Source organism: Salmo salar, chromosome 14 (genome assembly GCF_965601325.2).
Source record: "Salmo salar chromosome 14, fSalSal1, whole genome shotgun sequence".
Lineage (NCBI taxonomy): Eukaryota > Metazoa > Chordata > Actinopteri > Salmoniformes > Salmonidae > Salmo > Salmo salar.
In genome coordinates this window covers 68,281,219-68,531,983 of record NC_138304.1, presented here as the reverse complement: position 1 = coordinate 68,531,983, position 250,765 = coordinate 68,281,219, and the positions used below count along the sequence as shown (strand labels likewise).

The window sequence follows — 250,765 nt, the reverse complement described above, 5'->3', positions numbered from 1 at the left end:
ATATGGAACTGATTTCATGACACTTTGGCCTTTTAAGAGATTCCTCAAGACCTCTTTTAGTTGTGGTATGAGCAGGAATGGGGGCTTTACTGTATATAACTTCCATTGCTACCTTGCTATGTACCTTGCTACAATGTATTCAAACTTAAAGAATTAGAAAGCAAGAACTGTATGACAAGGCCTAAATAGCATGCAAAACAGGCAACAACAAAAAATGAACTTCATATACAGTACAGCATATACAGCACCAGTCAAAAGTTTTCTTTATTGAAAAAATGTTCCACATTGTAGAATAATAGTGAAGACGTCAAAACTATGAAATAACACATATGGAATCTTGTAGTAACCAAAAACGTGTTAAACAAATATATTTTATATTTGAGATTCTTCAAATTAGTCACCCTTAATCTTGATGACAGCTTTGCCCACGCTTGGCATTCTCTCAACCAGCTTCATGAGGTAGTCACCTGGAATACATTTCAATTAACAGGTGTGCCTTGTTAAAAGTTCATTTGTGGAATTTCTTTCCTTCTTAATGCATTTGAGCCAATCAGTTGTGTTTTGACAAGGTATACAGAAGATAGCCATATTTGGTAAAAGACCGGTGGAAATCTGTCCTTTAGTCTGATGAGTCCAAATTAGATTTTTGGTTCCAACTTTGTGAGATGCAGAGAAGGTGAACGGATGATCTCCGCGTGTGTGGTTCCCACCGTGAAGCATGGAGGAGGAGGTGTGATGGTGTAGGGGTGTTTGGCAGGTGACACTGTCTGTGATTTATTTAGAATTGAAGGCACACTTAACCAGCATGGCTACCACAACATTCTGCAGCGATACGCCTTCCCATCTGGTTTGCGCTTAGTGGGACTATCATTTGTTTTTCAACACGACAATGACCCAACACACCTCCAGGCTGTGTAAGGGCTATTTGACCAAGAAGGAGAGTGATGGACTGCTGCATCAGATGACCTGGCCTCCACCCAATTGAGATGGTTTGGGATGAGTTGAATCGCAGAGTGAAGGAAAAGCAGCCAGATGGTTGAGAGATGGTTGAGAGAATGCCAAGAGTGTGGAAAGCTGTCATCAAGGCAAAGGGGGCTACTTTGAAGAATCTCAAATATAAAATATATTTTCATTTGTTTAACACTTTTTGGTTACCACGTGTGTTTATTTCATAGTTTTGATGTCTTCACTATTATTCTACAATGTAGAAAATAGTAAAATAGAGAAAAACCCCTGAATGAGTCAGTGTGCAAACTTTTGACTGGTACTGTATATAAACATTAGAAAGAAAAAGTATTGATTATAACACTGATTTGTGGTCTAATATAGGCCTTTACATTTTGGAAATAGAAGGATGGAGTAATTTAACTTTGTAGCTGTGTTAACTAGTAATGACCATGCAACACAGATGGTGTACCAGTAGTGACAGTGAAAACCTGAAAAAAACGATATGAAGGAAAAAATATATTCACACAGGGCGCCTTTCCTTCAAGCTGTTTGGGATGGTTTTTTTTACCCCTTTTTCTCCCCAGTTTCATGGTATCCAATTGGTAGTTACAGTCTTGTCCCATTGCTGCAGCTCCGTACAGACTCGGGAGAGGCGAAGGTCAAGAGCCTTGCGTCCTCCGAAACATGACCCTGCCAAGCCACGCTGCTTCTTTACACACTGCTCGCTTCACCCGGAAGCCAGCCGCACCAATGTGTCGGAGGAAACACCCTATACCTGGTGACGTGTCAGCGTGCCTGCGCCCGGCCCGCCACAGGAGTTGCGAGAGCACGATGGGACAAGGACGTTACGGCCGGCCAAACCTTCCCCTAACCCGGAAGACGCTGGGCCAATTGTGCGCCGCCTTACTGGTATCTTTTTGGCAAAATGTGAGTATGCCCACTTCTCCAGCCACCACTACACCACTGTGTGTACCCTCCCACCAGATGTAATGCACATTTAGACTCCCACATGTACACACACTTATCTGCACATCAGTGTCAGTGTCACCTGTTGGAGGAATGAAAAAAAGCCATGCATTTATTTCCTGTAACAAATACAGTAGAAATACATGTCAATGAAACTATCTACCTCAACCAAGCATTATAACTAAAAGTCTTTCAAAACTAATTTCATTTTTGGAAAAATGGCCAATGTTTATCAACAGAACAAATTCAAAGGAGACCATCTACAACGCGTTGCTGGCTATCTGTCAATACGAAGACTGAAGGGTTGAGTTTTGTGTACAATTTCACATTAGCTCAGCCTACACATACACAGATGTAGGATCTTAATTTGAACCCGTTTGCTACAGCAGGAAAATAATCCTGCAGCAACAGGAAATGTTAAAAAGGGAAAATCACATCTGAAATGTAAAAGTCGAAATTACAAATTTCATGTCACGTCCTGACCAGTATAAGGGGTTATTTGTTATTGTAGTTTGGTCAGGGAGTGGCAGGGGTGTGTTTGTTTTGTGTTGTCTGGGTTTTGGGGTATTGTTCTATGTTTTGTATTTCTATGGATTGTCTATGTTGTGTATTTCTTTATTGGCCTGGTATGGCTCTCAATCAGGAACAGCTGTATATCGTTGTTGCTGATTGGGAGTCATACTTAGGTAGCCCTTTTTTCACCTGTCTTTTGTGGGAAGTTGGTTTTGCCTTGCTAGCTGTGTTTAGCCTGCAATACTGTGTGTTCATTAGTTTTGTTGTTTTGTTGTTAAGTGTTCAATAAAAGTTCAAATGAGCACTCAACCCGCTGCGCCTTGGTCGAATCCTTACAACGCCCATTACAGAACTTCCCACCACCAACGGACCAAGCAGCGGGGTAACGAGCTGGAGAGGAGCTATCGGGAGTCGTGGACCTGGGAGGAGATCCTAGGCGGAGAGGGACCATGGAGGAAGGCTGGAGAGGACCGGGAGTGTTTTGCTGGAACACGGTTGGCATGGAAGCCTGAGAGGCAGCCCCCAAACATTTTTTGGGGGGGGCACACGGGTAGTTTGGCTGGCCAGGGTTGAGCCCTAAGCCAACTCCCCGTGCTTACCAGAGGCAGCGTGGTACTGGTCAGGCCCCGTGCTATGGGGTGATGCGCACAGCGTCGAGGCCAAGCATCCACAGGCTGGTGTGCTCGGTGCCAGCGTCCCGCATTTGCCGGGGGGAAGCGGGCACCCAGTCAGTACGAGTGGTGCCAGTCCTGCGCTCGAGACCACCAGTGCGCCTCCACGGCCCAGTGTATCCTGTTCCCGCTCCCCGCACTAGCCCTGAGGTGCGTGTCTCTAGTCTGTGCCTCTAAACCCAGCACCACGCACCAGGCCTCCAGTGCGTCAGCCCAGTCTAGTACGTCCTGTTCCGCTCCTCGCACTAGCCTTGGGGTGCATGTCTCCAGTCTGGTACCTCCAGTACCAGCCCCACGCACCAGGCCTTCAGTGCGTCAGCCCAGTCCAGCTCGTCCTGCTCCTCGCACTAACCCTGTGGTGCGTGTCCCTAGTCTGGCACTTCCTAAGCCAGCTCCACGCGTCAGGTCCTCAGTGCGCGGTCTTCAGTGCGCAGTCCCCGTCCAGAGCTTCCGGCAACAGTGCCTCGTCCAGAGTGTCCGGCAACAGTGCTTCGTCCAGAGTGTCCGGCAACAGTGCCTCGTCCAGAATGTCCGGCAACAGTGCCTCGTCCAGTGTTTCCAGCGACAGTGCCCCGTAGAGAGACGGCCCACAGTGTGGAACCGAGAGAGACGGCCCACAGTCCGGGAACCGAGAGAGACGGCCCACAGTCCGGAACAGAGAGAGACGGCCCACAGTCCGGAACCGAGAGAGACGGCCCACAGTCCGGAACCGAGAGAGTCGCCCTCCAGTCCGACGCAGCCAGAGTCGCCCGTTGCGAGGGTCCCCAGTCCGGGGTCGACGGAGAGGGACCTCGCTCTAGAGGCAACACTGAAGTGGGGTGAGCCAGTGGTGGAGCGGGGTCTGCGTCCCGCTCCTGAGCCACCTCCGTAGGGGGGAGTATTGGGGGGGTGTGTTGCAGAAGAACCGTCGGTGACGGTGGCCACCCTCCCTTCCCTCCCCTGTAGTTTTGGGACTTTTTGTTGTTGTGGGTTATTGTTTTGCTAGTTTTGTTTCAGGTGCATCCGGGGTCTGCACCTTTGGGGGGGGGGGGGGGGGGGATACTGTCACGTTCTGACCAGTATAAGGGGTTATTTGTTATTTTGGTCAGGGCGTGGCAGGGGTGTGTTTGTTTTGTGTTGTCAGGGTTTTGTTTAGCCTGCAATACATTTCAGAAGCCCTTTTAACCTCAAATACACTACAAAAATGTTTAAAATGTCCTGCAGTGCAGGAAAGTTCTCCTGCAACATGGTGATCAAATTAAGATCCTACATCTGAATTGCTTTATGTCTCAGTCTTACACATTAACACAAGAAAATACAACCTTGTTCTATTGCTGATGCTCATAATGCTTAACATGAAAGTAGTCACACTTTATATTATTTTATTATATTGTTTGAAGTGTACTTCCATACATGCATTTATTAAAATAGAAATTGGATTACAATCAAGTATATTGTCTACAACATGAACTCATTCCCTCTAATCAGTGCATTTCAACTTAAAAAAACAAACAGACAAAAATAAGTCTAAAAGGGCAGTGGAAGCAAGATCCTAAAACCGTCAGTGTTCAAAACACAACCAATATCTCTTTGCCCAAAGGTTTTTACCCATTGGTGACTGTTTACAACAAATGTTTTTTGTTGTACTTTCTTTATAGATTTTCAGGTATGAGAACAGAAAAACAGTACAACCCCAACCCCTCCCTCCCTCCCTCCCTCCCTCCCTCCAATCCACCCACCCAAATTCAAATTTAAGAAGAATTTGCTTCTCTCATAACGTGTCCATATACAAAGATTAACCTCTAACATGAAACATCAATGACTGGTGTTCCAGAAAATCCATTCTTCCAGATACATATTTGCTTAGTTCATTGGCTCTGGGTTCATTCATAGCCACTCAGTCTATTTGTCCTGAACAATACAAACTCCAGGCCAGAGGAGGTTCACCACTTAGTACCACAGGCTGTAGAGGAGAAGAATCACCACAGAACACAACAGAGACGCTCCGGTTGCTGGGCTGCCACTTGGTTTGGAGGGTGGGACAGTTGCTGCTATTGCAGGAGCAGTGGTTGTAGGAGCAACAGGACCAGCGGTTGTAGGAGCAACAGGACCAGCGGTTGTAGGAGCAACAGGACCAGCAGTTGTAGGAGCAACAGGACCAGCGGTTGTAGGAGCAGAACCAGCGATGGTAGGAGCAGAAACAGCGATTGTAGGAGTAAATGAAGCTATTGTTGAAGAATTCTGAATGCAGAGAATGATAAAAGAGACAATTGAGTCAATGTCAATGTGGACTGCAAATAATTCTTAAAGGGACATTTCACTCATAAATGAAAGTTTGTCAGATGTTTTCAGACCTCAAAAGAAGACTAATGTCCAGAATAAACATTGATTGTGTGGATCCAACTATAGGCCTCAATCCCAAATGAATGGAAAAGATTAGCACTGTCTAATTTCCTGGATTTCCTGGTTTTATTCGGCGCTCATCTTTTCCATTCATTTGGAATGGAGGCATATAGCTGGATCTACACAACCGACGTCATTGGACGTGTCACACCCTGATCTGTTTCACCTGTCTTTGTGATTGTCTCCACCCCCCTCCAGGTATCGCCCATCTTCCCCATTATCCCCAGTGTATTTATACCTGTGTTATCTGTTTGTCTGTTACCAGTTTGTTTTGTTTCGTAAAACCTACTAGCGTTTGTTCCCTGGCTCCTGTCTGTTCTTGCTCCTGTTTTCTAGTCCTTCCCGGTTTTGACCGTTCTGCATGCCCTGACCCTGAGCCTGCCTGCCATTCTATACCTTGCCCCACCTCACTGGATTATTGACCCCTGCCTGCCCTGACCCTGAGACTGCATGCCATTCTGGACTTTTTGCACCCTCTCTGGATTACTGACCTCTGCCTGCCTTTGACCTGTCGTTTGCCTGCCCCTGTATTAGAAATACACTTTTGTTTCTTTGACACTGTCTGTATCTGGGTCATACCTGAAACCTGATAGGATGTAGTTTCATCTTGACATTAGACTACTTTAGTGGTCGGAAAAAGACGAACAAACTTTAATTTTAAAGTGTAACGTACCTTTAAAGCTTGAATCCTTAGTTGCTACATCCATTTTTTGAATTATGAAATTAATTATATATACACCCGTTGATTCTTGAAGATTATAACGTATGACGTTACAGATTGCACAATATACATTTTAAGGTAATTTCCGATGGAGCCGACATAGGCAGCGTTTACCGTGAATGCAGTCTCCACTAATGCGGGAACATTGCCTTTACATTTCAATCACACTGTAGTGCTGAATGTCCATAAGATGGATTGAATAGAGCCCTCAGTTCAACTGTCATACCCCGTCAGAACCCAAAATACAAGCTTGTTTTACTCCAATGTTTGGAAACAATTTAAATGTGAACAAACAGTCTATTGCCTCAAAACATAGGGCTCTATTCAAGCCATAGCGCTGAAGATCTAGCGCATTTGACAATTAAAAGCAATGTTACCGTGGTGGTAGGGACTGCATTAACGGTAAAGGCTGCATACAGTGTGTTTGGAAAGTAATCACATCCCTTGACTTTTTCCATATTTTGTTAAAGTTACAGCCTTATTTTAAAATGATTCTTAAATTATTACTTTTCCTCATCATTCTACACACAATACCGCATAAAGACAAAGCGAAAACAGGTTTTTAGATTTTTTTGCACATTTATAAAAAATGAAAAGCAAATACCTGATTTACATAGCTATTCAGACCCTTTGTTATTATGAGACTCAAAATTGAGCTCAGGTGCATCCTGTTTCCATTGATTATCCTTGAGGTGTTTTTACAACCTGATTGGAGTCCACCTGTGGTAAATTCAATTGATTAGACATGATTTGAAAAGGCACACACCTGTCTATATAAGGTCCCACAGTTGACAGTGCATGTCAGAGCAAAAACCAAGCCATGAGGTCGAAGGAATTATCAGTAGAGCTCAGAGACAGGATTGTGTCGAGGCACAGATCTGGGAAAGGGTACCAAACATTTCTGCAGCATTGAAGGTCCCCAAGAACACAGTGGCCACCAAGACTCTTCCTAGAGCTGGCCTCCCGGCCAAACTGAGCAATCGGGCAAGAAGGGCCTTTGTTCGGACGGTGACCAAGAACCCGGTGGTCACTCTGACAGAGCTCCAGAGTTCCTCTGTGGAGATGGGAGAACCTTCCAGAAGGACAACCATCTCTGCAGCACTCCACCAATCAGATCTTTATGGTAGAGTGGCCAGATGGAAGCCACTCCTCAGTAAAAGGCACATGACAGCCCGCTTGGAGTTTGCCAAAAGGCACCTAAAGACTCTCAGACCATGAGAAACAAGATTCTCTGGTCTGATGAAACCAAGATTGAACTCTTTGGCCTGAATGCCATGCTTCACGTCTGGTAGAAGCCTGGAGGCATGGTGTTGGCAGAATCATGCTGTGGAGATTTTTCAGCGGCAGGGACTGGGAGACTAGTCAGGATCGAGGGAAAGATGAATGGAGCAAAGAACAGAGAGATCCTTGATGAAAACCTGCTCCAAAGGGCTCAGGACCTCAGACTGGGGTGAAGGTTCACCTTCCAATATGACAATGACCCTAAGCACACAGCCAAGACAACGCAGGAGTGGCTTCAGGACAAGTCTCTGAATGTCCTTGAGTGTCCCAACCAGAGCCCGGACTTGAACCCGATCGAACTTCTCTGGAGAGACCTGAAAATAGCTGTGCAGGGAATTTCCCTATCCAACCTGACAGAACATGAGAGGATCTGCAGAGAATGGGAGAAACTCCTAAAATACAGGTGTGCCAAGCTTGTAGCGTCATACCCAAGAAGACCCAAGAAGACTCAAGGCTGTAATCGCTGCCAAAGGTGCTTCAACAAAGTACTGAGTAAAGGGTCTGAATACTCATGTAAATGTGATATTTCAGTTCTTTATTTTTAATTAAATTGAAAACATTTCTAAAAACCTGTTTTTGCTTTGTCATTATGAATTATTGTGTGTAGAGTGATGAGGGGAAAAAATGACTTAATACATTTTAGAATAAATGTGTAATGTAACAAAATGTGGAAAAAGTCAAGGGGTCTGAATACTATCCAAATGCAGTGTATGTCGGCTCAAACTGAAATTACCTTTACACTTTATTACTCAATCTGTAACACTTCAGCGATACAGATTGAATATCGCCCTAAGCTCATGAGGCATTCACGGTAAACGCTGCATACGTCACCTCAATCGGAAATGACCTTTCAATTTTAGCGTGGATCTTCCATGCAGTCATACTACTGCGACACGGATTGAATCCAGCCCATAGGTAAAACGATCATTTTTATATCATTTTATATCAGGATGGTTAATCCATGCATCCATAGCTCTGTGTATGAATTTGAGAGTGGCTCCATTTCTCCAAGCCCATCCCTCAGCGTTTTACCAAAACACAGGCAGGGTGACCGCTTTGTTATTGTTTCAATAATGGAGTCTAGCTTTAAGGCATGTACTAACACTGAGATTGGGGTCAATTCCATTTCAATCCAGTAAGTGAATTGAAATTCTAATTCCAGAATGTAACAATCCTTATTGGAAATAATGTCACTTAATGGAATTGACTTCTTTCCAGATTAGTAGGTTGCCCTCCATTACCGTGACACCAGAAATGGTAACTTTCAAGGTACACAATAGCATACTACACGTTGCTTTCCCCCAAATAAAAAAACCCCCTCACTGTCATCAAAATCAGATGCAACGCATCTGAAGCATTATACAGTAAACCAGATATTGTCTGAGTAAATAGAATGACTGGAGTCAGTTCCATATCTACTTCAAATAATTCACCAAGTGATTTTGAAAAATGCACACGAAAAATGAATGCCACTTTTGAATTCTTGAAGTGGAATCTTAAGTCATCTCCTGAACTAACTGATTTGAAATGGAATTGACCCCGACTCTGTTGTGTAGTGTACCTGTGCGACGGTGGAGGCCAGCAGTGCCAGTGTACAGAGTCCCAGAAGATACATTATATTGGAGAGTAGGTGAGGTGTCCTAAGAGTAAAATACTGCAGGAGGCTTGAAGAGCTGTTGATGGTCTGTCCTGGTCTATGTTTCCAGAGATGGTCCTCAGTGTATCGAGTGCTGTAGAGTCTATGTCCTTTTCGGAGTTGGACTGCTCTTATATATCGCCCCTGCATGTGCCGAGGTGTGAGCACACCATGTTCCTCTGGTTCCAGGAAGGTTGTGTGTGTGTGTGTGTCTGTGTGTGTGTGTCTGTGTGTGTGTGTGTGTGTGTGTGTACATGTACACATGTGTGGTGTGTGTGTACATGTACACATGTATAGTTTCGGCAGGCATATCATGTCAGTGTACAAAACAGCAGAGTCAGGGTTCAACACAACACTTCCATTACCTTTCCATGTTCTGATGAAGCCATGACTGCCGAAACGCATTAGCCTGTCCGGATGAAAATAAGACGGTGAAATGAGGTGACGTCTTTTTGTCCTTTTTTAAATACACTTTTTGGAGTGTTGCCGTTTCCCAATGTTTCGTGAACACGGGATTTCATTTGGAACTACCTTTCCATTACACTTCACTCTATTGTTTCTGCTAATGGAAAATCTTAATTTGGGTAAATGTATAGATACTATACTGATAGCTGCTAGAACAAATACACTCCAGGGGCAATGATGTTGCTTCGCAAATTCCATGGCATCAAGTCTATTTTTATTACAGAGACTACCAAATCACTTTCTCCCAAATGACTTCCCATCTCCTTCCTGGAATTTCACTCTCAAAAATGAAAGCATAATTCTATATTTAGATCATGTATGCCCATAATCTACAATATATTTAGATCATGCATGCCTACAATCCACTGTTTTGTTTGTTATCAATACATTGAGAGTAAGTGAGAGTACAGAGAGGTCCGGTGTAATAAGGGACCTAACGTGTCCCAGGAACACATTCCCCACACCATTACACCACCTCCACCAGCCTGCACCATTGACACCAGGCAGGATGGGGCCATAGCCTCATGCTGCTTCTTGTTATTAGCTGGTAGTAGTGGAACCTGGTGTGGTCATCTGCTGTAGTAGCCCATCCGTGACAAGGACCGTGACAACCTCTCATCAACGAACTGTTTTCGACCACAGGACTGTCGCTGACTGGATGTTTTTGTTGTCGCACCATTTTCGGTAAACCCTAGACACTATCGTGTGTGAAAATCCCTGGAGGGCGGCCGTTTCTGAGATACAGGAACTGGCGTGCCTGGCACCGACAATCATACCACTCTCAAAGTCACTTAGGTCACAAGTTTTGTCATTTCTAACATTCAATCGAACAGCAACTGAATGCCTCGATGCCTGTCTGCCTGCTTTATATAGCAAGTCACGGCCATGTGAGCGAACCATTTTTGTGTACGGGGTGGTATACCTAATAAACGGTCCACTGGGTGTATATTTAAGCAATCACTGATAAGATGATAAACTTTAAGTCACATTGTATGTTATAGATTATGATAATGCTTCCATTGTTAAAAAATAAATACAAATATTTGGGTAATTTTCAACATTTGTAGAATGAGAAAAGCAATAATTTATAATTTATAAAAATAGCTATTTTGTTCAAAGGAACTCACAGCTTGATTGAATATAAAACATGACTATAAACCGATTTTGTGCATTGCAACATACCCTATCCACCAAAGTATGTTCATTCTGCATCTTGAAATACACAGAGCACACTCAAACCTCAAGCAGGTCATTGTAAAACACACACATTGTCAGAGAGAAAGATCTTTCAGTTTTTGAAGGGATACTTCAGAATTTTGATAATGAGACCATTTATCTTCTTCCCCAGAGTCATACGAACTCGTGGAGACCATTTTTATATCTTTGTGTCCAGTATGAAGGAAGTTAGAGGTAGTTTTGCGAGCCAATGCTAACTAACGCTAGTTAGCAATTGCGCTAGTTAGCAACTTCATTCAAACCGCACGCAGAGTCTTAAAACTAGTATCCATGAGATCATCTGACTCTGGGAAAGTAGATAACGGGCCTCGTTGCCAAAATCCCAAAGTTACCCTTTAACACTCTCAGGAAGGTGCGGTCAATGTGACTTTTGCCCTCTATGTGGTGCTCAATGCCATAGTGAATGCATGATCAGGCTGACTGTCGAACCAAACAGTAGAGTCAGGGAGTAACTGAAGACATGGCTGCCCCCTGCTGGTGTGGTGAGAGTGGTTGACCATGTGGCGGTTGTGGTGGCGTTGACCATGTGGCGGTTGTAGCGTTTGTGGCAGCGGTTGTTGGCCTATTGCAGAATTCTGTTGTTGGTTGTTGGTCCTGTTGTAGGATTCTGTTGGTTGGTTGTTGGTCCTATTGTTGAATTCTGTTGGATGATATCGAAGTATTTACATTAGGCTACATGTTACTTCAGAATTAATTCACCCATGTCTATTTGAAACTGAAACTAATTAGGGATAGTTAAAAAATTACTAGGGGGCGGGTTACTAAATCATTTTTCAGGTTTTACTATATAACTTCTTCCATCCTAGCCAAATTTCCTCATCTGTTTGCCTGCCCCTCCCCAATCAAGGTCTTTTGGTACTTCCCTTATGCACTACGCTTTTCCATGAGCTTACTATATATACCACAGGTCAATATAGTCTGCCAGTCTCACTGTCTGTCCTGCCCTCTATCCACCATTCATAGTGACAATAGTAGTAGGTGGATCGTATAGTGGAAGGTGGATCTGTAATAGGCTATAAATCATACCACACGTAAAATCATTCAAAGCGGCATACATTTTCTATATAAATCCACAAGAACAAGGGGAGTAGCTGATAGGCAGCGGAGAGGCAGGTGTGTCATGTCGTTGCTCATGAGAGAACAGTGAAGACGTGAGAGACGCAGCTCAAAAAGCTCCCTTATTGATCTTGATTAGGGAAAATAAAATGATCCAACTTAGACTAGTCTACAACAACTACGGAAGTATTAGGGCCAAGGGAAGAGTTCAAAAACGGTGCCAGGTGGTGGTACTTGGATAAAACATTTTGGTATGATCATACTTTAAAACAGTGGCAATATTCAGAGAATAAAGAGTCAATATTTTGAGAATAAAGTCTCAGTTATATTTCAAGATTAACGTAGGGGATTTGGATAATTGCATGTCTCCCTGGCTCCCTGTTGCTGTGCTCACCACTGTAGAAATGGCTGAGTTAGATGACCTGGTTAAACTATACTTTATAATTGGTTTAAATAACAAGGATATCCTCTCTTTTAGCACATGATAACCATATTGTTATAAGTATTAGGAGCAGGAAGAGGTTGTGCCACATACTCTTTTCAGAAGGAGGAACCATGGTTACATACATAGTTAGAAATGGATGGGTTGTGTGTGTATGCAGGTGTGTGTGAGCGGTAAAAAGTAGGGGCAAAACAAATAAAGGGCCATTAATTGAATTATCTAATACACTCGTTCAAACAGGCGTCACTGCGCACTCACGCTTATCAATCTAATGATTTAATAACTTGCATGCACATGCAAGGTGGCAGGGTAGCCTAGTGGTTAGAGCGTTGGACTAGTAACCGAAAGGTTGCAAGTTCAAATCCCCGAGCTGACAAGGTACAAATCTGTTGTTCTGCCCCTGAACAGGCAGTTAAACCACTGTTCCTAGGCTGCCATTGAAAATAAGAATTTGTTCTTAACTGACTTCCCTAGTAAAATATAAATAAACATACACACACACCAAGTTTCCCCATGGCAATTTCATACTATAGACACACACTCTTCTAATGGCCATGGTGCTTTATGAGCACAAGCAAAAAAACTTGCTTGTATGTACTTTTGAGATATTGTTCAGTTTGGCAGTGTAGTCGAGTTGTCATTACAGAAAATAGTGACATGTCAATACGCATATCAAACAATATCAAATAGGGTGATCATGTCACAACCAGAAACTACATAAAACATAAATTGGCCTTTCAGTTCCGCAACAACCTCATAACAGCATGGAAGTATGTTATTGTTTGAAAGGTTTTATAGAAGTGAGAAGACGTGCAACATCTACCGGTAAGAGGGAAGTAGATAACAGTAGTTTAATAATTGCCCTTTGGCTGCTGCAAAGTGTACTCTGTGACAATGCACAACGACAGGACATTATCATTGCTGTTGTGTATACTTTCACTTCCCCCTCTTTTGTCTCTCTCTTTAGAACTCAATGCACCCTTCTTCCTCATGTGTTTATTATTTATTACACCATGCTGTAATAGATGAACAACTATACACTCAGTGGCTCGTTTATTAGGTACACTCATCTATATAGTACTGGGTCCAGCTGACTGGAGCTGACTGGATGTTTTTGGTTTGTTGTACCGTTCTCGATAAACCCTAGACACTGTCGTGCGTGAAACGCAGAAGAGGCCAGACGTTTCTGAGATACTGGATCCGGCGTGCATGGCACCAACGATCATACCTCGCTCAAAGTCGCTTAGGTCACTCGTTTTGCCCGTTCTAACATTCAATCGAACATACATTGAATGCCTTGATTTCTGTCTGCCTGTTTTATATAGAAAGCCATGGCCACTTGACTCACTGTCTGTAGGAGCAAACCATTTTTGTGAACGGGGTGGTGTACCTAATAAACTATATTTCAGCAATCACTTTCTCCCAAGGCCAGAGGGGGTGTGGTATATGGCCAATATACCACGGACAAGGGCTGTTCTTATGCACAATGCAACGCGGAGTGCTGGGATACAGCCCTTAGCTGTGGTACAGTTGAAGTCGGAAGTTTACATACACCTTAGCCAAATACATTTCAACTCAGTTTTTCACAATTCCTGACATTTAATCCTAGTAAAAATTCCCTGTGTTAGGTCAGTAGGATCACCACTTTATTTTAAGAATGTGAAATGTCAGAATAATAGTTATTTATTTAAGCTTTTATTTCTTTCATCACATGCCCAGTGGGTCAGAAGTTTACAAACACTCAATTAGTATTTGGTAGCATTGACTTTAAATTGTTTAACTTGAGTCAAACGTTTTGGGTAGCCTTCCACAAGCTTCCCACAATAAGTTGGGTGAATTTTGGCCCATTCCTCCTGACAGAGCTGGTGTAATTGAGTCAGGTTTATAGGCCTCCTTGCTCGCACACGCTGTTTCAGATCTGCCCAGAAATGTTCTATAGGGCTTTGTGATGGCCACTCTAATACCTTGGCTTTGTTGTCCTTAAGTCATTTTGCCACAACTTTGGAAGTATGCTTGGGGTCATTGTCCATTTGTAAGACTCATATGTGACCAAGCTTTAACTTCCTGACTGATGTCTTGAGATGTTGCTTCAATATATCCACATCATTTTCCATCCTCATGATGCCATCTATTTTGTGAAGTGCACCTGATCCTCCTGCAGCAAAGCACCCCCACAACATGATGCTGCCACCCACATGCTTCACGGTTGGGATGGTGTTCTTCGGCTTGCAAGCCTCCCCCTTTTTCCTCCAAACATAACGATGGTCATTATGACCAAACAGTTCTATTTTTGTTTCATCAGACCAGAGGACATTTCTCCAAAAAGTACGATCTTTGTCCCCATGTGCAATTGCAAAGTGTAGTCTGACTTTTTTATGGAGGTTTTTGAGCAGTGGCTTCTTCCTTGCTGAGCGGCCTTTCAGGTTATGTCGATATAGGACTCGTTTTACTGTGGATATAGACACTTTTGTACCTGTTTCCTCCAGCATCTTCACAAGGTCCTTTGCTGTTGTTCTGGGATTGATTTGCACTTTTCGCACCAAAGTACGGTCATCTCTAGGAGACACAACACGTTTCCTTCCTGAGCGATATGACTGCTGTGTGGTCCCATGGTGTTAATACTTGCGTACTATTGTTTGTACAGATGAACGTGGTACCTTCAGGCATTTGGAAATTACTCCCAAGGATGAACCAGACTTGTGGAGGTCTACAATTTTCTTTCTGAGGTCTTGGCTGATTTCTTTTCATTTTCCCATAATGTCAAGCAAAGAGGCAATGAGTTTGATGGTACTGAAATGCATCCACAGGTACACCTCCAACTGACTCAAATTATGTCAATTAGCCTATCAGAAGCTTCTAAAGGCATGACATCATTTTCTGGAATTTTCCAAGCTGTTTAAAGGCACAGTCAACGTAATGTATGTAAACTTCTGACCCACTGGAATTGTGATACAGTGAAAAAAATAAGTGAATTAATCTGTCTGCAAACAATTGTTGGAAAAATGACTTGTGTCATGCACAAAGTAGATGCCCTAGCCAACTTGCAAAACTATAGTTTGTTACAATAATTTTTTTTAACGATGAGTTTTAATGACTCTAACCTAAGTGTATGTAAATTTCCGACAACTGTAAGTCTCCAACTTCCATTATTTTTGCAATTAGTTTCCGTCATTGGCAGCAGAGAACTGGAAAGAAAGGCGGCCAAATGAGGTGTTGGCTTTGGGAATGACCAGTGAAATATACCTGCTGGAGCGCGTGCTACGGGTGGGTGTTGCTATGGTGACCAGTGAGCTGTGGTAAGGTGGAGCTTTACCTAGCAAAGACTTGTAGATGACCAGTAGCCAGTGGGTTTGGCAACGAATATGTAGCGAGGACCAGCCAACGAGAGCATACAGGTCGCAGTGGTGGGTAGTATATGGGGCTTAGGTGACAAAACAGATGGCACTGTGATAGACTGCATACAATTTGCTGAGTAGAGTGTTGGAGGCTATTTTGTAAATGACATCGCCAAAGTCAAGGATCGGTAGGATAGTCAGTTTTACGAGGGTATGTTTGGCAGCATGAGTGAAAGAGGCTTTGTTGTGAAATTAGAAGCCGATTCTAGATTTAACTTTGGATTGGAGAAGCTTAATGTGATCTGGAAGAAGAGTTTACAATCTAGCCAGACACCAAGGTATTTATAGTTGTCCACATATTCTAAGTCAGAACCGTCCAGAGTAGTGATGCTAGTCAGGTGGGCAGGTGCGGGCAGCGATCGGTTGAAAGGCATGGATTTTGTTTTACTAGCATTCAAGAGCAGTTGGAGGCCACGGAGTGTTGTATGGCATTGAAGCTCATTTGGAGGTTTGCTAACACAGTGTCCAAAGAAGGGACAGATGTATACAGAATGGTGTTGTCTGCATAGGTGGATCAAAGAATCACCAGCAGCAAGAGCAACATCATTGATATCTACAGAGAAAATACTCGGCCCGAGAATTTAACCCTGTGGCACCCCCCTTAGAGACTGCCAGAGGTCCAGACAACAGGCCCTACAATTTGACAAACTGAACTCTATCTGAGAAGTAGTTAGCAAACCAGGCGAGGCAGTCATTAGAGAAACCAAGGCTGTTGAGTCTGTTGAGACAACAAGGGCGGTTCATCGCTCCAGTGCCTTTCCGTTCACCTTCACACCCCTGGGCCAGACTACACTCAATCATAGGACCTACTAAAGAGATGAGTCTTCAGTAAAGACTTAAAGGTTGAGATCAATTCTTCATCTCTCACATGGATAGGCAGACCATTCCATAAAAATGTAGCTCTATCGGAGATAACCCTGCCTCCAGCTGTTTGCTTAGAAATTCTAGGGACAGTAAGGAGGCCTGCATCTTGTGTCCTGGCAGTGTTGTGCAGACAACTGAGCTTTGGAGAAATATGCATATTTAAAGAGGAGTCCGTAATTTGCTTTCTAATGATCATGATCTTTTCGTCAAAGAAGTTCAAGAATGTATCACTGCTGAAGTGAAAGCAATCTTCTCTTGGAGAATGCTGCTTTTTAGTTAGCTTTGCGACAGTATCAAAAAACATTTTCAATTGTTCTTATTCTCCTCAATTAAGTTGGAAAAATAGAATGATTGAGCAGCAGTGAGGGCTCTTCGATACTACACGGTACTGTCTTTCCAAGCTAGTCGGAAGGCTTCCAGTTTGGTGTAGCGCCGTTTCCGTTCCAATTTTCTGGAAGCTTGCTTCAGGGCTTGGGTATTTTCTGTAGACCAGGGAGCTAGTTTCCTATGACAAATATTCTTGGTTTTTAGGGGTGCGATTGCATCTAGGGTATTACGCAAGGTTAAATGTAGTTCCTCAGTTAGGTGGTTAACCGATTGTTGTACTCCGATGTCTTTGGGTAGGTGGAGGGAGTCTGGAAGGGCATCTAGGAATCTTTGGGTTGTCCGAGAATTTATTGCATGTCTTTTGATGACCCTTGTTTGGGGTCTGAGCAGATTATTTGATGTGATCGCAAACGTAACAAAATGGTGGTCCGATAGTCCAGGATTGTGAGGAAAAACATTAAGATCCACAATATTTATTCCACGGGACAAAACTAGGTACAGAGTACAACTGTGGCAGTGAGTAGGTCTGGAGACATGTTGGACAAAACCCACTGAGTCGATGATGGCTCCGGAAGCCTTTTGGTGTGGGTCTGTGGACTTTTCCAAGTGAATATCAAAGTCACCAATAATTAGAATATTATCTGCCATGACTATAGGAATTCAGGGAACTCAGTTGAATAAGGCCGAGAAGGCCTGTAAACAGTAGCTATAAAAGTAATTGAGTAGGCTGCATAGATTTCATGACTAGAAGCTGAAAAGACGAAAACAGTCTTTTTTTTGTACATTTAAATTTGCTATCATAAATGTTAGCAACACCTCCGCCTTTGCGGGATGCACGGGGGATATGGTTACTAGTGTAACCAGGAGGAGAGACCTCATTTAACACAGTAAATTCATCAGGCTTAAGCCATGTTTCAGTCAGGCCAATCACATCAAGATTATAATCAGTGATTTTTAGTTCATTGACTATAAATGCCTTGGAAGTGAGGGATCTAACATTAAAGTAGCCCTATTTTTAGATGTGAGATATCACAATCTCTTTCAATAATGTCAGGAATGGAGGAGGTCTTTATTCCAGTGAGATTGCTAAGGCGAACACCACCATGTTTAATTTTGCCCAACCTAGATCGAGGCACAGACACGGTCTCAATGGGGATAGCTGAGCTGACTACACTGACTATGTTAGTGGCAGACTCCACTAAGCTGGCAGGGGGGCTAACAGCCTGCTGCCTGGCCTGCACCCTATATCATTGTGGAGCTAGGGGAGTTAGAGCCCTGTCTATGTTCGTAGTTAAGATGAGAGCACCCCCTCCAGCTAGGATGGAGTCCGTCACTCCTCATCAGGTCAGGCTTGGTCCTGTTTGTGGGTGAGTCCCAGAAAGAGGCCCAATTATCTACAAATTCTATCTTTTGGGAGGGGCAGAAAACAGTTTTCAACCAGCGATTGGGTTGTGAGACTGCTGTAGAGCTCATCACTCCCCCTAACTGGGAGGGGGCCAGAGACAATTACTCGATGCCGACACATCTTTATAGCTGATTTACACGCTGAAGCTATGTTGCGCATGGTGACCTCTGACTGTTTCATCCTAACATGGTTGGTGCCAACGTGGATAACAATATCCCTATACTCTCTACACTCGCCAGTTTTAGCCTTAGCCAGCACCATCTTCAGATTAGCCTTAACGTCTGTAGCCCTGCCCCCTGGTAAACAGTGTATGGTCACTGGATGATTATTTTTCATCTAATACTACAGGTAACGGAGTCACCAATGACTAGGGTGTTCAATTTGTCAGAGATAATGGTGGGAGGCTTCGGCGTCTCAGACCCCGTAACGGGTGGAGGAGAGACCAGAGAAGACTCGAACACTGACTCCGACTTGTTGCTTAATGGGGAGAACCGGTTGAAAGTTTCTGTCTGCTGAATGAGCAACACCGGTTGAGCATTCCTACAGCATTTCCTTCCAGAAGCCATGAGAAAATTGTCAGACTGTGGGGACTGTGCAAGGGGATTTATACTACTATCTGTGCTTATTGGTGGCACAGACGCTGTTTCATCCTTTCCTACACCTTTCCTACACCATGTCCAGATAAAGTGTCCGGGGTGAAAAAGGTGAATGAAAAAAGTCGAGCGAGGGAAAAAAATAACAATTGTAAACGGTAATTAAAAAGTAAAAACCGTAAAGTTGGCAGGTAGCAAAGAAATGTTAGCATTGACGGCATAGATATGGCCAGCCCTCAGAGCCTGGTTCCTCTCTAGGTTTCTTCCTAGGTTTGGCCTTTCTAGGGAGTTTTTCCTAGCCAACGTGCTTCTACATCTGCATTTCTTGCTGTTTTAGGCTGGGTTTCTGTACAGCACTTTGTGACATCGGCTGATGTAAAAAGGGCTTTATCAATAAATTTGATTGATTGATTGAATGCGCCTTCCGTACCTGCATTGATACGTCACATTGTATGTTATAGATTTTTATAATTCTTTCATTGTTAATTAATAACTTCATCTTATATTAAATTAAAATGCATTTATTTTCACCTATGAAGGAACATTTGTGGTGGACACTTTTTATTCACAAATCTTAAAGTGCCCTGAAAAGCAGAACAATGGAACTGATATTAAGATTAAAAGCAAGAGTCATTCCAATAAACCTATTTACTGTGATAAAATATCAGGATTTTAATAAATGTATATGTCAATATTTCACTCGGTCAAATAGCAATACAAAAAAAAAAATATTTATATGGGTACATTTCAACATTTGTACAATGATAAATTAAAGAATTTACCATTTGTATAATGACCTATTTTAGTCCGAAGGCAATCACATGAATACTTCACTTGTTTACATAGCAAAGGAACTCATCGCTTGATTGACTATAAAACATTAATATACACCGATTTTGGGCATTGCAACCCTATCAACCAGTGTTTTAGTACTACATTTTGAAATACACAGAGCACATGCAAACCTCCAGCAGGTCATTGTAAAATATACAAATTGTCAGAGAGAAAGATCATTCTCCTACGCTCTTATTGAGTTTTTAAAGACATACTTTAGGATTTGGCAATGGTGCCCTTTATCGTCTTTCCCAGAATCAGATGAACTCGTGGATACCATTTGTATGTCTCTGTGTCCAGTATGAAGGAAGTTAGAGGTAGTTTTGCGAGGCCAATGCTAACTAGTGTTAACACAATGACTGGAAGTTCCGGTCATTACCCTAACGCTAATTAACAATTGCACTAGCGCTAGTTAACAACTAGCATTAGCAGTCATTGAGCTAAAAGGAAGTTAACAGTTGCGCAAGTTAGCAACTTCATTCAAACCGCACGCAGAGACTTAAAACTAGTATCCATGAGATCATCTGACTCTGGGAAAGTAGATAACGGGCCTCGTTGCCAAAATCCCAAAGTTACCCTTTAACACTCTCAGGAAGGTGCGGTCAATGTGACTCTTGCCCTCTATGTGGCGCTCAATGCCATAGTGAATGCATGATCAGGCTGACTGTCGAACCAAACAGTAGAGTCAGGGAGTAACTGAAGACATGGCTGCCCCCTGCTGGTGTGATGAGAGTGGTTGACCATGTGGCGGTTGTGGTGGCGGTTGTGGTGGCGTTTGTGGTGGCGTTTGTGGTGGCGTTTGTTGGTCCTAATGTAGAATTCCGTTGGTCGGTTGTTGGTCCTATTGTAGAATTATGTTGGTCGGCTGTTGGTCCTGTTGTAGGATTCTGTTGGTTGGTTGTTGGTCCTATTGTAGAATTCTGTTGGATGAAATTGAAGTATTTACATTAGGCTACATGTTAATTCAGGATTATTTCACCCATGTCTATTAACTGAAATGAATTAGGGACAGTTTGAAAATTACTGGTGTGGATGGCCATGTGGCGGTTGTGGCACTTGTGGCGGTTGCTGGTCCTATTGTAGAATTATGTTGGTCGGTTGTTGGTCCTATTGTAGAATTCCGTTGGTCGGTTGTTGGTCCTATTGTAGAATACTGTTGGTCGGTTGCTGGTCCTATTGTAGAATTATGTTGGTCGGTTGTTGGTCCTATTGTAGAATCCTGTTGGTCGGTTGCTGGTCCTATTGTAGAATCCTGTTGGTCGGTTGCTGGTCCTATTGTAGAATTCTGTTGGATGAAATTGTTCATTAAGCATTAACTTACCCATGTCTATTTGAAACTGAAATTAATTAGGGACAATTCGAAATTGCTGGGGGGGGATTACAATATCACTTTTCAGGTTTTACTGTATAACTTCTTGCATCCTTGCCAAATGTCCTAATCTGTTTGCATACACTACGCTTTTCCACACACTTACTATACCACAGGTCAATATAGTCTGCCAGTCTCACTGTCTGTCCTGACCTCTATCCACCATTCATAGTGGCAATAGTGGTAGGTGGATCGTTGGTACAGATCTGCAATAGATCTGCAATAGGCTAACTAACAATCATACCACACATAAAATCATTCAAAGGCACACCAATTTTCTATATCAATCCACAAAAACAAGGGGAGTAGCTGATAGGCAGCAGAGAGGCAGATGTGTCATGTCGTTACTCATGAAAGACATGAGACAAACAGCTCAAAAAGCTGCTTTACTTATTGGCTGTTCGTTGCATATAAATTCGTTGCATATATTTTATATAATTAAGCAATAAGGCACGACGCAACGTGGAGAGCAGTAAATATAAATATTTTGTCATACCCATTGTATGCGGTCTGATATACCACAGCTTTCAGCCAATCAGCATTCTGAACTCGCACCACCCAGTTTATAATCATCAATATAGCATAAACATTTAGAAAATCTGATTTCCCCCAGCTGATCATTATTTGCAACCGTCTCTGATTGTAGTGTAATGAAACAGGCAGGGAGAGTGAGCTTGTCTGTGGTGGTTGGTGAACCCTCAACGTTCTGGCCCGTCGCCCTGCGTGGCATCAACTGTGCCACAAAAGCCTGCTGTAGTGGCAAAGTCGACATCCACATTTATAAACAAAGGGTCACTACAGGTATTGTTATTTTTGGTCATAATCATTCTTTTTGAGTTCATTCAATGAGGGGGAGGGTGTGCAGTTTTATTTTTACAGTACAAGGGGAGGGTCATGTGAAAATATTTTTTACGTTGGGGAGGGGGTGCTTTTTTTTTTTAATGAAACCTCGAGTTGGACCACCGCCCCCCCAGTAATTTTTTTTACTGACCCTTAGGCTATCCATTTTAAACATTGCAATTTTCCACCTTTGTGTTATTAAAACTTGTTCAGTTATTATTTCTGAATAAGGAATAAGTACATTACCTGTGCCATGGTGGATGCCAGCAAGGCCAGTGTGCCGAGTCCCAGAACCAGGTACTTCATATTGCAGAGAGGCGAGGTGTCTCATGGGCCAGCTACTAAAGGAAACTGCTGTCCTGGGTTGACTATCCTGGGTTTGCTATCGTTGATCTGATCTGGCTGTGTAGAGACTCCAGCTGAAAGTGAGCCTGGTCTTATATAATGTGTCAAAATCACCCTCCCCACCTTAGACACCGGCTGTCCAGGAAACAGCCCTGACCAGCTTACATTAGATAAGGAGGACAATAAATGCAAAGTTGCCAAAGCCTTGCCCATTAATTCTCAAGGACACTGATTCACTGTCTGAATCTACAATTAACTGTTGTGTATCTGTGTCCTTGTTCCGTGCAATATAATATGTTTTCCAGCAGGAACAATGTCGATGATGTCAGGCATTCAAAATGTTGCACCAATAAACTTGACTTCATATTTGATTTTACCTGCCTTGTAGTTCGATACTTGTAACAATTCTACGTTGTGCTGTGTAAACAGTCAGACGTGCGCTAATGTCTACCTCAGTAACAATGGAGATGAATGCCCATTTTAAAGTGCTTGAGATTGTGCATCGATCCCCTTTTGACCAGGGCCCATAGTAGTGTGCATTATAGACAATGGGGGTTTCATTTGGGAAGCCCCTTAGTAACCAAGAAAAAACAATTACCTGATTAGATTCTAAGATTCACACAGGTGTCGAGTCGACCCCATGTCGGCTAGACACTGCTTATCATGTATAACATGCGTACATAACGGACAAGATACTTAGGTTAACTAAGCAATAAAGCCCGAGGGGGTGTGGTATGTGACCAATATATCACGACTAAGGGCTGTTCGTATGCACGACGCAACGCGGAGTGCCTGCGTACAGCCCTTAGCCGTGGTATATTGGCCATACACCACAAACCCCAGAGGTGCCTTATTGCTATTATAAACTGGTTACCATCTTAATTAGAGCAGTAACAATACGTGTTTTGTCATACTGCAACGGGCGTCGTAAGGATTGGACCAAGGTGCAGCGGGAACGTGTATATTCATCTTCTTTATTAAATCAAAAGAAGGAAAAAACAAACAAATCACGTATACAAAACAACGAACGCCACTAAACAGTCCTGTCAGGTACACAGACACAAAACAGGAAACAACTACCCACAAATCCCATAGAAAAAAACACCCTCTTAAATAAGACCTTCAATTAGAAGCAACTAGGAGCAGCTGCTTCCAATTGAAGGTCAACCCCATTAACTAAACATAGAAATAGAAAGACTAGAACATAGAAATAAACTAACAAGAACATAGCCCAACAAACCCCGAAACACATAAAACAAACACCCCCTGCCATGTCCTGACCAAACTACAATAACAAATAACCCCTTTACTGGTCAGGACGTGACACATACCCGTGGTCTACGGTCTGATATACCACGGCTTTCAGCCAATCAGCATTCAGGGCTCGAACCACCCAGTTTATAACATTCTGTTGAACCCTTGAGGAAAATGTGAGTGCTTTAATCTGGTATGATTGACATGAACCAGATTATAAATGACAGTTATTTAGTAATCCATACCACCCTCCAAGCTACGGAAAGTCGTTAGAATGGCTCCCTCACCACTTCACCTGTTTCCTTATGACTGAGACATGAAACACTTTGTCTGGCTACCTGACTATTTCTGCGGTCAACAATGCTACATCATTGCATGGGTTGCAAGACCACAAAAAGTATTTTTTCAACAAGTCAGTAACTCTATTCTCTCCCAATTTCCGAATTCAATTTAGTTAATTTCCAAGTTAATAGTATCTCCCTCAAACTCCTAAAACAGCTCAAATAGTTTATTTACTATCAGGCTAACAACTATTGTCCGTAAGAGTATTCAAGAGTGGTTTCATTTCACAATTCATAGTGTAACTATGTCGTTTCATGTTCTCTTGAATTTGGCTTGTCCTCCTAATAAGCATTTTGTTTCAGTTTGTGTTGTATTTGTATTGCTAGTTAATCAGTTCCGACGGATGTTAACATGTTTTCCTTTAACTCTCATACTGCTGACTGGGATCATTCTGACTCCAGAGGCACAGTTTTGATCATAGTCCAAAGGTGGTTTATTCAATTCTTAGATTTTTTCATGACTTTGTCAATCAACTTCTTCTTAATAAATAGAAGTTATGGTATAGTGTTTCTTTATCAATATGAACTTATTCAAAATACAAGTCATTTGGGGTTATTTTGACCCCAGTCAAAAATACCTAATTCGGCCTATAGCAATTTGATAGATAGGACCTGTATCAGTGATTTGGACCAGATGAACAGATCAGCTGCAGAGATATAACACCCTATTTACCCGCCTAAGATTGTACTTTTCTATACCATGTATCTTGTAACTGTGTGACTACAACTCCCGATGTCACAGGAAGGCCAGCTTCTAAAACAGCTTCTATCTCAAGGCCATCAGACTGTTAAACAGCCATCACTAACACAGAGAGGCTGCTGCCTACATACAGACGTGAAACCGACCACTACCTTGTATCCTTTTCCCTCTCGCTCTCATCCAACACTTCTCACTCTGCCCCTACTCGGATGGTATTGCGCCGTCCCAACCTTCGCTCTCTCTCTCCCGCTACTCTCTCCTCTTCCATCCTATCATCTCTTCCCTCTGCTCAAACCTTCTCCAACCTATCTCCTGATTCTGCCTCCTCAACCCTCCTCTCCTCCCTTTCTGCATCCTTTGATTTTCTCTGTCCCCTATCCTCCAGGCCGGCTCGGTCCTCCCCTCCTGCTCCGTGGCTCGACGACTCACTGCGAGCTCACAGAACAGGGCTCCGGGCAGCCGAGCGGAAATGGAGGAAAACTCGCCTCCCTGCGGACCTGGCATCCTTTCACTCCCTCCTCTCTACATTCTCCTCTTCTGTCTCTGCTGCTAAAGCCACTTTCTACCACTCTAAACTCCAAGCATCTGCCTCTAACCCTAGGAAGCTCTTTGCTACCTTCTCCTCCCTCCTGAATCCTCCTCCCCCTCCCCCCCCTCCTCCCTCTCTGCGGATGACTTCGTCAACCATTTTGAAAAGAAGGTTGACGATATCCGATCCTCGTTTGCTAAGTCAAACGACACCGCTGGTCCTGCTCACACTGCCCTACCCTGTGCTTTGACCTCGTTCTCCCCTCTCTCTCCAGATGAAATCTCGCGTCTTGTGACGGCCGGCCGCCCAACAACCTGCCCACTTGACCCTATCCCCTCCTCTCTTCTCCAGACCATTTCCGGAGACCTTCTCCCCTACCTCACCTCGCTCATCAACTCATCCTTGACCGCTGGCTACGTCCCTTCCGTCTTCAAGAGAGCGAGAGTTGCACCCCTTCTGAAAAAACCTACACTCGATCCCTCCGATGTCAACAACTACAGACCAGTATCCCTTCTTTCTTTTCTCTCCAAAACTCTTGAACGTGCCGTCCTTGGCCAGCTCTCCTGCTATCTCTCTCAGAATGACCTTCTTGATCCTAATCAGTCAGGTTTCAAGACTGGGCATTCAACTGAGACTGCTCTTCTCTGTGTCACGGAGGCTCTCCGCACTGCTAAAGCTAACTCTCTCTCCTCTGCTCTCATCCTTCTAGACCTATCTGCTGCCTTTGATACTGTGAACCATCAGATCCTCTTCTCCACCCTCTCCGAGTTGGGCATCTCCGGCGCGGCCCACGCTTGGATTGCGTCCTACCTGACAGGTCGCTCCTACCAGGTGGCGTGGTGAGAATCTGTCTCCGCACCACGCCCTCTCACCACTGGTGTCCCCCAGGGCTCTGTTCTAGGCCCTCTCCTATTCTCGCTATACACCAAGTCACTTGGCTCTGTCATATCCTCACATGGTCTCTCCTATCATTGCTATGCAGACGACACACAATTACTCTTCTCCTTTCCCCCTTCTGATAACCAGGCGGCGAATCGCATCTCTGCATGTCTGTCAGACATATCAGTGTGGATGACGGATCACCACCTCAAGCTGAACCTCGGCAAGACGGAGCTGCTCTTCCTCCCGGGGAAGGACTGCCCGTTCCATGATCTCGCCATCACGGTTGACAACTCCCTTGTGTCCTCCTCCCAGAGTGCTAAGAACCTTGGCGTGATCCTGGACAACACCCTGTCGTTCTCCACTAACATCAAGGCAGTGACCCGATCCTGTAGGTTCATGCTCTACAACATTCGCAGAGTACGACCCTGCCTCACACAGGAAGCGGCGCAGGTCCTAATCCAGGCACTTGTCATCTCCCGTCTGGATTACTGCAACTCGCTGTTGGCTGGGCTCCCTGCCTGTGCCATTAAACCCCTACAACTCATCCAGAACGCCGCAGCCCGTCTGGTGTTCAACCTTCCCTAGTTCTCTCACGTCACCCCGCTCCTCCGCTCTCTCCACTGGCTTCCAGTTGAAGCTCACATCCGCTATAAGGCCATGGTGCTTGCCTACGGAGCTGTGAGGGGAACGGCACCTCCATACCTTCAGGCTCTGATCAGGCCCTACACCCAAACAAGGGCACTGCGTTCATCCACCTCTGGCCTGCTGGCCCCCCTACCTCTGAGGAAGCACAGTTCCCGCTCAGCCCAGTCAAAACTGTTCGCTGCTCTGGCACCCCAATGGTGGAACAAGCTCCCTCACGACGCCAGGATAGCGGAGTCAATCACCACCTTCCGGAGACACCTGAAACCCCACCTCTTTAAGGAATACCTGGGATAGGATAAAGTAATCCTTCTAACCCCCCCCCCCCCCCCCCTTAAAAGATTTAGATGCACTATTGTAAAGTGATTGTTCCACTGGATATCATAAGGTGAATGCACCAATTTGTAAGTCGCTCTGGATAAGAGCGTCTGCTAAATGACTTAAATGTAATGTAAATGTAAATCATTGGTCACTTTATTATTAAATGGAACACTAGTCACTTTAATAATGTAACTTTAATAATGTTTACATATCTTGCATTACTCATGTATGTACTGTATTCTATACTATTCTACTGTATCTTAGTCTATGCCACTCTGACATTGCTCATCCATATATTAATATATTCTTAATTCCATTCCTTACTTAGATTTGTGTGTATTGGGTAAATGTTGTGAAATTGTTAGATATTACTTGTTAGATATTGCTGCACTGTTAGAACTAGAAGCACAAGCATTTCGCTACACTCCAAATAACATCTGCTAAACACGTGTATGTGACCAATACATTTTGATTTATGTGCATATACAAATCTGCCAATGGTATACAAAGTCTGCCAATGGTATAAATACTTGATATAACTGCAAAACAGAACTCAGATACGATGGAAATCTACACAGAGAGCTATATAGATGGGTTAGCTGACAACTTCATGAAATTGATGAGTCCAAATCGATGTGGTCGGAAGGTGTGCACTGTTATGATTCTAAGCGGTCAGATAGCTAGCAACAATGACAAGAAGCTGCCTTGTGGGAATCGTCGGCTTGTTTCAGCTCCTTGTATCTTGTTATTGTCACGTCCTGACCAGTAAAGGGGCTGTTTGTTATTGTAGTTTGGTCAGGGCATGGCAGGGGGTGTTTGTTTAGGGTGTTTCGGGGTTGTTTGGGTTATGTTCTATGTTAGTGTATTTCTATGTTATTTCTAGTTGGTCTATTTATATGTGGTGTTTATTGGGTTGACCTTCAATTGGAGGCAGCTGCTTCTCGTTGCCTCTGATTGAAGGTCCTATTTATAGGGGTGTTTGTTCTATGGGGGTTTGTGGGTAGTTATTTCCTGGTTTAGTGTTTGTTGCACCTGACGGGACAGTTTGGAGTCGTTTGTTTTTGTATACGTGTTTATTTTGTTTTTCCTTCTTCAAATAAAAAAGAAGATGAGTACCGTAAATTCCGGACTATAAGCCGCAACTTTTTTCCCAGGCTTTGAACCCCGCGGCTTAAACAATGACGCGGCTAATATATGGATTTTTCCATCTTTCAATTTTTTTTTCTCCAGAAAAACACATTCTGTGACGTACTCAGTTTTTTGGCGGCATGAAGCTTTCATTAGACCAATGAAATTGCCGAACGGGTTAAGGTCAAACAACTTTTTTGTTTACTGTTTAGATTAAATCGAGCGCTCTCAAATTCCCATCATTCTGATTACGGTAGTCATTTTGTCACCCTCATCATGGCAAAGACACAGAGAAATGCATATAATGCAGCTTTCAAGTTGAAGGCGATTGATCTGGCTGTTGGAAAAGGAAATAGAGCTGCTGCACGGGAGCTTGGTCTTAATGAGTCGATAATAAGACGTTGGAAACAGCAGCGTGAGGAATTGACTCAGTGCAAAAAGACAACTAAAGCTTACTGATAATTTTACATTTTTTGTTACAAGCCGTGTTTTGTTAAAGCCTATTTATTTTTGTTACAAGCCGTGTTTCGTTAAAGCCTATTTATTTTTGTTACAAGCCGTGTTTCGTTAAAGCCTGTGTAAAGTTAATTTGTTTCAATGTACCGGTAGGCACCAATCCAGTACGTCCTGTTCCCGCTCCTCGCACTAGCCTTGGGGTGCGTGTCTCCAGTCTGGTACCTCCAGTACCAGCCCCACGCACCAGGCCGCCAGTGCATCAGCCCAGTCCAGTTTGTCCTGCTCCTGCTCCTCGCACTAACCCTGTGGTGCGTGTCCCTAGTCTGGCGCCTCCAAAGCCAGTCCCACGCATCAGTTCTTCAGTGCGCAGTCCCCATCCAGAGCTTCCGATGACAGTTCCCCGTCCAGAGCTTCCGGCGACAGTTCCCCGTCCAGAGCTTCCGGCGACAGTTCCCCGTCCAGAGCTTCCGGTGACAGTTCCCCATCCAGAGCTTCCGGTGACAGTTCCCCGTCCAGAGCTTCCGGTGACAGTTCCCCATCCAGAGCTTCCGGTGACAGTTCCCCGTCCAGAGCTTCCGGTGACAGTTCCCCGTCCAGAGCTTCCGGCGACAGTTCCCCGTCCAGAGCTTCCGGCGACAGTGCCCCGTCCAGAGCTTCCGGCGACAGTACCCCGTCTAGAGATGGCCCGCAGTCCGGAGCCTGCAGAGACGGCCCGCAGTCCGGAGCCAGCACAGAGACGGCCCGCAGTCCGGAGCCAGCACAGAGACGGCCCGCAGTCCGGAGCCAGCACAGAGACGGCCCGCAGTCTGGAGCCAGCACAGAGACGGCCCGCAGTCTGGAGCCAGCACAGAGACGGCCCGCAGTCCGGAGCCAGCACAGAGACGGCCCGCAGTCTGGAGCCAGCACAGAGACGGCCCGCAGTCCGGAGCCAGCACAGAGACGGCCCGCAGTCCGGAGCCAGCAGAGACGGCCCACAGTCCGGAGCCAGCAGAGACGGCCCACAGTCCGGAGCCAGCAGAGACGGCCCACAGTCCGGAGCCAGCAGAGACGGCCCACAGTCCGGAGCCAGCAGAGACGGCCCACAGTCCGGAACCGGCGCAGCGAGAGTCGCCCTCCAGTCCGGAGCTCCCAGAGTCGCCCTCCAGTCCGGAGCTCCCAGAGTCGCCCTCCAGTCCGGAGCTCCCAGAGTCGCCCTCCAGTCCGGAGCTCCCAGAGTCGCCCTCCAGTCCGGAGCTCCCAGAGTCGCCCTCCAGTCCGGAGCTCCCAGAGTCTCCCTCCAGTCCGGAACTCCCAGAGTCGCCTTCCAGTCCGGAGCTCCCAGAGTCGCCCTCCAGTCCGAGGTCTCCAGTGACGCGCATCAGCCCGAGGTCTCCAGCGACGCGCATCAGCCCGAGGTCTCCAGCGACGTGCCTCAGCCCGAGGTCTTCAGCGATGCGCCTTAGTCCAGAGACTTCGGGAGGGGTAAATAATAATAAGCAGTTAGCGGGAGTGGACAGGTTAGGTTGGGGAGTAAGGCCGGAGCCTGAGCCACCTCCATAGTAGGAGGTTGGGGAGGGGGGGTGTAGCACAAGAACCGTCGGTGACTGTGGCCACCCTCCCTTCCCTCCCTTTAGTTAGGGGATTATTTTTGTGTTGGGGTTTATTTTTGTGTTTTTTTTGTTGTTGAAGGTGCATCCGGGGTCTGCACCTCTGGGGGGGGGGGGGGGTACTGTCACGTCCTGACCATTAAAGGGGCTTGTTCGGGGTTGTTTGGGTTATGCTCTATGTTAGTGTATTTCTATGTTATTTCTAGTTGGTCTATTTCAATGTAGTGTTTATTTGGTAGACCTTCAATTGGAAGCAGCTGCTTCTCGTTGCCTCTGATTGAAGGTCCTATTTATAGGAGTGTTTGTTCTATTGGGGTTTGTGGGTAGTTATTTCCTGGTTTACATTTACATTTACGTTATTTAGCAGACGCTCTTATCCAGAGCGACTTACATATGATATCCAGTGGAACAACCACTTTACAATAGTACATCTATATCTTTTTTGGGGGGAGGGTTAGAAGGATTACTTAATTCTATCCCAGGTATTCCTTAAAGAGGTGGGGTTTCAGGTGTCTCCGGAAGGTGGTGATTGACTCCGCTGTCCTGGCGTCGTGAGGGAGCTTGTTCCACCATTGGGGTGCCAGAGCAGCGAACAGTTTGGACTGGGCTGAGCGGGAACTGTGCTTCCGCAGAGGTAGGGAGGCGAGCAGGCCAGAGGTGGATGAACGCAGTGCCCTTGTTTGGGTGTAGGGACTGATCAGAGCCTGAAGGTACGGAGGTGCCGTTCCCCTCACAGCTCCGTAGGCAAGCACCATGGTCTTGGAGCAGATGCGAGCTTCAACTGGAAGCCAGTGGAGTGTGCGCAGGAGCGGGGTGACGTGAGAGAACTTGGGAAGGTTGAACACCAGACGGGCTGCGGCGTTCTGGATGAGTTGTAGGGGTTTAATGGCACAGGCAGGGAGCCCCGCCAACAGCGAGTTGCAGTAATCCAGACGGGAGATTACAAGTGCCTGGATTTTGACCTGCGCCACATGATATTAAGTTATACCTATTATCAGAGGGTGGAGGGGGACCTACATCAGTAATTTTAACCAGACAGATCACCTGCAGAGATGGAGCACCTTATATACTCGCCTATGGTATAATTGGTACCAAATCCAAATTACCTTACATATATGCTTAGTTGCAGTCAAAACAGCTCATACAAGTCTGTCAGTGGTATGAATACTTGGTAAAACTGTAATACAAAAACCAGCTTCCCTCTAATTGGACACATACTGCTGTGTTTGTGTGTATTTTCAGATTTTTGGTTATTCTAAGGGAAATGTTATACAAATACACACATTTCTACAGTATCATCCAATATTCTATATGTGCAACTTGTTAAGTATAAATCCTCAAATCCTCATGCATAAATCCTCAAAGTCACTTCAAACCAAGTGATTTAGCAACCCAAATACCATAGTATTTGGGTTGCTAAATCACTTGGTTTGAAGTGACTTTGAGGATTTATGCATGCTTTTTGAGACATCCTGCCATAGGCCCTACCACTACCAGTGTTTCACTAACAGCGATGCTAATGCTGGCTGTGGGGTAAGTAAATGAAGAAAACTAAGCAATATTTTTGGTCATTGTCTCTCAAGATCAATGGATGAATCACTTTTTGTCATATAACCATATTTCAAATGTTGCTGTACTCTTTAAATGGCAGTCGTTTTTACCACATAGATAGGACAAAATTAAAATATCTATATTGTTTAAGTACTACAATACAATGGTAATACAATACAGTACAATGGTAGTACTTAACAAGTATGTTTTTTATTTAAAGCTAGAATACAATCAAACGTTTCACATGTTCTATGCATATGTAAATTGTAAGAATTTTTGTAGCTTGTGCTCCTGATTATGTTTTCGGGAATATTGCGTATGGTGATATAAATATTCATGGTGGTGGGGACCAGTCATTGGCAGTGGTGAATCGGGGGGTGGGGCTCAGTGCTCGTCATTTCAATCCGTCTTTCTCAGTCCCAAAGCACTTCATAGCTCCTTCATACAATAAATGCAAGGTGTGTGGCATTGGCAAGGTACATGCCCATGCCTAATAAATAATATACACCGCTCACCTACTACAATTTGCACTTTTTATATAGCAACTTCGTAATTATTATTAATTATTATTATTCATTGTTATTATTAATTTTCCATTATTATTATTCATTATTACTAAGCCTGCACCTGTGAAACTGCACACAGTTCTTAGTGAATTAATGTGAAGTAATGTACTCTTTTAGAGTCCATTTTCATAGGTCAAGATCTGTAGAAGGAAACGGGGAACATGGGCCAGTAAAGTGTTCCACAGGGCTGTGTTCTTAGTCCTATACCATTTGGATCATTATGGAGATCAGGGGCCCCAGGAGGAGACTGCAAGAGCCCAGCAGGGCTGATGTACCTCCATGAGGTGTTGGTGACATATGGCTGGTAGCAGTTATGTTGGTTTGGTTTGCTGCGGTGTACTCAGTGGTCTGCAGGGACTCAAGGGTTGTGGGGGTTTGGGTGGTTGTGGTGGCGGTGATGTGAGTGACTTGAGTAGAGTGTGTGGACTGCGGGCCCAGGGTTCTAGCAGCCGTAGTTGTGTGGTTGGAGACAGGTGTGGTTGGAGGTCCAACGGTAACATTACTGCTGATGTTGTTATTGGAGGTTGTCATCATGGAGGAATTGTTTGGAAACATGGTGTTTTTTAAGGTTTGCTTGCTGACTGGGTCTGAGGAGATAGTTGCTGGTACTGTTGTAATGTTTGTAGGGATAACATCTGCGGTGGTAGTTATGTTGGTAGCCTGTCAAAGATCAGAGGAGAAAGATAAATCAGATATTGATAAAGTGCCATCAGAAATTATTCACACCCCCTTGACTTTTTCCACATTTTGTTACATTCTGAATGTAAAAGTTATTCAATTGAGATTTTGTGTCACTAGCCTACACACCAATTTTTTTAAACAAATTAATAAAAAATGAAAAGCTGAAATGTCAAACCCCTTTGTTGTGGAAAGCCTAAATACGTTCAGGAGTAAACATTTGCTTAACAAGTCACATAATAAGTTGCATGGACTCTGTGTAATAATAGTGTTTAACATGATTTTTTAATGACTACCTCATCTCTGTACCCTACACATAATTATTTTGTAAGGTCCCTCAGTTGAGCAGTGAAATTCAAACACAGATTTAACCACAAAGACCAGGGAGATTTGCCAATGCCTCACAAAGAAGGGCACCTATTTGTAGATGCATATTGGTAGATGAATATCCATTTGATCATTGTGAAGTTATTAATTACACTTTGGATGGTGTATCAATACACCCAGTCACTACAAAGATACAGGCGTCCTTCCTAACTCAGTTGCCGAAGGGAAATGAAACCGCTCAGGGATTTCAACATGAGGCCAATGGTGACTTTAAAACAGTTACAGAGTTTAATGGCTGTGATAGGAGAAAACTGAGGATGGATCAACAGCATTGTAGTTACTCCACTATACTAACCTAAATGACAGAGTGAAAAGAAGGAAGCCTGTACAGAATAAAACATATTCCAAAATATGCTTCCTCTTTACAATAAGGCACTGAAGTTAAACTGCTATGAACTTCATGTCCTGAATACAAAGCGTTCTGTTTGGGGCTAATCCAACACTACACATCACTGAGTACCACTCTTCATATTTTCAAGCATGGTGGGGGCTGCATCATGTTATGGGTATGCTTGTCGTCGGCAAGGACTAGGGAAGTTTTTAGGATGAAAAGAAACGGAGTAGAGCTAAGCACAGGCAAAATCTTAAAGGAAAACCTGGTTTAGTCTGCTTTTCAACAGACACTGGTAGACAAATGCATCTTTCAGCAGGACAATAACCTAAAACACAAGGCCAAATATACACTGGAGTAGCTTACCATGATGACATTGAATGTTCCTGAGTGGGCTAGTTACAGTTTTGACTTAAATCTGCTTGAAAATCTATGGAAAGACTTGAAAATGGCTGTCTAGTAATGATCAACAACCAATTTGACAGAGCTTGAAGAATTTTTTAAAGAATAATGTGCAAATATTGTACAATCCAAGGTGTGCAAAGCTTTTGGAGACTCAGTGGTGTGAATACTTATGTAAATTAGATATTTTTATATTTAATTTTAAACATGTTTTCACTTTGTCATTATCGGGTATTGTGTATAGATGGGTGAGAAACAAATCTATTAAATCAATTTTGAATTCAGACTGTAACACAACAAAATGTGGAATAAGTCAAGTGGTATGAATACTTTTTGAAGGCAATGTATATCATGTCATTGTAATTTATGAAACAAGCAACGAGCAATAAGCTAATTGAGGTGCCCTGCTATAACGCCTTTATATATACTATGTCATGATGCATAAATGGTAATGTATCTAAATGTAATGTCAGTCATCATATGATTACAGGCATAACTGACTGTATGTTTATTTTACTCCATGTGTAACTCTGTGTTGTTGTTTTTGTCGCACCGTGTAACGCCCTGGCCATAGAGAGGGGTTTTTGTTCTTTATTTTGGTTAGGCCAGGGTGTTACATTGGGTGGGCGTTCTATGTGCATTTTTCTATGTTTGTTTGTTTCATTGATTTTGGCCGTGTGGCTTCCAATCAGGCACAGCTGTAGAGTGTTGTTGCTGATTGGGAGTCACACATAAGTGCCTGTTTTTCCGTTGGGGTTTTGTGGGTAATTGTTTCTGTTTCTGTTTTGTATTGCACCTGACAGTACTGTTTGGCTGTCGGTTTTCTTGTTTTGTATAGTGTTCTTTCGTCCATTAAATTACGTCAATGATGAACACTAACTCCGCTGCGCCTTGGTCTACTCTCTCTCCCGACAGCCGTTACACACCGCTTTGCTTTATCTTGGCCAGGTCGCATTTGTAAATGAGAACTTGTTCTCAACTGGCCTACCTGGTTAAATAAAGTTTTTATTTTTAAATAACATCATAGCCAATATTAAGTTATAATTTCTAATTTCATATCTATGTTATTAATTACTATGCCAATTCATTTCAAGCAAAGATGCATTACGGGAAAAAAAAAAATGTATGAAATGAAATGTATGCATTCACTACTGTAAGTCGCGCTGGATAAGAGCGTCTGCTAAATGACTAAAATGTAAATGTAAATGTAAAATGTAAAAGTACACTAATCAATTCCCACAGTAAGAATCCATTAGGGTGATGTGTGAGAGGTGGTTGCGGACTGGACAGACTGGACTGTCTTAAGGCCGCTACACACTTCACTCGAACAGAGTGACAGAGCGTCGTATGCGGTTCGTTCCAAAATTTGAGCCACGCAAGTATGTACATCTACATGTGAAAACGACGCACCGTCGCTGCGTTTGTAGCGGCCTTTAGCCGAGGATTGGCTCCAATTGTCTGATGGCTGAGATAAAGTCCTCCCACACTCTGCCTCCGAGTGGTCGACAATAACTCACAGCTATGCCACCAAAGGTCAACAACCCATAACCCTACCTGACTGCACCAGCCACACTTACTTTGCATTTGGCTCCAGTTCACATTGGTTGACAGTTGCAGTCTGTACTCTCAGTGTTACATAAGTGTTCACTCTCTCCTCTGCCTTTCATCTGCTCTATCTAGCAGTCTGTTTTGTTTTTACAGATAAGCCCTATCTCTTCATCTCCTCTCACCTGAGCTTTCCCATACACAATCACAGACACATTTACATGTTTGTCATTTAGCAGACGCTCCTATCCCGAGCGACTTACAGGAGCAATTAGGGTCAAGGGAACATCAACAGATTTTTCATACAGTCAACTCATGGATTTGAACCAGTGACCTTTTGCATACTGGCCCAACGCTCTTAACTGCTAGGCTACCTGCCGCCCGGAGGGAGAGGAGAGATTGGTGACAGGGAATTGTTGCCTTGATTGGTTATAAATAGCACTTCATCCTATTTGAACACTCAAAGCACCTCTACAAGGAGTCAAAAGCGTTCCACGGGATGCTATGCTGGACCATCTTGACTCCAATGCTTGCCATGGTTGTGTCAAGTTGGCTGGATGTCCTTTAGGTGGTGGACCCTTCGTGATACATACAGGAAACTGTTGCGTGTGGAAAATCCCAGCTGCATTGCAGTTCTAGACACAAACCGGTGCGCCTTGCACCTACTACCATACCCTGTTCAAAGGCAGTTAAATCTTTTGTCTTGCCCGTTCACCCTCTGAATGGCACACACACACAATAAAGAAATCCTTCTTTAACCTGTCTCCTCCTCTTCATTTACACTGATTGGAGTGGATTTGACAAGCAACATCAATAAGGAATCATAGCGTTCACCTGGTTTCACTTGGTCAGTCTGTCATTGAAAGAGCAGGTGTTCATAATGTTTTGAACACTCAGATTAACCCTGTAGTGATCAAACACTGTTCATTAGACAAATAACAGAACAAGCACTAGTGCCCAGAGGATCTATGTTCTTTTTCTGTGCTCTCTAGCTCTGGGTTGAACACGTTTACTGCAACCCAGACCATTAAGCAGCCTAAATATTGTATTGTTATGATATCGTATCAACTGATATGCATGATTTTAATATTGTCATGTCTATTTACATACGGACTGCAGTTGTTTCAATTGATAGCTGTTATAATCCTCTAAGACTTTACAAAAGGAAGTGAGAACGCAAATAATATAATTATGTATAGTATGAAAATGCCAAAAACCTCCGGTGTATTTCTTAACACTGTCACTGATGGCATTGACTAAGTATAGTTAGTAAGACCAAGTATATATTAATGCTATCCTATCATGTCATTTGTCTACGTTACCTCTAATAATGCATTTTAGGTTACTAAACACATAGGTCCACTGGACCTCAGTAGGTACAGCACGGTGCTTGCCAGGCCAGGATTGTGGATTTGAATCCTGGGACCAACCATACGTAAAATGTATGCACGCATCACTGTAAGTCGCTTTGGATAAAGACATCTACTAAATGGTATATATTATTATTATTATATATTACATTTGGGTTTGTAATATAATACTGTTCCCTTCACTGTGATTTGAAAACTAAAACAGAACTAATTTGACAAAGCAAAGAAACAGCTTGTGGACAGCTCACGTTTGTTTGCTATGTTTTAAATAAGCAAAGTCAATGTGAATTTAAAAGTATTATGTTTAGCTACTGCAAACACCAATTTACAGAGACACATTCCAGATTGTACTACGTAATAGAATAACCTTGCTTGAATCTGTGTGCCAACCAGTGCCTTAAAAGGGGAACAAAGATACAGTACAGTACACAGCATCACCTACCTCAATGAGAACCATTGGCAGAAAGGCCAGACAGGTAAACAGTACAAACTTCCCCATCTCTCTCCCAGTTGGTCTTCAGCAGTTTCCCCCTGTCTATGTGGCAGAGCCCGGACTTCTCTCTGGCCTTTTATACTACCAGGTCCCTAAAAGTGATATGATCCCATTGTCACGGACCACGTCTTACGTCACGATAATCACGTAGTAAATGGACTGATGCCATTTAGCTCCATTAGGGTTTGGATACAGAGAGAGCAGATACTGAAATGTGCCCGATATGCAAAAAAGGAAGCAAATGAGTTATGTGTCGTGAACATAACATGGCATGGCCCAGGGGGGTCGCTGAGGTTGAGGACACTAAAGAAGATGAATGTGATTCAACTAGATAGGCAGCATCTCTACTTAAGAATGCATTAGTCTTGCAACTATTCCCACATACTGTAACAACTATTGACTATGGGACCTTTTTATCATGACTATAGAGAACGATGCTATGTACATGAATTTAGAGCACTGAACATGTTCCCTACCACAGGGCATCTGTACTGCACCACAGTTTAAGTCAGACTTGGGCCTCTCTCTTGCAGTCATGAAACTTTCTGTGGACTGAAGTGGAGGACGTAATAGTGTACATGTCACGTCCTGACCATAGAAAGCTTTTATTTTCTATGGTAGAGTAGGTCAGGGTGTGACAGGGGGTTTTGTCTAGTTTATTTATGTCTATGTTCTTTCTAGTTTATTTTTTCTCTGTTGGGGGTTTTGTCTAGTTTCTGTATTTCTATGTGGGGTTCTAGTTTCTGTATTTCTATGTTTTTTGGGGGGGATTATCTCCAATTAGAGGCAGCTTTCATGAAAAACCAACAGTGACTGAACCTGGATTTGAGAGAGTCGATCAGATACAGTGCATTCGGAAAGTATTCAGACTCCTTGACATTTTTGGCATTTTGTTACATTACAGCCTTATTCTAAAATTGATAAAAATGTTATTTTTTCTCATCAATCTACACACAATACCCCATAATGACAAAGCAAAGACAGGTTTTTAGAAATGTTTGCTAATAAAAAATATATATAAAAAAAACAGAAATATCACATTTACATAACTATTCAGACTCTTTCCTCAGTACTTTGTTGAAGCACCTAGTGATTAAAGCCTCGAGTCTTCTTGGGTAGGAAACTACAAGCTTTGGATAGTTTCTCCCAAGAGATGTTAGATCGGGTTTAAGTTTGAGCTCTGGCTGGGCCACTCAAAGACATTCAGAGATTTGTCTCGAAGCCACTCCAGCGTTGTCTTGGCTCTGTGCTTAGGGTCATTGTCCTGTTGGAATGTGTATGGGTCCAGAGCGCTCTGGAGCAGGTTTTCATCAAGGATCTCTCAGTACTTTGATCCGTTCATCTTTCCCTCAAACCTGACTGGTTTCCCAGTCCCTCCCGCTGAAAAACATTTCCACAGCATGATGCTGCCACCACCATGCTTAACCAAAGGGATGGTCCCAGGTTTCTTCCTGTTATGATGCATGTCGTTCAGGCCAAAGACTTCAATCTTGATTTCATCAGACCAGAGAATCCTGTTTCATGGTCTGAGAGTCTTTTAGGTACCTTTTGGCAAACTCCAAGCGGGCTGTCATGTGCCTTTTACTGAGGAGTGGCTTCTGTCTGGCCACTCTATCATAAAGGCCTGATTGGTAGAGTGCTGCAGAGATGGTTGTCCTTCTGGAAGGTTCTCCCATCTCCACAGAGGAACTCTGGAGCTCTGTCAGAGTGACCATCGGGTTCTTGATCACCTCTCTGACCAAGGCCCTTCTTCCCCAATTGCTCAGTTTGGCCAGGTGGAAGAGTCTTGGTGGTTCCAAACTTCTTCCATTTAAGAATGATGGAGGCCACTGTGTTCTTGGGGACCTTCAATGCTGCAGAAAATGTTTTGGTACCCTTCCCCAGATCTGTGTCTCGACATGATCCTTTCTCGGAGCTTTACGGACAATTCCTTAGATCTCATGGCTTGGTTTTTGCTCTGACATGCACTGTCAACTGTGGGACCTTACATAGACAGGTGTATGCCTTTCTAAATCATGTCCAATCAATTGAATTTACCACAGGTGGACTTCAATCAAGTTGTAGAAACATCTCAAGGATGATCAATGGAAACAGGATGGACCTGAGCTTAATTTCGAGTGTCATAGCAAAGGGTCTGAAAACTTATGGAGGTTTTATATTTTTTATTTCCAATAAATGTGAAAAACATCTAAACACCTGTTTTCACTTTGTCATTATGGGGATTGTGTGTAGATTGATGAGGTAAAAAATGTATTTAATCGATTTTAGAATAACGCTTGTAACAAATGTGGAAAAAGTCAATACTTTTCGAACGCACTGTAAACCAAACCACATGGGCTGGAATGTGACCACAAAAACCAACATGGATTGTCTGAACCACACTGAGGTCTGGCAGTGCTTAGTTCTCCCACCTGTTTGCTCGAAATTGTGATATGTCTCTGATATTGTTTTCTATTTGAATTAGGATATCAGCTGCTATTGTTCTCAGTTCCTGACTCAATGACCGTGACCCATATCAGCTGGACAAAGCACACACTGGACACACACTGGTTGAATCAACATGGATGGAATTTCATTTAAATGACATTACTTTGGACCGACGTTGAATTGACGTGTGTAACCAGTAGACGAAGCCTTTGTAGGAGAGCCTTATCACCTGTCTTGTCATCCCATACACATTACCTGGTATAGGGCACTTTACTGTCTATTAGAGAGATAAGCCACTGCTCGCATTCCATAATAGTAGTTACCATTGCTGCTGGTGCTACTTCTGACACTACAGTAGATATCCCAACAGTTAGTGAAGATCACGGCGTTCATTGGAAATATACTGTGTTTTACCAAATTGTATCTAGTACTATCTGTATCAACCTCATATTTGATTCTCTGCCCTAAACGCTTCTCTATTTACGGTGTATGAATAGTTGATTTATCATGTCAGAATCCAATGTAAAAACGAAATCTGCTCTTTGCTCTGACGCAGTGAAATACAGCCAAGAACATCAGAGGTAGAGAGGAGGGGAGGGATTGGTACAGTAAGTTTTGTTTCTTCCATAAATGCAATTTCACCTTGTGAAAAAAAAAAAACACACAAAGCATAAAAATGCCAAATGATAATGCAGTAAAGTGCCTTGTTAACTTAATAGGGTCATAAAGATTGGTTGGTTTGTCTTAGATACGGCACATTAGAGTAAATGTACCTTCATCAAGAACAATCCCTAAAGCTTCCTTAAAGGTGTGGTGCTAGAGGTCCTTCTACATGGACATGTTGCAGGAACTCACATGAAATACAAATAAACACCACCTGAGACATTCTCAGAATTGTTACTGATCAAAAATATAAACGCAACATGCAACAATTTCTATGATTTTACTGAGTTACAGTTCATATAAGGAAATCAGTCAATTGAAATAAATGCATTAGGCCCTAAGCTACGGATTTCACATGACTGGGCAGGGGCGCAGCCATGGGTGGGCATATCCCCTCCCAGGCCCACCCATGGCTGCGCCCCAGCCCAGTCATGTGAAATCCGTAGCTTAGGGCCTAATGCATTAATTTCAATTCAATCAGCATTCGTTTTTTTCCCCCACAAAAGGGCTTATTACAGACAGAAATACTCCTTAGTGTCATCAGCTGTCCGTGGTCTGCGGTTGTGAGGCCGGTTGGACGTACTGCCAAATTCTTTAGAACACCATTGGTAGAGAAATTAACGTTCAATTCTCTGGCAACAGCTCTGGTGGACATTCCTGCAGTCAGCATGCCAATTGCACGCTCCCTCAAAACTTGAGACATCTGTGGCATTGTGTTGTGTGACAAAACTGCACATTTTAGAGTGGCCTTTTATTGTCCCCAGCACCAGGTGCACCTGTGTAATGTACATGCTGTTTAATCATCAGCTTCTTGATCTGCCACACCTGTCAGGTGGATGGATTATCTTAGCAAAGGAGAAATGCTCACTAACAGGGATGTGAAGACATTTGTGGCTAAAAGAGAGAAATAAGCTTTTTGTGCTTATGGAAAAATTCAGAGATATTTTATTTCAACTCATGAAACATGGGACCAACACGTTACATGTTGCGTTTATATTTTTGTCCAGTATACATTTACCTTTAAGGAATATAGCAGATGCTCCTATCCAGAGTAACTTACAATTAGAATGTTGTGTATTATTTAAAAGGCATCATATTTTAGAACAATACTACCAACATATTTTACATACATGGACTACCACCTGGTGTCATTTTGACCGCAAGAAGAAAGTACTGAAAAAAGCCACAACAATAGCATAATATCAACTTAATTCTTATCAAAATATCATTAAACATGTAAATAATGTTATCTGATTTTTTTGTTGTACCAAAACAGACTGATATTTTACAATAATTACAGTTAATTTGAACAGTCTGTAACACAAAAAAAAGAGTTGTAAATATTGAAGGGTGTCGTAGGACTTCTGATGGTGTGTTTGACCTCTAACAAAATGCATCATCACTGACTGACCTCTGTTCTCATTCTATCAGTGTTTAACTTTAAATCACCTCCAGGAAATTCCAACAGTGTCCTGAACCTGGAATGAGACCACAAAAACCAACACACTCTCCCCACCATTGCGCACACCTGGTCATCATTTTCCCTGTGATTACTCGCCCTTTATTTAGCCTTCAGTTGACACCAGTCATTGGGTAGTAGTGCTTTCTCTCACATTCTGTACGCTTCTCATGTTTGTTAATCTGTGGCATTTCTTTATTAAACTCACCTTCTGCTCCTGTCTCCTGGTGTATTACGTTACATTCTCCCAACTGATTGCTCAAAACTGTAATATCGACTGTTGATATTATGATAAAGAATTTTTGACCAAGAACTCATTTTTGTAGTTTTTTTTCAAAATCCATGTTCTCAATTATCTGAGTAGAATAGGTTAGCAGTAAGCTTGTATGCTACTGTGATATTGTTTTCTATTAGAGTTTTACTGTTTGCAGTTCCTGAGATAATGATCGTAACCAATATCTTTTTGCAAAAGCTTCACAATGCGATGCATATAAACTGATACGAGGCTGGATAATGACAATTCATATTCACTGAAACCACCTGTTACCAAAGAAGACACTTTATCTATGAGAGGCAAAGAGGAGGTTGACATGAAATGAACTGTGACTTGGCAAACTGAATGTCGCTCCTGACAAATAGCACTCATTACTATTCATTAACTACAACTTAAGGCTTGGATAATTATTAAGCTCTTACGGTGATGTCCTTGTTTTTGTATTGTTTTGTTCTGATAAGAAACCTGTCATAGGTCATAAACTTAATATGGAGAACTTTCCTCCTAGCCAAAATTGATTGAATCTCAGATTGTAAAATTCAATGCAATAAAACGTATTGTTTCGGTTTCCTTATACGTCATCGTCACTGGGGTCACTGAGGAAATAACTTAAAGGGACTGTTCATCCAAATTGAAAAAAGTACATCTTACAGATACCTATAGCAGAGTGTAGTCTAAGTATCTGAAAAGTCAACAACTCAAGACTATGTCTCTTTCCTTAGCCACAGATTAGCATTAGCATTGTTTGACTGGAAGCCAGTGAGAGTGGTAAGACCCCTGTTAACATGCTCCAAATAGCATGTACAGTCGTGGCCAAAAGATTTGAGAATGACTGTCCTGACTTCCGCCGAAGTCGGTCCCTCTCCTAGTTCGGGCGGCGTTCGGCGGTCGACGTCACCGGCCTTCTAGCCATAGCCGATCCACCTTTCATTTTCCATTTGTTTTAATCTTGTCTTGTCTTCCCTCACACCTGGTTTCAATTCCATCAATTACATGTTGTGTATTTAACCCTCTGTTCCCCCCCATGTCCTTGTCCGGAATTGTTGATTGTAGGAGTTTGTGCACGTTATGTCTGGCGTGCCAAGGGTTTCGTCCCATTGTATTTATTTATTGTTTTTGTTCACGGTGATTTTTATTATTAAACTGCACCGTTGTAACACAGACTTTGCTCTCCTGCGCCTGACTTCTCTGCCGCCAGTACGCACGTATTACAATGACACAAATATTAATTTCACCAAAGTTTGCTGCTTCAGTGTCTTTAGATATTTTTGTCAGATGTTACTATGGAATACTGAACTATAATTACAAGCGTTTCATAAGTGTCAAAGGCTTTTATTGACAATTACATGAAGTTGATGCAAAGAGAATATTTGCAGTGTTGACCCTTCTTTTTCAAGACCTCTGCAATCCGCCCTGGCATGCTGTCAATTAACTTCTGGGCCACATCCTGACTGATGGCAGCACATTCTTGCATAATAAATGCTTGGAGTTTGTCAGATTTTGGTGGGTTTTGTTTGTCCACCCGCCTCTTGAGGATTGACCACAAGTTCTCAATGGGATTAAGGTCTGGGGAGTTTCCCGGCCATGAACCCAAAATATCAATGTTTTGTTCCTCGAGCCACTTAGTTATCACTTTTGCCTTATGGCAAGGTGCTCCATCATGCTGGAAAAGGCATTGTTCATCACCAAACTGTTCCTGGATGGTTGGGAGAAGTTGCTCTCGGAGGATGTGTTGGTACCATTCTTTATTCATGGCTGTGTTCTTAGGCAAAATTGTGAGTGAGCCCACTCCCTTGGCTGAGAAGCAACCCCACACATGAATGGTCTCAGGATGCTTTACTGTTGGCATGACACGGGACTGATGGTAGCGCTCACCTTGTCTTCTCCAGACAAGCTTTTTTCCAGATGCTCCAAACAATCGGAAAGGGGATTCATCAGAGAAAATCACTTTACCCCAGTCCTCAGCAGTCCAATCCCTGTACCTTTTGCAGAATATCAGTGTGTCCCTGATGTTTTTCCTGGAGAGAAGTGACTTCTTTGCTGCCCTTCTTGACACCAGGCCATCCTCCAAAAGTCTTCGCCTCACTGTGCGTGCAGATGCACTCACACCTGCCTACTGCCATTCCTGAGCAAGCTCTGTACTGGTGGTGCCCCGATCCCGCAGCTGAATCAACTTTAGGAGACGTCCTGGCGCTTGCTGGACTTTCTTAGGCGCCATGAAGCCTTCTTCACAACAATTGAACCGCTCTCCTTGAAGTTCTTGATGATCCGATAAATGGTTGATTTAGGTGCAATCTTACTGGCAGCAATATCCTTGCCTGTGAAGCCCTTTTTGTGCAAAGCAATGATGACGGCACATGTTTCCTTGCAGGTAACCATGATTGACAGAGGAAGAACAATGATTCCAAGCACCACCATCCTTTTGAAGCTTCTAGTCTGTTATTCGAACTCAATTAGCATGACAGAGTTATCTCCAGCCTTTTCCTCATCAACACTCACACTGTGTAAAGGAGAGAATCACTGACATGATGTCAGCTGGTCCTTTTGTGGCAGGGCTGAAATGTTTTTGGGGGATTCAGTTCATTTGCATGGCAAAGAGGGACTTTGTATTTAATTGCAATTCATCTGATCACTCTTCATAACATTCTGGAGTATATGCAAATTGCCATCATACAAACTGAGGCAGCCGAATTTGTGAAAATTAATATTTGTGTCATTCTCAAAACTTTTGGCCACGACTGTATATTAAGAGAGGGAGAGATTAAACTCGGTTTGGTCAATGGAGAAGTCATACAACACATTTCCCTCCATTTCTCACCTGTTGAGGTGGAACTGACACAGCAGGGTTGAAGAGGGAAATGCCTTATTTCCTGTAACACACTGCACTCCCACCAAGTGTGAAGGCACTGTTGGACAATGCAAAGGCTTTGTAGGAGAGCCTTATCACCTGCCTTGTCGTCCCACACGCATTTCCTGGTACAGGACACTTTTATGTCTATAGCTAGGTTTCCATATAATTGCCAATCAATTTTCATGCAAATACTTTGAAAACCACATAAAGAAAATATCAGCATTTTCCCACCAGTGGTGTTTCCACCAAATTACTTCTAGCTTAAGTTTTCATGTAACCAATAAACATCTAAAGTTCAATATGTTTCCATCGCATTTTCAACTCTACAAATATTTCTGTCACAAGCAAATGTGGCACGTGCGCTCTAGCCAAAAGATCACAGACACAGTGTGTGTAGGCTGTGTGGGTATAGTCTACGTGAGATTATTATGGATAAAAGCGAGAATATTTGTATTTGTCAAACGGCGGTCAAGCATCGATCATCATGTCACCAGAATAAGACCCTCGATATTTATAGGAAAGAAGCATCGAGATCACTGCGCACTTTCACCACCCTGTGAAATTCATCATATCTTATTTCATCTGTAGCCAAATAAATTGCATGGTTTCCCGAGACGTATTGGGATGACCACACACCATATCATCGCATAACTCCAAGTTTACTTCCATATATATCGTGGTTATCATATCAATTTCCACCGGCATTTCTCGCGTTATACATTTTACCAACACAAATAGACCCCACCATGTCGGACGAAGAAATGATCTATCGGCATGTTGTCACACAGTATGGGACAAGCTGTCACAATGTTATCTGTGCTGTTAGTGCCAACAGTTGAAGCATTATGCCTCACTTGATACTATTTAAAGAAAGAATATTCTCAAAAAAAGGTATCTCATTTCACTTATTTTTGGGGATAATTCCACTTTATTGTGGCAAATCCTTATTAATGAGCGATAGCTCAACTCAAGACAAATAGAAAGGGAGACAGACAGGTGGAGTAGGCCTACAGCTGCTGCCTTTTTGAGTAAACGGGTAGAATTGTAGTAGCCTACTGTCTGCATCTATCTTACATATTTGATTCTCTGCCCTACACACTCCTATTTACAGCGGGTGAATGGCTGGTGTATCATATTAATAAAGATATCAGAATCTAGCCTAATTAAAATAATGTACTGTTCTTTGCTCTGAGGCAGGGAAATGCAGCCAAGAAAATCAGAGAGAGGGAGGGAAGGGGTTGGTTAACAAAGTTTTGTTTCCTCCATAAACGCAACTTAAGCTTCACTTCATCATTAACATTCCCTCAAGGTGTGGTAGAGTTCCTTCTACACGGATATGTTGCATGAACTCACATGAAATACAAAGAATATCACTTGAAGCATTCTCAAAACGTTATATATTCAAAAGCATGATATTTTAGAACATTAATATTGCGTTTGTTCTTTCGATGTGATTTACGGGCACACGTTTCCTGTACACCGTGACCTTAAGAGTGGTGAGACAGTTCAAATGCAAATTCTGCTTTTTAAAGTTAGCATGGCTAACTCCCTCCCTCTCTGTTTATCTGTGTAACGTCGGCTTCCAACTCACACTCTCAAACACCTAGATCCCCTGAATGCAGCTCACTCTCCAGATCCCAATCACCTGAATTCTAATCACCTGTTTACACACCTCTATGTCATTATCACACACTATTTAGCTCAGTTCTTTGCACCCTGTCAATGTGAGATATTGTTTGTTTTGTGACACACAAATCACTCAAAGTGCTGGGTTTCCTGTGATTTACGCCTCCTGTGTATGATAGTTTTTGCCTGCCTCACTAACGACGCCTATTCCCTGCCTGTACTTTAGCCTATCGGATTTCCTGTTATCAAACTGTTGCCTGATCTCCTGGATGATGTTCCTAGCCTTTTCCCTGCCTGTACTGTTGTCTTTTTGGACCCCTGTGTATAACCTTCTGCCTGCCCCTGGACCCAGCTACCTGCCTCCTCCTGTGTATGACCTTCTGCCTGCCCCTGGACCCAGCTGCCTGCCTCCTCCTATGTATGACCTTCTGCCTGCCCCTGGACCCAGCTGCCAGCCTCCTGTGGTCCTTTACAAATAAACACCTGCTGCACCCTGCGCTTGAAACCAGCTCTCTGTCGCCCCTCGTGTTCATTACAATATGTCACTTTCAACAACCAAGCCTTTTTTGTGCATTTGGTTTCTCTATTGTACTTGAGGCCATTATAGACAAATCTGAAGTAAAAAATACAATTAAAGTCATATTAGATTGTGAGAATGTATTTATTTATACCTGTGTCACCAATTTAATGCCAAGGTGACGGGTGCGGTGGGAGAGAATTCACTGATAGTTAGACATGTATTTTCAAAATATTTAAAATGCCATAACTTGTGACATAATTAATAGAATAACATTTTTATTTTCTTTATAACAAAGCATTTTATTTTTGGGTAGTACTGCTGAATTTAGAGTATGACACATCATCTGTAGGCCAGATTTGACCCGTGTACCGATCAGATCCATGTACCGATCTGACCCGTGTAACCGATCGGATCCGTGTACCTTTCGTTCAATCAATATCCGCACTTAAACAACGAAGACGGATAATCATTTCTATCAAAGATTATGGATATACTGGAATAAATACGTCTCTCCTTCCTAACAATGGGAATGCCTAGCTCCCGCCTATCCTTTCTTTGGATTGGTGGACATCAGGGGCGAAAATCTGATTTCAACTTTGGAGGGGACAATCACATGACATTTTCTCAAGAGCAATTCCTGAGGGGGACACCAAAAGTAGTGCTGTAACACATAGCCTACATTGTAATATGGTAAATGTATATTGAGGAACCAAAGAAATAAGGTGTTTGCCGTACTCCTAATTACCGGTACCCAAAACTACACAACTAATCACAACAGCAATACCATTGCCTTTAACAAATCTTAGTTCAGTCACCAGTTTAAGTTGAGAGTGGGGGTATCCATGGCATTTTCCAATTATGTTCCTATTTTACAAGTCAAAAAAATTGAGAACCTTTCATAATGTTGCCAAACAAAGACTCAACAAACTTACCTGAGACTCCCTGTCTCTGCCAGTCTGTCCCTGCATATCTGTCCCCAACTCTGCTGTCTGTGTGCCATCTGTTGCCTGCTCTGCCTAATGACATCATTGTGAAACATTTCCATTAGAATTTCATTTCTTTCTTATGAACATTTTATCAACTAGTCTTTGAGATATTAGGCTACTAGGGTTCTTACTATGCGTTTTGGTGTATTGAAAAATACTCTGATGTCCGTCTTTTATTTTTCTGCCATTTTTCTACCTGGCTGGCTGGCTGGCTACACACACACACACACACACAGTGTGTAGGTTATTTACAGTAGGAGATGGGCTTCTATCATCTTCTATCATTCTATTTGGGCTTCGATCTAAAAGGTAGCTAGCAAATGTGAAACGGATTAAAATGACAAGAGTTGACAGGTGTATGAGTTCACCATTTACACAACATATGCTGCAACCTTTTGTAATTTTAATAGTTTGTTTCATATTGGCTGGCTTCCAACAATAGCTGAATTTGCAAAGCTAGCGAGCACCAATTCCGTTTCAGTGGTGTTTGCTATTATCTTTGCTACCCGGGTTAAATAAAGGTGAAATAAAATAAATAAATAAAAGTTCCCTTGCAACAATTTAGCTTTTGCAACGAGACCATTAAATATATTTAAGACAATGGTAGAAGAGAGTGTAGTTCTGTTCAGTTTGGACTTCAGTTTATCGCTAACCTTATCACAGGGACTTTGAAGCACTAACTTACATCATCTGCATGCTGATCTTGGAATAAATTGACGATAACAAAGATTCCATCTTTGACGACGCCACATAAATGGAATAGGTACTAGCTAGCTTAATAGTTAATATTTGCGCGCTAGCTCCGCATATTCAGCTAGTGTGTGTGCGCGATTGACTGGATTAACCTTACGTCAGTTATGTTCATTGAGTGCCTTTCAGACAGTAGACACGACCCCTCTGTTACCTTGCCAACTAAGGAACTGGCAGTGGATCAAACCATTGTGAGGCAAAGGGTGGGGGGGTTGCAATCTTTTGAAACTTAAAAACGCGCTATTAAGTGTCTATAATCAGCACAATTGCTTTCATTGCGTATTATTAATATTATTTAAATTACATAGTTATGTTTCAGTGATATATTGGGGGTGACAAATCATATTTTTCCCAGGATGGGGGGGTCGTGTCCCCCCTGTCCCCCCCGGGATTTCCGCCCCTGGTGGACATATCTCATTATTGTAATCCTTTTTTGAATATTCGATGACGGTTGTTGACGTCAATCGCTTATATTCAATGGAGAGAGATGCTATGCTACTAGCCTCATAGCATGAATATGCATAGCCATCTCTAGACAATTCCAATATAAAGTGTTTTTGTCATAGTTGCCGGGATGTCACATGTCCTACTTATATCAGTACACTCATAACAACTTAAGAATTATGAAACTTCTATTCGATCAAATAAACCTCACGTAGCAAATAAGCCATACATTTTTTGTTGTTGACCAAATTCGACACTCTCTCATCGACCGCCATACAAAAACTCCTTGCTTGGTGTGCGAAACAATGAAAAAACGCCACCTGCTGGATAGAGACAGATTTTCAGCCGAGTTGGGCCTCTCTTCCTATTCCTCGCTGTTTCTACTGCATGAATTCATTTTTTTTATGTTGTGCACAAAATGTAATTAACGAACCGACATGGTATGGGCGTGGAGAGGAGGGGGTGCAACAGGATACATGTGCTAGTGGTTTTTCAATGGACAAACTGTGTGACTAACGTTACCTGACCATCCCTCCAGCTAGCTAGCTTTCGCCAGGTTAGTTATAATAAGGGCCACCAACAAGTAATGTTAGTTAGTTAGCAAGCTTAAGCTGCCTTCCTTCAATGCTTGGTGGCTTTACTGACAGACAAGACAGGGAGCTTGTATTAAAAGCTATCTAGCTATCATGTCAAACAGGTGTGTGTCTGTCTGTGTGTGTGTGTACACCATCATTCAAGACTATCCAGCCCCAAATGACATGGCTTGGCATACCAGGTTTTGACCATCAACCTCTCTCTGCCATCAGGTGAGTATGAATGAATTATCAACAGTTGTCTGTTATGGTGTTGGTAGCTAGCTATAGCTAGTCTCTAGCTATAGCTAGTCTTCCCCCTAATAATGGCAGAGGAGAAAGGAATTAAGATGTATGGTTCAATTGTTCAATCATTCAATTGTTCTCAATGGCAATTAGTGAGTATAGGTGAGTATACGCTATATCTGTATAGAAATAGGTGGGCATACTGTGTATGCCTGCATATGGCCACCTGCATATGGCCACCACTACACCTGCATCACTGGGTGAGATTGAAGCTGTCAGTGTTGACAGTGACAGTACACATATAGGCAGGCACAACACTTCTGTCCTTCCCTGACCTTGCATGGTACGGCTCTATATATACTAGAGTATAATGACATACCAAACATTAGGAACACATTCCTAAAATGCCCTCAGAACAGCCTCAATTCGTTGGGGACGGACTATACAAGTTTTCGAAAGCGTTCCACAGGGATGCTGGCCCATGTTGACTCCAATGCCTCCAACAGTTGTGCCAAGTTGGCTGGATGTCCTTTGGGTGGTGGACCATTCTTTATACACAGAGGAAATTGTTGAGTGGGAAAAACCCAGCAGCGTTGCAGTTCTTGATACAAACCGGTGCACCTGGCACCTACCTATTACCATACCCCAATTAAAGGCACTTAAATCTTTTGTGTTGCCCATTCACCATTTCAATGGCACACATACACAATAGATGTCTCAATCGCCGGAAAGCCTTAAAAATCCTTCTTTAACCTGTCTCCGCCCCTTCATATACACTGATTGAAGTGGATTTAACAAGAGACATCAATAAGGGATCATAGCTTTCACCTGGATTCACCTGGTCAGTCTATGTCATGGGAAGAGCATGTGTTCTTAATGTTTTGTATACTCAGTGTATTTCCCTCTGTTTTTCTAGAGAGGGACAGGGACAGTGTGCGATTAACTAAATTGATTTTGTATTTGACTCTTTGTGTAGAATCCTCATTCTCCATAGAGATGCTAGATGCTGAATTACAGTCCCTTACAATCCCTGAGCACACACAGACACACACTTGGTCATCATTTTCCACACAGAAAGGCTTAAAGTCTTCACCGAGAAACCTATTAGACTTATTTATGTTTCTTTGTGTGTGTTTGCATGGGTCTGTAAGGTGTATGCATGTGTTAGGTAAGGGTATCTGAAGGCACTAACTGTGTGTTTGTTTGTGTGTGTGTTTATGTGTGTGTGTGTGTAGGAGGTGAGGAGGCAGACTGTGTCATACCCTTGCACGCAGTATCAACACTTTTACTGTTGCCTGTTGCCTTCGTTCGCAGACACTTCTGCCCCAAATGCACGAAGAGTCTGGTGGGCCAACGTGTCAAACCTTCGTTAGCCAATACAGAGTGCCGGGAGAATGTCTCAGCGTATAGACATTGGTTTAATATACCAACAAACCCTTCCCTGTACACAAGCACACCAGAAGCACAGAGGCACGCCTCGCATTCGTGTTATTCGCTAAAATTAAATAATGACAAATACTTTACTCAGTAGGTCCCGTGGAATTCTATGGTCACTCCCTATAAGGCCAACTTTGAGTGGTTGATATCTCAGGCTAACATGCGCTGTGCGCAATAGCCTGAGGATGAGGTTTTGTTTGATTTGACTGTGTATTGACCATGTTGTGTGGTTAATGCTGGGGTGCAGACGGCAGACAGAAGACGGTGGGAGTGGAGGTGTTTGGGGTGGAGAGGACGGTGGACATCCCAGCCATTTTTACGTTTTGGCACCGCTACTTCCAACCTGACCGTTAAGAGGACATCACTTCTATTTCTACTACAATCACTCAAAATTATATATAGCCTTTTTTGTTTTTACATCAGCAGTTGTCACAAAGTGCTTTTACACTAAGCCTGCCTACACCAGAGTAACCAGGGACATGAAGGGCACCGCTGCTCCTGCCAACATAGCCCTTATTTTAAGTGTTTCTAAAATTCCCTTTGGGTATTATGAGACCTCTACTGTGGGGCTCTATATGTGTAGTGCCACTGTCAACTTCAATCTCACCCAGGGGTGCAGATATAGTGGTGGGCATATGCATATGCAATAGTGGTGGGCATATGCACCTATATCTCTACAGATATACTCACCTATACTCACTAATTACTATTGAGAGTAATTGAATGATTGAACAGTTGAACAATCCATCTCAATACCTCAATAAAATAGTTATCAGCAAAGTAAGAGCTAGAAGGGAGGGGGGTCGAGGTGAGGAGGGGAGATTATTTAAGATACTCTTTGAAGAGGTAACGTTTCAAGTGCTTTCGGAAGATGGGCAGGGACTCTGCTGTCCTAGCTTCAGGGTGAAGCTGGTTCCACCATTGAGTTGCCAGGACAGACATGAGCTTGGACTTGGCTGAGTGGGAGCTGCCCTCCCGTAGGATGGGGTAGGGCCAAGAGACCAGAGGTGGCAGAATGGAGTGCTAGGGTTGGGTTGTAGGGTATGAGCATAGTCTGAAGGTAGGGAGGGGCAGTTCCTATTGCTGCGAGCTTGTGGAATGCAAGCTTCGACTGGAAGCCAGTGCAGTGTGCGACGGAGCGGGGTGACATGGGAAAACTTGAGATGGTTGAAAACCAGGCATGCTGCAACGTTCTGTATAAGTTGCAGGGGTTTGATGGCACAAGCAGGTAGCCCATCCAACAAGTTGCAGTAGTCCAGATGTGAGATGATAAGTGCCTGGATTAGGACCTGTGCCGCTTCCTGTGAGAGGTAGGGTCGTACTCTATGGATGTTGTAGAGCATGAACCTGCAGAAGCGAGTCACTGCTTTGAGGTTTGTAGATAACGATGGGGTGTAGTTCAGGGTGATTTATCCATCTTTGTTGTTTAAGATTGGATATTGATTGAACGAACAGTACACGGATCGGATCCATTGAGCCTGGAAATTGTGATTTATTATGCGTCAAAACTCAAAAGGACTGACAGTGACTCCGCTGTTTCAGCACGCTCCCCACCAGGTCTGCGACGCACCACAAACACCAGGAATCTTCAACTTCAATTGCTCCATCTACACAATTAACTCTACCCCAGAAATCACTTCTTTCAATGGTGCCCTGCTGTAACGACTGTCTTGAAGAGGGAACCAAGGTGCAGCAGAGGATGTGTTCATCATTAGAGTTTTAATTCAAATAAACAAGAGAACACTACAAAATGAACAAAAAAACGACAGCAAACAGTCCTGTGAGGAAAATACTCAAACAGAAACAATTACCCACAAACCCCAGTGACAAACAACTCCTACATATGTGACTCCCAATCAGGAACAACGATTCCCAGCTGTTCCTGATCAGGAGTCACAAGACACACACCAGACTGCCACGTCCTGACCCCCAAACTACTACACCAGCTCCCTCTGCTGGTCAGGACGTGACAGTACCCCCCCTCAAGTTGCAGACCCCGGAATGCACCTAACCACAACAACAAAAAACCACCAACCAACAAAATCCCCAACAAAACCCTAAAACAGTAACCCTAAAAAATAAGGGAGGGAAGGGAGGGTGGCTGCCGTCAACGACGGCACTGTGCTACACCCTCCCTCCCCAACCCACCTATCCTGGAGGCGGCTCAGGCTCTGGCCGTTCCGGGCAGCCCGGCAGCTCGGGACGGTCTGGGCAGTCCGGCAGCTCGGGGCGGTCTGGCCACTCCGGCAGCTCGGGGCGGTCTGGCCACTCCGGCAGTTCGGGGCGGTCTGGCCACTCCGGCAGTTCGGGGCGGTCTGGCCACTCCGGCAGTTCGGGGCGGTCTGGCCACTCCGGCAGTTCGGGGCGGTCTGGCCACTCCGGCAGTTCGGGGCGGTCTGGCCACTCCGGCAGTTCGGGGCGGTCTGACCTCTCTGGCGACTGTTGACTGGCGGGCAGCTCTGACGACTGTTGACTGGCGGGCAGCTCTGACGACTGTTGACTGGCGGGCAGCTCTGACGACGACTGTTGACTGGCGGGCAGCTCTGACGACGACTGTTGACTGGCGGGCAGCTCTGACGACGACTGTTGACTGGCGGGCAGCTCTGACGACGACTGTTGACTGGCGGGCAGCTCTGACGACGACTGTTGACTGGCGGGCAGCTCTGACGACGACTGTTGACTGGCGGGCAGCTCTGACGACTGTTGACTGGCGGGCAGCTCTGACGACGACTGTTGACTGGCGGGCAGCTCTGACGACGACTGTTGACTGGCGGGCAGCTCTGACGACGACTGTTGACTGGCGGGCAGCTCTGACGACGACTGTTGACTGGCGGGCAGCTCTGATGACGACTGTTGACTGGCGAGGCTGGGTTGACACACTAGACTCCTGGTGCGTGGTGCTGGTACTGGGCGTACCAGATTGCGAACACGCACCTCCATGCTAGTGCGGGGAGCTGGCCTGGGGCTCCATTCTTGCCCCGCAAAACTCCCCTTGTGCCCCCCCCTAAAAAAATTATTGGGGGTGCCTCCTGGTCTCCCTTACCTCGCCAGCCTTCTTCCGCTGCTTGGTCCTTTGTTGGTGGGTAATTCTGTAACGACTGTCTTGAAGAGGGAACCAAGGTGCAGCAGAGGATGTGTTCATCATTAGAGTTTTAATTCAAATAAACAAGAGAACACTACAAAATGAACAAAAAACGACAGCAAACAGTCCTGTGAGGAAAATACTCAAACAGAAACAATTACCCACAAACCCCAGTGACAAACAACTCCTACATATGTGACTCCCAATCAGGAACAACGATTCCCAGCTGTTCCTGATCAGGAGTCACAAGACACACACCAGACTGCCACGTCCTGACCCCCAAACTACTACACCAGCTCCCTCTGCTGGTCAGGACGTGACACCTGCTCCTAAAACCAAAGCAAGAAACAGCTCTTGCCCAAGTTGCGTGACACGGAACGCCTGCTCCCTCTGATCAGAAGAGACACAAACAAATATCACAAGCACTACAGGTTACCTTTACTGATTCAACTGCACCCAACTGCTTTCTCACCCACCCTGAAACCATAAAGAGATCTGCCATTTGGCAAGGGTCCACTTTTTTTCTTGTCCACCATCTTCTCCTTCACCAAATCTTCCAGGGGGCTTGTGCACTCCAACACTCCATAATTAAACAAATGTTCCTCTTTCCTCCTTTTTTTGCTGTCCGCCAATTTACCACCGACATCCATCTTCCACCCTCTTTTCTTTATTATGCTTTCCCTCAAACAAAAAAATATGGACTGTCCCTCCCTATCCTTGCTCCCTATGCTTTTACTCCCCCCTAGTGAAGAAATGTACTACTGCAGTCCCCTAGAAGCAGGAAGTGACATGTTATAAAAGCTAACACGGTTGTCTTGTTTGAAAGAGTCAGTTGCCACGTTCAAAAGAACTGGGAACTCAGTAGGTCTACTCTCATTGGTGTGTGTGCGCCCAGGCTGTGTTCAGTAGAAAACAACATTGTCGAAAGTTCAGATAGAAATTATTTGTCTAGATATTATCTTATGCGTCTCTGCCAAGTAGATCTAGCAATTAATCATCTCATCTCTATTCATTACGTTAGGCCTACTACTATCTTCAACGTGTACATTGTCATCCACTTGAAATCAACCCTGTTGATGCTGTCCTATATTGATGTTCTTTGCTGAAGCTGGGTTGTGTTCATTAGAGCACCCACCATAACAAAACGTGTTGCAACGAAAAAAAAACGAAACAAGCATTTGATATTGCACAAGTTCAGACGATACCTCCTGTTTCACTGTTTTTCTTACGTGTTGTGCCTTCAGAACATTATCCTGTCCTTCATTGACTTCTTCTCTGTCCGTCTCTGTAGTGGCCTTTACATTTAACTTGGCAAGAGCCCAAATCTATGACCAGGCTACAGACACCTAGGTTTATTCCTGTAGCCAACTCACACTGCACCACAACCACACACACTAACCCCACTACCTGTATGTCCCCCTCCATCTAGGAGCAGTAACTATGTGGGTCTCTCGGCTATGCCCCTCTCGGCCCTCATCACTCCGGAACCTGGCCGTCCCTCCCGGATCCATGACCTCCCGTTGGACAGCAGCCAACTGTTTGAGTTCCCTGCTCTTCCTCTACCTGCTGGTGGCGCTGTTCGTTCAGTACATCGACATCTAAAGGACCGTGTGGTGGTACCCTTACAATCATCCCGCAGCCTCCATTTCTCTGGTTAATCGTAACATAGACACATACACCTGCACGCAGTCGCACACACACACACACACACAGCCACCTCCTGCCTCCACCTACCTGATGAATACACACACACTCATTCCTTCAGTCTGTTTATGTTGTCTGATCTCTCTGATGTACTTCCGTCTGATGGACTACCACCAAACTATGATACTGGCAGGGGAGGCTGGTGTGGATTATAGTATCATGGGAACTACACCTATCTATTTATTTTTCTCTTTCTTTAGCTTTCGCTAAGGGCCAGGAGACTGGTTATTACATTTGAAATTTAAAAAGCTATAACGTTATTGACAGTTATTACATTATGGACTAGTCATAAATTGGCCTAACATTGTCCACTCCTGGTTAGAGCTGGGAATTGTCAGGGACTTCACAATACAATATTATCATGATAGTTAGGTGCCGATACAATATGTATTGCGATTCTCGCAATTCTGTATGTATTGCGATTCGATACTGTGATTTTATTGCAATTCGATGTGCCAAACATATTGCTCAGCATATGGAAAAACACTGGAGTTTTGGTGCAGATACAGCTAATTAGCACAAAAATAATATTGCGATATTGTCAAAATAATACGATACGATATGTATCAAAAATAATATTGCGATACATAACTGTATCGATTTTTTCCCCCCTCATCACAACTCCTAATTTAAGTATGTCCAGTCTTCAGTCTTTTACGTCTTGCTTAACTGGAATTATTCTTTTTTCACGTTCCTCTCTCTCCACCCCCTTTCTCGACGATATCTTCGACTCAGATGCGGTAGTCCTCCACTCTCAGATGAGAGATGTATAAATCGTTGTGTGTGTCCCTGTGGTGTTTTTTTTAGCTAAAGACACACACCATCTTCCACATATTATTGTGCCTCCCCAACGGAGCCTGGCCCTCGTGTCTCTCACCCTCCCTCAGGATTACTGGAGACACAGTCTTGGATAAAAACATCCGTGAGTCTGTCAGCGCCAAGAACAATAACTTTGCCAAGAACAAATGGAGGGTGCGTTACTCTTACTGCACTCTCCTACTATCAACTATTATAACTTCATGTAACATTTTGTGAGCTTTATGGTGCAAAATGGCATTTTACAATCAGGCTCCCTTTACAAGTGGTTTATAATTAGTTTATGAATGGTTAATGAATCATTTATAAATGCATAAGTCACTGATGGGAATGTGTTTGGTCCTGCAGCAAGCGTTTAATGTCACAGAGGTGGTCCGTCACAAAGCGTCTGTAGCTGGGGACCAGTTAGGAGGGTCCCAACCAGACCACCCTGTCCCTGTAGAAGACACCTGCTGCTGGCTGAGGAGGAACACACAGGTCAGGAGGATCCCAACCAGACCACCCTGTTCCTGTAGAAGACACCTGCTGCTGGCTGAGGAGGAACACACAGGTCAGGAGGATCCCAACCAGACCACCCTGTTCCTGTAGAAGACACCTGCTGCTGGCTGAGGAGGAACACACAGGTCAGGAGGATCCCAACCAGACCACCCTGTCCCTGTAGAAGACACCTGCTGCTGGCTGAGGAGGAACACACAGGTCAGGAGGATCCCAACCAGACCACCCTGTTCCTGTAGAAGACACCTGCTGCTGGCTGAGGAGGAACATACAGGTCAGGAGGGTCCCTGCCAGACCACCCTGCCCCTGTAGAAGACATCTGCTGCTGCCTGAGGAACACACAGGTCATGAGGGTCCTTGCCAGACCCCCCTGCCCCTGTAGAAGACACCTGCTGCTGCCTGAGGAACACACAGGTCAGGAGGGTCCCTGCCAGACCACCCTGCCCCTGTAGAAGACATCTGCTGCTGGCTGGGGAGGAACACACAGGTCAGGAGGATCCCAGCCAGACCACCCTGTTCCTGTAGAAGACACCTGCTGCTGGCTGAGGAGGAACACACAGGTCAGGAAGGTCCCTGCCAGACCACCCTGCCCCTGTAGAAGACACCTGCTGCTGGCTGAGGAACACACAGGTCAGGAGGGTCCCAGCCAGACCACCCTGCCCCTGTAGAAGACATCTGCTGCTGCCTGAGGAGGAACACACAGGTCAGTGGCTCACAGCATGACCCATTAGAATGGGAGAGTGGAGGATGAGAGTGGAGGATGAGCTGAAAGAAGAGTGGAAAGAAAGAGAGGAGAGCTGAATGAGCGGTGTTTGTACTTACTCAGTGTATTACTGGGTGATATTATTTTGAGAGTGGGACAGAGCTTGGTCAGTGTTTTTACTCGTGCTTTTTAAAAATGTAGTTTTTTTCATCTCAGTATTTCTGTACATGTTGTTTTTTAATCGTCAGTATCCTTCCCCCTTGACACCATATAGAGAATTGATCCACTGATGTTACCTGCATGATCAGAGGACAGGCAGACTAGATTAGATTAGACAGGTCCTTATGTATGTTGACTGGCAACAGGTGTTTTTAGTCTACTGCAGAACTATGTGTATGTAGTACCACCCATTGTGGAATAGTTTCTGTACAGCAGATATTGTAGCTAATAACTCACGAGAGATGGACTTAAATGCAGAGCCGTTCCTCCAAAAATCAAAGAGTTGGTCTCAGTTAACCCACAGTTTTACTCCTTGGTGTTTAATAAACCACATTCTACCCTCAAAGGGCAATATGACCCTGTTGATAAAGACACTTTTGGGGGAGAGTTTCAGCCTGCCTTTGAACTGGTCAAAACTTAATCCATTTAAGTTATTAAGAACATGGAAGATGTAATGAGCTCAGCCCTCTTGCTTAAGGGCAGGGAATAGATGTGTGTGAATACAAAGCCAAATGTGGATATGTTTTTCACCGTTTAGATGCAAACAACTAACTTTCCTGTTTGGATCACCCTTCCACGGATCTTTTCTTCATTCCCATTGGGGTTGTTTTTGTGTGTACAGAGAGGTGTGTACAAAACAGAACTTGAATTAAAGAATGTGAATAATAATCCAATCATCGTCTGACCGTCGCTCTCACCATAAGGTCACTTAAATTATTCCAAATTGTCATAAACTATTGCATATACAAAAGTGGGATTTTTATGTTATTCACTCGACAATAAAAAAATAAATAATAATAATTCTCCATTACTCTGGTTAAATGTCCATCACTTATATGTATATATGAGAAACAGCTTGACCTGGCAACCTTTGGGGTCTAATATGTTGAGACAAGTGGTATTGAAAAATCTGACGTGGAATATCTACCCAAACTTGTGATCTGTGTAAGAGGCAATATAGTGAGAAATGTTCATTTGTAACCCATTCGGCTTAGTCTTTCAGCCCTCTATAAATATTACAAGTCATATGAGCTTAAAAAATTGTTCATTAACAACATTTGGTGTCTAAGATGTTGAGAAAAGTGACACTGAAGAGTCTGCCTAACCCAAACCTGTGAAAAATGTATGTACTACCACACTATCCTAACTTAACCCCAATTCAGTAGTGGTCTACAGCTGCACGTTTCGGTTCTCCGTGACTGGGAAAGGCATAGAATATCCTACATCCATCTCATTAGATCAGAACAGTATGGATGCAATAATTAATAAGAAATAACTTACCTATAAATATACACACACACACTAATCTTGAGGAGAGCTGGATGTAGGGTATCTTCAACCTGAAAAACAAACACATACACACTTAGGTTATACAACACATTTAACACAAGTTGTTTGGCACAAAATATTTACAAAACCGTTGTCTCAAATCTTTGTATATCAGTGGTACAACCTGAGTGAGCACGGGGGCCATTAAGGGAAAAAAAAGACACTGAGTATTCAAGCTGTAATTTCAGTAAGCTTGAGATTTGTAAAGTCATATATAGGCTGGTGGTGACATTTAACTTGCTTTCCTTTTTAACTCCTAGCGGAGCATATGGCCTGGGAAATACTGAGGGTTCGGCCAACAGGGTCATGGAGACACGTGACGCATGCTGCCCCACCTCGACAGCATACAGCCAGGTCCAAAATAATTGACACCCTTGATCAAGATGTTCTCAATGGCATCATGAACTTTACCCAGTACCAAGACATTTTAGCCAAAAACCTGGATGACACTTTTCCGCAAGAAAATATCCCCAAGCGCACATCAAAATCCACAAAGAAATTGTTAATTGACCACAAAAAAAATGTACATTTTGCAATGGCCACCTCAGTCTCCAGACTTGAACCCCACTTTAAACCTGTGGTTTGAAGTGAAGAGGGCAGTCCATAAACGCAGACGAAGAATATCTGTCACGCTCGCTATCTTCCAACTCCCTGTCGTAAATCAACCAAGGCGCAACGTGCCTGTAATTCCACATCCTTTATTGAGGTGAAACCGAACAAAACAATAAACAGGAAAACAGAAAAGAACGTGACGCAACTGAGGCGCACACAAAACACACAGAAATAATATTTACCCACAAACACAGGTGGGGAAAAGGCTGCCTAAGTATGATTACCAATCAGAGACAACGATAGACAGCTGCCTCTGATTAGGAACCATACTCGGGTAAAACAAAGAAATACACAACATAGAATGCCCACCCCACATCACAATGCCCACCCCACATAACCAAAATAGAGGAAATAAAACATCTCTCTAAGGTCAGGGCGTGACAGTACCCCCACCCCGAAGGTGCGGACTCCCGGCCGCAAACCTGAACCTATAGGGGAGGGTCCGGGTGGGCATCTATCCTTGGTGGCGGCTCTGGTGCGTAGCCCCCGCTCCGCCCGCTGATCCCTCCGCTTTTGTGTAATCGGACCATGGATCGTCGCCAGAGGAAGCGGACCGTGAATCATTGCCGGAGGCTCTGAACTGGGAAACCCCGCTGGAGGTTCCAGACTGCAGACCGCCGCTGGAGACTCCAGACTGCAGACCACCGCTGGAGACTCCGGACTGCAGACCGTCGCTGGAGGCTCCGGACTGGGGGACGTCGCTGGAGGCTCCGGACTGGGGGACGTCGCTGGAGGCTCCGGACTGGGGACCGTCGCTGCAGACTCCGTGCCATGGATCATCACTACAGGTTCTGCGCCATGGATAATCCCTGGAGGCTTCTTGCCATGGATCATCACTGGAGGCTCCGGGCCATGGATCATCACTGGAGGCTTCTTGCCATGGATCATCACTGGAGGCTCCGGGCCATGGATCATCACTAGAGGCTTCGTGCCATGGATTATCACTGGAGGCTCCGGGCCTCGGATCATCACTGGAGATACATCGCGCATCACCGCATAACACGGTGCCTGACCAGTCACACGCTCCCCACGGTAAGCACGGGGAGTTGGCTCAGGTCTCAACCCTGATTCAGCCAATCTCCCCATGTGCCCCCCCACATTTTTGGGGGGGGGGGCTGCCTCTCGGGCTTCCGTCGTTGCCGTGACTCCCGATCTCGTCGCTGTTCCTCCCTCGCTGCTTCCACCTGTTCCCATGGGAGGCGATCCCTTCCGGCCTGGATCTCCTCCCACGTCCAGGATCCTTTGCCGTCCAGGATGTCCTCCCATGTCCACCTCATCTTCCCCATAGGCGCACGCTGCTTGGTCTTTTTGTGGTGGGTAATTCTGTCACGTTCGCTATCTTCAAACTCCCTGTCGTAAATCAACCAAGGCGCAACGTGCCTGTAATTCCACATCCTTTATTGAGGTGAAACCGAACAAAACAATAAACAGGAAAACGGAAAAGAACGTGATGCAACTGAGGCGCACACAAAACACACAAAGAAATAATATTTACCCACAAACACAGGTGGGGAAAAGGCTGCCTAAGTATGATTACCAATCAGAGACAACGATAGACAGCTGCCTCTGATTAGGAACCATACTCGGGCAAAACAAAGAAATACACAACATAGAAGGCCCACCCCACATCACACCCTGACCTAACCAAAATAGAGGAAATAAAACATCTCTCTAAGGTCAGGGCGTGACAATATCAAAGGTCTGGAAAGATACAGTATGGAGGAATGGTCTAAGATCCCTCCCAATGTGTTCTCCAATCTCATAAAACATTTTAGGAAAAGGCTCAGTGCAGTCATCCTCGCAAGGTGAGATATTGAAAGGTATTGAAACAAAATCTTTTTCTCTAAGCCAATATATTAATATAAAAATAATATAATTTTCCCATATATTTTTAGCATTCAATATAGCTCAGTATTTGTATTATTTCTTTCATAGTCTTATTTGCTCATTTTTCATCAAGGGTGCCAATAATTTTGGACCTGACTCCAGTAAGGTTAAAACATTTTTGTGCCCGGTATGTTGATAAACCTTATAGAGATTGTTGAGCTTGGATGAGGCAATCATAGCAGATAAGCACAGTCTTTTCTGGTTGCGGATCCGAAACCCCATTATCAGGTCACTCTGCCTCTTGCAAGTCCAGAAAGATTGCAGGCATTATGCACCTGGAGGGATGGTTTCGGGTAAAAAGCTAAATCATAACATTTTGCAGAAGAGGTTGGGGAAGGAGAACAACTCAACAAGCCCAGGGACTAGAAAGAGAGGTAGCTGAAATGAAGACTAAATGTAATGCAAATGTAGTATATTCTCCATTGTAAACTTGGTGGTTCGAGCCCTGAATGTTGATTGTCTGACAGCTGTGGTATATCAGACCGTATACCACGATTATGACAAAACACTTATTTGTATTGCTCTAATTCCGTTGGTAAACAGTTTATAATAGCAATAAGGCACCTCGGGGGATTATGATATATGGCCAATATACCACGGCTAAGGCCTGTGTCCAGGCACTCCGCGTTGTGTTGTACATAAGAACAACACCTAAGCCGTGGAATATTGGCCATATAACACGCCCCCTCGGGCCTTATTGCTTAATTATTACACACTAAACCCTTACCCCAACAATGATCATGGCTTATTTTGGAGAATTTGGAGAAATTTGTGAATGCTATTCCGTTCTACATTACCCAAAAGGGTTACACACTGTAGACTTCACAGACCCTGTTTACCACAAGATATCCTTTTATCGATGTGATCTAAATACACTTATAAACTCACAAATATAGGCAATGTTCTATTTGAACATATTCTTAGTTCGATAAGGTCAAATTATCTGTCATTTATTATTTTTCTTTACAGACTTATATTGTTGCTATATCTGTCAAATAACAAGATGATATTGTACTTGACAGGCTACTGTGGAATTGAAACGGTCTTAATGACGTTTACCCTTCCCCCCATCATTTTGCCCATTTCCTCCAATCAGAAAACAGGAGCTTCCTACAACCCATCATCCCAACCATTTAACAGACAATATTTGCTTATTTTAAATGATTTTATAGTATATAGAATTGAACAAAGCTGAATAAAATAGAAAGGATATTCTCAAAACGATTTGAGGGAGTGCGCACATGTGGCTATTCTGTGTTGAGCGGTTAACAAAGAAACAGGTAACATACTTAATATGCTCCATTTAGCGTTATTAATGTTGTGCTACAAACGTTGGGCAATATGATTAGATTTTTTTATACATTGTAAGGCTGCAAGATGCGACTCTAATGATGATTTGAAAAAATTTGACAAGCACTTGATAATGCCTCAAATTTCACGGTGGCATCCCCTTTGTGTGCACCCTACAAAAATCCATGCCTTTTGCGGAGTGCTGCGTTGTGCCCTTCTAAACGCGAATGTTCCATTAGCGGAAAACACCATTATCAAAAGTGACCGCAGATGGATTATTGTATGTAATGCTTTTATTATAAAGGTGCATTTTTATGGTGAAAATGAACTTCCCCAAACTTGAAACTCACATGCTGCTTATGTATGCCTTGTAAAGCGCATCAATGTGCTTATTTTTAAGATGTTATTTGGCCACTTTAGTTGACCACTTATCAAAACATATAGGCCTATGGGCTAGGATACATGAGGTGTGCGATTATGATTCGAAAAAGTCACACAAAAAAGGCATTGCTTCTTGCCTTATGCTGGGCATCATTCACGACTGATAATCTATAATTCACAAGTGATATTGTCACCCTTCAGACTATTCTTGATTTATTAATCTTGTCTTTACATATACCTAAAAAATATATGAGTGAAATTTGTTTTGATTTAGAATGGACCATTGTCATGCACCTGTCTTGAAACGAGGCCAGCAGGAAGAAAATACATGTCATCTGTGCACTTAAATAGCGAATGGAGGGCCCTCCCGAGTGGAGCAACGGTCTAAGGCACTGCAGTGCTTGAGGCATCACTACAGATCCGGGTTTGAACCCTTGCGGTGTCGCTGCAGGCCTAAACCAGGAGACCCATGAGGCAACTCACAATTGGCCCAGTGTCTTTCGGATTAGGGGAGGGTTTGGCCGGCCGGGATGTCCTTGTCCCATCACTCTCTAGCGACTCCTGTGGTGGGCCGAGCGCATACACGCTGACACGGTCGCCAGTTGTACAGTGTTTTCTCTGACCCATTGGGTGCGGCTGGCTTCCGGGTTAAGCGAGCAGTGTGTCAAGAAGCAGTGCGGCTTGGCGGGGTCGTGTTTCGGAGGATGCATGGCTCTCCCGAGTCCGTAAGGGAGTTGCCGTGATCGGACAAGACTGTAACTACCAATTGAGGAGAAAATGCGGTATTATAATAACAATTAGTGAAGGGAGAACGTTTTTCCATTTTCATGCCAGCCAGGTAGGCTATACTCCTGTTGTAAAGATAAGCAATGTGCTTAATATTAGGAAAGTTGAGAAATAAATATAGTAGGCCTAGCCTATAGAAAGCTGATGGGATCCTCCTCTTTTTAATAGAAGCCTATAGAAATGTCTCTCAACATGAGCTCATGGGCTCTCATGAAGTGTTTTATTAGATTTTTCGATTACATTTGTATTGATGTCAGAGTGACTAGAGGGACAATAGAGTGCTGAGTACCAGGCAGTTAGCAAGTTTGGTAGGCTAATAATGGCAATCAACAGCATCAGAGCTTGGAGAAGCCTAATTACCGTGACTAAATGGTCACGTGGAATTTGACTGCCTTCATGACTCGTGACTGCCAGTGTGGCGGTAATACGGTCACCGCAACAGCCTTAAGCACTAGTCATGACTAATTGATATGTCACTGTGTAATTTTAGCCATGAATTTGCCACAAGCCACAGCATCCCGATAGATTTTCTAGATTACGCTGTATGCGGCGGACAAGGCTCCCTTGCTAGCACAGTATGGCTGGGTCAACAACATTATTAGAATGGCCTTCATCGTCTCCCAATGTATTTACAGCTATCGTACACACAGAAGGAAGGAAGAGACTCAATTGTAAACAATCAGCTTGTGAAATTGCTCAGTGTGAAGGCTACTATCAGGACATGTTGTGCAGTGTGCTTTGAATTTGAAGTGGAGATCTCACTGCTTAGTGTGAGATGCTGCCACCATTTCATATTGGTGAAATTGCACTTAACATACATCTTTCTCTCCACGTCCCTCCTTTTTTTAGTTTAGTTTATTAATGCGACCATTTTAAAAAACGAGCACACATAAAACATGAAAAAGCCATACATGCACATGAATAAAATCATTGAGGATAACACACAATAAAGTCTGGGACTTATTTCCATTGTGGTCCTCTTTGAGACGAGATGGCTAGACAAGATCGAACACAGTATGGCAGAGAAATAATAAAACAAAAACAGAGAAGCAGAACATCTATCTCATCATTCCAGTTACATCATAGGGGTTATTCATATGGGCACAGAAGACATCAAACATATTTTTACTTTATTTTTAAAGCTGCCCAGAGAGGACGTTGTTTTTATAGGCAGAGGCAACTCATTCCATTCTGAGGCTACAGTATACAAGAAAGTACCTTTCCCAGCATTACTCCTGAACCTGTATAAGCACACATCAGCAACACCTGATCTGGTGCTGTGATTGTGTGCATCCCTAACACGAGGAAAGTAATCACTTAAATATCTGGGTGCAGGACCATAAATACTCCTGTAAACCAAACCTAGTCTAATCTGGGACACCCTAGCCTCAACAGCTCCTGCCTATGTGAGTATGTGGACTCACCTTCAATACTACCCTGATCAACTTATTCTGGGCTATCTGGAGCTTCCCCTTCATAAGTTTAGATAAGCCCCAAAACCAGGAAGTACTAGAATAGTCAAAATGGCATTGAATGAGGGCAGTAGCTAGCACTTTCATGGAGTCCTTATCAAGCAGCTTGGACTTTCTAGCCAAAAACTTAGTCCTGGTATTAACCTTCTCTAGCACTTTATTGGCCATACTCACACCTCCCGTAGATACAGGATAGATACAGGCCTATAATTCCCAGGGTCAGACTTTATCCCCTTCTTATACAGAGGTATAACTTTAGCTTGTTTCATGTCCCTGGGAAAGGTACCTTGTTCAAGAGAGAGATTAACGATATACGTAATACAAGGGCCAATTTTCTCAGCAGAATCTATAAGAAACCTTGCGGGAATATTATCCAGGCCTGTGGTTTTGGAGCATTTAAGCTCTGCCAGCATACTGACTATTTTGGCTGGTGCTACCTTTGCAAAAGAAAAAGAGCTTGGCTGAACCCCTAACTCTCCATAATACTTCTTGACTTGATTGCTTCCATACAAACCAGAACTGGTGGGCAGCTTGCTAACTGGCAACGGAAGTAAAAAAAGAGTAGAATTCATTGGCAACCTCTGCTTTTTCATATACCATCTCCCCCTTGATGTTCAGTCCAATACTGTTTAGTTTGTTTTTGGTAGTACTACTACAGCCTAGTTCCTTAAAATGATTTCAAAAGCTTTTTAGGGTCATTTTTGTTTTCAATACTTTTCTCAGCAAAGTAACCCCTCGTAGCTTCATCCATCCTGCTCGGTGCTTCATTTCTGTGATGTTTATATAGGACAAAAATCAGGCTGCTTTTTTCTAGGCCTTATTCTTTGCTTGGATAGATACTAGAATCTCATGATTAAACCAAGGGCTAGATCTCTGCTTTACCCTGACCCGTCTAATGTGAGCCATCACATTAACAACATCAAGGAATCTACATTTAAAGACTTCCCAGGCACTGTCTACCCATACACCATCTAGCACAGGTGACCAGCCAATTTGACCCACTTCCTCCCTAAACTTTTCAATACAGTATTTTTTTAGTTCTCTGATTCTAACGGTTTTGTGACACTTAAATATATCTTTAAAAATCCTCCTTGTTGATAAGGGAATTATATAAAAGGTAAATGAATAAAGAATCCATCCCTGAAACGTAACTGATTAGTAATTCATGTAGCATGTGTAATGAATAATTAAAGTAGTGAACGTAAGTCCCATAAGGTCTAGTAGAAGACCCGGGAGAAAGGGAAATGTGTGTGTGTGTTAGTTAGACTAAGGGAACTGTTGACATGTGTGTGACCCGACCTGGAGAGACTTAGGAGAAAACAGGGAGTAACCTTCAAGGTCCCCCTAATCTCGGGGGAAAGGAACAGGCAGCGCTGGATAGTGATTAACAGTGGTGAGAAGTCTGGGGAGGGATACAATTCACCTACTGTTCGTGTGTATGTATGTGCGTAGGATATCTATTGTTTGTGTGTAGGTATGTGCGTAAGCGGGGAGTGAGCATAAAATGAACATCTTTGTTTAATGGACCTCAGAACGTTCTCTGAATAAACTGTACAGACCTTTTGCAGAAAGCTGAGTCCTTGTCTAATTATTCTTAACCCAATGTCTTACAAACCTTGGGGATTAGTCAAGGCTTATTGATTGCTAATTATTATCATTGGGATTCGAAAATTCCCGTGACACTTGAACAAAATGTAATAAAATTATCACTGATTCCATATACTATTACTCCACTCTGCGATATTTTAGATTTACAAGACACCAATATTAAGTCAATTGTACTTTGCACTGTTTCACATATCCTGGTGGAATCTTTTATCAGTTGGATCAAAGCAAGTGATCTACAAAAGTGCATAAATACATTGTGGGTTGGCCCTCTCCTCTCTATGCACATCCTCTCTCCTTGGCTTCTGAACTAGAGAAAGAGAGATCAATATTATTATTTATTTATTTAACCTTTCTTTAACTAGGCAAGTCAGTTAAAAAATCAATTCTTATTTTACAATGACGGCCTACCCCGGCCAAACCCTCCCCTAATAACCTGGACTACGCTGGGACAATTGTGCGCCGCCCTATGGGACTCCCGATCACGGCCGGTTGTGATACAGCCTGGGATCGAACCAGGGTCTGTAGTGACGCCTCTAGCACTGAGATGCAGTGCCTGAGACCGCTCCGGAACATAATTGATCAGATACATCATGAAACATTTACAAATAAACATTTCAGGTTTAAATGCAGTTATTAATGTTAACACACACTGACGAATCAGTCTTAACCTACAATGACGTTGCAATTGCAGATATTGGCCTCCCCTTAAAGACCAAGGTAACTGATGACCTGCCCTGCGGGTACTAAGTGGTCATCATCCAACCCTGCATATAATAAGTAGGCCTAGTCGAGTTACCTTACCTGCTCTTAAACTTGTAGCTATGTTGTAGAGTAATTAAATAGCATGCTGCGACATCACATTAGACACTATTTGACCATGTGGAGCTGTGGGGTAAGCAGTGGGGTCAAGCCCAACACTTACAAACCCTCCACTGCATGCCCTGTGGCTCTCCAGGAACAGGGTTGGTGACCAATGCCCTACATTGCATGACAGGTCAGGAAAGCCTGATCCCTACTAACCCTAGTATAGTCAGGCCTATTATACCTAATAGTACAGATAGAGTCTGTTGTTATTGTGGGGTTGGCCATTAGACCACATAAATGCAGTGTTGATCTGGGCCTGGTCCATTGGCACTAATCCCTGAAACCCAAATAAACCATAGCCCTTAGAAACGTGTTGTGTAGATCTAGAAGTATTGTATAGGTGTAAGCAATTTGCTGGTGGCTCCATCTTAACCTCTGATAGGCCAGGTGGGATTAAGGAAATGCCCTATGGTGGTTTGTTGTTTTTGTATTTTAAATTGGTTTTGGTAAACAATGTTTGTTAGGTCTCAAAGCAACCTTGTTGAAAACATTTTTTAAAACCTTGGTGAAAAATAAAAAAAAACCTTGTTGAATCTCTGATATTGACTCTGGAAGACACTGCAATATAGTTACAGGCTGGTAGCTAGGTACATGTGCAGGTAAATGTAATATAAAACCACTTCTAACACCATAAATATGCATGTAGCCTGCAACACAGTCAAGAGATATGGCTCATTAGAAATGGGTATAGATAGATAGCTACTTAGCTACTTTGCAACAAAAAATATTTAATACAATTTAAACTGATTGCGATGCACACGGGTTCTATTCACAAAACGATCTGCTGGCGATTGTTTAGCTAACACTAGCTAGCTAGCTACAAATAACTAGATGGGTGAGTATGAAAAAAACGTAAAACAAATTGTTAGGACCAATGAGAGTAGAGCTACTGAGTTCAGACGTCTCACACACACACATATCCATATATGGCATTGCTTAGGCAGCCATATTGGAATTCTGAGTTGGATGATCGTATAAAATCGATTTTTCACAGTTGGAGCTCGTTTTCCGAGTTCCCAGTTGTTTTGAACGCGGCAAGTGTGTTGACTCTAAACACATTTAGAAATAAACCAGACACGTAGCTACAATAAATCACAGGTGATAATATTGAAAAGACACCACTTTACACCTTAAATAGATGTGTTTTTATTTCATTTGCTTCATAGTATTTCATTAATTATTTAGCAAGCCAACGTTAACTAACTTAGCTAGCTATGTAACAGTATGGCTAACAAACAATAACATTCACTCAACTTGGTTTATTTAGCTAATTCAACGCTATCCAAGTCTAGACAGGCTTCCTGATTTTCTTTGGTATGTAACTGTAATTTACACAAGTAAACGCTAAATCAGACTTTAAGAAACATAACTCTGACTCTCGATCGGAACATTAACACTCATCGCTAGCAGTACGTTTTGGATGCATAATGACCTCATCTTTTATATCAGCGCATAGCCGTGGGAAGTAGGAGTGCTGAGGGTCCTGCAGCACCCCCTGAAAATTCTGAAAAAAAATCCATTGTCAGTAACATTGCAAAACATGTCCATATTACGCCAGCTACAAGTTATGGAAATAACTAGTTTACAGGATATTACAGTGAACTTTGACCTAATGTAATTACATTTTAACTCAGTAAATTTGAATGCTAAACATTTTGTCACATCTGCCGCTATTAGATCACTAATCCATTGTCATTAACATTGCAAAGCGTAACGTGTCCATATTATGCCAGCTGAAAGATGGCTACTTGTTACAAGATAACTACTTCAGTCAGAATTTTTTTTTAGAACAATGTGCCCGCTAAAGTACATGTCAATATACACTGCGCAAAAAAATAAAGGGAACACTTAAACAACACAATGTAACTCCAAGTCAATCACACTTCTGTGAAATCAAACTGTCCACTTAGGAAGCAACACTGATTGACAATAAATTTCACATGCTGTTGTGCAAATGGAATAGACAACAGGTGGAAATTATAGGCAATTAGCAAGACACCCCCAATAAAGGAGTGGTTCTGCAGGTGGGGACCACAGACCACTTCTCAGTTCCTATGCTTCCTGGCTGATGTTTTGGTCACTTTTGAATGCTGGCGGTGCTTTCACTCTAGTGGTAGCATGAGACGGAGTCTACAACCCACACAAGTGGCTCAGGTAGTGCAGCTCATCCAGGATGGCACATCAATGCGAGCTGTGGCAAGAAGGTTTGCTGTGTCTGTCAGCGTAGTGTCCAGAGCATGGAGGCGCTACCAGGAGACAGGCCAGTACATCAGGAGACGTGGAGGAGGCCGTAGGAGGGCAACAACCCAGCAGCAGGACCGCTACCTCCGCCTTTGTGCAAGGAGGAGCAGGAGAAGCACTGCCAGAGCCCTGCAAAATGACCTCCAGCAGGCCACAAATGTGCATGTGTCTGCTCAAACAGTCAGAAACAGACTCCATGAGGGTGGTATGAGGGCCCGACGTCCACAGGTGGGGGTTGTGCTTACAGTCCAACACCGTGCAGGACGTTTGGCATTTGACAGAGAACACCAAAATTACCATTGGCGCCCTGTGCTCTTCACAGATGAAAGCAGGTTCACACTGAGCACGTGACAGACGTGACAGAGTCTGGAGACGCCGTGGAGAACGTTCTGCTGCCTGCAACATCCTCCAGCATGACCGGTTTGGTGGTGGGTCAGTCATGGTGTGGGGTAGCATTTCTTTGGGGGGCCGCACAGCCCTCCATGTGCTCGCCAGAGGTAGCCTGACTGCCATTAGGTACCGAGATGAAATCCTCAGACCCCTTGTGAGACCATATGCTGGTGCGGTTGGCCCTGGGTTCCTCCTAATGCAAGACAATGCTAGACCTCATGTGGCTGGAGTGTGTCAGCAGTTCCTGCAATAGGAAGGCATTGATGCTATGGACTGGCCTGCCCGTTCTCCAGACCTGAATCCAATTAAGCACATCTGGGACATCATGTCTCACTCCATCCACCAACGCCATGTTGCACCACAGACTGTCCAGGAGTTGGCGGATGCTTTAGTCTAGGTCTGGGAGGAGATCCCACAGGAGACCATCCGCCACCTCATCAGGAGCATGCCCAGGCGTTGTAGGGAGGTCATACAGGCACGTGGAGGCCACACACTACTGAGCCTCATTTTGACTTGTTTTAAGGACATTACATCAAAGTTGGATCAGCCTGTAGTGTGGTTTTCCACTATAATTTTGAGTGTGACTCCAAATCCAGACCTCCATGGGTTGATAAATTGGATTTCCATTGATTATTTTTGTGTGATTTTGTTGTCAGCACATTCAACTATGTAAAGAAAAAAGTATTTAATAACATTATTTCTTTCATTCAGATCTAGGATGTGTTGTTTAAGTGTTCCCTTTATTTTTTTGAGCAGTATAGTTGTCACCTTCAGTATCCTTTTGTGTTTAAACACAAAGAGTTGCTTAATCAAGGTAACATTAACACCTCTCCTCTTTTGTTGGCACTGTTTCCATTTCTCCCTGTGTGTTTGGAGTAAATACATTTAAATAAATGATATAAAAACTTGGAACAGAGTTATGTCAACATATAATATGTTTATTATTGTTGTGAAATAATAAAAACAAATCTTAAAATTGACAAGATAAATTACTTATTTCACAAAGTGTGTTTTCATCTACGACTATACGCCATACATACTCTATGGGTCTGTGTCATTCTTGTTGAGCCCTTGTATTCTCTCTGAAGAGCTGTATGTGTTTCCTGGTATGTCATTACAGTCATCCAGCCTTGTAAAACACCTTGGAAGACAGATGTGCTTCAGATCCCACTGGCTCTTCTCCGTCACTCCTTGGATCCTGTTGTCAGTTGTTAAAGTTGACCTTCCACGGAGTTGCATTATTTTCCAGAGATCACGTACAGCCCAGAGATGATTGTCTCTTTTATACCATGGCAATAATTTAACACATTGGCCACTATGTGTTCAACATCCACTGACGTAGAGGAGAAGTTTACTAGATAGTTTGGTTACCACAGCAACTACTGAAGCTAACAGACTTGCTAGTTTAGCTAACCAAACAATCAGTCCTAGTTTGCTATTATGAAAATCGAATTCAACAATACCAATTCTGTTTTCAATTCGACTTTTACTTTCAAAAGCAGCTCAAACAATACATGTAAAAATGAACTAGCCGTTGAATTCTATCTCGCAAATATACCGTGCGTTATAGTGAAATAATGCAGGCTCTAGAATGCCCTTCAAGCCAATCAAAAAGGATTATTCAACAATGCCATGCTATAATAAAGCAATGAGGCTCGATGAGGTGTGGGATACGAAGCAACACGGAGTGCCTGGACACAGCCCTTAGTCTCGGTATATTGGCCATATATCACAAACCCTGGGGTGCCTTATTGCTATTATAAACTGGTTACCAATGTAACTAGAGGAATAAATATAAATGTTTTGTCATACCCGTTGTACAGTATACTGTCTGATATACCACGGCTGTCAGCCAATCAGCATTCAGGGCTCGAACCACCCAGTTTATAATATAGAATAACCATATAGAATTACACACCTGTGTGTAAACGGAAGAAGAACGTCACAAACGTGTTGTCACTGAAAAAAGACTGTCGGCTGCAACTGTTAAAACATTTTTAAATGCTAAGTCTATATTGTGCATTTGTGAGATTATTTAGATATGATATGAAAGTAGAAGGATTTATGTTTATAGAACTGTACCGCAATTGAGAATCGATTCATGTTTAGATGGAGTATTTGGCTGTTTTGGCTTCCAGAGCCAATTCGCCTTTAAACAGCACATGTAAGGTCCTTGGACCATAAGGAGTAACGTTAGCCTCCATTAGTCCAATATTGGGGTAGCTAGCATAACAAGGGCGCTGTTGTTATTTATATTTTAGTCATTTAGCAGACGCTCTTGTCCTTATATAGTAGTGAGTGCATACAGATTTATACTTTTTCCCTACCGGTCCCCCGTGGGAATTGAACCCACAGCCCTGGTGTTGCAGGCACCATTCTCTACCAACTGAGCCACACGAGTTAATGCTTCCCCAAATATCTTTAGCTTGGTTTCACAAATCTTTGGTTAGTTTAGTAAGCAGTATTAATTTGATTTTCATATTTGATAAAAGCTTCTTGTGCGAGTCCTCCTGAGTGGCGCAGCAGTCTAATACTGCTAGAGGCGTCACTACAGACCCGGGTTTGATCCCGGGCTGTATCACAACCAGCTGTGATCAGGAGTCCCGTAGGGTGGCGCACAATTGTCCCAGTTAGGGGAGGGTTTGGCCAGGGGGGGCTTTACTTGGTTCATCGCGTCTTAGCAACCCAGCCGGGTTCCTGCTGGCTGACTTCGGTCGTCAGGTGAATTGTGTTTCCTCCGACACATTGGTGAGGCTGGCTTCCGGGTTAAGCGGGTGGGTGTTAAGAAGCGTGGTTTGGCTGGTCATTTTTCGGAGGACACATTACTCGACCTTTGACTCCCGAGCCCATTAGGGAGTTGCAGCGATGAGACAACATCGAAAAAGGGGGTAAAATACACAAAAAAAACTTATTGTGCAACATTGCCTACAAGTGCTTGCTTACCTGTGAACTCCATTGTGCCACACCCCCTCTTGCCCTTTGACCTCCCTTCCCTCCCCTTTTCTTTCCCTACATCCCATATGGCTATACCCTTACTTCAGAAGGAGCTTGGTCTGGCTGTGATTCTCCCCCAGCAGCAGCAGTACCACCTGCCCCTAGGCTCCGGTTCAGGCCCCGTCCAGCTCCCTATGCCCCCTCAGAGAGAGATCTCCCGTGTTACTCTGTCGCATCGGCCAGGAGACCGTCCAGGACATCGTCACACACACTATGGAGATCTTCCAGACCACAAGAGCCACACAGGTAATATAATAGCGTGTTCACCAAAGGATGGACACATTAATTATATACACTATGCTTTGTTATATCATCTGTATTAATCCTTGTCTCATTTAAATGTCTGCTGTTAAGTTGACCACCATAAGTTGACCACCATTCTTTAATGAAGGTTCATTAAAGAATGATGTACTGAGTTGTGCTGTCTGTCAGTCTCATCAAGTGTTTCCCCATAGAGATTCAATATACAGTAATACTGTTTACAGTGTATATAGAATATAGTATTTAGCCTCATTCTGTGGTTGTCCCCCCTGTCTGTCAGCTGCCTAACGGGGTGACCCAGAGCCAGACTGTGTATCAAGACCGCATCGGGAAACTCCAGGAGCACCTGCATCAGCTGGCCCTGCTCTTCCGCAAGCCCCGCCTCCTCTATGAGCGCTGTGTGGAGATGACCTCTGACCTGCAGGAAGAACTCCCAGAGGTAGGGCTCAATAAAATTTCTGTCTATGTACAAAATCCCTCCATTACCCTTTCACTCCATTAACCCTATCCAAGCTGTACTGGGCTGGCTTGGTTAGGCATTCACCATATTTGCTGGAACCATGCTGGAATGGATCATGTCAAAATAAATGATCCTAGCCAGTACAGTACGATTCGGGTCAGCCCTCTAGTGTGAATCAAGCACGTTTGTCTTTCTGTCTATACACAAGCTCTACCTGCTTTTTTGTCTATCTGCGCCTTGTCACCTTTGACAATATTACTTGTCATGCAGTTGTTTTGACGTGTGTCAATGATGTGAGGAACTTAGTGTATAACGTGTCTTCTTTCTAGCTGGTGCCATACAATGAGGGAAAAAAGTATTTGATGCCCTGCTGATTTTGTACGTTTGCCCACTGACAAAGAAATGATCAGTCTATAATTTTAATGGTAGGTTTATTTGAACAGTGAGAGACAGAATAACAACAAAAAAATCCAGAAAAACGCATGTCAAAAATGTTATAAATTGATTTGCATTTTAATGAGGGAAATAAGTATTTGACCCCTCTGCAAAACATGACTTAGTACTTGGTGGCAAAACCCTTGTTGGCAATCACAGATGTTTCTTGTAGTTGGCCACCAGGTTTACACACACATCTCAGGAGGTATTTTGTTCCACTCCTCTTTGCAGATCTTCTCCAAGTCATTAAGGTTTCGAGGCTGACGTTTGGCAACTTGAACCTTCTGCTCCCTCCACAGATTTTCTATGGGATTAAGGTCTGGAGACTGGCTACGCCACTCCAGGACCTTAATGTGCTTCTTCTTGAGCCACTCCTGTGTTGCCTTGGCCGTGTGTTTTGGGTTATTGTCATGCTGGAATACCCATCCACGACCCATTTTCAATGCCCTGGCTGAGGGAAGGAGGTTCTCACCCAAGATTTGACGGTACATGGCCCCATCCATCGTCCCTTTGTTGCGGTGAAGTTGTCCTGTCCCCTTAGCAGAAAAACACCCCCAAAGCATAATGTTTCCACCTCCATGTTTGACGGTGGGGATGGTGTTCTTGGGGTCATAGGCAGCATTCCTCCTCCTCCAAACATGGCGAGTTGAGTTGATGCCAAAGAGCTTAATTTTGGTCTCATCTGACCACAACACTTTCACCCAGTTGTCCTCTGAATCATTCAGATGTTCATTGGTAAACTTCAGACGGGCATGTACATGTGCTTTCTTGAGCAGGGGGACCTTGCGGGCGCTGCAGGATTTCAGTCCTTCACGGCGTAGTGTGTTACCAATTGTTTTCTTGGTGACTATGGTCCCAGCTGCCTTGAGATCATTAACAAGATCCTCCCGTGTAGTTCTGGGCTGATTCCTCACCGTTCTCATGATCATTGCAATTCCACGAGGTGAGCTCTTGCATGGAGCCCCAGGCCGAGGGAGATTGACAGTTCTTCTGTCTTTCTTCCATTTGCGAATAATCGCACCAACTGTTGTCACCTTCTCACCAAGCTGCTTGGCGATGGTCTTGTAGCCCATTCCAGCCTTGTGTAGGTCTACAATCTTGTCCCTGACATCCTTGGAGAGATCTTTGGTCTTGGCAATGGTGGAGAGTTTGGAATCTGATTGATTGCTTCTGTAGACAGGTGTCTTTTATACAGGTAACAAGCTGAGATTAGGAGCACTCCCTTTAAGAGTGTGCTCCTAATCTCAGCTCGTTACCTGTATAAAAGACACCTGGGAGCCAGAAATCTTTCTGATTGAGAGGGGGTCAAATACTTATTTCCCTCATTAAAATGCAAATCAATTTCTAACATTTTTGACATGCGTTTTTCTGGAATTTTTGTTGTTATTCTGTCTCTCACTGTTCAAATAAACCTACCATTAAAATTATAGACTGATCATTTCTTTGTCAGTGGGCAAACGTACAAAATCAGCAGGGGATCAAATACTTTTTTCCCTCACTGTATGTAGGAGAGGAGATGGAGCCCTGCGATCCAGGTAAACCAGGAGAGACTAGAAGTGCTGGAGGTTTGTGACGGGTCCACTCCTCCTCTATGTCACTGATTTCAATATTGTTTGTTGGATGACAACCAATAGTTAGTACATTTCCTTGATTCAAATTGGGTTCTGTGTGTCATGGTCCCACCCACAGAAGGCAAGGCAGAAGAACCAGGAGATTAAGATTCTGGACCAGATGAGAAACGTGCGACGTCAACGCCTTGCTGACACTCAGGAAATAACACCACTGATGACCTCACCCCCTCCCGCCAACCCTCTCTCACTGCACTTCACAATGCCCTCCCACTAGGGGCCATGATTTTTTCCTGACCCAGAAAACTCTAGGCCCTAGTACTTCCAACCATTGTTGTTCTGGTGTGAGATAGGCCGCTGGAAGCTTTGGGTGATCTACCTTTACAGTGTGGTACTTTCACAGACATTGAATGAACAGAGTTTACTTATCTTCTTTTTTTTTTTAACTACATACATTTTCCTCAGCCTTTTTTGGGGGGTGATAATCACTGACTCAGGACCAGCTAAATACATTTGAATTCAGTGTTATGAATTCCACTCAGCGCACAAGAGGCTGATCTAGTGTTGGTGCTTAATGTCTGCCCTTATTCTTTGTGTACCAACACTAGTGAGTGTCACCTGTGACCTGAGTTGAAGACAATGGGATCTCATCGCAAATTAGCCCATGGCAGCTATTTATCTCAGGTGTGCATGTGTGTGTGTGTGTGTGTGTGTGTGTGTGTGTGTGTGTGTGTGTGTGTGTGTGTGTGTGTGTGTGTGTGTGTGTGTGTGTGTGTGTGTGTGTGTGTGTGTGTGTGTGTGTGTGTGTGCTTAGCATCATTAATGCGATTCGCTTTCTGAGTGCTGGGCAACACACCTGTTTACCTTAAGGGTTGAGAACCTTGCATGCCGACTGCTGAGGAGTCTATTTTTGCACACTGTGCAGGATCTCGAAGAAATCACAAGCAATAGGTTAGACTTTTTCTACAAAATAAATACATTGTAAAAACACAGACTTTGTGAGAAATGTTTGCTTTGCCTTTGATACTTTGAAGGGTCTGGTGAATGCAGTTGAAGTAATGCTTTGTGACGTCAAAAGTCTACATGCGAGTTGAATACCACCATTTGCACTTGGGAAATGATTTTATTGGTCTTACAGTTACGTGATGTGAAATGAATCAATTGCTTTACGACTGTCCCAACTCCCAGATGTACTGTAGAAATACGCCAGCTGCAGTGCACTGCACCAGCAACTGTCCGCTTGGCGCCTTCCTTCGATATGAAATACTGTTCCCCTCCATTCAGACTACAATGAGAGTGGTTGACATCTTCAACAAGTGTTCATTCACCCATCCATTACCAACGGAGAACCAATCACAAGGGACATTAGGCCTCCTCCATATTTTCCTCCTCAAATAGCCCATTGGCTCAGACTCCTGGAGGCGGAGTCTAGCTCTTCGCTTTAGGTCCCCTTTCTTCCTCTTTTATCATCAGATCAGTCCACCAGGGTCTGTCTGTCTGTCTACATTTAACCACCAGACCAGGACTCCACACTGTATTCCTCTATCCGTCTGTTGGTCCGTCAGGCATGTTCCAGGTCCTTGTACTTCTTGCGTAGGACAGACACCTGGTCCTTGAAGAGCAGGGGGTCCAGACGGAACTGGGAGTGGACCAGGGGCATGTAGCCGAACCAGCTGGCGAAGCTGTTCACACACTCTTGCCTCTGGGTAAAGTGCTCTGGGTTGGCCCATGGAGCACTCATCTTTGTACCCTAGGAGGAGATAGGAAAAGAGGATATGGAGGAGAGAGAGAGAGAAAGAGGGCGAGTTTGAAACCAAGGTCGTCGTACGCAAAGTGGCACATCACATCAATGTACAGACGGGATGAACAAATGGAATTATGGTTCTGTATACTGTGGGAATGTATACCGTAGATAATTACTGGCGACGTCATAACTCAATCTTATCTATAGGCTGATAAAGATATGTGGCTGATACGTATATTGCTGGTCAGAAAACTAGGGAACTGGTACAATTACGATGGCTAGTTGATCTCACTTCGGACACATAGGGTTGTTCAGAACTATTCTTATCTCCAGTCTGATAGAGTAGGAAGAAATAGCCTTCAGTCTGTGACGTACAGGCTGACATACACTGTCTGTCTGTCTTTCTGGGACAATCTCATCTTCACTAAAACAGACTGGAGTAAGGTATTGTCACGTTTAAAAAGAGTTGTCATTCTTATCAGCAACTGTCAATTATTGGCAGCAGACATTTCCAGGAAATGGTTTTGTTGAGGTTGTTCAACGGGCTGACTTTCAGCCAAGGTCATTTGAACATAAAGGTTTTCTCTTGATTAGTATTGTGTGTTCTCACTGCAATAACATTCAACTTTATTCTGTGCCTGAGAGTGCAGAAAAGGATTCAATTATTATTTTATAACAATGTATATTAGTGATGTAACTCTGTCTAACCCTTGTTAAAAAGTGATTTAATTGTCTTTGTTTTGGACACCAATACAACTGTCATGCTTTGATATCGTTAAAAAACAACTCATAATGAACACTCATTGATCAGATTCACAATCTATGGGTGTGGCCTCACCTGTGGGCTGGGCAGCTCATTGGTCAGATTCACCGTTGATGGGTGTGGCCTCACCTGTGGGCTGGGAAGCTCCTTGTACTGTTTCCTCTGGGCCACTTTGATTGGCGGCAGGTGGGTGACGGCGGAAACCAGGAAGTTCATGAGGATGTCCTCACAGTTGGAGGTGCGGTCCACCAGCGCCCGCAGGGAAGGGGGCAGGTAGTGGGAGAACAGGTAGTGATAGTACCTAATGGAGAGGAAATGGAAGGTTGAGAGATAGCAAAGTGATCATTAAAGAGGGCAAAGAAATAGGTGATGTAGACAATGTATGTATCTACTTGTCAGATCTTGTTGGTTGGGGTATTGATATTGAACTGTACATGAAGCATGGTAATGCAAGGGCATTAAGGGACCCCATCTAGTAGTCACAGCTCATAGACCATCTGTTGAATGTTCTTAGTTTGTTTACTATGTTCTATTATGGATCAGTAGATCTACTGCTCAGCTGTACATGATGTTACAGTCATAGAAACAGAATGCATAGAAAGGGCTTGGAACCTCTAACCCTGGCAATTTGACCGGTTGACTTGAATGGGGAGGCCGATTCTATGGTTATAGCACCTGTGGTAGAAGGCTGCTCCTGTCAGAACGATGGAGTACTCGTTAGTCCACTTGGAGGTGTACCCCCACGCATTCTTCACTGGGTCCCAGAAGTGACTCCTGGGGGGGTAGCCCACGATGCGCTCAGGAAAACTCATCCACACCATGAAGGCAAAGTTCACCTGCAGGAAGAGTGAGTACAGTTAGATGGCTTAAGCGTGTGGATGTGTGTGTTTTCTACCACAGTGTGTTGTTGTATAGGAAGGTCATACCTCACTGGTCAGCAGGACTGTATCTTCATCCAGACTCAGCACTGCCTCTGTCTCTATGGCCACGTTGGGCAGGAAACGACTGCTCGTCTGCAGAGAGAGAGAGAGAGAGAGAGATGGTCATTTCCATTCCTTGTTAAGTTTGAATGTGGTTGGTTTGTGTGTTGGGAGAATGAAGGAATGACAGAGACACTGTCTGCTCCACTGAGGTCTGGTATGGGGAGAGAGAGGACGAGTCAATGACAAGCAGTGACAAAGGAAGGTTACTCCCATAGATTCACGGTCAGAGGGGGTGGCAGAGAGATAAACAGACAGAGAGAGGCAGACAGGAATGACAGTGTGTCATTCTGCCACTCGTGGCCTGGGTTTGGCGACTCGTCATTGTCACTCACCTTCCTCCTACCATCTGTCACAGTGAGGGGGACAGGCATGGGGGGCCATTTACTCCTGTGGGGCGGTGGTTTCTCACTGTTCCACAGGATGATGATCTAGAGGGGGAGGGAATAGAGTGTGACACAGTAAGCATAAAGGCTTGATGATCTGAAAGGGGGAGGGAATAGAGTGTGACACAATAAGCATAAGGGTTATTAGGCTTAATGAAGCAATGTAGAGCAGTCTGTTTGCTACCTATGACCTCTTATTCACCGACACGCTAAAACACCCTCACCTGTGAACAGTATTTGGACTTGGAGACCACCTGAAGCAGCTTCATGATTGGCTGAGACTGGGAGACCAATGGGGAGACGGCATGGATGATGGCGGTGAACTCTTGACCTGGACTGACCCCTGCAGGAAGGAATGAGGAGGGAGGAGAAGGTAAGGGAGAAGAATTTCTACTTTTACAAGGGTGTAATTGCAGACCGCAGTTAGGGGCGTTTTCTGATATTGGCAATTCTTGATGTGAAGTTATAACCATTGATGCTCGCCATTGGTCTGTGGCTGTATCATTGTAGCTAATCCAAACCCTAACCCTTCTGCTACCCGTAACCTCTGTCTCCTAACGTGACAAGCTAAATTCACCTAACCTGCTATGTTACTTATCCTAACCTGCTATGTTACTTATCCTAACCTGCTATGTTACTTATCCTAACCTGCCAAGTTAGTTATCCTAACCTGCTATGTTACTTATCCTAACCTGCTATGTTACTTATCCTAACCTGCTATGTTACTTATCCTAACCTGCTATGTTACTTATCCTAACCTGCCAAGTTAGTTATCCTAACCTGCTATGTTACTTATCCTAACCTGCTATGTATCAGGGAACACCCACATCACGAAACGTCACTTTTACGATCTACCTTGCACAGTACAGCGTTGCATATACTGCATGAAAGCAGTAACATATTACTGAAGGAGACAAATATTAAATTTGCTTGGCGTACTAATTAGAAACTTTATGAAATGTATATTTTTGTTATATCAGAAGAGACCATATAGAGGATATATGGATGAGCCAGTCTAGTGAGGTAGGTATGAACTAGTCAGAACCGGTCCAGTCCAGTTTGGTGTGGTTTCTTACCTAGGCTCAGGTAATAGAAGGGGAAGTGGGCCAGGTGAGTGGAGTACTCTGGCAGGACCAGTAGGCCCCCTGGCAGGGCGTTCCACATGTACTTATTTCTGGAGACGTGAGAGAAAACCCGGTCCTTAATTATCTGAGAGAGAGAGAGCGAGAGATGACAAGGTGAGGCTTGAGGGGAGCTACGTATGTTAATCTGTTAGAATGCCCTGAAGTACCCATATGTTCAAACCATAATTATCTATGATCATATGGGCTGGCCAACTGTGTGTGTGTGTAAAACTGAAGTAATCACCTCAAGAATACAAATGCAGTTATCTGTTGCTTAAGTACATGCACTTCCTCACTTCGACCAGCTGGCGTCAGTATAAGAACAAAACATCCGATCAAATCCCATACAAATGAACGTGAGGTGAATCCATCGAACTCTCAGTTTCTGGGTCGTTCATTAGAGCACACTGCAGCAAAACATTTTGCAACAGAAAACTAAAAACAGGCATTTCTTATTGGACAAGGTCCAGATAGTCCTTTCCTGTTTCAGTACGTTTTCTCCCATTTGGTGCCTAATGACCCTACACTCCTTATCAACTACCTCCAGTGTGGTGAGGACTATCTTGTCCACGGAGGAGAAGTAGGCATCCCATAGCATCTGGGTCCGCTGCCTCAGAGCTAGGACTCGCTCATTTCCCACCGCATGCACTGTAGACGGGACCTGGGAGAGAGAGGAGGAGGAGGAGGAGGAAGGAGGGAGAGAGGGTAGAGGGTAGAGAGAGCGAGGGTGAGAGATAAAGGGAGAGCATAGCAGACAAGGTCAATCGTGTACTCAACAGGCTAAAACCATCAGAATGTTGCAGAACGAAATGTTCGTCGTAGAACGACACTGCTCTCTACACTGCCTGGTAAATGAATAGCAGTTTCTAACAGTATAATGTTCAATTTTTACCTGAAAGGTTGTAAACCCTTTGAACCACCTAAACAGCCCCTAACAGTTTATTTTCGACTCAACCCGCTCTGACAGTCAATAACCCGTACTATTGAGGAAGACAGGTCCGACACTAGTTACATTATTTCATCCCAGCCAGAGGAAAATCCACTAGAAATGGTATTATTTTGTCAGAGGGAGAGCTAGGGTTCAGGACAGGTGCCCAGCAGCTATCCTAGCTCACCTAGCTGGGTCTATAGTGCAGACTGCTTCCATCAGAGGTAGGACTCTTACTTCACACACGGTTTACCTGAAACCAACATTTCAGGCTAGTTACGTGATGACACTACGCTGTACTAGAGGAAAATAAAGGGGGGGGGGGTCGCGCCATTGACACCAAATGAAAATAGCCCACACTCACCCCGTTCACTCTCCTAAACTAAATACCATGAATGTGTCAGCTAGCTAGAGAAGGAGGAAATATATATCCAGTTGACTCACCTAGCCTGTAAGCCTACACCAGGCGATTACTTTGGATAAAAACATCTGCTAAATGGCCATGTGATTTGATTATGATTAAATCAAGTTAGCCTAGCAGGGACGTCTGCATCTTCTACAGTGATGTTTAAAGGCCAGTCAGGTAGCCGGATGACTCCCCTAGAACCTAGTTTATAGCAGGTCTTCTAATGATTGGAACCTGAGGAAGCAAAGGGCCTCCCTCCTCCTTTCCCATCTCCTCCCTCTCACTCTCTCTCTCTCGCTCTTTCTCTCCTCTCATCTCTAGATCTGAAAGAGAGATTCACCTCTCAATGATATCCTGTCTCTCTGATGTGCTTGGCCTCGTTCAACCTCCCGTCACCAGCTTTATTCCCTCAAAACTCAATTTCCACATCCCTAACCCCGGGGCATGCATGCATGCGTGCGTGCGTGCGTGCATGCGTGTGTGTGTGTGTGTATGCTTGTGGGTGGTCAGAGTGTCTGAGGGATGGGAAAGAGTGTGTGTGCGTGTGCGCACATGCGAGCGTATGTGTGTGTCTGTGTGTGTGTATATGGGTGCACATTGCGGCCTAACGTTGTTCTGGGTCAAATCCATTTTGAATTTCAATTTCATAATTTGTCCTTTCCAAAATGTTATTTTTTCTCAGATCATTAGCTAGCTGGATGTCAGGTTATGTCCTGTATCAACTGGGTTCAAACAGTATTGATTCCAGGCCTGCTGTGAACGTGCGGGGCGTGCGTGTGCATGTTACCTGCAGTAGCAATCTCTCATCTCCTTCTATGACAGCCTGGTTCCACTGGATGACATCAGAGAAGGGCAGCTCCCAACCATTACTGAGCAACACTGGAACACACGCCGCCTAGATGGAGAGAGAGATAAAGAGCGAGCGAGTGGAAACAGAAGGAGAAAGACTGAGTCAGTGTGACAAGCGGACAAAGACAGGAAAACGGACAGGGTAATTGGTAATGCTACCGTTGTCCATGTGCTCTGCTTGTGGTAGACATTCAATAAAAAAATATATTGTCTAGATTTCCAGTCTTCGTCTCTGACACATAGCACCGTATACTAGCAGCTGGTACTTCAATAAGGCAGTCTGAGAAGATAATCAAATCAATGATGCAGTGTGTGTGTGTGAGACACTCTCTTGGGGAGGTTGCATGGGTCACAGCTACTATCTTGCCAGTCCCAGGAGCCCTTTGGGGCCCTAGAGAGAAAGAGACAAAACTTCTGCTGCGTCACTCACTCACTCACTCACTCACTCACACCACACCGATTTAACAAACTCCTAGTCTGCTAATTAAGTACACTCCACAGGGAGGATGGAGAGAGGGAGGGAGTAAGAGAGACATGGGGAGAGGAGGGGGGATAACAGTTTGATGTTGCCATATCCCCTTGTTTACTGACAGACAGGTTTTTGATGTTGTTCTACTTTTCTTTTTTCAGCTCTCTCCCTCTCTCTCTGCTGCGGTCCTGGCTGTTGGTTTTATTTCTTTTTCTAATTAAATCACAGGAGAGCAGCCAGAACCAGCTTCAGACTGAGATCAGATGACTTCCCCCTCTGGCGGTCTGAAGCTCCACTAGTTGCCTCACCAGAGACCGGCCCTCAGTCAGGCAGCCATGTAGACAACGCTAAGATACACTAGGCTACGCTCCAGGTAACAGGGTTGAGGCCTCCAGAGCTGACGTGAAGCCTGGGGCTCGCCTGAGCCACTTCCCCAGAGATGAGGTGCTTTGAGGTGGACTGACTAAGAAGTATTCCTCTGACTGCATCCCAGTGCAGCTCAAAAATGTGGGAATGTGTGTGTTGTTGTTTTTTGGTTGTTTGCATTGGGAGATGAAGAGAGGAGCATCAGGGGTAGTGTGTGTGTGTGTGCGTGTGTGTGTGTGTGTGTGTGTGTGTGTGTGTGTGTGTGTGTGTGTGTGTGTGTGTGTGTGTGTGTGTGTGTGTGTGTGTGTGTGTGTGTGTGTGTGTGTGTGTGTGTGTGTGTGTGTGTGTGTGTGTGTGTGTGTGTGTACTCAGGCATTTGTCCGTGTGCCCCCGCAGGAGTGTATGCACCGAGAGTTGGAACGCTGGCAGTAAGTTTCCTACCACACTGGTAATTGCACATTCTTTTGTGGGCTTGGGCTGGCACGAAGAGAAAAGGAGATCTTACAAATCTCAGACTGGCCTGAATGGAAAAGCAAAGGAGACAGAGGAAGAGAGGGAAGAGAAACAGAGGGAGAAGGAGGGAGAGAGCGGGGGAGTGAGTGCGGAGGAGGAGTGAGTTAGCTGTGTGAGAGTGAGCTTCCCTGCCAAGCCCTGCGTTCAGTGGATTTGCCCATTCAGCTCAGATCAGCAGTGTGGCAGGCTGGCAACCCTATGGAAGCTTCCGGACCATTGAGAGACTGAGAGAGAGAGAGAGATGGCCAGGGAACACAAGAGTCTGGGAGGTTTATTGGTAGGTAAAACCATGAGCACAGCTCCTTCACCAAAACATCAACATGGGTGGTAAATCCACACAGTCTGTCCAAGATTATCATATCATTTCTGATCCCTCCTGTCTCAGCCTCCAGTATTTATGCTGCAGTAGTTTATGTGTCGGGGGGCTAGGGTCAGTCTGTTACATCTGGAGTATTTCTCTTGTCTTATCCGGTGTCCTGTGTGAATTTAAATATGCTCTCTCTAATTCTCTCTTTCTCTCTTTCTGTCTTTCTCTCGGAGGACCTGAGCCCTAGGACCATGCCTCAGGACTACCTGGTATGATGACTCCTTGCTGTCCCCAGTCCACCTGGCCGTGCTGCTGCTCCAGCTTCAACTGTTCTGCCTGCGGCTATGGAACCCTGACCTGTTCACCGGACGTGCTTGTTGCACCCTCGACAACTACTATGATTATTATTATTTGACCATGCTGGTCATTTATGAACATTTTAACATCTTGACCATGTTCTGTTATAATATCCACCCTGCACAGCCAGAAGAGGACTGGCCACCCCTCATAGCCTGGTTCCTCTCTAGGTTTCTTCCTAGGTTTTTGGCCTTTCTAGGGAGTTTTTCCTAGGGAGTTTTTCCTAGCCACCGTGCTTCTTTCACATGCTTTGCTTGCTGTTTGGGGTTTTAGGCTGGGTTTCTGTACAGCACTTTGAGATATCAGCTGATGTACGAAGGGCTATATAAATAAATTTGATTTGATTTGATTAACTACATGGTTTATTGAAGCGGACTTTGATGAAAGGTAAACCCTTTCAATGTTCTAGTTTCCAAATATGATATTTATTTTTTTCTTATAGCAAATCAGCCAACACCACTATTAACCTTAAATTGTACACGTTAGTACAGCGCATAAGGATATTCATACGATAGTTGGGCAGAGCGTGGCTATGATACTAATAGTGTAACTGCTAACACAAAACGCGTCAATCCATAATCTTGATAGTTCAGAGGTGTATTCGTACTCGTAGCCTGGTCCCAGGAGTTGGTCATAGGAGTTGACAAGACAGCACAAACAGGTCACATATCTGGGACCAGGCTAGCGTATTGGGTGCAGTATTTGGCATTCTTCTAGGACCATGCTAGTGCATTGTGATCAGCATTTGGCATCCTACCTGTAAAGACTCTAGGAAGCGAAAGGAGCCCAGGCGACGACCCCGGGGAACCAGGCAGAAGGTGGAGTTGTGGAGCAGCTCCTGGTAATCAAACCTGAGAGGAGAGAGAGAGGAATTGAGAGTTGGTGTTGGAGGACAAAAAAATGCAGCCTTTACTTTTACAAAGGCTCAGTTTTTGACCATGGAGGTAGCAGTTCTTGCGTCAAAAGACTATTATGTTCGGGTCAAAGGGGGTCTTATTGACATTAGGCTTCTGTAAAGATGCCTACACAACAGTGTGTCTGGGCACAATTCATGCTGGGCGTTTAGACACAAGCACACACGCCCACACACAATATGGTTGGAATGACTAGACCGGTTATATAACAGAGTTCTGTGTTGCGTTAGAGAGTACAATAGAAAGACATAGCCACATCTTAGCTACACCATTATATTGCCACTGACCGCTGCATGAACTAGATGACTGTGTTGTGAAGAAGAAGAAAAAAACTCTCTATTGGTTAGACCCACACAGGGTCCACATCAACTTCTTTTGTTTCCATTTCAAAAAGTACAGTCAGTCACACGGAAAGACATTCTAGCCAATCCAACTGTAACGGCAACATTGAAAAAAATATATATATTTCACCTTTATTTAACCAAGTAGGCAAGTTGAGAACAAGTTCTCATTTACAATTGCGACCTGGCCAAGATAAAGATAAGATAAACATAACAGTACCCATATTCTGTGTACACATTCCTCTCAGGATTTGACATGAGGCTGTTGATAGACTGTTGGTAGAAAGCCATGCTAGAAAGCCATGCTAGAAAGCCATGCTAGAAAGGATCTGACACAAGTGGCAATATTGTCAACTAAGATGACCTAGTACATAAACTATTTATCTGTAGTTTGGTTTCTGTTAAGGTTAGTGGTTTGGGGTTATAATTGCATTGGTGGTCAAAAAGTGCTATATTTTGTCCTCTCTGGTATAGGCATATGGGGATGATAGCATTAGAATGGAATTCATGGCTTTTAATCAAATCAAATCCAACTGTATTTGACGTGCATTATGACGATTTGACACATTACAATGGGTTGCTTCATTCCAGCAACACATTTGCTCTCAATGTATGTTTACGCTTGTGGTCATTCTGGCATCTGATTGGATATCATTCCTACAGTGGTTTGGGTGTGAAAGGCCATGATTAGCTCAGGCACCAGCATCCCCTCTATTTGACGGTTGAGATGAGTGTGGTTTTGTGTTGTTAAATTAAGAACTGGTATGGGGACAGTTTTGTTGTTATGTATATAATAGAGATGGTTAAGGCTGTGGGTAGAGAGAACTGATCATAAATTAGTTGTTAAGGGTTTAAATGAACTGTTCAGGTTGTGATGGTTTTGGACAGAGCTGACCTGAAATCAGTGCATATCTGAGCAAAAGAAAGTCCTCCAGAGCTACTAAAAGAGCCCTATGTTCCCAACCATGTGTCAATCGAATGTGTGGAGAACATTCTGGTGCAAAATGGGTACCATGCAACACCCATTCCTTCAAAGTTCTGAGCTAGGTAGTTCAGGTGACCTCCCCGCTAGGGCTGGGACGATACCAGTATTGCGATACTCGTTAGTATCGTGGCAAGGAAACAAAACACGAAGGGGTTTTTAACTTCTGTAGGAAAACAGCACTAATGTTGGAAACAAACATCATTATGTTGTCTCCTGACCCCTCCTGTCTCAGCCTCCAGTATTTATGCTGTAGTAGTTTGTGTCGGGGGGCTAGGGTCAGTCTATTATATCTGGAGTATTTCTCCAGTGTCCTGTGTGAATTTAAGTATGCTCTCTCTAATTCTCTCTTTCTTTCTTTCTCTCGGGGGACCTGAGCCCTAGGACCATGCCTCAGGACTACATGGCATGATGACTCCTTGCTGTCCCCAGTACACCTGGCCGTGCTGCTGCTCCAGTTTCAACTGTTCTGCCTGCGGCTATGGAACCCTGACCTGTTCACCGGACGTGCTACCTGTTTTTAACTCTCTAGAGACAGCAGGAGTGGTAGAGATACTCTCAATGATCGGCTATGAAAAGCCAACTGACATTTACTCCTGAGGTGCTGACCTGTTGCACCCTCGACAACTACTGTGATTATTATTATTTGACCATGCCGGTCATTTATGAACATTTGAACATCTTGGTCATGTTCTGTTATAATCTCCACCCGGCACAGCCAGAAGAGGACTGGCCACCCCTCATAGCCTGGTTCCTCTCTAGGTTTCTTCCTAGGTTTTGGCCTTTCTAGGGAGTTTTTCCTAGCCACCGTGCTTCTACACCTGCATTGCTTGCTGTTTGGGGTTTTAGGCTGGGTTTCTGTACAGCACTTTGAGATATCAGCTGATGTAAGAAGGGCTATATAAATACATTTAAATACATTTGATTTGATTTTGTCATCCAGTCACATTGATTTATTCTCCAAGCTACTGTATAAAAGACACAATATTTACATGGAGCAGATTTTAAAAGGACCAAAGAGTTTGGTTTGCTTTGTGTTTTCATGTTTGCCACAGACAAAATATTGCAATACCGGTATCGTCCTGGCCCTACTCCCCACACCCCCAACCACCTAAATGTAAAGCACGCTGAAAACCAGCAAAAACGACCTCATGAATGCAAGCCATTATAAAGCCAGTGGAAACGTTTAACGGCCCATCGTGTTTCTCACTCCTCTAAGTACCGTCAACAGACAGACAGCATAAACAAGTTTCTTATGAAAGAGTTCCTATAGCCTCGTCTCTCCTCTGCTCCTGCTGGCAATGGTCTTGTTTACCTGCCCAAGGGGCGTCAGCGTAAAATATTGCTGCCGTTAATCTAGCCTGTCTCTGTCTTGACTGTACAGACCAATGTTTATTTACCCCTCTGTGAGTGATGAGATACAGGCTCAGGCTTTAAAATGTGAAAATTGCTGATGTTTGCATTGATTGGGATGTTGATGTGGATTTATCGGCGAGCTGTTGAATGAGTGTCACTTTCAGGGTTGTCGTGTATACATGCATACATACAGTACCAGTCAAAAGCTTGGACACAACTACTTATTCAAGGGTTTTTTCTTTATTTTTACTATTTTTGAGATTGTAGAATAATAGTGAAGACATCAAAACTATGAAATAACACATATGGAGACATGTAGTAACTAAAAGTGTTAAACAAATCAAAATATATTTTATATTTGAGATTCTTCAAAGTAGCCACCCTTTGCCTTGATGACAGCTTTGCACACTCTTGGCATTCTCTCAACCAGCGTCATGAGGAAAGCTTTTCCAACAGTCTTGAAGGAGTTCCCAAATATGCTGAGCACTTGTTGGCTGCTTTTCCTTCACTCTGCGGTCCAACATATCCCATACCATCTCAAATAGCCCTTACACAGCCTGGAGGTGTGTTTTGGGTCATTGTCCTGTTGAAAAACAAATGATAGTCCCACTAAGTGCAAACCAGATGGGATGGCGTATCACTGCAGAATGCTGTGGTAGCCATGCTGGTTAAGTGTGCCTTGAATTCTAAATAAATCACTGACAGTATCACAAGCAAAGCACCATTACACCTCCTCCTCCATGCTTCATGGTGGGAACCACACATGGGGAGATAATCCGTTCACCTACTCTGCGTCTCACAAAGACACGGTGGTTGGAACCAAAAATCTCAAATTTGGACTCATCAGACCAAAGGACAGATTTACACCGGTCTAATGTCCATTGCTTGTGTTTCTTGGCCCAAGCAAGTCTCTTCTTCTTATTGTTGTCCTTTAGTAGTGGTTTCTTTGCAACAATTCGACCATGAAGGCCTGATTCACGCAGTCTCCTCTGAACAGTTGATGTCTGTTACTTGAACTCTGTGAAGCATTTATTTGGGCTGCAATTTCTGAGGCTGGCAACTCTAATGAACTTATCCTCTGCAGCAGAGGTAACTCTGGGTCTTCCTTTCCTGTGGCGGTCCTCATGAGAGCCAGTTTCATCATAGTGCTTGATGGTTTTTGCGACTGCACTTGAAGAAACATTCCAAGTTCTTGACATTTTCCAGATTGACTGACCTTCATGTCTTAAAGTAATGATGGACTGTCGTTTCTCTTTGCTTATTTGAGCTGTTCTTGCCATAATATGGACTTGGTATTTTACCAAATAGGGCTATCTTCTGTATAGCACCCCTACCTTGCCACAACACAACTGATTGGCTCAAACGCATTAAGGAAAGAAATTCCACAAGTTAACTTTGAACAAGGCACACCTGTTAAATTGAAATCCATTCCAGGTGACTACCACATGAACCTGGTTGAGAGAATGCCAAGAGTTTGAGAAGGTGTCATCAAGGCAAAGGGTGGCTACTTTGAAGAATCTCAAATATATTCTGATTTGTTTAAACCTTTTTGGGTTACTACAGATTCCATATGTGTTATTTCATGGTTTTGAGGTCTTCACTATTATTCTACAACGTAGAAAATAGTGAGAGAAAAAAACTAACTTGAATGAGTAGGTGTGTCCAAACTTTTGACTGGTAATATACATACAAATGCACACACACTTACAGTAATACACACCTTCACATACTGTAGGCAAACATCCACCAGCTATTCAATAGAGACCCACACACACATACATACATAATGAAGATTGCACCCTCCCAAACAAAATCCACATACACAACCACATACTGTACACAAACACACACACTAGAGAATAAGAGGGGTGAAAGGGGGCATTGTTTTCCGTTTGCCACCACTGTACTGCGTTGTTGTGCTGTTTTCCACCTGTTGACGGAGCTTAGCCAGTTCTGCTGAAACTGCAGTCTGTGTGTGTGTGTGTGTGTGTGTTTCTGTCTCTGTGTGTGCTCGTGTACATACTTATATCTTCTCAAATCGGAGGCTGTGTCCGATAGTTAGTGGATACGAGCCAATGTGTGTTATTTATCATTTGAGTGTGTATAATGTGTCTTTGGATGAACTTGTATAGCTACTTATCCATTAGAGAGAGACAGAGAGAGATCTCTCCCCAGCATGTGGTGGGAGTGGAGTGAGCCTGTTCCTGGCGACCTACTTCCTCTCACTCTGGGTCATGCTTATTTGTTTGTTGCTGTTTTTTAATGAGGGAATTTACTTAAAGCAAGGGAACAAATAAATCATTTAACAGCAGTTTGTTTCCAATAACAAATGAACAGGCTCTCTCTCGCTCACTCTCTCGCTCACTCTCTCTCGGTCTCTGTCATTCTTTTTTCTTTGTCATTCTCTCTCTTTTTTTCCCTCTCCTACTGAATTAGTGAGGAAGTGTGTGTGTGTGTCTGTGGAGCAGGGCCAGAAGTAACAGACTGTTCTCTGTCTGCTAACAGGACATGGAGCATGTCTCCTCTCTGTACGCCATCTTCATGACCCATTGAATGTGAGTGTGTGTGTGCGTGTGTGTGTGTGCGTGTGTGTGTGTGTGTAAAGGGTTATGTTAAGTGTATGTGAGCATTTGTATCATTCTTATTATGGGTGTGGGATGTACAGTACTGTGATTTAGTATATAATAATGTGTGAAATATGCATGAATGAATTTCTCTGTCAGTATGTATGTAGGTGGGTGGGGGAGAGTAGGGAAAATGTCACCACTTTGTACATTCAGCATCAATCTGTCTGGGGAAATACAGCATTTTTTCTAACAAAGATATCTACATATTGACTGAGTGTACAGAACACATTCCTAATATTGAATTGCAACTCAAAACAGGGATGGCCTCAGAACAGCCTCAATTCGGCGGGGCATGGACTCTACAAGGTATCGAAAGCCTTCCACAGGGATGCTGGCCCATGTTGACTCCAATGCTTCCCACAGTTGGGTCAAGTTGGCTGGATGTCCTTTGGGTGGTGGAACATTCTTGATACACACAGGAAACTATTGAGCTCAAAAACCCAGCACCGTTGCAGTTCTTGAAACAAACTACTACCATACCCCGGTCAAAGGCACTTAAATCTTGTCTTGCCCATTCACCCTCTGAATAGCACATATACACAATCCATGTCTCAATGTGGATTTAACAAGTGACATCCATAAAGGATCCTAGCTTTCTGCCTATGTCGTGGAAAGAGTTCATCATTTGTTGTACACTCAGTGTATTTCAGGATGTTGTGTATCCCTGGAAATAATCAGAATTAATGTAAACATTACAGTTTTGAAAACAAAGTGGTCGCTTGGCACAACTTACCCCGGTATTGGGTAAATTGAGCCACAGGACAGGGTAAGTTAAGCAGCCTACAAATTTCTGTACTGAATGAAATGTTACCACTGCCATTTTTAAACCATGTGTATCTTTATTTCCCAAACACAATTCGACACAATCACAATCGCTTTTAACACAGGCTAAAAGTGATACTTCGGGACTTCCCCAGAGTCAGATGAACGTGTTGATACCATTTTAATGTCTCTGCGTCCAGTATGAAGGAAGTTTAGCATGCTAGCGGTTACCATAGACTTTCAGTCACTGTACTAACGCTAATTAGCAATTTCCTTCAAACTGCACGCAGAGACATACAAATGGTATCTACGAATTCATCTGACTCTGGGGAAGTAGATAAAGAGCTTCATTGCCAAAATCCTGAAATATCCCTTTAACACCTAACAAACACGTTGTACTTAAAAAAATAAAAATTTAACATAGACCAGGCCCTGTTGTTACCTCATATCCCAGTGATTATACCTTGCATTACGCCAGGGAAGAAAACACTTCCATTTGCTCAACTTGCCATTGGCTCAACTTAACCTAAGGCAAAACTTTTGACTATATTAGCTCACACAGCTACAAGGATGCACTTTCATGCTAGGTTAAGGACAGTGGTCATCAACCTTTTCTGAGTCGAGATCACTTTGTCAAAATATAAGCCGAGATCTACCGCTCAGATATTTTTTTTTGAACATGACTTAAGAAACATAACATTAACCAATTAAAAACAGTTCTGTAGCAATGAGGTTTGTGCAGTAGGCCTAGACTAGGCCCAATACATTATCACTGTATATTGGCTATATGCTTGAATTGCCCTGCCAATGTTGTTCTTCTCAGACCTTTTTGAAATGATAAGGTATTTAAAAATGTTAAGTATATGATCACACTGGTAATAGATACTTTGTTGTATTACTTGTGAGGTACAGCTGAGTGAGCATAATAATTAGCTTTTTTTGCCTCTCACTTGACTCACCGTCCCTCCTCTCTCCCTCCCTCCGCTGAGAAAAGGAGACACAGTCCTCCAGCTGATGGCGAAACTCAAGTCGCACTGCATTATTTCTGCCTCATGCACCAATTAATGTTGTTACTCCTGTGACCAGAGAAAGTTAATAACAACGCAAGCTTGTCAGAACACTTTGCTGTACTCATTAATTGCAGCTGCAGTGCTGGTTGTAGCGTGAGTGGAAGTAGGGAGACCGCGCATTGGATGGTTTATTTTTTAAAGTCTATGACTTTCAAAGTGCTGCTGAATCAAGTGCACCTACCGCCAACAGCGCGGAACAAATAAAAGAAAATTGGAATGCAAGGCTTAAATCGTTGGATTTTTACAGAAATGTTTGGTGATCGACTAGGAATGCCTTAGAGATCATAATCGACTGGTTAGTGACCACTGGTTTAGGACCTCATATTGAAGCTTATAGGGATCCAAACGGATGTATAGAAGATTCTTAAAATGGTCTGCTTTGGTTAAGATACAAGCATCATGAAACCTCTAACACAACAAATTCATATTTTGGGGGGGACCTAACTTGCTTACCACTTTTTCCATGTTGGTTTCATCCTTCACACACGCCATGAAATGATGACCTCTGCCAAAATATTTGGTCAAATGATTCATCTTCCGTATGGTTTCCTAGAAACAAGGGTGGCTCAACTTACCCTTTTGGCTCAAGTTACCCCACTCTCCCCTATGTATGCATGCATATGCACTGGAATGTATGAAAGGGTAGTTTGTCTGATTGTACGATTATTTTCAGTGAGCCCTCATTGAAATGTGCTCTGATCAGTGTGAGGGTTACACGTAGAGCACCCTACAACCTTTATTAAAGCTCTACATGTGGATAGCTGATGAGTGTCATACAGAGAGTAAGCCTATGTACAGAGTGTGAAAGTGTGCACTGCAGTATGACTCTAATAAAGTGTACTGTGTGTGTGTGTGTGTGTGTGTGTGTGTGTGTGTGTGTGTGTGTGTGTGTGTGTGTGTGTGTGTGTGTGTGTGTGTGTGTATTCTGCACTTTGGGTGCACTATACATGCACTGTTTGCGTGTGTGATCTGCAGACGCCTCACAGACGCTCTTCCGGTCCCCTGTGTCCCGAGGGGGCTGAGGTTGTTAAATATTACACATGAAATATGGAGGAAATACAATTTGGAGGAAAACAGGATCTAATTGAGCAGTTGAGGCGACACACACTGTTCCAGCCTACACACACACACACACACACACCACACACACACACACACACACACACACACACACACACACACACACACACACACACACACACACACACACACACACACACACACACACACACACACACACACACACACACGTCTTTGTCCTCTGTCTGTATCTTTTGCTCTCTCATAAACACACACATACACACACACACACACTCACACACGTAGGGCTGTTTTTTTTTTTTGACACGCAAAGACCTAAACGGCGTTCCATAGAAATCCTGGTTGAGAATGAAATGACTGAACAAATGAACAACAAAACAGCACAACAATTAAGTGAAAGAAATAGGTTTTGATTACGTTTTACTGGTAACGGGGGCATACGTAAATGCCAACAAAATAACTTTTTGGTCAGTGTGGTGTGTGTAACCTTTATTTAACTAGGCAAGTCAGTTAAGAACAAATTCTTATTTACAGTGACGGCCTACCCCGGCCAAACCTGGACGACGCTGGGCCAATTGTACGCCGCCCTATGGGACTCTCAATCACGGCCGGATGTGATACAGCCTGGATTCGAACCAGTGACGCCTCTTGCACTGAGATACAGTGCCTTACACATGGACGCAGCGGTATGTGTGTTAACTATTTAACTGTACTAAAATGCTTAAAAGGCCGCAAAATGTTTTAATATCGGTGATCGGTATCGGGTTTTTACGGCAAGGAAAATATTGGATATCGGTATCGTGCATAAATGTCATATCGGCGCATCACTAGTAACTACCATCAGGTCCTAGTGGCCTGGTACTCAGGGCTCTATTGTCCCTCTAACCACTCTGACAGCAATGCAAATGAAATCTAAACAGTATCATGCGTTTAAGCACAGCTGGGCTAAAGAAAACCGAAGTAGCCCACCGGCATCATTGAAAAACAGACTGTGAGGAAACGTGAGGCCTCCATTCTCTATTTGAGTGCATACAGATGACATGCATTTTTCCCCCTGCCCCTGTTCCTGCCCATTTACTAATGGCCATTCTAAATCGAAACAAATTTGACATATTAGTAAAGAAAAATATTAAATTGAGAATAGTCTGATGGGTGATAATATAGTCACTTGACGAGAGAACAGCTGTCCGGCCTGGAGGCAAGAACCAGAGCGACTTTCTCAAATCATCATTATCCTATAGTCGCACCACGCAGCCCATATATATGTTTTGATTTCTAAAGACATTCAAAAGGTTTGTATCATTCAAGACACTTAAAGTTGCCAAATAACTCTATCTAGCCTATAGGATCTGTTACAAAACATCACTCTTACGCTCAACATAGCCACTTCATATGCACACTCACTCCGGAACGAAGGCCTGGAGATGCTAAAAGACACACCAGACAGACCACACACACACACACACACACACACACAGTACACAGACGGTACACAGACGGTACACAGACACACACAGACACGGCAGCGTCTGCCAGCATGCTGAGGCCCAGGGCTCAGTGTGGTACGGCTATCATCACTGTGTGTGTGTGTGTTGTGTATGAATGACTGTCTGTTAAGTGTGTGCACATGCAGGTGCATGTTTGAACTAGACTCACCTCTAAATTTCAATGTATGCTTCTCCTTTTTACCTCTGGCTCTCTCTTCTCCCTCTCCCTCTCCTTCTCTCTCTCCCTCTCCCTCTCCCTCTCTCTTCTCCCTCTCCCTTTCCCTTTCCTTCTCCCTCTCTCTTCTCCCTCTCCCTTTCCCTTTCCTTCTCCCTCTCCCTCTCCTTCTCCCTCTCCTTCTCCCTCTCCCTCTCCTTCTCCTTCTCCCTCTCCTTCTCCCTCTCATCTTCTACCCCTTCTACCTCTTCCCCTACATATTTATTTCCTTTCTTCCTCCCTCCCCAATCCCTCCATCCAATCCCAGTCCCCATATTAAACATGAATGAGGTAATGAAGCAGAATGAAGGGGAGAGTATCGAGCAGGACCGCTTGATTGACAGCGGCTGCTGGTCAGTTGATCCCACAACCAATTTCTCACGAGCAGTGTGCAAAGGTCAGTTGTCAATGACGTGTGTGTGTGTGTGTGTGTGTGTGTGTGTGTGTGTGTGTGTGTGTGTGTGTGTGTGTGTGTGTGTGTGTGTGTGTGTGTGTGTGTGTGTGTGTGTGTGTGTGTGTGTGTGTCTGTCTGTCTGACAGGCAGTATGGATTAGCTGTTAGGCTAAATAGTCAATAGTGTGCATGCTCTGTTCACCTCAGCGAACACAAAACAGACTGAAGGGCTAACCCTGAGACACACACATGCACAAACACACTTAAGCATGCACACAGACACACACTTCCTCTCCACATCACTGTCATACAGTACATCTACACACGTCATACAGTTAACATAGGATTCATGTTAAAGGTTAAAGCATAACACATACAACAGCCATAACACATAATATGTGTATAATGATACAGTCTAAGAAGTACTACGCATACTCCAACCATGCACTGTCTGTTCAGTCTACATACATCACTACAGCCCACAGTGCTGCCTCTATTCATTTTCCATACTGCAGTAGACTGGCCATTTCTGCTACCAGAGAGAGAGAGAGCAAGAGAGAGCACAGGATGTGGCCAGCTGTTGATGCCTTTGGGATGGCCCCAGCACCACACACAGAGGAAAGAGAGAGACAGAGACAGAGGGAGGGAGAGAAATATGGGATAGAAAGTAAGAAAAATGTGCGGGAGAGACAGAGCAAGGAATAGAAAACTAGACAGAAGAATAAAGAACGGATCGTGTGAGTAGGAGAGATTTTGTAGCAGTTTATATCTGAAGGCTATGGGTGAAGATTAGGGTTACACCCTACACAGAACATACCTAAGAGAATACAGTTGGAGGGAGAGAGACCGAGAGAAAGCGACAGGGAGAGCGAGACCAAGGCAGAAAGAGAGAGAGAGAGGGAGAGCGACAGGGAGAGAGAGAGAGAGAGAGGCAGAGAGAGAGAGGCAGAGAGAGGCAGATACAGGGAGAGAGGTAGAAAGAGACAGGGAGAGAGAGAGAGAGGGGCAGAAAGAGACAGAGAGACAGGAGAGAGAGAGGCAGAAAGAGAGAGAGACAGAAAGACACCGGGAGAGAGAGAGAGATCTAGGCAGAAAGAGGCAGAGCGACAGGGAGAGGGAGAGCAAGACAGAGAGAAAGGGAGAGAGAGAGTGAGGCAGAAAGAGACAGGGAGAGAAAAAGGCAGAAAGAGAAAGAGGCAGAGAGAAAGAGAGGCAGAAAGAGACAGAAAGAGGCAGAAAGAGACAGAGACAGGAGAGAGAGAGGCAGAAAGAGAGGTAGAAAGAGACGGAGAGAGAGAGAGAGAGGCAGAGCGACAGGGAGAGGGAGAGCGAAACAGAGAGAAAGGGAGAGAGAGACAGAGAGGGTGGCTGAAAGAGACAGGGAGAGAGAGAGCGAGGCAGAGAGACACAAAGAGACAGGGAGAGAGAGAGCGAGGCAGAGAGACACAAAGAGACAGGGAGAGCGAGGCGGAGAGAGAGCGAGGCAGAAAGATACAGGGAGAGAGAGAGAGTGAGGCAGAGAGAAACAGGGGAGAGAGAGAGAGAGGAAGAGAGAAACAGGGGAGAGAGAGAGAGAAAGAGACAGGGAGAGAGAAAGAGGCAGAGAGACAGGGAGAGAGAGCGAGGCAGAAAAAGACCGACAGGGAGAGAGGGAGCAAGGCAGAGCGAGACAGAGAGAAAGGGAGAGAGAGAGAGCGAGGCAGAGAGGGAGAGAGGCAGAGAGAAAGAGGCAGAGAGACAGGGAAACAGGAGAGAGAAAGAGGCAAAGAGACAGGGAGACAGGAGAGAAAAAGAGGCATAGAAAGGGACAGAGAGAGAGGCAGAGAGAAAGAGGCAAAAAGAGGCAGAGAGAAAGAGACAGAAAGAACAGAGAAAGAGAGACAGGGAGAGAGAAAGAGGCAGAGAGACAGGGAGACGGAGACATAGGGAGAGAGAGAGAGAGAGAGAGAGCGAGGCAGAGAGAGCCAGAGACATAGGGAGAGAGAGAGAGAAAGAGAGAGTGCGAGGCAGAGAGAACCAGAGACATAGGGAGAGAGAGAGAGTGTGAGGCAGAGAGAGACAGAGAGACAGGGAGAGAGAGAGAGCGAGGCAGAGAGAGACAGAGAGACATGGTGAGAGAGAGCGCGAGGCAGAGAGAGCCAGAGAGAGAGAGTGAGGCAGAGAGAGCCAGAGAGACAGTGAGAGAGAGCGCGAGGCAGAGAGAGCCAGAGAGAGAGAGAGTGAGGCAGAGAGAGCCAGAGAGACAGGGAGTGAGAGAGTGAGAAGAGAGAGCCAGAGAGACAGGGAGGGAGAGAGCAAGGCAGAGAGAGACATAGAGACAGGGAGAGAGAGAGCGAGACAGACAGAGAGAGCCAGAGAGAGAGAGCGAGGCAGAGAGAGACAGAGAGAGAGCGAGGCAGAGAGAGCCACAGCGACAGGGAGAGAGAGAGCGTGAGGCAGAGAGAGCCAGAGAGAGAGAGAGAGCGAGGCAGAGATAGCCAGAGAGACAGGGAGAGAGAGAGCGTGGCAGAGAGAACCAGAGAGACAGGGAGAGAGAGAGCGAGGCAGAGAGAGCCAGAGCGACAGGGAGAGAGAGAGAGCGTGAGGCAGAGAGAGCCAGAGAGAGAGAGAGCGAGGCAGAGAGAGCCAGAGAGACAGGGAGAGAGAGAGCGAGGCAGAGAGACAGGGAGAGAGAGAGCCAGGCAGAGAGAGCCAGAGAGACAGGGGGAGAGAGAGCGAGGCAGAGAGCGCCAGAGAGACAGGGAGGGAGAGAGCGAGGCAGAGAGAGACAGAGAAAGAGAGGCAGAAAGAAACAGGGAGAGAGACAGGGAGAGAGAGTGTAAGGTTTAATAGGCAGTTCAGGTTTCAATGTGAGGAGGAATGAGCTCTCCAAGTATTCTCTTACATGAGAGAGAGAGAGAGAGAGAGAGCGAGAGAGAGAGAGAGAAAGTAGGATGGTCCCAGTCCCCATGCTAGTAATGCCTTACTATAGCAGTAACAACATCCTTAATATGTAACTCATTTTTCCCTCCATCACCCATCTCTCTTTCCCTTCATCTCCCTCTCCACCATAAACGGAAAATGCCAATAGGCTGCTGTGTGTCATCACTCAAACTTTCAGAGTGACAGGTGCATGTCGTGCTCGGTGTGTGTTTGCGTGCATGTCTATACGTGCACGTGGCAGGGCATCCTCTCCTGCTGCGTGTAAGTCTACGGTGTATGCAGATGTTTAATCCCATCTTGTACATGTTTGTTTTTTCTCTATGGATCCCCCCCCATCCCCCCGTACGACAGTTGCAGCAGACGGACAGATAAGCCTGTCCCATGTTCTCCCTCCATCCCTCCCTCCCTTCGTCCCTCTCCCCCATCTATCTCTCTGTCTGTATGGCTTCAGTCCAAATCCTCCCTTGACACACACACCACGTCTATGATTTATATATTACTCAATGCACCACTCAGACGGAGACAAGGCTAACAACAACAGCGAGCCAAAATATCAAAGCTTAGACCGTATCCTCTTGTTTTAATTTGTATTACCTTGATTTCTCTTTTTAGAGAAATGATGTATCATAATTATTTCTTGAAATGATTTTAATGATCAACATCTAAGAAGGAACGGGAGATATGTTAGAGTCGAAGCTAGCTGAATTCCGTGTGTAGTCTCTTGGATATCTGCTATTGATGTTTTTTGAAGCTACGCGATTTCTTGATACTGCCCGTTAGTCCTCTGTGATTATTTTATCTAGGAGCTACGCTAATTGCAATGTTCCTCTGTAGTTTTATTTTTTATTTTTTTGCCGCGTAAAGACGTAGCCAATTTCCTCACGAGGGATAATAAAGTCATATTGAATTGGATAGTATCCACGCATACATTACACAATATAACGCCATCTACCGTCCATATTAGTGACGGATGTTCGAATGAATGTACAATGTGACCCTTGGATGTTTATGAAGTGAATTACGCCTACACATAAAGTAAAGCCATTTGAGACTACGTGTTTAGCACTGCCCGACTAAAACCCTTTATCATTTTAACACAGTGGATTTAGTAACACATATGCATAGGAGCTCCAGCATAGAACACAAGCTATCTTGTATAGGCCGACGTGTGACAACTTTATTGCACGCACATCCTTTGCACCACATTTCACACAAACGTGCATGAATTTGCACACACATTCATAGGGCCCGACATTTCTTCTGTCAACCTCTGACCTAAATATATGGTAGAGAGTGATTCACCACTGTGCAGGCAGACCTATGTCACATGTCCAGTCCAGCGCTCCCGGTGGATCCCACCCAGTCTGTATAGTCTACCCACAAATTGGGATATTATAGAGGTCTTGAACTGTAACTGCTCTCGAGTATAAACCACACAGAGCTTAGGTTCATATCCTCAGTGCTATTTGTTCTGGACATAGTACTTAGGTCCACATGTACAATCATGTACACAAATACACAGTCCACTAGCACACTCTGTCATTACACACAATCCACTCTCCTCTCTTGGTGTGTGTGTGTGGAGGGGGGGGGGTCAGTGTGTGTGTGTGTGTGTGTGTGTACACACGTCCGTACATCAGTGCGTGCCTGCGTGCTTCTTTTAATACCCCTCTCCATTTCTCCTAGTCTCTCCCTCTCTCATTCTCCATCTCACTTTCCCTCTCTCTCCATCCATCACTCCCTCCCCCTCTCTCTCTCTTTGTTAATTACAGTGAGATGTGGATAAAGGACTAAGCTCTATAATCTGGACTGATACGACCGGACCACCAGCTGATCCCTTAGCACTATTACTTACTGTTCAACCCAGCACACACACACACACACACACACACACACACACACACACACAGACCTAGATAAACATATACAGCAACCAGCACACGGACACACACACCTAGACACAACTCCTAAACCCAGCACACACACGGACACACAAAACTACACACACACACACCCCTAGATAAAGATATACACCAACCAGCACACGGACACACACACCTAGACACAACTCCTCAACCCAGCACACACACACACACACACACACACACACACACACACACACACACACACACACACACACACACACACACACACACACACACACACACACACACACACACACACACACACACACACACACACACACACACACACACACACACACACACACACACACACACTCCTACCCATTCACACACACTCAGGGCTGAGAGTATGAGAAACTTCATCATAGGATGTTAAATATAGAAATGAGACCACAGCTGTCCATTAGGCTAAAAGAACAGACAGTGTAGTGCAGCGCAGAAGCACAGTCCCTCTGTGACAAGAGGAAGAGGAGAAAAAAAACGATTAGGGGGGTCTGTACAAAAGGTGGGGAACAGGGAGAGTGAGGTACAGAGCCGACATGGAGGAGGGGAGAGAGGGACAGGAAGAAAGACAGCGAGGACGAGGGAGAAGGAGATTGGGGTCCCTGTACCACAGGTGGCTGGCAGCGCCTTAATTGGGGAGGACGGGCTCATAGTAATGGCTGGAACGGAATGAACGGAATGGGGTTAACACATGGTTTCCATGTGTTTGATAGCATTATTGTGAGCCTTCCTCCCCTCACCAGCCTCCTGTGGTCTGCACAAAAGGTGGAGAGGGGCAAAGAGAGAGATTGTGGAAAGAGAAGCAGGTCTATTAGGATGAATCAGAGCTGAGCGATTTCCACTAGATTGGCCAGGAGTCAAAATCGGGGGGGGGGGGCTGTGCTGCCTGCTTGCTTCCCACCCTTCGCTATTTTCATTTTCCATTAGATTTAAACGCTCTATCTCTCATGTCCATCACAGACTTGGAGACTACAAAAGAAAAAGCAGACTGTCTGTAGTTGGTCTATCTGTTGTAGGGAGAGGGGGATCAGTGGGAGATATGGGGAGGTTGATGGACAGAGAGAATTTTGAAAACTGTCCGTCTTTTGGCTGATGGAAACGGTGTTGAATAATTTATAGTGAATTTACACATCACTGACAGTTTTTTTCCTGCTGCTCGCAAATAAATAAGTGTTGCAGGCTCACACAGCACAACACCGTGGAGTGTGTGTGTGTGTGTGCGTGCCTGTCTGCGCGAGCGTGATTGTGTGAGACAAAACGTGTCTCCGTCTATGGGCGTTTGCATTTTTCTGTTTAGTGTGTGTGTGTGGTGTGTGTGTGTGTGTGTGTGTGTGTGTGTGGGGGCCAACGTCTTGAAAAATAACAACGCCAGACGTTACCCCGAGTCCCTCGTCTTGACAGAAACCAACAGCTGTCTGCAATCCTCCTTACACATTAAAAACCACTCACCCCTAAAACCACACCAAACCAGAGCAACGTCAACAGGCCTGTCGTCATTAGCAGACCACCTATAGACCGCAAACCCAATAGAAGATAATAGTAGATAAACAGACAATAATTGACCAGTCAATGACGGCGCCGGCTTTAAAAGGACTATTCTTTAGGCCTATTTTGGCATTATACAAATGAAGCCACCTTTACAACACAGAAGCAGCTGTATGAATAGTCGTTGATGGAAGTTGGAACGCCCATCCACAGGTGGAGGTATAATAAGAGCTGAGACTGACTGTCACTTAGTGCCGCCGCTTTCAAACTGTACACTAAGGAAGCAAAGCATGAGTACATTACATACCGTAGGTAGTACTACTTTGACATGTATACACTTAAGAAAAAAAAAAAAAAAAAAAAAATATATATATATATATATATATATATTATTTGCAACATTCCTATTAGGTACTTAGTGATAACATGGTAAATACCCATCACTTTATAATAGCAAGAGAAAGACGTTGATACCTCAGTCACTAGAATTGGGTCTACTTTCACTCCAATTCAAGCCAGTAGTACACCATCCCACTGCTGATTTGCCTCTGAAGCTAAGCAGGATCGGTCCTAGTCGGTCCCTGGATGGGAGACCAGATGCTGCTGGAGGAGGCACTCTTTCCTCTGGTCTAAAAATAATAATAATAATAATAATAATAATATCCCAATGCCCCAGTGCAGTGATTAGAGACATTGCCCTGTCCAGGGTGCTATCTTTTGGATGGGACGTTAAACGGGTGTCTTGACTCTCTGTGGTCACTAAAGATCCCATGCCACTTATCGTAAGAGTAGGGTTGTTAACCCCGGTGTCCTGGCTACATTCCCATACCATCATGGTCACATAATCATCCCCAGCTTCCAATTGGTTCATTCGTCCCCCTCCTCTCCCCTGAAACTATTCCCCAGGTCGTTGCTGTAAATGAGAATGTGTTCTCAGTCAACATACCTGGTAAAAAAAAAATCTAAAATAAAAATGGGTCAAGTCCACTCATAAGTCAAGCATTGTAAACTCCTGAAACAAAAAATACACAATGAACTTCGATTCACTTCCTGACTCGACACGGAGTTGACCCGAACTTTAACGACTACACACAGAAAATAGACTGGCTGCGTTTTATGGAAACATCTCAAGATAAAGCTACTATTCATTCTGATTCTCATTTCATCAGTAACATCTGTGGTTGTTTGAACCTAGTGGACTCTCTCTCTCTCTCTCTCTCCCTCCCCCCATTTGATTGCGTCAGCTACTCCACCAACCAGGGCCAGCAGTGCCATTAAACCATCTCAGAGTAGGAGTGCTGATCTACAGTAAGCCTAGGATCAGTTTAGCCTTTAATGTCATAATGAGCAAGAATACATGGCCTGATCCTAGATCAGCGCTCCTGCTGCTTATTTAATAGAGACATTGCGCAATAAACAATAACTCAGTCAGTCTAGATGTGTGCAGACTTGGGAGAAGCAGAGAAAGGAATAGTAGAGAAGGACAGAGGACAAAAACAAAGTATGTGATGGGCACGAAGCAGATGTGTTGTTCTGTAGGGGTCATCAACACGAATCATTCATCTTGGAAAGAGAGAGAGAGAGGGAGAGAGAGAGAGCTCCAAAAAGACAGGCAGTGCAGTAATAAGGAGCTGACCACACTAAGAGAGGAACTGCAGGAGAGAAAGAGAACAGAGGACAGGCTGCAGGAGAAGCTAGGGCACCACCCTGTGACCTGCCCTCACACAGCAGAGGACCCCACCCCAATCAGCCAGGCCTACCCAGCTCTGCCTGCTGCACACCTCCCCCCTGCCCACAGAACAGCCTCCCACTGACAGCAGCACCGGCACAGACCAGCCCCCCCTCTACCCCCTCCAGTCCAGAAGAAACTCTGACATTGTCCTGTTGATGGACTCAAATGGGAAATTTGTTCAGGAGAATAATCTTTTCCCTAGACACAAAAGGAGAAAGGTGTGGTGCCCAACAACGCAGAGTGCCATGGAGCTGCTTGATAAGGCCCAGCTCGGGTCGCCAAGCCACATAATCATACACACCGGAAGCAACGACCTGCGTGCTCAGCAGGAGAGGGTGGCGACTCCACTACGGGGAGTGATTGAGAAGGCCTCCGCAATCTTCCCCAACTCAAGGATCGTGGTGTCAACCCTTCTACAGAGGAAGCACTTCCACCCTGCCACAAACCAAAGAATTAACGCCAGTCTCTCCATGGGACTGTGCCCTGCGAACCAAAGTACACCCACCATCCCACCCTCGATCTGGACTGTCTCTATGACCATGTTCACCTGTACAGGGAGACAGTCCCCATCCTTGCCAAGACTCTCAAGGACATCACTTTAAACTGAAGCCCAAACTCTCCACCCAGGAACAGCGGAGCAATCTCCACCCTGGACCCCCCATCCATGGCCACAGCACCACCAACCTCAACGCCCACTACAGCCAGCGCAACAAAGACCACCCCAGCCCAGCTTCAGACTCGCCCAGACGAGGCCTACCACACCCCTCCCCCCCACCACAGACCCACACCTGGAGGATCCACAGCAGGCAGTGCTATGCATAGGCTTCGAGAGGTGTGACTGTCCCAGCCCCCCACCAACAAAATGAGTGACATTAAACACATTCTAATAAATGCTTCACAGAGTTCAAGTAACAGACACATCTCAACATCAACTGTTCAGAGGAGATTACGTCAATCAGGACTTCATAGTCGAATTGCTGCAAAGAAACCACTACTAAAGGACACCAATAAGAAGAAGAGACTTGCTTGGGCCAAAAAACACGAGCAATGGACATTAGACCGGTGGAAACCTGTCCTTTGGTCTGATGAGTCCAAATTTATGATTTTTGGTTCCAACCGTCGTGTCTTTGTGAGACGCAGAGTAGGTGAACAGATGATCTCCCCATGTGTGGTTCCCACCGTGAAGCATGGAGGAGGAGGTGTGAGGGTGCAATGCTGGTGACACTGTCATGATTTATTTAGAATTCAAGGCACACTTAACCAGCATGGCTACCACAGCATTCTGTAGCGATACGCCATCCCATCTGGTTTGCGCTTAGTGGGACTATCATTTGTTTTTCAACAGGACAATGACCCAAAACACACCTCCAGGCTATGTAAGGGCTATTTGACCAAGAAGGAGAGTGATGGACTGCTGCATCAGATGACCTGGCCTCCACAACCCAATTGAGATGGTTTGGGATGAGTTGGACCTCAGAGTGAAGGAAAAGCAGCCAACAAGTGCTCAGCATATGTGGGAACGATTGGAACGGTTGGAAAAGCATTCCTCATGAAGCAGGTTGAGAGAATGCCAAGAGTGTGCAAAGCTGTCATCAAGGCAAAGGGTGGCTACTTTGAAGAATATAATAAATATTTGTATTTGTTTAACACTTTTTTGGTTACTACATGATTCCATACGTGTTATTTCATAGTTTTGATGTCTTCACTATTATTCTACAAAGTAAAAAATAGTCAAAATAAAGACAAACCCTGGAATGAGTAGATGTGTTCAAACTTTTGACTGGTACAGTATATCCATTGATTCTTGAAGAACATAACTTTTAAATGCCTCATGAGCATAGTCCAACTCACGCTCCATGAGAACCCAAAATATAAGCTTGTTTTTATCCAATGTTTGTAAACGAAGTAAATGTAAATAAACATGATATAGCCTCATAACATGGTTAAAACAATCCATTTTGATATCATGGATGGTCAGTCCTTGCATCCATAGCTCTGTCTATTAATCTGAAAGTGGTTACCTTTCTTCAGGCCCATCCCTCAGCTTTTTACCAAAACAGAGGCTGTGCGGCCATTTTGCTATTGTTTCATCGGTGGATTTGCCCTTTAAACAGCTGCATTATTATCAAGATATCGAAGTGTCACCAACAAAAAGGTCAACAATAGGCCTATAGCAAATGGCATTCATTTTTCACATGTAAATAGACATTTTCAGTAGTGCTCAAAGCATGCCATTCCATGAGCGCAGCATTTATTTTTCAACTCAAGGAGCCCAATCAGTCCTCCATAACGGAGTAGGGCTGGCTAATAAATCCTTAGTTTTGGGGTTATGCTCAGGTAAAACAATTTGGCTAATCTATACTTCCATATTTCCAAGTCCTATTCTTGAAGATCAAGGGGTATAACATTTATTGGAATGACTGGAATTCTGATAGACTTTGGTTTTTAATGTAAAGATATAATTTAATCGTATTATTATATGTAGTAGAAAGCGATGGGTCAGAAGAAGCCTACATAACCAACCCATAAAGTAAAATGTAACATCCATATATGGCCAGCTATGTAAACTTTAACATTGATTAATCCTGCAATAGATGTGTTTCAATTGGTAACATACATTTTTGTCTTCTTCTAATGCCTCTTAAGGGGAATGTAATCTAAAAGTAACAGAATGTAATCAGATTGTAATGGCTGTCGTAATGAGAAGGGGACCAAAGCGCAGCGTGGTAAGTGCTCATGACTTTATTCCACTATGAAACACAAAATAATAAAATGAAAACAAGCCAACAGTTCTGTCAGGTACAGAAAACGAAACAGAAAACAACTACCCACAAACACAGGTGGGAAAAGGCTGCCTAAGTATGATTCCTAATCAGAGACAACGATAGACAGCTGCCTCTGATTAGGAACCATACTCGGCTCAACACAAAGAAATACAATACATAGAATGCCCACCCCATATCACACCCTGACCTAACTAAACAGAGAAAAACGGCTCTCTCAGGTCAGGGCGTGACACAGATTACGTTACTGAGTTTGGGTAATCCAAAAGTTACATTACTAATTAAAAGTTTGGACAGGTAACTAGTAACTAACGGATTACATTTATAAAAAGTAACCTACCCAACCCTGCTACTATTATTATTGATGCCTTATTGCTGTTGGTCCCACCATTTTTTGAGGGGGGGCAAGAACTCGGTCCACAGCAGATGTGCACGTAAGAGAATCTGTCACCTGGGAAATGGGTGGCAGGCCATCCACACAACTGCCTGTGTTCTATGATGCTGACAGAGCCAGCAACCAATGCCAAGATTTAATCAGTTAGGGCCCTGACACACTCCCCTGGGAGGTAGGGGTGGCTCAGTGTGGAAGTGTTTGTTTGTATGTGTGGATCAGTACAGATGTGTGTATGTGGGCTTCCACAGATCTGCGTGTGCCTATATTTGAGCAGGCGTGTGAAGATAGATCAGTGTGTGCGTGCATCTTGAGATCCGGCAGATTATAATGTGGAAGAAAAACTAGACACTGCTGCATTGTGGGTCTTGATTAAATCCTTCAAATATGCAAGTAATCTATATAAGAACATCCTGAATTAGGGTGAAGTCTTTATAGCAGACAGATTATATTTTTCTTTGCCACGTAACCCCTACAATCTCATATTTCCCCAACTGCAACACAACAGGCTCTCCTTTTGTCATTACAAGATACCCTGTGATTGTGGACTGTGTACACAGTATGTGGCTAAGATGGAAAAAAATAAAGAAATTGTTGAGACCTTGGAATTATAGGGGCCAACCGACGTGCTATTGTCCCATTTCTGTAAGCACATTTGCAATGGAAAAACTCATTGCAACATGGAAGCTCAGTACCACAGATGTGTATGTTTCTAAGAAAAGTATTTAACAAAAAAAAAAACAGTGGACTTCTATTTCCATGGATATTCCCTTATAGGCCTATTCTAAAGCTTCCTATTTTGAAGGTTAATGCAGCCTAGTTGGCATGTATGTGGAGTAGCCGGATGATTTGCTTTTGGGCATGGGCTGGTCAGGTCATGCTGATTACCTGTGGACTGTAGGGAATATCATGGATTTCTGCTTTAGGTAACACTCAGGTCTGTGTGAGGTGAACCTGCAGGCTTGCATGCGTCTTCTCGAATGTGTGTCTTAATGGCCCCCTGCTGTGTGTGTGTGTGTGTGTGCATCTGTTGGGATTATGTGGAGTCTGTGTGTCTGTGTTGAGTGTGTGACACCTGTTTAAACAAAGTCTGGACAGATAAATTGCAGAGCCTAGAGATCATGGCAAGGGAAGCAGCGTCATGTAGCGTGTGTGTCTCAGTGTTTATGTTTAATGCCCTTTCTGCTTACCCAAACACTGGAACAGCCAAAACACGTTTATGTTATTGATATTCTTCAGCCCACATAGCTGAAGATGGCGCTGGTATGCTTAGCCTCCGTTTTACGGGCTTCTGACCAATTCTGCTATTTTACGTGTTTATTTTGCGCTGATCTTGACTTTTTTTTTTACATGTTTCCACCATTGTTTCCTATGACGAAAAAAAAACTTCTGGACATCAGAACAGCAATCCCTCACCTCAATCTGGACGAAGGCTTCTACTTCAATGAGTCTTCGGCACAGGACACACTGCCCACCTCGGACCAGGCCCTAATCCTCGACACTCGGAAGAGGAAAGGACGTTGCAATGGAGGTCGCAGTGCGGGCCCATTGATGAGACTACGGCGAATGTGAAATCAATGGAGAACAAGCTGGATGAGCTCTGTTCGAGACTATCTGATCAACGGACATTAAGAACTGTGATATATTATGCATTTCGGAGTCATGGCTGGACACAGATAATATACAGTTAGCTGGGTTTTCCATGCATCGGCAGGACAGAACAACAACGTCCGGTAAGATCCGTGGGGTGTGTCTCTTTGTCAACAAAGACTGGTGTGTAATCAAGATCAGCCCTGAGCTAAAGGCTAGAGTTGTCGCTTTCAAGGAGTGGGACACTAATCCAGAAATGTATAAGAAATCCCTCTCCATCCTCTGATGACAAAGGCAAAGCGTCAATACAGGGCTAAGATCGAATCCTACTACACCAGCTCTGACACTCGTTGGATATGGCAGGGCTTGCAAACTATCACGGATTACAAAGGGAAACCAAGCCAAGAGCTGTCCAGTGACACAAGCCTACCAGACGAGCTAAATGCATTCTATTCTCACTTTGAGACAGGCAACACTGAACCATGAGTGAGAGCACCAGCTGTTCCAGATGACTGTGTGATCAGGCTCTCCGAAGCCGATGTAAGACCTTTAAAACAGGTTAACATTCACAAGGCCGGATTACCAGGATGGGTACTCGGAGCATGTAGTATCTTCACTGACATTTTCAACCTCTCCCTGGCCTCTCCCAGTCTGTAATACCTACATGTTTCAAGCAGACCACCATAGTCCCTGTGCCCAAGAACGCCAAAGTAACCTGTCTAAATGACTATCGCCCCGTAGCATTCACATCGGTAGCCATGAAATGCTTTGAAAGGCTGGTCATGGCTCACATCAACACCATCATCCCAGAAACCATGGGCCCACTCCAATTCGCATACCATCCAAACAGATCCACAGATGACGCAATCTCTATTGCACTCCACACTGCCCTTTCCCACCTGGACAAAAGGAACACCTACGTGAGAATACTGTTCATAGACTACAGCTCAGCGTTCAACACCCTAGTCCCCTCCGAGCACATCATTAAGCTAAAGTCCCTGGGACTGAACACCTCCTGCAACTGGATCCTGGACTTCCTGATGGGCCACCCCCAGGTGGTGAAAGTAGGCAACAGCTCATCTGCTACGCTGAGCCTCAACACAGGGGCCTCTCAGGGGTGCATGCTTAGTCCCCTCCTGTACTCCCTATTCACCCACGACTGCACGACTCCGACACCATCATCAAGTTTGATGACATGACGGTGGTGGGCCTGATCACCAACAACGATGAGGCAGCCTATAGGAAGGAGGTCAGAGACCTGACAGTGTGGTGCCAGGACAACATCTTCCTCAATGTGTGCAAGACAAAAGAGCTTATCGTGGACTACAGGAAACTGATGGGGCTGTAGTGAAGCGGGTCGAGAGCTTCAAGTTCCTCTATGTCCACATCGCTAAGGACCTAACATGGTCCAAACACACCAACGCAGTCATGAAAAGAGTATGACAACACCTCTTCCACCGCAGGAGGCTGAAAAGTTTTGTCATGGGCCCTCACATCCCAAATAAGTTCTACAGCTGCACCATTAGAGCATCTTGACTGGCTGCGTCACCACTTGGTACGGCAACTGCTCGGCATCCGACTGCTGGGGCCGAACTCCCTGCCATCAAGGACCTCTATACCAGGCTGTCAGAGGAAGTACCTAAAGATTCTCAAAGACTCCAGCCACCAACGTCATAGACTGTTCGCTATGCTACCGCACGACAAGCGGTACCGGAGCACCAAGTCTGGGACAAAAAGGCTCCTGAACAGCTTCTACCCCCAAGCCATAAGACTGCTCAATAGTTAACCAAATAGCTACCCGGAAAAACTTCATTGACCCTTTTTGCACTAACTCTTTTTGACTCTATGCACACACACTGCACTCTACCCACACTCTACCCACACACTCACACAGACTTACGCTAACACTCCAACACATACACGAACACACAGGCACAATGTCGCCCCACACACACTATACACACTGGATGTACAAATTACCTCGACTAACCTGTACCCCCGCACAGACGCTGTACTGGTACACCCCCTGTATATAGCCTCGTTATTGTTATTTTATTGTGTTACTTTTTATTATTATTTACTTTTGTTTATTTGGTAAATATTTTCTTAACTCTTTCTTGAACTGCATTGTTGGTTAAGGGCTTGTAAGTAAGCATTTCACGGTAAGTTCTACAATTGTTGTATTCGGCGCATGTGACAAAAAAAGTTTGATTTAACTTATACACTCATCACATACACTGCTGCAACAGTCTATTTTCTAACCTGTTCCCTAGTCACTTTACCTCTACCTATATGTACATACATAAGTATGTGGACACCCCTTCAAATAAGTGGATTCGGCTATTTCAGCCACACCTGTTGCTGACAGGTGTATAAAATTGAGCACACAGCCATGAAATCTCCATAGACAAACACTGGCAGTAGAATGACCTTACTGAAGAGCTCAGTGACTTTCAACGTGGCACCGTCATAGGATGCCACCTTTCCAACAAGTTCATCAAGTTTCTGCCCTGCTATAGCTGCCCCGGTCAACTGTAAGTGATGTTATTGTGAAATGGAAATGTCTAGGAGCAACAATCGTCTGTCCTCGGTTGCAACACTCACTACCGAGTTCCAAACTGCCTCTGGAAGCAACAACTGTTCGTCGGGAGCTTCGTGAAATGGGTTTTCATGGCCGGGCGGCCTCACACAAGCCTAAGATCACCATGCGCAATGCCAAGCATCAGCTGGAGTGGTGTAAAGCTCGCCGCCTTTGGACTCTGGAGCAGTGGAAACGCGTTCTCTGGAGTGATGAATCACACCCCGTAGTTCCAGTGAAGGGAAATCTTAACGCTACAGCATACAATTACATTCTAGACGACTCTGTGCTTCCAAATTTGTGGCAACAGTTTTGGGAAGGCCCTTTCCTGTTTCAGCATGACAATGCCCCTGTGCACAAAGCCAGGTCCATACACAAATGGTTTGTCGAGATCGGTGTGGAAGAACTTGACTGGCCTGCACAGAGCCCTGACCTCAACCCCATTGAACACTTTTGGGATGAATCGGAACGCCGTCTGTGAGCCAGGCCCAACATCAGTGCCCAACCTCATTGATGCTCGTGGCTGAATGGAAGCAAGTAACGTTCCAACAGGTAGTGGAAAGCCTTCCCAGAAGAGTGGAGACTGTTATCGCAGCAAAGTGGGGACCAACTCCATATTAATGCCCATGATTTTGGAATGAGATACTTGACGAGCAGATGTCCACATACTTATGGTCATGTAGTGTATTTAACTCACTGTCCTCATACCCCTGCATATCGACTCGGTACTGGTACCCCGTGTATATAACCAAGCTGTCATTGCTCATTGAGTGTTTATTCCTCATGTTACACATTTTCTTCATTCTATTTGTTGGGTTTTGTATTCTGCATTGTTGGGAAGGGCCTGTAAGTAAGCATTTCACTCTTAGTCTACACCTGTTGTTTATGAAGCATGTGACAATTAACATTTGATTTGACATACACGAACACACATCATCAGCCGCGGATCCACTAACAGAGTAGGCTGATGTACGTCACACAGGGATCAAAGTAGACCGATTTCACATAGCATCTGACGTCCATCATATGACATGCTACTCCGTGTGACCTCTGATTTCAGCGTCACACACACCTATAGGAATGAGTGGAAATGTTTAGCTCTCCCTTGGATCACGTACAGTTGAAGTCGGAAGTTTACATAGACCTTAGCCAAATACATTTAATCACAGTTTTTCACAATTCCTGACATTTAATCCTAGTAAAAATTCCCTGTTATGTCAGTTAGGATCACCATATTATTTTAAGAATGTGAAATGTCAGAATAATAGTAGAGAGAATGATTTATTTCAGCTTTTATTTCTTTCATCACATTCCCAGTGGGTCAGAAGTTTACATACACTCAATTAGTATTTGATAGCATTTCCTTTAAATGGTTTAACTTGGATCAAACGTTTCATGTAGCCTTCCACAAGCTACCCACAATAAGTTGGGTGAATTTTGGGCCCATTCCTCCTGACAGAGCTGGTGTAACTGAGTCAGGTTTGTAGGCCTCCTTGCTCGCACACGATTTTTCAGTTCTGCCCAAAAATGTTGAAGTCAGGGCTTTGTGATGGCCACTCCAAAGTCCTTGACATTGTTGTCCTTAAGCCCTTTTGCCACAACTTTGGAAGTATGCTTGGGGTCATTGTCCATTTGGAAGACCCATTTGCGACCAAGCTTTAACTACTGTGGATATAGATACTTTTGTATCTGTTTCCTCCAGCATCTTCACAAGGTCCTTTGCTGTTGTTCTGGGATTGATTTGCACTTTTTGACCAAGGTACGTTCATCTCTAGGAGACAGAACGCATCTCCTTCCTGAGCTGCGTGGTACCATGGTGTTTATACTTGCGTACTATTGTTTGTACATATGAACGTGGTACCTTCAGGCGTTTGGAAATTGCTCCCAAGGATGAACCAGACTTGTGGAGGTCTACGATTTTTTTCTGAGGTCTTGACTGATTTCTTTTGATTTTCCCATGATGTCAAGCAAAGAGGCACTGAGTTTGAAGGTAGGCCTTGAAATACATCCACAGGTAGACCTCCAATTGACTCAAATGATGTCAATTAACCTATCAGAAGCTTCTAAAGCCATGACATCATTTTCTGGAATTTTCCAAGCTGTTTAAAGGCACAGTCAACTTAGTGTATGTAAACTTCTGACCCAATGGAATTGTGATACAGTGAATTATAAGTGAAATAATATGTCTGTAAACAATTGTTGGAAAAATTACTTGTGTCATGCACAAAGTAGATGTCCTAACCGACTTGCCAAAATATAGTTTGTTAACAAGAAATATGTGGAGTGGTTGAAAAACGAGTTTTAATGACTCCAACCTAAGTGTATGTAAACTTCCGACTTCAACTGTATGTTCAGTGGAATTCCTGTCCAGTGTTTTAGTGTGTGACCTGACTCTGTGACCACCCTCTATTGAGGAGAGAATGGTACTGTGTACTTAATAGACCGTCCCTTTAAGGACCAGCTACTAACTTATGACCATTAACTGCCGTATAACCAGACAGAACCTTAAAAGGGCTAGTTACTGCCCCTATCATTGGACTATCCCGTTAAGGGCCGGTAACTGCCCTATGACCAAATACTGTGGGAATGGGGTTATAATGGTCTGTGAAAGTAATTTTGAATAGACAAGGTGCTGTCTCTGTACACAAACACTCTGAAATTATTTTCCATGGAGGGCCACATTAGAATATATTTTTGCCATTGTGGGCCAGAATCATATTACAGGATTATACATCATGTGTATGACTGTGTTGACAGATATATCTATTGTAAATCACAGCCAGATATTCAACTTACTTCTCCTTTTGGTAGGCATTTTCATTATAAAACATGCAATGAACAACACCGAGGGAAAAGTAAACTGTGCATTCAGCACCACGGACAAAGCTCTTGTAAACAGGTATGCACGAAAACACAAGAAAGAGAGAGAGCTCGACATTACATTTAAACTACTCAATCAGTGTGAGGAGTGAAGTCACTGATTGGGATTGACTAGAACAGTAAAGTCAGGTATAGTTTCTGACGTCGCTATGCGCAGGAATGCTGAGAGGTGAGAGTCAGTAAGAGATGATCTGTGAATTGACTTGTTATATTTCATCACTGAAAATGTCTGTTCACATACATAGGTTGATAGAAACATCTTCTGAGCATGACTCCTAATCTTTAGAAAGATTTGTTAATCGAGAGATGCATAGAACCTCGTCAGTGACATTGTTTTTAATAGTTCTCCAATCACTGCATCAGACTGAAGATCGATAAGCTCAAGTTGCAGGTCAGTGGGAGCGTTATCCACATTGAAGGTGAAAGGAGAGGAAACCAACAGCATGTCATTTTCCAACACTTTGAAATCCTCAAAACGACGAGAAAACTCACCGTTCAAAGCACGCAGCAGCGATGTATACTTCTCCCGCTGGTCATCTGATAGGGAACAGACTAGTAGTGTTGGAAGGAAGGTGGGTGAGATTGTTGGCGTCTACTTGGCGGGTCAGGAGGAGTAATTTTCTCTTCAAGGCTTTGACAAAGCTGAACATCTGATGTGCAAAAAGGCCCTTCCCTTGTAGTTTGGAATTCAGTTCATTCATGAGGGCCATGATGTCGACGGTGAAGGCAAATTCAGTAAACCATTCTTTATCTCGCAGTTGAGGGAAATCTACATATGTGTCTTTCATTTGAAAAAATTCAGCAATCTCCGACTTCAGGTCCCACATCCTTTTAAGCAGCTTACCCAAACTCAGCCATCTCACGTTTTTGTGGTAGGCGAGACCCGACTCTGTCTCTTCCAACAGTGATACAAACTGCCTGTGGTTTAAAGATTTTGCTCTTATGAAGTTTACCACTTTAGTGACTGTACCCACAACATGGCTCATTTTCAGAACACATTTACAGAGCACCTCCTGATGGATAATGCAATGCAGAAAAATTATTTTCTGATCTGGGTTCAGCTCAGCTACCTGATCTTGTATCCTTTTCAAAAGGCCAACACTTTTTCCTGTCAAGTTTGGGCACCCGTCAGTGGTCACACTGGATAACTTTTCAAAAGTCAGTCCCAGCTTTGCCACACACTTATTAACTTCCTCCAATAAATCTTTCCCTGTGGTTGTGCTCTTCATCGACTGCACTGAAGCAAGCTCCTCTGTAATTTCAGTCTGGGGTTATGCCTTGTAACAATATCAACATCTACGCCGTCACTGCTCTCATCCAGGGCCAAGGAGAAATAGGTGAAATCCTTTACCTTGTCTTTCAACTGTTGTTCCATATTCTCAGCAATGTCCTCAACAAGCATGTCACTGTTCATCTTGACAGGGAAACATTTTCAAACAGCTCTTTCTTGTCGGGGCAAAGTATTTCTGCAGAGTCAATTAAACATTCCTTAATGAATTTGCCCTCAGCGAATGGCTTGCTATGTTTAGCAATTTTGTGGGACAGTACATAGCTAGCTCTCGCAATTCCTTTGTTTGCTGGATGCAGTTTTGTGAAAAGTCCTTGCTGCTTTTGCAACTGAGAAAGTAACTCTTTCGATGCACTTGCCCTCTGGTCAGAAGACATGTTCCTACATGCTTCGTCTGGAAGTGTCGGGACAAGTTGTAGTCTTTCAAGACAGCGATGCTCTCTTTGCACACTAAGCACAAAGCTTTCCTTGATACCTCAATAAAGAAATATTTCAATGTCCACTCTTGCTGGAACACCCTACATTCATTGTCTACTTTCCTTTTCTTTGAAAAGCTCATTTTTGCATAATTTCTATCTAGCTACTATTTGTAACTATGACGTGTGTGTCAGCCTGTCGGTCACTGTCTGTCCTCGTGCAGTTATTTATATGTGCCTTCAAAATAAATGTCCCACAAGCGGCAGGAGTTAAATCATTATGCTAAGGCAGGTATTCATTGGGCTTTTAATTTGAATAACAAGTACGTTTTTCAAAACTTTACTAATCGCAAATGATTTATGTGATCTGAGCATGATTTCGCGGGCCGTATTGAAATCAGGTCGCGGGCTGCATTCGGCCCCCGGGCCGGCCTTTGCCCAGGCCTGTTCTAGTCAGTGCCACATCATGCAGCCTGCAGCCTTATTGAGTGACTGTCCTGTTTGTGGCTTTTCCACATTTCCAACACACACAGAGCCCAGTGATGAAAACCTGCTCCAGAGACCTCAGACTGGGGCGAAGGTTCACCTTCCAACAGGACAACGACCCTAAGCACACAGCCAAGACAACGCAGGAGTGGCTTCAGGACAAGTCTCTGAATGACGTTGAGTGGCCCAGCCAGAGCCCAGACTTGAACCAGATTGAACATCTCTGGAGAGACCTGAAAATAGCTGTGCAGCGGCGCTCCCCATCCAACCTGAAAGAGCTTGAGAGGACCAGCAGAGAAGAATGGGAGAAACTCCTCAAATACAGGTGTACCAAGCTTGTAGCGTCATACCCAAGAAGACTCAAGGCTGTAATCGCTGCCAAAGGTGCTTCAACAAAGTACTGAGTAAAGGGTCTGAATACTTACACGACCGTTCAAAAGTTTGGGGTTCACTTAGAAATGTCCTAGTTTTTGATAGAAAATGTTAAAAATTGTCCATTAAAATAACATCATATTGATCAGAAATACAGTGTAGACATTGTTAATGTTGTAAATGACTATTGTAGCAGGAAACTGCAGATTGTTTATGTAATATCTACATAGGCATTTCTTTTTTATTTTATTACAGGCCCATTATCAGTAACCATCACTCCTGTGTTCCAATGGCATGTTGTGTTAGCTAATCCAAGTTTATCATTTTAAAAGGCTAATTGATCATTAGAAAACCCTTTTGCAATTATGTTAGCACAGCTGAAAACTGTTGTTCTGATTAAAGAATCAATGAACTGGCCTTCTTTAGACTAGCTGAGTATCTGGAGCATCAGCATTTGTGGGTTTCTATTACAGGCTCAAAATGACCAGAAACAAAGAACTTTCTTCTGAAACTCGTCAGTCTATTCTTGTTCTGAGAAATTAAAGCTATTCCATGCAAGAAATTGCCAAGAAACTGAAGATCTCGTACAACGTTGTGTACTACTCCCTTCACAGAACAGCGCAAACTGGCTCTAACCAGAATAGAAAGAGGAGTGGGAGGCCCCAGTCCATCTACAATAGTAATTTACAACATTAACAATGTCTACACTGTATTTCTGATCAATTTGATGTTTTAAAGGGAAAAAAATGCTTTTCTTTCAAAAACAAGGACATTTCTAAGTGACCCGAAACTTTTGAACAGTAGTGTATGTAAATGTGATATTTACAGTTTTTATTTGTAATACATTTGCAATTTTGTTTTTTAAATACAGTTTTTGCTTCATCATTATGCGGTATTGTGTGTAGACTGATGAGGAAAAAAATTGATTGAATCCTTTTTAGAATAAGGCTGCAATGTAACAAAATGTGGAAAAAGTCAAGGGGTCTGAATACTTTCCGAATGCACTGTAAACACTACATTCTGAAGTTTATTTGACTGAATTATGCATTTCAAATGTCAGGGTATATCCTTGTGTGTAACAACGTAACATGGGCAATTTAATTTAATGTATACAGAGCTGTTTCATTGTTAAAATAGGTCTAACATATATATTTTTTTTATAAGTGTGAATACTCAAGTGTTCGAATAGACGGATATCCGAACGGACGTTAGTATTCGATTAGCTAGCGAACCATGCCCATACAACACATACAGTACATGCTCTTCACATCACACTGAGTGCATGAATCTGTCTTTCATTCTCTCTCTCTCACACACACACACACACACACACACACCACACACACACACACACACACGGCCTGCTCTGGTAGTTTGTAACAGCTTGATCTATTATTCAACCCATTGCCAACCCGTCGAAAAAACATTCAACACATCTGTGTCTCACAAAACTTGAATATGACAGCATCTGTCCTTCAGTCTATAACCGTCCTTCAGTCTAGAACTGTCACACTTTCATATATATACACACACACACACACACACACACACACACACACACACACACACACACACACACACACACTCTGTATCTTTCACATAGGCCGAGAGGAAAACGTACCTTCCTGCTACACACAAACACGGGTGCACGCACACAAACACACACACAGTGGCTCCTGGTTGCATGATGCTGTAATTAGTAGCAAAGTTAATTAGACACAGAGCTCAGAGGAAGAACTATCCTGCTGGGCTGCACTCATCCACCACATCTCCAGGGGAGAGGATCACACACACACATCACACAAAAGAATACACCGTTCGTATCCACACACGGAAACACAAAAACACACACACACACACACACACACACACACAAACGCCCACACTTACATATATTCAAGAGCACATGTGTTCCTTCTCCCCCACTAATATATTCTCACACACTCACAAACACACACACACACACACACACCAACACTAGCATGTAAGTTCCAGTGTGAGGAACATAAACATCTGGCAGAGAGTATCTCTTTCTGCGTTCAGTTGCATTCTCTCAGGGATGTACACATTATTCCCAGATTCCGTGGGGTTTTTGAGCTGCTCGTTTTAACAGGACGTGCAACCTCATCTCCTCTGTTGTGTTCCTTTGTTTAGTGACCCCTAAATTTAATAGGTCCTATTTCAGATGTGGCACTTCAATCAGACAGACACACATCCTTGAGACAATATCCCAACAACAACACCCCACCCTCCCTGTTTTTTCTCCTCTCGAGTGTTTCTCAACCCGTCCAGCTGTCTTTCTGTAGGACAAGGTGAGCGAGACCGTGACGACCGGCTCTTCAAACGACTTCCATAAGCACACAGCACCATTCTTCAAATTTGTTTGCCAGCCTCCGGTTTACCTTGCTGAAGGCGGCTCTGGTCTGCTCCATGCCTAGAATTCGGAAGCTCTGCCTTGGGACTCAGTGAGGAGGGTAGACAAAACTGACACTTCAATTCTTTCATCTTTCTCACTTTCTCTTTACTTTTACAAGCCCCCTGACAGACTGGAATAGGAAGGGGTGATGAGTCAGGAGAGCGTGCCCAAACAGATATGGCTTAGGTTAGCACACACACACAAATGCATGCTCTCTCACACACACAAATACACATACAGTGGGGAGAACAAGTATTTGATACACTGCCGATTTTGCAGGTTTTCCTACTTACAAAGCATGTAGAGGTCTGTCATTTTTATCATAGGCACACTTCAATTGTGATAGACGGAATCTTAAACAAAAATCCAGAAAATCTCATTGTATGATTTTTAAGTAATTAATTTGCATTTTATTGCATGACATAAGTATTTGATACATCAGAAAAGCAGAACTTAATATTTGGTACAGAAACCTTTGTTTGCAATTACAGAGATCATACGTTTCCTGTAGTTCTTGACCAGGTTTGCATACACTGCAGCAGGGATTTTGGCCCACTCCTCCATACAGACCTTCTCCAGATCCTTCAGGTTTCGGGGCTGTTGCTGGGCAATACGGACTTTCAGCTACCTCCAAAGATTTTCTATTGGGTTCAGGTCTGGAGACTGGCTAGGCCACTCCAGGACCTTGAGATGCTTCTTACGGAGCCACTCCTTAGTTGCACTGGCTGTGTGTTTCGGGTCGTTGTCATGCTGGAAGACCCAGCCATGACCCATCTTCAATGCTCTTACTGAGGGAAGGAGGTTGTTGGCCAAGATCTCGCGATACATGGCCCCATCCATCCTCCCCTCAATACGGTGCAGTCGTCCTGTCCCCTTTGCAGAAAAGCATCCCCAAAGAATGATGTTTCCACCTCCATGCTTCACGGTTGGGATGGTGTTCTTGGGGTTGTACTCATCCTTCTTCTTCCTCCAAACGCGGCGAGTGGAGTTTAGACCAAAAAGCTCTATTTTTGTCTCATCAGTCCACATGACCTTCTCCCATTCCTCCTCTGGATCATCCAGATGGTCATTGGCAAACTTCAGATGGGCCTGGACATGTGCTGGCTTGAGCAGGGGGACCTTGCGTGCGCTGCAGGATTTTAATCTGTGACGGCGTAGTGTGTTACTAATGGTTTTCTTTGAGACTGTGGTCCCAGATCTTTTCAGGTCATTGACCAGATCCTGCCGTGTAGTTATGGGCTGATCCCTCACCTTCCTCATGATCTTTGATGCCCCACGCATTGAGATCTTGCATGGAGCCCCAGACCGAGGGTGATTGACCGTCATCTTGAACTTCTTGCATTTTCTAATAATTGCGCCAACAGTTGCTGCCTTCTCACCAAGCTGCTTGCCTATTGTCCTGTAGCCCATCCCAGCCTTGTGCAGGTCTACAATTTTAGCCCTGATGTCCTTACACAGCTCTCTGGTCTTGGCCATTGTGGAGAGGTTGGAGTCTGTTTGATTGAGTGTGTGGACATGTGTCTTTTATACAGGTAACGAGTTCAAACAGGTGCAGTTAATACAGGTAATGAGTGGAGAACAGGAGGGCTTCTTAAAGAAAAACTAACAGATCTGTGAGAGCCGGAATTCTTACTGGTTGGTAGGTGATCAAATACTTATGTCATGCAATAAAATGCAAATTAATTACTTAAAAATCATACAATGTGATTTTCTGGATTTTTGTTTTAGATTCCGTCTCTCACAGTTGAAGTGTACCTATGATAAAAAATGACAGACCTCCATATGCTTTGTAAGTAGGAAAACCTGCAAAATCGGCAGTGTATCAAATACTTGTTCTCCCCACTGTATGTGTACATACGCATGTGAACATACACATGCAAACACACGGCCGTTAATAGCTAACGCAGTGAAAACAAAAAGCCTTATTAAAACTGCAGGTAGAGTGAGAAAAACACCTTATGTAATACGCTGGCCGGCTGCTACAGAGACAAAGTTGTTTTTCTGATAAGTCTCTCTCATTCTCTCTCACACACACACACTTTCTCATAATCTAAATCAGAGGGTCGGGGTGATAGGAGCAGAGACTCAAATGGATTCCGGTGAGGGATAGTGAGATGCGACGGAGGCTCAGGAGGGGGTTGTTTGACAGTTTTTTTGTTTTACAAGTAACCTAACTTAGCAGGCGTAAAATAAACACCTGGTCTTGACGAGAAGAAGAAAAAAATGTCATGGGAAGTTCTCTTCTGCACTGTTCAACCAATCCAGTAAATGTGGAGGAGATAAGATGGAGTGTCGCCTTCTTGACGTCCATCATTATTTTATTTTTTAATTGAACCTTTATTTAACTAGGCAAGTCAGTTAAGAACAAATTCTTATTTACAATGATGGCCTACCGGCGAACAGTGGGTCAGGAGATGTATGGCTGAGGAGGAGAGAGAATGAAGGATGGGCTTACAGTGAGGGAAAAAGTATTTGATCCCCTGCTGATTTTGTATGTTTGCCCACTGACAAAGAAATGATCAGTCTATAATTTTAATGGTAGGTTTTTTGAACAGTGAGAGACAGAATAACAACAAAAAAATCCAGAAAAACGCATGTCAAAAATGTTAGAAATTGATTTGCATTTTAATGAGGGAAATAAGTATTTGACCTCCTCTCAATCAGAAAGATTTCTGGCTCCCAGGTGTCTTTTATACAGGTAACAAGCTGAGATTAGGAGCACACTCTTAAAGGGAGTGCTCCTAATCTCAGTTTGTTACCTGTATAAAAGACACCTGTCCACAGAAGGAATCAATCAATCAGATTCCAAACTCTCCACCATGGCCAAGACCAAAGAGCTCTCCAAGGATGTCAGGGACAAGATGGTAGACCTACACAAGGCTGGAATGGGCTACAAGACCATCGCCAAGCAGCTTGGTGAGAAGGTGACAACAGTTGGTGCGATTATTCGCAAATGGAAGAAACACAAAAGAACTGTCAATCTCCCTCGGCCTGGGGCTCCATGAAAGATCTCACCTCGTGGAGTTGCAATGATCATGAGAACGGTGAGGAATCAGCCCAGAACTACACGGGAGGATCTTGTCAATGATCTCAAGGCAGCTGGGACCATAGTCACCAAGAAAACAATTGGTAACATACTACGCCGTGAAGGACTGAAATCCTGCAGCGCCCGCAAGGTCCTCCTGCTCAAGAAAGCACATATACATGCCCGTCTGAAGTTTGATTCAGAGGACAACTGGGTGAAAGTGTTGTGGTCAGATGAGACCAAAATGGAGCTCTTTGGCATCAACTCAACTCGCCGTGTTTGGAGGAGGAGGAATGCTGCCTATGACCCCAAGAACACCATCCCCACCGTCAAACATGGAGGTGGAAACATTATGCTTTGGGGGTGTTTTTCTGCTAAGGGGACAGGACAACTTCACCGCATCAAAGGGACGATGGACGGGGCCATGTGCCGTCAAATCTTGGGTGAGAACCTCCTTCCCTCAGCCAGGGCATTGAAAATGGGTTGTGGATGGGTATTTCAGCATGACAATGACCCAAAACACACGGCCAAGGCAACAAAAGAGTGGCTCAAGAAGAAGCACATTAAGGTCCTGGAGTGGCCTAGCCAGTCTCCAGACCTTAATCCCATAGAAAATCTGTGGAGGGAGCTCAAGGTTCGAGTTGCCAAACGTCAGCCTCGAAACCTTAATGACTTGGAGAAGATCTGCAAAGAGGAGTGGGACAAAATCCCTCCTGAGATGTGTGCAAACCTAGTGGTCAACTACAAGAAACGTCTGACCTCTGTGATTGCCAACAAGGGTTTTGCCACCAAGTACTAAGTCATGTTTTGCAGAGGGGTCAAATACTTATTTCCCTCATTAAAATGCAAATCATTTTATAACATTTTTGACATGTGTTTTTCTGGATTTTTTTGTTGTTATTCTGTCTCTCACTGTTCAAATAAACCTACCATTAAAATTATAGACTGATTATTTCTTTGTCAGTGGGCAAACATACAAAATCAGCAGGGGATCAAATACTTTTTTCCCTCACTGTAGCATATAGGGGAGGATGGATAGAAGAGAAAGAGAGAGACTCTGGGGGAAATGGTATTCGACAATTAAAAAACTGTGGACTTGCAGAATGTGCTAGAATTTGTACTATGCTTCTGAGTACATTCCCAATTAAATATTAAATCCAATAATATGAATACAAAAGAGCTAATGATATAAGTGCCCTTGCTGTCAAAGTTCTTTTAGCCCTACTCTTATCCTACTCCTCCTTTGTTCCTCTGATGATGTAGAGGTTAACCCAGGTCCTGCAGGCCCCAGCATCACTCCCATTCCCCAGGTGCTCTCATTTGTTGACTACTGTAACCGTAGAATCATTGGTTTCATGTATGTAACATTAGAAGCCTCCTCCCTAAGTTTTATTCACTGCTTGAGCACACTCCGCCAACCCGTATGTCCTAGCCATGTCTGAATCCTGGCTTTGGAAGGCCACCAAAAATCCTGAAATTTCCATCCCTGATTAACATTTTCCGACAAGATAGAACTGCCAAAGGGGGCAGTTGCACTCTACTACAGAGACAGCCTGCAGAGTTCTGTCATACTATCCAGGTCTGTGCCCAAACAATTCGAGCTTCTACTTTTAAAAATCCACCGTTCCAGAAACAAGTCTCTCACCGTTGTCGCTTGTTATAGACCGCCCCTTGGCCCCCAGTTGTGCCCTGGACACCATATGTGAATTGATCGCCCCCCCCCCCCCCCCCCATCTACAGCTGAAGTCGGAAGTTCACATAACTCGTTTTTCAACCACTCCACAAATTTCTTGTTAACCAACTATAGTTTTGGCAAGTCGGTTAGGACATCTACTTTGTGCATGACACAAGTAATTTTTCCAACAATTGTTTACAGACAGATTATTTCACTCTATCACAATTCCAGTGGGTCAGAAGTGTACATACACTAAGTTGACTGTGCCTTTAAACAGATTGGAAAATTCCAAAAAATTATGTCATGGCTTTAGAAGCTTCTGATAGGCTAATTGACCTCATTTGAGTCAACTGAAGGTGTACCTGTGGATGTATTTCAAGGCCTACCTTCAAACTCACTGCCTCTTTGCTTGACATCATGGGAAAATCAAAAGAAATCGGCCAAGACCTCAGAAAAAAACTGTAGACCTCCACAGGTCTGGTTCATCCTTGGGAGCAATTTCCAAATGCCTGAAGGTACCACGTTCATCTGTACAAACAATTGTACACAAGTATAAACACCATGGGACCACGCAGCTGTCATACCACTCAGGAAGGAGATGCGTTCTGTTGCCTAGAGATGAACGTACTTTGGTGAAAAAAGTGCAAATCAATCCCAGAACAACAACAAAGGACATTGTGAAGATGCTGGAGGAAACAGGTACAAAATAAACTATATCCACAGTAAAACAAGTCCTATATGGACATAACCTGAAAGGCCGCTCAGCAAGGAAGACGCCACTGCTCCAAAACCGCCATAAAAAAGCCAGACTACGGTTTGCAACTGCACATGGGGACAAAGATTATACTTTAGGAGAACTGTCCTCTGGTCTGATGAAACAAAAATAGAACTGTTTGGCCATAATGACCATCGTTCGGTTTGGAGGAAAAAGGGGGAGGCCTGCAAGCTGAAGAACACCATGCCAACCATGAAGCACGGGGGTGCAGCATCATGTTGTGGGGGTGCTTTGCTGCAGGAGGGACTGGTGCACTTCACAAAATAGACATCATCATGAGAAGAAAAATTATGTGGACATATTGAAGCAACATCTCAAGACATCAGTCAGGAAGTTAAAGCTTTTTCGGCAAATGGGTCTTCCAAATGGACAATGACCCCAAGCATACTTCCCAAGTTGTGGCAAAATTTCTTAAGAACAATGAAGTCAAGGTATTGGAGTGGCCATCAAAGTCCTGACCTTCACATCTATAGAAAATCTGTGGGCAGAACTGAAAAAGCATGTGCTAGCAAGGAGGACTACAACCTGACTCAGTTACACCAGCTCTGTTCACCCAACTTATTGTGGGAAGCTTGTGGAAGGCTACCCGAAACGTTTGACCCAAGTTAAACAATTTAAAGGCAATGCTACCAAATACTAATTGTGTGTATGTAAACTTCTGACCCACTGGGAATGGGATGAAAGAAATAAAAGCTGAAATAAATCATTCTCTATTATTCTGACATTTCACATTCTCAAAAATAAAGTGGTGATCCTAACTGACCTAAAACAGGGAATTTTTACTAGGATTAAATGTCAGGAATTGTGAAAACTGAGTTTAAATGTCTTTGGCTAAAGTGTACGTAAACTCCGACTTCAACTGTATCTACTGTTAGGTGACCTAAACTGGGACGTGCTTAACACCCTGGCCGTCCTACAATCTAAGCAAGATGCCCTCAATCTCACACAAATCATCAAGGAACCTACCAGGTACAACCCTAAATCCGTAACCATGGGCACCCTCTTAGATATCATCTTGACCAACCTGCCCTCTAAATACACCTCTGCTGTCTTCAACCAGGATCTCAGCGATCACTACCTCATTGCCTGCGTACGTACTGGGTCCGCGGTCAAACGACCACCCCTCATCACTGTCAAACGCTCCCTAAAACACTTCAGTGAGCAGGCCATTCTAATCGACCTGGCCCGGGTTTCCTGGAAGGATATTGATATTCCCGTCAGTAGAGGATGCCTGATTGCTCTTCAAAAGTGCTTTCCTCTCCATCTTAAATAAGCATGCCCCATTCATAAAATGTTGACCTAAGAACAGATATAGCCCTTGGTTCACCCCAGACTTGACCAGCACAAAAACATCCTTTGGCGTTCTGCATTAGCATCAAATGCAACTTTTAAGTGATGTTCCTCGTTAAGTTCGCTGATGACACTGCCTTGATCAGCCTGTTGCATGATGACGAGGAACATCATGGCCCGGTCCTAGATGACTTTGTAGAGTGGTGTGAGGAATCACACTTGGTCCTCAATACCAACAAGACCAAAGAGATGTGCATAGACTTCAGGAAGTGTACAACACCTACCTCTGCAACATCTATCAGAGGTCAGAATATAGAGATTGTTGAGGAATACAAATACCTGGGTGTCCTCTTGGACAATAAGCTTCAGTGGAGTAAATGTACAGACCTGATCTACAAAAAGAGCCAACAGAGACTGTACTTTCTCAAAAAGCTGGGATCTTTTAATGTAGACTGTACTATACTGACTGTGTTCTACAAATCTTTAATTGAGAGTATTTTAACTTTTTGTATTGTTTGTTGGTTTGGCAATGCCACTGTCAGCCAGAGAAATATGCTGAGAAGGATTATCACCACAGCAAGCAAGGTACTTGGAGTCAAACAGACAGGCCTGGATGATATCTTTAAGGTCAGGGCCCTTCGCAGGGCTCACAAAATCATTTTAGACCCAAGCCACCCCCTGTACCTGGACTTTGAACTACTCCCCTCTGGGTGCAGGTATAGGGCACCCCTCAGCAGGAAAAAGAGAACTAGACAATAATTTGTGCCAGGTGTGATATTCCCCCTAAATAGTTTGGGCTAATGTTCCTACTGACTCAGTAAGGCCAGCAGGCTAGTCTTTAAAAAAAAAAATATTGGTATGTAACTGTTATGAAAGTTGTATTGTCAATTTTGTTTTGTATTCAAATGCCACTTTAAACGTGTACATGACACTGCAACAAAATTTCCCCATGGGGACAATAAAGTCAGTAAGTAAGTAAGTAACTTTTCAGGGAAGTCAGGAACCAATATATTCAGTCAGTAAGGAAAGCTAAGGCTAGCTTTTTCAAACAGAAATTTGTTTGCTGTAGCACTAATTCCAAAAAGTTTTGGGACACTGCGAAGTCCATGGAGAATAAGAGCACCTCCTCCCAGCTGCCCACTGCACTGAGGATAGGAAACACTGTCACCACCGATAAATCTACGATAATTGATCATTTCAATAAGCTTTTTTAGATGGCTGGCCATGCTTCCCACCTGGCTACCCCTACCCCGTCCAACATCTCAGCTCCCCCTGCAGCAACTTGCACCCCCCGCTTCTCCTTCACCCAAATGCAGACAGCTGATGTTCTGAAAGAACTGCAAAATCTGGATCCCTACAAATCAGCTGGGCTAGACAATCTGGACCCTCTCTTCTAAAATGATCTGCCAAAATTGTTGCAACCCCTATTACTAGCCTGTTCAACCTCTCTTTTGTATCGTCTGAGATCCCCAAAGATTGGAAAGCTGCCACGGTCATCCCCCTCTTCAAAGGGGGAGACACTCTAGACACAAACTCTTATAGACCTATATCCATCCTACTCTGCCTTTCTAAAATCTTCGAAAGCCAAGTTAATAAACAGTTCACCGACCATTTCAAATCCCACCGTACCTTCTCCACTATGCAATCTGGTTTCCGAGCTGGTCATGGGTGCACCTCAGCCACACAAGGTCCTAAACGATATCATAACTGCCTTCGATAAAAGACAGTACTGTGCAGCCGTATTCATCGACCTGGCCAAGGCTTTCGACTCTGTCAATCACTGCATTCTTATCGGCAGACTCAAAAGCCTTGGCTTCTCAAATGACTACGTTGCCTGGTTCACCAAGTACTTCTCAGATAGAGTTCAGTGTGTCAAATCGGAGGGCCTGTTGTCCGGACCTCTGGCAGTCTCTCTGGGGGTGCCACAGGGTTCAATTCTCGGGCCGACTATTTTCTCTGTATATATCAATGATGTCGCTCTTGCTGCTGGTGATTCTCTGATCCACCTCTATGCAGACGACACCATTCTGTAAACATCAGGCCCTTCTTTGGACACTGTGCTAACAAACCTCCAAACGTGCTTCAATGCCTTACAACACTCCTTCCGTGGCCTCCAACTGCTTTTAAATGCTTGTAAAACTAAGTGCATGCTCTTCAACCGATTGCTGCCCGCACCCTCCTGCCCGACTAGCATCACTACTCTGGATGGTTCTGACCTAGAATATGTGGACAACTACAAATACCTAGGTGTCTGGCTAGACTGTAAACTCTACTTCCAGACTCACATTAAGCATCTCCAATCCAAAATTAAATCTAGAATCGGCTTCCTATTTCGCAACAAAGTCTCCTTCACTCATGCCACCAAACATACCCTCGGTAAACTGACTATCCTATCGATCCTTGACTTCGGCGATGTCATTTACAAAATAGCCTCCAACACTCTACTCAGCAAACTGGATGTAGTCTATCACAGTGCCATCCGTTTTATCACCAAAGCCCCATATACTACCCACCACTGCGACCTGTATGCTCTCGATGGCTGGGCCTCACTACATATCCGTCGCCAAACCCACTGGGTCCAGGTAATCTATAAGTCTTTGCTAGGTAAAGCCCTGCCTTATCTCAGCTCACTGGTCACCATAGCAACACCCACCTGTAGCACGTGCTCCAGCAGGTATATTGTAATGGTCATCACCAAAGCCAACACTTCCTTTGGACGCCTTTCCTTTCAGTTCTCTGCTGCCAATGACTAGAACAAATTGCAAAATTGACTGAAGCTGGAGTCTTATATCTCCCTCTCTAACTTTAAGCATCAGCTTTCAGAGCAGCTTACTGATCACTGTACACAGCCAATCTGTAAATAGCACACCCGACTACCTCATCCCCATATTATTGCACGCCCTCTTGCTCTTTTGCACCCCAGTATCTCTACATGCACATCTATCACCCCAGTATTAATGCTTAATTGTAATTATTTTCACCTCTAGGGCCTATTTATTGCCTAACTCCCTACATTTGCACACACTGCACATAGATTTTTATATTTTTATTTTGTTATTGACTGTACGTTTGTTTATGTGTAACTCTGTTGTTGTTTTTGTTGCACTGCTTTGCTTTATCTTGGCCAGGTCACAGTTGTAATTGAGAACTTGTTCTCAACTTGTCACGGCTTCCATCGTGGATATGAAAGGACGACCAAGGCGCAGCGGAAGTGTGGACACTCATGTTTCTTTAATTAACCAAAAAACAAGAAAAGTATCCACCAAAAAAACAATAAACCAAAACAATAAACAGTACTTACAATGGTAACAGTGTGGCAGGCTCAAACCAACGCAGTGCACACAAACAATTCCCCACAACCCCCAGTGACAAACAACTCCTACATATATGACTCCCAATCAGGAACAACGATTCCCAGCTGTTCCTGATCAGGAGTCACAAGACACACACAAGACTGCCACGTCCTGACCCCCAAACTACTACACCAGCTCCATCTGCTGGTCAGGACGTGACACAACTGGCCTACATGGTTAAATAAAGATTAAATAAAATAAATAAACAGTAATGAATAACATATCTCATCCAAACATCACACATCATAGCCTCCTTAATCCTTCCTGCATAAAGAGATACAAATATTTACAGGAGGGGGTGCATCCCAAAAAGCTTCCTCCCCACATCTCCTCTCCTTCATCTGCTTCTAAGCGGAAGCAATGTGGAGGAAACTTAGCATGAATCTAGTGTGTCACCTGTGCAGTTTGTTAAAAAAGCAAAGAAGACAAAGAAACAGAGGGAAAGCAACTTTTGACTATTTAGATGTACCCGCTCGACTGTTGAGATGTACGACTTCAACAGCGCTCTGGCTCCAACAGAGGAAAATTCATTACATTCCTCTGTCGCTGTCCATCACTCTTTCCCTACCAGCAGGAGCAGCCCTTTTTTATTTGTTAAAATTACCACACCATGTCATTCTCTTCAACTCCACTCTCAATTTCCTGTCTCGGCTGACGTTTGCAGAAGGCACTGATTGTCGAGAATGAGGGCATGATTTATTTGATGTCTAATGTCTGGTTGGGGATTGGGTGGCTCTCTAAAGCTCTTGGGAACAAGTACAAAAAGGAGAGAAGCTTGAAGTTCCTCCAACTCCTGCCTTCTAGCTGACATATGAGGGATTAGCGGTTAATTAGGTTTGAAAAGTTGACAGGCATGCACGAAACTGGCCCTGACTGAGCAAATGAGAGATGAGTCTGGCAGGGGGAAGAACACCCAAAACCAATATAAATACAATATCTATCTATCCTGTTGCCTAGTCACTTTATTCCTAGTTATATGTACATTTATAAACTGGGTGGTTCGAGCCCTGAATGCTGATTGGCTGACAGCCGTGGTATATCAACCCGTATACCACGGGTATGACAAAAAAAATGTCTTGTTACTGCTCTAATTACATTGGTAACCAGTTTATAATAGCAATAACGCACCTCTGGGGTTTGTGGTATATGGCCAATATACCACAGCTAAGGGCTGTATCCAGGCACTCCACATTGATTCGTGCATAAGAACAGCCCTTAGCCGTTGTATATTGGTCATATACCACACCCCTTATTGCTTAAATCTACCTTAATTATCTACTGTAGTACCCCTGCACATCGACTCGGTACTGGTACCCCATGTATATAGCCAAGTTATTATTACTCATTGTGTAGTTTTTACTTTTCTAATATTTCTCTATTTTCCCTCTCCATGCATTGCAATCGATCACTGCCCGCATCTGCTCGCCCGTCCAGCATCACTACTCTGGACGGCTCTGACCTAGAATACGTGGACAACTACAAATACCTGGGTGTCTGGTTAGACTGTAAACTCTCCTTCCATGGAGCAGAAGCGCCGTCCATGGCTGAGCAGGTCTCTCAACACGCCAGCCTCCTCCACCGCCTAGGCTCGGCCATGGACCAGGTGTTGGCCCGGTTGGAGAACTGGGAGAGAGGTGCTTCCCCAGCTGGACCAGCTCCGGTCCCTCACCCTGCGCCCCTACACACACCCCCTGAAGCGGGCGCCGGTGGTATCCGGATTACTCCTCCCCGGGAGTTCGATGGGACGGCCGCTGGGTGCAAGGGGTTCTTGCTCCAATTGGAACTATACCTGGCGACCGTCCGCCCCCCCCCCCCCCTCCGACGAAGAGAGGGTGAGCGTCCTCGTCTCCTGTCTCACGGGTCGAGCCCTGGAATGGGCCAATGCGGTCTGGGATGGCCCAGGGTGAACTCGGGGCGACTACCCTGAGTTCACCCGCCGCTTCCGGGCTGTTTTCGATCATCCCCCGGAGGGCAGGGCGGCGGGTGAGCGGCTATTCCATTTGAGGCAGGAGACGAGGAGCGCTCAGGATTTCGCCCTAGAATTCCGGACTCTCGCCGCTGGATCGGGGTGGAACGAGCGGGCCTTGATAGACCACTATAGGTGTAGCCTTCGCGAGGACGTCCGCCGGGAGCTGGCCTGTAGGGACAACGCCTCCACCCTAGACCAACTGGTGGATTTATCCATTAGACTGGACAACCTGCTGGCTTCCCGGGGACGTTCCAGTCGGGGCCTGTTCGTTCCGCCTCCCAGTCCCCCCGCTCCACAGCCCATGGAGATAAGGGGGACTGCGTCGAGGAGGACCGGAGGGGGGGGTCTCTCCTGCACCCGATGTGGACGCAGAGGACACACTGTGGACCGGTGCTGGAGTGGTCCCCCCGGGAGTTCGGAGGACAGGCAGAGCACTACTTCGACCCCCCAGTTGAGTCCGCACCAGCCACACCCAGAGCCCCCTGGGTGTGGCTGTACACCTCTGTTTGTTTTCCTGATTTTTCCCCTCACTTCCAGTATAATGCACTAGTCGATTCAGGTGCAGCTGGGAGTTTTATGGACCGTGGGTTAGCGAAGAGGTTAGGGATTCCCCTGGTTCAGCTGGACCACCCCTTCCCCGTGCACGCCCTAGATAGTCGACCGCTAGGGTCAGGCCAAGTAGGGGAGGTCACAGTGCCACTGGTTATGCAGACGTGGGGGGGTCATGAGGAGCGTATCAGCCTGTTCCTCATTGACTCCCCAGCGTTTCCGGTGGTACTGGGAATCCCCTGGCTAGCCACGCACAACCCTCAGATTTCGTGGAGACAGAGGGCTCTTACGGGGTGGTCGAGGGAGTGCTCAGGTAGGTGCATAGGAGTTTCCATCGGTGCGACTATGGTGGAGAGTCCAGACCAAGTCTCCACCGTGCACATTCCCTCAGAGTATGCCGGTTTGATAATCGCCTACAGTAAGACGAAGGCGACTCTATTACCCCCCCATCGACGAGGGGATTGTGCGATAAACCTCCAGGCCGACGCGGTTCTTCCTAGGAGTCACGTGTATCCTCTGTCTCAGGAGGAGACAGTGGCTATGGATACATACGTCACTGAGTCCTTGAGACAGGGATACATTCGGCCATCTAAGTCCCCCGTCTCCTCAAGCTTTTTTTTCGTGAAGAAGAAGGAGGGAGGTCTGCGCCCGTGCATTGACTATAGAGGTCTAAATGCTATCACAGTGGGTTTCAGTTACCCGCTACCTCTCATTGCTACGGCAGTGGAGTCATTTCACGGGGCACGCTTCTTCACGAAATTAGATCTCAGGAGCGCATATAACCTGGTGCGTATCCGAGATGGAGACGAGTGGAAAACCGCATTTAGTACCACATCGGGCCATTATGAGTACCTCGTCATGCCGTATGGGTTAAAGAACGCTCCCGCTGTCTTCCAATCCTTTGTGGACGAGGTCCTTCGGGACATGCTCGGGCAGGGTGTAGTGGTGTACATCGATGACATCCTGATTTGCTCCGCCACACGCGCCGAGCATGTGTCCCTGGTGCGTAAAGTGCTTGGGCGGCTGCTGGAGCATAACCTATACGTCAAGGCTGAGAAATGTGAGTTCTCCAAACGAGCCGTCTCATTTCTAGGATATCGCATTTCCACCTCGGGGGTGGAGGTGGAGTGTGACCGCGTGACGGCTGTGCGTAATTGGCCAACCCCAACCACTGTGAAGGAGGTGCAGCGGTTCTTGGGGTTCGCTAATTATTATCGGAGGTTTATCCGGATAAACCTGGTTTTGGCCAGGTGGCGGCTCCCATTACCTCACTGATGAAGGGGGGGCCGGTGCGGCTACGATGGTCAGCAGAGGCGGACAGAGCCTTCCATCGGCTGAAGGTTCTGTTTACCAACGCACCCGTCCTGGCGCATCCGGACCCCTCCTTGCCATTAATAGTGGAGGTGGACGCATCTGAGGCTGGGGTAGGAGCTGTGCTATCGCAGCACTCGGGCGTTCCTCCGAAGCTCCGCCCAAGCTGAGCCCGGCGGAGCGCAACTATGATGTGGGGGACCGGGAGCTGTTAGCCGTGGTCAGGGCTTTGACGGTGTGGAGACATTGGCTTGAGGGGGCACGTCACCCTTTTCTCATCTGGACCGACCACCGTAACCTGGAGTATATTCGGGCAGCGAGGAGGCTTAATCCCCGTCAGGCAAGGTGGGCCATGTTTTTTACGAGGTTTCACTTTACCCTCTCGTACATTCCAGGTTCCCGGAACCGGAAGGCTGGCGCACTGTCGCGTCTCTATGACACCGAGGAGCGGACCATCGATCCTACTCCCATACTTCCAGCCTCCTGTCTGGTGGCACCGGTGGTATGGGAGGTGGATGCGGACATCGAGCGGGCGGGTCGGTCAGAACCCACTCCACCGCAGTGTCCCGTGGGCCTGAAATACGTTCCGCTTGGTGTTCGCGATCGCCTGATCCGATGGTCCCACACTCTACCCTCCTCGGGTCATCCTGGGGTGGAACGGACAGTGCGGGGCCTGAAGGGAAGGTACTGGTGGCCCACCTTGGCTGCGGATGTTCGGCGTTATGTCTCTTCCTGTTCGGTATGCGCTCAGTGCAAGGCTCCTAGGCACCTGCCTCGAGGGAAATTACAGCCCCTCCCCGTTCCACAGCGGCCTTGGTCTCACCTCTCGGTGGATTTCCTCACGGATCTCCCGCTGTCCCAGGGGAATACGGCGATCCTGGTCGTTGTGGACAGGTTCTCTAAGTCCTGCCGTCTGCTCCCTTTGCCCGGTCTTCCTACGGCCCTGCAGACCGCGGAGGCCCTGTTCACCCATGTCTTCCGGCACTATGGGGTGCCCGAGGACATCGTATCTGATCGGGGTCCCCAGTTCACGTCCAGGGTGTGGAGATCGTTTATGGAGAGGCTGGGGGTCTCGGTCAGCTTGACCTCGGGGTTCCACCCCGAGAGTAATGGGCAGGTAGAGCGCATTAACCAGGATGTGGGCAGGTTCCTGCGGTCGTATTGCCGGGACCGGCCAGGGGAGTGGGCGCAGTTCGTGCCATGGGCCGAGATGGCCCAGAACTCACAGCGCCACTCCTCTACCAACCTGTCACCCTTCCAGGTGGTATTGGGGTATCAGCCGGTCCTGGTGCCATGGCAACAGAGCCAGACGGAGGCTCCTGCGGTGGAGGCATGGGTGAAGCGCTCTCAGGAGACCTGGAATGGTGTCCAGGAGTGCCTAAGGAGGGCTGGTGAACGACACAAGGAGAGCGCTGACCGCCACCGCAGTGACGCCCCTGTGTATAATCCGGGGGACAGAGTCTGGCTCTCGACCCGGAACCTGCCTCTCCGCCTGCCCTGCCGGAAGCTGGGTCCGCGGTTTGTGGGGCCGTTCAAAGTCCTGAGGAGGATAAACGAGGTGTGTTACAGGTTACAACTCCCTTCATATTACCGCATTAACCCCTCGTTTCATGTGCCTCTCCTCAGGCCGGTGGTAGCTGGTCCACTGCAGGACGATGAGGTGCTGGAGGTCCCCCCGCCCCCCCCTGGACATCGTGGGGGCCCCGGCGTACACAGTCCGAGCCATCCTGGACTCCCGACGTTGGGTAGGGGGCCTGCAGTACCTCGTGGACTGGGAGGGGTACGGTCCGGAGGAGAGGTGCTGGGTTCCGGCGGCGGACATTCTAGATCCACCTATGCTACAAGAATTCCACCGTCGCCGTCCGGATCGGCCGGCGCCTCGCCCTCCGGGCCGTCCCCGAGGCCGGCGTCGGCGCACGGCTCAGGGGAGGGGTACTGTCACAGTATCTAACGAAGGTGGCTCCTCGGTCGGGCGGCGCTCGGCGGTCGTCGTCGCCAGCCTATTAGCTGCCACCGATCGTTGTTTCTGTGTCTTTTGGTTTTGTCTGTCTGTCTATCTCGCACCTGTTTTGTGTTTGTCATTAGTGGGGGGTTATTTAGTGTGTATTTTCAGTTGGGGTTCTCGTGCGGGATTGTTTATTGTCCACTCAGGACAGTTGCGATTGTAAACTGTTATTGTCTATTATATTGCCGGGCTTTTTTTTTCAGTGCGCTTATTTTGGGAAGGTGTTTTCCCCTGGCGGACTTCGCCACGCTCCCTGTGCCCTACGGCTATTGCGTGTTGCTATTATTATTAAAACCCAGTTGCTCCGGCCCTCTGTCTCCTGCTCCTGATTCCACATCTCCACTGGTCCTAGACAGCCGTGACACCATCTATCTACCTACCTCATCCCCATACTGTATTTATTTATTTATCTTGCTCCTTTGCACCCCAGTATCTCTACTTGCACATTCATCTTCTGCACATCTACCATTCCAGTGTTTAATTGCTATATTGTAATTACTTCGCCACCATGGCCTATTTATTGCCTTAACTTACCTCATTTGCACTCACTGTATATAGACTTTTTGTTTTCTTTTGTTCTACTGTATTATTCACTGTATACCTTTCAATTCTTGCAGATCTGCAAAGGGACAAGGGCTAGGGAAAGGGGCTAGGTGTTGATTTTGGACTGGGACAATCTGACTTGGTAGGACACAACCTAGCAGTCTAAGGCTAGCCCTCAACAACTAAAACCGATAAAAGTTAGATAGGACTTATAAACCTCATTAATTTTCCACCCAGCCCTATCAGATGGTTTAGGGACCAGAAAATAGAACATAAAGAAGAAAGCCATTTTTCTTTTAACCGACTCTGATTTAGCTACAGTCTGAGAGCTGCTGCTGCTAAGCAAAAAGGTCACCACAGTGACGATTTGCATGTAGGATTTTTCAAATGTCACCCCGTAGCCAGAGCCAGACCATAATAAACACAGTCTCCGACAACAACCACAAAACACCCATAGTCTCACTGGAGCTAAAACACCATACCACAGTCCATTTAATTCAAGCGGTCAGGGTGTCTTTCCTTGATACATTAATCAAAAAGCATGTTCTGCTCTTGAAAGGCATGTAAATTGCTTCCCATAACATCAAATGGCGTGTGAAATTGACATCAAAGGAAATAGAGACTTGAAGTTTCACCTGGATCTGTTGTTTACCAGGGTTGCTTGTGTTAGAGGGCTTGGCAATATGGCACACGTGCTTGTATCTATACACTGCCATATTTCAATCAAAGCGTTGAATTGGAAGTTCAAAGTTGAATTTCAAGGTTGAACCATACTTATTTTTATTTATTTTAGGGGGCAGATAGATTGTAGCTTCCATCAATGTAATTGTCTGCATCACTTCCAATCCCCCATATATTTTTTTGCAAAAATATACTATCGTTCACAAGTTTGGGGGTCACTTAGAAATGTCCTTGTTTTTGAAAGAAAAGCACATTTTTTGTCCATTAAAATAACATCAAATTGATCAGAAATATAGTGTAGACATTGTTAAATTTGTAAAACGGCAGATCTTTAATGGAATATCTACATAGGCATACAGAGGACCATTATCAGCAACCATCACTCCTGTGTTCCAATCGCACGTTGTGTTAGCTAATCCAAGTTTATCATTTTAAATGGCTAATTGATCATTAGAAAACCATTTTGAAATTATGTTAGCACAGCTGAAAACTGTTGTCCTGATTAAAGAAGCAATAAGCTGGCCTTTAGACTAATTGAGTATCTGGAGCATCAGCATTTGTGGATTCGATTACAGGCTCAAAATGCCCAGAAACAAAGAACTTTCTTCTGAAACTCGTCAGTCTATTATTGTTCTGAAAAATTAAGGATATTCCATGCGAGAAATTGCCAAGAAACTGAAGATCTCGTACAACGTTGTGTACTACTCCCTTCACAGAACAGCGCAAACTGGCTCTAACCAGAATAGAAAGAGGAGTGGGAGGCCCCGGTGCACAACTACATTAGAGTGTCTAGTTTGAGAAACAGACACCTCACAAGTCCTCAACTGGCAGCTTCATTAAATAGTAACCGCAAAACACCAGTCTCAACGTCAACAGTGAAGAGGCAACTCCGGGATGCTGGCCTTCTAGGCAGAGTTGCAAAGAAAAAGCCATATTTCAGACTGGCCAATAAAAATAAGATTAAGATGGGCAAAAGAGCACAAACACTGGACAGAGGAACTCTGCCAGAGGAAAGGAAGGCCCAGAGTTACCTCTGCTGCAGAGGATAAGTTCATTAGAGTTACCAGCCTCAGAAATTGCAGTCGAAATAAATGCTTCCCAGAGTTCAAGTAACAGACACATCTCAACATCAACTGTTCAGAGGAAACTGCATGAATCAGGCCTTCATGGTCAAATTACTGGTGGGAAAAAACACTACTAAAGGACACCAATAAGAAGAGACTTGCTTGGGCCAAGAAACACAAGCAATGGATATTAGACCAGTGGAAATCTGTCCTTTGGTCTGATAAGTCCAAATTTGAGATTTTTGGTTCCAACCACCGTGTCTTTGTGAGACGCAGAGTAGGTGAACGGATGATCTCCGCATGTGTGGTTCCTACTGTGAAGCATGGAGGAGGAGGTGTGATGGTGCTTTGCTGGTGACACTGTCTGTGATTTATTTAGAATTCAAGTCACACTTAACCAGCATGGCTACCACAGCATTCTGCAGCGATACGCCATCCCATCTGGTTTGCGCTTAGTGTGACTATCAACAGGACAATGACCCAACACACCTCCAGGCTGTGTAAAGGCTATTTGACCAAGAAGGGGAGTGATGGAGTGCTGCATCAGATGACCTGGCCTCCACAATCACCCGACCTCAACCCAATTGAGATGCTTTGGGATGAGTTGGACCGCAGAGTGAAGGAAAAGCAGCCAAGTGCTCAGCATATGTGGGAACTCCTTCAAGATGGTTGGAAAAGCATTCCAGGTGAAGCTGGTTGAGAGAATGCGAAGAGTGTGCGAAGCTGTCATCAAGGCAAAGGGTGGTTATTTTGAAGAATCTACATAAAATATATTTTGATTTGTTTAACACATTTTTGGTTACTACATTTCATAGTTTTGATGCCTTCACTATTATTCTACAATGTAGAAAATAGTCAAAATAAAGAAAAATACTTGAATGAGTAGGTCTGTCCAAACTTTTGAATGGTACTGTACACACATATAAATACATATACTGTACACACACACACACACACACACACACACACACACACACACACACACACACACACACACACACACACACACACACACACACTTTAAAAAAAAATATATATTTTCCTTTATTACTACCACCACTGCCATAACTGGAGTACACTAATGAACAACAATGCTTAGGCTTCTACTTCCAGCTTATTATTACGATATACATTTTATAGACACAGTCTATTTTACAATAGTTCTATTTTGTTTGGTTTTATTCCTGTCCTTCCTCTACCCTCAACCTCTCCCATCTATGTCTGATGTCCATCCAGTTTGATTTCTATTTACCATATCATATATTTACAATTTCAAACTGTCCTCTTTCACAAAAGTTCTGAACCTATACACATTTTACGGGCACAGTATGTTTTACATTAGTTATCTTGTTGTTATTAGTTGTTACTAGTCCCAACCTTCAGCTCCATTCAACCCCTCCCATCTAATCTCTTAACACCATCCATTTTGGATTTCTATTTGCTGTGCTGTGATGTTTCACAAAAGTTCTGAACCTTTCAATTCTTATTGTTTCTACAGATTGTAAATTGAAAATAAACATTTTAGCTATAAGTATTATTGTATTATTGATCGATTGACTATGATTTTTCAGATCACCCACCAGTGCTATCTGCAGGGTTAGCTCCAGGTAAATGTTGCAATTCTTCAGCCATTCCTGAACCTGCGAACAAAAACAAGCTACATATGGACAGTACCAAAACAGATGATCTAATGACTCTGTCTCTTCACAGCGAAATCTGCAGAGCTGGGGAGGTTATATCCCCCATATAAACAACATTATATTGGTTGTGTAAAAATATATTTTTTTAAATCCGGGTGTCGTTTGGCATATCAGTTCATAAACCATCTGCCATAGGAAGAGATTTGAGACGTACCGATTCCATCTATATGGCACGGCTGTCATTTTTTTAAATCCTTAAATTAAACTGGTATACTTTTTTATTCATCACAATTTTCTTTAACCAAATATCTTTAATGCAGAGCCAACAGACAAGTTCCTTTCTTTTTACCCCTTCCACTTTCCTCTTCCATTTTTGCGGTAATGCTGCAATTAGTTGGTTGTAATTTTGGGTAGAGCAGACATTTCCATATGTTTTTGTTAGCTGCACGTGTGACATAACTCCACCATACAAATTAAAGGTCAAATTTCTGTAACTGAACATTTGGAACAGTGTTTATTTGCATAATTTTCCCAAGAAGGTTTTATACATATACAGGGGTAATATATAAAACTGAGAGTTCAGTTCTTATAAATCCAATCCTGTATTGCTTATTCTAACTCCCTTCTGAAGAAAAGGAGAATCGGCATTAGTGCCGATTCTCAGCAAATCAACCCTTTTCACTAGAACTAACATTTCACAAACCCTCCGACAATTTCTACCACTTGTTCCAAAACTGGGTTGCTAGCTTACTGGTCTGCTCTGCACTCATACATTAGAGCAGGGATCATCAACAAGATTCAGCCGCGGGCCGATTTTTCCTTGATCGGATGGTCGGGGGGCCTGGAACAGGCAGGGTCGGCAGGTAGCCTAGTGGTTAAGAGCGTTGGGCCAGTAATTGAAAGGTCACTGGTTTGAATCCCCGAGCCGACTAGGTGAAAAATCTGTCGATGTGCCTCTGAGCAAGGCACTTAACATAAGAGCTTCTACTGAAATGTAAACATAGTTAAAAAAAAAAGATTTAATTGACCGCACAAAGCCAAAACAGATGTTTGACTAAAACATAATTTCAAACCTTGCTTACGTTTGTATATGATCACGTGTCTCTACTATACTTGGGAACAGATTTCTTAAATTAAGATAACACCAGGAAATCAGCTTCAAGTTTTTACAACCTATTATGTCCCCGTCCCACCCCGCCCCTCAGAATACTTGGGTGGCCAAACCAAACCATACCACCCACGAGCCAAATTCAGCCCGGGGTCGCCAGTTGGGGAAGCATGCATTAGAAGAGTGGGGTTTGGGTTAAACATTTCACTCACCAGGGTTTCCACTCCAGCTAAGAGAGCAGGGAGAGCATCAGAGCAGGAACATTAAGAATAAACTGCAATCAGCAGTAGGCAGAGACAGGGTTTAAATATCAAGCAAGGATAAATGCTGCATTACCGTACACTTTCATTCTCTCTCGCATACAACCATGCACTCTTTCTTACACACACTTGCACATCCTATTCCTCCATCTTATCTCATTCTTTCTGTCTCTCTCTCTCTCACACACACACACACACACACACACACACACACACACACACACACACACACACACACACACACACACACACACACACACACACACACACACACACACACACACACACACACACACCACACACACACACCACCCCCACACACGTGCACGCAAACACATTACCATCACACACACACACACACTCCTAATCCTTCTGCCTCCCTATATGAAGGATTGGTATCTTCACTCCGTCTCTCCTAACAGACAGACATACAGACAAAGAGAGAGGCGTTCCAGATAACAGGCAGGCCACCAGCCAATGAGCAGCGAGCACAGTCATTCCATTCCCACCCAAAGGGAAGGGGTGCTGCAAGGGTTAATGCAGTTCATTTGGAGGCTACCACACGGCCAATAGCCCAACTGTATTTGTACTGAAAGTATGAGTTATTAACGAAGACTGTATTTCTCTGTGATATTTCACAAAGACATTCTCATTCAATCTTCTTGATTCATTGCATACAAATATGGTGCTTCCACTGAAGGTAAATGCTACAGGCTAAAACATCAGGATTGAATAGGTGATTTACTGATAAGAGAACCAGGAAACGATCTATGCTTTATGTTGCACTAACAACATTACCTAAATGCTTACCACGGCAGCAGTGGCAAACTGATAGCCATAACGTTAGGACGACATAGCGAGCAGGTTATCTAATCCATTCTGCAGGGGAGGGATTCATGCAGTATAGATTCCTAGATTCCATTCCAAAGAGGGTTTCTCAATAGATCAGTGGGCTTATTGGATCTATGGATTCTCTCTAGTTCCTTCGTCTCTAGGGCACGGTGGAGCTAGTGAATGAATATAGATTCACTGTGCTGACGGAGGGAGTCTGGCTCTTTCTCTCAGCCTACACCCTATTAGGAGCAGTGATGGAGTGGGATAAGTGTGTGTGTGTGTGTGTTTGGTTTTCCTATCCTTGTGGGGACCAGAAGTCCTCACAAGGATAGTAAAACAAGGAAAAGTGGGGACATTTCGCCGGTCCCCACAAGGAAAAAGGCTATTTTAGGCTTAGAATTAGAGTTAGGTTTCAGGATTAGGGAAAATAGGATTTTTAATAGGAATCAAATTGTTTGGTCCCAACAAGGATAGTAAAACTAATGTGTGCGTGTGCGCATATGTGTCTGCACGTTTATATGCGTGCGCGTGTGTGTGTGTGCATGAGTGTGTGTTCAGCTACATGTTTATTTTCCTGCTAAGGGTGTGTGTGCTCGTGTGTGTGTAGAAGAGACAGGGTAGATCAAGAGAAAGGGAAGAACAGAGAACGAGAATAAGAGAACGAGAATAAGAGAACGAGAATAAGAGAACGAGAATAAGAGAACAAGTAAGAGAGAGAGGGAGAGAGGGTAGAAAATCTGAAAACAAAGAGACAGAGCAGGAAAGGAGGATACCTAGTTAGTCCACCTGAATGTATTCAACTGAAATGTCTTCTGCATTTAACCCAACCCACCTGAATGTATTCAACTGAAATGTCTTCTGCATTTAACCCAACCCACCTGAATGTATTCAACTGAAATGTCTTCTGCATTTAACCCAACCCACCTGAATGTATTCAACTGAAATGTCTTCTGCATTTAACCCAACCCACCTGAATGTATTCAACTGAAATGTCTTCTGCATTTAACCCAACCCACCTGAATGTATTCTACTGAAATGTCTTCTGCATTTAACCCAACCCACCTGAATCAGAGAGGTGCGGGGGGGCTGCCTTAATCGACATCCACGTCTTCGGCGGCCGGGGAACAGTGGGTTAACTGCCTTGCTCAGGGGCAGAACGACAGATGTTTTACCTTGTCAGCTCGGGGAGTCGATCCAGCAACCTTTTTGGTTACTGGCCCAACGCTCTAACCACTAGAGAGTGTGAAAGCAAGAGAACGGAAGAGGGGGGCAGAAAGAGAGAGAGAGACTCATTCCAACAGAAAGAGAGAGGAGCAGGCTCTGGTTACTGCAGCCCTGCCAGCCTGACTAAACTGAACCCCACTGGATAGGCTGGTGGGTCTGAGGGGACAGGGGTGACAACCAGGGGGCAGCTGGAACAAGGATGGGCAATCAGGCCAGGGTGTGGGTAACCTGACCTGGGGTGTGAGAGTGGGATGTGAGGGGTGGGTGTAGGTCCAGAGACATGGGTATTGGGTGAAGGAGCAACAGTAGTAGTAATAGTAGTGGCTGCCAAGCTAGGTATAGACCTCGGAATGGAGCTGTGACTAGACTTGGCTAGAAAGTTGATAGTGGAAACTGCTTGTAATGTAAGGGTGTAGGGTCAGAGGGAAGGGCGTGTGAAGGGTGAAGGAGTAGAAGACACTGACTGAAATAGTCTAGGTGATGTGTAGGGGCAGTGGGAAGGGCATAGCGTGTTGGCTGGGTGTAGTATGTAAAGGCACGTTTTCAAGATATGTAACTTTCAAAATACAGAAATCATCCCCATATGATGATTTCTGTATTTTGAAAGTTACACATCTTGAAAACTTCATTGCTGACAAGCAAAACATTTTGGGACTGTCAACTATGGACTAATGAAACAAATACCAAAATATAGTTTTTGGGTGGAACTTTCCTTTAAGAGCATTGTGCCAGTAACCGAAAGGTCACTGGTTCGAATCCCTGAGCTGACTAGGTGAAAAATCTGTCGATGTGCACTTGAGCAAGGTACTTAACCCGAATTGCTCCAGGGTCACCGTCAATAATGGCTGATCCCTGGCCGTGATCTCATGTCTGGGATATGCCAAAAACGATTTTTCTAATTCACACGTGTATAATACACACCCACCTAATTATTGTTATTATTATGAATTATTAATAGCGTCCCGAGAGCCCATATAACCAAGCATCAGTATAGAATCTAAAGTAGACGGTTCCAGAGCGAGCAGCTGGGAGCTGCAGCCAGTCTCAGTCTCATTCATCATAGGTGTGTAGTAGAGAGACAGGGGACTCACACCAAACCGGCATTAGCTAGCTCCCAGGCTATAATTAAACATGAGATGAATAGTAGAACTCATGACTCTACCCACACACTCAAATATACATACACTGACATCCCAACACACACCTACGCCCACACACACAGCACGCGCACACATGCATACAGACGCCACACACACATTCACACTCACCACATACGCTGCTGCTACGGTCTATTATCTATCCTGTTGCTTAGTCACTTTACCCCTACATACAGTCTCCTCTGTAATTATTGGGACAGTGAAGCATGTGTTCTTCTTTTGGCTATGTACTCCAGCACTTTGGATTTGAATTGATACAATGACTATGAGGTTAAAGTGCCAACTGTCAGCTTAAATTTGACGGTATTTTCATCCATATCAGGTGAACCGTTTAGACATTACAGCACAGTCTCCCCCCCCCAATTTAACGGGACAAAAGTATTGAGACAAATTCACTTATGTGTATTAAAGTAGTCAAAAGTTGAGTATTTTGTGCCATATTCCTAGCACGCAATGATTACATCAAGCTTGTGACTCTACAATCTTGGAGGCATTGTCTGTTTTGGTTGTGTTTCAGATTATGTTGTGTCCATTAGAAATGAATGGTAAATAATGTATTGTGTCATTATGTAGTCACTTTTATTGTAAACAAGAATCGAATATACATTAATGTGGATGCTACCATGATTACGGATAGTCCTGAATGAACCGTCAATAATGAGTGAGAAAGTTAGACGCACAAATATCATACCCCACCCAAAAATGCTAACCTCCCCTGTTATTGTAATGGTGAGAGGTTAACATTGTCTTGGGGGTATGATATTTGTGTGTCTGCATTTTCCTCCCTCATCATTATGTCACGCCTGCTCCAGCTCTCCCTCTCAGAGCTCAAGGGCGCTAGACTGCCTATCATTACGCATACCTGTCGCCATCTTTACGCGCACCTGCACCTCATTGTGCCCACCCGAACTCCATCATTATTTGACTGCCTCCCCTTTATGTCTGTTCCATCCCCGTGTCAGCACTGATGTTGTTATTTTGTTCCTGTTCTGTTTCATGTCCGTTAATTATTACATTTTCTCCCTGTACCTGCTTCCTGTCTCCAGCGTCGATCCTCACACATTATTGACAATTCATTCAGGACAGAAATAATCATTTCAAATCCAAAGTGCTGGAGTACAGAGTCATTTCAAATCCGAAAGTGCTGGAGTACAACAAAACACAATGTCTGGGTTTGTGCCAGACATGACGTTTTCCTTGATGGCCAAAAAGCTCAATTTTAGTCTCATCTGACCGGAGTACCTTCTTTCATACAGTGAGGGGAAAAAAGTATTTGTTCCCCTGCTGATTTTGTACGTTTGCCCACTGACAAAGAAATGATCAGTCTATAATTTTAATGCTAGGTTTATTTCAACAGTGAGAGACAGAATAACAACAAACAAATCCAGAAAAACGCATGTCAAAAATGTTATAAATTGATTTGCATTTTAATGAGGGAAATAAGTATTTGACCCCCTCTCAATCAGAAAGATTTCTGGCTCCCAGGTGTCTTTTATACAGGTAACAAGCTGAGATTAGGAGCACACTCTTAAAGGGAGTGCTCCTAATCTCAGCTTGTTACCTGTATAAAAGACACCTGTCCACAGAAGCAATCAATCAATCAGATTCCAAACTCTCCACCATGGCCAAGACCAAAGAGCTCTCCAAGGATGTCAGGGACAAGATTGTAGACCTACACAAGGCTGGAATGGGGTACAAGACCATCGCCAAGCAGCTTGGTGAGAAGGTGACAACAGTTGGTGCGATTATTCACAAATGGAAGAAATTGGTAACACACTACGCCGTGAAGGACTGAAATCCTGCAGCGCCCACAAGGTCCCCCTGCTCAAGAAAGCACATATACATGCCCGTCTGAAGTTTGCCAATGAACATCTGAATGATTCAGAGGACAACTGGGTGAAAGTGTTGTGGTCAGATGAGACCAAAATGGAGCTCTTTGGCATCAACTCAACTCGCCGTGTTTGGAGGAGGAGGAATGCTGCCTATGACCCCAAGAACACCATCCCCACAGTCAAACATCGAGGTGGAAACATTATGCTTTGGGGGTGTTTTTCTGCTAAGGGGACAGGACAACTTCACCACATCAAAGGGACGATGGACGCGGCCATGTATCATCAAATCTTGGGTGAGAACCTCCTTCCCTCAGCCAGGGCAATGAAAATGGGTCGTGGATGGGTATTCCAGCATGACAATGACCCAAAACACACGGCCAAGGCAACAAAGGAGTGGCTCAAGAAGAAGCACATTAAGGTCCTGGAGTGGCCTAGCCAGTCTCCAGACCGTAATCCCATAGAAAATCTGTGGAGGGAGCTGAAGGTTCGAGTTGCCAAACGTCAGCCTCGAAACCTTAATGACTTGAAGAAGATCTGCAAAGAGGAGTGGGACAAAATCCCTCCTGAGATGTGTGCAAACCTGGTGGCCAACTACAAGAAACATCTGACCTCTGTGATTGCCAACAAGGGTTTTGCCACCAAGTACTAAGTCATGTTTTGCAGAGGGGTCAAATACTTATTTCCCTCATTAAAATGCTAATCAATTTATAACATTTTTGACATTTTATGTTGTTGATATTCTGTCTCTCACTGTTCAAATAAACCTACCATTAAAATTATAGACTCATCATTTCTTTGTCAGTGGGCAAACGTACAAAATCAGCAGGGGATCAAATACTTTTTTCCCCTCACTGTATGTTTGGGGAGTCTCCCACATGCCTTTTGGCAAACACCAAATGTGTTTGCTTATTTTTTTCTTCAAGCAATGGCTTTTTTCTGACCACTCTTCCGTAAAGCACAGCTCTGTGGAGTGTACGGCTTAAAGCGGTCCTATGGACAGATACTCCAATCTCTGCTGTGGAGCTTTGCAGCTCCTTCAGGGTTATCTTTGGTCTCTTTGTTGCCTCTCTGATTAATACCCTCCTTGCCTAGTCCGTGAGGTTTGGTGGGTGGCCCTCTCTTGGCAGGTTTATTATGGTGCCATATTCTTTCCATTTTTTTATAATGGATTTAATCGTGCTCCGTGGGATGTTTAAAGTTTCAGATCTTTTTTTATAACCCAACCCTGATCTGTACTTCTCCACAACTTTGTCCCTGACCTGTGTGGAGAGCTCCTTGGTCTTCATGGTGCCGCTTCCTTGGTAGTGCCCATTGCTTAGTGGTGTTGCAGACTCTGGGGCCTTTCAGAACAGGTGTATATATGTATATGTCACATAATAACCAATTAACCAATTACCTTCAGAAGTCACATAATTAGTTAAATAAAGTCCACCTGTGTGCAATCTAAGTGTCATATGATCTGTCACATGATCTCAGTATGTGTATATATATATATAATTATGTGACTTCTGAAGGTAATTGGTTGCACCAGATCATATTTAGGGGATTCATAGCAAATACATATGCACGCACCAGTTTTCCGTAATTTTCTTTTTTGATTTTTTTTTTTTTTCATTTCATTCACCATTTTGGACTATTTTGTGTATGTCCATTACATGAAATACAAATAAAAATAAATTTAAATTACAGGTTGTAATGCAACAAAATAGGAAAACCGCCAAGGGGGTGAATACTTTTGCAAGGCACTGTACACCACACCATCATATAAGAGTTTTAGTATACTGTAGGAGTATTTTTTTACTGAGTGCAATTGTATCAAATGCTAAGGAGTGTAAGGGTATGTTATGTGGTTAATGTTGATCCTCCGGTGCCTCTGTTGCGCATGTCATGTTGAGAAGACGCTAGCTAAATTAATCAGTTTGGATTATGCTAACTTGGTTGTCAGTCATCGGTCATTATGGTATGAGGTGAAAAGAAGTTGTCACCTTAAAAAAAAAGCTGCCCACTTGTCTGTGGAATAACAGGTGTTGACTGAAGTGGGAACGCAGTGAAAGTGGACTCAACCAACCTCAAAAGGAGAGTGGTAAGGAGGAGTATTCTGAATCATTGTGGAAAATCACATTAGAAAGTCAACCCAGTTTTCGGGGTTAAATCCACCCCTTTCAAATCCCAATTTAACCTTAATACCAGACTGTACATTAGTAAATAGCCTCTCAACCATGACCGTATTTGTCTGACAAAGACTAGGTTTTCTTCCTTTCCCTCATAGATGGTCAAAAAAACTACACATGAACCTACCTTTACATGTACAGTATATTTAATAAATGTATTCCAGACACTTTGTCTTGACACTCCTGAATGACTTGCAAAAGGTCAACTTCACCTAATTGTGTATGAAACATTAAACACAGTGTTTGGAGCATTTGCTTTCACATGCCCCTCTTTTCCCCAATCCCTACCATCCATAAGCTCCGGATACCGAGTTGTGGGTTCACAAGGTCAAGTCGAGGCTATCAAATGGGTAAACAAGTGAATAACAGAGAGAACGAGAGAGGGAGGAGAGTCTTAAAGGTAGAAGGCAAGAGTCCCCCTCTCTCCTCTAGTCTCTCCCATATTGTCAAAGGCTTTCTGCTCCAGTTGGCTCGGACAAAAGCGAGTGAGGACGCCGGAGGCTTTTCCCGCTATGATCGCTGTGGTGCTGGCCAGGCTGGATAAAGGGCCCTATTAGGCCGGTGAATGGGCCCCCATTAAAGACATTCACACTAGTATATCTAGGGGTCCCGGCGTGGGCTGCTGTTAAGACAGCATGGGCCCCGGGGCCAAAAGGCTCCGCATCAGGAACCTGAGAGGCACCTGACAACATGACAGGCTGGACACTCCCACTCAATATACACAGGTCCAAAGGAGAGGGACAGCTAAATGCAAAGAATGAGGGGGCTCTGCTTAAGACATAAACAATTGGCCAAGGAATGTGAGGCACTAGAGCTAGTAAGAGAGAGCCTATGTTCTCAGTCAACTTACCAGAACAATTAAAAGGTAACAAAATATGCAAATGTAGGATCGCAAACGAGTCACAATTTCTTTGCCAAGCATAATTGATTCTGTTTAGCATTTCAAAAGAATGTGTTTACCGGTACAGTGTAGCCAGACAAAAACAGACAACCGTCTGAGATGAAACCAGACAATAACACGCAACCACCTGCCACCACCACTGGGTGCTATGAGGTCAGCTTACAGATAGGGGGCAGTAGAGAGTTAGAGAGGTCACTGGTCCACTTTTCTTTTTAGCTGGATTAAATGAGACCCTGTTTGACTCGGAGATAAGGCAAGACCTTCCCAATCCCTCCCATAACCTTTGGTTGGTGTGTTTTATGCCAGCTTGTGAAAGGCAGGGTGTATGTGTATGTGTGTGTGTATGTGTGTGTGTTGGTGCGTAACTGTCCATGAGCGTGTGTCCATGCAAGCATGCATGGGTAAATGCATGAGTGTGGGAAGAGTGGGAAGTGTGGGCAGGATGTGTGTGTGTGTGCACTTATTTAACAGCATTGCTGTTACGTTTAATGTTAAAAAGGAGGATGGGCGGTAATTTAAAAAAGCATAACTCAAAAAAAGAGGGAGTAGGCCGATAGGAAGAAATACTTGCAGTAAGAGCCGTGCAAGAGGAAGACCGGAAGACGAAGTAAAGAGGGAGAGAGAAGGGAGTACGGGAGAGAGAGACTGGAAGATGGAAAAAGGAAGGAGAGAGAGGGAAAGAACTAGGGGTGGAGGTTGAGAAGAAAATTAGAGAGACAGAGGGAGAGCAACGGGAGTGTGGGAGAGGGAGAGAAGAACTGGAAGAAGAAAAAAGAAGGACAACGGAAGAAAGAGGTTGAGAACTTGAAGGCGTTGTCTCATTTCTATTTTTTTGGGAACAGAGACGCAAACAGAGGAGTTTGTTCTGGACTGGAACACGAGCAGCACAGACCGCATTCTCTCCAGGGGTACAATTTCACAGCCCCTAATTACAGTGGGGTGTAGGATTTCTTATTGGGGCCTGCCAACATCCCAACACACAAACTATTATACATGTCACACACACACTTAGACATGAAGGTATACACTCAAACATTCCCACACAAACACATCCCGCTCGAAAACAAAACACCCATACACACATGCATGCAAGTACACACCGATGGTCAAACTGCGGGAACACTAGCTATAACTACAGTACAACTACAGGTCATGAAGCCATGTAACAGTCAGGACCATGGATAGTTTCAGTTCATTTACAGAAAAATAACAAAAATGTCAGATATATCATTCCTATAACGCAATATGCATGTAATACTGATGTTGTCCTTTACTGTACTGTATATTCATGTATCTATTGTATAATACTGTATATTCCTGTACTACAAAGGTTACTGTATATTCTGCTGTATAGCATCTTTTGCACTGCAGTAGGGAACAGTGGTCTTTTAATCCCTCTATTCTCTCTCCTTGAGTTCTTTCTGGGTCATGAATAATGGCCTATGATGTGATACCGTCTTCCACATGGCAAGGCCGTCACCATGGGAACAACCCTCATAGATGTCATCCTAACTAACTCGCCCTCCAAATACACCTCTGCTGTTTTCAGCGATCAGCGATCACTGCCTCATTGCCTGCATCCGTAATGGGTCTGCGACCAAACGACCACCCCTCATCAGTATCAAACGCTCCCTAAAACACTTCTGCGAGCAGGCCTTTCTAATCGACCTGGCCGGGGTATCCTGGAATGACATTGACCTCATCCCGTCAGTAGATGATGCCTGGCTATTCTTTAAAAGAGCCTTCCTCACCATCTTAAATAAGCATGCCCCACTCCAAAAATTTAGAACTAGGAATAGATATAGTCCTTGGTTCACTCCAGACCTGTCTGCCCTTGACCAGCACAAAAACATCCTGTGGCGTTCTGCATTAGCATCGAATAGCCCCCGTGATATGCAACTTTTCAGGGAAGTTAGGAACAAATATACACAGGCAGTTAGAAAAGCTAAGGCTAGCTTTCTCAAACAGAAAATTGCATCCTGTAGTACTAGCTCAAAAAAGTTCTGGAACACTGTAAAGTCCATGGAGAATAAGAGCACCTCCTCCCAGCTGCCCACTGCTCTGAGGCTAGGAAACACTGTTACAACTGATAAATCTACTATAATTGAGAATTTCAATAAGCATTTCTCTACGGCTGGCCATGCTTTCCACCTTGCTACCCCTAGCCCGGTCAACTGCCCGGCACCCTCCCCAGAAACCCGCCAAAGCCCCCACCATTTCTCCTTCACCCAAATCCAGATAGCTGATGTTCTGAAAGATCTGCAAATTCTGGACCCATACAAATCAGCCGGGCTAGACAATCTGGACCCTCTCTTTCTAAAATGATCTGCTGCAATTGTTGCAACCCCTATTACTAGCCTGTTCAACCTCTCTTTCGTATCGTCTCAGATCCCTAAAGATTGGAAAGCTGCCGCGGTCAGACACCCTAGACCCAAACTGTTACAGATCTATTTCTATCCAACCCTGCCTTTCTAAAGTCTTCGAAAGCCAAGTTAACAAACAGATCACCGACCATTTCGAATCCCACCGTACTCCGCTATGCAATCTGGTTTCCGAGCTGGTCATGGGTGCACCTCAGCCACGTTCAAGGTCTTAAACGACATCATAACCGCCATCGATAAGAGACATTACTGTGCAGCCGTATTCATCGACCTGGCCAAGGCTTTCGACTCTGTGAATCACCACATTCTTATTGGCAGACTCGACAGCCTTGGTTTCTCAAATGATTGCCTCGCCTGGTTTACCAACTACTTCTCTGATAGAGTTCAGTGTGTCAAATCGGAGGGCCTGTTGTCCGGACCTCTGGCAGTCTCTATGGGTGTGCCACAGGGTTCAATTCTCGGGCCGACTCTCTTCTCTGTATACATCAATGATCTTGCTGCTGGTGACTCTCTGATCCACCTCTACACAGACGACACCATTCTGTATACTTCTGGCCCCTCTTTGGATACTGTGTTAACTAACCTCCAGACGAGCTTCAATGCCATACAACTCTCCTTCGTGGCCTCCAACTGCTCTTAAACGCAAGTAAAATTAAATGCATGCTATTCAATCGATCACTGCCCGCACCTGCTCGCCCGTCCAGCATCGCAACTCTGGACGGCTCTGACTTAGAATACGTGGACAACTACAAAATACCTGGGTGTCTGGTTAGACTGTAAACTCTCCTTCCAGACTCACATTAAGCATCTCCAATCCAAAATGTAATCTAGAATTGGCTTCCAATATCGCAACAAAGCATCCTTCACTCATGCTGCCAAACATACCCTCGTAAAACTGACCATCCTACCGATCCTCGACTTCAGTGATGTCATCTATAAAATAGCCTCCAACACTCTACTCAACAAACTGGATGCAGTCTATCACAGTGCCATCCGTTTTGTCACCAAAGCCCCATACACTACCCACCATTGCGACCTGTATGCTCTCGTTGGCCCTTGCTTCATACTCGTCGCCAAACCCACTGGCTACAGGATATCTACAAGTCTCTGCTCTGTAAAGCCCTGCCTTATCTCAGCTCACTGGTCACCATAGCAGCACCCACTCGTAGCACGCGCTCCAGCAGGTATATCTCACTGGTCACCCCCAAAGCCAATTCCTCCTTTGGTCGTCTTTCCTTCCAGTTCTCTGCTGCCAATGACTGGAACGAACTGCAAAAATCTCTGAAGCTGGAGACTTATATCTCCCTCACTATCTTTAAGAACCAGCTGTCAGAGCAGCTCACAGATCACTGCACCTGTACATAGCCCATCTGTAAACAGCCCATCTATCTACCTACCTCATCCCCATACTGTATTTATTTATTTATTTATCTTGCTTCCTTGCACCCCAGTATCTCTACTTGCACATTCATCTTCTGCACATCTACCATTCCAGTGTTTAATTGCTATATTGTAATTACTTTGCCACCATGGCCTATTTATTGCCTTAACTTACCTCATTTGCACTGACTGTATATAGACATTTTGTTTTCTTTTGTTCTACTGTATTATTGACTGTATGTTTTGTTTATTCCATGTGTAACTCTGTGTTGTTGTATGTGTCGAATTGCTACTCTTTATCTTGGCCAGGTCGCAGTTGCAAATGAGAACTTGTTCTCAACTAGCCTACCTGGTTAAATAAAGGTGAAATAAAAATAAATAAATAAAACCATTTAAGCTGAATGTACAGTGAGGGAAAAAAGTATTTGATCCCCTGCTGATTTTGTACGTTTGCCCACTGACAAAGAAATGATCAGTCTATAATTTTAATGGTAGCTTTATTTTAACAGTGAGAGACAGAATAACAACAAAAAATGTCAAAAATGTTATAAATTTATTTGCATTTTAATGAGCGAAATATGTATTTGACCCCTCTGCAAAACATTACTTAGTACTTGGTGGCAAAACCCTTGTTGGCAATCACAGAGGTCAGACGTTTCTTGTAGTTGGCCACCAGGTTTGCACACATCTCAGGAGGGATTTTGTCCAACTCCTCTTTGCAGATCTTCTCCAAGTCATTAAGGTTTCGAGGCTGACGTTTGGTAACTCGAACCTTGAGCTCCCTCCACAGATTTTCTATGGGATTAAGATCTGGAAACTGGCTAGGCCACTCCAGGACCTTAATGTGCTTCTTCTTGAGCCACTCCTTTGTTGCCTTGGCCGTGTGTTTTGGGTCATTGTCATGCTGGAATACCCATCCACAACCCATTTTCAATGCCCTTGCTGAGGGAAGGAGGTTCTCACCCAAGATTTGACGGTACATGGCCCCGTCCATCGTCCCTTTGATGCGGTGAAGTTGTCCTGTCCCCTTAGCAGAAAAACACCCCCAAAGCATAATGTTTCCACCTCCATGTTTGACGGTGGGGATGGTGTTCTTGGGGTCATAGGCAGCATTCCTCCTCCTCCTCCAAACACGGCGAGTTGAGTTGATGCCAAAGAGCTCCATTTTGGTCTCATCTGACCACAACACTTTCACCCAGTTGTCCTCTGAATCATTCAGATGTTCATTGGCAAACTTCAGACGGGCATGTATATGTGCTTTCTTGAGCAGGGGGACCTTGCGGGCGCTGCAGGATTTCAGTCCTTCACGGCATAGTGTGTTACCAATTGTTTTCTTGGTGACTATGGTCCCAGCTGCCTTGAAATCATTGACAAGATCCTTCCGTGTAGTTCTGGGCTGATTCCTCACCATTCTCATGATAATTGCAACTCCACGAGGTGAGATCTTGCATGGAGCCCCAGTCCGTTCTTTTGTGTTTCTTCCATTTGCGAATAATCGCACCAACTGTTGTCACCTTCTCACCAAGCTGCTTGGCGATGGTCTTGTACCCCATTCCAGCCTTGTGTAGGTCTACAATCTTGTCCCTGACATCCTTGGAGAGCTCTTTGGTCTTGGCCATGGTGGAGAGTTTGGAATCTGATTGATTGATTGCTTCTGTGGACAGGTGTCTTTTATACAGGTAACAAAGTGAGATTAGGAGCACTCCCTTAATTAGTGTGTTCCTAATCTCAGCTCTTTACCTGTATAAAAGACACCTGGGAGCCAGAAATCTTTCTGATTGAGCGGAGGTCAAACACTTATTTCCCTCTTTAAATTGCAAATCAATTTATAACATTTTTGACATGTGTTTTTCTGGATTTTTGTTGTTGTTATTCTGTCTCTCTGAACATTTCTTTGTCAGTGGGCAAACGTACAAAATCAGCAGGGTATCATTTTGCTATTACACCCCCCCTCCCTCCCTCCCTCCCTGCTCCACCGCACCCCCTTACCCCTGCCTGCCCCCACCCCTGATACCTCACCCTTAGAGCTTCAACTATGACTAAAGCAACTCTGCAAAGTGTTCTACTAGTGTGTGTGTGAATGTGTATGTGCATCTCTGTATGTGTGTTTGTGTGTGTGTGCATGCACACATCTATGTGTGTGTCTCCTGAAACTCCCTGCTCCATTCCCACTCCTCTCTTTTCACACACTCCCTCATTTACATTCACTGTACAATGCAGGTTTTTCTTTCCTTTCTCATGGAATCCTCCAAAGTAAGAAAGAAGGGAAACTAGGCCAATAGGCTGCGGTAAAGCCTCTCCCTCCTTCTTTCTCTCCCTCTTGGCCTCTCTTTCTTTCTGGGTCCTTTCCCTGCCTGAAGTCCTACCTTCTTTCTCCCCTTCCTACCTTTTCTTCTCCTTCTCTTTCCTGCTGTCTGCCTCTCTCCCTTCCTCCCTCTCTATCTAACCCCCATGTCTCGCCTTTCCTGCAGTCCCATTCATCCCCCTCTCCATCATGCCTCTCGTGATCTTTCCCTCTCTCTGTCTATGTTTCTCTCTCCCCATTACTTAATTTATGCCCCGCCCCCCACCCTGTCTAGTCCTGGGTCCTCCTGGGTTAATCTGTAAGTGGACCAGATGCAAGTGCTCATTAACCTGGTACAACCTGCTAAGAGGCTGCAACCTGCCTGCCTGCTTGACCCCACAGCCAAGGAAGATAGGAGAAACAGGAGGAAAGGCGTGAGAGGGGGAGGGGGGGACAGAAAGAAAAAGACAGGTTGAGAGAAAGAGGGAGAGAGAGAACGAGAGAGAGAAGAAAAAGAGTGAGAAGAGGGAGAGATGGAGAGAGAGAGAAAGAAAGAGAGGGAGAGAGGACAGAGGGCCTTGGAGGGTGGGAGTCGTTACCTAACCTCATTCTCAGAATCCTTCAGCTTCATGGGACGTTTATATGTCACGCTTTCATTTCATTCATTCCGACTCCATTTCCATGCATGGTTCTCATCTTATCCCCGAAAAGCCCCCACACTCCTCGGGATATCAGCGTCAGAGAGAGGACAACGTAATACCCACCCCCCCCACCATCCCCCCGCACCCCTTCTCACCTCACTCCAAGGCCCCCGTGCGTACCTCATTTCCAACTCCGAGGGAGAAAAAAAAGGGGGAAAAAAGCGCTATACACATTCTGATGTTTTTCTTACACACTGCTGCTGTCTCTCGCCCCCCCACCCCCACCTAACCCCCACTCCATGCACCCCTCACCATATCCAAATGTAACCCGCCATCATATAACATAAGCTCCTGACACCCCTCTCCCCAAACCACCCCCCCACCCTGATGTCTGAGCAAACCGTTGGTTATGTGTGGAATAAATGAGCTCATTCATACAGAGTCGAGTGGGACTCCGCTCTGTCCCCTTTCCCTCACCACCGGCCCAATGTAAACAACCCAGAAAGGTAGCTATGGCCCGGACGGATTATAACTGTTATTACTGGGTAAGACCGGGCCCTCCACTCACTCGCTCTATACCTATATCCCCCCTCCCTCTCTCTATCCCTCATTCTAGAGGTATCTGACCAGGACCAGATCATTGGTGTACTTGGGTGGAAGCCACATGAAGAGATAGCCACTAATAGGGTAAGAATAGGGGGAGGCTATTGTTATTCACACCAACGTTCCCTCTTTTCAAGCTGACTTTTTCCATCGTGACACCTCTCCTCTATTCACGGTTGAATACACTTCTCCGATTTCAGAACCTTTTTCAAAATGTTGAGCACATACCGCAACCGTCTATTGGTCTTTGGATGTCGGCTTGTTTCAAGGGGCGTAAACTCGACGCCAAGATCTCACACAGCCAGGACCACACTCTGTACTGTAAATCTAACACAACACACAACCAACAGTCAATATTCTTAACAAGATAACTGGAATAGTAACTGTAAACGACAGAGAAAATAACCAGGAGACCTCAATTTAGATGAGAGGGAGAAAATCAAAAACTCATAAAAGCCCAACATCTAAGGGACCCAATAATACGCCCAGCACGATTAAAAAACAAAGCAATAAAAGAACAAGCCCAAAGTGTATTCCTGATGAAACAGAACACAAGTTATGACACAACCTCACAATAATAGCCCTCTCTAAGGGGAGAATCCTAACTTCCACTTTCTTAGAATTTTCACTTAGTCATGCATTGACGTCAATGAGAGACTAAGGGACTGTAAGTTATTTATAATGAGGGTTACCTGGAGAAAATCTGATCTCTCTGAAACAAAAATGGATGGCCCTCCTTTCAGTAAAATATATTTTTACCCAAACCTCCCTGAACCAAAAAAAAAAACAAGTGACCATGCCCTGTACTCCAAATAATAATTCAAACATAAAGTGGATAGCAGAGAAGATGCCTACTGTTTACTCTCACCCCTAGGACAGACCAGAGCCTTAGATATGCCGTTTTAGAAACGGTTCGTTTTGTAAGCATTACATGGCAAAGTAGCCATAAAGTTGTGGATTTGAAGACCACCACGGATAAGAGGGGGATTTTATAAACGCATTTCATGCAATTCGACGTCATTTTACAAGACTGGAGACGAGCAGAATCTTTTTTTAATACCACAAGAGACCATGAAAATGAATGACCGCGTGCTGCAGCACTGGAGACATTTTGATTTCTATTCAGGCTATTGTAAAAAAAAAAAAAAGTTTGGAACATTGCTGAAGATGTCCATCAACTCAAAAAAAAGAACCAGTTACAACTGAAGTATCTGATCATAAATTAATTCAAGAAAAAGCTATTCATTGTTTAACACAGCAGCCACATATCATCAGGTAGGCCTATATGCACTTGTAAAAATTTTTTTTTAATTCGTAACATATATGAATGGGTGATGGACATCCACAAATTAACACAGACCATACGAAACGTAACATATCATACTAAATGGAGTGTCTGGGATTTATTTACAGGATAATATGAAATGCTCTGAGACCAAGTTGGAACAATACGTGACCACTTTCTGAACCACGATTCGAAGGACGGTCAAATCGCTCAAAATAACCCTCATCGAGATGTTGCCTATATCTAATAGTCCTTCTCATCACTTATTATTACAAATAGAAGATTATAACTTCTCACATTTAGTAAAGTTGCATAGCAGGCCTATAATATGTTACACCAAAAACACCTCACTCAGTCATCTCTTATCTGAAGCTGAATAGTCAAATGTTTTCCTCATGCGGACAAAACCTCAACAGCGTGCACGCCGCAGGCTATGCTTTGATTGAAACAAAATAGGCCTACAAGAAATGCTAATATTTTGTTAACAACCATCTGCTTTAATTCGCTGGCAAAACAGTTATTCAATAAGATCTGAATGCATACTTCCATGAAACTGATTGAGATCAAATGATTGGCATGCAGTTTCAACGGTAAAATGTGAAGAATTATCATTCACGATTGACAGTGATAATTTGAAACGAGGTATGCCTAACTTGGTGTTTGAGGGTATTAAAAATAGAAAATGTTCTTTAGGCAAGATGTGTGGGCATATAGGCAGACTTTGCAATTGGCAGATGCATTTTGTGCAAATATTCTACAATGATATTCAATCTGTCGGCTATAGAAGGTTGTCGCACAGCCTCAATGTCAGAGACAAACCAAAGATATCCCATATGCATCGGAGTCACTGCATTTTACAGCTTGTTTCTAGCATAAAACATTCCGGACTAAAGCGTCGTTATAGATTATTTAATATAAATCAGGTCCATTTCATTGATATTAAAATTAATTATATCAGTAGCAAGCTTTGGACCACAGGAAGAGTAGGACCTAAGGAACACCTATCCACTGCAGTGTGTAATGCAGTGTAGCCTAGATTCATATTTTTAATATATTTAACCTTTATTTAACTAGGCATATACACCATCCCAGCAGCGCAAAAACTCGGGAAGGAAGTAAATCTTTTTCAAAATATAACTTTGCCCTGTGCTTCTCCGAGTGTGCTCTTCGTATAACCTAGGCCCCTCAAACTCAACTTTGGACCTTGAAGCCAGTTCCACTGAGTGTTTTCATTGTTCCCCTCTAATCGGGGACTGATTTAGACCTGGGACTCCAGGTGGGTGCAAATCATTATCAGGTAGAACAGAAAACCAGCGGGCTCTGGACCTGGACTATTTTGTACATTTGGATCTGAATTGGAAGTTACGATTCACCGTTCTGCCCCTTAGGAACCTAACTTACCTCTCATACTCTAGGTTGTCATGGTCACAGCGGGCGTCTTTGTGTTTCTCCCAGTCCTTCCCGTGACGGCATGTGGTGAGGGACACTATGTCCTTCCCGTTATGGATATGATGCAGGGCGTTACGGGTGTCCGAGCCGATGCCCGTTAGATACCGCTTCCCTTTGAACATCAACAGGTACTTCCTGCGCGGTGGCACCGTGTTTCGCACCAACCAGCCCCTCTCGCCCCCCTTCTGGGGGTGGTCCTTGGAGAAGAGGGGGATGGAGACGTCGAACCCAGGCCGGAAGTGTTCCGTGTTGAGGCTGGCTTTAGCCAGGATGGCCTGACCGATGTTGAAGCCCAGGTCCTCGGTGTAGTTGGGCCAGGTGCCCGAGTACAGGTTAAAGATAAGGTGGTTCTGTCCCTCGTTCCAGAGCGGGTAACCCTTGATACGATCGTCCAAGTTGGGCACAAACTGCCCCGAGAGCTGGTCGCGGTCCAGAGTGTCAATCCCCAAAACGAAGAGACATGCCTCGCGAGGGTCTGTGGTGTAGTACCGTGACTCGCCTATAGACGTCAGTATCTTACGATAGCTCTCCGACCCGCGCTCACCCTTCTCCGATGGGTAAACGTACACTCTAAACCCATCCCGCCCTCTACGTCGACATCTCGTAAAGTCGAAGCAGGTCTCCATTCGGCAGCGACTGTCTTTATAGATGCCCGTCCAGGCTTGGTGACGCTGACGGGGGGACTCGGCAGAACCAGGCCCTGTCTGGAGTTCCTCCAGCTGGGCATAGCCCGGCAGGAGGACCCTGTCGGTCCAGTCGGGCCAGGGGCGCACCACATCGCCCCTCTGCTGCCCCAGCAGCTTGAGGAGACGGACCTGGACCCCACCGCCCCAGTAGAAGAGCAGCAGCCAGCAGCAAGCACACAGCCCCAGCAGGACATACTTCTTACGCGCCTGCATGGAGCCCAATGTCTCTCGTTCTCTTCCTCTATCGCTGTCGCTCTCTTTTTCCCCCCTCTCTCTGCCCCTCAGCTCCAAGCCTCACAAAGGTGGGTGAGTTGTTTCGAAGGTCTAACAAGGCGGGTCCAATATAGAACAGTGTGGTAACTTGGACATCATCTCTTCCAAGTCTGATCCAGTCCAGTTTAAGCCCATTGAGGATAAATAAATGGATGTCGAATCCACTCTCTTCTGTTTCGCTCTCTCGTCTCTCTCTCAGAATTGGGTGCTGTTAGCCTGTCTCTTGCTAGACAGTCTCTGTGGCGCGTGTGTGCATTTCCTGCACTGCCCGATGCTGAGGATGATGAAGGGCGATGTCTCCTCTCTCTCAAGCCCTCCTCGCCGCCTCATGGCGCCCGCTGTCTCCCGGGTCTCTCCTGGGGACGTAAACAAACGAGATCACAGCTCAGTACACAACCGGAGGAGCACTCAACAGCACAGATGCAGCACTAGGTACATTAACAAGTCAAGGAACACTGTCTCAAATGATTCAGCAACACACCATTATGTAAAGCACACAACACACCCTTATAACAACATACAGATATACTGTATAAACCAAAACACACACTATCAGCATGAAGCGTGTACAGACTCAGCAATAAATTAGCCCAACGGAGGGTAATTTCATACACATGACAGTGCAGTTGGACTACTTTAGGCTATAAAACCCTCTTAAGTTCAACTGAACTGATCAACTCTTTATGTAGAACTCTCTTGAAGATTAAAGCTAGTCTCCTCAAACATAGAGCTCGCTCAGTTCAGTTCACATAGCTGACAGCTCTGATGAGACACACATAACAAGAGACTCTCAAAGTTTAAATATACCCCCACTATCTCTATATTTGAAAATGGTCAAAGTAGTTTTAATGTTTGGTCTGGTTATGCTATTGACGTCCATTCTTGGAACCGTGTTGTTTTGGTTTTAGTATGCCGAACATGAAGCAGCCAGCTCTGATATTATCATGCACTTCAAGCTCCAGTTGAACAGCATCAGATACAGTTGAGATGCAGTGGAGGGGGAAATGGGGAGCCGTTTAGCCACTGAAATGGAGATTTGTAAAGTACGGGAAAATAGAGCCACTTTATGGCGGTGTAACGTCCGTTAATCTTGGAGTGTGGAGAGACTTTTTTGTTGTTGTTATATTTGAAAACATCATGCAACGGTTTTCAACACGGTATGTTTGCCCAAGCACCCCCCATAACTCCCCAGTGTGTGTGTGTGTGTGTGTGTGTGTGTGTGTGTGTGTGTGTGTGTGTGTGTGTGGGGAAAACCTCACAGAGCAGACCAGTGTTCCTACAGCCAGCCGCCACACAAAGGCAGCTTTCAGGTCTCACCTGCTCTCCCTCACTTTCTCTTTTCATCCCTCTCTCTACCTCCCTCCCTCTCCTACCTCTCCCTCACATTCCTCTACCTTCTCCATCCATGCGGAATTGAAGGCTACCCTCCCTGTTCTTCCTGTTATCACCTGTATGTATGGAGCCTGATATTGATCAACAATGCATTGTCTCATTAGGCCAGTGTATTGTGATACTATACAGAATGTCATTTGAATGTACATTGAAAGACTACTAAAACATTAATTTCCGACTCATTGTGTCTGTGTGTGTTTATGTACAACTCATGTACGTATGGTACATTAGTGTGTATGCAGGTGCTTATGACTATGTGTCTGTATGCAGGCCTCTTGTGACTATTTGTGTGTGTGTGTGTGTGTGTGTGTCCATGTATGTGTGTGCTTGTGTGTAAGTGAGGGCACATCAGGTAGTGTCAGATAGTGAGCTCACTGAGAGCCTTAGAGATTCTGAGTGTTGGTTTTTGGCTGAGCCAAGCTCCTCTCCCACAAAACAGTGGCAAGCAGACAAAGTTGTAAGGACACTAGGGATCCTTCTACATAGTCCTCATCAATAATTTACCGGCACCTTTAGTTAACATATTGATTTTCCTTTCTGAATTTCTTTTTGCTTTATATCCCCTGCCTTTCCTGCTGAAGTAAAACTCAATCTATCTAGGATACTCTCACACAGCTGAGACAAATATCCAATCTGACAGAAAAAGCCAACCTGAGGCAAGGGTTGGAACAGGTACAGGGAAGTGAAAAATAACGGGATTTTTCGAGGAACGGAAACAGGAAGCGGGAGCGAAAGTGATCTATAGTGTTCCCAGAACAGAAACGTTATTCTGAAATCTTGAGAACCGGTTAAAAATTTACTTTTAAATGTAATTTCTTTTAAAAGGCCTCCCGAGTGGCGCAGCAGTCTAAGGCACTACATCACAGGGATTGAGGTGTCACAACAGATCTGGGTTCGATCCTGGGCTGTGTCACAAACAGGCCATGACAGGGAATCCCATAGGGCGGCACACAATTGGCCCAGCGTTGTCCGGGTGGGATTGGCTGGGGGGGCTTTACTTGGCTCATCGTGCTCCAGCGACTCCTTGTGGCAGGCTGGGTGCCTGCAGGCTGACGGTGGTCGTCAGTTGAATGGTGTTTCCTCCGACATATTGGTGCAGCTGGCTTCCGGGTTAAGCGGCCGGGTTTTAAGAAGCACAGTTTGGCGGGTCATGTTTCGGAGGACGCATGACTAGACCTTCGCCTCTCCCAAGCTCGTTGGGGAGTTGCAGCGATGACACGAAATCGCAATTGGATATCACGGAATTTGGGAGAAAAAGGGGGTAAAATACCAACAACAAATTACAAATAATTAAAATTAACGTAATTCTTTGGTTCCAGAAATATAGGGGTTCTGCTCGGAATGGAACTATTGGAAAATCATTTTGGTTCCACCCCTGACCTGAGCACTATAATGTCTCTAATGATTTGTGGTTTAGGGTGATTGGCAACGATTATGGGAGTTATGATAATGATCATTGTCATGATGGTGACATGATGGTAATCACAAGGATAGATTCTCATTTTCTTCTCCAACTAATAACAATATACAGTACAGTAGGGAGAACAAGTATTTGATAACCTGCAAAATCGGCAGTGTTTCCTACTTACAAAGCATGTAGAGGTCTGTAATTTTTATCATAGGTACACTTAAACTGTGAGAGACGGAATCTAAAACAAAAATCGAGAAAATCACATTGTATGATTTTTAAGTAAATAATTTGCATTTTATTTCATGACATAAGTATTTGATCACCTACCAACCAGTAAGAATTCCGGCTCTCACAGACCTGTTAGTTTTTCTTTAAGAAGCCCTCCTGTTCTCCACTCATTACCTGTATTAACTGCACCTGTTTGAACTCATTACCTGTATAAAAGACACCTGTCCACACACTCAAACAGACTCCAACCTCTCCACAATGGCCAAGACCAGAGAGCTGTGTAAGGACATCAGTGATAAAATTGTAGACCTGCACAAGGCTGGGATGGGCTACAGGACAATAGGCAAGCAGCTTGGTGAGAAGGCAACAACTGTTGGCGCAATTATCAGAAAATGGAAGAAGTTCAAGATGACGGTCAATCACCCTCGGTCTGGGGCTCCATGCAAGATCTCACCTCGTGGGGCATCAATGATCATGAGGAAGGTGAGGGATCAGCCCAGAACTACACGGCAGGACCTGGTCAATGACCTGAAGAGAGCTGGGACCACAGTCTCGATCCTGTTTATTGTACTGTGCAAACGAAAACAGCAGTGTAGCAAAACTCGGCATTAACCATAGTAACCAGAAAACCCATTAGCGCTGGGAGCGCTAGCGCTAGCTAATAAATGTAAGCCAATACAAAACTAGAGCACGTTTTGGACTTGGCTTAGCCAGTAACAACGCAAATGCACAAACACAGACAGACAGAGTACCAATCAAAAGTTGAGCACACCTACTCATTCAAGGGTTTTTCTTTATTTATACTATTTTCTACATTGTAGAATAATAGTGAAGACATCAAAACTATGAAATAACACATATGGATGGAATCATGTAGTAATCAAAAAAAGTGTTAAACAAATCACAATATATTTTATATTTGAGATTCTTCAAAGTAGCCACCCTTTGCCTTGATGAAAGCTTTGCACACTGTTGGCATTCTCTCAACCAGCTTCATGAGGCCGTCACCTGGAATGCATTTCAATGAACAGGTGTGCCTTGTTAAAAGTTAATTTGTGGAATTTCTTTCCTTAATGCGTTTGAGCCAATCAGTTGTGTTGTGACAAGGTAGGGGTGGTATACAGAAAATAGCCCTATTTGGTAAAAGACCAAGTCCATATTATGGCAAGAACAGCTCAAATAAGCAAAGAGAAACGACAGTCCATCATTACTTTAAAACATGAAGGTCAGTCAATCCGGAAAATTTCAAGAACTTTGAAAGTTTCTTCCAGTGCAGTCGCAAAAACCATCAAGCGCTATGATGAAACTGTCTCTCATGAGGACTGCCACAGGAATGGAAAACCCAGAGTTAACTCTGCTGCAGAGGATAACTTCATTAGAGTTACCAGCCTCAGAAATTGCAGACAAAATAAATGCTTCACAGAGTTCAAATAACAGACACATCTCAACATCAACTGTTCAGAGGGGACTGCGTGAATCAGGCCTTCATGGTCGAATTGCTGCAAAGAAACCACTACTAAAGGACACCAATAATAAGAAGAGATTGGCTTGGGCCAAGAAACACAAGCAATGGACATTAGACCAGTGGAAATCTGTCCTTTGGTCTGATGAGTCCAAATTTGAGATTTTTGGTTCCAACCGCCATGTATTTGTGAGACAGTAGGTGAACGGATGATTTCCGCATGTGTGGTTCCCACCGTGAAGCATGGAGGAGGTGTGATGGAGTGGGGGTGCTTTGCTGGTGACACTGTCTGTGATTTATTGAGAATTCAAGGCACACTTAACCAGCGTGGCTACCACAGCATTCTGCAGCGATACGCCATCCCATCTGGTTTGCGCTTAGTGGGACTATCATTTGTTTTTCAACAGGACAATGACCCAACACACCTCCAGGCTGTGTAAGGGCTATTTGACCAAGAAAGAGAGTGATGGAGTGCTGCATCAGATGATGGATTTACATTTGACATTTGCATTTACATTTGAGTCATTTAGCAGACGCTCTTATCCAGAGCGACTTACAGTAGTGAATGCATACATTTCCTTTTTTTCATTTCATACATTTTTTTTCGTACTTGGCCCCCCGTGGGAATCGAACCCACAACCCTGGCGTTGCAAACACCATGCTCTACCAACTGAGCTACGGGGAAGGCTTAATAAAACAATTGCCACCGATCTACAAAAAAATACTCTCATGTCAAAGTGGAAGAAATATTGGAACATTTATTTTTTTAAATTATGAAAAATGAAACACTAATATATCTTGATTAAATAACTATTTAACCCCGAGTCAATACATGTTAGACACACCTTTGGCAGTGATTACAGCTTTGAGTGTTTTGGGGTATGTCTCTAAAAGCTTTGCACACCTGAATTGTATAATATTTGCCCATTATTCTTTTAAAAATACTTCAAGCTCTGTCAAATTGGTTGTTGATCATTGCTAGACAGCCATTTGTCTTGTCATAGATTTTAAGCCAAATTAGTCTCCCAATGTATGTTGGAAAGCAGACTAAACCAGGTTTTCCTATACGATTTTGCCTGCGCTTAGTTGTATTCCATTTATTTTTATCCAAATCAACTCCCTGGTCCTTGCCGATGACAAGCATACCCATAACATGATGCAGCCACCACGATGCTTGAAAATATGAAGCGTGGTACTCAGTGATGTGTTGTGCTGGATTTGCCCCAAACATAACTCTTTGTATTCAGGACAAAAGGTTCCTTTCTTTGCCACATTTTTTGCCGTATTACTTAAGTGCCTTGTTGCAAACAGGATGTATGTTTCGGAATATTTTTTATTCTGCACTAGCTTCCTGTTCACTCTGTCAATTAGGTTAGTATTGTGGAGTAACTACAATGTTGTTGATCCATCCTCAGTTTTCTATCACAGCCATTAAACTCTGTAACTGTTTTGAAATCACCATTGGTGATGGTAAAATCTCGAAGCGGTTTTCTTCCTCTCCGGCAACTGAGTTAGGAAGGACGCCTGTATCTTTGTAGTGACTGGGTGTAATGATACACCATCCAAAGCCTAATTAATACATATTCAGCATCTGTTTATTTTTTCTCCTTTTTACACATCTACTAATCGGTGGCCTTCGTTGCTGGACATTGGAAAACTCACTGGTCTTTGTGGTTGAATCTGTGCTTAAAATTCCTTACTTGATTGAGGGACCTTACAGATAATTGTATGTGTGGGGTACAGAGATGGGGTAGTCATTATAAAATAATGTTATTGAACACAGAATCCATACAACTTATTATGTGATTTGTTAAGCACATTTTCACTCCTGAACTTATGTAGGCTTGCCATAATAAAGTGGTTGAATACTTGTCTCAAGACATTTCAGCTTTTCATTTTTAATGAATTTGTAATTTAAAAATTAAAAAACTAAAATTCCACTTTGACATTATGGGGTATTGTGTCCATTTATTTTAAATGCAGGCTGTAGCACAATAAAATGTGGAAAAAGTAAAGGGGAATACTTTCTGAAGGCACTGTATGTGGCTCCACTGTCACACATCAACGATGAATGGATCAGTATGGTGGGGCCTAGCAATAAGACAGACCACAGTATCTGTTGAGGAGCCTTGCGGAGCCTAAGGGAAAGTACAGGGTTCAGACAGAGGTGAACCTTTAGGGTTCTTGTTGGAAGATCTTAGACTGCATCCTTCCCATTCTTCCTTCCTTCCATCTTTTGTATGGTTGATCACTGGTCTGACAGGATTGGGAAGCTTTGACACATTCGGTAGACAAGGGTTTGGAATCTTTTCTAGTTCCACCACCGATACGTTGATGTCAGACACAAGATCAGATCAAGAAGGAATCTGTGAAGTATTCCAGCTTAGCCTTGAGATATGGGGTGAAAGAATGTGTGGAAGCTGTCTAAAAACCCAATACAGAAAAAGCAGCCAAGGAAATTCTTCAGTAATTCTCACTAACTCACTAGAAGACATGAGACTTGAAAAGAGTACAGTATCTCTAGGGAATACAGCCTTGAGATGACAGTGACTTGCCTTTTAAGGTAGGTAATGAATTCAAGTAAGAAGGACTTTTGAGATGCGTGATGTAGATACTGCGATGCATTGTGTTAAGGCCAACACACAAGAAAGAAGATGGGTCATCAGAGCATTACAGAGTTAAATATACAGAAACTCCTCCCTCCACCCCAAAAAGCACAAGAAAGAGGGTTGACACCCACCATCTCAGATTGTTCTGAAATTATTTCTGTAGTTAGAAATGGAAAAGATAGGCATTTCTGCAACATTATTTTGTTTAAATATAATTTGATCTCTGAGAAATTAAGCTAATTGATTGCACCCAAATTGTCCATACATTTATAGGATTCATATAATATTCAATAAATATAGTACCCAACATCCGATTTGCACAAAAACCTCTTCTTAACAATGATTAAAATGCGAGGAATCCAAACGTCACCCACAGACTCCACAAAACCCAAGCTGTACCTTGGAGTACTTTGTCATTTGACAAAATTTTCTCCCCAATTTTGTGATATCCAATTGGTAGTTACGACCTTGTCTCATCGCTGCGTCCTCCGAAACGGCTTCTTAACACACTGTTTGCTTAACACGAAAGTCAGCCTTACCAATGTGTTGGAGGAAACACCGTTCGACTGATGACCGAAGTCAGCTTGCAGGCGCCCAGCCTGCCACAAGGAATCACTAAAGCGTGATGAGCCAAGGAAAGCCCTCCCCGGCCAAACCCTCCCCTAACCCGGACAGCACTGGGCCAATTGTGCACCGGCCGGTTGTGACACAGCCTGGGATGTAGTGGCACCTCAGCACTGCAATGTAGTGCCTTAGACAACTGCGCTACTCGGGAAACTTGGGAGTATTGTTTATTCATACTATGTAATGTGTTCGCAGTGAATTTGGTGATTGTATTTTTTACCCCCTGTTCAGAGAGATTTGCGATTGAAGTCAACGGGAAATTTTCCAAGTCAATTAAATGAAAGTATCAGGTTTTACCCACTAGATGCTGCTGTTCCTGCTACTGCCCTTTAATCCAGTTTACTCGTATCTTTTGTTTATCAAATGTATGACAACATTTTCTTTGCAACTTTGGGTAGAAAACCAATAGCTTTTGTGCATGATGAAAATACATTCTGGTCCTCACAACTCAAGCCAGTCCTCCATGAAAGCAATTCCATTTTTCCTTCTCTTAGACTTAATCTGTGTCCAGGAAACCACCCGTGTGTGTGTGTTTCGTGAACAAGCAAACTATTAGGCTACAGCAGTTCTAATGGTTTCAATGTTATGGTCTCTAAGGGGTTTTCAATGGTAAAAGTCACAAACACACACTGTATAGTATTTTGCAATGGTATTGGGTTGGGTTTAATGGTAAATGTCACTAATCAAACAGATGTTTTCTAATAATTGTATTGACAAACAGACTACCATACAAAGGTTTATAATTGTATTATTTTATTAGGGTTGTCCCAACATTTTAGTCACTAGCCCATTTCTCCATCACATTTTTGGGCTACATATGAGAATTGCACCATAGTGCAGCCCTCTTGGGTTGAAGAATTAGGTTGCTAAGAGAAGGGCAAACTGAATTGCTTTCATGGTTGAATGGATTGAAATGTGAGGATGAGCACAGCATTTCTTTTCATTATGAGCAAAAGCTTTTGGTTTTCTACCCAAAGCTGCAACGAAAATGTTGTCATACATTTGATGAACAAAAGAGACCAGCAAAATTGATAAAGGGGCAGTAGCAAGAATAGCGGCGTCGAGTGGGCAAAACCTGGTCATTTCACTTAATTTATGGGGAAAATGCAAGCGACTTCAATGGCTAATTTCTCTGAACGGGAAAAAACATCACAAATTCACTGAGAATAAATTACATAGTATGAATAAACAATACTCGAAGTCGCAGCTTCATACAACTTGTCAAATGCTTGCTATGCTCAAACCCTACATACACCCCAAGCACTTCGTTCTGCCACCTCTGGTCTCTTGGCCCTCCCCCATCCTACAGGAGGGCAGCTCCCACTCAGCCCAGTCCAAGCTCATGTCTGTCCTGGCAACCCAATGGTGGAACCAGCTTCCCCCTGAAGCTAGGACAGCAGAGTCCCTAGCCATCTTCCAAAAACATCTGAAACTCTACCTCTTCAAAGAGTATCGTAAATAAACCCACAGCACCCTCACTTCTGACCCTGACCCCCCCCCCACTTAATTCCCCCCCCCCCCTTACTAGTTCTGACTTGCTGATGGCTACTTCATTGAGTTAAAATGTACTTATTTTAAGATTAATGCACTAACTGTAAGTCACTCTGGATAAAATGTCAAACACAGAGAACTGATACTGTATATTGGGGGGGTCTGTGGGTGGCGTTTGACCATTCATTCTTTTGACCATTCATTGGGCTCCCAAATGGCGCAGCGGTCTAAGGCACTGCATCTCAGTGCAAGTGGCGTTACTTCAGTCCCTGGTTCAAATCCAGGCTGCATCACATCCGGCTGTGATTGGGAGTCCCATAGGGCGGCGCAGAATTGGCTCTGGGTTTGGCCGGGGTAGGTCATCATTGTAAATAAGAATTTGTTATTAACTGACTTGCCTAGTGAAATAAAAATGTGGATTCTTCTTAATCATTGTTAAGAAGGGTTTTTTGTGCAAATCGGTACTATATTTATTGAATATTATATGAATCCTATACATTTAAATGGCCAATTTGGGTGCAATCAATTAGCTTAATTTCTTAGAGTTCAAATCGTCTTTCAACAAAATAATGTTGCAGGAATGCTAATCTTATCTGTTTCTAACTACAGAAACGATTACAGAACAATCTGAGATGGTGGGTGTCATGGCTTGAAATGACATGGGACCAGGGTTGGGTAGGTTACTTTCTAAATGTAATCCCTTAGTTACCTGTCCAAAATTGTAATCAGTAATGTAGCTATTGGATTACCCAAACTCAGTAACGTCATCTGATTACATTCAGTTACTTTTAGATTACATTCCCCTTAAGAGGCATTAGAAGACGACAAAAATGTATGTTACCAATTGAAACACATCTATGGCAGGATAAATCAATGTTAAAAAGTTTACATAGCTGGCCATATATGGATGTTACATTTTACTTTATGGGTTGGTTATGTAGGCTTCTTCTGACCCATCGCTTTCTACTACATATAATAATACGATTAAATTATATCTTTACATTAAAAACCAAAGTCTATCAGAATTCCAGTCATTCCAATAAATGTTATACCCCTTGATCTTCAAGAATAGGATTTGGAAATATGGAAGTATAGATTAGCCAAATTGTTTTACCTGAGCATAACCCCAAAACTAAGGATTTATTAGCTTTGTTGTTTATGATTTTGTTTAAGTCTATCAAAAGTGTGCAAGTTTGAAAGTGTCCATTAGGCCTATGGATAAAAAATGTATTGGCTTGAATTAGCCAATAGTGCATCGCCCGATTGGGCTCCCGGTTGGGCTCCCGGTGACACAGCCTGGGATGTAGTGGCACCTTTATAAGACTTGGAAATATGGAAGTATAGATTAGCCAAAATTGTTTTATCTGAGCATGACCCCAAAACGAAGGACTTATTAGCCAGCCCTACTCTGTTGTTTATGATTTTGTTGTCATGGAGGACTGATTGGGCTCATTGATTTGAGTTGAAAAATAAATGCTGCTCTCATGGAATGGCATAATTTGAGCACTACTGAAAAGTGCTATTTACATATGAAAAATGAATGCAATATGCTGCATTTGCTATAGGCCTATGGTTAAACGTTTTGTTGGTGACACTTTAATATCTTGATAATAATGCAGCTGTTTAAAGGGCAAATCCACAGGTGAAACAATAACAAAACGGCCGCCCCGCTTCTGTTTTGGTAAGAAGCTGAGGGATGGACCTGGAGAAAGGCAACCACTTTCAGATTAAATAGACAGAGCTATGGATACAAGGACTGACCATCCATGATATCAAAATTATTATTTTAACCATGTTATGAGGCTATACAGTGTGTGTTTACATTTGCAATGTTTACAAACATTGGAGAAAAACAAGGTTATATGTTGGGTTCTCATGGATTGTGACAGTTGAACTAAGCTCATGAGGCATTTATAAGTTATAATTTATAAGTCCAAAAATGGATGTGGCAACTACAGATTGCCCCTTTAAGTCTATCAAAATATTGCCCCTTTGAACATGTGTCCATCAGGACTATGGATGAGAACAATGTATTGGCATGAATTAGCCCCACTTTTATGTTGCAACAGCCCATTTTTCATTGTCCACTGGTTTCAGAAACAATGATTGATAGGCAGCTTAAATTTCTTGAATTCTATCATTATTGGGTTCAAATACACATTTAGATTTGTGAACAGCCATCCACAACCCGTAAAGCGCAAATAGCTACAGAAGAGAGCAGCACTGTGATTCACATCAATGCGCTATGTAGATAACAATAATAAGTGATATTCGTATCGCCGTAGACTGCACCACTACTGTCATCCTTACATCCAAGCCTTTATTCAAGTTTGATCATCTTTGGATGCTGACAGCAGTCATACGCTCAGGTGGAACAAACTTAAACTTGCGCCTTTTTTCAATGCTGATTTGAATGTCATTCTGAATTTAAAAGTAATCCTCAAAGTAATCATCTACTTTTTCAAAAGTATCTGTAATCGGATTACAATATTTTAGCTGGTAACGGATTACAGTTACCGTCTTTTTCTTGTCCATCCTAACGTCTCTGCCCACACAGCATCCTAGTCTGTCTCTGGGTTTGTTGTTAGTTCACATGCTTCAGTCAGTGAGTGTGACAGCTGGACTAGCGGCCTGCTCAAAGCTCATCCCTCCATCCATCCATCCCTTCTCCTCGAGGACTGCCCGCCTTGCCTCAACGTTGCCTGCTGTTCCCACAAGACCAACTAGAGTGTCTCTGCAACTATCGAAGGAAACGCAATTGAATTGAATCATCAGTAGATTGGATCGTGTTTACAGCAACTGTCAACTACAACTCAGATGCAATAATACAGGATGGTAGCAGGGTAGGGAAAGTATATGAAGGCATTGATAGAAACTGAAATGAGCTTGCGTTGAACTCTGAAGGGAGTAGTGATTTCCTCTGTGCATGGCGAGGCAATACTATTATGTCAGAGATGATTTGCGTAGGTATATAAAGCAGACCGTAAACTGACACCAAGATCAGCAGCGTTTGTTGTTAAAATAATAACGAAAGAAAGAGTTGGCAGTCAGTGTCTAAATGAGAATGTGTTCTCAGTCAGCCCGGTAAAATAAGGGTTAAAAATCTCCTTGATAAAGTTACACAGAGACTCAAATCCTGAACTCCTACTTGTTTGCCTTTCTGCCAACGTGTTCAGTTAGTAGGCTGTTTTTGTGTGTGTGCATGTGTGTCTTCCTGCACACACACACACACACATACGTTTGTTTACTGTACTAAAGCTGGATACACATGTTATTCCAGAGAAATGAACTGTTCCTGAAGAAAAACACATTTTGCGGTGAGGTGAAAGGCGACACAAGACTCAAATTAAACACTGGTCTCTGTCATTAAAGGCTGGAGAGCCATAGCTGCAATTCTAAGGGCTTCTTAGTCCTAGCCTTATTCGGCCATGCAATGTGTGTTTGTGGGACGTGTGTGTTTGTGGGGACGTATCTGTTTGTTGGGGAGAACTTGACCAGGAATGACTGAGGCTGTGGTGAGGTTTGTCTGCTGTCATATGAGTCTGCGGTCATCTTAGAAAGTGCTTTCGTGAAAAAGAGAAACCAGGGACAGTCAAATCAAATCAAATCCTGACACGTCCTGGTAATCCGTCTGGCACTGCGGCCTTGTGAATGTTGACCTGTCTAAAGGTCTTACTCACATCGGCTGCAGAGAGCATGACCGCACAGTCTCCCATACAGCTGGTGCTCTCATGCATGTTTCAGTGTTATTTGCCTCAAAACGAGCATAGAAGTAGTTTAGCTCGTCTGGTAGGCTTGTGTCACTGGGCAGCTCTCGGCTGTGCTTCCCTTTTTAGTCTGTAATGGTCTGCAAGCCATCTGACGAGCTTCAAAGCCGGTGTAGTACGACTCGATCTTAGTCCTGTATTGACGCTTTGCCTGTTTGATGGTTCGTCGGAGGGTATAGCAGGATTTCTTATAAAATTCCGGGTTAGAGTCCCGCTCCTTGAAAGCGGCAGCTCTAGCCTTTAGCTCAGTGTGGATGGTGCCTGTAATCCATGGCTTCTGGTTGGGGTATGTATGTACGGTCACTGTGGGGACGACGTCGTCGACGCACTTATTGATGAAGCCAATGACAGATAAGGTGTACTCCTCCATGCCATTGGAGGAATCCCGGAACATAGCATCTGTGTCAACTGACCACTTTTTTATTGATCTAGTCATTGGTGCTTCCTGCTTTAATTTTTGCTTGTAAGCAGGAATCAGGAGGATGGAATTATGTTCAGATAGTCCAAATGGAGGGCAAGGGAGAGCTTTGTACGCGTCGCTGTGTGTGGAGTATAGGTGGTCTAGAGTTATTTTCCCTCTGGTTGCACATTTAACATGCTGATAGAAATTTGGTAAAACTGATTTAAATTTCCCTGCATTAAAGTCCCCAGCTACTAGGAGCGCCACCTCTGGGTGAGCGTTTTCTTGTTTGCTTATGGCGGAATACAGCTCATTCAATGCTATCTTAGTGCCAACCTCTGACTGAGGTGGTATGTAAACAGCTACGAAGAATACAGATGAGAACTCTCTTGGTAGGTAGTGTGGTCTACTGCTTATCATGATATACTCAACCTCAGGCGAGCAATAGCTCGAGACTTCCTTAGATATAGTGCACCAGCTGTTATTTACAAAAACACATAGTCCGACGGTCCTTGTCTTACCCTATGCCGCTGTTCTAACCTGCCGGTACATCGTATAACCAGCCAGCTGTATGTTGATATTGTCGTTGTTCAGCCACGACTCTGTGAAGCATAAGATGTTACTGTTTTTAATGTCCCTTTGGTAGTTTAATCTTCCCCGTAACTCCTCGATTTTATTGTCCAAAGATTGCATGTTTGCTAGCAGAATTGAGGGAAGTGGGGGTTTATTCGATCGCCCCCGAATTCTCAGAAGGAAGCCCGCTTTCCGGCCTCTCTTTCTCTGCCTCCTCTTCACGCAGATCACGGGGGTTGGGGCCTGTTCCCGAGGGAGCCGTATATCCTCCGCCTCGGGCTCGTCAGTCGTGAAAGAAGAAAAAGGATTCTGCCAGTCCGTGGTGAGTAATCGCAGTCCTGATGTCTAGAAGTTATTTTCGGTCATAAGAGACGGTAGCGGCAACATTATGTACAAAATTAGTAAAAAAATAAGTTGCAGATAAACGAACAAAAAAACACAATTGGTTGGGGGCACGTAAAACGTCTGCCTTCTTATGTCCTACCAATGCCCATGGGCCTCTAGTTGACTTGAAATGTCATGTTTTCTTTCTCTTTGCCTTGTAATCAGCCCAAGTTTCTGCCTGTTACAATGGAGGTAGTACACACACACATTTTTTATCCATGACCATGGCCGTAAAAAATGGCTTTCTTTCTATCTACAGTGAGCTAGTAGCGTGGAATTTTTCAATTCAGTAGGAATTACCTAAGGACCGTAATCACCATAACCCTAATCAAGCCCTGGCATTTTTATGAGGACATTTTCTTGATAGTTGTGCTTTTCTACCTAATAAAACCTTGTTGCTCTGCATGGTGCAAGTCTGCAAGAGACTGACACGGTTAATAAGATGTTTACCTCTAGCCTGAACAACCCGTGCCTAGCCTCCCACCGCCTTAACGATAATTAATCAAGCCGGGTTGTAATTATGTCTCAACAATATGCTGCTCTCACTCCGACGCCACAAGGGCTAATTAAGTAAACATACAAGATGGGTTGGAACAATTAGGGCTGCTAGGGCTGCTAGCTCAACATCAACTAGTGCTGCTCCCACAGCAGAGCATGTAGGATATGGAACACAACTTATCGTGCTATCTGCATGGGGCTCGAAGCAGAAGATGCCCTCTGTATCCAGATCTGGGATCAGATTATAGTGAAATATCCTAACCTTGACTACAAGGGATGAAAGTAAAATGTGATCTTGGATCCGTTCTAAAAAGGACAATTTCACGACTACATGATGATCAGTCCAAGGAAAGATAATATTTTTTATGACTATGGGGTGCCAGTGTTTTATGGGGGTGCCCTGATTCGTTATGGCAGTGCCCAGCAATCCTATAACTCAAACATTGCTTCCGCCGTTATGATACCCATTCTAGAAGCAGCCAACTCGTACCCCGTCCTTCCCTATACAAAATGAGGTAATATATTAAGTGTGGCATAATGCAATGAGTCCGCCATCCTTGTCAGAGCAGCAGGGACCGGGACACTTTGAATCACCTATCCACATCACTAGATACCATTGTATGACACTCAAGGGGAGTCATGCAGTCAGACTGCATGATGATTCTTTCAACACCTTTACTAGGGTACGTTCTCCAAATATGGATCAAATAATAACTAGAATCTAGTATCCTGAAAGGGAAGCTAGAATCCTTAGTTGCTACATTCATTTTGAGACTTACAAATGAATGATTTACACTGAGTATAGCAAACATTAGGTACACCTTCCTAATATTAAGTTGTGCACCCCCCCCCCCCCAAACTCAATTCGTCAGGGTATGGACTCTACAAGGTGTCAAAATCATTCCACAGGGTGTTGTACTATTCTTGATACACACGGGAAACTGTTGAGCATGAAAAACACAGCAGCGTTGCAGTTCTTGACACAAACCGGTGCGCCTGACGCCTACTACCACACCCCGTTCAAAGGCACTTAAACATTTTGTCTTGACCACTCACCCTCTGCATGGCACACATACAAAAACCATGTCCTTCTTAAACCTGCCTTCTCACCGTCATATACACTGATTGAAGTGGATTTAACAAGTGACATCAATAAGGGATCATAAGCATTTCACGGTAAGGTCAACACTTGTTGTATTCGGCACATGTGACAAATAAAGTTTGATTTGATTCGCCTGGTCAGGCTGTGTCATGGAAAGAGCAGGTGTTCTTAATGTTATGTATACTCAGTGTATACTCATTGATTCTGGAAGAATATAACTTATGTCTCATCAGCTTAGTTCAACTGTCATAGCCCGTTAAAACCCCAAATAAAAGCTTGTTTTAGTCCAATGTTTTGTAAACAATGTAAATGTAAACAAACACTGTATAGCTTCAAAACATGGTTAAAACTAATTTTGTTATCATGAATGGTCAATCCTTGCATCCATTGCTCTGTCTATGAATTTGAGAGTTGTTACATTTCTCCAGGCCCATCCCTCAGCTAGCTTTAGAAGCTATTACTGTTTAGTAGCAGTGAATGTGAAATCATTCCACAGGTTTTGTGTTTCGGTTTCAAATGATTTCTGGGGCGTCAGTTTGGCCCTGTCCTTGGCTGCACTTCATCAGTCAATACCATAAATGAGTTATTGTCATGGGATGTCACCATTTCATTTCCCACCCTAATACTTCCCAACTGAATTGGTTCTGACACCTCTCTTGACATTGGGGATGCTGAGCTCCATAGCTCAGTCAGTATCCAATTGGAGTGTGCAAGAAAGGCATCTCTCACCATCCACACTTGAAAAAACAGGGCCATCCATCATCACAAGTCAAAATGTGTCAAGGGCATATCCAAGACAAACACACGGTCATGCATAATGTTATGTTAATAGATTTGAAATGTCATTTACGAATGCCATCATCCTATTGCATCAAGAAAATTACACCCATATTAGATCATTTCTGAAGCAGAGAAAAGTCTACCTTTATAATTTTCTACATAATTCTTCATTCTCAAAAAAACAAGCAGACAGTAGAATGGTAGCCTAGGTGAAGGTGTTGTTACCTGTACTTATTGTGGTCCTTTATTGTGGTTATACGGAAATGACAGACTGTGTTATCCACTTTTGAAAGAAAGTGTTTAGTCCTTGTCGACAATAGTCACCGAGTTGTCAGCAATTTGTCAACAAAATCTGTCATTGCTTGCCTCTGTTCTCTTGACGCTCCTCTAGCTACAGCGGTACGTCTTGTTTGCGTACAAGTTGAGCGTCCTTTTTAGCGGTCCGAGGGTTTAATGCCTGGGTTGAGGCACTTCGCACTGGCGGTCCTCTCGATTTACGAGCTCTACAACATGATTGAGTACACACGACTGACACGCGCAAATCACTCAGGGCGCGTCCATAAAAATAATCTCACCGCGGCGATTCCCCCCGCCCCTGTCTGTGCTCACAAGGCTACAGTTTTCTCCCTCTCCACAAGTGGCGTAATTTTGATGTTCGCACTACCTGGAGCCACATTAAACCACACGCTTTCTGTGCACCAAGGAAATGAACACAGTATTTCAGATCATTCACTCTCACTCAATATTCAACTTGCCACTATATGCTAGCCTATAGGAATAGACTGCAGCCTATCCCTTTGTCACGACAAGTGTATGTCACTCCCGTATTTGCACTCCCTTCATCTGAGCATGAGTGTGTTGAGGCCGTTGAAGCAATTCCGCAGAAGGTATGGAAACAATGCATAGGGGAAATAAACAATTGAGTGGTGGCGACAAATAGACCAAGCATTCAAATGCGCTGCCATAGGCTACTCGTAGAATATGTGAACAGTGACAGTAGGAACCTAGCCGAGCATGCAGACTCCGTAGGTTATGCTATGCTCGTTCCCTTAATATTAAATATGAACATTGAAGAGGCACAATGCCCTTGGACACTGTGCACGATGTCACATGCAGGATCACTTCTCCGTCTATAAACACTTGTCTATATTATGTGATTGAAGATAATCCTGTAGATTACTTCCGGAGTGCAATATGCAGTCATTGATATAGGCTGTTGAACAGCTATACAGAAATAAGAGCGCCCAGAAATAGTCTCCGGGCTACATCGCCAGTGCAATCCGCCTGCTTTCTCCGGACCGCGAACTCACCCTCACCGGGGGGAAACAAAGCACAATTCCCCGCTCAGGCGATTTCCTTTTCACTCCTCGACCAAGCATTTGCAAATCACCTCCACATGAATGCACAGGTTATTATTCGATACCGGTATTGTGGTATCTGCGACAAGTTGTCCATTTTAAACATCCACAACATTCCAAAGACGACCCGCCCCCGGCGTTTGTGATTGGTTCTCGCCGTGCCAAGGTACCTCGGTCTCGCAAACTGTATTTAAAGAAAACAGGCACATCTGGATCTGGCCAGCGGTTCCGCGCAACTGGAGGATTTCGGAACCACTGAATTACGCACACAGAACGGCTTCGACTTTGAAGTGAACCTTACATATGTCGGCAATTGATTTGGTTTCAAGATAAACATTGTGTAACTCTAAACTAGTCTTGCATGCTGACTTTTTCTGTAATATAATTTAATCTATACTGAACAAAAATATTAACGCAACATGTAAAGTGTTGGTCTCATGTTTCATGTGCTGAAATAAAAGATCCCAGACATTTTCCAAGTTTAATTCTCTCAAATGTTGTGCACAAATGTGTTTACATCCATGTTAGTGAGCATTTCTCCTTTTCCAAGATAATCCATCCACCTGACAGGTGTGGCAAATCAGGAAGCTGATTAGACAGCATGATCCTTACACAGGTGCACCTTGTGCTGGGGAAAATAAAAGGCCACTCTAAAATGTGCAGTTTTGTCACACAACCCAATGCCATAGATGTCTCAAGTTTTGAGGGAGGGTGCAATTGGCATGCTGACTGCAGGAATGTCCACCCGAGCTGTTGCCAGAGAACTGAATGTTCATTTCTCTACCATAAGCCACCTCCAAAGTCGGTTTAGAGAATTTGGCAGTACATCCAACGGCCAGCCCAGGACCTCCACATCCGGCTTCTTAACCTTCAGGATTGTCAGAGACCAGCCACAAGGACAGCTGATGAAACAGAGGAGTATTTCTGTCTGTAATAAAGCCCTTTTGTTAATTCTGATTGACTGGGCCTGGCTCCCCAGTGGGTGAACCTGGTACCAGGTGGGTGGGCCTATGCCCTCCCAGGCCCACCCTTGGCTGTGCCACTGCCCAGCCATTTGAAATCCATAGATTAGGGCCTAATGAATTTATTTCAATTGACTGGTTTCCTTACATAAACTATAACTCAGTAAAATTGTTGAAATTGTTGCATGTTGCATTTATATATTTTTTCAGTATAGCAGAAAGGACAAGGATGGAACATTTCAATTCACACACATGCACACACACAAACATACACATGCACACACAATTCATAACTTAGGCTATTACCAAATTAATATGTTACAATGGCAATTAAATATTCTGTAGGCCTACAGTATACAGTGCTATCATTAAAAAGGAGAGAAAGGAAAGGGTTTTATGCTCATATGAGGAAGATGATAAAGACATCAGTATGATCAAGGTGGTCATCTGTGACTAGCCCACACCCAAATGCTGGTAATTTTCTATGCACCTCGCGCCTCCCTGTGTTCAAAAGTTGTAACTACTCACACTGTCTCTGTCTCCTTTGTGAGGCTACGCCATGCTCCTTGGCCTTTTCTCAATTTGTTTTGCTCAACTCCTACATCCTCTCTCCTCCATCATCTCTCTCCCCCTTTTGAAAAAGGTCAAAGGTAATCGAGGCGAGGTGGCAAGGAGAGGGAACGTGGGATGAAAATGCCTCTGTATGAAATGAGACTCTCCTTTTCCACTCATTTACAAGGGTGGATCCAAAATATAATGTGTAAAGTGCTAAAAACGAATTTAGTTAGTTTTGCATGACATTTTATAGATACAATGATAAGTAGCATATTGTTTTTGAAACTTGTGCATGCTTTTCTCATGCAACAAAAAACAAAAGCTTCAAAGGGGGTGTGGGAGATAAAAAAATTATTCCACAAAGGACTCAGGTAGGATACACATGACTATTCTCGATGAAAGGTGGCTATCGAGGAGCTGGAGGGGACACTCTTCCGTTCACCTATTAATGAATTGACATCTCCTCCACCACTCAACCACTTATCGGTTTCCGGGTCACGGAGGAGAGAGAGAGGACGGAGGAGAGAGGGTGGAGGACGGACTTTTGACCAAATGAGAAAACACCCATGTCAACGGGCTGCTCTCATGATGACATCATAGCCCATCCCCTATATGCTATCTCTCAGGACTGAGATCATAGCCTATCCCCTATCTGCTATCTCTCAGGACTGAGATCATAGGGGATAGGCTATCTGCTATCTCTCAGGACTGAGATCATTGTACAACCCTGTGCAGGCTGTCTGCAGATTAGAAACAGCATCTGTCACGGTTTCAACGTGATTCCAGGATGCTTTCTCTCCAAATGGAAACAAGGTAGGCTACATTTAGGATTAAGTTGTGTTCCAAATACACTGACTGCATCTTACTCCACACAATGAGCCAGTGTGTAGGCTGATCAAAATAAAACATTATTTAAAAACTCTTAAGAAACCTGAAGTGAGTTTGCACCGTTAGAATAATTGCTCAGCTTCATAATATTCTTAAATGTTATGATCTTAATTCTATGTCAAAGCACATCACACAAATTACATTTCAAAGCACAAAAGGCTTCATTTATATTCATGAGATTGGATTGGATTTTTTTAATACATAATTGATGATCAGAAACCGTATGAGACACACTCCTCATTAGATAAGTGTCAGTGTAAGAATGGGGGGAAAAAAACATACATTTTCTCAGTTGCATTCCATAAAATAGCATGACCTGAGGAGCCAAGTGAGATGTAGGAAGGTAGTTTTCAAGTGCAGAATGATTTTTTTTTACAATGAAGGAGTCCAGTATGTCCATATGTACAGTGAATAAATTGCAAGAAGGCAAAAACCTATATTTACATAGACTATTTTATTTTTTATTTTTTATTTAATCTTTATTTAACCAAGTAGGCCAGTTAAGAACAAGTTCTCATTTAAAACTGTGACCTGGCCAAGATAAAGCAAAGCAGTGCGACAAAAACAACAACACAGAGTTACACATGAACAAACGTACAGTCAATAACACAATAACACAAAAAATCTATGGACAGTGTGGGCAAATGTAGAAGAGTAGGGAGGTAAGGCAATAAATAGGCCACAGCGGCGAAATAATTACAATTTAGCATTAACACTGGAGTGATAGATGTGCAGATAATGAATGTGCAAGTAGAGATACTGGGGTGCAAAAGAGCAAGAGGATAAATAACAATATGGTAGTTGGGTGAGCTATTTACAGATGGGCTATGTACAGGTACAGTGATTGGTAAGCTGCTCTTACAGCTGATGCTTAAAGTTAGAGGGAGATATAAGACTCCAGCTTCAGTGATTTTTGCAATTCATTCCAGTCATTGGCAGCAGAGAACTGGAAGAAAAGGCGGCCAAAGGAAGTGTTTGCTTTGGGGATGACCAGTGAAATATACCTGCTGGAGCGTGTGCTACGGGTGGGTGTTAGTATGGTGACCAGTGAGCTGAGATAATGTGGGGCTTTACCTAGCAAAGACTTATAGATGACCTGTTGCCAGTGGGTTTGGCGACGAATATGTAGTGCTTAAAGGCCAACGAGAACATACAGGTCGCAGTGGTGGGTAGTATATCGGGCTTTGGTGATAAAACGGATGGCACTGTGATAGACTACATCCAGTTTGCTGAGTAGTGTTGGAGGCTATCTTGTAAATGACATCGCTGAAGTCAAGGATCGGTAGGATAGTCAGTTTTACGAGGGTATGTTTGGCAGGATGAGTGAAGGAGGCTTTGTTGCAAAATAGGAAGCTGATTCTAGATTTAATTTTGGATTGGAGATGCTTAATGTGAGTCTGGAAGGAGAGTTGTCCTTTCCAAATTAAATGTCAACTCCCCATACCTACTTCTCTTCTCCAGCGTCGTTCCTCACAGGTAGTGTGTGTTGTAACTGAGGACAGACAATTTTTATGGGCTACGCGCTTCAGCACTCGCCGGTCCCGTTCTCTGAGCTTGTGTGGCCTACCATTTCACGGCTGAGCCATTGTTGCTCCTAGACATTTCCACTTACAGTTGACCCGGGCAGATCTAGCAGGGCAGAAATTTGACGCACTGACTTGTTGGAAAGGTGGCATCCTATGACGGTGCCACTTGGAAGTCACTGAGCTCTTCAGTAAGGCCATTCTACTGCCAATATTTGTCTATGGAGATTGCTTGACTATGTACTCAATTTTATACACCTGTCGGCAACAGGTGTGGCTGAAATAGCCGAATCCACTCATTTGTATGGGTGTCCACATACTTTTGTATATATTGTGTAGGTCAACCTCACTGACTGGGGTCTACATTAGGGTGTCATCCCAGATTATAACAAAAAATACATTATAATTAATGTGTACATTACTCATTATGACAACCTGAACCGCTTGCCATCCAAGTGAGACAATACAACCACAAATACACCATAGGGTACATGTCATATCTACAGAAGTGTAAATACTAGGTGTTACACAGTGTAAATACTAGGTGTTACACAGGATTTAGATAGTTAAAATGAAGTGTATATTGAGGGGTACTTACTTGAAATGAATGTGTACTGTTATAGTACATTACCCATCCTGACAAGCTGGACATTATTTTAAGGATTCCGGAAGCACCATCCAAGTGAGAAAATAAACACACTAGCGCACAGAGTACATGTAATATCTGCATACGTACATTGTTATTACTAGGTGTTACACAGGGTTTAGCTAGTTAAAATGACATATCTTGAGGTGTACTTTCTTGTCATTATTGTGTACCTACAAAGTACATTACTCATTGTGACAATCTAATCGTAAGCTTCTGAAAGCACCATCCAAGTGAGAAAATAAACACACTAATACACTGTCGTGGAAATTCTTACACAGGGACACTCAAAGTCAATCTTAAATTAATCATTGTTTATTATCAGCACGCTGGAGAGGTTCCAACCAACTCAATGCACCATATGTACATGTCTGTCAGGAGCTCTAACGGGACAATCCTGTTTTGTTCCCTTATATACTGGTTACAGACACGTTAGATAGGCATGCATAGTTTATAGGGTTGGTTCCATGTGTCTGGCACCATCTCCTATCTTAATTTATTGAACATATTCTGGGCGTTCTGCCAAATAGTATAAAGGAGGAGGTCATGATGCCCCCCCATATCTCTACCAGACATAGGTAGGAATCAAGGATTGTTTATGACACCAAAGACAAGATACACAAAGTAAAATTTCCTTCACAAAAGAGTACATATCTGTAATATCTGCAAAAGTACAAGGTTGTCGCTAGTTGTTACACAGGATTTTGCTATTTAAAGTGTTAAAGTGAAGTGTAACTTTATAGTTACCTTTGAGCAATTTCTATATTATTACTTATTACTCATTAACAAGTAAAAATACTTACAAATAAAAGATGAGTTTCTATTTTAGTCAACTTTATTGCAACATTTTATTGTTAGATTAATAGATTAATTGGATTAAACAAAGATACATAGGCTTTCTCAATAACATAAAAATAACTATTCTAGTGATGTCTCAAATCTTTAGCCTATAGTACGGTAAGTAGCTTAGATAGCTAATTTAGAAAAATGGGATTGTCTTTTTCTTCCCTTTTTGACATTACAAGTAACAATGGAAGTTGCCAACTCTGTCTCTGACAACTCTGTTTCTTTCTTGTAAGCATTTTCCCATCCTGACGTCTGAAACCTTGTGGCAATCTGTGGTACAGAAGAAGAATGTATGACAATTTAGCATATAAACTGCATTACCCCTAGTTATTATCAATGTTGTGTATAAACACCGGATGACTGACAGGGGGCACTGTATTGAAGCCACTTAGCAGCCAACTTGGTACTAAAAATTGTACAATTTCTTTTTTGAAAGATTTCGGAAGCTATATAAATACTTTTTTTAATGTCTACTGTCGTTTTTGACACATGTATTCTATGACAGAAACCTTATTGCATACTTTTAAATGTACAATTCAAAATATTATGTGAGTTAAAAATACTATTGTTACTCTCCCCGCTACAACAAAAAAATACTAATACATGTCATTTTGTCCTTGAAACATTCAAATGAAATACTGTAGAATTCCATCCATTCCTATGGAGGACCGCTCCTACTAGGTTGTGCCAATATGGCTGACCGATGGCTCAATGGCCAATACATAGCATCAGCAATCCAGGGTTTATATAGGTCATTGGTTATGATTCCTATACAGTGCATCATGATTCCTATACAGTGCATTCGGAAAGTATTCAGACCCCTTGACTTTTTACGCATTTAGTTACGTTACAGCCTTATTCTATATATACCTTATTCAATCTACAATACCCCATAATGACGAACCAAAATCTTTTTTGCAAATGGAAATATTAAATGTACATAAGTATTCAGACCCTTTACTCAGTACTTTGCTGAAGCACCTTTGGCCGCGATTACAGCCTCAAATCGTCTTGTGTATGACGCTACAAGCTTGGCACACCTGTATTTGGGGAGTTTCTCCCATTCTTCTCTGCAGATACTCTCAAGCTAGGTCAGGTTGGAAAGAGATCGTTACCGCACAGCCATTATCAGGTCTCTCCAGAGATGTTCGATCTGGTTCAAGTCCGGGGTCTGGCTGGGCCACTCAAGGACATCCAGAAGCCACTGCTGTGTTGTCTTGGCTGTGTGCTTAGGGTCGTTGTCCTGTTGGAAGGTGAACCTTTGCCCCAGTCTGAGATCATGAGCGCTCTAGAGCAGGTTTCCATCAAGGATCTCTCTGTACTTTGCTCCGTTCATCTTTCCCTCGATCCTGACTAGTCTTCCAGTACCTGCCGCTGAAAAACATCCCCACAGCATGATGCTGCCACCACTATGCTTCACCGTAGATATGGTGCCAGGTTTTCTCCAGATGTGATGCTTGGCATTCAGGCCAAAGAGTTCAATCTTGGTTTCATCAGACCAGAGGATCTGGTTTCTCATGGTCTGAGAGTCCTTTAGGTGCCTTTTGGAAAACTCCAAGCGGGCTGTCATGTGCCTTTTACTGAGGCGTGGCTTCTGTCTGGCCACTTCACCTGATTGGTGAAGTGCTGCAGAGATGGTTGTCCTCTGGGAGGTTCTTTCATCTCCACAGATCAACTCTGGAGCTCTGTCAGAGTGACCATCGGGTTCTTGGTCACCTCCCTGACCAAGGCCCTTCTTCCACGATTGCTCAGTGTCGCCGGGCAGCCAGCTCTAGGAAGAGTCTTGGTGGTTCCAAACTTCTTCCATTTAAGAATTATGGAGGCCACTGTGTTCTTGGGGACCTTCAATGTTGCATACATGTTTTGATACCCTTCCCCAGATCTGTGCCTTGACACAATCCTGTCTCGGAGTTCTATAGACAATTCCTTCAACCTCATGGCTTGGTTTTTGTTCTGACATGCTCTGTCAACAGGTGTGTGCTTTTCCAAATCATGTCCAATCAGTTTAATTGACCACAGGTGGACTCCAATCAAGTTGTAGAAACATCTCAAGGATGTTAATTGGAAACAGGATGCACCCGAGCTCAATTTTGAGTCTCGTAGCAAAGGGTCTGAATAATTAGATAAATAAGGAACTTCTGTTTTTGATTTTTAATACATTTGCACAAATGTCTAAAAACCTGTTTTTGCTTTGTCATGATGTGGTATTGTGTGTAGATGTATGAGGAAAACATTTTTATAAATCAATTTTAGAATAAGGCTGTAACTTAACAAAATTTGGAAAAAGTCAAGGGGTCCGAAAACTTTCCGAAAACACCGTAGTTTAGGTGTATAGCTAGTCAGGCATAGCTTTAAAATTTGCAGTTTTGTCATACAACACAATGCCATAAACGTATTGAGGGAGTGTGCAATTGGCATGCTGACTGCAGGAATGTCCACCAGAGCTGATCCCAAAAAAATTGAATGTTCATTTCTCTACCATATGCAGCCTCCAATGTTGTTTTAGAGAATTTGGCACTACGTCCACCCGGCCTCATCACGTGTAACCACGCCAGCCCAGGATCTCTACATCCGGCTTATTCACCTGCGGGATCATCTGACACTAACCACCCAGACAGCTGAGGAAACAACCGAAGGATGTCGTCTTAGGGAAGCTCATCTGCGTGCTCATTGCCCTCACCAGGGTCTTGAACTGACTGCAGTTTGGCATTGTAACCGACTTCAGTGGGCAATTGCTCACCTACGATGGCCACTGGCACACTGGAGAAAACTTTCTCTCTCCTGTGTTTACATTTTTCACCTACAACATTGTTTCTTTCGCTGCAATCTTTCATGTCTTAATTCTGCACACTGACCTTCTTCTCGACCCCATTCTTTCACACTGTAACATAATGTCAGTGTCAACACGTGGGCACGTTGTAGGTTGTCGTTATTTTGAGCGTGTTGTGCAGATGGGCAGATCTTGACATGATGCTTCCAAAAGGGAGACTGTTCCTAAACAGTGAAACTCTTGCAGGGTTAAATGATGGAATAAGAGTTTGTCTTTGACCATTTTAAGTGCATTTATAAACCATTATTCAACCAATCTTAATAGGTTTACAATTTGATAAGCACTATCTAGCATTACTATCTCACAATTTTTATTAATGTGTCTAAAATTGTTGAATTGATGCTTAAGAGTCACTTGGCTCTGTCATATCCTCACATGGTCTCTCCTATCATTGCTACGCAGATTACACACAATTAATCTTCTCCTTTCCCCCTTCTGATAACCAGGTGGCGAATCGCATCTCTGCATGTCTGGCAAACATATCAGTGTGGATGACGGATCACCACCTCAAGCTGAACCTCGGCAAGACGGAGCTGCTCTTCCTCCCGGGGAAGGACTGCCCGTTCCATGATCTTGCCATCACGGTTGACAACTCCATTGTGTCCTCCTCCCAGAGTGCTAAGACCCTTGGCGTGACCCTGGACAACACCCTGTCGTTCTCAGCTAACATCAAGGCGGTGACCCGATCCTGTAGGTTCATGCTCTACAACATTCGCAGAGTACGACCCTGCCTTACACAGGAAGCGGCGCAGGTCCTAATCCAGGCACTTGTCATCTCCCGTCTGGATTACTGCAACTCGCTGCTGGCGGGGCTCCCTGCCTGTGCCATTAAACCCTTACAACTCATCCAGAACGCCGCAGCCCGTCTGGTGTTCAACCTTCCCAAGTTCTCGCACGTCACCCCGCTCCTCCACACACTCCACTGGCTTCCAGTTGAAGCTCGCATCTGCTACAAGACCATGGTGCTTGCCTATGGAGCTGTGAGGGGAACGGCACCTCCGTACCTTCAGGCTCTGATCAGTCCCTACACCCAAAGAAGGGCACTGTGTTCATCCAACTCTGGCCTGCTCGCCTCCCTACCTCTGCGGAAGCAGTTCCCGCTCAGCCCAATCAAAACTGTTCACTGCTCTGGCACCCCAATGGTGGAACAAGCTCCCTCACAACGCCAAGACAGCGGAGTCAATCACCACCTTCCGGAGACACCTGAAACCCCACCTCTTTAAGGAATACCTGGGATAGGATAAAGTAATCCTTCTACCCCCCCCCCCCCCCCAAAAAAAGATATAGATGTACTATTGTAAAGTGGTTGTTCCACTGGATATCATAAGGTGAATGCACCAATTTGTAAGTCGCTCTGGATAAGAGCGTCTGCTAAATGAAGTAAATGTAAACATTTAAAGTAGTTTTTCATGTGAACCGTTTGTGAAGCCGTTTTTGCCATTGGGCCTTGGCATCAGACTCCAGAGCCCTTTTTGCAGAGTTGTGTCAATGAAGTGGTCGTTTTCAATAGGCTACACTTACCACTTCGGAAGGCTGAAATTCGGGTATTGAGATGCTTTCGGGAAACTTTAACATTTGTAACAAGCATGGTAACAAGCATTCCGTTGTTACATCCCTGTAATTACAGACTACCACCAATTAATTACATGTTGTTATTACAGTGTAACTGAATTATTACAATTCATTGTAATACCTGCTACAGTGTAATTACATGATCCCTTAAAATGAAGTGTTGCCGATAATTAGGACTACTCCAGAATGGTTCCTTTTTTCAGTGGGATTCGAGCAAGGATTTCATATTTAAACTAGTAAGAGATACAGTACTGTCAAATAAATTGTACTAGGGTACATTCTTTATTCTGCTCTGAGGAGCCTTTGCGAGGCTGAGGACGAAAGTCGAGCGGGAGAAAAATCTCCTATGAAATGAACATCCGCTACCGATCACGTGGAGAGCAGTGTTGACACAGGCTCCCCCCACGCCAGCAGTGCAACTCATTGGCTGTGTCTCGGTGAACAACACGCATAAAACGATATCAAACCTTTTTGAGAAGGTAAGCGACGACCGTGGACATGTTTTACAAATCGGGTTCACTTATGTTCGTCAGTTTGATGTTTATGCTTGGCGGGAAGCCGAGGTAAGCTGATGCATTATGTCAAATTGGAATTGATTTAGAGAAAGACTGCGCACGGCAACCTGTTTTCAATACACACTGCTAAAGTAACTAATGCAGTCGGTATAATTGGTGCTCTATTTACAGGACTACTAATTGGGCCTACTAAAAACTTGCATAACACAATCGTAATAATACGTCCGCTCACTCATTTCTAAATGTCTACAGCAAGATTATGAAATTCATTCTCTGGTGATCGATGTTATAGGGGGAGGTTCCTTTACAAATCCCATGTTTTTGTATTTCCTATATAGTTCACTAGCGGTTCTGAGGGACAGTGCCCCTGTGACAACAATTTTGGATCCCCTTGTGGCCCCCCTAAATGTGGAGTATGAAATAATTTTTACATAACACATTTTTGCTATCATTCTTTTTTTTTTACATCAGTTATTATACAGTGGCAATGATGATTATTATGAACATGGGCTTTTGCCTGCTAATGCCTGCAATGCAGTGAAGAAAACGATATGACAACAATAACGTCTATTGTAACTGGCCCCTCTAACAGTACAACTGGCCCCAGCTTGGCCCCCCCAGTTGAAATGGTGTAGAACCGCCACTGATAAAGTTGCCTGTGAAATTGTGGTTTATCCTGAATGATAGCTGTTCTTTGGATCATGTTTAGGCCACCGTGTCAAATAAGGCAATTCTGCTAATGAATAGGTCTACGCTGGTCTTTGACACACCTCAATAAACATTTTCGCTGATCAGCATATGATTGACCAATACTAGGTCAGTCTGGAGTCTGGACTACTCCATGTCCCTTTAGTGGTGTTATCCACTTTAGGGACAATATCTCAACAGACTGACCCAAACAATTGACAAATTAGCCTAAACATTGGTAGGTGTACAAAGAGCCCTTTTTATATGAAAAGCCCAAAGTCTTCATACCTTATCTGTAGTTTTTGCCTCAAAGTGCATACCCCATGTCTTTCACATGTAATGATCATGATTCACAATGACATGTAAAAATTCTATACAATTAGCCTGGCACAGTCCATATTGACTGTTGTTACGCGTGTGTCTGTGAGCGTGCATAGAATACCACCCGGGAACTCCCTCTCTGGATCATTTCAGTTGTGTGAAAGACGTCATTTCACCTATCCTTTCTCTTTGTTCCCCTCACTGACCAACTATAGTTGGTGTCAGACAAGCAAAATGTTGTCAGCCCAGGCGGATAGAGTGATGGCCCTGGGAGAGTGGGAGGAACGATGGAGGGAAGACCAAACAGGCTGGCACCGGCCCCACGTGAACAAGTAAGGATCTCTTTTATTCACCTTAAAATTACGTGGATTAAAGAGTGAATTTATGCTTGTATTAAATAGATGTTTGTTTAACATGTCTCTGCCAGCATGTTATTCCTTGGCCCATAATGTAAACTTCATATGACGAATTTGATTATATTTATAGGATGCTGGAGAGTAATATTGAGAAAGTTCTCGACGGACGGAAGGGAGTTAAGTTCTTCTTCCCTCTATGTGGGAAAGCTCTGGACATGAAATGGTAAGTGATGGGCATTACAAACAAACGTGTGTTCTCAATTAACGTACATTAACTAGTGAAAGTCACAGTTCATTAATTAACATCCATAAATTACCTTTGACCTTACCGTCTTTTACCATGTGTTCGATTCCAGGCTGGCTGATATGGGCCATTCTGTTGTAGGTGTGGAGATTGCAGAGAAGGCCATCAAGCAGTTCTTTGAGGAGAGTAACATGACTTACAGTGAAGAGACAGTTTCTGCATTACCTGGAGCTAAGGTTTACAAGGTACTGTGTATCAGAGAGCTGCTAGGTTGGCTGCTATGATGCTACATGGAGGAGTATGTGGGAGACAAGATGTTACAAGGTGCTGGAGGATTTTCTTTCAGCAGCGGTGGCAGTGTGGGGTTCTTCCTGCAGATGTGGTCTTCCTGGGGCATACATCTATGCATAAAAACAAACAATTGCAGTGGCGGCATAGAGGGGAAACAATGCATTCTTACCCTAGAGGTTCAAAGTCTTGGATTTTATTCATACCAGCTACAGATCCAGCATAGATAATGATTGGTGTTTGTGAAAGGAGTTTATAGAATTATTTTAAGACTGTGCTGCCAATATGCACAGTCATGTTCCAATAGAGAACGAGCTAACGTTGCAGTGCATTTAACTTGTGTGGTTCATATGCTTTTCTTCCACAGAGCTCAGAGAGAAATATCTCCTTGTACCAATGTGATCTATACAATTTCTCCAGGTAAGAGTCTAAACTATATCAATACATTTTCTCTTTTGACTGGGTCAGAAGGAGGAGGCCATTTACAGTATGACATCCTCTCACTTTGTGTAACAGTGCCATTGAGGGTCAGTTTGGAGGGATTTGGGACAGAGGCTCCTTAGTGGCCATCAACCCACGGGACAGACAGAAGTATGACCACATGAACTTCACTTTCCTCTGACAGTCAACATGAGAACAGAGCATGACATGATGGAAGAGTCTTTGGCTGATGGCAAACTCTGTCACTTCTGTATTTAACAGGTATGCTGCTCTGATCACATCATTAATGGACAAGGACTGCCGATACCTCTTGGACACTTTGCTCTACAACCCAGAAGTATACAAAGGTAACAACTTTTCCCTTAGCTAGCATTGTAGCTGATGATGATATGCTATTTGTATTAGACAGCAGAGTACTTGCATGTCACTTTAAGTACATCAGAGTTAAAATGAATACCCCTTTTTCTTTAGGCCCTCCTTTTTTTGTGCCCGACGAGCAAGTACAAAGTCTATTTGGTAAGTTATTTTATGGCAGAGATTGACTCTGTGATTGTAATTCTGTCAGTATTGGATTTTTCAGATTAAACTACATAGAAATAAATGTGATATGTACATGTTTGGGGAGGATTTAGAGATTAGTTTCCATGTGTGATTGTGTTTTTAATTCCAGGGAAGAGCTGTGATATAGAGTTGCTGCAGTCACTGGATGCCCTCACAGACAGAGAGAAGGCTCGGGGCATGGACTTCTTCACAGAAAAAGTGCATCTCATCACTCTAAAGACCAACTGAGGAACATTTCATCAACCAGTGATGACTCTTATTTAGGTTTCAAATACTGACATATTGAAGAAAATACTCTCAATGGCTTCTCTTCAGCTTTTTAGTGGCATGATGTTGAATTGGGTGAATCATTTTTTACTTATGATGGAAAGAAGACATTTCAATAAGTAGTTTTTTATATAAATAAATCCATGTTCTTTACTCATTAGTAAACACAGTATTGTCAAAGTTATACATTTCCAGACTTATAACATAACTGATCCAGGATTTTGTTTTTGTTTAGGGAAAGATAAATGAAAAAACGGTTTCTAAATCTCTTTACCTGAATGGAATAGTAGTAGCTGTAATAAAGAGTGAGTAGCCATTTTGTATTGCCGCTGTATGGGATCAGTAGTTAATGAATGATGATACAATTTCAATAACTGCTGAAACAGCTGGTTCAGCTGATTTCCCTCTGGCAAAATCATGTTTGACAACAGGTGTAGAGGCACATTATATACAGTACATTCGAAAAGTATTCAGACCCCTTTACTTTTTTTACATTCTGTTACGTTACAGCCTTATTCTAAAATGTATTAAATAATTTTTTTCCTCATCAATTAACACACAATACCCCATGATGACAAAGCAAAATCAAGTCTGTAGAAATTTTTGCTAATGATCCATTTGTTAGAGTGGCCAATGATTTCAAGTCTGTATGTAGGCAGCAGCCTCTGTGTTAGTGATGGCTGTTTAACAGTCTGATGGCCTTGAGATGGAAACAATTTTTCAGTCTCTGTCTCAGCTTTGATGCACCTATACTGACCTCGCCTTCTGGATAGTAGCGGGGTGAACAGGCAATGGCTTGGGTGGTTGCCCTTGATTATCTTTTTGGCCTTCCTGTGACATCTTGTGCTGTAGGTGTCCTGGAGGGCAGGTAGTTTGCCCCTGGTGATGCGTTGTGCAGACGGCATCACCCTCTGGAGAGCCCTGCGGTTGTGGGCGGTGCAGTTGCCTTACCGGGTGGTGATAGAGCTCGACGGGGTGCTCTCAATTGTGCATCTGTAAAAGTTTGTGAGGGTTTTAGGTGACAAGCCAAATTTCTTCACCCTCCTGAGGTTGAAGAGGCGCTGTTGTGCCTTCTTCACCACACTGTGTGTGTGGGTGGACCATTTCAGTTTGTCCGTGATGTGTATGCTGGGGAACTTAACTTTCCACATTTTCCACTGCTGTCCCGTTGATGTGGCTGTTTCCACGATCATCTCCTTTGTTGACGTTGAGTTAGAGGTTGTTTTCCAGACACCACACTTCGAGTGCCCTCACCTCCCTATAGGCTATCTCGTCATTGTTGGTGATCATGCCTACTACTGTTGTGTCGTCTGCAAACTTGGACGAGTTGGAGGCGTGCATGGCCACCCAGTCATTGGTGAACAGGGAGTACAGGAGGGGGCTGAGCATGCACCCTTGTGGGGCCCCAGTTGATCATCGAAGTGGAGATGTTGTTTCTTACCTTCACCACCTGGGGGCGGCCCGTCAGGAAGTCCAGGACCCAATCGCACAGGGTGGGGTAAAGACCCAAGGTCTCAAGCTTAATGATGAGCTTGGAGAGTACTATGGTGTTGAATGCTGAGCTGTAGTCAATGAACAGCATTCTTACATAAGTTTTCCTCTTGTCCAGATGGGATAGGGCAGTGTGCAGTGTGATGGCGATTGCATCGTCTGTGGACCTATTGGGGAGGTATGCAAATTGTGGTGGGTCTAGGGTGACAGGTAAGGTGGAGGTGATTTGATCCTTGACTAGTCAGCATGACGCTGCCACCACCATGCTTCACCGTAGGGATAGTGCCAGGTTTCCTCCAGATGTGATGCTTGGCATTCAGGCTAAAGAGTTCAATCTTGGTTTCATCAAAATCCAAGCAGGCTGTCGTGCTTTTTGCTGAGGAGTGGCTTCTGTCTGGCCACTCTACCAAAAAGGCCTGATTGGTGGAGTTCTGCAGAGATTGTTGTCCTTCTGGACGGTTCTCCCAACTCCAATGAGGAACTCTGGAGCTCTGTCAGAGTGACCATTGTGTTCTTGGTCACCTCCCTGACCAAGGCCCTTCTCCCCCAATTTCTCAGTTTGGCCTGGCGGCCAGCTCTAGAAAGAGTCTTGGTAGTTCCAAACTTCTTCCAATTAAGAATCATGGAGGCCACTGTGTTCTTGGGGACCTTCAATGCTGCAGAATTTTTTTGGTACTCTTCCCCAGATCTGTGCCTCGACACAATCCTGTCTCAAAGTTCTATAGACAATTCTTTCAACCTCATGGCTTGGTTTTCGCTCCTGACACGCAGTGTCAACTTTCGGACCTTAAATGGACAGGTGTGTGCCTTTCCAAATCATGTACAATCAATTAAATGTACCACAGGTGAACTCCAATCAAGTTGTAGAAACATCTCAAGGATGATCAATGGAAACTGCACCTGAGTTCAATTTCGAGTCTCATAGCAAAGGGTCTGAGTACTTATGTAAATCTGGTATTTATGTTTCTATTTTTAATACATTTGCAAAAATGTCTAAACCTGTTTTCGCTTTGTCATTATGGGGTATTGTGTGTAGATTGATAAGGAACATTTTTATTTAATCCATTTTAGAAAAAGGCTGTAACTTAACAAAATTTGGAAAAAGTCAAGGGGTCTGGGTACTTTCCAAATGCATATACATCACTGGCTACATATACTTCTCTGCTCTTGAATTCGTCATGTACACATCGACTTATGACTTATGTCAATGGTACTATCTTCCAGCTTCACACATACAATATTTGATTTGTCACTATGAAGGAAGAAATTATATTTTATGGGTTAATGGCCTCTGGATGACTCATTATTTATAGCTGCCTGTATGTGTTTGGATGGATAGTGCAAAAGATCTTCAAGGACATCAACCACCCGAGCCACTGCCTGTTCACACCGCTACCATCCAGAAGGTGAGGCCAGTACCGGTGCATCAAAGCTGGGACCCAGAGACTGAATAACAGCTTCTATCTCAAGGCCATCAGACTGCCAAACAGCAATCACTAACTCAGAAAGGCTGCTGCCTACATTGAGACCCAATCACTGGCCACTTTAATCAATGGATCACTAGACACTTTATACAATGCCACTCTAAATAATGGCACTTTAATAATGTTAACATATCTTACATTACTCATATCACATGTATATACTGTATTTTATACCATCTATTGCACCTTGCCTATGCCGTTCGGCCATCACTCATCCATATACTTACATGTACATATTCTCATTCACCCCTTTAGATGTGTGTGTATTAGGTAGTTGTTGGGGAATTGTTAGATTAATTGTTAGATATTACTGCACTGTCAGAACTAGAAGCACAAGCATTTTGCTACACTCAACGTTAACATCTGCTAACCATGTGTATGTGACAAATAACATTTGATTTGAATTGATCAGCAGTACAATTTGTTTGGCAATGTGATTGGGTCAGGCATTCCACCCATTTCCACTGTTATTTTCTTGCTGTCTGAGCGGGTGGCAGGTATTACAGAATGGAAGCTCAGGCGTGTAGTGTCAGGACTCTGGGAGAATGGGAGCAAGGTTGGAAAGAGAGAGATTGGCTTTCAGTACTTACTTTTCTTTTCATATTACCGCATCTCTATCTGTAGTTCTCAAGGAATTACAGAGTGTAATAATTAAAGACGTGACTGTCATCTGAATAGGCTTATTGTGTGAAATGACTGAGATGCCTTTCACTGCCCTTTTCAGTGGTACAACATTGCTAATTTTTCTTATGTAATAGGATGTTGGAGAGTTATATTGACAAGGTTCTCTGTGGACGGAAGGGAGTCCGGTTTTTCTTCCCACTATGTGGGAAAGCTGTTGATATGAAATGGTAGTTTGCGGAAATTCAAAACACAAATTAAACATAATATTACAGTTCTATAACCATAGACATTTTTGTTTTTTATTTTATTTGGAAAGAACTTGTACATGCCTGAATTATCTTCTCCTACCTGTTGATACGCAGGCTTGCAGATATGGGACACCCAGTTGTTGGTGTGGATATAGCTGAGATGGGTATCAGGCAATTCTTTGAAGATCAGAAGTTGATCTACAGTGAAGAAGTGGTCCCAGCAATACCTGGTGCCAAGGTTTACAAGGTAGGAAGAAGACCATGCACTTCGGTTCGCATCCTGAGGGCCAAACTCGTTTGCGTGTCCATCCTTCCATCTACTCCTTTTGTGGATCATATTGATTATGCCTTAACTGAAAAGTTCAGATGGAAAGATATCCTTGTACCAGTGTGACCAATACAAATTCTCCAGGTAAAGATCATTTGAACAGTAACCCATTTCCCTGTATTTCTTATGTAAAAGGGTAACATATTTTTCTAAAACTATGAACGTTTGTTTTTTAAGTACCATTGAGCCACAGAGGCTCCTTGGTAGCCATCAATCCACGGGAATCCTCTGAGATTCAACAAGAAAGCACAGATTGTTTTGACACAAGTTATGTCTGTAACCAGGGGCGAAAATCTGATATCAACTTTGGAGGGGACAATTACATTACATTTTCTCAAGAGCAATTCCTGAGGGGGACACCAAAAGTAGTGCTGTAACACATAGCCTATGTTTAATATGGTAAATGTATATTGAGGAACCAAAGAAATAAGGTGTTTGCCGTACTCCTAACTACCGGTACCCAAAACTACACAACTAATCACAACAGCAATACCATTGCCTTTAACAAATCTTAGTTCAGTCACCAGTTTAAGTTGAGAGTGGGGGTATCCATGGCATTTTCCAATTATGTTCCTATTTTACAAGTCAAAAAAATTGAGAACCTTTCATAATGTTGCCAAACAAAGACTCAACAAACTTACCTGAGACTCCCTGTCTCTGCCAGTCTGTCCCTGCATATCTGTCCCCAACTCTGCTGTCTGTGTGCCATCTGTTGCCTGCTCTGCCTAATGACATCATTGTGAAACATTTCCATTAGAATTTCATTTCTTTCTTATGAACATTTTATCAACTAGTCTTTGAGATATTAGGCTACTAGGGTTCTTACTTTGCGTTTTGGTGTACTGAAAAATACTCTGATGTCCGTCTTTTTTCTGCCATTTTTCTGCCATTTTTCTACCTGGTTGGCTACACACACACAGTATGTAGGTTATTTACAGTAGGAGATGGGCTTCTATCATCTTATCTTCTATCATTCTATATGGGCTTCGATCTAAAAGGTAGCTAGCAAATGTGAAATAGATTGCAGTGACAAGAGTTGACAGCTGTATGAGTTCACCATTTACACAACATATGCTGCAACCTTTTGTAATTTGAATCGTTTGTTTCATATTGGCTGGCTTCTAACAATGGCTGAATTTGCAAAGCTAGCGAGCACCAATTCAGTGGTGTTTGCTATAATCTTTGCTACCCGGGTTAAATAAAGGTGAAATAAAATATATAAATAAAAGTTCCCTTGCGACAATTTAGCTTTTGCAACGAGACCATTAAATATATTTAAAACAATGGTAGAAGAGAGTGTAGTTCTGTTCAGTTTATCGCTAACCTTATCACAGGGACTTTGAAGCACTCACTTACATGCATGCTGATCTTGGAATAAATTTACGATAGCAAAGATTCCATCTTTGACGACGCCACATAAATGGAATAGGTACTAGCTAGCTTAATAGTTCATATTTGCGCGCTAGCTGCATATTCAGCTAGTGTGTGTGCGCGATTGACTGGATTAACCTCACGTCAGTTACGTGCATTGAGTGCCTTTCAGACAATAGATACGACCTCTACGTTACCTCGCAAGCTAAGGAACTGGCAGTGGATCAAACCATTGTGAGGCAAAGGGTGGGGGGGGTCGCAATCTTTTGAAACTTAAAAACGAGCTATTAAGTGTCTATAATCAGCACAATTGCTTTCATTGCGTATTATTAATATTATTAAATTACATAGTTATGTTTCAGTGATATATTGGGGGGGACAAATCATATTTTTCCCAGGATGGGGGGGTCGTGTCCCCCCCGGGATTTCCGCCCCTGTCTGTAACAGGTATGCAGCACTGATCATATCATCCATGGACAAGGACTGCCGACACCTCTTGGACACTTTTTTTATACAATTCTGAATTGTTCAAAGGTAAGATATTCCCTGAAATAACAGCTCAAGTGATATTTGTCTTCCATTTGTTCTAGATGCATGTGAGAGACATATTTATTCAAACATACAGTAGAGTATGCATGTAGTTTATTAACCTTCCATTGTCCTTCGTTAACACCTCGCTATATGTCCTCTGCTTTATGTGCCTTATGTGGAGGTAAACAGACTTTCCGGTGAGTTTTATTAATACAATTGCGTTTGTCATTGATAATACCTTTATTAATATTATTTCCTTTTTATACCTGTCATTGAACTGAATTTTATATTTAACACAAAAACCAATTGAATGAAATATAAGATATTGTACGAGAGAATTGTGGCAAGGTAGTTTCACGATGTTCATTTTATTTTATATGTATTCCAGGGAGGAGTTGTGATATTGAGTTTATACAGTCTTCAGATGCTCTCCCAGACGTGAAGGATAAGGAATGGGGCTTGGATGTCTTCATAGCGAGAGTTCATCTCTTCACCCCAAAGGCCTCATAAACATGATTTCATGGGCTTCTCTGAGACGACAGGGAGAGATATCTGAGAGAAATAGCGCATTGAAAATGATTGTCAGGATATTCGGTGTTCTGTGAAGGTTAGATGTTATTAGCTTTGTTTTTTAGTTCGGAAATTACCTAATGTCGAAATATGCCAAGTCAATTCTTTCATATGGGAAATGAACTGAATTTACAGTGTTTTAGAAATGTCTGGCATTTAAAAAAGAAAGTTATACCAGTGTGCCTTTGCTTTTTATTATTTGTACCATAGATAGTGTCCTATTGAAGAAAATAAATCTTCAATGAAAGCAAGGAACATACCTTAGATACTCCACAGCAATTGTTATAATAATTCTGACCTGTCATGAAATGCATAGGTTCCTCATTGTAAACCAATGCATTGGGTTCTGCACTTTTCTTTTTTCGCATTCTGCTCCCCACTAGACCCGATTTGCTGTTGGCTAGATACTAGGGGTGCGTTCGTAAATTCACTCTAGCTATCTACTCCAATTTCAGAGCATTTTCGTCCGAGTGTGCCAGAGTGCAGAATAACTGATGGATTTATGAACGCTCAACACCCGTTGAATATGGACCGTGTCAGTAAACGTCGGCCAAAAAAAATGCATAATTCAATTGTTGCCAGCAGCACAGTACAGTCAACAACGCCAACATGAAAACAGCCTAAAAATCTCTGCTAGGGCGAGAAAAATGGTCAGAGAGGTGTGCTCTCATTTGTGTTTTGAAGTAGCTAGCAAGATCTCCAGTTAGCTTGGGTGATTGACTGCCGTTGTGAGGTCAGAATGCTCGGATCAACCCTACTTCTCGGCCAGAGCGTCCAGTATGCGCTCTGAACGCTCAGAGAGCGAAACGCTCTGCATTTACGAACGCCCAGAGCGCACTCTGACACTCCAGATTGAATTTACCAACACACCCCTAGGCCTACATTTTTTTGTAAACAAATCGAGGGAGCCAGGGACGAAGATAAGCGTTATTTAATAAAGTAGACGTGCCGAAGCCACAAAAGGAAACAGTAAGTTTGTAAAATGTGACAAGGTTGACATAATGTTGCCTTTGAGTTTTTGTGAATGTTACAATGTAGCAATTGTACGATGTCAGAGTGACCATTGGGTTCTTGGACACCTCCCTGACCAAGGCCCTTCTCCACGGATTGCTTAGCTTGGCGGGGCGACCAGCTCTAGGAAGAGTCTTGGTTCCAAACTTTTTCCATTTAAGAATGATGGAGGCCACTGTGTTCTTTGGCACCTTTAATGCTGCAGAAATGTTTTGGTACCCTTCCCCAGATCTATGCCTTGACACAACCCTGTCTTGGAGCTCTGCAGACAATTATTTTGACCTCATGGCTTGGTTTTTGCTCTGACATGCACTGTCAACTGTAGGACCTTATATAGACAGGTGTGTTTCTTTCCAAATCATGTCCAATCAATTGAATTTACCACAGGTGGACTCCAATCAAGTTGTAGAAGCATTTCAAGGATGATCAATGGAAACAGGATGCACCTGAGCTTTCGAGTCTCATAGCAAGATATGTAAATAAGGTATTTCTGTTTTATATTTTGGATACATTTGCAAAAAAAACAACTAGTTTTCGCTTTGTCATTATGGCGTATTGTGTGTAGATTGATTAGGGGGGGGAGTATTTAATCCATTTTAGTATAAGGCTATAATGTAACAAAATGTGCTGAAAGGGGTCTGAATACTTTCTGAATGCACTGTATTTCCACACCCCTGAACTTATGTCTGAACTTTGAAATCTGTTTTCCTAGCTTTGGGTTTCTAGGGAAGCCTCTGAGCCAGTTCAGCTGCACCACCCTCATGTACAAGGGAGCCAACAACGAAGACAAGGAGGAAGATGATGATGACAATGAAGACCCTGGCATCCATGTTAGAAGCAGTAAGAACACCTTCAACGCAACAGCCTCAGCCGTGCCAATACTGTCGCCTCACGGGCCACCACAGAGGGAGTGTGTGACGGAGAAGTCCGACACTGGCCGCGGGCAGCGTTTGGTACACTAACACACACACATCGCGCCTCCCTGCTCCGTTATCAGCTACGCTAACAATGTGGGTCGACACACAAGTTAACTTCTTAGTACATATATTTCACACTTTATTCTTAGTACATATATTTCACACTTTATTCTTACCTCCCGTCTAACAGTTCATGGTATAAATAATATACAGACAAGCGTTCATGTTTAATTTAAGCAACATTTATTGTACTTATCAATGTTATGGATGAGCGCGTTGTTTGTTTGGTTCTGTTCTTCTCTCTCCATCTCTGTAGCTTCCGGGTATGCTGGGATAAGGACCAGAGCTATGGTAATCGGGCTGGCTTTGTAGTGCCTGTCCCGAATGGCTCGTTCATGTGAATGAGCATATTGGAAGATTTTGTGAATGTGTTATATTGGTATATTGTATCATGAGAAACGTGTTTCAATGTATGTAATTCATTATGTTGAGCTGAGTGGAAAATGTAGGCTTTGATGAAGGTAATTGCTTAATTAATTAGTGCTGGGTATGTTCTGATGGGAGGGGCTTCCCCTACAAAAGGAGCCTCTCTTTCAGTTCAAGGGAGGGGAGGGGGACCATTTTGGATTGAGCTGTTGATGGGGGCAGCAACATTTTTTTTTTTTTTTTTTTATATATATAAAGCTGACCCATAATGGATACTTTGGATGGCAGTGCTGTTGTTTTTCTTCTGTATTCACTATGTAAATAAACACCCTTGCACAGAAGTACTTTTGCGGCTCCGCCATCTTTTTATTTGATAGAGGTTAGGTTTTTCAGATTAGCCTTCTGGCCTACTCTACGTGACAGAGTGCCCTCAGACACAGAGTGATAGTATGTGTGTGTTTGTGTGCAGTGGCGCGTATTCATGGTCTTTCTGTGTTTCATAATTGTCCTTCAATTATCAAGTGGCTGAATGTATCTCACCAGAGAAAGCATCCAATCGAGCGAAACAGCACCCCTCTGTCTCAATATGTCTGTCCAAAAAGAGTATGACATTGTTGCCGCCTGTATCATTGAATTCATTAGCAAGGGAAGCCAACAAGCATTTGGCCTCGCTTGATAATGTTTAAATAAAATAATAGCCCATCAGTGTTGAGCTAAACTGAGTGAGCTCTACTGTGAATGGTCCTGGCGCACCAAACAAAAGTGTCAAGGGAAGCCATTTTGGATTTGACTTCACACAAATCATATTGCATCAAAAGCACTGATAGAATTTAAAAAAAAATAGTTCCATCTCGTTGTGTCGTCCTCCGGTGGCTAGCTAGCTAGATATTTCCTAAATTAGCCATGGATGGAGATAGGGATTTGGACTTGTGGACTTGGTGTACCAGCCAATGATTATAACGGCAATTCTGATACAACCATAAAGTCATACATTGTGCCCCTGGCCTAAGAGGACGGAAGTTCAGTATGTAACTAGATATAGTAGGCAAACGTGAACGAGTTGGCCAAAAGTAGGTAGGCTACTGTATGACAGAGAGGACGATTGCATAGGCGTTCCTCTACAAGTAGGGTACATTGACATGTTTTTTCTACTTGTGCCCACACACACACACACACACACACACACACACACACACACACACACACACACACACACACACACACACACACACACACACACACACACACACACACACACACACACACACACACACACACACACACACACACACACACACACACACACACACACACACACACACACACACACACACTCTTGTACCATGCACATTCATTATTCCATTCACCTAGCTCAATGTAACACAGCTAGTTTTATGCTACTACTTTTGCCTATAACCATCATGAGCTGGCTACAACCTAGTCTATGAATGAACGTTTACAACGTAGGTACCCAGATCGAGTGAATTTTGAGTAATCAAGGTGACAGACAGTGACACATTCAATACCGCCTTGCACACTCTTGCCTGCATCTAGCTGATATAGGGTGTAATCATTAGTCCAACAGTTGCAAACAAGAGTTTCTATTGGACAAATTCAGGTATGTTTATCCCCGTTTCGTTCCATTTGCTTTCATTTAAGAAACGTTTTTCAACGGAATTGGCAGAATGAATACACCCCTGAATACAGTTCACTTTCATAGCAGCCACATAAAAACAGCATGATCACTTTGCATGTTGTACATATAATTCCTTCTCGGAACTGACCACGGGCTCTCCTCTCACCTTTTCCCTTTCCTTGTGGACTTCAGTGCACAACACATTAGCTGTGTGACCAGGCGAAAAAACCTTTCCAAGCCAAACCTTCATATCATGCCCTCTAACTGCTACACACAGCCTACATCTTTGTCACAACATAGTCAACATACCAAAACTAACGCATTGGTAAACCAGCTACAATCATGCAGCACAGTGTACAGTCAGAAAGCAGTTTAGCAGTTAGACCGGTGGCAATAAATTAATACCACCAAATGCTTGCTTTGACTTGGAAGAGGTCCAGTGTTGGATAGCATAGCCAGCTGATAGCTAACATAGCATCCCTCTCTGTTTGAGCTGGGTATTTGAGTAAACTAGGTAGCTGCATTCGCTAGCTAAGTGAAATTTTTTTAAATACAACCAAATATAGCTAGCTTTCTCTCTCTCTGCCTCTCTCTTTCTCGTTCTCTCCCTCTTGCTTCTCCTTAATTTTGGAAGAAATTAATTTGTTAAAAACAGTTCAACAATTTTTTGTGTCAACTACTCACCACATTGTATGCACTGCAGTGTTAGCTAGCTGTAGCTTATGCTTTCAGCACTAGATTAATTCTCTGATCCTTTGATTGGGTGGGCACCATGGCAGTTCATGCTGCAAGAGCTCTGAAAGATTGGGGGACATCCTCCAGAAGTTGTCATAATTACTGTGTAAGTCTTTGGAAAGGGGTGAGAACCATGAGCCTCCTAGGTTTTGTCCTATGGCTAAAACATGGTGCTACCTTACAGAGTGCTGCTGAGGCTACTGTAGACCTTCATTGAAAAACCTTCATTGGTCCTCCCCTTCCTCCACTGCTCAGCACTGTCAACACTTTGTATTCAACACTTTGTATTCAACACTTTTATAAGTCATAAAAGGCACGTCCTTCCTTTTTCCACTCAGTGCTACAACAAGTACTGCAGAAGTAATGAATGAGTATGAAAGTGTATCTATAGGCTTGTGTTGTTGTTATTATTAGCGGCTTGGGTCTTTTTTAACATCAAGGAATATTTCACTTTCTCTGTTCATAGGAGTAACAACATGAATTTGTGCGTGAGGCAGAAATAATGTGGTGCAACTTGAGTTTCGCGGTCAGCTGGAAGGCGGTGTCCATTTTTGGTCAGTGGAGGAAAGGGAGAGCGGAGGGATGTTGAGAGGATGACCCTCAGTCTGCTGCTCTCTCCCTCCGCTGAGATTGACCATCAGCCCAGTAAAATCAAAATCAAAGCTAATTATTTAAATGTATGCTCACTCAGCTGTGCCTCACAAATAAAACAACGGATCTATTAAAAAATAAAAAATTTTTAAATGTCCTGAACAACAATGCACTGGCATGGCAATTCAAGCAAAGCCAATATGCAGTGATAATGTATTGGGCCTATAGCTTACTGCACAAACCTCATTGCCATAGTTCTGTTTTTAATTGGTTAATGTTGCATAGGCTTCCATTTTTTAAGTTGACTCAAAAAGTGGTCTTGAAGTTGGTGACCACTGTTCTAGAGTTTTCCCTGTTAACACTATCAACTTTCCCTTTACTGTGGCAATTGTGATCGAAACAATGCAATGTTAGCCACTTTCAATGCAACATACTGAAACAAAACTAACTATGCAAGAGATTTTGTTGTAGGCAGAACGCATCGGAGTAGGATTCTATTGCATTGACATGGACAACTCAGCCCGTACTCTACACAGACCGGTGTAGCTGCACCGAGCTGCATGTAACCACGTGTGCACATTTTGTTAATATCCTTTGCTAGTTAGTGAGCCCAATTATAGATAATTTGTAGTCAGCAATAGGGGAGTGATTGCTTCCTACAAGAGCACAAAACGTGTAAATTTCTAGAAATCTTTTAAAAGCAAGTCAGGTAAAGAGCATTTTTTTGTCTTAAAGGGGTAGTGTTGTATTTTGAGACAGGCTTGAATAAGCTAAGTAACCAATAGGCAGAGGGTTGCATATTTTGGCCTATTCTCTATAATAATGGTGTGGGAATAATAATGCATTTTATTTTGTAAAGCGGTTTCTTGCATCAAAAAACAAAACATTTTCAGTCACCTTGTTTGAAGGACAAGTGGATAAACAGGTTAATGTCAAGCCCTGCATGTTTTTTTTCAAAAGTCTCATGGAATGTAAGCCTATATTGAACACCACACATTGGTTACTACTGTAGGCTGAATGATAGAAGTTATTTCCATGTTAAAATGTTGTAGGATGCATTTTCTCCATTGTTTTTGATGGTAGGTCACTCTGGTAGGTCTACATTATGATCAAATAGCCACAGTAACATACTTGACCACTGTTAAAACTGTAACTTAAAGTGGGTACAGCCTCAGTGTTCATAGTAAAGGCACACTGGAAGTTGCACAGAGTTTTCACAACGTTCAATTTTGCGCTCAGCAGAACAGAAATTTGCACCTGGCTATTGATAAATGAACAAAACAAGAACATTGTGCCATTTGGTTTGCTTAATATAAGGAATTTGAAATGATTTATACTTTTACTATTGATACTTAAGTATATTTAAAGCCAAATACTTTTAGACTTTTACTTTCACTTTTACTTGAGTCATTTTCTATTAAGGTATCTTGACAGTTGTGTACTTTTTCCACCAATGATTCTGCCCACTGTGTGACTGTTCTCTTCTTGTTGCCTCGGCCTTATATGTATCACAGTGGCGTATGAACTAATGGGTTATAGAGCAAAAAACGCAATTATCATAACAGGTTGTAAAAATATTATGGATTTTTTCCTGGCTAGGCTTAACCCAGAGATTTTACCCACACACTGCTACTGTGTGTGTGTTGAGTTTCACATTGTAGCCTTGAACCAAGGCAGAGAGAGAGAAATACAGACAATAGCAATTTTTTCCCAAACATATGCCTGCAGGTTTATTTTTGTATTATTTTTCTCAACATTTAAGACATTTGCCTCTGGGCTATCATTTGAAATATAATGTTTATATCCTGTTTACGGTTTCCCCCAGTAGACTGTCTAAATGTGTTTGGATGTTCGGAACTATTATTATTTGCCACCAGGTGGTGGTGTTGTTTAAGATATAACGAAATGTGATTTCCTCTTTCAGTATTACTGTACAATCAATCCATTATTGTATATGGTTCAGTTTCAAAGCATATATAATGATCACAAAATACCATGGTATGTATTAAATGCATCACTATCATCCATAAAATGTATAACTGTTAAGTAAATCTCATGCTACAGTATGTAAATCCTGCGTCATTCACACTGACTTATACAGTATATCCATTTGACGTAAGACAGCTGCCATGACTTCCCCCAGGGTGGCTTGCATGTCTACCAGTCAGTGCTGCCTGTGTCCTATCCTCGTATAGCAGAGGGCCATAGCTTCTCAGCATGCTGCGGCTGCACCAGCCACTGTGGCAGAAGGGGCTTTGCCTTCACTCTAATTGGCTGGGTAATCTGGGTTGCAAGAGCAAGAGCTAAGCCTGCTCAGGAGACTGGGGGATGGGACACAGGGTGCAGGGATGGAAGGGGCCGCTGGAGGGAGGCTGGAGGGTGATCCCTCCATGGCTCCTCCTTTATACGGGCTGGATCCGACCAGGATGGCAGGAGTCAAATCCCCCTATAGATTTCATTCCACCAGCCTTGGCAATGGCTGCAGATGCTCCAGACTCTGAACACAGAAGATTCCCTTAAGAAGTAAGCATGGGGAAGGAGATAGAGGGTCACACTTTATATTAAGTTACACAGATACTGTGGGAACAGGGATCTTTTATTTATTACAATTCAGTCATTGTTTCCATCCCGTTATCTGCAGATACCACGTATAGCTAAGTAATGACATAGTGGTTATCAAAGATTATCAGTTTTATTGAGATAGTAGTAGAGAAAAAATGACACACGGTATAGGTACTAAGTACAGAGTGTGGCCATTCAACTTGTAGGCCAAATAGCTGCATGGCCGTATGCAAAGTTATCAAAAAAGATAAACCTAAGTTGGTCAATTCTGGTAAGCATTATAATGAGTTCAATATACTCACTCAGAGTTGATGCTGTAGTTAACGTTTCACCGTAGAAGATCTTTGTCCTGATACATAATTTATTGTTTTTGTCTTGCTATAAAAAGCACAACCACATTCAAGAACAACACCCCCAACTTAGAACTATATTTTTATTTTTTTATTTTTTTATTTAACCTTTATTTAACCAGGTAGGCTAGTTGAGAACAAGTTCTCATTTACAACTGCGACCTGGCCAAGATAAAGCAAAGCAGTGACACAGACAACAACACAGAGTTACACATGGAGTAAACAATAAACAAGTCAATGACACAGTAGAAAAAAAATAAAGTCTATATATAGTGTGTGCAAAAGGCGTGAGGAGGTAGGCAATAAATAGGCAATAGGAGCGAATAAGTACAATTTAGCAGATTAACACTGGAGTGATAAATGAGCATATGATGATGTGCAAGTAGAAATACTGGTGTGCAAAAGAGCAGAAAAGTAAATAAAATAAAAATAGTATGGGGATGAGGTAGGTAGATTGGGTGGGCAAATTACAGATGGACTAGCTGCAGCGATCAGTTAGCAGCTCAGGTAGCTGATGTTTAAAGTTGGTGAGGGAAATAAAAGTCTCCAACTTCAGCGATTTTTGCAATTCGTTCCAGTCACTGGCAGCAGAGAACTGGAAGGAAAGGCGGCCAAATGAGGTGTTGGCTTTGGGGATGATCAGTGAGATATACCTGCTGGAACGTATGCTACGGGTGGGTGTTGTTATCGAAGATGGCTGCACAGTACTGTCTTTTATCGATGGTGGTTATGATATCGTTTAGTACCTTGAGCATGGCTGAGGTGCACCCGTGACCGGCTCGGAAACCGGATTGCACAGCGGAGAAGGTACGGTGGGATTCGAAATGGTCAGTGATCTGTTTATTAACTTGGCTTTCGAAGACTTTAGATAGGCAGGGCAGGATGGAAATGGGTCTGTAACAGTTTGGGTCTAGGGTGTCACCCCCTTTGAAGAGGGGGATGACCGCGGCAGCTTTCCAATCTTTAGGGATCAGAGACGATACAAAAGAGAGGTTGAACAGGCTAGTAATAGGGGTTGCAACAATGGCGGCAGATAGTTTTAGAAAGAGAGGGTCCAGATTGTCTAGCCCAGCTGATTTGTACGGGTCCAGGTTTTGCAGCTCTTTCAGAACATCAGCTATCTAAAAGTTTCTGACAAATAGTTCAATAAATTCCCACAAAGCCTCCTCTATTCTCCATGCATTAGGCCCTTGCTCTGCTCTTTAGAACGTTGCGGTCCTAAAATCTATGCTCTCTGAAATAGTTTGCAGTTGACTCATGTCACCTCTTGTAAAGAACTAGCCATGCCTGTAATTACAATCTATATTCAACAATGACAGGGGATGTTAAGGGATTTCTGTTTGAAGCAGATGACCAAAAGCAGAGCACCCTGCTTGTGATTAGGAAAGAGGAAAACTGTGTTTCATAAATTTGATGGTTATACAGTGCTGACTACGAAAGGGTATAGGTCTATTGTACTCCTAATATAAACAGTGTTATGTAAAAATCCTCCTCAGAAGTTTGCCAGTGTCCTTTCTCAACTGATAGTGAGACTGAGCTGAGAGAAAAGTCTGGAAAAGTCTGGAAGCAAGGTGACAAGGCTTCTGTTGTCCCAGACGGTAATCCCAACATGTTTCAAGCTGACCACCATTGTCCCTGTTCCCAAGAACTCCAAGGTAACCTGCCTAAATGCTTTGAAAGGCTGGTTATGACACACATAAACACCATCATCCCAGACACCCTGGACCCACTCCATTTCACATACCGCACCAACAGATCCACAGATGATGCAATCTCTATTGCACTTTACACTGCCTCTCCCCTTCTGTACTCCCTGTTCACCCACGAGTGCGTGGCCACGCACGACTCCAACACCATTATCAAGTTTGCTGACAACATGACGGTGGTAGGCCTGATCACCGACGGTGATGAGACAGCCTACAGGGAGGTGGTCAGAGACGTCCACATCACTAAGGACTTAACATGGTCCACACACACCTGCACAGTCATGAAGAGGGCACGACCGCACTTCTTCCCCCTCAGACGGCTGCAAAGATTTGGCATGGGCCCTCAGATCCTCAAAAAGTTCTACAGCTGCACCATCGAGAGCATCTTGACTGGCTGCATCACCACTTGGTATGGCAAATGCACCACCCTCGACTGCAAATCGCTACAGAGGGTGGTTCGGACAGTCCAGAACATCACTGGGGCTGAGCTCCCTGCCATCCAGGACCTCGATATCTGACAGTGTCAGAGGAAGGTCCGAAAAATGACCAAATACTTAAGCCGGCAAGCCATAGACTGTTCACTCTGCTGCTATCCGGCAAATGGTACAGGAGCATTGGCTCTCAGACCAACAGACTCCGAGACGGTTTCTACCCCCAAGCCATAAGGCTGCTAAAAATGTAAATGAAAAGGTTACACAGACTATCTGCATTGACCCTATCTTGCATTGACTCTATGCACACTAACAAGACTGTATACTGTGCCCTCAGTAAGTATTCACACCCCTTGACTTCTTCCTCATTTTGTTGTGTTACAAAGTGTGATTTAAATGGATTTAATTGTCATGTTTTTTTGTCAACGATCTGCACAAAATGCTCTGTTAACGTCAAAATGGGGAAAACATTTCTGAGAACTTAAACACTAATATATCTTGATTAGATAAGAATCCTCTTTGGCAGTGATTACTGCTGTGATTCTTTCTCGGTAAGTCTCTAAGAGTTTTCCGCATCTGGATTGTGTAACATTTGCCCATTATTCTTTCCAAAATTCTTCAAGTGCTGACAAATTGGTTGTTGATCATCGCTAGACAACCATTTTCAGGTCTTGCCATAGATGTTCAAGCAGATTTAAGTCAAACTGTAACTTGGCCACTCAGGAACATTCACTGTCTTCTTGGTAAGCAACTCCAGTGTAGATTTGGCCTTGTGTTTTATGCTATTGTCCTGCTGAAATGGGAATTAATTTCCTAGTGTCTGATGGAAAGCAGACTGAACCAGGTTTTCCTCTAGGAATTTGCCTGTGCTTAGCTCCATTCACTAACTTTTTTATCCTTAAAAACTCTCCAGTCCTTAACAATTACAAGCATTCCCATAACATGATGCAGACACCACTATACTTGAAAATATGGAGAGTGGTACTCTTCCCTGAACAATCAATCATTTTGTACTCAGGACAAAAAGTTAACTGCTTGGCCACATTTTTTGCAGTATTTCTTTAGTGCCTTTTTGCAAAAATAATGCATGTTTTGGAATATTAGTATTCTGTACAGGCTTCCCTTTTTTCACTTTGTCTATTAGGTTAGCATTGTGGATTAACTACAATGTTTTTGAGCCATCCTCATTTTTCTCCTATCACAGCCATTAAACTCTATAACAGTTTTAAAGTCAACATTGGCCTCATGGTGAAATCCCTGAGCGGTTTCCTTCCTCTCCAGCAACTGAGTTAGTAAGGACGCATGTATATTTGTAGTGACTGGGTGTATTGATATACCACCCAAAGTGTAATGAATAACTTCACCATGTTCAAAGGGTTATTTATTGTCTGCTTGGTTTATTTTTACCCATCTACCAATAGGTGCTCTTCTTTGCGAGGCATTGGTCTTTGAGGTTGAATCTGTCTTTGAAATTCACTGCTCAACTGAGGGACCTTACAGATAATTGTATGTGTGGGGTACAGGATGAGGTAGTCATTCAAAAATCATGTTAAAAATTCCCTGTATTTAGCTTTATTCTTGTGTATTGTATTCCTCAAATTATTATTTTTATACAAACAAGTTTTACTCGTTGGGAAGGACTCATCAGCAAACATTTCACTGTAAAATCTACACCTGTTGTATTCGGCACACGTGACAAAGAAAATGTGATTTGATTTGTGCGAGAAAGGCAATATACAAGCATATAGCCTGATACAAAGTATGAATGCATGGTTACTTGTAAGTTAGAAGCAATGTTTGCCATTCACAGTATGAGAATGCCAAACAATTTAAACAAAGTGCTCATTCAAGATTCAAATACTGTCATTTCTGCGTGATATGATTCTATGATTCATACCGTAGGCCTACTAAAACTGGATCCCATTTAATATCGCTTTAGGAGTGAATTATACCAGCAGGGGGAGACTTTGCATGGAAATTAACCATAGAAATGGACAGACTGGAAAATTGCTTAAAATGATCCTCTACTAGACTATCGAGGCCATCAGGAAAAACAGTTAGTAGCACAATTATAATTTCAAGCTGTCACAGTCATTTCAGTAAAGTAACACTTTGTTAAGGGGGAATGAATAGGTCTGACGAGATGACTGCAGTGAATTCATGGTTTCTTATGCCTCTCCATTGGAGAGAAGATGCAGATAATTATAACCAACAAATTAAGATGATAAAGTATATTATAGTTGACTAATGGTAACTGTACATTTCTGGAACATTAAACAATATTTTATCATTATGTAAGCTATTAAATGATATTTTATGTATATCATGTCCCGTGTAGCTCAGTTGATAGAGCTTGGTGCTTGCAAAGCTACGGTTGTGGGTTCGATACCCATTCTCTCTGGATAAGCGCGTCTGCTAAATGACTGAAATGTCAATAAAGTACATCTCGGTGCAAGCAATAGGACATTTCATTTGATGGCAGTGCGTTGTAATGATGTTCGGAGTAACTGTCAATCATTGCTTCCTTATCTGACCTGTGTTTTCTTCCCGACTCTCTCTCTCTGCACACTGTTGAGTTTCTGTGAAATGGCCGAATCTTAGCGAGTTTAACGGAACTATACTATAAGTGAATAGAAGTCCGGATTCAACTGTGAAACAACCAAGTCAAATGTCTTACGCAGCAATTTGACTCAAGATATATATTTTTCTTTGTAGGAAAAAGTGCGTGGCGGAATAATAAAACGCAACACGTATCCGGTGTTCCACTCTAGAGTGAGAGAAACGCAAGGACTGGAGCGAGGGTGCAAGGGGAGAGGGGGATAGTCGCAAACAGAAGAGGGAAGGGAGAGAAGATAGAATATTTGGTCTTTTTGGCTGTGTCTACACATTTTTATTGAAGGAATAATGAGGAACATTTGGATAATTTTGACCCTCGGCATGACGGCCTTTCTCTCGGGGGAAAGGGTAAGTTTTTAAAAGTGAACAATGTCGATTTGCTTGCGGGGTAACGTTAGATTGGGGGAGAAAACAACTTTGAATGTGGGACCACTCACACTTGTATGTTACACTGTAACGTACTTGAAGCAAGTGTGACTGTAGCCTATTGTTGTACTGAATGTGACACATTGTAGCCTATCGTATCACAACTTAAGAGCAATGTGAATTTAATTTCGGACAGAGGTATTTCTTGAACTGTAGTCAATATTACCTATATTCTTCTTGGCCGGTCAAGTTTGTCTACGCTGACAATGTTTCAACGTTCAGAGTTTGCTTTGAAGAGATACATGTTCTTTTTAGAGTTTGTATAGTTTAATTTCAGTATTTTAACATCTCCGAAACTATCATTTCTACGTACGTGGCAGGTTGCTGGTCAAAAATAGAGGAACCCTTTCTGGATGGACATGACAACGAGAATCATTTTTACAAATCACTGCTTATTATAAGCTAACGTTATCTGTTATCAGTTTGCCTTTGGAGGTAATAAAACCCAGCCTTGTTCCATTCACGAAGCTTTTGTCGTCTAGATGCAATGGCCAATTCGTCGGTTATTATTGTGAAACGCAAATAAACGCTATTGCTGCATGCAGCCTTTCCAAAATCATTTTGGCTGCGTAAACGTGCCCAGCCTACTCAAAAACCAAACCACGAAAGTAACCTGCATCATACATCCTTATGCTACGTTATGTTCCTTTGACCGTTTTGGTTACCAGAGTAAGACACAACTCCAGGCAACCCAATAAGATACTGTAATGCTTACGAAGACTTTAGTGAGGGCTATATGCGGTGTTTATGGCAGTGTAACAATAGGTTGTTTACCTAGTGTATTACCCAAAAGGCTCAGACTTTTCTGTTTCCATCTACACGGTCTCTATCCGTGTCTCATTGGACCATGGCTCTGGCAGACCTGCTCTCACGTGGGTGGTGGGGCCAAAGCCAGGCCACTGGTACTTTTCAGCTGGTATTTAGATGTGATTTAGATGTGAACTTTAACACCTCACAAGGCATACTGTTTTGATTACACCGATGCTGTTGATGCTGCTCTTCACTAGTCCTCAAAACACAATTTCCCTAGTGCAACATAAGGGTGTATATACACTGTTATAAACTGGGGGGTTCGAGCACTGAATATTGATTGGCTAAAAGCCTTGGTACCACGGGTATGACAAAACATTTATTTTTACTGCTCTAATTACGTTGGTAACCAGTTTATAATAGCAATAATGCCCCTCGGGGGTTTGTGGTATATGGCCAATATACCACGGCTAAGGGCTGTATCCAGGCACTCAGCGTTGTGTCGTGCGAAAACAGCCCTTAGACTTAGTATATTGGCGGTATACCACACCCCCTTGGGCCTTATGGCTTAAGTGTAACACTGGTGTTACAGTGGAAAGTCAGCATTAGAGCCAAACATATTAGAGACATGTATAGTATTTGTTTTATTATAGATATCCAAACGTACTATTATGTGATTATGCTGTTTCTATATCCTCACGTTTGGTAATATAATTGGGGCCCACTGATTATCCCACAAAATGTCTAGAATGCTGGAATGGACTTGGAAAAATATAATTGTGCATTTGTGTCTTTCATGTATTTGGTGCTGTAACTGAACTTTTATTGAAAGTGTCCCACTGTTTTCTCTGTGGCTTACAGACTTGTCACTTGGCTCCGTTCCTCTCTGAATGGTTCTCCAATTAGCTGATTCAGCCACCAGTGTTTTAATGAGTCATTGTTTTGCATGATGTCACCCCCAGAGTGCATGTTTTTAATAGATGCGCCTCAGAACCAGAAGCCCTTGTGTCTGCTTGACTCATAAGGTCTCCCTCCGTTGGATACTACTGGAGAGAAAGTCAAAGCTCACAAAAACACTAAAGTGGCCATGTTACTTTGTATTTGTGTTGTTTTGAAGAACATTGTCATCAGGCAGTTGTGAAGAGAGCCCCTCAACCTGTCATTTTCTTTGACCCCTTGGTCCTTTGGGTTGTAGCCTACCAAGGTATGATCCATGGCTTTGTGGGCATGGCAACGGCACACATAAATTGCTACAGCACCATGTATGTTTGACTATCATAAACCCCCTCCTTCTCCCTCCCCCTATCAATCTATCGCTTCTGTCTATTTGTGTGTACCCTGCAGCAGTGAGAGGCATATATCCGCCTCAATGAAACTTGACGCGTGACATTGATTCTCAATGTTGGCACCCCTGTTGACATGGCAATCAAGTGGTTTGGCTGATAACCACCAGGCAAATCTATGTGTTAATTATCAGGTTGACGTTTATTGTCATGAATCTTGCCCTGGAGGCAGAACTGAGCGAATTCCGCTAGATGTGCCAGCTGCAAAGTCAAAATTGACTCTATTGTTTAAATTCCTGGGGGGAAATTAGCTTTTTGGTCTTAATTTAAGGTTAGGCATTAGGGTTAGCAGTGTGGTTAAGGTTAGGGTTGTGTTTAAAATCAGATTTTATGACTTTGTAACTGTGCCAGCTACTCTACAGAGATGCATCCAGGGCAAGATTCATAACAATAAATGCCAACCTGCAGTTAATTACCACACGCCATCAAGCACAGTCGTTACTGTACCCTTTAGATAAGACATTTCAGCTGGGGTCTTCGTCCCAAATTGTCTATTTACATGAACATTTTTGTCCTTTAGCAGAAGCTCTTATCCAGAGCGACTTACAGTAGTGAGTGCATACATTTTCATACTTTTTCGTACTGGTCCCCCGTGGGAATTGAACCCATAACCCTGGCATGGCAAGTGCCATGCTCTACCAACTGAGCAAAATGGGACCAAATGGCAACCTGTTCTGTGTATAGTGCACTACTTTCGACCAGAGCTCCATGGGCCCTCATCAGAAGTAGTGCACTATGTATAGGGAAAAGTGTGTCAATTTGGACAGAGCCGTAGTCGAAGGTGATATATAATGCACGCTGCAATTCTTTCCCCAGTGACTTTATTTCCTGGAACCCGGATGCGAAGAAGGTTGGGCCCTAGCTATGTTTTTGGTTCCCGCTAGTTGCCAGATGTGGGAGCATGTCAATTTTTGTCAGGTATTGGTGGGAAGCGTGGGTTTTCACCTCCTTTCAAGTGGATGATTTATGCGAGGGTAGCACTGTCTCAGTGTCTGATGCAGGACCTCAAAGGAATAACTCAAAAATGGAATTGGCCAAGGAATCTTGGGACATTCAAGGAAAATAAGTGGGAAAAACACTAAAATTCCATTCCACTTTTGAGGTTATCTATACACTTTGTATATAACAAAATATGTGATTGTTTACAAACTGTATATCATAAGGAGTTACACATCTATAAGCACACCGTAAATGCATGCATACCTACATTAAGTTGTAATAATGCTGTGTAGCAATAAAGCAATGTTTATGATGTGCTTATAGATGTGTATTGTATGCTTTATGATCCCGTGCCCTTAAATAACACTGGCACGTAAACAAAGAGGTCAGGGGAGATGTATCCATGGGTAGAACTACACAGCACCTCAGAGTTTCATTTTGTTGGCCATTTGTTTTGCGTTCACTGATTTGAAGTAATGTTGTGCCCGAGTAGCACAGGTTGCTAGCTGACCGCTAGATCAACCCACACTCCTGCCAGCTCCACACCTGAGGCTGTCTTTGGCTTCTGTATTAAAGAAGACAATAGCAACATCAATACACAAACTGCATTCACTAGCAGGCCCAGAGCCACAGATGCCAGGCCTTTTCATTTACTATTCCTCTAGATACCGTATACAATTTTCAACCAACTTTATTGATATTCCTGTAGATTCTTGCAACTTCTCTGAATGTTTTGACCGGAAATATTTGTACACCCTGACTCTGTGCCGTTTTAGAACCAGACTCTCGGTCTCTTTTAAAGTGACTATAAGAGGGCTTTATCCATCCTCCTTTTATAAAAAGGTGCACAATCTATAATTTAAAAAATATTGAATAAACAAGAATGAACAGTAAACATGTCGTCCCCCACAAATTATGCAGCGCCCCCGTTGGGCCAATCAGTGTAATTTTGTAAATGCCAGATCTCTATGGCAAGACTCATCATTCACCCAAGTTTTGTCAAAATCAGGCCAGTGGTGTCTGTGATATCGCGTGGGTTAGCTAGACTCATATCCCTGAGCATGTGTGCCAAATTTCATCACTCTGAGTCAAACATATAAAAATGTTCCCGTTATAGCAGCAGTTATAGTGTTTGCAACTGTGTTGTTGCAATATGAATATCCTTGACTGATTTATATGCATTTATGTGCCAGAGGAATGTTTATTGGTCAATAGTGGCCTGTGGTTTTAGGTACTAGTCAGGAAAATATTGCATTGAGAGACCTTTGCCTATAGATGCCACACATCAAGTTTCGTGCAGATCGGTCATTCGTTGCCAGAAGAGTAGCGTTTTAAAAGTTTAGCCCAAAATTCTAAGTGACGGAAAATCCATCATGGCTGACCTTATGGGTCCCTGAGACATTTTTTCCTCGTAAGGAGAGGGATGTACCTAATTTCATGATTTTAGGTCAAACGGGGTGAGGGGTGTGTCCTTTCAAAGTTAGCATTTTCAATCTCCCTTTCTGCCAAGCGTTATGTAATCTCTAATGGACTCTGCAGGTCCGGGCTCCTTGGGCCTCCTGAAGGAAAGCATCTGTCCCCATGCGCTCTTCTTTTGTCATCAGCCACGCACGCAGCCCTGCTTTGTAGACAACCCCCAAGGCTAAGACGCTGCTTGTCATAACCGCTGCGTCTTAAGTTACCCTGAGAACAGTTGGATTATTATTCCCTTTAAGACAGCTGAAAATAATGTTGTTTTTAAGAAGAGAGATGCAGCACCACACTCTGCATTGCTGAAACTCAAGAAGGGAGTGTTTGTGTATACCTCGCGAGCATCGGCAGGACATATGTGCATTTGTTTGAAAGGAACAGCTTCCCCCCCCACCCTCTCTTGACTATTTGGAAGGGATTCTTTCATGAGGCTGAGGTTGTGTGTGTGTGTTTGTTTGCCTTTATTAAAGACAAAGTCCAGCCTTCTAGGCATGGGGAAACACATTAGGGAGAGGCAGCACATGGACGGTGGTTTAACTTTGGCCCCTGCCACCATGCATGTGTAGACAGCAAGGAGACACAATTTGACAAACTAGTGACTCCTCACCTTTATTAACGTGGATGTCAAGTTTTTGTTGAAAACAGTAACTGTTTATAAAGCAGCCCATCTCTCTCTCTCTCTCTCTCTCCTTAGGAAATGAAAAGTTCCTTCAGAGGATTGTGGTGGAGATTCTGTGGTTGTGAAGAAGAAAAGCAGGGGGAAAACCCCTGTTTAACCTGTCTGCTTTCTTCCTGTACTACCATGCCTGCAGCCTGGTTACACTTTAAATGAAGAGGAGAGTGTGAATTTGGTCTCCCTTTTGGCGAACGGGTCTCCCTCCGTCTGGGGCTTTACTGCGAGGAATGCTTGAGGACGTCTGACTTGGGAGGGGGCAGACCTATGTGCCGAGCAGGATGGCGCTGGATTAGGCTAGTTAGGACAGTAATGAAAGTTAAGTGTTTGGCTTGAGCACATGATCACACATCTGCCTAATACTATCCCCAGTAAATCTCAGTTGCCAAGAGAAATGCCCATTGTATTGGGGCAAAAAAGCAATTTCTGCTTTGAATCATTCCAATGAAATGAAAAATTAATGATCCAAAAATTCAATTGGATGCTATTATCTCCCGTTGATATTTTGAACGCTATTTTGGACTAATTGTCATGCAACGCATTCGATCATTGTTTGCTCCCTCTCCGGCCTCTTGGTCACCAGGCTGCTCGTTATGGCGCACACCTGTCACCATCGTTACGCGCATCTGCACATAATGACAGTCACCTGGACTCCATCACCTCCTTGATTACCTGCCTTTTATATGTCACTCCCTTTGGTTTCTTCCCCTGTCGTCATTGTTTCTGTTCCTGGGTCATGTCTGTCCGTTGTTTGTGTTACGTGTTGGTTTCATTTATTTATTAAAACACTCACTCCCTGAACTTGCTTCCCGACTCTCAGCGTACATCGTTACAGAATGACGACTCAACAAAGGGAAGCATCAGGCGGTGTTTTTTTTTCTGTTGTTGTTTTTTTTTGTGTTGGAGGTGATGTCGGGTCCGGGTGTTGGAGCCAGAGCTACCTGGGAGGTCTCAGCCGGTTTTGATGGATTCCCATGCCTCAGCTGGCTCGATAGGCTTCCATGCCTCAGCGGGCTCGATAGGCTTCCATGCCTCAGCGGGCTCGATAGGGTCCCATGCCTCAGCGGGCTCAATAGGCTCCCATGCCTCAGCGGGCTCGATAGGCGCCCATGCCTCAGCGGGCTCGATAGGCTCCCATGCCTCAGCGGGCTCGATAGGCTCCCATGCCTCAGCGGGCTCGATAGGCTTCCATGCCTCAGCGGGCTCAATAGGCGCCCATGCCTCAGCTGGCTCGATAGGCGCCCATGCCTCAGCTGGCTCGATAGGCTCCCATGTCTCAGCTGGCTCGATAGGCTTCCATGCCTCAGCTGGCTCTATAGGCTCCCATGCCTCAGCTGGCTCGATAGGCTCCCATGCCTCAGCTGGCTCGATAGGCTCCCATGCCTCAGCTGGCTCGATAGGCTCCCATGCCTCAGCTGGCTCGATAGGCTCCCATGCCTCAGCTGGCTCGATAGGCTCCCATGCCTCAGCTGGCTCTATAGGCTCCCATGCCTCAGCTAGCTCGAAAGCCTCCCATGCCTAAGCGGGCTTGATAGGCTCCCATGCCTCAACTGGGTGAACAGGTTCCCGTGCCTCGACTGAGGCCACCGGGGTGGTTTCAGCCGGCTCATCAGGCTCTCACGCCTCAGCCGTCTCGTCAGGTTTCTGTGCCTCAGCGGAGGCGACCAGTCCTCTCCAGATCCCCGAGATCGTCCCTGTGGTTGGCGTCCAGTAGCTGGAGCTGAACGCGCCGGGGAGGGGGTATTGTCAAGTATACTCTGTCCGGAGCTCTAGGTCGCCATGCTCCCACGCCTCAGCTGGATCGACAGGTTCCCGCGCCTTAGCAGAGGTGACCAGTCCGCTCCTGATCCTCAGGATCGTCATCTTGGTCGGCGTCCTGCGGACGGAGAAACCTTTGGTTTCTTCCGCAGTTGTCATTGTTTCTGTTCCTAGGTCATGTTTGTGCTTTGTTTGTGTCACGTGTTTGTTTTAATTTAATTATTAAAACACTCACTCCCTGAACTTGCTTCCTGACTCGCAGCGTACATCGTTACAGTGATGTTGTACAAATCGTATTTTATGTGGCATTGAGTTACTCTCATGTCACTTAATTAAAAACAGAAACTTTGACCAACACTCTCCATCTCCTTGCTCGGACTTGGGCACACGCCCGCAACACTAAGTTACAGAAATCTTATTAGCTCAGAGTTTCATAGTTTGTGGTCAAGCTTGTTGGTCTGCTGTTGTATATCTGCTGCCTGTGAAACCTCTCCTTCTCCCTATTGGCTCTGTTCTCCTGTATAGACAAGGATCTGAGTGGGAATGTGCTTCGTCTGTGGGGTGTTATCCAAAAATGGGGGATATATGAAGAAGTCATGACTTCAGTTGAATTTTTCCATCCCACTCCCAAGATTGCTCTGGAAAACATGTCGCATTTAACACATCTGTGCTCACTCATATTTATGAGCATGTTTTATCTGTTCTAAAAAGCACCTAATTGAAATCTGTACTGTGCTCCGCCAAGCAGAAAAATGTACTTTAATATCTGGTGTTTCCATTATAAACCCTGACTTGATTCAGTGCGACACTCTAATTTCATGTTGTTTTTCATGAGAAATCTCCCAGATTCCAGAGGGTTTTGAGGAACTTCCGTAAAGATTCGTTAGAGGCTTTCAAAATAGCACCTCTCATCCAAATGCTGTGGTCATGTGTAAACGTTTCTACTCATTGGCATTGAATTTAATGGAGCAGTCATGAATATTCAGCAAAGAGTAGTGGTTGTCATAGGAACAGTTTGACAAAAACAGGAAGTACTTTAGTTCTCTGTCTAGGTACACCGTACCATAGGGAAATGTTTTTCAAACTAGTAATTGCCCTCCAAGGCACAGCTCTTGCTCTCCAGAAAAATGCCGCCCATTCAGATTTGGTTCAGTTGTACAAAGACGTTTTAAACCTTTTGTGTTTTGTAAAATAGCTACATTCTATTATTGTCACGCCCTGACCTTGGAGATTCTTTATTCTCGATTTTGGTTAGGTCGGGGTGTAACTAGGGTGGGCATTCTAGTTTCTAGGTTGGCTTGGTATGGTTCCCCATCAGAGGCAGCTGTCTATCGTTGTCTCTGATTGGGGATCATATTTGGGCAGCTTTTTACCACCTGTTGGTTGTGGGATCTTGTTTGTGTATAGTTGCCTTGAGCACTGCATAGCACCACGTTCGTTCTGTTCTTTATTGTTTGTTTTTTTGGCCGGTTCACCTATAAATAAAAGATGTCGAACCAATTCCACGCTGCACTTTGGTCTGAATGTTCCTATGACGACCGTGACAATTATCCTCAATCCTAGGCGTTTTTAGAAGCAAGTATACAGCTTCCTGAATCTCCTGTCATGACTGAAAGGCCCTTTTCAGATGTTCTTTAGTTTGATTCTCCAGGGCAGCGGTGGCAGACACACTGTCCAAATAGTCCAGTAGATAAACTGGAAAATTGTTCACGTTGGTATAGAAGCATGAACAACGGTACACTTGTATCATTTTTAGAGCTGAACAAAACCTGATATAGTGCCATCTCTGACTCAGGTGTCCAGCCATGTCCCGAAAAGCTCCCATTACCGAGAGAGAGAAGGAGGGCACTTTTATTAAACGGGGGAGGAGCCGTTAAAGAACCGTGTGAGATGGAATCCATTTTGATTTGAAATGCAAATGCCACTGACACGCTAATTTCCTCACTCTCCTTTTGAGGCGACCGCAAAGTCTTAACGGGTAGAACATTTCAAGGAAAGCCTCCAAACAAACAAGAGTTTTGTGGATGGCGTTCCACAAATTCTGGCCCCCAGTGACCTCATTGGAAATCCACTTTCCCAGTCTGTCACCTTTTGATAGTGTGTATATCATATCTCCGTTTTCTCCCATCCCTGATTTCGGAGAGACTGGGCCAAGGTAATTGCTTTTTTAATCTTGGCATTGTCATGCTATGCTTAAACCGGTTAGCCTGGAGGAGTGAGGCTTGATGACTTTGATGACAATAATTTGTTTAATCAAGTGATTCAGTGGCTGGCTGGAATGATGGCCGACTTCCCTGACTCCAGACCCAGGATATCCTCTAGAGAAAATGGAGCCTCGTGGCTGTCTCCCAGAATGCATCCAACACCAAGGCTTAGTAAAATACCAGACATGACCTACCCTGCCAGCCAGTGCCTGGGCCTGGATATTAGGTACAGACTTACAGTCTTCCGAACCTCCTCAGAATGTTCTGGAGTTCATGGCGTCTTTTGAAGCATTCTGTTACCCTTTTGTCTTTTTGTGTGGCTTCCCATCACTACTTGTGAGTTATTGACCACATAAGGCATCTTGACAGGTTTTGTTGGGGTCTAGGCTACAAATACTTTAAAGACATCTGTACTTGTGTGGGGTATAGTCGTGGCTCCCCTTTAGTGTGGTGTGTACCACCACAATCTCTGCTCTCCAGCTTTTCAGCACTATACATCTCTTTGTTCCTGCTTAGAGGTCCGGCATTTCAAAGTGTTTCGCATACCAGTTACTGAGACCTATTCAAAGGCTCTAATGTTGTGTTTGAACTTTCTGGTAACCAATGAAAACAGGTGCTCGGTGTGTCTCTGGGACCAATCAGAATGCTTCTTCTACTGTATCCTCAGCATCTTCTGCCCATCCATATGGAGGCAGTAAGACAGAGGGTGGAGCACAGGGGCCTTGTGTTGTTTCAGGAACTCAGGGAAAAGCGAGACTGCGGACTTCATAACCGCACATTCTTCAGGAATTACAGCAGAGGGATATAATTGGGCTGTGTAGCGAGAGTGAGGTTTGGCAGATACATTAAAGCTGTTTTTAGCTGCACAGTTTTGTCAGCGATGACAATCAGTGGTTCCTGACGGAGGACAAAATGGTCCTTTTTGGAAGTTCTGGCTGTGTGTGCGTGCGTGGGTATGTCTCTTGATCAAAAGTGTGTTTTATGTCTTGATAAAGTGGGCTTCTCCAAGGGCCCTGATGGGGAAAATGCTCTTTCTGCCACATAATCATTAAAGATTGAGAAAGAAGCCAAGCCGTGGTACTCGTACAGGACCTATTTCTGTAGCCACAACTCAATTATTTACACAGAATGGAATATGAATGAGACCTTTTGCCTCATCTTTCTCAAACATGAGCTCAGGGCTAAAGCGCTGCTTTGAACAGTCACATAAAAGCTCCATAGAAACCAAGCAAACCTGCTTTTTGTAAAAGCCCTGATATTTATAGTCCAAGGGTAGCTTATATGCCTATGGTCTTTGTCATTTGATAACTTTATTGCATGAAGTACAATAAACTGAGACCGGGAAAAGGCTGGTCTATTGTGGCTGGTTTACAAAAGTTGTCTACATAATGTGTCGATGATATTGTCCAGAGCCTTGTGAGTTGTTTACCCCTGCTTTGTGAACTAACTGCGGCTACATTGTTACCCAGTTGACTCCCAGCAGCTGGGGTGCACATGTAAAACATGGGGAGGAAATGATTTCCCTTTTGTTGTGGAGCAGTTTGTTTCAACAAACGTGGAAACCGAATCGGATGGAGCGGTATTGTTCTGTCAAGCGTCACACACACATTCAAATGGCTTCCTCTCTGTAGAGTGGTGTTTGATCTCTTCCTGTGAATCGCTCCCTGAACGCTGGCCGTAGCAGCTAATCTTCAGCATGTGCCACTATATCCCGGGTGACCTCCTAAACTGATAATCCACCCAGTAATTGTGTAACTGTGTGAAAGGGTAGTAGGTGTGTCCCCAGCACCGCAGAGTTACCAAAACATATTTAAAGCTGTGGCATTAGAGAGCAGCTTTGTTCTATGAGCATCTGGCCATCTGAGGTTTAGGTCAATGTTTTAATGTCTCTATGATGCACTGTTGAGTAGTCTGTGACCGTGCCAACCTATAAGGCCACTATCCCAGCTCCCAGGGCCTTGCTGGGATCATGCCTCATTAATCGGCTATTACATTAATATTGGCTTCGCACACTTCATAAGTTGCCTCTTGACTTGAGCATACCTTTAAGGTTGTTATTGTTTCCATCTTACCTCATAGTGCAGTCAACATTTGTAGCTTGCGGTGAGGTCTGGTGCCTCAGTGTGAAACTTTAGACCTGTCTCTGGATCAGTGTTTGAACGTAGCGACGGGGCATGGCTACCCCGACCAGGTAATTACTAACCCCCCTGGTCCTGGATCATTGTTCTTGCAGGTGGTGCTGAGGCCGGGTCGATGCTCCAGTTATTTATTTGTGCCAGCGTCGGTTTGTGTCCTCTGCTGGTATTAGCCCTGTATAATGTGATCAGAGATCACCACCTGACGCCCTCGCTCCGAGTCATCCATCCCTCCCTTACACCATTACTGTTTCCTCCTGCTCCTCCTCCCTCTGCCGGTACTGACTGTGTGTCCTCGCTCCCTTCGTCAACCTCTCGCCATTTATTTCCCCCTTCCTCCTCATAGTCAACATCATATTCAACATCATAGTCAGCATCATAGTCAACACAGCATCATAGTCAGCATCATAGTCAACATCATAGTCAGCATCATAGTCAGCATCATAGTCAACATCATAGTCAGCATCGTAGTCAACACGGCATCATAGTCAGCATCATATTCAACATCATAGTCAGCATCATAGTCAACATCATAGTCAGCATCATATTCAGCATCATAGTCAACACAGCATCATAGTCAACACAGCATCATAGTCAAAATCATAGTCAACATCATAGTCAGCATCATAGTCAACATCATAGTCAGCATCATAGTCAACATCATAGTCAGCATCATATTCAACATTATATGCAGCATCATATGCAGTATCATATTCAACATCATAGTCAGCATCATAGTCAACACAGCATCATAGTCAACATCATAGTCAACATCATATTCAACATCATAGTCAACATCATATTCAACATCATATTCAGCATCATAGTCAGCATCATAGTCAGCATCATAGTCAGCATCATAGTCAACATCATAGTCAACATCATAGTCAACACAGCATCATAGTCAACATCATAGTCAACACAGCATCATAGTCAACACAGCATCATAGTCAACATCATAGTCAACCACATAGTCAGCATCATATTCAACATCATAGTCAGCCTCATAGTCAACACAGCATCATAGTCAGCATCATAGTCAACATCATAGCCTTCCCTGTAGCTCAGTTGGTTGCGGGTTCGATTCCCACGGGGGGCCAGCACAGAGAAAAAATGTATGAAATGTATGCATTCGCTACTGTAAGTCGCTCTGGATAAGAGCGTCTGCTAAATGACTAAAAATGTAAAAAAATGTAATATTCAGCATCATATTCAACATCAACACAGCATCATAGTCAACATCATAGTCAACATCATAGTCAACACAGCATCATAGTCAACATTATAGTCAACATCATAGTCAGCATCATAGTCAGCATCATATTCAACATCATAGTCAGCATCATAGTCAACACAGCATCATAGTCAACACAGCATCATAGTCAACATCATAGTCAACACAGCATCATAGTCAGCATCATATTCAACATCATAGTCAACATCATAGTCAACACAGCACCATAGTCAACATCATGCTCTCAGAGGAACTCACTTCAACACCCCTATGGCAACTCTCTCTCCACTAACTCTATCCCTCCTTTTTTTCCCTCCCTATTCCTCGCTGCCCACCCTCTCTGTACTGTCAACCCCCACCCCCCCCACCCACCCCTCCCACCCCCAACCAGAGTGCAGCGCCCTCCTGACTCCCCTGAACCCAAATCCTCTTAAGGGAAGGGTTGGATGGGAATTCAATTGCGGCGCTGTGAGGGTTGAAGTAGATCAGCCACTGAAGCGGTGAAATCGCCCCTCCCACCCGTCCACCCTCCCTCATACATATGGCTTTTATTTCTCCAGATAAAGGCACATTTGCAGCAGTGTGGCAGTGAGAGATAGACTGAGCTTTGGAGGAATTTGGCAGGTCATAATTTTTGCGGCACAAATAGATAAGTGGGTGGGGAACAGGCCATATGTATAAATGAGCTTGAGTGTGGGTGAAAGAGCATGAACTTTTCCACATCCCACCGGTCCATTCTTAAGTTTTCTTACACTAAATGAAAGGAATAAGATTGGAAATGACGGTAAACTCTGAATGCTAAATACATTTGGAAAATAATGTTGTTACGTCAACACAAAACTTGCGTGTCCATGCCTATAAAATTGGATGTTATCAATTAAAAAGACAAAAAATCCTCAAAAGTCACATGCAATCTCCATTGCGCCTTGACTACCAAGAGACAAGGAAATCTCCCCCCCAAAGAGCCACTCTTCTGCTTTATGTTGTGAGGAAGACAATATGACATTGTGGTCAGGTCACCTTTGACCCATCGCTCCTAGAAGCTCTTTCATGTCACGGCCCTTCCTGGCTGCATGGGGTTAATGAGCTGGCTCTGAAGAACTCATGAGTTTCCTGTTAAGAAAAGGTTTAAAAGCCTGGATGGAAGCCGGACAAAGGCGCATACAGCTACTTTTTTCACCACTCTGGCAGAGGCTTAGAATCTGGATTCAATTAAACTTTGAACCAGCAGCTAATTTATCCATCACGCCCCCCTCCCTGGATGCCATAGCTCTTTTAGAGGCCCGGGGAACCAAACACAAAGGCTTTGAGCGATGCTGATTGAAGCCATGCCTTTATCCTGACACGCTGAAGGGGATCACAGACTGTTTGAAGCGTGAATGAGAAGTGCCTTGTGACACGATGGCAACAGTGGCATGGATCAGAGGTAATTTAATAACCCTGTAAAGTAAAAACCATGAGAAAACAAAACGTAGTGTACACGGGAGGGAGCATGTGTCCCTGTGCTTATGTACCGCATGCTGCTTCATGCGTTTGTGCCTCTCCGCATGTTTGGAGGTTTGTGTACCTCGGCAGTGTACTGTAAAGGTCTGCGCCCCCCCCCACCCCCCCGCGGCCCAGGTTTTAGCTCCTGCTTTACGTAACTTGTTTTCATGTGAACACTTTGAATCGAGTCCTTGGAATATAAAGCTGAATACTGTTAAGAGGATTTGGTCCAGTCGTTGTTCACGTCACAGTCAAAGTATACATCCCTCTTCTTATTCAAGCAATGCAGTAATCAGGAATGAATATTGGTGAAAAGTATCCATCGTCATCCATTCCCTCCCTATGGCTCATATTAAGATATAAGGAAGAAGCCAAGGCCTGTTTTCTCTCTCCGAGAAGAGGACTTGGCAAATCCTCTCAGCACTCATCCTCCGATAGCTTTTCATCAGTCAGGAATGCCTTTCAGTCGTTGACAGCTCCCGGCGGAATGGTACGACGCTCCGAATCTGGACCACACGTGTTCAGGAAGAGCCCAATCGCACTCGAGTGTTGCATATCAAGCCAAAGAGATGAGCGCTTTGAACAGAACCCAAGGCCTGCTTCCTGCAATATCCATCCTGTATACTCTACCTAATGTGTACAGGCCCCATGGAGAGTAGCCAATCATACCTGCCTGGGAGCAAAAGTATTAATTTCCTTATTTTTCCAGAAAAAGCAGTCCTCTCTTCCACCTGTAGGCTAAATGCTAAGTAAGACATTATTAATGTGCTGCAGGAGAAGTCAGAAAGGTGGAATCTACGTCTTTGAGGCCGGAAGGCAAATGAAACATTTCCCCCCACCTGGCCACCAGGGATTTTACTACAGGAATGGAAATCCGATCTGTTTTATATTAAGATCAATGAGTCATGGGAGGGTTACTCAGGCTTGGGGAATGAGCTCTTGGGAAAGTGCACATTTTCTTCAGCGGGATCGTCTAGAGCCGACCGCGGGGCAGGCCTTCTCATTTTCCCCATGATTGAGAATGAAAGCGCCTCATCTTGCTTTAATGTGCCTCTAGCCAAAAGTGCTTCAGTAGAGGTTTGGTCCGGCTATTAATTAAAGGTGAAACTGATGATGCCTGTGGAAATGTGTGTGTGTTCAAATGTCTCCTCATATTCTTTCTCTTTTGTGCTCTCTCTCTCTCTCTCTCTCTCTCTCTCTCTCTCTCTCTCTCTCTCTCTCTCTCTCTCTCTCTCTCTCTCTCTCATCAACTTTCTCTTTAGGTGATATGAGCCAATGATTAACTGTCTGGAGGACTAATTCAGTCTATATAACCTTTAAAGATCACACTTGTTAACCGCTCTTCCACACTCGTCCTCAAACTCATTTTACTGGAGACGTTTGAGGACCAACGGTCATCGCCTTGTCGCCGGAAATGTGTTATATTTCGGCAAGCTGGAATGTGAAAGGAAGGACCGTTCAAGCCTTCACTGAAACGTTCCTTTGTGAAAAAGAATATGTTGCTGAGTTAGTCGGGATGTGTGGAATGAACGCTAAGCGGGTACAAAGGCAGGACAAAGGGAACAGCGCATCTCCAACGTCATTCAGACAAGTCAGAACCGGCCAAATGGTGAATTTGCGAACACGGCACGGTACTTTTCCACTTCAGACGATATCAATTAGAGGGTCAGTGGTTTGCTGAGGATTGAAACTTTTCTAAGCCCCCTTCCCCTCTCTCCCCACCCCTGTTAAACAAGCAACATCCTCCCCTCACAGAGCTGCCCCCTGATGAGACCTACCGTTCATGTTGATACGGCCACCATTTTGACTGGCCCAATGGTATTTGTGAGGATAATGGACTTGATGTATGGTAGTCAAGTAAGAACGTTGCTCCTGGATGTGGGAATTCTAGATTACTGATACTTTATTTGTTATAGCTAGAGGAGCTATTGAATATGAGACTTGTTTTATACAGGCCTAAGCACTTAAAACCACCCTGTGCTTGTTTCTGTTCAGCCATGCCTGTTACAGCCTCCTATTTCCACTGTGACTTGAGGGAAGGAACCTGTTGTGCTGCAGCAAATCTTTCAGTTTCCCTCCTCACAAAAATGACTCGCAGGTGAAGCCCATTTCCCAGCGTATTGGGTTTCCGAGCTGACAAAGAATCTCGGGTTTCCAGTGCATATCAAAGCTGTTTAACGGGGCTGAGGAATTTCCCAATTCCCACCCGGGGGCAGGTAGTATACCGAACGGTAGATTTGGGAATCCGTAGAGGGCTGTGTGCAGAAAGAACTCTTGTCACGGACTACGGGCTTAGATGCCACAGAGCTGAGCTATTCACTGAAAACTTTACATGTTGAAACCACATTGGTCACGTTGTTTCTTAGTATTTTGTGGGGACTGGGGGGGGGGGTCACTGAAGGGTTACATTAACTTTACATTAGGCTCATCAGGTGCCTCTGCGAATGAGTCAAGTAGACAGGCTTTAATTGGTATTCTGGTAAACTATTTAATGGTCTGAGATGAAGTAAATGAGCCATAATGTGTCGCAGCGTGTGAGCGCTCGCACACCGAGACCGCAGCGAAATTGGGGCACATTGGTTATCTTATTTTATCATGCCGAACGGCGTAAATAGGATTGTACAGGTAGGGGTGAAAGCAAAGTTTACTCTGTTGTCCCGTGGCCAGGCTATCAGAGCGCATCTGTTTTCGTTGGAGACCATGCAATTGACTTTCTTCCTCTCAGGAAGCAGGGGAAGTCATAGCTGGAGTGTGTTGTGTCTTATTGGGCGTCTGTAGGAAAAACAGTGGATTTTTTTGGCACTTGCTCAAAAGAAAAGTATTTTGTAAAAAAAAAATAAAAAAAATATGTATTTTGTCAGTCTCTGTAGTACTATCGGCTTCTTTATGATCCTTGCCTCGTGTATTATTTATGCAGTCTGATGTAGATTAATCGTCAGTGTATGTGAGGAGGGAATTAGTCAAACTCTCTGTTCTCCTTTGTGAGACTGACATTTTTGAGAAAACTCCTGAGGCAGGACTTATTTCAGTCAAACAGTAACAAATGTTGCTTATGCAGCTTGTGTTTGTTCACATATGTATGTAGTTTGAGGTAGTTTGAGCTGCTTGCCTGGACTTTGACACATTGTTTGTTAGGATGACTAAATCAAAGCTTACGCTGAAACCTTTTAATGCCCCCATGTCAGAACTTGAAGGCCTTTTTGAGGGTATAGAATGTCCTACCTTTGTGGCGAACTGAAATGGGTCAAATGGTTCTGAAAGTATTGAGCGTATTTACCCAGAAGTATGGGGTGAACTGATCCAGGTCCATAGAGCAGCGAGGTCTGCTGGTTTTCATTTTAGCGCAGTCTCAGACAGTTTACTCAATCTTTACGAGGACATAAAGATCAGCTAATGAACCCGTAAATGTCTGCTCTCCGCCGTTCATTTGCTGAGTCCACAGCACCGCAAAATAAAAAGGTAACACATCTTTCCACCTGGAAACCCCTCATGTCAACGCAAGTGTGGCACTGCTTTGAAACAGGAAAGAGCACTTCAGCTGTGTTCATTTCGCTGTTTACCTTTCAGTTTATTACGAGTGATAACGGTGTGGATTCAAAAGGTAGTCATGCATATACTGTCAGCACTCGTCTGTCTAGCTCCTCTCAACTGTGTCTTTGGTTTCCAATTAGGATTTTAAAGTCTTTATATACATAAAAAAAAGAATAAGAAGTTCAATCATTAACCAGAAATCCCTGTTATGAATGCGTTCTGTTGTGCTATTATGCGCGATGCAAAACAGGAACATGTGGCAAAGTGAGCTGCTAGCAACAGAACCAGATGAACAGATTCTGTTTCCTGGATTAGGCTGCTTTTCATGGTAAATGTCAACCCCCGCACACACACACACAAGCTAGAAAGCTGTCCCCCACACTCCTGGAATAGCTCTAGGTCACACAGTCTGGTTTTAGGGAGAGTTTGATTTGTGTCAACTTCCTGCTGTAACAGCGCCTGCCCTCCAGTGTCTCAAAGACGATCGATTAGTTCCTTATTATGATCCCCGGGAGGGCAATAAAAGTTGAAGGTTCTGAAGAGCGGCTGAGAGACAACCCCCCCCCCCCCTCACCCTACTCCCCCTCCTTTCCTCCACCACCACAACCATTTAGTTTCTTTTCTGGGTCACTGTTCGAACACCACCTCCATTGGTGTAGCGTTGGTATTTTTCAACTCATTTCTCAACCCCAATTACATTCGACAAACAAATCCTCACCAACAAACATACATTATGAAGCTAGCTGTTTCCTGCTGGTTTTTTGTTTAGCGTTAGCAGGTTCTAGCGTTATCCTACGAAATGGCCACCAACCGATGCCAACCTAGCAGTCCATTGTTGTTGTCGGTATCTCTTAAGGCAATAAGTGACACACTAAATTCCACACAGGACCAATAACAAGAGTCAAATCTTAACTTCTTGAAACACTGCATCTTGAACCCAGCCATTTTAGCCCACTCAAACTAATTGCTCTCGCCCAGTCACCCCCAATCTTTTCCTCCCAGCCAGGTCGACCACAGGGAAAAGCCGTAGCCGTCCATCCATTCAGGACTGATAACAAACACAAAAAACTTGTAAACGTGCCCGTGGGAGAGAGACGGGAAGGAGGCCAGAGTGGTGGCAGTATTGAGCCGTATGGATCTGCGGCTCGCTGAGTTTACAGATAAACTCACAGCTACCTGCACTTTGTTATTTAGAGATTAACACAAAGACACACAGGCCTTTTCTCATTCAGAAAGTCATTGACGTTCAGCAGGCCCTACTTCTGTTTGCCATGAGAGGAGAGAGGAGACCGATTTCTTTTGATAGTGCAGCGGTAGACAATGGTCTTACAGAAGCGGACAATACTGACCAATGACCATTGAAGGCTTAATATAGCCTGGGCACTGTACTGTGAGGTACCATAGCTGGCATGAGTGGATATTCTTATGAAATATGAAAGTACGGCATTGCAAGTCAAGTGCTTTCTGATGTAATGGGCTTCTCTCGCACCTCATAGTTCATTTGAGGTACTCTTAAGGAAATATTTTAGAGCGGGAGCAGATCACCTGACCGACGAAGAATGTCTGAGGCAGTGTCTGCCCTCTGTCTTTTGTTTTCCACTCCTGTGAAGCCTAACTGTGTGTGTGTGTGTGTGTGTGTGTGTGTGTGTGTGTGTGTGTGTGTGTGTGTGTGTGTGTGTGTGTGTGAGTGTATTCATGCGTGTCTGCATACCTTTGAGGAACACTCTTTTCCTCCCCTGTCATGGGGTGAGTTAATATTGACCGTGTAAGAAGTGAATGCAGTGTGTCAACGCGGATTAGAGACGGGGCAAGATGGCTCATCCAAGCTACCCTACACTACCCCCGCGACCCTTAGCCACCCACCCCCTACTCTAACTACCCCCTCACAATAGCGCTATCTCACAGCTAACTGCCCAAGCCATAGAGAGAGCCTCTTTGGCTTCCAGACACCGCCAGGCATGGGTTTGGTGGTTTGACAGGCTTTTAGCAAAGCAACCTGCTGGCAACAGATTGTCTACTGCAGCACATAATCTCTCTCTCTCTCCTCTTTCTATGTCACTCTCCCTCCTTGCCACTCTCACTCTGTCTCTGCCTCTCCTCTCTCCTCCCCCTCTCTTCTTCCTCCCCTTGTCTATTATGTTTCTTTCCCTAGACAAGGTCTCTATGGAGACCGACTGCATCACCACCAAGCCTCCTGCTGGCCACTAGTTGTTCATTAGGAGCAGACAGACAGTAGGAACTGCTGCAGTTCTGTTCTAAATGAAGCCACAGTGCTGCGAGACCCTTGTTATCGCAGTCTCTCTGTCAGTCAGTCAGTCGATCAGGCGCAAGGCTAGGTGCTGCTTGTTGCTTGTTAGGGTCTCGGCTAAGGATAAGGCGGCCTCGGCTCTGATTGGCCGTGTGGATTCTCTATGGGCTTTCTCCCGTTCATTCATACCAGTGAAGAGGGATTGTATGTTTTGTATCCGACCGCTCTCACTCTCACTGTGTTAGTAAGGGTCATAGCTGGAGGTGGAGAATGTGTTAATGACGTAGTCATTAACACTTTTTGGGGGGGGGGGTGGGGGGGTGCATGTGTGTGTGCTTGAAGCATTAACCGATGTCTGTCCTTACTCTATAGAGACCTAGAATAAAACATTATTTAAATAGCCTTTTTACAAATTTCATATAAATGAATGTAAGGGAAAAGAGGGGAGGAAGGTTCCACTGGCCAGGGACACTGAGGACAACTTCCTGGGCTTCAGGAGGAATGTCAATGGGAAATTGGACACTCGCGCTGTGGGCTTTGGTGTCTGGTCAGACTGTCCAGACCTCAACGACCTGTGCAACCAGACTGGAGTGGAGCTCAGGAGGACACGGACTGATATGCAAACTGAGACAGTGACTGCTTCTGATGCAGTTGTGGCAGATTGTGGCGTTGTTGTGGAGGCTTCTGTCACCCACGATGAAGCATCTCATCCTACATCCAGGACAACACTCCTCGGTATCAGACGGATCAAGCTACTGTAACACTGGACTGGCCTGAGGCTGCGGGAGAAACTCGCTGCTTTGGACGGTGCTGACCACTCCGACTCCCCGTTCCATGTACCAGAATACTGCCGTCGGCGAGGACATTCTCACCTTTACTATTAAGGCGAAACTGCAAGTTCTACCAACAAAATATAATCTACCACTCTGGAACCCTGCAAACCATGATCCATTTTATATTCTACATGAGTCAAATGTAATGGAGTCCATTGCCCATGTTGTGAATGGCTGCTGGTCATTCAAGGATTTGTGCATTGCTAGACATGACCGCCTTGTTGACCTGATAGCCAGCGAGGTGAAGTAGTCTCACCACCAGCACACATACAGAAACATTCTTGTATAAGGGGAAGCTGGTGTGACGATGATGATGATGATGATGGTGTTTTCCTGTGTGTCAAATATTGTTGTTGTGGGGGGAGGCCAGGGGGAAGGGCTCATTCTGGAAGTGGGCTGCTCATTTGACGGCTCCATGGAGCAGGCCTTTGCCAGGAAGCTTCTTAAATACCAGCTCCTCGTGGCACGCTTGGACAGCCTCGGGTGGAGGTGCAAGCTGGTGGGGCTGATATTTGGCAGTCTCGGCCACGTACACAGGCGTGCGGTGCGTGGCCTCCAGACTGCGGGCCTGACAAAAACTAGGGCAAAGCATTTGGCTAGGTACTGCTCTGTTTCAGCTGTCGTGGGCAGCCTGGCTATTTGGAGAAGGATGTGCTTTCTGTACCCTTGAGTGTCATACATACAGGGACCTTTGAAATGTTTGGATCCTTTTTTAATGTAAATTTGATTGGTGGATTCAAATAAAGTATTTAAAATGTGTGTGTGTGCGTGTGTGTGCTTGAAGCATTAACAGATGTCTGTCCGTACTCTAGAGCCCTCGTCGTTCTAAAGAAAACGTTTTTTAAATAGCCTGCTTGGAAGAAACCCTTTATCTCTTGAGTTCAAAAAATGCCAGTGCATAGTCAGATCATGTGTAGAGCAGGCTCTGTTTGTGAAGAGCACCACGAGGGTGAACAGCATTAGGCTGTAATAGCCTAATTGCCATTTAGCTGACGAGCTGAAAGAGAACCGGTGTCCTGTCTGGCCTCTCACTATCTGTGGAAAGAAAGTAAACAAATACGAAAGACACTATCTGGAAGGAGAAGAGCGTTTCCATACACGAGAGAATGGCCGTAGAAATAGAATTACTAGTAGCCTAATGTTTCTATGAGGATGGCACTTCTTTGTTATGGGGTTCCAGGCTTGAACTCCCAGCTTGTGAGAATAATTCAAAGGCAAGTCTTCCTGGAAGGTTCAAAATGTCAATAGTGATAAGGGGGCAGGAGTTTACTGACAATTTCCGCTCTAGAATGAATATCTGATTTGATTCACTGTATGCTTTCCTTTTGTGTCATGTACACTATAGCAGTGTCATTGTTTAGTGTTTCTTTCTTTATATTTGTGATGTATTGAATAATGTGTGTGTGTGTGTTTGGGTGCACTCAGTTGTTCACCTATTGCAGGCATAGTAAAAAAGGCAACCTTACACACACACACACACACACACACACACACACACACACACACACACACACACACACACACACACACACACACACACACACACACACAGAGGCTAACAACAACACAAACCTACTACTTTGCTACCTTTATCACAGCTTCCGTCCAAAGAAAAGAGTAATCTCTTATGTCATGCCCTCCGAAACTCTTTCTTCCCCGGCCTTTTCTGGAAAAGCAACGAGTGTAAAATCGAATCCCGGTTCATTTAGCTCCAGGTTTATCAGCACCTAGCACCACCACCACACAAGCACTATAGCAACGCCGGGATGATTTATTGTTGGCCCTCTTTTGTGGCCCTTTTCTAAAGCAGCATCAGTATGGGGGGGACAGCACACCCAGGCTCTGAGTGAGGTTGAATGGAGGTTGGTTGGAGGTTGCCATGGAGGTTGCCATGGGGCCTACCCAGCTACCCAGCTATTCCACATGCACGCACACAGCAATGGCAATGTTTTGTCCAATGTGCAGTCTTTACACTGAGTTTCTATGAAGTTGTGTGTAAAGGAAATTGAGGATGGATGACATAACATTTTATTAACTAGCATGCTATAGTCTCGAGGGGGTTGATGCCTTTGCAAGTCACACAAACAGCATAGTTCAATTTCAGCTTCCCTATTGGATACTCCGTTAAGCTGTAAGACAAACGCACACACTTCTATGGACTTTCACCCCGGCAACGATGGTGGGCGGAGCTAGACGTCTAGTTTAATGCTCATCTGTTTAGAGAGGGGTGTTATGTCTCTTGAGACAGTGATATAATCCAGCGTGGTTCGTTGAGACAAGTTTCCTCGGAGGTACAAGCAAATGACAATAGGCCTATCTAGCAGAACATACTGTAGCTCCGAAACTACCAAGGCAACTCTTTTTTTTGTGTCAACTACAGCTTTGAGTCCAGTGAGAAGAGCGTTGGTGTTCACTTTTCAATGAAACTCAGTGCCTTTTACCAAAGGTGAGACCGTAGTATCCATAAATGTGTTCAACGCTAGAAGTGTTTCCAAGACAAAAGTGGTGACTACAGGAAAGTTATGTTGGACTCGCACACTGAAAAGTGGTCTCAGAACAGTCGAAATACCCAGCACTTAGTCTATGTTTCTGTTGTTCTCCCCTTTCAGATAGCGGATGCGGCCAAGTCGTCCTCCGAAGTGGATGAACTTTTCATTGACGACACAGGGTCCGGGGGTTACTACCCTGAGGACGACGACGACTTTAACTCGGGGTCAGGATCAGGTAAGAGTCTGGTCACCGTAGCCTTCAACTGGGTCGACACGCACAGGGAGGCAGGCAAACAGTCACTGCTGTATACTGTGTCTTTCACCCAGAATAGGCATGTCTGTTTAACAACAGGCGGATGGCCAAAGCAAAGCAGGCTGTAAGAAAGTGCTTTGATAACTGTAGCGAACTCTGTTTTTACCTCACTTTATCTCCACCTGATCCCATTCGAGAATATCAGGACGTGGCTTTTGTCTGTTGTGATTGAATTAGGAATGCGGATGTAATGTTTTTCTAAAAAGTTCCTTTGAAAAGCAGGATTTCACTAAACTTCAGACTCAAAACAACCTTCGTCTTCAACAGACATTAAACTGAAAGTGATTGAGTTCCGGTGAAGTAGTACAAACAGTGCTATCTCTTCATCTTGCTCTGCAGGCATTGGTGAGGAGGTGATCGAGGAGGCGGTGACCGTGAGCACGCTGTACATTGCGCCCAAAGCAGAACCCACCCAGGACTCCACCAAAGACTTCACTCCCAGAGTGGAGACAGACACGCCCAGAGAAGACCTGCCAAGGCAAGCGCCCAGGAAGCCAGTCCGAACAGAGGTGAGGGAACATGACAACCAACCCATTCACCAGACTATTTAAACCGGCCCACTAAGCTAAAGATGGACCAGCCCATTGAGCATTTGCCCGAACTGCCCTATGACCAGTCCTTATCTGCTGCATATTTTAGATATTCCTTTGTACAATTAACAGGTTGGAAATGGCCTGCTATTTTCTTTGAGGGCCTTTCAATTCACCACGCCAAATAATAGTTGAACATGCATTGACCCCAATGCTGGAATTCTAGGATCAATAAGGATCAAGTAGTCATCTAGACCCCTGATGTTGATTTGGTCTGTTGTACATTATGCATTATGCTGGATTACTGAACCAACAGCCATAATCTCACATTTTGGAACACTATCAACTCTTGGAACCACCATAATGTATTGGGGGATTATTTCCTAGGTAAGGGGCAGTCACTTCCCCGTAAGCCAAGTCAAGGACACAGGTTTGTTATCAATAGTGGTCCCTTTCCTGTTCCCCTAGCCCCTTCAATCATTACGGATCTGAAGAGACTAGGGATGGATGTCAGCAATACGACCTTGGCTATTTGCATTTCGAAACAACCCTAATTAACCAAATATGGTCAAAATGTCACCCCTTTAAAGCCTGTGGGGAGTATACAATGCCGTACCATGAAATACGTCGCAACCAAAAAAAAGCAAATCCCCCCCCCCCTAAAAAAAACCCGTTTCTAAACTGAAATAAAGGTGCCAGTCTAATGTCAGAGATTGAGTACAACCAAAAGGTTTTATTTGGAGAGACGACCATTAGGACAATTAGTTGCTCTTAGCAATGGAAAATATACTCACCAATAAGCCCCCATCCTCAACAGCGCCCTCCTGTAGGCGTATAGGCCGACATTGCTGTTGTGTCGAATGAACGAGTCGTGCGTACCACCTGGCCACCTTGCCACCACATTCAGCAGCGTCTTTTGCGCATCACATAACCTATCAACTGCACATTAAGAGTGGAAGCCTTTTCTGTTTCACAGAGTTGAACTCGTTTTGGGATGGTGCTTTTATGGCCACGTGGGTGCCCTCTATTGCTCCGTTTCTATTTTGGAACCCATTGATGGTAAAGAAATCCCTCTTGACTTCAACCTGTTGTGTGATGGTGTATGGAGATTGTACTTTTGTTTTGCTGAGGATTGCATCCAAAACATTGGCTCATCGAGGGCTGAAAGATGCCGATTGGCAAGCTCCTGCTGAATAAGTGCCCGCAGCCAAAAACCCAAGGGTGGATAGCACGTCTCTAAAAATGCAATCTCTGCGAAACGCAGCGTGTGCTGAATCTTCCAACAGAGCAAGATTAGCCTCTCATTCGATTTCCCATTATCTTGGACTTTTAAAGTGTTTCAACAATAGTTTCACTTGCACACGTGCCTCTAATTTAACAAATGATGGATTGTTATCGTAACAAATGCACTGATGTGGTCAAATGTAAATACAATTACATTTTTTTTGAATGATTACTTATTATGACATTTTCAACATTCTACTCTTGACAAACAGTTCCCTTATTCCACCACTTGGCACTGTGCGTACACATGGTCACGGTTGTGCATGAATGTACGCACACTCTCAAGCAAACGTTGCTAAATCTCACACTTTGCGTGGAAGTGATCCCGCGCGTGATTTACGCCCAGATTTGTGCCTACGCATGATTGACAAATGAGGCTCCAGGCCATTATGTTGGTACGGAACCTGTATCCCTCAATCTGTAACTCTTTCATTCTCTCCTCCCAGCCCCCTGTACCCGTCACAGAGGACGAGCGTAAGAACCAGATCACCAGCACCACCGGCGTCCCCAGCTCCCCCCTGGAGCCCATCGAGGTGCGCTCGGAAAACCTCTTCCAGAGAACAGAGGTGCTGGCAGGTATGTCCCGAAACCACACTGGGGTTTGGTGGTTTGGACAGTGGACACAGGATGCAGTCCTTGCACCTGTGTCTACACGTCTACACTAGACTACTGTTTGTGATAGACTAGAGGTTGATTATGAGTTGTGAGCTATTAAATGGGAAATGAGGTTGAATTTCTTATACAACAAACCAGGTTTCCATCTAACCTTTTTATGCGCCTAAAGTACTTAAGCTTTATGCTATTTTCGAATATATATCGAGGGTCTTATTCTGGTGACGTGACGGTCGATACTTGGCTGCTGTTTGACAAATATTTTTTGGTTTTCACAGCCCCTTTACTTTTTCCCCATTTAGTTGAATTTAAAATTGATTAAATAGAGGTGTTGTGTGTCACTGGCCTACACACAATACCCCATAATGTCAAAGTGGAATTATGTTTTCAGAATTTTTTACAAATTCATAGAATGTTTTTGATCTGAAATGTCTTGAATCAAGTAATACATCTCTTCATTTTGGCAAGCCTAAATAAGTTCAGGAGTAAACATTTGCTCAACAAGTCACATAATAAGTTGCATGGACTCACTCTGTGTGCAATAATAGTGTTTAACATGATTTTTGAATATCTACCTCATCTCTGTACCCCACACATACAATTATCTGTAAGGTCACTCACTCAAGCAGTGAATTTCAAACACACATTCAACCACAAAGACCAGGGAGGTTTTCCAATGCCTAGCAAAGAAGAGCACCTTTTGGTAGATCGATAAACATGAAAAAGCAAACAATGAATATCCCTTTGAGCATCGTGAAGTTATTAATTACACTTTGGATGGTGTATCAATACACCCAGTCACTACAAAGATACAGGGGTCCTTCCTAACGCAGTTGCCGGAGAGGAAGGAAACCGTCTCAGGGATTTCACCATGAGGCCAATGGTGACTTTAAAACAGTTACAGAGATTAAACTGTTGTGAACTGCTGTGAAAGCATAAAACTGAGGATGGATCAACAACATTGTGGTTACTCCACAATGCTAAACTAAATGACAGAGTGAAAAGAAGGAAGCCTGTACAGAATAACACTTATTCCAAAACATGGATCCTGTTTGCAATAGGGCACTAAAGTAAAACTGCTAAAATTTTGCTAAGAAATCAACTTTGTCTGAATAAAAAGCGTTATGTTTGGGGAAATTCTAACACGTCACCGAGTACCACTCTTCATATTTTCAAGCATGGTGGTGGCTGCTTCATGTTATGGGTATGCTTGTCATCAGCAAGGGAGTTTGTTAGGATAAAAAAAACAGAATAGAGCAAAGCACAAAATCCTAGCCACGTATGACAAGCCAGCTAGAGTCATAGTACGGATGAAGCCTGAGCTAGAATGTGAAGCTAACTGAAGCTGGTTTTATAAAAGTACTATACTCAGTGCTTTCCAACAGACACTGGGAGACAAATTCACCTTTTAGGAATACAATAACCTAAAATACAAGGCCAAATATACACTGGAGTTGCTTATCAAGACGACATTAAATGTTCCTGAATGGCCTAGTTAGTTTTGAGTTAATTTGGCTTAAAAATCTATGTCAAGACTTGAAAATGGCAACTTGACAGAGCTTGAATCATTTTTGAAAGAATAATGTACAAATATGAATATAAATAAGACCAATCCAGGTGTGGAAAGCTCTTAGAGACTTACCCAGAAAGACTCACAGCTCTAATCGCAGAAAAAGGTCCTTCTACAAAGTATTGACTCAGGGGTGTGAATACTTATGTAAATGAGATATTGGCTCAAATAAATAAAAAACATGTTTTTACTTTGGCATTTTGGGGTATTGTGTGTAGATGGCTAAGAATTGTTTTTATTTAATCCCTTTTGAATACAGGCTGTAACATGACAAAATGTGGAATAAGTCAAGGGGTTTGAATACATTCTGAAGGCACTGTAGGTAGTCTATCCACACTGTATCTGTGTGCTGTTGGCTAGAGGGCATTTGCCAAGACCAGAGTGAGCACATTCGCTATATAACACAATATTTTTTGTGACAACACCATCAGTAGAGTTCTCTTTCTTTTTTATTCAGAACATTGGAATTTAACTGCAAAAGTTGTTTTTATGTGCATTATGTCATCTCTCACAGTACATTTGATGGAAAAACATCTCTGGTGGGAAAATGCGCATTTTGTTTTTATGCAGGTTTTTGAATATTCACATTAAAATCTTTCTCCAATTGGATGGAAACCTAGCTACTGTCAGGTTACTGGACTGCCGTTTGAATTCTTCATTGAGCTCTTGATTACGTCTTTGATTATGAAGTAGCTCAGGTGCCATGCTTGGATCGATGCCAAAACGTGTCTACTTGATGTCAGGCACATTTAGTTGGCTGCATCTTCGCTACATCTTTATCTTTAGGCACTTGTGCAGCAACTTCATGTATGTTCTGCAAAGGGACTCTTGATGGAACGCCTAATCATCTATTATACAATCGTTTTAACATTGATGTTATACATTTAGTTTATTTCCTGATCATTCCTTAATCATGCTGTTACTGGGTCTGGGTAGTAATGGCGCAGTAACGCACATCTAAGGGGGATTTCTCCCAACGTCTGTCAAGCTCTCTAAGCTCTCTACAGCTTCTGAAAATAACCAGTTTAATATACAAACTAAATTACCCCTCAGTGGGACCTTCCAGAGTTCATAACGCGGTTTGCTACAATTTAGTGTTTAATTCCCTTCTAATGAAATGCAAACTAGGGAAATTATCTGACTGGAAATCACAGTCACTCATGCAGTTTTCCCTTCAGTGTCAGAGATACACATGTAGTGTGCTACAAATGGATTGGTACTTTAGTTCTGCTTTGTTGTGACATCCGTCTGTTAGTTCCTGTGAAGAAGTGAAATGGATGAGGATGAGTTAGGACGTCAATATAGTTGTGCTGGAAATACACTACATGGTCAAAAGTATGTGGATATCCCTTCAAATGAGTGGATTTGGCTAATTCAGACACACCCGTTGCTGACAGGTGTATAAAATCAAGCACACCGCCATGCAATCTCCATAGACAAACATTGGCAGTAGAATGGCCCATTCTTAAGAGCTCAGTGACTTTCAACGTGGCACCGTCATAGGATGCCACCTTTCCAACAAGTCAGTTTGTCAAATTTTTGCCCTGCTAAAGCTGTCCCTGTCAACTGTAAGGGCAGTTATTCTGAAGTGGAAACGTCTAGGAGCAACAACGGCTCAGCCGCGAAGTGGTAGCCCACAAGCTCACAGAACGGGACCGCTGAGTGCTGAAGCACGTAAAAATCGTCTGTCCTCGGTTGCAACACTCATTACCGAGTTCCAAACTGCCTCTGGAAGCAACGTCAGCACAAGAACTGTTCGTCGGGAGCTTCATGAAAAGGGTTTCCATGGCCGAGCAGCCGCACACAAGCCTGAGATCACCATGCGCATTGCCAAGCCTCGGCTGGAGTAGTGTAAAGCTCACCACCATTGGACTCTGGAGCAGTGGAAATGCATTCTCTGGAGTGATGAATCCCGCTTCACCATCTGGCAGTCCGACGGATGAATCTGGGTTTAGCGGATACCAGGAGAACACTATGCCCCAATGCATAACATTTGGTTGAGGAGGAATAATGGTCTGGGGCTGTTTTTCATGACATGGGCTGGCCCCTTAGTTCCAGTGAAGGAAAATCTTAACGCTACAGCATACAATTACATTATAGACAATTCTGTGCTTCCATCTTTGTGGCAACAGTTTGGGAAAGGCCCTTTCCTGTTTCAGCATGACAATGCCCCCGTGCACAAAGCGAGGTCCATAAAGAAATAGTTTGTTCGAGATCGGTGTGGAATAACTTGACTGGCCTGCACAGAGCCCTGATCTCAACCTCATCGAACACCTTTAGGATGAATTGGAAATGCGACTGCGAGCCAGGCCTAATCGCCCAACATCAGTGCCCGACCTCACTAATGCTCTTGTGGCTGAATGGAAGTATGTCCTCGCAGCAATGTTCCAACATCTAGTGGAAAGCCTTCCCAGAAGTATGTGGAGGCTGTTATAGCAGCAAAGGTGGGACCATCTCCATATTATTGACCATGATTTTGGAATGAGATGTTCGACGAGCAGGTGTCCACGTACTTTTGGTCATGTAGTGTGTATCCCACAAAACATCCATCTAGTTAGTTTCCTTTGCTCATTTGGATTTTTATGTTTATTCCAAAGTTTGCCATTTCTAAAAGTTACATCCAAACTTGAATATTTGTCTAACTAGTGTATTTCAAAATGTCTCAAATGATCTACCCTGTAGACATGTGAGGCCCTGACTTTTCAAAGTCCGTCTGCTAGGTATACTACTCTTTTCATTTGATTTCAACTACTGTCACGTTGGCCACATCCACTGAAACCCTGGCCTTGACAGGGCTGTAAATACTGTGGATTAACACAATGTAAAACACAGAGACCAGAAGGGCCCAGCCCACTGTGCAAACGGACGTGGCTAGCTAACCTCCTCCCGTCCTCTATACCTCTAATTTTCCTCTTCCTGTCCCCCATGGCTCCCAGAACTCTAATTGTCGTCATTTCATGTACATTTATCCACTCCACACCGAGGCACTGCACGGTTTCCAGGAGGGTAATTTGCTGGAAGAGTGGCAGGTTTCTTTTTACCCATGGGGCCGAGGGGCCAGTCCAAGATGTGGAAATAAAACTGAAGCAGAGGGGAGATTGTTTCGTCATGAGAGCCCTAAAACAGATTAAGGACTATAAAGAAGCCTCATACAAGTATCAATGGGAAAATTACAAAAGCCTATGTAAAGAATTAGCACACAAGAAAAAAGGGCAAGATCTGGGAGTAATATCGAGTAGCTTGACAGGTAGATTGCTTACGAAAGGGTACAGTGCATTCAAAGTTCCCTCTCTAGATGCTGTAAGCTTCAGTGTCCTCTGAATAGCCTTTGACCTCTAACCTCTGATCTCTCCTGCTCTCTGTCCACAGCTGTCATTGCGGGCGGAGTTATTGGCTTCCTCTTTGCCATCTTCCTCATCCTCCTCTTGGTTTACCGCATGAGGAAGAAGGACGAGGGCAGCTACGACCTGGGAGAGAGGAAACCCTCTGGGGCAGCATATCAGAAGGCCCCAACCAAGGAGTTTTATGCCTAAAGCCCCGCCCCCTCGCAAGAAGATTGACAAATCACAGTGACAGTTTCTGGCAGTCCATGAGAACGACAAAAGCTGTTAAAATACAACAACATCAAAAAAAGTTAAACATTTATTGAGGAAAAAATACATAAAGGAAAGCTTTTGCATAGAGTATTGTAATTAAGACATTATCTTTCTTCTTTTTTTAAATGAAAAGCCAAGCATTGCTTATTTTCTGGCAAATCTCAGTGTATTTAAACATTTTGTGTATTATTTGAAAAGGCTGAAAAAAACTAAACAAAAATCACAATCTGCAAAGGTGAGAAAAACTGATTCCATCTGTCTTCTGTCAAAGGAGCTGTTTTTAGTCACTGACTACTATTTAACTGTAGCAGTATGTATTTGTAAAGAATATTTTTAAAAGTGGAAATAATTGAATATAATTATTCTGTATCAATCCTACTTCATATTTTTTTTTTCATTTTTGTCCTAGCATGTCTGACATTGATCTCTAAAATGTGTATTTCATTAATTTATCTTTTTTTTCTCTCAGATGTAAAAAAAAAAAAATATATGCCTTTGTAGTTTTCATGAAGTTCTTTCGTCTTCATATTAACGCTGATAACGGTCAATGTAAATGTTCTCCCTTCAGGTTACAATGTTTATTTTTTTGCTCTCAAACCCATCTAGTGGAAAGTGAGCATTTAATTTAATTTTTGTTTGTCTTGTTTTGTTTTCTTTCAATGTTTCTCTCGGTCAAAACCATTTCTTATACAGCATACGTGTTTAATAATCGGGAATCGGTCTTTAAAAGCTAAGATGTGGCAGGGGCTCAAGAAAAAGATATAAGATCTACTTTACAGTATGTCTTGTGGATGTTTATTTCATTTTATTTAATTGCATACGACTTTTCATATTGCACATTCACTGCATTGCTCCTCTGCTGGTCTCGTTAAGCTCTGAGTGTTTAGTATATTTGGGGTTAAATTTGGCTCAGGGGCGTTGGCTCCCTTCCACCCCCCCCCCCCAATATTTCCCCCTAGTTTACTTTGCCTGTACCACCTCCCCCTCTCACCCCCACCACTCTGTCCATCTCCTCATGGTAATCAGATTGGACCAGAGCCAATGGACCTGTCGGCCCCTCCCCTTTTTCTCACTCCGCTGTGTTGCCAGCGCGCCCAGTGTTTTTGTCTCCCCGTGTCGATGGTTTAGTCAGGAGATCCTTTTTGACGGCCTGTTATGTACTACTGGACACGCACCAGCTGCCAATTGAAATGAGTCAGCTCTGTGCGGATCGCGGCGATGTTCCCAGTGGTTCAGTACCAGTTGTTAGAGTGAAATGGAACTTTGGATCCTTTTTCTAAAGCTTCAAGTGTTGTGGTCAGTCAATGCATCTCGATTTGAGATAATCCCAATACAGGTGCTGGTCCGCAAAATTGCTCTGTTTTCCGGGGAAGAGCTTTCCTGAGAGCGATTATCAGACAGTGTGAGGTTGGTTACCAAGAACAAAACATATACCAAGAACGGTACATCACGGCAACCTGTTGTTGCCATCACCCTTTCTCATTAAAACGGCCACCTCTGCATGAACCTGCAATGAGGAGAAAGGTACAACAGATAGTGAAGTTTCCTTTGAGATGTTGAGTAATGTGAAATAGAAGTTGTGAACTCTGAACTCCTACCACCCATCTGAGGCCATTTTCCTCCATGCAACCCTTCCTCCTCCCTCCCCACTCTGCTATTCCCTCCAGCTTCTGCCCTCTACCTGCACCCCCCCCCCTCTCAGCTTATAGAAAGGAAGGTACTGAACTGCATAAACAAAACCCAAAGACGGTATTCTCACCATCACTATACATATTCCCATTATGGCCACATTTCTTTCTTTGTTTTAAAAAAATATATTTGTATTTCTATTAGAGCTCTGACCATTGAGTCCAATTGCTTATTAGTATATGAAAAGATATATTATATATACAAATGTATATTCACCAATGTTTTAAACCTTCAAAGTGCCTACCATTTGGAAATGTACTTGCTCTCTTGGAGAGAACAAGGAGGTTTGTACATTACACCAGGAGGATGATGATAATGACTGGCATTTTTTTTTTTGTCTTACAAAAGCAGACAGTATTGTACCTATACGTTGAAACAACACTACTGAATAAACATTGTGGCCTAATATCGATCTCAGTGTCTTTTCTCTTCACTGTTTTTCCTCCCTCGGGCCACAATCAATGACCGAGGAATACTGTATACTGGTCTCCCAAGACGCCATTTTACAGATGCTGATATCTAGGTAGTGATTAACATGAACTATATACCATAAAAGCCTGCATTACTTATCCATCAGCACATATTTCGCCACCCTATAACCGATAAATAACTATTTGGCTTTGATTTGGGATTATCAGTGTGATGACTAATCTTTATGAGCGATGGACGGAGCATTATCATTTTACTGATCTAATCTGAATGGGTTCTGGATTGAGATTAGTATAATGGGGATGTAAAGTGCTAACTGGGGGATTATCCTGCGTCTGGTTTCCATATCTGTTACAGTAGTGACATAGTGCTCCTGAGGCTTCCGGATCCGTCATAGATGACAGGTTAAAGAGCATCTGAAATCTTGGCTTAGAGTGCCAGCGCACTACAACTAGCATGTGATCAAGGTTAGTTCATTCAGAATGGGGTTACTCACGCTCCAGTTGAATAATGGCTGCGAGGACCTCCATGCTTCAAAGTGTTGGGATTGAAGAAGCCATTTGTATTCTCTTTGAAGAAGTGGGAGGATGCGGGATGTGGGTGTGCTTTAGTTGGTAGCGTGGGAGAGTACCGTATGTGTGTTTGTGTGTCTTTTCTTGCTTGATCAATGGGTCAAGGAAGACATGCTATCACTGGTTGAAGCACGGGTTGTTTCGCTGTACGAATACACTTCTCTATACAGAACAAGGTCAGTATATGTCAGTATGTGATATTTGCCCAAAAGCGATACATGTACAACACATCCAAAAGAGAAGCTTCTCAATAGAATAAAGCAGAGATTCAATACTATCTCGACACATCCATCCAGTTTCCCCCACTTCTGTTTGTGTGCGACCACAATGTATAACCCCCTGAATGGTGCACTCTGTTTGTGTTAGGGTTAGTGTCAGAGTGTGGAACATAAATTCATGACCCTCTCAGTAGGAGAGAGAGTAGGGAAAGGGGTTTAGGTGAATATCAATAGAGGACAAAAGCTACTCCGTCTCTCTCTGTCTATCTCTCTCCCTCTCTCTCTCTCTCACGCTCTGACACAGAACTAATTCAATAAAGAGGCCGGCCATCAACTGTTAGTGAGCGCCAAACCATGCAGAAACTTCTAGGAAATGGCGTCCAAAGTAAACACGCTGTCAAGCCTAGTAAGGACTCATGGCTGGAGGCTAAGCCAGGGCTGGTGTGGACCCATAGCACCTCAGTGAACCAAACACAGCCAACCAACACACCACTGGGCCACTGCGCTGTACTATATAGCCATCTGTATGGCCACAAACTGGGGCAAACACCACAGGAACCTTACTGGACAACACCTATCATTGCCAAACATCTGTGCCAAGAAAAGGTGGTTAGAATGGTTGTATGGATGGATGGATGGTATTATTAGGCATCAGTGGAAAGAGTTTAGTTCTAAGCTGTTCTGTGCCAAATTGCAAGGTAGCTAAATGACTGCATTTCTGGACTGATACTTCACCCGAATTGACCAGACAGTTCTAATACCAAAGTCAGCTGAAAATGGTGTAATGAAGTGTGACTACACCACAGCCGCCCTATAAAGCACACCGAGCAAACTAAGGCCCGTACAATTTATGTACCAAATTGTTTTTCTTCTGGCCTAAACTTCCAACAATATAACCTCCGGTACACCTTCAAACTCCCCACTTATAGCTTCATGCCACAACAAGTACCCTAAAGGTTAGCCTACACGTTTATAACGCTCTGGCGTAAACGCTGTTTACCCACCCTTTTTTTCCCCCGCTACATCACTCATGCGGTCAGAATGTTTCTCTCGATTGCCCACTTTTCTTTATTCTCAGGATTGCGAGAAAGTAATTCAAAGAGCTGTTCATTTGTTGAAGACACTTTATTGGATTCAAGTTTTGACAGGCGAGGAAGTGAAAAGGAAAAGAAAAGCAGTCTCCCACTGCAAAATGGCCTGATACTGTAATTGGCCCCTGTGGGGAGGTGAACTACTGTTTCCTCCCTGTTGATTGTACCAACGAGGCATAAGAAATGTATGGATACGGTGAATGTTGTCTTCTAAGGTTGCGCAACAATTTCTATAACACATACAGTACCAGTCAAACGTTTGGACACACCTACTCTTTCAAGGTATTTTTTTATTTTTACTATTTTTTACATTGTTGAAATAATACATATGGAAATAATACATATGGAATCATGTAGTAACCAACAAATGTCACGTCCTGACCAGTAAAGGGGTTATTTGTTCTTATAGTTTGGTCAGGACGTGGCAGGGGGTGTTTGTTTTATGTGGTTCAGGGTGTGTTTTGTGTATGTGTTTTTATAGAGGGGTATTTGATTTATTAGTCCGGGGTTTGTTAGTCATTGTTCTATGGTAGTATATTTCTATGTTCATTCTAGTTTTTTGTAGTTCTATGTTTAGTTTATTGGGGTTGGACCTTCAATTGGAGGCAGCTGGTTATCGTTGCCTCTGATTGAAGGTCCTATAAATAGGTATGTGTTTTTCATGGGGTTTTGTGGGAGATTGTTCTTGTTTAGCTGTTTGCCTGACAAGACTGTCAAGTTTGTTTGTGTTTTTGTATATGTTATATGTTTTCCTTCTTCACCAAATAAAAGAAGATGAGTGTACATTTTCCTGCTGTGTCTTGGTCTCTACCCTACGAAACCCGTGACAACAAAGTGTTAAACAAATTCTTCAAAGTAGCCACCCTTTGTCTTGATAACAGCTTTGAACACTCTTGGCATTCTCTCAAGCAGCTTCATGAGGTAGTCACCTGGAATTCATTTAAATTAACAGTTGAGCCTTTTTAAAAGTTAATTTGTGGTATTTCTTTCCATCTTAATGCGTTTGAGCCAACCAATTGTGTTGTGACAAGGCAGAGGTGGTATACAGAAGATAGCCCTATTTGGTAAAAGACCAAGTCCATATTATGGCAAGAACAGCTCAAATAAGCAAAGACAAACAACAGTCCATCATTACTTTAAGACATGAAGGTCAATCAATCTGGAAAATGTCAAAAACCTTGTTTCTTCAAGTGCATTTGCAAAAACCATGAAGCGCTATGATGAAACTGGCTCTCATGAGGACCGCCACAGGAAAGGAAGAACCAGAGTTACCTCTGCTGCAGAGGATAAGTTAATAAGATTAATTAGAGTTAACTGCACCTAAGATTGCAGCCCATTCTTCATAGAGTAACAGACACATCTCAACATCAACTGTTCAGAGGAGACTGCGGGAATCAGGCCTTCATGGTCGAATTGCCGCAAAGAAACAACTACTAAAGGACACCAATAAGAAAAAAAGACTTGCTTGGGACAAGAAATACAAGCAATGAACATTAGACCGGTGGAAATCTGTCCTTTGGTCTGATGAGTCCAAATTTGAGATTTTTGTTTCCAACCACTGTTTCTTTGTGAGACATAGAATAGGTGAACTGATTATCTCCCCATGTGTGGTTTCCACCATGAAGCATGGAGGAGGAGGTATGATGGTGTGGGGGTGCTTTGCTGGTGACACTGTCAGTGATTTATTTAGAATTCAAGGTACACTTAACCAGCATGGCTACAACAGCATTCTGCAGCGTAATGCAATCCCATCTGGTTTGCGCTTAGTGGGACTATCAATTGTCTTTCAACAGGACAATGATCCAAAACACACCTCCAGGCTGTGGAAGGGCTATTTGATCAAGACGGAGAGTTATGGTGCTGCATCAGATGACCTGGCCTCCGCTGAGTGAAGTAAAAGCAGCCAACAAGTGCTCATTATATGTGGGAACTCCTTCAAGACTGGTGGAAAAGCATTCCTCATGAAGCTGGTTGAGAGAATGCCAAGAGCATGCAAAGCTGTCATCAAGGCAAAGCGTGGTTACTTTGAAGAAATCAAAATATGTTTAATACTTTTTTGGTTACTACATGATTCCATATGTGTTATTTTATAGTTTTGATGTCTTCACTAATATTCTACAATGTAGAAAATAGTAAAAATAAAGAAAAACTTTTGACTGGTCCTGTATATCATGCACTGTCTTTCTCCAGGCAAGACCTTTATCATCATTTGAACAGTTAGCTACTTGAAACTACGTTTAATGTCAGAATCCCGTGAAAAACACACTTGGTGATCTCTGAAATCCTTAATGGCTTTCGTATTCAGATGAACCTACGGTAATGACACGATTTTGCTTACAGATTTTGCTTGATAAGGTTTTGAACATTTCTGATGCTCAGATGAGAATTTTAGTATTTTTTGTTTTTTTATTTCACCTTTATTTAACCAGGTAGGCAAGTTGAGAACAAGTTCTCATTTACAACTGCGACCTGGCCAAGATAAAGCAAACAGTTCGACACATATAACAACACAGAGTTACACATGGAGTAAAACAAACATACAGTCAATAATATAGTAGAAAAATAAGTCTATATACAATGTGATCAAATGAGGTGAGATAAGGGAGGTAAAGGCAATAAATAGGCCATGGTGGCGAAGTAAATATAATATAGCAATTAAAACACTGGAATGGTAGATTTGACAAGTAGATGAGTGTGCAAAGTAGAAATACTGGGGTGCAAAGGAGCAAAATAAATAAATAAATACAGTAGGGGAAGAGGTAGTTGTTTGGGCTATTTATAGATGGGCTATGTACAGGTGTAGGGATCTTTGAGCTGCTCTGACAGCTGCTGCTTA

The 250,765-nt window shown here is 43.8% G+C and overlaps 4 protein-coding genes, 2 long non-coding RNA genes and 1 pseudogene across 12 annotated transcripts; 5 read left to right on the top strand and 2 right to left on the bottom strand.

Annotated features, from left to right (window-relative positions):
* Window positions 1-19,548: 19,548 nt before the first annotated feature.
* On the bottom strand, window positions 19,549-22,455 carry LOC106570173 (uncharacterized). The gene is made up of 3 exons (XR_001320621.3): window positions 22,191-22,455; window positions 20,760-21,020; window positions 19,549-20,655 (listed from the first exon to the last, which is right to left on the bottom strand). It is a non-coding gene; the product is annotated as an uncharacterized LOC106570173 (long non-coding RNA).
* A 52,150-nt stretch (window positions 22,456-74,605) lies between these two features.
* Window positions 74,606-77,512, top strand: LOC106570143 (mediator of RNA polymerase II transcription subunit 30-like; annotated as a pseudogene).
* Window positions 77,513-78,406: 894 nt separating this feature from the next.
* Window positions 78,407-179,452, bottom strand: ext1c (exostoses (multiple) 1c). 2 transcript variants are annotated; one of them, NM_001165318.1, is given in 12 exon segments: window positions 78,407-79,053; window positions 79,886-80,111; window positions 80,486-80,646; window positions 80,737-80,823; window positions 81,126-81,221; window positions 81,401-81,519; window positions 82,253-82,385; window positions 82,842-82,961; window positions 84,422-84,529; window positions 87,253-87,346; window positions 160,292-161,654; window positions 179,330-179,452. In NM_001165318.1, coding segments are annotated over 11 exon segments (2,280 nt in total). In that variant the 5' UTR covers window positions 161,239-161,654; window positions 179,330-179,452; the 3' UTR covers window positions 78,407-78,864.
* Window positions 179,453-189,585: 10,133 nt separating this feature from the next.
* Window positions 189,586-193,195, top strand: tpmt (Probable thiopurine S-methyltransferase). Of its 6 annotated transcripts, none has more exons than XM_082960646.1 (10): window positions 189,587-189,678; window positions 190,053-190,122; window positions 190,938-191,054; window positions 191,209-191,301; window positions 191,435-191,567; window positions 191,978-192,030; window positions 192,127-192,201; window positions 192,313-192,398; window positions 192,523-192,567; window positions 192,722-193,195. In XM_082960646.1, the coding sequence occupies exons 3-10, from the start codon at window positions 190,957-190,959 to the stop codon at window positions 192,838-192,840; spliced, it is 702 nt and encodes a 233-aa protein (XP_082816772.1). In that variant the 5' UTR covers window positions 189,587-189,678; window positions 190,053-190,122; window positions 190,938-190,956; the 3' UTR covers window positions 192,841-193,195.
* Window positions 193,196-193,584: 389 nt separating this feature from the next.
* Window positions 193,585-198,823, top strand: LOC106570045 (putative thiopurine S-methyltransferase). The gene is made up of 2 exons (XM_014141972.3): window positions 193,585-196,705; window positions 196,841-198,823. Exons 1-2 carry the CDS (start codon window positions 196,614-196,616, stop codon window positions 197,118-197,120), a joined length of 372 nt encoding a protein of 123 aa, XP_013997447.1. The 5' UTR covers window positions 193,585-196,613; the 3' UTR covers window positions 197,121-198,823.
* Window positions 198,824-198,865: 42 nt separating this feature from the next.
* LOC123726746 (uncharacterized) lies at window positions 198,866-202,233 on the top strand. Its single transcript, XR_006758871.2, has 3 exons — window positions 198,866-198,959; window positions 200,925-201,021; window positions 201,250-202,233. It is a non-coding gene; the product is annotated as an uncharacterized LOC123726746 (long non-coding RNA).
* Window positions 202,234-212,459: 10,226 nt separating this feature from the next.
* Window positions 212,460-244,050, top strand: LOC106570046 (syndecan-2-A). The gene is made up of 5 exons (XM_014141974.3): window positions 212,460-212,855; window positions 236,146-236,260; window positions 236,678-236,847; window positions 238,599-238,728; window positions 243,704-244,050. Exons 1-5 carry the CDS (start codon window positions 212,796-212,798, stop codon window positions 243,865-243,867), a joined length of 639 nt encoding a protein of 212 aa, XP_013997449.1. The 5' UTR covers window positions 212,460-212,795; the 3' UTR covers window positions 243,868-244,050.
* The last annotated feature ends 6,715 nt before the right edge of the window (window positions 244,051-250,765 follow it).

Bases quoted from the DNA above. Each gene is read 5' to 3' on its own strand.
- ext1c (XM_082960656.1), bottom strand. From the start codon at position 161,238: ATGCAGGCGCGTAAGAAGTATGTCCTGCTGGGGCTGTGTGCTTGCTGC. The intron at 82,962-84,421 runs GTAACATGCACA...TCTCTCTCCCAG, and splicing joins ATGAGAGATTGCTACTGCAG to GTCCCGTCTACAGTGCATGC. The intron at 80,824-81,125 runs GTGAGTGACAAT...CTCTCTCTGCAG, and splicing joins TGACAGATGGTAGGAGGAAG to ACGAGCAGTCGTTTCCTGCC.
- tpmt (XM_014141511.3), top strand. From the start codon at position 189,698: ATGTTTTACAAATCGGGTTCACTTATGTTCGTCAGTTTGATGTTTATG. The intron at 189,763-190,937 runs GTAAGCTGATGC...GACCAACTATAG, and splicing joins ATGCTTGGCGGGAAGCCGAG to TTGGTGTCAGACAAGCAAAA. The intron at 192,399-192,522 runs GTAACAACTTTT...CTTTTTCTTTAG, and splicing joins CAACCCAGAAGTATACAAAG to GCCCTCCTTTTTTTGTGCCC.
- LOC106570045 (XM_014141972.3), top strand. From the start codon at position 196,614: ATGTTGGAGAGTTATATTGACAAGGTTCTCTGTGGACGGAAGGGAGTC. The intron at 196,706-196,840 runs GTAGTTTGCGGA...GTTGATACGCAG, and splicing joins AAAGCTGTTGATATGAAATG to GCTTGCAGATATGGGACACC.
- LOC106570046 (XM_014141974.3), top strand. From the start codon at position 212,796: ATGAGGAACATTTGGATAATTTTGACCCTCGGCATGACGGCCTTTCTC. The intron at 236,848-238,598 runs GTGAGGGAACAT...CTCTCCTCCCAG, and splicing joins GGAAGCCAGTCCGAACAGAG to CCCCCTGTACCCGTCACAGA. The intron at 238,729-243,703 runs GTATGTCCCGAA...CTCTGTCCACAG, and splicing joins GAGAACAGAGGTGCTGGCAG to CTGTCATTGCGGGCGGAGTT.